The 282,204-nt window shown below is 39.7% G+C and overlaps 7 protein-coding genes and 3 pseudogenes across 9 annotated transcripts; 7 read left to right on the top strand and 3 right to left on the bottom strand.

Annotated features, from left to right (window-relative positions):
- Positions 1 to 10,894: 10,894 nt before the first annotated feature.
- On the bottom strand, positions 10,895 to 11,612 carry LOC141416473 (U1 small nuclear ribonucleoprotein C-like; annotated as a pseudogene).
- Positions 11,613 to 57,220: 45,608 nt separating this feature from the next.
- Positions 57,221 to 244,611, bottom strand: LOC141416471 (beta-defensin 109-like). 3 transcript variants are annotated; one of them, XM_074053460.1, is made up of 5 exons: positions 244,399 to 244,611; positions 188,572 to 188,631; positions 188,007 to 188,112; positions 75,851 to 76,031; positions 57,221 to 57,502 (listed from the first exon to the last, which is right to left on the bottom strand). In XM_074053460.1, the coding sequence occupies exons 4-5, from the start codon at positions 75,906 to 75,908 to the stop codon at positions 57,297 to 57,299; spliced, it is 264 nt and encodes an 87-aa protein (XP_073909561.1). In that variant the 5' UTR covers positions 75,909 to 76,031; positions 188,007 to 188,112; positions 188,572 to 188,631; positions 244,399 to 244,611; the 3' UTR covers positions 57,221 to 57,296. The 3 variants fall into 3 exon arrangements, with proteins under 3 accessions (XP_073909561.1, XP_073909559.1, XP_073909560.1); XM_074053458.1 differs by lacking the exon at positions 188,007 to 188,112 and having other exon boundaries at positions 188,561 to 188,631; XM_074053459.1 differs by lacking the exon at positions 188,007 to 188,112.
- Positions 112,469 to 117,215, top strand: Defb108b (defensin beta 108B). The gene is made up of 2 exons (XM_074053331.1): positions 112,469 to 112,526; positions 117,052 to 117,215. The coding sequence occupies exons 1-2, from the start codon at positions 112,469 to 112,471 to the stop codon at positions 117,213 to 117,215; spliced, it is 222 nt and encodes a 73-aa protein (XP_073909432.1).
- Defb130b (defensin beta 130B) lies at positions 122,541 to 127,313 on the top strand. The gene is made up of 2 exons (XM_074053457.1): positions 122,541 to 122,598; positions 127,132 to 127,313. The coding sequence occupies exons 1-2, from the start codon at positions 122,541 to 122,543 to the stop codon at positions 127,311 to 127,313; spliced, it is 240 nt and encodes a 79-aa protein (XP_073909558.1).
- Positions 149,848 to 159,538, top strand: LOC141416291 (beta-defensin 43-like). Its single transcript, XM_074053330.1, has 2 exons — positions 149,848 to 149,917; positions 159,151 to 159,538. The coding sequence occupies exons 1-2, from the start codon at positions 149,848 to 149,850 to the stop codon at positions 159,303 to 159,305; spliced, it is 225 nt and encodes a 74-aa protein (XP_073909431.1). The 3' UTR covers positions 159,306 to 159,538.
- Positions 176,185 to 180,326, top strand: Defb134 (defensin beta 134). Its single transcript, XM_020181785.1, has 2 exons — positions 176,185 to 176,242; positions 180,184 to 180,326. Exons 1-2 carry the CDS (start codon positions 176,185 to 176,187, stop codon positions 180,324 to 180,326), a joined length of 201 nt encoding a protein of 66 aa, XP_020037374.1.
- Positions 188,306 to 190,279, bottom strand: Defb135 (defensin beta 135). Its single transcript, XM_020181783.2, has 2 exons — positions 190,222 to 190,279; positions 188,306 to 188,631 (listed from the first exon to the last, which is right to left on the bottom strand). Exons 1-2 carry the CDS (start codon positions 190,277 to 190,279, stop codon positions 188,462 to 188,464), a joined length of 228 nt encoding a protein of 75 aa, XP_020037372.1. The 3' UTR covers positions 188,306 to 188,461.
- On the top strand, positions 220,054 to 220,722 carry Defb136 (defensin beta 136). Its single transcript, XM_020181786.1, has 2 exons — positions 220,054 to 220,119; positions 220,567 to 220,722. The coding sequence occupies exons 1-2, from the start codon at positions 220,054 to 220,056 to the stop codon at positions 220,720 to 220,722; spliced, it is 222 nt and encodes a 73-aa protein (XP_020037375.1).
- A 20,958-nt stretch (positions 244,612 to 265,569) lies between the features above and the next one.
- LOC109697891 (elongation factor 1-gamma pseudogene) lies at positions 265,570 to 267,052 on the top strand (annotated as a pseudogene).
- Positions 267,053 to 267,408: 356 nt separating this feature from the next.
- On the top strand, positions 267,409 to 269,322 carry LOC141416290 (elongation factor 1-gamma pseudogene; annotated as a pseudogene).
- Positions 269,323 to 282,204: the final 12,882 nt, after the last annotated feature.

Here is a 282,204-nt window from a genome sequence, read left to right as displayed (position 1 = left end):
CTCAAAATTGAAAAAAAGAAATGAGATGACATTGTTAAAGTATTTATTTATATAGACAAAAAGTACAGCATGATAAATTTACACTTATGACAAAATGAAACAAATTCAGGTTATAGTCTGTGAAACCAGAGTTTTGAATCCAAGGTACAAACTCCTGAGATTCCATATGCTAGGTCCAGCCACCCACCCCTAAAAGTCAAAAGAAAGAGGCATGGTAAAGGCAGAGAAAGTAGATGTATTACATGACTTGGGACATGGGAAGAGGCAGAGTAAGCACTCAGCTGATCTTCAGTCATCTTTGGGATACAGACATTATCTATATAGTTTTAAGTGGATAAAAGAACTGTGGGTAGGGAACAAAAAGTAAGCATAGTTAAACAGTCCCAATCACAGGTGTGTTCTGGTTGATAATTTTCTCAACCTGAGGGTTCTGAGACAGGTTCTAAGAAGATTTGATGCCTGTCATCACCTGAGGGAGCGATCTAGTTACCAAGAGATAATTTTTCCACTCTAGTGTGCAGCCTCATCATTATCGATAATAATCCTCATTTGGAGGGGTGGTCTGTCCAGCAAGTCTCCACTGTTCCTTATGGAAGATTCACTACCTTGTCATAAAGATGTTCTCAGTTCTGTCTTTTCTGGAATCCAATGTGATTGCAAAGTGACAGCAAAGAGAATGACTTAGAGCAAAGGCAGATACAATGGAGGCAGGAATGCCAAGCTTCTGTTTCTAGTTAATTGTGGGCCCAAGTAAGGGTCAGTGCTTTTCAGCAAGAGCAGTTTAAGTACCTCTTGCATCCATACAGTTCATTTCCTCAGTCCTAAGGCAAAGGAAAATTCTTAAATGTATACATTTACTTAGACTTTCTGAGATAAGAACATTGAAAACCTAGTTTTCTTAAAGTAATAGCAAAAGAGGTGAAAGAGAGAGAACAGAAACAATTCCTTTATTTTAACTCTATAGCAAGAATCATCTTAATGAAGTTCACATACACATACATGCATAATTAAATAGTTCTAAATTAGGCATGCCATCATTGTCAATTTAAGCATAACCCCTTGTTCCTTGTTCCTTCCTATTATTGCTTATACTCTCTCTACAACAAAATTAGAGATAAGGGCAAAATAGTTTCTGCTGGGTATTGAGGGGGGGGAGCGGGAGGGGGTGGAGTGGGTGGTAAGGGAGGGGATGGGGGCAGGGGGGAGAAATGAACCAAGCCTTGTATGCACATATGAATAATAAAAGAAAAATGAAAAAAAAAGAAATATTAAAAAAAAAAGAATCATCTTAATGAAGTTCATATACACATACATGCATAATTAAATAGTTCTAAATTAGGCATGCCATCATTGTCAATTTAAGCATACATGGTTTCAAGTGCTCAAGAACATGCAAAATTTAGTTTTGTAATTACAAGTTGATTGGTCAGTTAGTTCTCAAAATTCTAGAACAAGGCTATTCTTGTAGGGTTCATGTTTAGAGGCTTATAGCTATAGCAAAAGTCAATGCTAGAAAAGCATATTGACTCAGCCTCCAATAAGACTATTGCCATAGCCATCAGAATTTTAGCCTTTAACAAGTCAATCATCATAGAGATACAATAATACACACACACACACAAAACCCACACTACGACACAGAGAAACATTTACACTAATTTACATTAACTCTGAGTGCACGCTTACACAGTCTTTCTCTTTTTTGGTAGACTCATCAGGTAGAATTCTACCAGGGTCAAGATGGGCTTATTGCTTTCCATTCTTTATTAACTATTATAGACTTGCTATTTCCCATGGTTATAAAAATTACAAAAGAGATCTCCCCTACAGCAGCAGAAACAGCTCGCAGGACCTACTTTTAAATTTCTGTTTCCCAATCACTTAATTCATTAACTATTTGAACTCAGGGGGAAGAAAAAGATTTAACTCACAGTACAGGAATTGTTTAATGAGAATTTATGCCTAAGTTCCTTATAATGAGAACAAAAATAAAAAGTAAAAATGAACTTTTGTAATATTGTTTCCAATAACTAAAATCTGATCTTAATCTCATCCTTCCTTTTATTTTGTTCATTTGTTCCTTCCTCTCTTCCTTTTTTTATACTGTCTCAAGTGTTAAAGTGTGGTGTCTCCCATTATTGTATTTTTTTCTCTATAAGCCATAGCCCAACAACAGATTTGATAAAATGAATCTTTTTCCACACAATTTCTCTCTGACTTCTTGTCTCAGACCTTAGCCTCACATTTTTAATCTTCCTTTCTCACTCCTTATCACTTTCCTCCTTTCATCCCTTTTGTCCTGTTTCTGAAAAAAAGCTAGTAAAATTTCTACTAGTAGTAAAGAACTCAGGGCCAAAGACTATCATCTTGCTTTCATATCTGGATCCTGTTACCTTTCTCCATCTTTTTCTTCTCTTAAAAAGTTGGTTTGGTCCTCCAAAAAACCCAGCATGGGATGGAACAATATAAAAGGAAAAGTTCCTCAAATCCTAGTTGCATCTTCAGGCTCTCTTTACTTTAGGCACAGTGAAGAAACTCTGAATCTTATGAGGAACAACAGGGTAAAAGCTGACCTTTTAAAATCATTCTGCTGACTCCCTAACTAACCCAATCACTGTTCCTAAAGTGTCCACCTACTGTTGAGAGCTTGAAATAACAGTAATCTCTAAAATTTATCAGTGTGCCTGTCCTAGAGATATTCCGTCTAATGACTGACTAAGAAAACAGGGAAAGAGGAAGCCTGGACTTTTTAGAAGGAAGCATTCATGTTCTCAGCCTTGGCATTGTGGAGGAAACTTGAAGACATATTCTCCTTCGTATTTTGGAGCAAGACTGATGCTTGTCCTCTGCCTGATGTTCATCCCTTGCATCCTGGAGCTGTGCCAAGGGTCACAACAGAGTTTTGACTACTTGATCAGGCTGAGAGGTGAACCTTGCCATCCTGAGGAAAGCCAGGAGTTATAGTGAACAAGAAGATTGTCTCGGGCGAGGCCACAGGACATGAGAAATTCCTAGTTAGGTAATAAAGTGAGTTCAGGGCTGAGACAAAGGACACCACGTACAGATAATTGCCCATTCCCACCTTCCTTTGTCTCATTCTTTAAATAAACTTTCCAAAGCAAATCTCCCCTGCTGTTCTTATCTAACATTGGGTCTCTAACCCAGCACTGGCTCACCTATTAACTCTAACACATTCCTTATAACCTGATTCCCTGCACTGCCCTTTAAGTATCCTGTGAATTCACTGTTAAAGGCCCAGAATTTTGAGTGTGAGCTCATCTGGGACCACCTACGTAAAATAAAATCTGAGTTCTCCACTTCCAAGTGTCACTTGGGTTCTCATCTGCAATATTTCCACAACATTTCTGGAGGTCCCAGAAAGATACCTACCACTCTGGCCCCTTGAGCCACCAGCTGGGGGCTGGACTGCACCAGAGTAGGGAGGGACTTGGAATGGCATGAGGCAGGGTGCCACCCAACCATATTCTGGGTCCTCCTTCTCCAGAGTTCCAACCCTCTGAGTAGTCTTGAAATGATTCAGACTCCAAGAAGAAGTGGACCAACTCACCTGGCAATTTCATCCAGACTCTGTAAGCTGCGTCCCCCCACCCCAGGAAAGTCAGCCCTCAATCAGGTCCCATCCCAGTGGGCAGAAGGGGAGTTTGATTTGCTCTTGGGAACCTCTGAGAGGAGATTGACAAGTCAGGGACTTCCCCAAAAGGGCGGAAATATAACTGTAATAACTTCAGTGTGAATGTGTGTGTGAATGAGTGTTCTGATATCATCCTCACTTCAGGCTCCAGTTTGTGGCTCCATGGCTGAAAAGCTATGGAGTCCAAATGGGTCTGTCCTGCAGTTCTGTGGTGATCCTCATACAGCTTAGTGTGGTGTCAGGGAAACCGGATCTAGAGTCACAAGGCTGACCTTGCCATGGATGCTAAGAGATACTAAAGTTTCTTCGGGATGCAACCAGGGAAACATCTGATTGGTCTCTTCTCTTGAAGGGGTATACTCAGCCTTGTTTGTCTTTGCACCACTGACACAGGGAGGAGAATATATAGGGTAAGTATAGGGGATACTTCTAACTGCCATGGGTGGAAGGTTCTCAAAACCCTCAGTCCTAGAGTGTATGCTTAAACATTTTAAGAAAGGATTCTCAAGAAACTACAGGATTAAAATGTCTCCTGGAAGGCTGTGCATACTGTATGAGTTAGGATGGCCCACTTTTGGAGTCAACTGGCCCCCTGAAAGTACCCTAGATTTGCCCACTGTCAGCGCCATTTATCAGATCATAATAGGAAGCCTTGGCTACCCCAACCAGTTCCCCTATATCGACTCATGACTTAAGGTATCTCAGACCATTCCCCCTTGGGTCCAATTCTGTGCCAACAAAAAGGGACAGAGCAGAGTTTTTGTGGCTCAGGCAGTGAAGCCTAAAGACCAGAAGCTGACCAAGTCTGTTCTGCAAGGGATCCAGAAGATGAATCACCTGTGCCCCTGCCAAACATTCCCAGCACACTCCTACCATCAGAGCAGCCAGCACCCCCTTTCCCAGACAACCCACAACCTTCATGAGGCCCCCTCAGCCTTGTCAGCAGCCTCGAAGTCCCAACAGCGTCCCACACCCATCCCTGGCTTAGAGTCCAGTCCACAGCCCCTGAGCCTCTGCTTTTGCTTGTCTCAGGTACCATCTCCTCAGGCCAGGGCCCTGCAAATGCCATTCCTTGAGACACAAGGGCTCCAGCAGATTGGTGCTTATGGCATGGCCCAGCCTGAACACTCTATCCTCTACTGCCAGCCTTGCAGTACAACTGACCTCTTAAATTGAAGGAACCACACACTGCCATATTCAGGAAAACCTCAGGCCATGGTCAACCTCCTAGAATCCATATTCCAGACCCATCAATCACTTGGGATGACTGCCAACAAATATTCCTAACATTTTTCAATACAGAAGAGTGATGGCTAATTCTGACAGAAGTTCGCCACTGGCATTCCATGGTCACTAAGCCTGTGGCCCCACTCACTGAGCACAGGATCACAATAGTGAGAGCCACCAGCACTCAAACTTCCTGGCAGTTCTGCTGAACCCAGACATGCCAACTAGGAGGGCACAAAGTGACTCAAGAATTCCTGTACTTACCAGAATGCCCAATTCCTCTGCTGGGAAGGACTTACTAACAAAGTTCAGAGCGCAAATCACCTTCAACCAGGGATAACCTACAAGCCTTACAGTGAGAGAACCAAACGCCCTCATCATGGCAGTGACCATGCCTACAGAAGACAAATGGTAACTCTATCATGAGGAAAAGGGGGAGCTGGTGAAGCCCATCTGCCTGCTGGAGGAATTTCCTGACATCTGGGCTGAAAAAAGGGCCCTCCGGCCTGGCTCACAACCATGCATCCATAATGGTAGATCTCAAACTTACGGCTTTCCCTGTCAGAGGCAATATCCAGTACCATGGGAAGCACACCTAGGAATTCAGATCCACCTACAGTGGCTGAAGGATGCAGGGATATTGATCGATGCCAATTACCATGGAACACCCCACTGTTGCCCATCAAGAAGGAAGGAGGAGATAATTGCCAGTCTGTCCAGGACCTGTGGTCAGTCAACAATGCCATTATCACACTGCACCCAGCAGTTACTAACCCCTACACTCTCCTGAGCCTTCTACCCCACAAGCAAGCTTGTTCACCTGCCTGGTCCTAAAGGATGCTTTCTTCTGCCTCCGCCTGGCCCTGGCTAGCCAGCCTCTGTTTGCCTTTGAATGGGAAGATCCCCATACTGGAAAAAAAACACAAATGACCTGGACTAGGCTGCCTTAGGGATTCAAAAACTCACCCACCTTGCTCAGTGAAGCCCTAGCAGCAGATTTGTTAACTTTCCCAGAAGAGAATCCAAACTGTGCTTTGCTCCAATACATGAATGATCTACTCCTGGAAAGCAATAATCAGGAGAAATGCTGGGAGGGAACAAAGGCATTGCTATCCTGACTCTCTGAGGCAGGCTACCAAGTTTCCTTGAAAAAGCCCCAAGTTTGCCAGTGAAAGGTCTGATACCTTGAATTCATCATCTCAGAAGGACAACGTGCCCTGGGTCCAGAGAGGAAACAGGTTATCTGCTCCATCCCTCAGCCAAAGACCAAAAGGGAAGTCTGAGAATTCTTGGGAGCAGAAGGATTTTGTCACATCTGGATACCCAGATATTCAAGCCTGGCCAAACCACTTTATGAGGCCACAGAAGGCTCAAGAAATGACCCTCTAAACTGGGGACCAGACCAAAAAAAGGTTTTCCAGAAGATAAAGAGACTGTTAACCAGCACCCCTGTACTAGGGCTGCCAGATGTAACACAACCATTCAATCTCTTTATCTGCGAGAAAAATCACACAGCTCTAGGGGTCCTCACTCAAACAGTGGGTCTATGGATATCCCCCTCTTAGATCCAGAGCTCAAACTCTTCATAGATGGAAGTAGCTTTGTCCAGGGCATACAGAAAAAGGCTGGGTTTGCAGTCACCACTGCTAGAGACATCATATAGCCTGAAACCCTACCACAAGGATGGTCTGCACAGCAAGCTGAACTTTGGGCATTGGTCCAGGCATTATGATATGCAAAGAGAAGGCAGGTGAACATCTACACAGATTCAAAGTGTGCCTTTGCCACCCTGCATGTGCATGGAGCAATATATAAGGAAAGAGAACTGCTGACAGTAGGGGAAAAAGAGATTAAAAGCAAACAAGAAATCCTCCAATGGCTGGAAGCAGTCTGAGAACCATCTCAAGTGGCTGTCATGCACTGCAGAGACCACCAAAGGGCACAGACAATGTCAGTAGAGGAAACTGCCTGGCTGACCAGGCAGCAGGAAGAGCAGCAGAAGAGCTAAGCTCCCCTGGAGCACCGGAGCAAACTGCCAAACTTCTGTTGGCTCCAGAGCTGCCTCCAATGCCAAATTACACCAAGGAGGAAGAACAATGGGCAAAAGATGAAAAAGGAATTAAAAAAAAGGGAGGCTGGTGGAAGTTGCCTGTCCAGAGACTCTTTGTCCCCAGTGCTGTAGCAGCCCCTCTGGTAAAACAACAAGAGCTGATGCAGTTGGGGAAAATGGCATTGGAAAAACTACGGGACAGATACTATTTCATTCCCAAGCTCCCCACCCTGTGCGCCCAAGTAAGTGCCAGATGCATTACATGTGCATGAAACAATGCTATTCAAGGGCCTAAGCCAAGCCCTGGGGTACAAACAACAGACACCATGCCTTTTGAGGACCTGGGAGTGGACTTCACAGAGGTCGAGCCTTGTCGAGGATACCAGTACCTTTTGGTTCTTGTCTGCACTTACTCAGGGTGGGTTGAGGCTGACCCTACACACAGAGAGAAAGCATGAGAGGTAGTAAATGCCCTTTTAAAAGAAATTATCCCCAAATATGGGCTCTCCCTTTCTGTTGGATCAGACAATGGACCAGCCTTCGTGGTGGAAATAGTCCAGGGCCTGGCTAAAATTTTAAAAATAAAATGAAGCTCCACACAGCATATAGGCCTCAGAATTCAGGGAAAGTGGAGTGCATGAATCAAACCCTTAAAATTACCTTAGCTAAACTCTGCCAAGAAACACAATCTCCCTAGATAGACATGCTACCATTAGCCTTGCTCAGAGCACGCTGTAACCCTAGGCCCTCTGGCTACTCACCCTTTGAGATTCTCTATGGCAGACCCCCTCCCATAATAAACAGGCTCAGAGTGGACTTCAAGCAAATCGTAAATCTAGATATGTCCCAACATCTTCAGGCCTTAGGAAAAACCCTATACCACATTTCCCAGGAAGTCTTAAAAAGGACCCAAATTCCCATGGGTAATAAGGCTCATCCCTACCAACCCGGGGATATGGTATGGGTAAAAGATTGGAAAAAGGAACCACTCCAACCCATTTGGATGGGTCCCCATCTAGTAATATTAGCAACTCCCACAGCTGTTAAAGATGCAGGTATCACTTCCTAGATTCATCACTCAAGGACAAAGAAGGCAGCAGCCCTCGCAAACCTCAAAAACTGGCAGGCCATCCATGAGCCAACTAACCTTCTGAAATTAAGATTCCAGAAGATGTCACAAGAGCACACCACCACCCAAGAGAGCTCCAGCCCTTCAGCCACCTCCTGGAAGCTGGTTGGTCAATGCATGATGGAAGCCTGAGGATTCACTCATCAGGACATAAATGTATCCCCTTTTCTGCTACCCATACCCTGTCCTACTGATTAACATTTTTGCAATACTGTTTGGACTAGGACTGGCCATCACCACTTCCCAGGGTTGGAATGTAGGCCAGAAATTATTGTTGGCCTTCTATTATCTCTTACTACTATTCAGTGCTATCTATAGCCCAGATTCCAGTTTCAAGCATGAGGTCTCTGATGTGTTTTTGTCTCCTGACTCTATTACATTTGAAGGTTGTCCTATCTAGAGGCTGGGATGACTGCTCAGCTTGTATAAAATTGCTCTTCTTCCAGGGAAAACTGTTGTATGCCTTCACCTATTTCAATACTTGTCATCCACATGCAACACATCAATTTCTGAATTCACTAGAGGAGGGACAATTTACTATAAAGGAAAACTGACAGGGCTGACAGGGTCCTGCAAGAACAAAGGCACTATAGGGCAAATGGTTTGCTGGCAGAAAGACAGGGACCCTTAAAGGCATAGAATGACAGAATGACAGGGGGAGGAAATAAGTCTCATTATGTCTGGGCACCCTCGTTATTTCTGGGCACCCTACCTGTCCACCCCGTCCTGATATCTGTTTACTAAGAGAAAAGCCACAGATATAGAGAGGCCCTCCAGAGGTGATTACCTAGGTGGCTACGAGCCTATAAAAGACATTGATCTGCCACCACCATGACCCTTGTTAAGGCTTCCTTCTGGGACAGGGAACCCACCATTGGCAGATGATTGTTGGTTCTGCCTATCTTCAGGTCCCCTCCATTATGTAGACCCCAGGGAGCCTCCTCAACCAGAGCATGAATGATGCTACTCCCAACTCCAGAAGCACGAAACCCAAAGTAAGAAATATACAGCTATCTCAGAGGGCCCCAAACTGCATCTACAATTCAAGAGGATACAATCCAGTGGGGGAAATGGCTGCTAGCCAATGTGCCCAAATCCAAAACTATACAGCCACCACCATTAGATGTACAGTTGACAGAGCATGGTGCAGCAGCCCAGGAATCTTCTTTGTATGCAGGACCCTTGCTTATCAGTGCTTGCCAGCTAACTGGAAGGGCAATTGCACATTAGCACTCCTCACCCCCCTGATAAACATAGTGCCTAACAATCAGACCCTCCCCCATACTTTTGATGGCCCACACACGGTCAAAGAGAACTATCCAAGTCATACCTTTGTTAATTGGATTGGGGATAACAGTTGGAATAGGAACAGGCATAGGAGGAATTGCTTCTTCAGCCTCTTTCCATAATCAATTATCTGTGGACCTAACAAATGACATAGAATGAGGAGCTAGGTCCATAGTGACCATGCATGACCTGCTGAACTCCCTAGCATCAGTGATCCCTCAAAAGTGGAGAGGGTTGGACTTACTACTGAGAAGGGGAGAGCGGACCCTGCCTTTTCCTAAATGAAGAATGTTGTTTTTAGGTAAATTAGTCAGGAATAGTCAGAGATATGGCTCAGCAATTGCAGGACCGGGTCACACAGAGGAGACAGGAATTAGTGAATTCCTGGAGCAGATGGAGCAGCATTTGGAATTGGGCCTCATGGCCCTTGCATTCTCAATGCTGTAACTCACTCCATTAGCTCAGGAATGGACACAATAAAGTTTCAACTCTTGGTAACCCAATATAGCCCTTTGGGACAGAAGGAACATAATGGAATCCCTGAAGTTTAGGGTCAATGCTTGTCCACAAGTAGGAAGATATCGAAAAGGGGGGAATGAACAGGAAGATTGTCTCAGGCAAGGCTGCAGGACATGAGAAATTCCTAATTCGGTCATAAAGTGAGTTCAAGGCTGAGACAAAGGACACCATGTAGAGAAAATTGCCCATTCCCATCTTCCTTTGTCTCATCCTTTAAATAAACTTTCCAAAGCAGACGTCCCCTGCTGCTCTTATCTAAACAACCCCAGGTCTCTAACCCAGCACTGGCTCACCCAAGAGTTCTGTGTAAATCAATGGGTTGGTTTTGGTAATATTTGAATTCTGATTCTGTAAGTTAATGACTAGGGGGCCATTGCTTTGTACCCAAGTCATTAAGGGCACTGCCCATTTCTGCACATTCAAGGAATTTCCTCCTTCTTTTATGCCCTGTAAGGAAAGGTTGTGTGTGTTAATAAACAAAGGAAAATCTCTTTTAACCACAGATATTAGAATTTATTGTGCTTCATTGGGGTAGGAAAACTGCAGTTTACAGGTCAAAAACTGACTCTCTGCTGGTTTGGATATAACCCAGGAGATTAGAATGGTTTTTACAGTGGTCAATCATTCAAAATTTTCAGAATAAAATATTTTATGATATATGGATATTAGATAAAATTCAAAATTCAGTGTGCTTAAAGACAGCGCAATAGGAAGACAGTCATGCTCACTTACATAATGTGTGTGGCTGCTTTCATACTAAAGGCAGAGATGAATAAGGTGACAAAACTACATGACCTGCAGTGTCTACTACCTGGTTCTTTATAAAGAAGCCTTGTGGGTGGCTACAGCTTAGTCTCTTTCCTTTTCTTTTTTTTTTTCTTTAACTGAAAGAGCTAATAATTTCATTTTCATATTTCACAATACAAATGAAAACTGTTGCTTTTTTGTCCCTCTCCTCCCTTCCAAAACTATTCTCTTGATAAGAAAGAGGAGCAAGTCTTCCTTGTCATGCTGTTGGAAAACACCCAGAGTCACAGCACAATGATCCCTGATGAAGTAGAGCAAGCAATATAAAACTAACAGAAAGAGGTCTCGCCTCTATTCTTATCTGTCTGATTGAGTCATTCCTGGTTGAGTGGGCACCATCAAGGGACAAGCTGGAGGTCTCATCATTGGAAGCCCAGGCACCATTAGCATGTGGCTTTCCATGCATGGCCTCATTCCAGGAGCAGGTCCCACTGGCATCATTGCAGGAGGAGGACCTATCATTGGCATCATGGGAGGGCCTCCCGTGTGGGGTGCTGGCATCACACCTGGGGGAGGAGGACCTGGATACTGGAGGGGATCATCACCCCTTCAAGAGGAGGAGCAGAGAATGGAGTTGGAGGTAACTTCTCCTGTTGAAATGAAGTCATTGTTTTGTCAATCAGGCTCTGAGCCTGTTCTTCCATCCATTTCTGATAGTAGTCGTTCACAATGTCTTTGTGTTTCCTACCACTGCAGTATGTCTTTCTCACGGATGGGGGTTGTGGGTGAGGTATGTGTTGCAGTAGTCACAATAAAACTTGGGCATGTTGCGCTGCAAACCATTCCACTCCGTTCTGCCTCTTTCTTTTTCACACGTAAAAGCTTTGGGTCAGTGACAGCACCTAGTTTGACTATGACACAAGATTATGAGTGTATTTTGCTTTTTACACGCAATTCATAAAAGTCTCCATCTTGACAGGGCAAACATTTACAAGAGTGCAGCAAATATTTAGCAATTAGCATTAAAGGAATGAATAAGTAAAGTGCTGAATATTGAATACTGTGCCTCCTGTGCTCTGTGCACTATCATTTCATAAACTGTGATGTTTTAAATATCAAAGCCATGGCACAGAATAAGCACCATACTTCCTATGCTCTAGTGAATTAGATTGGGAAGAAAATTGTATGTGATCAAGAGCTGATATGTGGTTATAGCAGTTTAGAGAGCAGCATGAGAATGAAGAGAAATAGAACAATGCCTAAAGTCAAGAGAGCCTCAGAAAAAGTATCAGACAACCACCTGGAGATGCTGAATAAGAAGGGATTCCATTAGAGCCTCCGGCTTTTAAAGGCCTTCCATTGTGGTGGAAAACATAAACAACTAAGAATTAGGGGACATGGCTTCTAATGCCTGTCCCACCACAACTGTACTTATGGGGAAGCAGTTTTTAACAAAAGAAGGCAAGGATAAATATGCAGATGTAGGAATATGCTCATATCTATATCCATATTCATATCCATCTGTACAGATATCTGCCTATGTACATCTGATTATTATCTATCACCTATCTACCTGTCTGTCTGTTATCTCTGGGCTGTTAAACAAATAATCTGACTCTCTGTTTTCTTGACACAGAGTAGGATTGTCTTCTTATATTTTAATTTGTTACAGCCATGAGACTTGTTGCTAGTGAATTTTTAACACGATATGTCTTTTCAGAGATAGAGCTCACAATTGCCAGTATCAGTCTCTTTTTTTTTTTTTTTTTTTTTTTGCAGTGACCATCAACACCCGTAATGGTGACTGTTCCATCAGCTGGGTCTGATCAACTACAGTCAGCAGAGCACCCTTGTGGCCTTGATGTGTCTATACCATGAATAAGAATTAAGAATTTACCCTTTTAAGATGTTAATATTTGGATGGTGTTTTCACAATAACACAAGGTCACTGGATAAAATTTGACATACTCAATTAAATCTGAATTTCAATTAAACAATAAATATTTTTTGGAATAAGCATGACCAAAATATTGTTTTGGTCATGCTCACACTTTTCATTGTTTATATATAACAAAATGAGTACATTTATCTTCAGAGATTGTTGGGTATTTAATAAAAAGCACTACATTTGGAATAACTCAATTTATGCTTTAGTCTGGACTTTACAACATACAATCTGTATAACTCAGTACCCATTACATCATTTCTAAGTCTCTTCTTTAAGACGGCAAAACTACCTATTCTATAACTGTTGTTACAGGGGTATATCTTGGATAGTATGTTCGAAATCTCTGTTGTGATATTTGGTGAAGAGACAATGGTCCATATAATTTGCCATTATTACTCATGTCGTAAATGTTCTTATTCAAATTTTTTTCAGTTTTTGTAAACTGCAAAGCCCTCTATAAATGTGATCTATCACAATTATTAATTGTGTTACCAATCACAACTAGTTAAAAGTAACCTTGGGGAAATCTTTAAATTTTCTTTAAGCTTCTCTTTCCTTATTTGTAAAATGGAGCATGTTTTACATTCTGTGATTTTTCAGCAATATCATAATTCTGAGGTTACATAGTTCAGTGCATGACTGGATTCTGAACCAGTTTAACCTACTTCAGGCTCCAAGGTCATTCACCATCTCATCCCACCAGGTTGATTTTTGGCTTCCCTGATACAGTCTGGGTGAGATATAAAAAGAGAAAGACAAGAAACAGCAGTCCCAGGGAGGGAAATGAGTTCTTTTGGTTATGGGAGACAGCAGTGTCTGAGGATGGCTCCATCTTCAGTGCACCTCAATAACAACAGGTAATATGGGAGAATGTAAAAATTTCAGCTAGAGAGGAAAAGCTTATCCTAGTACAGACATTCAAATTAGGGCCTGGGAGTAATTTGAGAATGTTTATCTATAGTCACAAGATTATAGATACTATGATTTATGGCAGGTCAGCATTTTCTAATGGGTTTTAATTTTTGTTAATAATTATGAAGGGTGTTTTTAAGAAATCATAATAAAACAATGATTTGGAAGTCTTCCATTTAGTCATTCACCCTTGTTGCATCATCTTTTCCTTTATTAATAACAAGAAAAAAAATCCCCTTTTCAGAAGCTAAAAAGGAGGTGGAATTTTCAGAAATGGAAATTATCTTCTCTCTTTATTCAATCTCAATACTTCTATTGCATACCAGTTAAGACAGAGCTGCACTCATGCTAAACATGCTCTTACTACATCTTACATAGACCACAGCACATGAGATAAGAGAGGCCAGAGAATTTCCTAATACGGGTGTCACATCAATACATTCTTTGTGCAAAAGAATTAAGTAGCACAAGGCATAAGAGTAAAATATTGACATTCCTTTTTAGCTCTTCTCTCCTCCCTTCAATTCTGTTTCTCTTTTTGAATTATTTTTCTCTCCTACACTATACAGTTCTAAAGTAATGAGTACTGTTTTACCATCTTACACTATCAGCACCTTGAATTGTACCTGAGGCAGGAAAAGTACTAAAGTATTTGATCTAAAAATGTGAAGGAATCGATCCATGACTGAAAAAATACATGAGTAGGTGGAGGAAGCAAGAAAAGAGTTAAGAAAATTTTGTGTTTGGGATATTTGTGTCCTCTCATAATTCTTTTTAATTGAGATGCTAATTACAAGGCAATGACATTAAGACTGGGTTTTTGAAAAGTGATTAGGTAATGGAGTCAGAGCCCTCATATGAAAAAGGCAAAGGCACTCATTTGTTCCTTCTCCCTTCAGAGGGTACAGTGAGAAGGCCACAGCTATGAACACTTATGAACTAGAAGTTGATTATCACAATATGCAATTCTGCCCATGCCTTGATCTTGAACACATCAACCTCCAGGACCATGAGAAAAAAATTTCTATAGTTTATAATATGCTTAACTAGAAGCAGTTTGTTATAGCAGTTTGAAAGGACTAAGACAGAGGGAAGGACTTGGAGGAAAGGAGACAAAAATCCACAGGAACCCCAGCCTCCCTACTTATCTACCAACGGGCACCTTACTGTATCTATACTCTTCTTGAGGAGTCAAAAGTAGTTTGTGCTTGAGATGCAGACATCAAAGCCACCATCCAAACTCTGAAGTAGACTGTGATCTTTAGAGGGACAGCGACAAAAGGAAGTTTTCCTAATATTTAAAAGAGCTGTGGAATCAGATAAACCTGGATTTAAATCTTTCCTTTGTCACTCATTAGTTGTGTGATCTTGTGTAAATAACTTGACCTTTTTAAGCTTCAGTTCTTCCTGCTAATTTTCACTTATTTCTTGAGTTATTTTATGCGGTAACTTCACCATCATTCCTTCTTTGTTCATTGGTGATGATTAGATTGCCAACTTCCTTCTCTATGTTTCAGAAAAAAGGGACTTAGAGGGCATCCGTACCTGACCAGTTCCTCTTTGTAAAGTGTTTTGCTTTACAAAGGGTCATCAATAAGAGTTTCAACATAAACTGAGAGAAAAGTTTTTTAGGCCACTTCTTAGCGCCTGAAATCACACAAGATGGTAGTTTTTATTGCCACAGCTTGAATGCCTCAGGAAAATGCTGAAATTTAAAGCTCAATGAAGACAAATTGTGATTTTTCAAGCTCTTGGATTTAGAGGGTAGTAGTAAGACTTTGAAAGATTTTGGTGTAGGAGAAAGACAATCTTAGAAAAGAGCTAGAATTGTAGATACACACACAAAATCTACCATTGGAGTTCAGATTTAAATATTACCATAACTTAATAGGCTTACATAACTTAATAAAACAGCACTGCACCTCTTCCACCACTCCATTAGAGAGACTTTTCCTAAACACTATTACATACTGCAAATCTAAAGGCAGTATCTCAGATCGCATAGCGTCCATGTGTAGTGGGTACTTTAAGCAAGGCAAGGTGGGCAATACAGCTAGGAATCCAGCATAGATTTGAATCTTGTCTATTCATAAGAAAAATTTCTTGCTAGAAAAGCATAATATTTGCAGGATGAAAGAACACAGCATTAGAAGATAGACTACAGCTTATGCATATAGGTGCATTATAGCTGTGTGCATGCATAAATATATGCATTATTTCAAACATCTGAGATCTGAACACAATGAAATTAAGAGAATGAGCAGGGGTCATGTATTAAAGATTAGTCTAAGTTACCCTTTCCTATCAAAGAGGTACTGGAAGTGGTAGAGTACATCATAGTGAATTGAGTGTCTCAATGACCATACTTACTAAGCAAGTTCACTAAGTGATTTATCAACCAATAAGAACACATTCTAGAATGCAAAGGTATGTTCTTAATAATTCCTTTGGAACAAGAGAGATAAACTGGGATTGTCCCATGCAACATAGGCTATATTGCTACTTTACCCATAAGAAAGCTCTCTATTTGTATGTAAATTTTTGGACTGCAGACTAGCCAATACCTTGAAGTAGGTCTTGATCTCTCCATCCCATCACCACCTTGGAAATGGCCAACACATTGGCTGACTAGAAGGGTCTTCTAGGACACAATGGATATTGATGATGATGGCTTGTCTTTCCAATTTATCCTCTGTCCATTTTACTCTCTCAGTCCAAAGATTATGGAAGGATAAGATTATAGAATGTTAGTACTACTTTCTTTTACTCAGAAGTCACACCTTCAATTTAGAATGCACCTGTAATTTTATATTAAGGTCAAACATACTTTCACTTTTGACTTCAAGCCATTCAAAATACCATCTAATATAGATAATATTGTCATAGATATTTAAAAATCCCACAGGAAACTCCTGCATGGGGTTTTTCTATTTACCTATTCTTGAATATAAAAATTGATTTATTATCTCTTAGAAAACTCTCAACACACTAGCAAAACATCAAATAGCTTTTAGAACAAGGTTGGTTATCAATGAATGACTTCTGTAATATTTTGGCCCAGAAATAATCTACTTGGTTATAAGTGGCCTGGTGACTAACCTACTCATCCTCAATGTCGCTGTCTGAACATACTCACCTGCCCCTCCAAACTTGCACTGTTCTACCTTTCTCTGACCTACATTTCTTTTACCTTTTCCTTACACCAACTCCATTGTGCTCTATTATAAGAACTAAGCATATTTATGAGAAGTAGCTTAGGGATAAATTGTCTCCACTTTTGAAAATTCAATCAACACTTGAATCTTTATCTTCAGTAGAGATATATTTTGGTTTGGTGCTCTTGACTGAAGAGGTATATTTATACAGAAATGTGTAAATAAGTCACGCATATTTCAACATAAGAACTAAAAGTATTTTACTTCCCTGGCCTCAGAAACAAAACTTTTATAATAATGATGATGATAATAATAATATTAAACTTTGATCCATTCAGATTGCTGTAACAAAATGCCTTAAATTGAATAATTTATAATCAACAGAAATTGATTGCACACATTTGTGAAAGCTGAAAAGTCCAAGATCAAGGTACAACAGATTTAGTGTCTGGTGATGGCATATTTTCATAGATGGTGACTTCTCATTGTGTCCTCAAGATGGTAGAAGGAACAAGCAATCCTTTTATAAGGAACTAATTCCATTCATAAGGCTGCCTTCATTACCCAATCACCCACTGCCCCATCTCTCAATACCATATCACTGGGGATTGCATTTCATTATGTAAATTTTGGAGGGACACAAACATTCAAATGATAGCAAATGATGATGATGACAGGAAAAAAAAGCATGCACTGAAAGCTTTTGCCCACATTCCTATCTCCTTTGCTTATAATAATAATTAAAAATGTAAGCAATCCTCCTGAATGCCTCCCACTCCTTTTTCACCATAAATACTTTCTTAAATCTTACCTTGCAGCTAGGTCCTCTACCCTCCACCAGCTGTGTGCTGTCTGTCCTTTGAGACAGAGGACCTGAGATCAGGCAAGTGCCAATTATGACATAATTAGAGGCAGGATGAAGAGGTATTTTGTCACAGAGACAGAAAACTGATTAACACAGGTTCTTTTTTCCATGGTTTATGAATCATCTCTTCTTTAGAAATGCCACTACACTTGAATGCCAGAGCTGGAAAATAAACTAGTGATTTTTCTATTCCAGGAAAACCGAGAAGCTTGGTTCTTTGACGATAATGACTGAATTTTGTGCTATTTTGAGAAACAATCTGAAGCTACACAGATGCATCTCAGCAGAATGAGAGATGGTCCCTGTCCCACAAAAATGGGAGGGGGTGTGAAGAGGGGAATGGGAGTTTTTCCTGTTATTACAACAAAATAAATCATCTCCAAACCTAGCTCTGTTAAAAATATTATGTTGTTATTTTTATATGTGAAGTCCTGGGTATAAATTGGGCTCATCTTTGTCTGGGTGGTAAGCTCATGAGTTAAACGATTGTAGCTATCTTCTCAAGGCTCACATGCAAATGTGGCGAGTGGATTAGAAAGGCTCCAGTAGCTGTGGCTGAAACAGGTGGAGCTCTTTGGACATTTCTGCCTGATCTCTTTAGGCAGTCTCTCAAGCACACTCAGTTCAGGATAGCAAGTCTTATTACAAAGTGTGTAATTTACATCATAGCAGTATCCGGGTAGGCAGGGAGCCATGTAGAAGCTTCTCTGCCTTTATGACTCAGAGCTCCTTCAGCAACATGACGATCATGCTCCCTTTGGAAGCAGTCACAAAGCCCAGCATGGGGCCTGAGGGCAGGGAACAGAATCCACCTTTTAATGGAGAATGGCAGATTTCTTGAAGAACATGTTGGTAAGCACAGTATTCTGCACGCAGAATAGAAATAGAGTCATGTCTTCTCAGTACAAATTCATTAAGCAGCTGTCTGTCTTACGTAACTCATATAAGACCAACTCTGCTGCTTTGGAGAGAGCCTGAAATTGAGTCTGACCTCATTGCAACCAACATGGCAGAGCCACCTGTAAATGACCATGTATTGGCTGTGGAAACAGTCACAGACACAATTTTTTCACCCAGCCCCTTCCACTCTGCAGAATCTAGCCTCAAAGAGGAAGCATAGAGCCTCTTCTTGCTTCTGTTTCTTTTCATGCATTTTCAACTGGTCTACAGTTGAAAAATCTGTATTTTATAATAATTGTTTTTTTATTTATAGCTAATTCTGTTAGAGGTAGCATAATAATCACAATTAAAGGAAGAATTGACTATAGTCTTTAAAACAAATATTTTTCCTTTTATTGCTCTTTACTCACACAAAACTACAGAGTATGTATAGTAGTTAAAGTTTTACCACTTACTAGATTAGAAAAACAAAGCTTTAAGGATTTTAAGTACCTCATGCATTTTGACTCTTTTGGACAATGTAGGCCTAATTGTAATGATAGAAATGAAAATATAATAGGCCAATGGGTCACTTAATCTGTGCCTACAACTTCGCTTAGCACTTTCCAAATATTGTCTCAATATTCTCTGCAACTAGTGTGAATTCAACTTCTCCAACCTCCTGAGATTAGCCTTGATTTTACTTCTAAATCATATCACTGAAGAGTTACTATATGTGACAAATGCAGGTGTTCACATTTTTAATATTTCTGAGGCTTTCCAGGGTGTGCTTGTCTTCACCTTACTTTGTCACAAATCTCCAAATGCCAGCATCTCCTGAGCATTCTGAACATCCATCTCTCCTTCTTGAGCAGCTTCTTCCTCCTGCCTGCCACCCCCAGTGTGGTGCCAGGTCTCATGACAACAGACCATTATATTTTTCAAGATTGTGAACCTGTGCAAATACCCAAGGACAAGGGAGTCCTTTGTGACTATGCAACTAGAGTATGGACACAAGGCTCTAATTCTGTGATTCCATTTGCAAGGTCTGGCCACCTACCTTTTAATGCCAAATAAAGAGGTATGGTGAAGGTAAAGAAAGCAGATACATTACATAGGCTTGGGACATCCCACAGGAAGAGGCAGAGTAAGCACTCAGCTCATCTTCTGGGTACAGACATGAGTTATATGTTTAAATAGACAATGAACTGTGGGCAGGGGACAAAAGGGTATGCATAACTAAACAGTTCAGTGACAGGTATGGCCTGGTTGGTCACATCTCAGTCCATGTTCTGGGAAAGGTTCCAGAGTTGTTATCTGGATTCATTGTCAACTGGCAGATGCTCCATCCTGAGGAAGGTCCACAGTTGGTGGTAGTTTCTGTTCATTGTTATGAAGATGTTATGGGTCATTCCTGTCCTTCCTTGATTCCAAGGTGGTTAGCAAGGTGACTTCAGAGAGAATGGCTCAGGGCAAAGAGATGCAAAATGGAGGACAAATGCCATGCTTTTCTTCTGCTTTTAGCTAATCCAGTGGCCCAAGAAGAAGTAAGTGCTTTTCAGCATAAGCAGGTTGAGCACTTCTTAAAATTTTCACCTTATGTTTGAACATTCCTCAGTCTTGAGGGAATTACTACAACAGAAGAGGACAGATAGCTGACAGATAATTTAACAAAATTCTTGTTTAAGTCTAAATTTGGAAAGACAAGTATAAAGCAGAACACAGAGTAAGTAAAAGTCAGAATATACCCAGTTAAATAAACTGTGTAGGGGAACCCATTTAAAATAACTTTGTGACTACTAGAAGATACATTTGGACTCAGCTGAAATAGTCATGTTTGTCTTTCTTAAACAGAAGGTCTTGACCAAAAATATAAATTTACCTTTCATCAGAGATGCATATGAGGGCTTGAATGTCCAGAAGCCGTGTGTTAGAACACTTCTTTAAGACCTCTTGGCTTTACTGAATTTTGTGAGATCTGGCACAGGGGACTCCATTTGGATTGTGACAGCTTTCTCCCCTTGTCTCTGAAATGTTTGGCTCTGAACATTTTGCCAATTAACCATTCTGGTTAATGAGGTGCTGCCATCACCAAGATTAGCTTTTACATGGATGTTCTGATTGAATCCCACTTTGGAGAGTAAACAACCAGGCAATTTAGGTGGGAGTCAATGCAAGTAAGACCCAATTGGCCAAATTATAAGCAACTGAGAGGTTTAACTTTTGTCCTGTGAGTCTTGACATCTTAAAAATGTTGAAACAGGTCAACAGACAACAGTTAAAAGTTTAATAAGAAAAATACAAAATGTCAACAAAAGCAAATATTTAAACTACTGACAAATACATACTTGTTAGAATCATTTCCATGGGCTTGATTGCAAATGCTCCAGAGAAGAACACAGACTACTAAATGACAAGACTTAGAACAGATTTGACTAAAATACTGAAAGTAGTTTAGCAATTGTCAAACTTTTAGTTATTCCCATTGCAGACAGTATTTTAGGATAATAAATTAGGACTAACAGGTAATTTCTAAATTATAGCCAACTTAACATTTTTCTTCTTTTTTTGTGGTACTGGGGTTTGAACTCAGGACCTACACTTCGAGCCACTCCACCCACCCTTTTTTGAGATGGGTTGTCATGAAATATTTGCCCAGGCTGGGTTTGAACCATGATCCTCCTGATCTCTGCCTCCTGAGCAGCTAGGATTACAGGCGTGAGCCATTGGCACCCAGCATGAAAACTTTTAATAAGCTTTAGGACCTTTATAATGTGCACTTTAAAACAATTTTTATAAAATTTTGAATTTAGACAAAATTCTTTTTCTTTCAAATACAGATCCAGGAAGAAAAGCATTCTTAACCTGCTTATCTAGAAAATGGCAATTTATAAGAGCACTTATATTAGTAGATTCAACTATAAAAGAGAGTTGAATGCAACTTACACTTCTGACAAAAATGAAACAAATTAAGCATACTGTCCATGAAACTGGTGACTTGGATCCAAGGCCATATGTTCTTAGAGTCCTTTCAAGTTGTTGGAAATAGCATTTAGTTCGGTTGTCAATATACTTGGTCTATAAATTTACTTAGAAGACAGAGAAGAGGAGGGAAATGTGGAGTAAAGGAGAGGGAAAAAGGGAAAGAGAAGAGTAGAAGGAGAGAGCAAAGTTAGAGAGAGAAAATGAAGAAGTTAAGAGGGGTTAGAAAAAGAGGGATAAAGAGGAAGACTAAGAAAGAAGAGACACCGCTAAATGGGAAAGAAAGAGAGGGGGACAGGGAGGAAGAGAATGAGAGGCATAGAGAGAGAGAAAAACCAGAGAGAGAGAGGGAGAGAGATGGGCTTTCTCTCTTCTGAAGCATACAAATTCCCCTGTCCATCTTACCTGCAAGAGGCAACAACAGCTCTAACAGGAAGGTAAAGAGATAATGGCTCCTCGTGTATGGTCCACTTCTGTAGCAAAGACTGAAGAAGAAGTTGAACACTCCAACTTATATAGGTCTAGGTGCCTGGTTTCTAGTCCAAATTTAGTTCCAGCTGCAATTCTGGTTTGCATTGATTAAAAACTGTGCATCTTACCTTGTGAGTCAAAGGAATGGCCCTTAGAGCACAAATCACACCCAGTAAACACATACAATAAAATCAGAATGTGGGAAATCACAGAGTATTCCCTCCTGTCCTTGGGTCTAGGAACTCCTTCCTGTCTTGCACCTATACGTCTTCAAGTGGATGGCGTGAGAGGCGGCATCACAGAAATAACAACATGGAGCATATGCCTTCTCCATGAAGCCACCTTTATGCTACCTTTCTGCTTTCCCTGAGAGCCTGGAGACAGCCTCATGCCCAAGTATAAACTAGTTCCACCCAGTTCCATCCATCACTGGGCATATTCAGCTACTGGGGTGCAAAAGGACTTGTTCAACCCAGAGTTCCCAAAGGTAGCCATGGTGTTTCCAGCTTAAGTCCTGGACCTTGTAGGAGAAAGGAAGATACATAGAGGGGCTTAAAGCTCCCTACGCCACAGCAGGGTAAATTCTCCAGAAGTTCCCCATCCACCCAGTGCAACAGGTGCAGAATCCAAGGGCTATGAGTTTCCTCACACCAAGAAAGTGGTGGCCAACTTTGTGCGTGGATGCATCTCCTTAAGCCTACTTAGAACAAAGCTAGTGAAAGAGTTGTTAGGTCACTCAGGTGATGTCTAGCCCAATGAAAATTCAAAGCATTTATAGGCTTGGTGTCTCAGTTTTCTGTAGATTTAATGCTGAGGAGTTATGTTGGGATTCTGTGTCCAGACATGAGTGGGGGATCCCAGTGTCTCCCATGGTATCCCTGTTGACACTTGGATGGCATTATTCTAAATGAACACACTTTCTCAGGACTATTCAAAGTCTCCAGAATCACTTAGGACCTGGTTGTTCATTTGTAACCCAGAAAAGCCACTACTAGACATTGCAAGAAAGAGAGTCAATGCCTGGAGCACAGGAGTGAAACTTTCATGAATGAAAATAAGCCATGCTAATTGTGGTTTCTTCCTTTTTCCATTTAAATGATGATTTAAAAAAAAAAAAGACAAGCACCTAGGAAGAAACTTAAAATTTAGGATCAATTTTGGTAAGTGCTATGATGGAGGTCCCAGCAGAGTGATTCCAGAATGGAGAAAGACAGAGAATTTAGCCAGGGTGTACTGGACCTCTTAATGTACACTGCCATGTTTTAAAGATCTTTCCTGTTCTACTGGGCAGAGAAACCTTTTTAAAAATTGACACGTTGTAAGTGTACATGTTTATGGGATACAGTGAGATTTTTCAATACATGTACACAATGTATACAGATCAAATCAGAGTAACTGGCATATCTATCACCTCAAACTTTTATAATTTTTGGTACTGGCAAGATACAAAATCCTCTCTTCTAGCTCTTTTGAATGTACAACAAATTACTGTTAACTGTGGTGTTCTTACAATGCAATATAGCAGGGCCTAATCCTCCGCTCTGTATTTTTGTGCCTGCTGATCTCTCTGTCCCACTATCCCTACCCTTCCCTTTTCATCACTAATATTCTCTGTAATAAGACGTTTTCTTAAAGAAAGCTATTTATGATACTGTGCAGTGGATCCGTAGCTACTGTCTGACCTGAAGAGGGAGTATCTGATGATGGAATGTGAAAGGGCAGGGCTGGGTTAATCTATAAATTAGATTACAATGCTGTGAAAATCTATAAATGAATCCTATTGGGATTCAAGTTACATTCAGCAGAACTTCATACTCCTGGCAGGACCTCATTCCCCTGTGTGGTAAGCAAGCTTGTATTGAGAAGCATTTTCACTCATTCCTGACACTAAAAGGATTTCATCCAGGCCAAGGAAGCATATGGAAAAATTGAATGAGAAAAAAAGCCTATCCTCAGTCTAAACAGCATTTATTCTTCGTTAATATTTGCTGTATTTATCTCAGTTTGAACAGTAAGAGGCTGTCATGTGTTAGACAGCTTGCTGTCACTGTGACAAAACACCTAAGAGAATTAACTTAGAAGGAGGAAAGGATTATTTTTGCTCACACATTCAGTGTCCTTAGTCCTTGGTCTGTTGGTTCCATTGTTTTGGGGTTTGTCATATGCTTCTAATTATGATAAGAGTAATACACTGTTATTTAAAATTCACCCACACAAAAGTGTGAATTTCCTTTTTGCTCCTGTTCCAAACCCAGAGAACCACAAACAGCATTTTTGTTGTGTACTTTTTGTCTTGCCTAGGCCTTAGTGCATTTGGTAGAGGCCCTGTCAAAAAAGGAGGCAAAGTTGACCTGAAATATGAAAAAAACTGTGAAATATTTCATCGTGTCTACTTGGGGAAGAATACCCAAAAGATTTGGTGACCCCACAATCCTTAGGTTCTGTGACCTTAGTGTTACAATCAGGAATTCCTGTGACTGAAGCTACTGCCTCTGTCAGCTAAGCTGACTCCTTTGTGGCTATGGTCATCCTGGTGACAAAGCTCATTTGGTTGAGACACATCCCCACAGACACACATGGGGACAATGTTGTCCCTCAAATTCTGGGATTAATCTCTTGCTTTGGCTATGAAGACCACACACTGGCACACATGGGCCATCTCACCAACCTCTAGAGATGGGGTCATTGTAGGACTTGGGGAGGTATGGAATTGAATTCCAAAAGAATTGGTTTTCATAGCTCTAACTAAAGCAAGGCTGTATGTCAAATGGCAACCATTAAAACTGGTGATAGGACTCAGGTACTGCTTCTTATAGGAAACTGCATCCCCAAATCTCCCACCTGAATATGGGAAAGAGTGGAGGCTCTGTATCTATGACAGAGTACTCAGCTTCCCAGACAAAAGTGTGAGACATCTTTTTCCTATTGATAGACTTTCAAAGAGCAAAGCCTCTCACATCTATGATTTGGAAAATTAGGTTTCTCAGCATGAGATGTCCTCAATGCTAATATGAAAAGGGCAGTTTTTATAGAGTCCCATTTCTTGTGGCCAGAGCCAGCCTGAGGGTGGGAGTGCAGTGAAGTTACACAGGGACTTGTCCTCAGGAGGGACTGGCGCTGGATGTCATGCTCTGATGTCACAATTTTGACCTTCTTAATAGTATTTTCTCTGTACTTGTATTTTGTATGTGAAGTACAATGGGACAATGGAGCACGCATGTAGAAAGAGTGGTGGACATGCTGGGAGAGAAAGTGTTCATGTGGTGAGACAGACTCAAGACCAAGGACCCAGAGGGCCAAGGTTGGCCTGGCTGCCTGGATCATCTCTAGAGCAGCTGGGACACCTCAGAGTGACTTTGTGGTGTTGATAATAGAAGCCATCACAGCAACAGTGGCCTCAATCCTGGGGAAAAAGGAGAATCTCGACCAAGGTAGCCCCAGAACCCATGTGTTTGTCCATTCTCCAAATTCCCCTGAATATTTATATAAATATTAATTCTAGCCTTAGCTGCAGGATGAAAATCCCAAGTGTTCAGGCAACAAAAGTTTAGAAATGATTGCAAAACGGACATCCTGACATGGACCTGGCAATAAAGCACTCCAGGGTGTTGTTAGAACTTTTCAGAGTTAGAAAACAATAAACTCCTCAGAATTTATGAATTTATTAAACTTATGAAGAGAGTCACACTGAATAAAAAATGCTATTTTTATATGAATTTGCTGATGAATTTTTCCTTATTGTTGAATATACAGCAGTTGAATGCACCAATAGGTGTTTTGAATTAACCACAAATCATGAAGCTAATTTTGGTCTTTTGTACACTTCCACAATGTCCAGGAAAGATCAGCAGAAATGTCAAAATCATTTTCTATAAAGGTATATTTAAAATCAGTGGGATCCAAGATGGCAACTTGGATATGGAAACAAAGCCTAAGCTCCATGACTCCAAAAACCTCCCTGAGATGTTGGAGCCACACTTGGGTAATTCTGATTGCTTCTGGACAAAACAATAACTGTCATCACATTAGGTGTCGGAAAAAATTCAAAGACTGACCCTCAAATCAGCCTTTAATTTCACCTAACAGCTGCAACCTGCAACACTGACAGCAAGGCGGGTCCAGCCCTGGGGAAATCCTCTTCTCAACTGCGATTTTTTTTCTTTCTTTCCTTCTGTTCTCCTTCCTCCTTCAAGCAGAAATAAAGCAACAACCAGAATCAAACTTTCAATATCCTGAATCCCTAGCCCATGGAAAGCCTCCCCCTGCCATGCTGCATGGAGAAAATTTGGTGCCATTTCTTGCTGCTGCCACCAGCTCCAAACCTGCCTGTGCATCAATTGACAGAACAAACAGGTGTGCACCATGCACCACATTGGAATCCCCTAATCACCCCCAGGAACATAAACAAGTGCAGCCCCTGAGCAGATTGATCCACCCCCCCAAAAAAAACTGGAAAACAAACAGTGAACTGTAATCAAACACAGACAGTGGAGGGGGTGGGTGGAACACTGAATCTGTACCAGAGAAAGGGGACAGGGCAAGGAGGTAAACTCAGCCCCAAACCATCAGTAAATAAACACAGGAAAGGCAGCAAAGGCTGAAAGTGGGCAGGCAATAAGCCACTACTCTTAACAGAGCAGGGAGTGGATCACAGAGATGATCTCCTGAGCCAGAGAGCAGCATCCAAAACCAAACTGTCCCACAAAACTGAAAAACAGTGAACTGAAATCTAGCATGGACAGCAGAGGATATGGGTGGCATGCTTAACCTGCCCCAGAGAAAGGGGACAGAGCAAAGAAATAAACCCCCAGTGCTGAACTCTCAGTAAACAAACACAGTGATAAGGCACCTCCAAAGTAGGGCAGGTAGTGGATCACAGAAATGATCTCCTGAACCAGAGGGAAGCATTCAAAACTGAACTGCCCCACCTAACTGGGGGAGGAGCTAACCAAACAGCTGCAGCTGCAGGATAACTCAGTTATCAGCTATCAGCAGGGGAAAACCTACCAAACCTCACAATTTCAATTAAACTAGTAGACAGAAGAACAAAACACTACTCACAAACAAATCACCTGGTGAGGCCACATCAGAGCTTCTGCTTATGTGCCAACACCAGGACTGGGTGCTAGAGGAGTAACTCCACAACTTAAACTAAAACTGAAATTCTATTGTTCCTGAAACTGGTGGGGTTTTTTAATTTGTTTTTTGTTTGTTTGTTATATTATTCTGGGTTTTTTATTTTATTTTTATTCTTATTTTCTTTTTTTTTCTTTCCATACTATTAAATTTACCATCACTATCTTCTCATTCCTACTCTCACCCCACTTCACTCTTCCTCCTTCTCTTGTGATAAAATCCACTGCTTTCCTTCCCAACTACCCTTTCTGCCCCTCTCATCCACTCTCTTCACCTGCTCTCACCTTCTCCTCCCTTTCTCCCCCAATCTCAGACTACCACTCCCTCCTACACATTCACCACTTGTTACCAACCTACTATACCAACTTTACACAACTCTAACCCTCAGCAATCTCTGACACAAGCACCCTACACTACAACAACAGAAATACACCCAAACACACACAAGGGCCACAAAACCCAGAAGCCCCCATACTGCTCCCCCACTCACCCACTGTACTTCCCACTGCCCCTTTTAGTGCTACCCTAATAAATTCCCCAAATTTTATAGCTAGCTTAAGAATTGTTAACCCCACCAATTAACACTGTTTATAGGTATTACCACCAAGGGGTCTTTGATGTAATGTATAAACAACTGATCAGGTATTAATCCTGTGAATTAGGTATTGCTAAATTATACCTCCAGAACAGGGACAGAAATAGCACACTAACCTAGCTAACAACCAATACAGACACAACACAAAAATTAAACCAAGGGAAAGAGAGCAGGTGATTAAAACCATCAACAAGCCTATCAAGAACATAATTGCACAGTACCAAGAAGAGCGATGGGAAGAAGAAGAAGAAGAAGGGATGGAAACCACTTTCCTCAAAAAAAATTTAATACAGGAGTCAGAGGGAAATGAAGAAAATGGATACCCAGTACTAGACCCCAAAAAAACAATAATAACACTATGGAACCCACTATGAAATGAAAATACCCACAAAGAAGAAATTTTGCAAGAAATCACTGAGAATTTCATGGAGAAGATACTAGATGGGGTTAACCAAAATATACAAGATACACTCAAGAAATTTAAAGACACCAAAAATAAAGAACATGAGAAGACACAAGAACAAATAAATGAACTCAGAGTTGCCCTAAATAAACACCAAAGTGAAACAGAGAACACTATAAATAGAGAGATAAATGAATTCAAGATGAAAATAAGAAATATTAAAGAGGAAGTGACCCAAGATAGGGAAAACCTCAGAAAAAAAGAATCAAACAAAACACAAAACACAGAGGAAGGCCACTTCAGCAGACTAGAACAAGTGGAAAAGACAATCTCAGAACTCAAAGATAAAATAGAAAATAAAGAAAAAGCTGAAGAAGTGTTAGGCAAACAACTCTAGAGCTGTGAAAGGAATATGCAAGAACTTACCAACTACATCAAAAGATCAAAGCTGAGAATCGTGGGTATTGAAGAAAGAGTAGAGGTCCAAACAAAAGGGATTCATAATATATTCAATAAAATAATAACAGAAAATTTCCCAAATCTCAATGAGGTTTTGCTGGTTCATGTACTGGAAAACTCCAGGATGCCAAAGAGACTTGACCAAAATTAAACCTAACCACAGGATATTACCATTAAAACAACAAGCACAGAGAATAGATAAAGAATACTGAAGGCTGAAAGAGAGAAAAAACATATAACATATAAAGGTAAACCCATCAAATCACAGCAGATTTCTTGTTGGAAACATTAAAAGCAAGAAGGGAATGGAGTGAGATATTTTGGGCACTGAATGAAAATACTTCAACCCTAGGATACTCTACCCAGCAAAACTATCATTCAAAATAGATGGAGCAATAAAAATCTTCCATGATAAGCAGAAACTAAAACAATACGTACCCACCAAGCCACCACTATAAAAGATTCTCCAAGGAATTCTGTGCACTGAACATGAAAGCAAACAAAACCAGGAGAGGATGGGAAGTATCAAACCACAGGAGAAGAAAAGAAAAGGAATCAGAGTAGCAATGATTCAGCTACACACAATCAAGCCCTTTACAAAAACAACTAAATGGCAGGAATCACCACAAACCTATCAATATTAACACTAAATTTCAACAGACTCAACTTCCTTATCAAAAGAAACCATCTGGCAGACTTTATTAAAAAGGAAGATCCAACAATCTGTTTACAGGAGACTCATCTCATTGACAGAAACAAATACTGGCTTAGGATGAAAGGCTGGAAGAAGATTTACCAAGGCTATGGTCCATGAAAACAGGCAGGAGTAGCAGTACTTATCTTGGACAAAGTAGACTTCAAACTTACATTGATTAAATGAGATAAAGGACACTTCATGTTAATAAAAGGGGAAATACACTAAAAGTAAATAACAATTATCAACCTATATGCACCCAATGTCAGTGCACCCAATTTTATCAAACATACTCTAGAAGACTTAAAAACACATATAGGCTCCAACACAGTGGTAGTGGGAGACTTTAGTACCCCCCTATCACTAATAGATTGGTCATCCAAACAAAAAAATCAATAAATTCTAGAACTAAATCACACCATAAATCTAATGGAACTAACTGATGTCTACAGAATATTTCATCCAACATCCACACAATAATATATACTCTTCTCAGCAGCCCATGGAACTTTTTCCAAAATTGATCATATCTTAGGTCACAAAGCAAACCTCATCAAATATAAGAAAATAGAAATAATCCCTTGCATTCTATCAGATCACAATGCAATAAAACTAGAACTAAACAACAAAACATCAAAAAATATACAATTGGAAGCTGAATACCACATTGCTCAATGACCAGTGGGTCATAGATGAAATAAAAGAGAAAACTAAAAGGTTCCTGGAAGTTAATGTAAATGGAAACACGACTTTCCAGAACATATGGACACAGCAAAGGCAGTCCTAAAAGGAAAGTTTATAACCCTGAGTGCATATATTAAAAGGACAGAAAGATCTCAAATCAGTGACCTAATGCTACATCTCAAATGCCTAGAAAAACAGGAATAAGAAAAACCCAAATTAAGCAGAAAGAGAGAAATAACAAAAATAATGGCCAAAATTAATGAAATAGAAATCACAAAAACCATACAAAGAATCAACAAAACAAAAAGCTGGTTCTTTGAAAAAATAAACAAGATTGACAAACCCCTGGCAAATCTGACTAAAATGATGAAGTAAAAAACCCAAATCAGTAAAATCAGAAATGCAAAAGGGGAGATAACAACAAACACCAAGGAAATCCAGGGACTCATCAAAAACTATTTTGAGAAGCTATATTCCAATAAATTTGAAAATCTTGAAGAAATTGACAAATTTCAAGATACTTTTCAAGGGAATATTACCACCTAAACAGATCTATAACACAAAATGAAATTGAAGTAACAACAGTCTCCCAGAAAAGAAAAGTCCAGGACCTGACTGATTCTCTGCTGGATTCTATCAGACCTTTAAAGAAAAACTAATAGCAACTCTCCTTAAACTGTTTCACGAAATAGAAAAGGAAGGAACACTGCCTAACTCATTCTATAAAGCCAGTATTACACTTATCCTAAACCAGACAAGTATACATCCAAAAAGGAGAACTATAGGCCAATATCCTTAATGAATATCAGTGCAAGAATCCTCAATAAAATAATGGCAAACTGAATCCAGCAACATATCAGAAAAATCATTCACAAAGACCAAGTAGACTTCATCCCACAGATGCAGGGGTGGTTCAACATATGAAAATCAATAAATGTAATGCAGCACATTAATAAAAGCAAAGACAATTTCACTTGATCATCTCAATAGACACAGAAAAAGCCTTTGATAAGATTCAACACCACTTTATGATAAAGGGTTTAAGAAATCTAGAAATAGAAAGAACATACCTCAAATTATAAAGGCTATATATGAGAACTCTATAGCTAACATCATACTTAATGGAGAAAAACTAAAACGCATGAAAAAATGCTCACCATCCCTAGTCATAAAGGAAGTGCAAATCTAAACCACACTAAGATTCCACCTCACTCCTGTTAGAAGAGCTATCATCAAACACAACACCAACAACAAATGTTGGCAAGGATGTAGGGATAAAGGAACCCTCAGACACTGCTGGAGGGAACGTAAACTCGTACAACCACTTTGGAAAACAATATGGAGGCTTCTTAAGAAACTAAATATAGATCTGCCATATTATCCAGAAATACCACTCCTAGTGATATACCCAAAGGAATGTGACTCAAGTTATTCCAAAGGCACCTGCACACCCATGTTTATTGCAGCACTATTCACAATAGCCAAGCTGTGGAAACAGCCAAGATGCCCCACCACCAACGAATGGATTAAGAAAATGTGGTATCTATACACAATGGAATTTTACTCAGCCACAAAGAAGCATGACATTTTGTTATTCTTTTGCAAGTAAATGGATGGAACTGGATAACATCATCTTAAGTGAAGTTAGCCAGGCTCAGAAGGCCAAAAATCATATGTTCTCCCTCCTATGTGGATTATAGACCCAAAACAAATGCAGTAATATTATTGGACATGGGTCACATGCTAAGGGAATAACATGTATAGGAGGAATAGGGAAAGGGAAGGAAACCTAAAACTTAAAAGTGTTTGAAGTGCCCACTGTAGAGGAGCTAATAAAGTAATCTTGAATGGGCAGGGTCCATTATGGGAAGGAGACAGGGAAGTAGTGAAGAATTCTGGTAGAGATGAACCAGTGTGGGTTGTAATACACAAGTGCATGGAAGCAGTGCTAGGAATCTCTCTGTATAGCTGTCTTTATCTCAAGCTAGCAAAAAACACTATGTCTTTCTTATTATCTCTTATATTTTCTCTTCAACAAAATTAGAGAAGAAGAGGGCAGAACAGGATCTGCCTGGAAGCAAGGGGTGGGGGATAAGGGGAAGATATGTGCCAATGTATATATATATAAATAAATGAATAAACAATTTAAAATAAATAAAATAAAATTAGTGAAGAATTAAATCCTTTTACAGTTTATTCATAAAAGTCACCAGCTCTCGGCATATGAAGATTTGTGTTTCAAGATAATTTATCTCAATGTTCTTACAGTTTGTAAAATACTCTTTGCTCCTGCACAGTTGCATCAGCTGATTCTTTTCAAAATAAAAAAAGGTAGTCACTCAAAGTATAAATTTTGATGGCCAAATAAATGTATGTGCAAAAAAGTTGACTAGAAAAGTTGTATTTTCAAGTTATCTCATTAATAAATTATGATTTTAATATTATTATTGTATTTTATAAATTATTTTTTAAAAGAAAGTTTTATAATGTATTTCATTGAACATCACTTCCATTTCCTGCTCTTTATAAACATACCTCCATTTTCACTTTGCATTGAGCTGGCCCTCCTATGGCCACTTTTTATATAATTTATGTCATTTAATCCTCATTCACAAATCTGCCAGGTAGGTATGACATAATATTTCAGAAACCTCCCTCATTGTATCACTGTGCTGTTCTCATAAAGTCATCTCTCCTTTCTTCTACAAAGTCAAAGCTAGAAGAACGCTGTGTCAAAGGCCAGCCTCCCCTGGTTCTGCTGCCATGTTCTCTTAAACGTTCTGAGACAGAGGGACACCATGCCTGACCTTATATGAGGGCATCACCTGGTGGCAATTATTTGTCCTTCTCCCCAGGAGATGCAGAGCTATTTTCATTTTCCTGCTTCCCTGAAGCATGTGTATATCTGAGGCACCTTGTAATTGTTTTTCCTCTTAACAACCCCAGTGAGATTTCTAATCTTTTATTAATTATCTCCAAGAGTCAACTTTTATTTTATTTTAAAGAAATTTCTCTATTTTTAAAAAATTTTTATTTACTTCTTTGTATTTGAGTTTAATTTTTTCCCCCATTTTCTTATGATGGAATCTTGGAGTCAATTTGCGAGTTTTTCTGCTTTCTATTACAAAAGCATTTAACACCATGAAATTACTGCTACTGCACTTTAGCAATGTTCCCACTAATTTTGGTATATTGTGGTTTTACTTTTTGACAGTTGAAAATATTTTTAATTTTTTATTTCTCCTACAACAATTAGAAGCAATTTGATTAATTTACAAATATTTGGTAATTTTTCTAGATACTTGCTATTATCAATAGCTGTGTAAAGTCTGCTATCTAGACACCATATTTTGTATGATTTTAATTTATTTGTGACTTTTATAGCTCAGTATGTGCTATATCCAGTGACATTTTATTATTTTAATTAATTTATATTTTGTGGGCTGGGGATTGCACCCAGGGCCTTGCTTATTCTATGCAAGTGCTTTATCACTGAGCTACATCCCCAGAACTAAGTGACATTTGAATGCATTCTTCCATCATTGGGAAAAATGTCCTATAAATTTCAAAAAGGTAACATTGGAAGACACTGTCGATCAAGTTATAGCTGTCTTTAGTGATATTTTGTCTGCTTTTTCTATCCATTACAAGGGGAAAAGTGTTGAAGTAGACAATTATAATTGTTGATTTGTCTATTTCTTCTCGCATTTCTACAGTTTTTCTTTAAGATTTTGAAATTCTGCTACTAGACACATCCTGGTTCAGTATTAATATGTGTTATTAGTGAATAAATATCCTTAGGCTTTTATGTTCCTGATTCTAAAGTTTAATTTGATTTGCATTAAATTAGCTAATATAGCCAATTCTATTTTCTTTAGATAAATGTTTTCATATATCTGTTTCCATCCTTTCACTACACTCATTCTTATATTTTATATACCAAGTAGGGCTTTCACAGACAACATTCATGTGGGTATTCTTTCTTACTGAACTGACAGTTTTGACCTCCAAAATGTCTAGAAGTGAACAGACCTCTTAGTCCCATCTCACACAACCAGCTCTCCCACCCACACCCATGCCATTTTCTTTCTGCCTGCACTGTGTACTATATATTTTCTGAAAACAAAATCTTTTAACTTTGCAGTTGGAAAATGTCTTTACCTCAATGTGGAAATACAATTTTTCTGGTGTAGAATTCTAGGTCCACACATATGGCACACATAGATTGTGGTAGAAAGGTGCTTAATTCTCCCTTACATTCCTCTCTATGTAATGTGTCTACTCTCAGGCTGATTTTAAGACATTTTTAATCAGTGATTTAAAACAATTTGATTATGATGTGCCTGAGATTTTATTGTTTTATTTTGCTTGAATTTCCTTGGATGCTAAGTTTGTGGGTTTATATTTTCACCAAATTTGGAAAACTATAATTTCCTCAACTGTTTGCTCCCTCCCGTAACTTCCTTTTGACTGCGAACACACTCATGTGCTTGAGGCTTGCATAAATGTCACTCTCTATTCAATATTCTATAGTTCACAAACAATAAATGCTTTGTCATTTGAAATAAAAAAATATCTATGCCCAAATTACAAAGTAGGTGCCTGAGGTTCTATGTGGCCAACTAGGATTAAGAATTCAGAATTAGAACTCAGGTGATTTGATTCCTTGTTCAGTGATCTTTCCACACCACTGCACTGCTGTCACAAAAACAATTTTATTAAGTGAATTCCTTGGTCTCCCTTTGTCTAAGACTCTTTGACTAAGCTTAAGAGGACAGTGGACAGCAGTGTGTGATGCTGTCAGAAGCAGATGCTCTGTGTACAGCCTCAGGATCTGGGTGAACTCTTTTTGTAGAGTTTCTTTCATACTTTTTGGGGATAAGCAGAGAAATTTTTAGTTCATTATAGCTTCTCAAGTCATTGTTCTTTTTGTTCTGCTACCTACCACAGGAGTGAGCAGGTAAACCCCTTGATAATTCATTAAGTAAATGGTCCTCTGAATATTCATAAGTTACTGTGATCCATTGTGAAATGGCATAATAGAGGAGCACTAACAAGGTATTTGTCCTACTTCCTGGCTGGAGACTGAAGAGAAGAGGAAAAGGTTGTGGCCAAATCTGGAGGGTGGCAGACAAAAGACAGGAATTTGGAATTTAGGTCATGAAAAGGTTGTGCTTAGAGTCACAAGATAACTCTGGGGCTACCTGGTGATCCCCACATCAGCCCTTTGATCAGAAAGAATGATAGTGGGGTATTGAAGAAGACCCATGTTTGAGACTTGGATTTATGAACTTATTCATGTAACTCACATTTATTTTTCTTGGTTGGTCACCAAAGGTATAAATGAGTATTTTTAAGTGCCTGCCACTGTCCTTGAGGGTCAAAGTCTAATGAGAGTAATATGCATGTAAATAGATAAGGGGAACAAAATGACACATCCTCTAACAGAGATAACAATTGATTCTGCCACACAGGGGTATTGGTAGAGGGACAGGAAGGTGTAGACTAGAGGTGACATTTGAGCTAGTTTGAGTGTGGGGAGGGGGCAGTTTTTCTTCCTAGATACTGTACCATCTCAGAAGAAGTAGGTTGGTACCAAGACTATACTTAGCAGAAAGAGCCATGGGGTAAGATCCAAAAATTTTCTGCATATAACAAATTGGGTATTAGACTAAGTCTAGTCCCTCTGCCTCTTATGGGCTGCTCAGGGCTCCAGACACCCAGCAGGAGCACCCCAGCCTCTTATGGGGTCAGCAGAGAGGTCCTGTGCCTCTCATGACCAATTTTATCCAGAAAAGAGGCTTGCAAATTCCCAGTTTCCTGGCATCTGTTCCCAGATGATATGACCACATGCTGAAAGTGTCTCAGAACAATGACGGGACAGGTAAATCCCCAAGATGAAGGTCTGGTGTTGAGGGCAACTGGAAGGAAGGAATTTCTGTTTTCTATTTGTATGCTCACTTATGATGTATCAAGACTACAAAGACAGCCCATACAGTACAAGTAAGTGTGGACCAGGCCTGAAAGAACCCACAGTCCTCCTCTGAGCCCCTGAACTCCTGCCTCCTGGCCACCCAGGGTGGCTAGCTGTGGTCACAGCTCCAGAAGAGAAGGAGAGATCCAAGATGGCAGTTAGGGTAGGAATCAGAAATCCTAATCTCCATGACTCCAGAAACCACCTTGAGGTGTCAGAGCTACACTTGGGTAATTCTGAGTCCTTCTAGCCAAAATAATAACCACTATCACATTAGGTGCACATAAAATTCAAAGACCAACCCTTAAACCCATCTTTAATTGCACTTAACAGCCAAAAACATCCCATGAAGCACAGCCAGCAAGGAGTATCTGGCCCTGGAAAAGAGCTTACCCACCTCTGGTCATTTCTTTTTTTTGTTTTTTATTTCTTTTTTCTTTCTCCCAACAAGCAGAGGACAGAGCATCAATCAGAATCAAAATCTGAGACATCCTGGACCCCTAGCCCATGGAAAGCCTCCTTACACCGTGCCACATTTCTCCCCACTGACCAGCTGCAAACTGCTGCCTGAATCTGCAGAATGAACAGGTGAGAATGACACACTGGGTGTGACTCCCCTACCCTAGAGATGGGGGTGGGGCAAGGAGATGAACTCTTAGTGCTGAACTCTCAGTGAATGAATACAGGTCAAGCAACAGGGGCTGAGAACAGGGGTGGAGTGACAAGCAAATCTCCCAAAGGAGCCACTATCACACAGCAAAGATCAGGAGAGGCACAAAGGCTGAGAGTGGGGGTTGGGTGTAAAGGTGCCACCTTTACAAACTCCCAAATTTCTATGTCTAGCCTAACAACAATTACTCCCCACAACTCCTACTATTTATAGGTATTATCACCAAGAGGTTTTCTATATAATATATAAACATCTGGTCTAGAATTGAACCTGTGAATTTGTTATTGCTAAGTTACACCTAGAGGGACAGAAAGAGCACATCATATTAGCTAAAACTCAAGTCAGTCACAAGACAAAAGTTAAATCAAGGGAAAGAACACAGGAAATGAAAACCACCAATCAGAGTGTCCAAGTGGAGTGATAGGAAGAAGAAGAAGGAATGGAAATCACTCTCCTCAAAAAAATAATTCAATACAGCATTCAGTGGAAATGAAGAAAATGGATACCCAGTTCCTGAGCTCAGCAAAGCAATAATAAATGTCACAAAGGAGCCAAGTGACACCCACAAAAAAAAAAACTCTCAAAGAAAAGAGTCTTGGAAGAAATCTCTGAGAAGTTCATAGAGAAGACACTAGACATGGTTAACCAGAATGTACAAGATGCACCCATAAATTTCAGGCACTAAAAATAAAGAACATGAGAAGACACAGTAACAAATAAAGGAACTCAGAGAGGACTATGACAAACACCAAAGTGAAACAAAGGACACTATAAAAACAGAGATATATAAATTAAAGATGACAACACAAAATATAAAAGAGGAGTCTAACAAAGATATGGAAAACCTCAGAAAAAAGAAACAAACAGAAATCCTGGAGAGCTATAGGCCAATCTCCTTAAAGAAAATCAATGCAAAAATCCTCAATAAAATAATGGTAAACCGAATACAACAACATATCAGAAAGATCGCTCACCATGACCAAGTTGGCTTCATCCCAGGGATGCAGGAATTGTTCAACATATGCAAATCAATAAATGTAATACAGCACATTAATAGAAGCAAAGACAAAAACCACTTGATCATCTCTATAGATGCTAAAAAAGCCTTTAATAAGATTCAACACCATTTCATGATAAAAACTCTAAAAAAAAAACTAGGAGTAGAAGAATATAAATCAACATTGTAAAGGCTATATATGACAAACCTATAGCCAACATCTTACTTAATGGGGAAAAATTGAAACCATTTCCCCTAAAGTCAGGAATGATACAAGGATCATTCCAATTCAATATAGTCCTAGAATTCTTAGCCACAGCAATAAGGCAAGAGAAGAAATAAAAGGAATACAAATAGGTAAACTAAAAAAAAAGCCAAGGTATCCCTACTTGTAGACAACATGATCCTCTACCATAAAGACCCAAAAAACTACCCCAAAACTCCTAGCACATAAAAAGCTTCAACAATGTAGCAGGATACAAAATCAACACAAAAAATCAGTAGCCTTTCTATACACCAACAATGAACAAAATGAGAAAGAATATAGGAAAACAATTCCATTTATAATAGCTTTGAAAAAATCAAATACCTAGGAATAAACTTAACAAAGGATGTGAATGACCTCTACAAGGAGAATGACAAACCACTGAAGAAAGAGATCAAAGAAGACTACAGAAGGTAGAAAAATCTCCCATTCTATGGACTGGCAGAATCAACATAAAAAAAATGGCTATACAACCAAAAGCAATCTACATGTTAAACCCAATTCCCATCAAAATCCCAATAACATTCATCACACAGATTGAAAAAATCTACCCTAAAGTTCATCTGAAAACACAAAAGACCACAAATAGCCAAGACAATACTGAGCAAAAAGAGCAACTCTGGAGGTATCACAATAACTGACTTCAAACTACACTACAGAGCTATACCAATAAAAAAAAAACATGGTACTGTCCCAGAAATAGATATGAAAACCAGTGGAACAAAATAGAGGACCTGGATATGATTCCACACAGCCACACCAACCTTGTTGTAAACAAAGGTGTCAAAAACAAACATTGGAGAAAAGACAGCTTCTTTTGCTGGAGAAATGGTTATTTGCCTGCAGAAAACTGAAACTAGATCCATGCCTGTCACCCTGTACTAGTGTCAACTCATAGTGGACTAAGTACCTAAAGCAGAGCCAAAAACTTGCAGTTAGTACAGGAAAAAGTAGAGAATACTCTGGAAGCAATAAGAATAGCCAAGAACCTCCTCAGTAGAACTCTAGCTGCCCAGAAACTAAGAAAAAGGATGGACAAATGGGACTACATGAAATTAAAAAGCTTCTGCACAACAAAAGAAATGGTCTCTAAATTGAAGAGGCCACACACAGACTAGGAGAAAATATTTGCTAGCCATTACACTGAAGCTGTAATAAACACCTTGATTGATACAGTTTGAACTGAATTCATTTACAGTGAATGGCTACTATGTGCAGGGCAGAGATGAATGAGACAGTACACTTAGTGCTGAGAAATTCAAGCTAGAAATGTCGGTATTCCTGCAGCAATTCTAGCAGCTTCAAAAATCTAGGTCCAAATCATTTGCAGGCAATGGAAGTGGTATTCGCCCTCTGGTGGTCATTATTGGTATTTGCGTGCTATACAAATGGTCAAGGTTGTTTCTTGGTTGGAAAAATAAACACCACTTTTGGGATTCATATTGTATTTGTACCACACCAGGACTTTTTAAGGACAAAATCCAATCTCTTGTTTTTACATCTATGGAAGCAGACGATGTGGAGATGAGAACATTTGCCCAATATCCCAGAGGAACATAACAAGAACCTGAATCCAGTCCTTAGGGCTCTTTTAGGTTTCTGCTCAGTTCTAGCCAGCACATCAGCACACCTCATGGAGACACTTTTCATAGGATAAATTAAGGATCATATCACCACTAAAGTGGCCACTGAACACTCCCTGGAGATCCCCTATGCCATGCCCATTTTCACTAACTTCCCTTTACATTTGCCTGTGATAAGCTTTCGCATTCAGACAAGAAGGCTGTGGGTGCCTCTTCTATACTGTGTCAGACTGAGGGATACACACACAACTTCAGAGAAAGTCCACAGTAGAGCAAGAAAACATTTTCTACCATGTATACCCTGACTACAATTTAAAATATTAATCTGCACAGTATAAGTGTAGTGCAGAGCTGTGGGCATATCCCTGGTAGCTGCTCCTCCACTCTGCTATGTTCCTTATCAGGCTGTCACTTGACAATGTCAAGGAGGAAGGTTGTGTGTTGGACACTCTCATCACTTCACTTGGTTGGGAGCTCCCTCTAGGATTACTGTGTAAGTGTGAATCTGCATCTTCCTGCTCTGAGAAAGAAGTTTTGTTGTGTTTCACTTAGGAGCAGGGACAGAGCCAGGGTCAGCACCCTTCCCAGACAGGCATTTGCACCAGGTATGGAGCAGGTACTTTACCCTCCATGGGGACGAGGGGGGCTGTGGAGAGATGCCTGTGTCTCCAACTATACATTCCAGCAATCTGTCTACTTATACTTAGGAAATTAAAAAATAAAAAAATACCTTGAGTGAGTTTAGAGATGATGGAGACAGGCCAAAGGCACAAAACCCAGTGTTCATTGCAACTTGAGGTGGGAATCAAGACAGGGACCCCAAAGCAGGTTCAATGGATTCATAAGCAAACATGATTCAGGCAGGTGATAGAAATATGGAAAAAAAAGGTATTGAATCAAAGTACCTGTTACTCTAGAAAAAGCTTGGCAAGTGGTCTCTTATATGTAAAATCTAAATGCACATTTACCTTAGATTTTTCAAATTCTTCGCCTGTAATTAACATTCATGGCACACTCAAAGAACAGACAGGCCACCACCCTCACATCACCACTGCCTGCCTGCTGGCCAGCTGGCCCACCCGGCCTCTGCCTCACAGGCCCACAAGGCTGCTGCCTCTCCAGGACTCCACCCCTCCAGGCCACCACCCAAAGACCCACCAGGACACCACTGCCAGCCCACCAACCAGCCCGCCAGCACACTGGCCACTGCCTGCCTGCCCACCAGCCCACCAGCTGCCAAACGTGCTTGGGAGACCTTTAGCAGACCAAACAGAATACTTGCCTACAGGAGCAACACTTGGCAAAAAAAAAAGAAAAACCAAAAAGAAGAAACAAAACTCCAAAACCCTGAATCCCCAGCCCGTAAAAAGTTCTCCACACCATGTTACACTGAGAAAACAGGAGGGCTCCAGCACTGACAGACACTGGCTCCAAGCCTGCTTGGGAGAAAGAGACCAACAGGTAAGCAAATAAAGAGACAAACAGGACTGTATGCTACAGGAGTAACACCAGAATTACTAAGACTGAAATTGTACTGTTCCTGAACCAGGAATTTTTTTCTTTACTTAAAGTGTTTGTTTGTCTTGTTTGCTGTTTGATTGTCCACCATCTCTCCCTGTTGATTTCTTTGGTTCTCTGTTTGTTTTTATTTCCTTTTCTTTTTCGTTTTTCCCTTTCTTTCCTGGTTTTGTTAGTTTAACTACTGTAAATTAGCTAATGCAAAATTACACATAGACCAGGGACAGAAACAGCACCAAGTGGAATGAGGGGAAGATAAAAGAGGGATGGAAACCATTCTCCCCCAGAAAAGAAATTAGTACAGGATTCAGAGGGAAATAAACAAAACGGATAACCAGATCCAGACTCCAACAAAACAAAGATAAACTAAACCAAGGAACCCAACGAAGCCCACAAAAACAATCTGAAAGAAGAAATCCTGCATGTAATCAATGAGAATTTACAAAGATGTTACTAGACATTGTCAACCAAAATGTACAGGAGGCACTCAAGAAATTCCAAGACAACAAAAATAAAGAATATGAGAAAACACAAAAACAAATAAATGAAATCATAGGAGCACTAAATAAACACCAAAGTGAAACACAGAACACCATAAACAGAGAGATAAATGAATTAAGGACAAAAATAGACAACATTAAAGAGGAAGTGACCCACAATATGGAAAACCTCAGGAAAAAAAAAATGAAACAGAAATGCAAAACAAAATGGAAGGCCATTCCAGCAAAATAGAACAAACAGAAGACAGAATCTCAGAACCTGAAGATGAAATGGTAATTAAAGGAAAAACTGAAGAATTATTAGTCAAACAACTCAAAACCTGTGAAAGGAATATGCAAGAACTCACTGACTCCATCAAAAGACCAAATCTGAGAATCATGGGCATTGAAGAAGGAGAAGAAGTGCAAGCAAAAGGAATTCATAATATACTCGACAAAATAATAACAGAAAATTTCCCAAATCTGGAGAAAATTCAAGTACAGGAAGCCTCCAGAACACCAAACAGACTTGACCAAAATAGAACTACCCCATGACATATTATCATTAAAACAACAAGTACAGAGAATAGAGGAAGAATATTGAAGTCTATAAAAGAGAAAAAACAAATAACATACAAAGGTGAACCCATCAAAATCACAGCAGACTTCTCAACAGAAACATTAAAAACAAGAAGAGCATGGAGTGAAGTATTCTGGACACTGAATGAAAATAATGTCAACCCTCAGATACTCTACCCAGCATAACTATCATTCAAAATAGATGAAGCAATAAAAGTCTTCCATTATAAACAGAAACTGAAACAATTCATGACAACCAAACACCACTACAAAAGATTCTCCAAGGAATTCTGCACACAGAAAATGAAAGCAAACAAAACCACAGGAGGACAGGCATCACCAAACCACAGGAGAAGAAAAGGCAAGAAACTAAAGAGTAACACTGATTCAGCTACACATAATCAAACTCTTAATCAACAAAAACAACTACATGACAGGGATCACCATGTATTTATCAATACTAACACTGAATGTTAATGGACTAAATTCCCCCATCAAAAGACACCACTTGGCAAACTGGATTAAAAAGGAAGCTCCAACAATCTGCTGCCTACAGGAGACCCACCTCATCAACATATGTATATGTCCCATATTTATTTACATCCAACTATTTTTAATATTGCTCTCTCCTCCTCACCTCTTTTTCTGTTTGGAAATCCCCTGGATAGCATTACCTCATCTGATCTGCTGGGTTCCCCCCATAATCAGGTCCCTGTTCAGGGGCCACCAGTGTGAGTGGGTTGGGAGACTTGATTGGGAGTGATGTGGAATGAGAAGAGACAAAGACACAAATAGAGAAAAGCTGGGGTCAGATGGACTACACACTCTTGTTGAGAAATGTGAGCACTGAACTATTCCAGCACATTTATTTTATGTGTAAGTACAAGGAAGTGAAAGCAGGCACAAGGTATGTCAACAGTAAAGGATATCTGCAGGTTATAAGAGTGAGGGATATCAAGAAATCCCATGAGAAGGTCACGATTGTTTATCTTGCTCCACCAGGGAACAAGTATGAGGATTGTGGTTCGCTATTTTCTAGGGCTGAAGGTCAGTATAGAGCTCAGGAACTTTTGCAAGAAAGCTGTGCAAACTCTTGGTTTTCTGAGCTAGGGGCCAAGGACTGTGTCAACTAGGCCCCTCTGTCTGACTTTTAGGCTCCAACAATCATGATGTGTGATCTTTCTGATAATGCTGTTAAATTCTGTTCACCAATATTTTATTGAGGATTTTTGTGTCTATGTTCATTAAAGAGATTGGCCTGTATTTTCTTTTTTAATTGTATCCTTGTCCAGTTTGGAGAGGAGTGAAATAGTGACTTTACAAAATGAGTTTGACAGTGTTCATTCCCTTTCTATTTTGTGGAAAAGTCTGAGGAGTGTTGATATTATTCTACTTTAAATGTCTGGAAGAATTCAGCAGTGAATCTGTCAGGTCCTGGAATTTTCTTTTTTGGGAGACTCTTATTGCTGCTTTAATCTCATTGCATGTTATAGATCTGTGTTAATGATTAATATCCTCTTGGTTTAATTTTGCATCATCAAAAGTGTCTAGAAATTTGCCCATTTCTACTAGATTTCCCAATTTATTTGAATATAGGTTTTCAAAGTAGTCCCTTGCTTGCGTTGGTGGTATAATGGTGAGCATAGCTGCCTTCCAAGTAGTCCCTAATGATTCCTTGGATATCCTTAGTATTTGTTGCTATCTCCCCTTTTTCATTTCTAATTTTATTAATTTGGGTCTTTTCTCTCATCATTTTAGTCAGATTTCCCAGGGCTTTGTCGATCTTATTTATCTTTGCAAAGAACCAGCTTTTTGTTTTCTTGATTCTTTGCATCTTTTTTATCTCTATTTCATTGATCTGGCCCTTATTTTTATTGTATCTCTCCTTCAGCTTGTTTTGAATTTAGCTTATTCTTATTTTTCTAGGAATTTGAAATGCAGCATTAGGTCATTTCTTTGAGATCTTTCTGTGTTTTCAATATATACACACTCATGGTTATAGACTTTCCTCTTGGGGGGGCCTTTTTTGATTCATTTATTAATATGTGCATATATTGTTTGGGTCATGTCTCTCCCCTACCCCCTGTCCCATTACTATCCCCCCACCCACCCACACATCCAGACAGAATCTGTTCTGCCCTTATCTCTAATTTTTTTGGAGCATATAAACAATAATAAGAAAGACATAGCATTTTTTCCAGTTGAGATTAGGATAGCTATACAGAGAGATTCCTAGCATTGCTTGCATACACAAATGTGTTACAACCCAGGTTGATTCATCTCTAACTGATCTTTACACTGGTTCCTGATCCCATTCTCATGTTGACCTCTGTTGCTTTAAGGTTTCTGCATTAGTTCCTCTGGAGTGGGGGCATCAAATGCTTCCATGTTTTGGGTTTCTTACCTATCCCCATACCTCCAGTGTGTTCTCTCCCCTTGTCATGTGACTCAAGTCCAACCACATTGCTGTATTTCCCCTAAATCTAAACTCCAGGGAGAACATACAATTTTTGGTCTTCTGAGCCTGGCTAACCACGCTCAGAATAATGCTATCAAGTTCCATCCATTTACTTGCAAATGATAAGATTTCATTGTTCTTCATGGCTGAGTAGAATTCCATTGTATATAAATACCACATTTTCTTGATCCATTCGTCAGTATTGGGGCATCTGGGCTGTTTCCATAACTTGGCTACTGTGCATAGCACTGCAATAAAAATGGGTGTGCAGGTGCCTCTGGAGTAACTTGTGTCCCATTCCTTTGGGTACACCCCAAGAGTAGGATTGCTGGATCATATGGCAGATCTATGTTTAGATTTTTAAGAAGCCTCCAAATTTATTTCCGGAGTGGTTGCACTAGTATGCATTCCCACCAGAGTGTACAAGGGTTACTTTTTCCCCACATCCTCGCTAACACCTGTTGTTAAAGGTGTTTTTAATGATGGCTATTCTAATAGGAGTGAGGTGGAATCTTAGTGTGGTTTTGATTTGCATGTGCTTTATGGCTAGAGAGGGTGAGCATTTTTTCATTTGTTTTTTGGCAATTTGAATTTCTTCTTTTGAGAAAGTTCTGATTAGTTCACTTGCCCATTTCTTAATTGGTTTATTAATTTGGGGAGAATTTAATTTCTTAAGTTCCCTGGATATTCTGATTATCAGTCCTTTGTCTGATGTGTAGCTGGCAAATGTTTCTCTCACTCTGTGGGTGGTCTCTTAAGTTTACAGACCATTTCTTTTGTTGTGCAGAAGCTTTTTAGTTTTATGAGGTCCCATTTGTCTATACTCTCTCTTAGCTGCTGAGCTGCTGGGGTTCTATTGAGGAAGTCCTTGTCTATACCTATTACTTCCAGAATGTTTCCTGCTCTTTCCTATACCAACTTTAGAGTTTCCAGTCTGATATTAAAGTCCTTGATCCATTTTGAGTTGATACTAGTACAGGGTGATACACTTGTATCTAGTTTCAGTTTTTTCCAACTGGTTAACCACTTTTCCCTACAACATTCATTGAAGAGGCTATCTTTTCTCCATCATATATTTTCAGCACCTTTGTCAAAAATAAGGTGGGAATAGTTTTGTGGATTCATATCCAAGTCCTCTATTCTGTTCCACTGCTCATGTGTGTTTTTATTGCTATTGCTATGTAATATACTTTGAAGTCTGATATTGTGATACCTCCATCATTCTCTTTTTGCTGAGTGTTCCCTTGGCTATTCATGGTCTCTTGTTTTTCCAAATGAATTTTAGGGTAGATTTTTCAATCTCTTTGATGAATGTCAATGGGATATTAATGGGAATTACATTAAACGTGTAGATTGCCTTTGGTAGTATAGCCATTTTTACTATTGATTCTACCAATCCATGAGCATGGGAGATCTCTCCATCTTCTGTAGTATACCTCAATCTCTTTCTTCAGGGGTTTGTAGTTCTCCTTGTAGAAGTCATTTACATTCTTTGTAAGTTTACTCCTAGGTATTTGATTTTATTTTGAGACTATTGTAAAAGGAATTGTTTCCACATATTCTTTCTCAGTTTGTTCATTATTAGTGTATAGAAAATCTAATGATTTTTGTAAGTTGATTTTGCATCCTGCCACCTTGCTGTAGCTGTTAATGTTGTCTAAGAGTCTTGGGTAGAATTTTTTGGGTCTTTAAGGTATAGGATCATATCATCTACAAATAAGGATATTTTGACAGCTTCTTTACCTATTTGTGTTCCTTTTATTTCTTCTTATTGCCTAATTGCTCTGCCTAGGGATTCCAGTACTATGTTGAAAAAGAGTGGGGATAGTGGGCACACTTGTCTCATTACTGATTTTAGAGGAAATGGTTACAGTTTTTCAACATTAAGTATGATGTTGGTTGTAGTTTTGTCATATAAGCCTTTACAATGTTGAGGTTCTTTCCTTCTATTTCTAATTTTCTTAGAGCTTTTATCATGAAGTTGTGTTGGATCTTGTCGAAGGCTTTTCTGCATCCATTGAGATAATCAAGTGGTTTTTGTCTTTGCTTCTACTAATGTGCTGTATTACATTTATAGATTTGTGTATGTTGAACCAACCCTGCATCCCTGGGATGAAGCCGACTTGGTTGTGGTGAATGATCTTTCTGATGTGTTGTTGGATTTGGTTTGCCATTATTTTATTGAGGATTTTTGCATTGATATTCCTGAAGGAGATTGGCCTATAGTTCTCCTTTTTGGAGGTGTCTTTGTCTGGTTTTGGATGAGTGTGATATTGGCTTCATAAAATGTGTTAGGCAGTGTTCCTTCCCATTCTATTTCATGGAACAGTTCAAGGAGGGTTGGTATTAGTTCTTCTTTAAAGGTCTAATAGAATTCAGCAGAGAATCCATCAGGTACTGGACTTTTCTTTTTTCAGACACTCTTTATTGCTGTTTCAATTTCATTTTGTGTTATAGGTCTATTCAAGTGATTAATGTCCTCTTGATTCAGTTTTGGATGGTCATAAGTATCTAGAAATCTGTCCATTTCTTCAAGATTTTCAAATTTATTAGAATATAAGGTTCTGAAAGTAGTCTCTGATGATTTCCTGGATTTCTATGATGTTTGTTGTTATCTCCCCTTTTGCAATTCTGATTTTACTGATTTGAGTTTTTTTTCCCTCATTTTAGTCAGGTTTGCCAGGGGTCTGTCAATCTTGTTTATTTTGTCAAAGAACCAGCTTTTTGTTTCATTGATTCTTTGTATGGTTTTTCTTGTTTCTATTTCATTGATTTCAGCTCTTTTTTGTTTGTTTTGGAGATTGCTTGTTCTTGTTTTTCTAGGAGTTTGAGATGTAGCAATAGGTCATTGATTTGAGATCTTTCTGTCCTTTTAATATATGCACTCATGGCTATAAACTTTCCTTTTAGGACTGCCTTTGCTTTGTCCCATAGTTTCTGGAAGGTCTGTTTTCATTTTCATTAACTTCCAGAAAACTTTTAATTTCCTCTTATTTCATCAATGATCCATTTATCATTAGCAATGTGTTGTTCAGCTTCCAATTGTTTGCATGTTTTTTACTATTGTTTTTGTTGTTGAGTTCTAGTTTTAATGCATTGTGATCAGATAAATGCATGGGATTATTTCTATTTTCTTATATTTACTGAGGCTTGCTTTGTTCCCCAAAATATAATCAGTTTAGGAGAAGGTTCCATGGGCTGCTGAGAAGAATGTATATTGTGCAAAAGTTGAATGGAATATTTGTAGACATTGGCTAGGTCCATTTGATCTATGGTGTGATTTAGATCCAGGATTTCTTAATTGATTTTTGTGCTTGAATAACCTCTCTGTTGGTGATGGGGGGTATTAAAGTCTCCTGCTACCCCTGATTTGGAGTTTATATATATTTTTAGGTCCTTCAGAGTATGTTTGATGAAATTGGATGCATTAACTTTATGGGTTGATAATTGCTATTGCATTTTGGTGTATTTCCCCTTTTATTAGTATGGAAATACACCTTCTTTAGCTCATTTGATCAATGTAGGTTTAAAGTCTACTTTGTCTAAGATAAGTATTGCACTCCTGCCTGTTTTCAGGTACCATTGGCTTGGTAAATCTTCTTCCAGCCTTTCACCCTAAGCCAGTGCTTTTTCCCTGTTGATGAAATGGGTCTCCTGTAGGCAGCAGATTGTTGGATCTTCCTTTTTAATCCAGTTTGTCAAATGGTGTCTTTTGATGGGGGAATTAAGTCCATTAACATTTAGTGTTAGTATTGATAGGTATGTGGTGATTCCTGTCATTTAGTTGTCTTTGTTGCTTAAGAGTTTGATTGTGTGCAGCTAAATCAATGTTACTCTCTACTTTCTTGCCTTTTATTCTCCTGTGGTTTGGTATTGCCTGCCCTTTCATGGTTTTGTTTGCTTTCATTTCCTGTGTGCAGGATTCTTTGAAGAATCTTTTGTAGTGGTGGCTTGGTGGTCATATATTGTTTTAGTTTCTGTTTATCATGGAAGACTTTTATTGCTCCATCTATTTTGAATGATAGTTTTGCTGGGCAGAGTATCCGAGGGTTGACGTTATTTTCATTCAGTGTCTAGAATACCTCACTCCATTCTCTTCTTGCTTTTAAGGTTTCTGTTGAGAAATCTGCTGTGACTTGATGGGTTCACCTTTGTATGTTATTTCTCTCTTATAGCCTTCAATATTCTTTCTCTATTCTCTGTGCTTGTTGTTTTAATGATAATATGTCATGGGGTAGTTCTATTTTGGTCAAGTCTGTTTGGTGTTCTGGATGCTCCTGGTACCTGAATGGGCATAGTTTTCTCTAGATTTGGGAAATTTTCTGTTATTGTTTTGTCAAATATATTATTAATTCCTTTTTCTTGCTCCTCTTCTCCTTCTTCTATGCCCATGATTCTCAGGTTTGGTCTTTTGATGGCGTCAGTGAGTTCTTGCATATTCCTTTCACAGGTTTTGAGTTGTTTGAGGAATAATTCTTTGGTTTTTCCTTTATTTTCCATTTCATCCTCAAGTTCTGAAATTCTTTTTTCTGCTTGTTGTAGTCTGCTGGAGTGGACTTCCATTGTGTTTTGTATTACTGTTTCATTTTTTTCCTGAGGTTTTCCATATTGTGGGTCATTTCCTCTTTAATATTGTCAATTTTTGTCCTTAATTCATTTATCTCTCTGTTTATGGCGTTCTGTGTTTCATTTTGGTGTTTATTTAGGGTTCCTATGATTTCATTTATATGTTTTTGTGTTTTCTCATATTCTTTATTTTTATTGTCTTGGAATTTCTTGAGTGCCTCTTGTACTTTTTTGTTGACAATGTCTAGTAACATCTCCATGAAATTCTGTGATTTCTTGTAGGATTTCCTCTTTCAGGGTGTTCTTGTGGGCTTCGTTGTGTTCCTTGGGATAGTTTATCTTTGTTTTGTTGGAGTCTGGGACTCAGTATCCATTTTCTTCATTTCCCTCTTACTCTTACTCTTGTACTAATTTATTTTGGGGGGGGGATGGTTTCCATCCCTTTTCCATCTTCCCATCATTCCACTTGGTGCTTTACTGTCCCTGTTCTGTGTGTAATTTAGTATTAGCTAGCTTTCAATAGTAAAGTAATGAGAGCTAGAAGGAATGAATTAGAAGAAAAAGAAAGAAGAGAATGAAAAGAAATAAGAAAAAATAGAGAACCAAAGAAATCAACAGGGAGAGATGGTGTACTAACCTACAGTGAGCTAAACAAGCATTTAGAGAGAAAGAGAAAAAAGAGAATAGAAAAGGAGAAAAAGAAAAAAAATCCCAGGGTCAGGAACAATGAAGTTACAGTCTTAGTAGTTCTGGTGTTACTCCTTCTGCATCCAGTCCTAGTGTTGGTATTTACACAGAAGCTCTGTTGCAGTCTGACCAGGTGTTTGGGTCAATAGACAGCTTTGTGAACCACTATCTGCCCTATTTCAAGCAGCAGCTCATCTGCCACCTACTGTCAGTCATCTACTATTGCAGAGTTTGTTTACTAAAAGATCACATAAAGAGCAGCTCATTGTTCCTCATCCTGTCTCCTATGGAGTTGCTTGCCTGCCAGCTACTTTTACAGGCTTTGTGCTCAGAGCCCTCCACCCTCTCTGCTTCATGTCCTTTTCAGTTCCTTGTTTATTATTCAGTTGTTTGTTGTTGTTTTTTGAGGAAGGGTCAGTCTGTTCAGGGGGCTACACTGGTTTATCCCAGGGGTAGCTGTGGGAGTACCACATGCCGCTTATTTGCTTACTTGTTGGTCTGCATCTCCCAAGCAGATTTGGAGCTGGTGACTGGCAATGCAGAAGCCCTCCTGGTTTCTCAGTGTAACATGGCATGGAGAAGCCTTTTGTGGGCTGGAGGTTTGGGGTGTCAGGGTTTTGCTTCTTCTTGGTGGTTTTTTCCTGCCAAGTGTGGCTCCAGTGTCTCAGGAAGATTTTTGATTTACAAAGCTCACACTGTCTGCTTCTTCCCTCTAGTCTCCATCTTGGATCCTCCTAGGGCTGCCTTTAATTAAAGGCTCAGAGCTTATTTTGTTGCTATCCTAAGGAAAATTCTAACTTACACATGGTTTAAAAGGTTTTTCTATGAGTGTACTCTAGTTGTTTTTAATGTGTCTTTGTATGTATGTTTATTAGTCGCATTTATGATTGTTTTAGAATTTCAGGTCATCTATGCATGCTTAAATTGACATTTATGGCATGCCTAACTTAAAATTTTTTTGCATGGGTGTGCTTAAGAAGCTTTAAAATGATTCTTATTATGGAGTTAATATAAAGGAATTGCTGATTTTGTTCTCTTCCCCATGTGTTCTGCTACTACTTTTTAGAAAAATCAGGTTTTCAAGCTTTTACTTCTAATTAAAATATGGGTATTATTTTATGGACAGTAATGGTGATCTGTTTCATCCTGTCTTACATTCAACTGTTTTATAACTGGATGTGTCTTTAAGTTATTTGTCTTGGCAAACAATTGAAAATTGCCCTTTTTCATGGGTCTACATACTAAAAACTAAAGCTAACTAAAAAGACAGTTTTATTTAAATTTAAAATTCTTATAAAAGTTATTTTAAGATACAAGTTTCAAAGTCAACAAGTAGAAAGGATATAAAAAGGTGTTGAGTATGTATTTGGGAAAAAAATAAAAGGAGATAGAGTGCTTTTGGATAAGAAAGAATTTTGTAAAGAAAGGTTTGTCCTAAAGATTGTTCCAAATAAAGAGGGATAAGGAAAAATCATCAGAAGGTTCAGAATGTCATATAAAGGTCCTGGGTAAGTCTTAAAAGTGTATCATAGATGGAGTTTAGAAAAGCTTGTGTGTGTAATTAAGTTGACTATAATTTAAGAGTTATCATAGATCTGCTATATGATCCAGCAATCCCACTCCTGGGGATATACCCAAAGGAATGTGACACAGGTTACTACAAAGGCGCCTGCTCACCCATGTTTATTGCAGCACTATTCACAATAGCCAAGTATGGAAACAGCCAAGATGCCCCACTACAGATGAATAAATTAAGAAAATGTAGTGTTTATACACAATGGAATTTTATTCAGCCACAAAAAAAGAATGAAATTTTGTCATTTTCAAGTAAATGGATGGAACTGGAGAACATCATCTTAAGTGAAGTTAGCCAGGCTCAGAAGGTCAAAATTCACATGTTCTCTGTCATATGTGGATTATAGACCTAAAACAAATGCAGAATTATTACTAGACATGAGTCACACACTAAGGGGAGAATGCACACAGGCTGAATAGGGAAAGGAAAGGAAACCTAAAACTTGAATGTGGTTGATGTGCCCACTGTAGAGGAGTGGACAAAGTAATCTTAAACTGGCAGAGGCAACTATGGAAAGGGGACCAAGAAGTAGTGAAGAGCATGGCAGAGATGAACCAATATGGGTTGCAATGCACAAGTGCATGGAAGCAATGCTAGGTATCTTTGTACAGCTATCTTTACCTCAAAAATGCCATGTCTTTCTTACTATCTCTTATGTTTTCTCTTCAACAAAATTGGAGAACAAGATGGCAGGATGTGTTCTGCCAGGAAGCAGAGTGGGGGAAGTATGAGGGGAGGTGACCCAAATAATGTGTACACATGTATGTAAATATAAACATGATAAAATAAAAAATAAAAATAATTTAAGAGTTATCTAAGGGATTTCCTAAAGTCAAAATATTGCTTGTGAAACTCATCAGGGTTTCAACTCTTTAGGAAACTGAGTCCTAACTAAATGTCTTTTCAGTGATTTTAATACATTTATCATGCTAAAAATGTGTGGGCTGCATGTCTACATTTCATTTAAAAGCTATACAAAAGATTATGGAATTAAAGTTATAAATGTTTAAAGTGACCAACACTTGGTCAATAAAAGAAAAATCCATCTGGCAGCACTAACACTGTCTCCCTAAACTTATAAGAGGACTAAAATCTTTGCCAAATCTTACTCTGAAAGTAAAAATTTAAATTAACAGCATAGTAATCTTAAATTTAGATAAGCCTTTGAAACTAAAACACAGGATATTATATTCAAAAAGAAAAAATAAGCAATGTAGCCTATTGCCTCCTATGGGGAGGAAAATGTAACTAACTTTAGGGTAAAGGACTCAAGGCTGTGGAGGGATTCCTCTTTCCCCAAAGGCCTGTAAGTTTGGCCTGTAAGTATTTAAAATAGCAGTAGTTCAAGAAACACCATTTGCTTTTGATAAAGGTGGAAGATTCTTTATATTTGATCTTGAGGTTAGTACTGTAACTTTTTGCAACATAACCTTCTTTTATGGATCAGATTTTCTGAAATTATGTGCTCAGTCTCTCTTCAGCTCTACCATCCCTTAAGCAACAGGGACTGCTGGCCCCAGATTCCATTGCTTGAATTTCTGGTGCATTCTCACTGACTGGGAGATTACATCCTGATCCAGACTTGGAGTGGAGAGAAAATCAAGTCATCCTGGGAGGGATCTTATCAGTTGTTACTCACTACCAAGACAGCAGTATGTGTTACTGAGAAGGGATGGACCCACTACACCTGAATAAAGCAAGCTCCCAAGGAGGAATGATGGACCATGTTTTCAAGTCCCAGTGACACAAAAGGAACCTTAAAGAGACTGTAATAAGATTATTATTCTTTTTCCATTTGGGAAACTGTCTGACTACTATTGGTATTGCTCATATTTCTTCCCTTATGTCTATAGAATTTGATACATGTGTTGTAACACCCTGTGGGGATCTTGAGACTTAGTGTTATATCCAGATCAGGGCTGGGTTGATATATATGTGTGCAGACCTCGCCCCTGGTTACAAAAAGGGTAATTATGAAGGTGGTAACCATCCACGTTCTGGATGGGACATGATAGGGTGGACAACTACACCTGGAGAATATATCTCACCAACTTATTACTACCCAACAGAGTGGGGGAAAAGATAATTGGGGAAAGAAATTAAAGGACAAAATCCATCTTACACTGGATTTTTGAACAATTTCCCAATTGTCAGCACCTCCAATGCTGACATAAATAATCCCCATTCTATGACCACAGCACCATCTGTCTTAAGGCACTATGGATTAAGAGCTAATCTTATTGGGAACACTGATCCTATAGATTCATATCTCTTAGAATTGCTCATTGAACCTGCTACCACAGTACCTTTTAATACCCTGTCCCCAGTGCTATCCCACAGTTTCATCATAATCAGATCAGGATAACTGTAGTAGAAGTCAAAGATCTAAGACAGACTATAGCTGTTAAAACTGGTTATGGGAAAATGAATGCCTGGTTGAAATGAACTATTCTGTTTTTTGCAGACTGCTAACCAGTTTTCCCAGCAGTTTTTGTTGAAGAGGCTGCTACTTCTCCATCATATATTTTTAGCTCCTTTGTCAAAGACAAGTTGGTTATAGTTGTGTGGCTTCATATCTGGGTCCTCTATTCTGTTCCATTGGTCTTCATGTCTGTTTTTGTGCCAGTACCATGCTGTTTTTATTGTTATTGCTTTGTAATATAGTTTGAAGTCAGGTATCATATAGGTAAGAACTTTCTCAGTGAAACCCCAGCAGCACAGCAACTAAGAGATAGCATAGATAAATGGGACCTCATAAAGCTAAAAAGCTTCTGTTCATCAAAAGAAATGGTCTCTAAACTGAAGAGAACACCCACAGAGTGGGAGAAAATATTTGCCAACTATACATCAGACAAAGGACTGATAACCAGAATATATAGGGAACTTAAAAAACTAAATTCTCCCAAAACTAATGAACCAATAAAGAAATGGGCAAGTGAACTAAACAGAACTTTCTCAAAAGAAGAAATTCAAATGGCCAAAAAACACATGAAAAAATGCTCACCATCTCTAGCAATAAAGGAAATGCAAATTAAGACCACACTAAGATTCCATCTCACTCTTGTTAGAATAGCCATCATCAGCAACACCACCTACAACAGGTGTTGGCGAGGATGCAGGGAAAAAGGAACCCTCTTACACTGTTGGTGGGAATGTAAACTAGTACAACCACTCTGGAAAAAAATTTAGAGGCTACTTAAAAAGCTGGACATCGATCTACCATTTGATCCAGCAATACCACTCTTGGGGATATACCCAAAAGACTGTTACTCTAGAGGCACCTGCACATCCATGTTTATTGCAGCACTATTCACAATAGCCAAGTTATGGAAACAGCCAAGATGCCCCAGCACTGACGAATGGATTAAGAAAATGTGGTATCTATACACAATGGAATTTTATGCAGCCATGAAGAAGAACGAAATGTTATCATTTGCTGGTAAATGGATGGAATTGGAGAACATCATTCTGAGTGAGGTTAGCCTGGCTCAAAAGACCAAAAATCGTATGTTCTCCCTCATATGTGGACATTAGATCAAGGGCAAACACAACAATGGGATTGGACTATGAGCACATGATAAAAGCGAGAGCACACAAGGGAGGGGTGAGAATAGGTAAGACACCTAAAAAATTAGCTAGAATTTGTTGCCCTTAACGCAGAGAAACTAAAGCAGATACCTTAAAAGCAACTGAGGCCAATAGGAAAAGGGGACCAAGAACTAGAGAAAAGGTTAGATCAAAAAGAATTAACCTGGAAGGTAACACACATGTACAGGAAATCAATGTGAGTCAATGCCCTGTATAGCTATCCTTATCTCAACCAGCAAAAACCCTTGTCCCTTCCTGTTATTGCTTATACTCTCTCTACAATAAAATTAGAAATAAGGGCAAAATAGTTTCTGCTAGGTATTAAGGGGGGGAGAGGGAGGGGGCAGAGTGGGTGGTAAGGGAGGGAGTGGGGGCAGGGGGGAGAAATGAACCAAGCCTTGTATGCACATGTGAATAATAAAAGAAAAAGGAAAAAAAAAAAGAAATGAACTATTCTGTCTGCACTTTCAACAAAATCAGTTGCTACACATATACAACAGGAAGACTGGAACCCTAAGTTGTCTCTTTCCCTCTGTAAAGGACCACTGACCCTGCTGGTGTGACATGCATGATTGTCCTTTTCCAAGAAAGAACAGCCTGGGACAAAGGGTCTTGCAGGAACTTGTCACTACTGTTTCCTATAATTAATGACCATAAGAAGCTAAAGCCAGCTTGGTCGGTTAGATCCCCATCTTGAAGTTCTAACTTTGCCTCTTGCCTCTCCAGGTTGGAGGGGAGGGAAGGGAGCGCTAGTGTTTCTGGGAAACACATCCTTGTGCAATGAAGCCTGGTCCTTTGAAAAGATGAGCAATGTCTCTTCTATCACCAGGGCAGATGTCTGGTGGTATTGCAGTGGACCTTTACTTGAGACTTTTCTAGTCAAATGGAGTGGGACTTGCACTTTAGTCCAATTGGCTATCCCTTTCACCCTGGCATTCCAAAAACCAAAACCTTCCCCACCCATGTCTACATAGATGCCATTGGAGTCCTGCAAGGAGTCCCTGATAAATTCAAAGCAAAAAATAAAATAGTAGCAGGATTGGAATCAGCACTCTTCTGGCAGTCCACTATTAAAAAAAATGTAAACTCAATTAACTATATCTATTATAACCAATAGAAGTTTGTCAATTATACTAGAGATGCAATGAAAGAATCACAGAAAAAATAGACCCCACCAGTAAGATGGCATGGGAAAACCAGATGGTTCTAGGCATGATTCTGACAGAAAAGCGGGGGAGGGGAGGGGAGGTGTCCTGATTGGGGGTGAATGTTGCACATTCTTCCCAACAACAAAGCTCCATATGGTACCATAACCAAGACTCTCCAAGTCCTGAGAACCCTGTCAAATAACTGGTTAAGAACTCAGGTATAAATGATCCCCTTACTAATTGGCTAGAACAGCAGTTCAAAAAAAATGGAAGGGAGTGATGACCTTAATCTTAACATTCTTCATTGTTATATTTGGGACAATGGCTTTAATTGGGTGTTGTGTTAAACCCTGTATATGGGGATTAATTCTTAGACTCATAGAAACCACCCTAACTAAACAAACTAGCATATCAATCCAATTATTGTTGAGTACAGCTAAAATAGAATCAAATAATGTTAAATAAGTTTGAAGAAAAGAGTAGAAAATAAAGAGGGGGGAACTGTAAGGAAAACAGTCTTTTCTAACAAAGTGTGTCTCCATCTTAGCTGCTTATAGTTCCAGGTTCTTGTTCACTGAGCTCTGTTTTGGTGCCAAAATTACTACCAACCCCATTCCCATATTCCAAGTGTAGTGTTAGCCAATTGCAAGCAGATTGTGCACCCAAACCTGACCAATCCAAGTGAAGTGGACAGGGCCCCACTGTGTCAGAAATAAAAATGAGGCCTATTGTCTGCTCCTCATGCTTACTGTCCCCATAGGCCTGCACACCCTTCTGCAGAGTAAACTTTGCTTTCCTGAGACAATTCTCCATTTCTATGTCTTCAATTGTGACGTCTATGCTCTTCTTTCTAACATATTTAACATGCATTTCTGTTGATTTGAGAGGTACTATCTGCCATTCTCTCTCTCTCTCTCTCTCTCTCTCTCTCTCTCTCTCTCTCTCTCTCTCTCTCTCCTCTCTTTTATTTCTTTCCAATAACTTTCATACAGTTACAGAATATGTGTTATCTCAAGTTCTTTTCTCTTGGCTTTATTCCAGTCTTCTACTCTTTTCCCATGTATATCTCTCCCTCTACTATGATTCAATCTGGAATTCCTCTATAATTTGCCTTTGCAGTTCTTTGTTTTCTGTGTATGTAGTTTTTGTATAATTTTATCTTCATTGCTAAAGCTGGAGGTTTCTTTGGTTTTTGTAAAAATTTGGGGAAAATATTTTAAATGAGGTTTCTAATATTTAAAAAATATTGTCCTATTGTCTGAATCTACAAATATCATAATGAAACTATGAAACATTTGGAATCAATATTTATTGACAAAGAAAACATAACTTGGTTATAGAGCTAGTAGTTTTCAAAATGAATATTCCATTGTTTTTAAGGCAGGAAACATTCCTATTGATGATTTTCTTGGTTTCATTTCAACCTGGACTGAAGGGGTTCTTGATATTCTGAAAAGACAACTGGTGTTGGAATTGGATGAAGAACCCACCATACCCTACAGCATTTCCACCTTCTTCTGCAGCCACCAATTGTGTCTTCTGTTATTTTGCAGACATCTCTCCTACAAGTGCCTTGAAGACTGAGACAATGGTTTTCAGAATTACCAAGACCGCTTCTTACTGCAGAAGAAGAGAGCCAAGGAGATAATTAGCCCATAAATTAAGTATAAAGGCATAAACACTCTTAAGAATGAGACCATAATGATTCTGCTTTAGGCATCTCTACATGGGGGAAGAAGCTGAATGAAAGATCTATGTAATGGCTCCATCACTTTGACCCTCGTGTTCACTTCCTTTCCTCTTTACCCAATAGCTCAAGTATCAATAAGCCCCTCCTTCCTTGCCTTTAAGTTCTTGGCATGTCTAATTTATGCATCAAAAAACAACAAGGAAATCAATAAAATACATATTTCCTAAATATGCTGATTTTTTCATAACTCCCTTGTATGGATCTTCAACAAATATATACTGAGTGTTTATTCACCAAATATTTTCCTTTACACTAACAGAAAATTTAAAATGGCAGAAATGTTCCTTATTTACACAAGACTTATATTCAGTGGAGAAAATCTGACCATACAAAACTGGAGTGACAAAGCCTCTACCTGAAGGAAGTGTCATTTGCCTATCTATGGAGGCCACCCAGACCCAAAACAACTCAGAGGGCAAAGATCTTTAAGAGAATTGGCCTGGGGCTGGTGGAGTGGTTCAAGTGGTAGAGCACCTGCCTAGTAAACCTAGCCAGCATGAGGACCTGAGTTCAAACCCCAGTGCCGCCAAAAACAATTAAAAGAGAGAGAGAGAGAGAGAATTGGCCTAGAAAGTGTCAATCACATTGTCTCAGCTGCCCTTCCCTGAGGACCTGCTACAGGCTACATCTGAAGCTAGGGGTGAGGGCATATGGATGATAGATTTCATATACTTATGTGAACTGGAATGATGAAACCTCTTGCAATTGCTTTAAGTGGAGTTGGAGTGGATCCAGGAGGATAGATGGTGGGGGCAATCTAAAAGATGTACAATGTAACTTTATTCAGAATTGTCACAATGAATCCCCCTGTACAAAGAGTATATCCTAATAAAAAATTAATGAAAGCTATAATTCTACATTGTAAAAAATAAATAAAATCAGGAATGAGGAAAGGGTGTCTACTCTCCTCACTTATTAAACATAGTACAGGAATGCCTAGCCAGAGCAATAAGCCAGGAGAAAGAAATACAAGAAATTTAAATAAGGAAGGAAGAAGTCAAATTGTTTCTATTTGCAGATGATATCATCTTATACTTGGAAGACCCTAAAAACTCAAAATGTCTTAGATCTCATAAGCCTGTTCAGCAAAGTAGCAGGATATAAAATCAATACACAAAAATAAGTAGCATTTCTATACACAAGAAATGAACAGTCTGAGAAAGAAATCAGGAAAATAATACCATTCACAATCACTTTAAAAAATTAAAATGCTTAGAAATATAATAAATAAATATTATAGACCTACACAATGAAAATTATAATTCACTGAAGAAAGAAATCAATGAAGACACTAGAAGGCAGAAAGATGTCACATGCTCATGGATCAGCAGAATCAATATTGTGAAAGTGGTTATACTACCAAAAGCAATCTATATGTTCAGTGCAACCCCTATCAAAATGTCAAGGACATTCTTCACTGAGATAGAAAAATCAATCCTAAAGTTCATATGAAAACACAAAAGACATCAAACAGTCAAGGAAATCCTGAGCAAAAAGAGCAATGCTGGAAGTATCACAATATCTGACTTTAAACTATACTATACAGCCATAGTAATAAAAACAGCATGGTACTGGCAAAAAAAAAAAAAATACATGGAGACCATTGGAACAGAATAGAAGCCCTGACACAAACCCACACAACTACAGCCATCTGATTTTTGACAAAGCAGCCCAAATATGCATTGGGGAAAAGATAACCTCTTTAACAAAAGGTGCTGGGAAAACTGGATTTCCACCTGCACAAGACTGAAACTAGATCCCAGTCTCTCACCTTGTACTAGCATCAATTCAAACTGGGTTAAAGATCTCAATTTAAGATCTGAAATGATTAAAATACTCCAAGAAAAATAGGTAATATGCTGGACCACATAGGCATAGGTAACAACTTTATTATTAGAATGTAATAGCTCAGCAATTAAGGAAAAGGATTGACAAAAATGGGACTGCATTTGTTGTTGCACAACAAAGGAAACGGCCACTAGACTGAAAAGACAGCTTACAGAGTAGGAGAAAATCTTTGCCAGCTATACATCTGACAAGGGATTAATAACCAGAGTATATAGAGAGTTCAAAAAACTAACTTCAAATCATCAACAACACACTGAATAAATGGGCAAGTGAAATGAACAGACAATTCTAAAAAATGTATAAATGTCCAATAAACATATGAAGAAAGGCTCAATATCATTGGCCATAAAAGAAATGCAAATCAAAACAACATTGAGATTCCTCCTCACCCCAGTCAGAATGCCTGTCATCAGGAACACAAAGAGCAACAAATGCTGGTGAGGATGTGGGGAAAAAAGGAACACTTCTATATTGTTAGTTGGAATGTAAATTAGTGCAACTACTATGGAAAGTAATATGGAGGTTCCTCAAGAAACAAAATTGAACTACCTTGCGATCCAGAGACACCACTCTTATCCAAAGGAATGTGCTCTAGGATACAATAGAGTCCCCTGCACACCCATGTTTAATGCAGCACTATTCACACTATCCAAGCTTTGGAAACAGCCCAGATGCCCCACAACTGTCGAATGGATTAAGAAAATGTGGTATTTATACACAATGGAATTTTATTCAGCCATAAATATAGAATGAAATTATGTTGCTTGCAGGTAAATGGATGGAACTGGAGAACATCGTGTTAAGCAAAGTATACCAGGCTCAAAAAGTCAAAGGTTTTATGTTTTCCCTCATATATGGAAGGTAGACCTATAAATTTAACGTACACATAAGTATGTCTTGACATCTTTGTTAAAAACCAACTTATTATAAATGTATGTATTTATTTTTGGATTCTCTATTCTGTTCCATCACTCTATATGTCTGCTTTTATTTCAGTACTGTGCTTTTTTGATAACTATGCCTTGGTAGTACATTTTGAACTGTGATAGCATAAAACCTCATTTTTGTTCTTTATGCTCAAGATTTCTTTGAGTAGTAGGTGTCCTTGACAGTTCCCTGTTATTTTAGGATGGCTTTGTCTACTTCTGTGAAAAGTGCAATTGGAATTTTGGTAGGTATTACATTTACTTTGTTCATACTGGATAATTTGGACATTTTAATGGTGTTAATACTTCTAATCCATGAGCATGATATACATTTCAAGTTATTTTGTCTTCAATTTTGTAATAAATTTTTTATACTTTTCAATGTATAGATCTTTCAACCCTCTGTTAAATTTATTCTAAGGGTTTTTGTAGCTATTGTAAATAACATGTTTTAAATTTCTTTTAAAAATAGACATTGTTAGTATATAGAAAAGCTACTGATTTTATTTGAAATGTTTATTCTTTTGAAATAAGCATTTATTGTATGAACTTTGTACTTAGAACTGGCTTTATTTTATTACATATGCTTTGGTATATTGCATTTCCATTTTTGTTTTTCCCAAGACATTTATTTTTGGCAGTACTGGGATTTGAACTCAGGGCCTCAAATTTGCAAGGCAGATACTCTACCACTAGAACCACTCTGTGCGTGCATGTGCTCCAGTTACCAGATTAGCCATTATAGTAAGCTTGCTCACATACCAGATCCCAGAGCTACTGCAGGTATTATTACCAGCAGTTGTAATTCTGGCACCAATGTCTACATGCAACTGCACCTCAAACCCCAAACCCACTGCCTGATGACTTGGTGCTATAATTCTGAGAAAAATTGACCAGTTGGAAAACCAAGTGAAGCCAGAGTTAGGACAAAGACAGTTAATAGCTGTATTTTTCTTTCATCTCTGTGTTGAGGGTTTACTTAGAATGAAGAATTTATGATCAAGAGAACCAAAATAGCAGCTGGGGTAGGGAATCAGAAATCCTAAGCTCTGTGACCCTAGAAACCTCCTTGAGATGTCATAGCTGCACTTGGGTAATTCTGATTGCTCCTGGCCAAAATAATAACCACTGTCACATTAGGTGCACATAAAATTCAAAGACAGACCCTTTAATTGCACCTAACAGCCACAAAAATTCCACATGGCACAGCCAGCAAGACATGTCCAGCTTTGGGTAAAAAAGCCCTTGGGCCATTAATCTTTTCTTTTTTCCTTTTTTTATTTCTCCCAACAAGGAGAAGACAGAGCATCAATGAGAATCAATGTGACACCCTGGATCCCTAGCCCATTGAAAACCTCCCTACACAATGCTGCACTGAAAAAAGTGGGATATTTCTCCCCTCCAGACAGCTTGAAAATTGCTTGCATGAAACTGCAGAACAAACAGGTGAGCATAATGGATCACTCAGGACTCCCCACCTACCCTGGCAAAAAAAATCCAGCAAAACCCCTGGGCAGACTGAACTCTCCCGCAGCAAAACTGAAAAACATAAATAGAGAACTGTAATCTTACACTGTCAGTGGAGGTGGGGGTGGAACCCTGAACCTGCCACAGAGAACGGAAGTATGGCAAGGAGCCAAATTCTCAAAGCTGAACTGTCAGTGAACTAGCCAGGTAAAGCAGCAAAGGTTACGAGAAGGAGCAAGCAAACCTCCTGAAGGAGCTGCTAGCACCTAGCAGAGATCAGGAAAAACACAAAGGCTGAAAGCAGGGGTGGGCTGGCAAACCAACCTCCCAAAGCAGGGCAGGTGGTGGATCCCAGAGCTGATCTCTGGGACACAGGGCAGCATGCAAAACTGAATTGCCCCACCTTGCTGGGGGAGGAGCTGACCAAACAGAGCTGCAGCTGAAGGGCAACACAGCAGCCTAGTGAAAAACAACAGCTCTGACCACACTGCAGGAGCTGGCAGTCTTACCTCACCTCAAAATTCCAAACTAATCTTATGGACAGAAGGACCAAATACTACTAACAAGCCAGTCAACTGGTGAGATCACAACAGAGCTTCCACTTGTACACTAAAACCAGGATTGGACAACTAGGTAATAACTCCAAAACTTTTACCACAAAATAAAGAACTTGTACCAAAAGACTTAACTTTCTGTGGTTCCTGAACCTGATTTTTTTTACTTCTTTTTTTAATTTTAATTTTAATTTTTAATATTCCTGTATCATTAACTTCACCATCACTGGTTTCTTATTCCTGTTCTTATCCTCTTCACTTTCCATCCTTCTACTGTACTACCTTTTTTCTCCCTCCTAAATACTCTTTTTGCCCCTTCTCATCCACAATTTCTCCCATCTTCACCTCACCCTCCTATCCTACAACAACCTGTCACCACATTTACCCACCCTACTACACACTTACCACCCACTGACTAGCCTACTGTACCAACTACAAACAACCCCAGATTCCTACAATCCCTGACACAATCACCTCCAGAACAACAACAGAAATACACCCAAGGGCCAGGAAACCCAGCAGCCTCCATACCTCTTCCACCACCCACCCACCACTTTTCCCATACCTGTTTTTGTGCCACCTTTACCAATTCCCCAAAATCCATAACTAGCCTAATAAAAATTACCCTCCTCAACTCTGACTGTTTATAGATATTGTCATAAAGGGATTTTCTATATAATATGTAAACAACTGGTCTAGCATTGAATCTCTGAATTTGTTATTGCTAAATTACAATGCCAGGCCAAGGACAGAAAGAGCACATCAACCTAGCTAACAAGCAAGAGAGTCACAACACAAAAAATTAAATCAGGGAAAGAAATCAGGTAATCAAACTCACCAACTAGTCTATCAAAAACATAATTGCACAGCACCAAGTGGAGCAATGGAAAGAAGAGGAAGGGAAGGAAACCAATCTCCTCCAAAACAAAAAAATATATACAAGATACAGTGGAAATGAAGAAAATGGGTACCCAGTTACTGTCCTCAACAAAACAATGACAAATGTCACTAAGGAGCCCAGTGACATCTACATAAAAAACCTTAAAGAGGAAATTTTGGAAGATATCATGGAGAAATTCATGGAGACAAACTAGATTTGTTAACCGGAATATACAAGATGCACACAAGAAATTTCAAGACACAAAAAGTAAGGAACATGAGAGAACACAGAAACAAAGAAACTTAGAGAGGACTTCAAAAAACACCAAATTGAAGCAAAGGACACTATAAAAAGAGAGATATAGAAATTAAAGTTGACAACACAAAATATAAAAGAGGAGTTGAACAAAGATGTGGAAAACCTTAGAAAAAATAATCAAACAGAAATCCTGGAAATAAAAAGTACTTTTAGTCAAACAAAAAACACAGTGGAAGGCCATTCCATCAGACTAGAACAAGTGGAAGACAGAATCGCAGAGCTCTAAGATAAAATAGAAATTAAAGGAAAAAAAACCAGAAGAAATCTTAGTCAAACAACTTAACAGCAGTACAAGCTTAAAAGCAGTTGCAAGAACTCAGCAACTCCATGAAAAGACCAAACCTGAGAATCATGGGCATTGAAGAAGGAGAAGAGGTGAAAGAAAAAGGGATACATAACATATGCAATAAAATAATAACAGAAAATTTCCAAAGTCTCATGAAAAATTTGCCCAGTCAGGTACAGAAAGCCTCCAGAACACAAACAGACTTGACAAAATAGGACCTACCCACACCATATTTTCATTAAAAGAACAAGCACAGAAAATATAGAAAGAATGTTGAAAGTTTTGAGAGAGAAAAACCAAATAATGCATAAAGGTAAACCCATCAAAATTACAGCAGTTTCCACAATGGAAACCTTAAAACCAAGAAGGTCATAGAGTGAGGTATTTCAAGCACTGAATGAAAATAACTTCAACCCTAGGATACTCTGCCCAGCAAAACTATCAATCAAAATAGATGGAGCAATAAAAATCTTCCACAATAAGCAGAAACTAAAATGATACATGACCACCAAGCCAGCACTACAGAAGATTCCCCAAGGAATTCTGCACACAGAAGATAAAAGCAAACAACACCACAAGATGATGGGAAGTATCAAGACACAGGAGAAGAAAAGACAAATAATCAGAGTAGCATTGATTCAACTGCACACAATCAAATCCTTAAACAACAAAAACAACTAAATGACAGAATCATCACATACCTATCGATGTTAACACTGAATGTCAGTGGACTCAACTCCCCCATCAAAAGACACTTTTTTCAAACTGGATGAAAAGGGAAGACCTGAAAATCTGTAATTTACAAGAGATCCATCTTACTGACAGAAATAAACACTAGCTTAGGGTGAAAGGCTAGAGGAAGATTTACCAAGCCAAAGACCCACAAAAAAGGCAGGAGTAACAATACTTGCATTAGGCAATGTAATTTTAAACTTACATTGATCAAATGATATAAAGAAGGACACTTCATACTAATAAAAGGGGAAATAAACAAAAATGAAAGTGTCAATCTATAATATCAGAGCACCCAATTTCTTCAGACATACACTAAAGGACTTAACAGCACATATAGATTCCAATAGCAGTAGTGTGAAACTGTTTTCTTTTTTCTTTTTTTTTTATTTATTTATTCTTCTTTTATTATTCATATGTGCATACAAGACTTGGGTCATTTCTCCCCCCTGCCCCCACTCCCTCCCTTACCACCCACTCCGCCCCCTCCCTCTCCCACTCACCCCCTCAATACCCAGCAGAAACTATTTTGTCCTTATTTCTTTTTTTTTTTCATTTTTCTTTTATTATTCATATGTGCATACAAGGCTTGGTTCATTTCTCCCCCCTGCCCCCACCCCCTCCCTTATCACTCACTCCACCCCCTCCCGCTCCCCCCCCCAATACCCAGCAGAAACTATTTTGCCCTTATCTCTAATTTTGTTGTAGAGAGAGTATAAGCAATAACAGGAAGGAACAAGGGGTTTTGCTGGTTGAGATAAGGATAGCTATACAGAGCATTGACTCACATTGATTTCCTGTACGTGTGTGTTACCTTCTAGGTTAATAATTTTTTATCTAACCTTTTCTCTAGTTCCTGGTCCCCTTTTCCTATTGGCCTCAGTTGCTTTAAGGTATCTGCTTTAGTTTCGCTGCATTAAGGGCAACAAATGCTAGCTAGTTTTTAAGGTGTCTTACCTATCCTCACTCCTCCCTTGTGTGCTCTCACTTTTATCATGTGCTCAAAGTCCAATCCCCTTGTTGCGTTTGCCCATGATCTAATGTCCACATATAAGGGAGAACATACGATTTTTGGTCTTTTGGGCCAGGCTAACCTCACTCAGAATGATGTTCTCCAATTCCATCCATTTACCAGCAAATGATAACATTTCGTTCTTCTTCATGGCTGCATAAAATTCCATTGTGTATAGATACCACATTTTCTTAATCCATTCATCAGTGGTGGGGCATCTTGGCTGTTTCCATAACTTGGCTATTGTGAATAGTGCCACAATAAACATGGGTGTGCAGGTGCCTCTGGAGTAACCTGTGTCACAGTCTTTTGGGTATATCCCCAAGAGTGGTATTGCTGGATCAAATGGTAGATCAATGTCTAGCTTTTTAAGTAGCCTCCAAATTTTTTTCCAGAGTGGTTGTACTAGTTTACATTCCCACCAACAGTGTAAGAGGGCTCCTGTTGTTGTTGGTGTTGCCGATGATGGCTATTCTAACAGGGGTGAGGTGGAATCTTAGCGTGGTTTTAATTTGCATTTCCTTTATTGCTAGAGATGGTGAGCATTTTTTCATGTGTTTTCTGGCCATTTGAATTTCTTCTTTTGAGAAAGTTCTGTTTAGTTCACTTGCCCATTTCTTTATTGGTTCATTAGTTTTGGGAGAATTTACTTTTTAAAGTTCCCTATATATTCTGGTTATCAGTCCTTTGTCTGATGTATAGCTGGCAAATATTTTCTCCCACTCTGTGGGTGTTCTCTTCAGTTTAGAGACCATTTCTTTTGATGAACAGAAGCTTTTTAGCTTTATGAGGTCCCATTTATCTATGCTATCTCTTAGTTGCTGTGCTGCTGGGGTTTCATTGAGAAAGTTCTTACATATACCTACTAACTCCAGAGTATTTCCTACTCTTTCCTGTATCAACTTTAGAGTTTGGGGTCTGATATTAAGATCCTTGATCCATTTTGAGTTAATATTGGTATAGGGTGATATACATGGATCTAGTTTCAGTTTTTTGCAGACTGCTAACCAGTTTTCCCAGCAGTTTTTGTTGAAGAGTCTGCTATTTCTCCATCGTATATTTTTAGCTCCTTTGTCAAAGATAAGTTGCTTATAGTTGTCTGGCTTCATATCTGGGTCCTCTATTCTGTTCCACTGGTCTTCATGTCTGTTTTTGTGCCAGTACCATGCTGTTTTTATTGTTATTGCTTTGTAATATAGTTTGAAGTCAGGTATTGTGATACCTCCTGCATCATTCTTTTGACTGAGTATTGCCTTGGCTATTCATGGCTTCCTGTGTGAAACTTTTTTCATGCATTATTGTTTTTATTTATTTTTATTTTATTGTTTTTACATTTATTCATAGGTGTATACAATGTTTGGGTCTCTTCTTCCCCCTGTTTCCTGTCCCCACACACACACACTGTTTGACAGAAACTGTTCTGCACTCTTGTTCTTTGATTTTGTTGAAGAGAAAAGACAAAATTTGAGAAGAAATACATAGCACTTTTTGGTAGTATGAGATAAAGATAACTGTAGATGAGAGATTCCTAGAAATGCTTCCATACACATGTGTATTACAACCCACATTGGTTCATCTCTACCAGACCTCTTCACTACATCCTGGTCACATTCAATAGTGGCCTCTGCCAGTTTAAAATAACTGTATTTGCTCACCTACAGTGTGCATATCAACCACATTCAAGCTTTAGGTTTCCTTATCTTTCCCTATTCCTCCCATGTGTGTTCTCCCCTTAGTGTGCAACCCATGTCCAGAAATATTACTGCATTTGTTTAAGGTCTATAATCCACATATAAGTGAAAACATACAATTCTTGGCCTTCTGGGCCTGGCTAACTTCACTTGAGATGATGTTCTCCAGTTCCATCCATTTACTTGCGAATGACAAAATTTCATTTTCTTTGTAGCTGAGTAAAATTCCATTGTGTATAAATACCACATTTTCTTAATCAATTCATAAGTAGTGGGGCATCTTGGCTGTTTCCATAGCTTGGCTATTGTGAGTAGTGCTGCAATAAACATGGGTGTGCAGGTACCTTTGGAATAACTTGAGTCGCATTCTTTGGGTATATTCCTAGGAGTCTTACTGCTGGATCACATGGCAGATCTGTGTTTAGTTTTTAAAGAAACATCCATATTGTTTTCCAAAGTGGTTGCACTAGCTTATGTTCCCACCAGCAGTGTATGAGAGTTCCTTTTAGGATGCAGCCTCACCAACATTTGGTGGTGGTGGTGTTCTTGATGATAGGTGGAAGCTTAGTGTGACTTTAATTTGCATTTCCTTTCTGACCTGGGATGGTGAGCATTTTTTCATGTTACTACAAATGGTAAACCAAAATGAACAAGAGGCACTCAAGAAATTCCAAGAGGACAAATATAAAGAATATGAGAAAACACAAAAACAAATAAATGAAATCATAGAAGCCCTAAATGAATGCCAAACTGAAACTGAGACCACCACAAATAGAGAGATAAATGAATTAAGGTCAAAAATTGACAATATTAAAAAGAAGTAACCCATAATATGGAAAACCTCAGAAAAAAGAATGAAACAGAACTACAAAATAAAATGGAAAGCCATTTCAGTAGAATAGAACAAACAGAAGACAGAATCTCAGAACTTGAAGATGAAATGGCAAATAAAGGAAAAACTGAAGAACTATTAGTTCAACAACTCAAGACCTGTGAAAAGAAAATGCAAGAACTCACTGACTCCATCAAAAGACCAAACCTGACAATCATGGGCATTGAAGAAGGAGAAGAGGTGCAAGCAAAAGGAATGCATAACATATTCAACAAAATAATAACAGAAAACTTCCCAAATCTAGAGAAAATGATGCCCATTTAGGTACAGAAAGCCTCCAGAACACCAAACAGACCTGACCAAAACAGAACTACCCCACAACATATTATCATTACAACAAGTACAGAAACTAGAGAAAGAATATTGAAGGCTTTAAGAGAGAAAAAACAAATAACATACAAAGGCAAACCCAACAAAATCACAGCAGACTTGTCAACAGAAACCTTAAAAGCAAGAAGAGCATGGAGTGAGGTTTTCCAAGAACTAAGTGAAAATAACTTCAACCCTTGGATACTCTACCCAGAAAAACTATCATTCAAAATAAATGGAACAATAAAAGTCTTCATGATAAGCAGGAACTAAAACAATACATGACCACCAAACACCACTACAAAAGATTCTCCAAGGAATTCTGTGCCAGAAAATGAAAGGAAACAAAACCATGAAAGGGCAGGCAATACCAAACCACAGGAGTAGAAAAGGCAAAAAAGCAAAGAGTAACACTGATTCAGCTACACACAATTAAACCCTTAATCAACAAAGACAACTACATGACAGGGATCACCATGTATTTATCAATACTAACACTGAATGTTAATGGACTAAATTCTCCCATCAAAAGACACCAATTGGCAAACTGGATTAAAAAAGAAGATCCAACAATCTGCTGCCTAAAAGAGACACCCTCATTAACAGAAATAAGCACTGGCTGAGAGTGAAAGACTAGAAGAAGATTTACCAAGCAAAGGTCCCCAAAAACAGGCAGGGGTAGCAATATTTATCTCAGACAAAGTAGACTTCAAACCTACTTTGATCAAATGAGATAAAGAAGGACACTCCATACTAATAAAAGGAGAAATACACCAAAAGGAAATAGCAATTATCAACCTATATGCACCCAACATCAATGCACCCAATTTCATCAGACATACTCTGAAGGACCAAAAGCATATATAAATGCCAACACAGTGGTAGTGGGAGACCTTAATACCCCCCTATAACCAATAGATAGGTCATCCAAACACAAAATCAATAAAGAAATCTTGGAACTTAATCACACCATTGATCAAATGGACCTAGATGATGTCTACAAAATATTTCATCCAACTTCTGCACAATATACATTCTTCTCAGCAGCCCACAGAACCTTCTCCAAAATTGATCATATCTTAGGGCACAAAGCAAGCCTCAGCAAATATAAGAAAACAGAAATAATCCCATGCATTCTGTCTGACCACAATGCATTGAAACTAGAAACCAACAACAAAAACAGCAGTAAAAAAACACACAAACAATCAGAAGCTGAACAACACACAAACAATCAGAAGCTGAACAACATATTAATCAATGATGAATGGGTCACTGATGAAATAAAAAAGGAAATTAAAATGTTCCTAGAAGTTAATGAAAATGAAAACATGACCTACCAGAACCTATGGGACACAGCAAAGGCAGTTCTGAGAGAAAAGTCTATAGCCATGAGTGCATATATTAAAAAAGACTAAAAGATCCCAAATCAATGACCTAATGATACATCTCAAACTCCTAGAGAAACAAGAACAAACAAACCCCAAAACAAGCAGAAAGAAAGAAATAATTAATATAAGGGCTGAAATCAATGAAATAGGAACATAAAAAACCATACAAGGTCTCAATGAAATAAAAAGCTGGTTCTTTGAAAAAATAAACAAGATTCACAGACCTCTGGCAAACCTGACTAAAATGAGGAGAGAAAAAACCCAAATCAGTAAAATCAGAAATTCAAAAGGAAAGATAACAATAAACACCACAGAAATTCAGGAAATCATCAGAGACTATTTTGAGAGCTTACACTCTAATAAACTTGAAAATCTCAAAGAAATGGACAGATTTCTAGAAACTTACAACCACCCAAAACTGAACCAAGAGGATATTAATCACCTGAATAGATCTATAACACAAAAAGTAATTGAACCTGCCACCAAGAGCCTCCAAAAAAGAAAAGTCCAGGACCTGACAGATTCACTGCTGAATTCTATCAGACATTTAAAGAAGAACTAATACCAACTCTCCTTACACTGTTCCATGAAATAGAATGGGAAGGAACACTGTCTAACTCATTTTATGAAGTCAATATTACTCTCATCCCAAAACCAGGCAAAGACACCTCCAAAAAGGAGAACTATTGGCCAATCTCCTTAATGAACATTGATTCAAAAATCCTCAATAAAATAATGGCAAACTGAATTGAACAACACATCAAAAAGATCATTCACCACTACCAGGTTGGCTTCATCCCAGGGATGGAGGGGTGGTTCAACATATGCAAATCTATAAGCGTAATACACCACATTAACAGAAGTAAAGACAAAAACCACTTGATCATCTCAATAGATGCAGAAAAAGCCTTTGATAAGATCCAACACCATTTCATGATAAAAGCTCTAAGAAAACTAGGAATAGAAGAAAAGTACCTCAACATTATAAAAGCTATATATGACAAACCTACAGCCAACATCATACTTAATGGTGAAAAACTGAAACCATTCCCCCTAAAATCTTGAATGAGACAAGGGTGTCCACTATTTCCACTCCTATTCAACACAGTACTGGAATCCCTAGGCAAAGCAATTAGTCAAGAAGAAGAAATAAAAGGAATACAAACAGGTAAAGAAACTGTCAAAAATATCCCTATTTGCAGATGATATGATCCTATAACTTAAAGACCCAAAAAACTCTACCCAAAAACTCTTAGATACCATAAACAGCTACAGTAAGGTGGCAGGATACAAAATCAACCTACAAAAATCATTAGCTTTCTATACACCAACAATGAACAAACTGAGAAAGAATATATGGAAACAATTCCATTCACAATAGCCTCAAAAAAATCAAATACCTAGGAGTAAATTTAACAAAAGATGTGAACAACCTCCACAAGGAGAACTACAAACTCCTGAAGAAAGAGATCGAGGAAGACTACAGAAGATGGAAAGATCTCCCATGGTCATGGATTGGTAGAATCAACATAGTAAAAATAGCAATTCTACCAAAAGCAATCTACATGTTTAATGCAATTCCCATCAAAATCCCAATGACTTTCATCATTGAGATTGAAAAATCTACCCTAAAATTCATTTGGAAACACAAGAGACCACGAATAGCCAAGGCAATACTCAGTCAAAAGAACAATGCTGGTGGTATCACAATACCTGACTTTAAACTATATTACAAAACAATAGCAATACAAACAGCATAGGTACTGGCACAAAAACAGACATGAAGACCAGTGGAACAGAATAGAGAACCCAGATATGAACCCACACAACTATACCACTTTATTTTTGACAAAGTTGCCAAAAATATACAATGGAGAAAAGACAGCCTCTTCAGCAAATTTTGCTGGGAAAAGTGGTTACCCATCTGCAAGAAACAGAAACTAGATCCATGTCTATCACCCTATACTAGTAACAACTCAAAATGGATCAAGGACCTAAATATCAGACCTGAAACTCTGAAGTTATTACTGGAAGGAGAGGAAACAGTCTGGAGCAAATAGGTATAGGCAAAGACTTCCTCGATAGAATCCCAGCAGACAGCAACTAAGAGAAAGGATGGACAAATGGGACTTCATAAAATTAAAAAGCTTCTACACAACAAACGAAATGGTCTCTAAACTGAAAAGACCACCCACAGAGTGGGAGAAAATATTTGACAACTACACATCAGACAAGGGACTGATAACCAGAATATACAGGAAACTTAAGAAACTAAACTCTCCTAAAATCAATGAACCAAATAAGAAATGGGCAACTGAACTAAACAGAACTTTTTCAAAAGAAGAAATTCAAATGGCCAAAAAACACATGAAAAAATACTCACCATCTCTGGCCATAAAGGAAATGCAAATTAAAGCCACACTAAGATTCCACCTCACTCTTGTTAGAATAGCCATCATCCAAAACACCACCACGAACAAGTGCTGGCAAGGATGTGGAAAAAAAGGAACCCTTAGTGGGAATGCAAGCTGGTGCAGTCACGCTGGAAAAAAATTTGGAGACTTCATAAAAATCTAAAAATAGACCTGCCATATGATCCAGCAATACCACTCCTAGGGATATACCCAAAGAAATGCAACACAGTTTACTCCAAAAGCACCTGCACACCCATGTTTATTGCAGCACTATTCACAATAGCCAAGTTATGGAAACAACCAAAATGCCTCACTACTGATGAATGGATCAAGAATATATGGTACTTGTACACAATGGAATTTTACTCAGCCATGAAGAAAAATTAAATCTTATCACTTGCAGTAAATGGATGGAACTGGAGAACATCATTCTGAGCGAGGTCAGCCAGGCCCAGAAGACTAACACTCATATGTTCTCCCTCATATGCAGACTTTACATCTAGGGGAAATGCAGCAATGCTGTTGGACTTGGATCACATGACAAGGGGAGAGCACATACGGCAGATACAGGAATAGGTAGAAAACCCAAAACATGAAAGTGTTTGATGTCCCCACTCCAGAGGAACTAATACAGAAACCTTAAAATAACAGAGGTTATCATGAGCAGGGGATCAGGAACCAAGGTAAAGATAAGATAGAGTTAAATCAACATGGGTCGTAACACATGGGTAAACGAAAGCAATAGTAGGTATCTTTCTGTATAGCTATCCTTAACTCAACTAGCAAAAACGCTTTGTCTTTCTTATTATGCATATGTCCTTTCTTCAACAAAATCAGTGATAAGGGCAGAATGGGAACTGCCTGAAACTGAGGAGGGGAGGGGGAGAAAGGGTGGGGGTGGGCAGGGTGGAGAAATGACCCAAATAATGTATGCACATGTGAATAAATAAACAAAAAACAAACAAGTTCACAGTAGGAACTTGATGAATAGTTGTTATCAATATCATTATTACCATAGTTGTAATTAATACATATCAATATATTTAAACCTTAAAAAACAAAAACCTGGTGTATGAAGAGCTTAGCACCTACAATTGGCTCTATGGCTCTATAACTGACCACAATCAGAGGAGTATCATTAGTCTTATTTCTTGACTAAATATTACTGTAATTAATCCTTTAAAAGTTTTTTGCATACTTGGAGCAAATCAATCAAGTTGAAATAACCAGTTTAAAATTTTAAAGTCTGTAGTTTTGCAATATTTTTGTAGCTTTTGTCTGTTGTATTATTTTTCTTTTGGGTGACATTCATTCTGATTTCAAGTGAAGAATGGCACTGGAATGATTTTTATCATTGTTTTTGTTTTATGGATAATAAATGTAGTGGGCATGGATAGATTAATATTAGAGTTTGCTTAAAGTGCTTAACTAAAAATATATCAATCACTTTCTGTATTCTAGCCAGAAATTTGGAAAGAAATTATCTGTTTATTGAATAGTAATTAAAGTTTCAATTACAATGGCAAAAAAAGATATATTAATCATTTTTGTGGCACTGGGGATTGAACTCAGGGCATTCACCTTCAGCCACTCCACTAACCCTATTTTTGTAAAGGGATTTTTGAGATAGGGTATCATAGAACTATTTGCCGGGGCTGGCTTCAAACTTCAATCTTCCTGATTTCTGCCTCCTGTGTAACTAGAATTACAGGGGTGAGCCACTGGTGCCCAGCCAATATATTAATCTTGAAATTAAGAGATATCTGATTGCTGCTGGATAATTCACTACAAGTCTGGAGTTCAGAAGAAAGGTCCAGAGAAGAATTTAAATACATGGGGCTGGCCTCCACCCTTAAGGAGTGAATGGAGAAACAGAGCAATGAATGTAGAGATGATCAGGAACTGAGTCCTCAGGCTCTCCAACAGTCACCAAAAAAGAGGAGGAAGCAGCAACAGACTGAGGAGATGTCTTCTGTGAGATTGTCTGAGAATCAAGTGAAGGCAAGTAAAGAATGTGTATTATGAAGAGGGAAGTAGCCATTTGTATAAAGTGCTGATAATAGACCAAGCAGGGTTGCAGTGATGAATGGCCATGGGATACAATGGCATGAAAGTTATTGGTGATTTGACAAAAGCAGGGTTTTTATCGAGGATGATAAATGGATAAAGACAAAAGCAGAGTAGAAGAAATGGGGAGAATATCTGCATGGTTATATTTAAGAAAAAATAAGAAGAGAAGGTATTAAGACTGAGAATATACACAGCTCTTTTAAGGTATTTAAATGCAAAATAGAGCAAAGATATGGTGTGATATCTTCTATCTCAAGAAAAGCAAGTAATTTTTTCCTTAGGATCAGAGAAACAATAGCATATTTGTATGTTGATTGTGATAATTGAGTAGGAAGAAAGTTACTGGAGTAGCACTGATACAGTGAACTAGAACAGAGAAATTCATAAGTACACAAGAGAGAATAGAATATACTATGCACATATATAACATACTTTTTAAATTTTTCTTTGAATATTTGGAACATCTATTCTAATGTCAACCTATTTGTTCCTGAAATGGATACTTAAAGCATGATTTTTTGCTTTCTTTATCAATGTCACCAACTTGCTATAAACTATATTAGCTTTCAGAAAACAACTTTTAGTTGTATGGATCATTTATACATTCATTTTTTTCTCTTTGTTTCATTAATTTCTATTTTTGCATTTATCACTTCCTTTTCTTTTTTTTCTTTATGTTTTTAATGCTTCATTTTCTTAAGTTCCAAGATGCATGCATAGTCCATTAAATTTTAATCATTCACATTCTTTCACATCCACAGTTATGTGTTAACCATTAGTGTGATAAACCTCTAATGTACCATGATCATCATACCTTGGGTCTTACTTATTTGTATGAAATTTCTTTAGCTGTTTCTCTAGTCCTCATAACTCATTTTTTCATTTATAACCATATACAATAATGATTTTGTAAACTCTGTTTTATATTGGGTTTTATTTATATGTTGAACAATCCTACAAATATTATGAGTTTCCTCCCTTTCTAACTCCATGTTGCCTAACAGATATTCTTTGACTATTCACTGATTCTGGACTAATCATCCTTTTAGATGATTTTCTTTTCCCATAAACTTTCAGATCCATGTGACTTAGCACTAGCTCCCAATGATCAGATTCCGAGTCTCTTCTTTCCTAGTGAGTGAGTATAACAGATTGTCCTGCAAATAGTCCTGACAGATCTACCTACCTGCAGATAAATTTCCATGCCTTACCAAGGAGTCCTGAGATGCAGAGAACACGTCAAGCAGAATGTGGCCTTATTTAGCAGTTTAGTAAATGACAATGGAGTCTCTTCTCTATTTTTTTCTATTACAATTCTAGTGAAGTTGTTGCTATTAGGTTTCCACAACTGTAAAATTGATTCCAAGATCTTCTCTGCCTTTCCAGAAAGACGTCTAATGTGCAGACCCCTTTAATCAGCCACCAACTTACCTGAGGGTAAGGAAGTCAAAAAGAGAAGAACAGCATAAAGGAATACATGGAGTCTCATGGCTAGCGGGCCAGCAAAGTGAAGAGAAAGAGACTTGGTTGCAGCCTGGAGTCTCTAAGCATAGCAAGTCAAGGGCTTTTTATGATGCTCCTGGGTTTGTGGTTTGTTCTTGCTTAGCAGAGCCTAACAAAAAATAGAATAACTTAGTCTCCCACATGAAATCTCAAAGGACACAAAAGTACAAAAATGTGACAATAATTCAATGGATGAAAAAACAAAAGACCTAAAATAACCTATACAATATTGAAAGGAAAGAACAAAGTCAGAAGACAAATATTACATAACTTCAATACTTATTATAAAGCTACAATAATCAAGACACATAGTATTGACAAAAGAATATGCTAATGGAAAAGTATAAAAAGACCAGAAATAGGCCTATACAAAAATATTCAATTGATCTTTGACCAAGTATCAAAGATTAAAAAAATAATAATAATAAGTCAGAATGGATCATATGCCTAGATGGAGTGGGAGAAAAATTTTTGCAAAATACATATTTGATAAACTATTGGCATCCAAAATGCACAGGAAATTATTCAAACTCAATAAGAAAGCAAGGAACCCAATTAAAGTTGGGCCAGAAATCTGAACATATGCCTTACAAAAACAATGGAAAATAAACAGGTGGAAAAAAATTATATTTCACTGGGATTTGCACATTAAAATGAAATACCATTGCAAGCATATCAGACTGGCCCAAGCCAGAAACACCAGCAATATGGAATGCTGACAAGGATGTAAAGCAAAAGGAACATTCATTTGCTGTTGGTGGAATGCAAAAATGTAACATGGCTACTATGTAAGAATGTTTGAAAAAACATACTCATAAGCATGTTCCTTAGAGTTTGCCCAAAAGAGTTGAAATTTTATATCAACACAAACCTACACATGAATAATTGTTAGTAGCTTTATTAATAATTGCTTAAAATTGAAAGCAAACAAAGTGTCCTTTGATAGATGAGTAGATAAATAAACTGGTGTATATCATAATGGAATATTATTCAGTGATGAAGAGAAATGAGCTACCAAATCACCAAAAGATATGGAGGAATCTTAAATGCATATTTCTCAGTGTAAGAAGCCAATCTGAAAAGGTTATGTACTGTGATTTCAACTGTATGACATTACAAAAAAGGAAAAACAATGGAGTTATTAAAATGTTCAGTGGTTTCTAGGGCTTAAGGGAAAGGAAGGGATGAACAGATAGAAGATAAGGAGGTTTTTAATGCAATGAAACTATTCTTTCTGGAACCTGTAGAAAGCATAACACAAGTCATGAGCCCCAATATATGGGCTTTAGCAATAATAATTTATCAATATTGATTCTTTGATAGTAAGTATTAAATCAGCTAGTAGTCAAAATAGGGGAAACATAGGGGTGTGAGGGTTTTCAACTCTACACAACAGACTGATACACCAAGGCATAATGCCCAATAGGAGTGGCCCTTAACAAGGTCCTCACATAGAAGTAGAAGAGATGTTCATTCCAAAAGATGCATGAATCTCAACATAGCAATGTGAAAAAACAAGACAACATGACTCCTCCAAAAGTTAGTAACTGATTCCAAGGATATTGAAGTACATGAAATGACTCAAAGAACTCAAAAGAATGAGTACAAAAATGATTAATGAAATCAAAGAAGATACAAATAGCCAAATTAAATAAGAAAGGTAATGCAGGGTATAAAGCAGTGGTTCAATAAAGAGACAGAGGTTCAGAAAAATATCAAACAGAAAATCTTGGAAACTAAAATACCAGTAAGTCATACAGTCATGATAAGAGGAGGGCACTAGTGGAAAAGGGAGGGTGCATGAAGAGGGTAAAAGTAGGTGAATTTGCTTGATGCACTTTCTATACAAGAATTAATGTGGAATGCTGAAATCACCTTCAGAAGGGACATGGAGTAGGAGGGAGAATAATGGAAATGAACAAATAAAGAATCTAATTTGTTATATATCCTTAATATAAGGATATATATATTGCATATATGGAATATATATGACAACTTCTGTGAAACTACCATGACACCCTCTGCATAACTGCCTTATATCAACAAAAATGTTTTTTTTAAATGAAGTACAGAAAGAGAAAACAGATTCTGGCTGGGGGTGGGTGCCAGTGGGATGGGGAGGGCATAAGTAGAGGGTGAAGGGAGGTAAATATGATGGCTGTATTTTGTATTCATGTATGAAAATAAAACAATGACATCTGCTGAAATTGTTCTAAGAAAGAAGGGAAGGAGGATGGAAAAGAAAGATGGAGGGGGTGAATCTAATTAAGATAAACTGTAAGCACATATATAAATGTCACAATGTATCCCCTTGTGTAGCTACCATATGCTAACAAAAAAAATTTCAAGTCAAATAAAAAAAACTCAGTCAAAAGCCTCACCAATAGACTCAATTGAGCAGAAGACAGAATATCAGATTTGAAGATTCAGGTGACAAAACAGAACATTCAAACAGTAATAAGAGTAAGAATGAACAAAATATGCAATACTACTAAAATATAAAAAGACCAAAATTAAGAATCTTTTTGTTGGAAGAAGGTAAGGATATACAAACTAAAAGCATAAAAAATATATTCAGTGAAATAAAAATAAAATTTCACAAATATTAGGAATGAGACGGACATCTGACATAGGAAACATTTGGAGCTCCAAATAGACATGACATAACCAAAAAAGAACTTCTCTAGGACATATTATAGCTAAACTGCCAAAGGTTCAGAACAAAAGAAAAAACTGCAAGAGAGAAGTAGCAAGTCACATATGAATAAAAACCTATAAGAAAAATGGCAGATTTCCCTAGGAGATAGTGGAGTGGAATACTTCAAGCAGTGAAAGAAAATAAATTCCAAGCTAGAATACCAGATCCATCAAAGCTATCCTTCAAGGTTGAAGGAGAAACAAAATAGTTCAAAGGTAAGAAAGAACAAATGAAATAAGTTTATGACCCCTGAAGCCATCATTACAGAACATACTGAAAGAAGTCCTAGACAAATGCAGTCATGAGTCCATAAGGAAGAATGAATCTCACTAGAATTGATCAACAAAAAATAAATAGGATAAAAGCAAAAATGATTAATTCAGTAAAACATCAAAACTCTAAGATAAATAAGGCAGAAAGAAGTGTACATCAATCATACAATCATACAAAGCATAAATAGAAGAAAAGCTATGAAATGGTTGGCATTAATATATACCTTTTAAGAATAACCTTGGTGTAAATGGTCTTCATTCTCAAATGAAATAATTCAAAATGACTGATTGGATCAAAAAGCAAGACCCAACAATTTGATAATGGAAAAAAAACTGATTTTACTGGCAAAGACATGTAAGACTGAAAGTGAAAGGATAGGAAGTTGTATTCCAGGAAAACTGAAGCAGAAAACAAACAGGAATGACTACATTAATAATCTTACAAAATAGACTTCAAGCCAGAATCAATCAGAAGATATAGATAGATAGATAGATAGACAGATAGATAGATAGATAGACAGATAGATAGATGATAGATAGATATACCAAATGTCAGAACATCCAGTTTTATCAAACAGACCATACTGGGCATAAAGATCAACATAGACCCAATAGAATACAATAGTGAGTGACTTTAACACCCCTCTTTCACCAATAGATGGACCATACACACAAAAATTCAACAAAGAAACATTGAAATTCCATAACATTTCAAATCAAACAAGTTTAGCTGACAGCTACAGAATATTCCATCCAACTGTCACAGAACATATTTTTTTATCTTCTGGTGGAAATTTTTTCCAAAAAAGTTCACACCATGGGCCATAAAGCAAGTCTGAACAAATAAAAATGTCTGAAATAATTTCTCACATCTTTTCTAACCATAATAGTATGAAACTAAAAATCAACAGCAAGACAAACTTCAGAAGTTTTTTTTAACACTTGGCATTTAAAAACTACACTTTTGAACAAATGGTGAATATTAGACATCAGGGGTAAATTTTTTAATTTCTATAATCAAAAAGAAATGGAACTGTAATATACCATAATCCATAGGATAAAGTGAAAGCAATCCTAACAGAGAAGTTCATAGATGTAAGTGCCTACATTTTTTAAAAAACAGTTCTCAACTCAACTAAATAACATAATGATGCACCTCAAAATATTAGAAAAAACAATAAACCTAACCCAAAACTCACAAAAGGAGAGAAATAAAGATAAAAGCAAAAATAGATGAACTACAGACCAAAACAATAATTCAAACATGCAGTAAGATAGACCTTTGAAAAGAGAGATTGAGGATTCCAAGATGGCGGCTAGAGGTAGGAAGCAGAAAGCGACCCTCCTATAGTGAAATCTTGGAGAGACGCTGGAGACACACTTTGCAGGCATAATCACTGAGAAAAGGCATAACTTTGACCCCTCCACATCTCCAGCCGGTGCAGAGAATCTCCACTTCACATTAAACGGAGAAACGAGGAGGGCCCCCGGGGCCGCCAGGGGCCGGCACCCATACAGCTTGGGAAGACGTGGACCAGGTGAACTTCATGGTACTGCGGTACCCCCACAGACAAGCCTGGACCAGAGCAGCATAGCCCCCTGAACAGACTGACCTCCACCTGGGAAAAAAAGAGAAACTGAGTAATAAGCAATAAGAACAGTTAAGACACACTGGAAAGAGGGTGGGGCGCACTGAGCGCTGAAGATTGGGGGAAGGGAATCCTTCCCGGGACTGTAAATAAACAGGTCGGGCAGGCCGGAGAGCCTCTGGCGGGAGCAGGGCGCGCACCCAGCAACCAGGAGTGGGGAAGCTTGTGAGAGTGGAGGAGGGAGGAAAACTCCACAGGAGAGGAGGAAAGACCCACTACCCATGTGAACTGTAAATAAACATGGCAGCCGGCAGGAGCAGCAGCACTGCCCAGTAAGCAGGAGCAGAAAAGCTTATGAAAGTGGCAGTGGGAGGAAAACTTTGGAGGAGAGGGGGGAAGACCCACCTCCCACATGAACTGTAAATAAACATGCAGGCCTGACAACACGGTGGCAGTGTCACCTTTCCCAGTGCTTGGAAAGGGGAAAGCCTGTAGCAGAGGCTCCCGCACAGGAGAACTCTGAGCAAACAAAGCCTGTGTGACCAGGTGAGTGCTAGCTCACCCCAGAGATCTGCATAAATAATGCCACCAGCTACAGGCTGAGAGCAGCAGGCAGGCAAGCCACAGTTGCAGATACCACTCTCAGAACTGTCTCCAGACGCTTTTTTTTCTTTTTCTCCCTACCTTTGATGAGAGAACAACCGAATTACACCTGCAAGCCGAAAAACTTACTGAAACTGTATTACAATTGAACTTGGGACACTTAGTGGGGCTTTGTGTGTGTGTGTGTGTGTGTGTAGTTTTGTTCTACTTTATGCATCCCCTTTGATGAGACAACTACAGAACAACATCTGAGGCACCAACTCCAGGACTGGAGATTGAGATGGACACCCAAATTATTAAGACTTGGTCACCATGACCAAGTAGGCTTCATCCCAGGGATGCAGGTGTGGTTCAACATACGAAAATCAATAAACGTAATACACCACATTAACAGAAGCAAAGACAAAAACCACTTGATCATCTCAATAGATGCAGAAAAAGCCTTTGATAAAATCCAACATCATTTCATGATAAAAGCTCTAAGAAAACTAGGAATAGAAGGAAAGTTCCTCAACATTATAAAAGCTATATATGACAAACCTACAGCCAGCATTATACTTAATGGAAAAAAATTAAAACCATTCCCTCTAAAATCAGGAACCAGACAAGGATGCCCACTATCTCCACTCCTATTCAACATAGTACTGGAATTCCTAGCCAGAGCAATTAGGCAAGAAGAAGGAATAAAAGGAATACAAATAGGTAAAGAAACTGTCAAAATATCCCTATTTGCAGATGACATGATCCTATACCTTAAAGACCCAAAAAACTCTACTCAGAAGCTTCTAGACATCATCAATAGCTATAGCAAGGTAGCAGGATATAAAATCAACATAAAAAATCATTAGCCTTTCTATACACTAACAATGAGCAAACGGAAAAAGAATGTATGAAAACAATTCCATTTACAATAGCCTCAAACAAAATCAAATACCTAGGTGTAAACCTAACAAAAGATGTGAACGACCTCTACAAGGAAAACTATACACTTCTGAAGAAAGAGATTGAGGAAGACTATAGAAAGTGGAGAGATCTCCCATGCTCATGGATTGGTAGAATCAACATAGTAAAAATGTCGATACTCCCCAAAGTAATCTACATGTTTAATGCAATTCCCATCAAAATTCCAATGACATTCATTAAAGAGATTGAAAAATCTACTGTTAAATTTATATGGAAACACAAGAGGCCACGAATAGCCAAGGCAATACTCAGTCAAAAGAACAATGCAGGAGGTATCACAATACCTGACTTCAAACTATATTACAAAGCAATAACAATAAAAACAGCTTGGTACTGGCACAAAAACAGACATGAAGACCAGTGGAACAGAATAGAGGACCCAGATATGAAGCCAGACAACTATAAGCAACTTATCTTTGACAAAGGAGCTAAGATTATACGATGGAGAAATAGCAGCCTCTTCAACAAAAACTGCTGGGAAAACTGGTTAGCAGTCTGCAAAAAACTGAAACTAGATCCATGTATATCACCCTATACCAAGATTAACTCAAAATGGATCAAGGATCTTAATATCAGACCCCAAACTCTTAAGTTGATACAAGAAAGAGTAGGAAATACTCTGGAGTTAGTAGGTATAGGTAAGAACTTTCTCAATGAAACCCCAGCAGCACAGCAACTAAGAGATAGCATAGATAAATGGGACCTCATAAAACTAAAAAGCTTCTGTTCATCAAAAGAAATGGTCTCTAAACTGAAGAGAACACCCACAGAGTGGGAGAAAATATTTGCCAACTATACATCAGACAAAGGACTGATAACCAGAATATATAGGGAACTTAAAAAACTAAATTCTCCCAAAACTAATGAACCAATAAAGAAATGGGCAAGTGAACTAAACAGAACTTTCTCAAAAGAAGAAATTCAAATGGCCAAAAAACACATGAAAAAATGCTCACCATCTCTAGCAATAAAGGAAATGCAAATTAAAACCACGCTAAGATTCCACCTCACACCTGTTAGAATAGCCATCATCAGCAACACCAAAAACAACAGGTGTTGGCGAGGATGCGGGGAAAAAGGAGCCCTCTTACACTGTTGGTGGGAATGTAGACTAGTACAACCACTCTGGAAAAAAATTTGGAAGCTACTTAAAAAGCTGGACATCGATCTACCATTTGATCCAGCAATACCACTCTTGGGGATATACCCAAAAGACTGTTACTCCAGAGGCACCTGCACATCCATGTTTATTGTGGCACTATTCACAATAGCCAAGTTATGGAAACAGCCAAGATGCCCCAGCACTGACAAATGGATTAAGAAAATGTGGTACCTATACACAATGGAATTTTATGCAGCCATGAAGAAGAACGAAATGTTATCATTCGCTGGTAAATGGATGGAATTGGAGAACATCATTCTGAGTGAGGTTAGCCTGGCCCAAAAGACCAAAAATCGTATGTTCTCCCTCATATGTGGACATTAGATCAAGGGCAAACACAACAAGGGGATTGGACTATGAGCACATGATAAAAGCGAGAGCACACAAGGGAGGGGTGAGGATAGGTAAGACACCTAAAAAACTAGCTAGCATTTGTTGCCCTTAACGCAGAGAAACTAAAGCAGATACCTTAAAACAACTGAGTCCAATAGGAAAAGGGGAACAGGTACTAGAGAAAAGGTTAGATCAAAAAGAATTAACCTAGAAGGTAACACCCACGCACAGGAAATCAATGTGAGTCAATGCCCTGTATAGCTATCCTTATCTCAACCAGCAAAAACCCTTGTTCCTTCCTATTATTGCTTATACTCTCTCTACAACAAAATTAGAAATAAGGGCAAAATAGTTTCTGCTGGGTATTGAGGGGATGGGGGGAGAGGGAGGGGGCCGAGTGGGTGGTAAGGGAGGGGGTGGGGGCAGGGGGAGAAATGAACCAAGCCTTGTATGCACATATGAATAATAAAAGAAAAAAAAAAGAGAGATTATATTAACAAATTCTTAGCCACACTATCCAAAAGAAAGAGGAAGTCCAAATAAATGAGAATAGAGACAAGAGAGGAAATACCACAACAGAAATCACTGAAATCTAGAATATCATTAAGAAATATTTTGAAAAATCATATTCTAATAAACTGGAAATATTAGAAGAAATGGATAAATTCCTAGGTATATACAACTTACCAAAATTTTGAATGAAAAACATATAAATCCTAACTAGATCAATAACAAACAATGACATTGAAATGGTAATAAAAAGTCTCCCAACAAAGAAATGCTCAGATCCAGATGGATTCACTGCTTTTAAAGAACTAATATTATTGCTGTTCATACTAGCCCATAAAAATGGAAAGGTAAGGAACTGTTCCAAATTCATTCTTAAAAGATGTTATCACCTTGATACCAAAACAAAAAAGGAAACTATAAGCCAATTTTCCTAATGAACATAGCTGCAAAAATCCTTAATAATACACTTACAAATTGAATTCAACCAACACATTAAAAAGATGGTGTATCATGATTAAGTTGGTTTCATTATGTGGTTACAAGGAGAATTCAACATATGCATATCAATAAATGTAAAACAACACATAAATAGAATCAAGGATAAAAATGCTATATCATCTCAATCAATGTAGCAAAATTAAAAATGATGGAAAACCATTCTTGATGCTATAATAATAAAAAGACTTAGTTTTCAAAAAATAAACCCTTTGATAAAATTAGGCATAGAGGGATTGTACCATAATATAATAAAAGCTATATCTAGCAGACTCACAACCATAGTTATACTGAGTGGGGAAAAACTCAGTATAAAAAGCATTTCCTCTAAAATCAGGACTGAGATATCCAAAATGGCAGTTAAGGTAGGGAATCAGAAATCCCAAGCTCCATGACACCAGAAACCAACTCAAGACATCAGAGCTAAACTTGGGTAATTCTGATTGCTCCTGTCAAAAATAATAACCATGATCACAATAGGTGCATATAAAATTCAAAGACTGTCTCTTAAATCAGCCATTAATTGCACTTAACAGTCATGAAAATCCCATGTGGCACAGCCTGCAAGGTGTGTCCAGCACAGGAAAAACAAGCACCCCAGCCATTTCTTTTTTCTCTTTTCTTTTTATTCTCTTTTTTTCTCCCAATGAACAGAAGACAAATCATCAATCAGAATCAAACTCTGTGACATCCTGGACCCCTAGCTCGTGGAAAGCCTTCCTGCACAATGCCACTTTCAAAAACAGTGGGCCATTTCTCCCCACTAGCCAGCTCCAAAACTGCTTGCATGAACCTGCAGAATGGACAGGTGAACATCACACAACACTCCCCTACCCACACCTCAGGAAAATAATCCAGCACAGCCCTTTGGCAGACTGAACCCTCCCCCCAGGAAAAACTGAAAAACATAAACAGTGAACTATATTCTAATACCAAGGTGGGAGTAGAATGCTGAATCTTCCCCAGACATGGGAGTGGGACAAGGAGCCAAATTCTCAGTAAACTAATGCAGGTAAACCAGCAAATGCTGAGAGCTGGGGCAGGGTAAGAAGCCAACCTCCAAGAGCTGCTGCCAACACTCAGCAGAGATGGGGAAAAGCACAAAGGCTGAGAGTGGGGTGGGCGTGGGGATGACAGACCAACCTCACAAAGCAAGGCAGGTGATGGATCTCTAGAACAGAGGGAAGCATTCAAAACAGAGTTGCTCAACCTTTCTGGGGGAGGAGCTGACCAAACAGAGCTGCTGCTGAAAAGCAATGAAGCCTGCTGCCTAGTGAAAAAAAAAACAGCTCTGACCACCATGTATGATCTGGAAGTCTTGCCTCACCACACAATTCCAACTAATCTTTTTTAAAAATATATCTTTTATTCATATGTACATACAATGTTTGAGTCATTTCTCCCCACTTCTCCCCGTCCCCTCCCTTCCCCCCATCCCTATCTCCCCCCTACTCTCTCACTTCCAGGCAGAAATTGTTTTGCCCTTATCTCTAATTTTGTTGAAGAGAGAGTATAAACAATAATAAGAAGGACTAAGGGGTTTTGCTAGTTGAGATAAAAATAGCTATACAGGGAGATTCCTAGCATAACTTCCATGTACATATGTGTAACATTCTAAGTTGATTCTTCTCGAACTGACCTTTTCTCTAGTTCCTGGTCCCCTTTTCCAATTGGCCTCTGTCACTTTAAAGTTTCTGCATTACTTCCTCTGCATTCAGGACATCAAATGTTACTGTGGCTTTTTTGGGTTTCTTAACTATCCTCACACCTCCCTTCTGTGCTCTCGCCTTATTGTGTGACCAAAGTCCACTCCCATTGCTGTATTTGCCTTGATCTAAAGTCCGCATATGAGGGAGAACATACGAGTTTTGGTCTTCTGAGCCTGGCTAACCTCATTCAGGATGATGTTCTCCACTTCAATCCATTTACTTGAAAATGATAAGAATTCATTCTTCTTCATGACTGAGTAGAATTCCATTGTGTATAAATATCACATTTTCTTTTTTTTTTAATTTTTATTTTTTTATTATTCATATGTGCATACAATGCTTGGGTCATTTCTCCCCCCGCCCCCACCCCCTCCCTTACCACCCACCCCACCCCCTCCCTCTCCCCTCCACCCCCTCAATACCCAGCAGAAACTATTTTGCCCTTATCTCTAATTTTGTTGAAGAGACAGTATAAGCAATAATAGTAAGGAACAAGGGTTTTTGCTGGTTGAGATAAGGATAGCTATACAGGGCATTGACTCACATTGATTTCCTGTGCGTGGGTGTTACCTTTTAGGTTAATTCTTTTTGATCTAACCTTTTCTCTAGTTCCTGGTCCCCTTTTCCTATTGGCCTCAGTTGCTTTTAAGGTATCTGCTTTAGTTTCTCTGCGTTAAGGGCAACAAATGTTAGCTAATTTTTTAGGTGTCTTACCTATCCTCATATCTCCCTCATGTGCACTCGCTTTTATCTTGTGATCAAAGTTCAATCCCTTTCTTGTGTTTGCCCTTGATCTAATGTCCTCATATGAGGGAGAACATATGATTTTTTGTCGTTTGGGCCAGGCTAAACTCACACAGAATGATGTTCTCCAATTCCATCTATTTACCAGTGAATGATAACATTTCATTCTTCTTCATGGCTGCATAAAATTCCATTGTGTATAGATAACACATTTTCTTGATCCATTCATCAGTAGTGGAGCATCTTGGCTGTTTCCATAACTTGGCTATTGTGAATAGTGCCACAATAAACATGGGTGTGCAGGTGCCTCTGGAGTAACCTGTGTCACAGTCTTTTGGGTATATCCCCAAGAGTGGTATTGCTGGATCAAATGGTAGATTGATGTTTGGCTTTTTAAGTAGCTTCCAAATTTTTTTCCAGAGTGGTTGGACTAGTCTACATTCCCACCAACAGTGTAAGAGGGCTCCTTTTTCCCCGCATCCTCGCCAACACCTGTTGTTTTTGGTGTTGCTGATGATGGCTATTCTAACAGGTGTGAGGTGGAATCTTAGCATGGTTTTAATTTGCATTTCCTTTATTGCTAGAGATGGTGAGCATTTTTTCATGTGTTTTTTGGCCATTTGAATTTCTTCTTTTGAGAAAGTTCTGTTTAGTTCACTTGTCCATTTCTTTATTGGTTCATTAGTTTTGGGAGAATTTAGTTTTTTAAGTTCCCTATATATTCTGGTTATCAGTCCTTTGTTTGATGTGTAGCTACCACATTTTCTTAATCCATTCATCAGTATTGGGGTATCTTGGTTGTTTCCATAACTTGGCTGTTGTGAATAGTGCTCCAATAAACATGTGTATGCAAGTGCCTCTGGAGTAACCTGTGTCCCATTCCTTTGGGTATATTCCCAGGAGTGGGATTGCTGGATCATATGGCAGATCTATGTTTAGATTTTAAGAAGTCTCCAAATTTTTTTCCAGAGTGGTTACACGAGCTTGCATTCCAACCAGCAGTGTACAAGGGTTCCTTTTTCCCCACATCCTCACCGACACCTGTTGGTGGTGGTTTTTCTAATGCTGACTACTCTAATAGGGGTGAGGTGGAATCATAGTGTGGTTTTGATTTGCATTTCCGTTATGGCTAGAGATGGTGAGCATTTTTTCATGTGTTTTCTGGCCATTTGAATTTCTTCTTTTGAGAAAGTTCTGTTTAGTTCACATGCCCATTTCTTTATTGGTTCATTAGTTTTGGGAGAATTTAGATTTTTTAAGTTCCCTGTATATTCTGGTTATCAGTCCTTTGTCTGATGTATAATTGGCAAATATTTTCTCCCACTCTGTGGGTGTTCTCTTCAGTTTAGAGACCATTTCTTTTGATGAACAGAAGCTTTTTAGTTTTATGAGGTCCCATTTATCTATGCTATCTCTTAGTTGCTGTGCTGCTGGGGTTTCATTGAGAAAGTTCTTACCTATACCTACTAACTCCAGAGTATTTCCTACTCTTTCTTGTATCAACTTAAGAGTTTGGGGTCTGATATTAAGATCCTTGATCCATTTTGAGTTAATCTTGGTATAGGGTGATATACATGGATCTAGTTTCAGTTTTTTGCAGACTGCTAACCAGTTTTCCCAGCAGTTTTTGTTGAAGAGGCTGCTATTTCTCCATCATATATTTTTAGCTCCTTTGTCAAAGCTAAGTTGCTCATAGTTGTGTGGCTTCATATCTGGATCCTCTATTCTGTTCCACTGGTCTTCATGTCTGTTTTTGTGCCAGTACCATGCTGTTTTTATTGTTATTGCTTTGTAATATAGTTTGAAGTCAGGTATTGTGATACCTCCTGCATTGTTCTTTTGACTGAGTATTGCCTTGGCTATTCGTGGCCTCTTGTGTTTCCATATAAATTTAACAGTAGATTTTTCAATCTCTTTAATGAATGTCATTGGAATTTTGATGGGAATTGCATTAAACATGTAGATTACTTTGGGGAGTATCGACATTTTTACTATGTTGATTCTACCAATCCATGAGCATGGGAGATCTCTCCACTTTCTATAGTCTTCCTCAATCTCTTTCTTCAGAAGTGTATAGTTTTCCTTGTAGAGGTCGTTCACATCTTTTGTTAGGTTTACACCTAGGTATTTGATTTTGTTTGAGGCTATTGTAAATGGAATTGTTTTCATACATTCTTTTTCCGTTTGCTCATTGTTAGTGTATAGAAAGGCTAATGATTTTTCTATGTTGATTTTATATCCTGCTACCTTGCTATAGCTATTGATGATGTCTAGAAGCTTCTGAGTAGAGTTTTTTGGGTCTTTAAGGTATAGGATCATGTCATCTGCAAATAGGGATATTTTGACAGTTTCTTTACCTATTTGTATTCCTTTTATTCCTTCTTCTTGCCTAATTGCTCTGGCTAGGAATTCCAGTACTATGTTGAATAGGAGTGGAGATGGTGGGCATCCTTGTCTGGTTCCTGATTTTAGAGGGAATGGTTTTAATTTTTCTCCATTAAGTATAATGCTGGCTGTAGGTTTGTCATATATAGCTTTTATAATGTTGAGGAACTTTCCTTCTATTCCTAGTTTTCTTAGAGCTTTTATCATGAAATGATGTTGGATCTTATCAAAGGCTTTTTCTGCATCTATTGAGATGATCAAGTGGTTTTTGTCTTTGCTTCTGCTAACGTGGTTTATTACGTTTATTGATTTTCGTATGTTGAATCACCCCTGCATCCCTGGGATGAAGCCTACCTGGTCGTGGTGAATAATCTTTTTGATGTGTTGCTGAATTCGATTTGCCATTATTTTGTTCAGGATTTTTGCATCAATGTTCATTAAGGAGATTGGCCTATAGTTCTCCTTTTTGGAGGTGTCTTTGCCTGGTTTTGGGATAAGTGTAATACTGGCTTCATAAAATGTGTTTGGCAGTTTTCCTTCCCTTTCTATTTCATGGAACAGTTTAAGGAGGGTTGGTATCAGTTCTTCTTTAAAGGTCTGATAGAATTCAGCAGAGAATCCATCAGGTCCTGGACTTTTCTTTTTGGGGAGACTCTTGATTGCTGCTTCAATTTCATTTTGTGTTACAGGTCTATTCAGGTGATTAATTTCCTCTTGGTTCAGTTTTGGATGATCATATGTATCTAGAAATCTGTCCATTTCTTTTAGATTTTCAAATTTATTTGAATATAGGTTCTCAAAGTAGTCTCTGATGATTTCCTGGACTTCCATGGTGTTTGTTGTTATCTCCCCTTTTGCATTCCTAATTCTACTAATTTGGGTTTTTTCTCTCCTCATTTTAGTCAGGTTTGCCAGGGGTCTGTCGATCTTGTTTATTTTTTCAAAGAACCAACTTTTTGTTTCATTAATTCTTTGTATGGTTTTTTTGGTTTCTATTTCGTTGATTTCAGCTCTTATATTTATTATTTCTCTCCTTCTATTTGTTTTGGGATTTGCTTGTTCTTGTTTTTCTAGGAGTTTGAGATGTATCATTAGGTCATTGATTTGGGATCTTTCAATCTTTTTAATATATGCACTCATGGCTATAAACTTTCCTCTCAAGACTGCCTTAGCTGTGTCCCATAGGTTCCGGTAGGTTGTGTTTTCATTTTCATTGACTTCCAGGAACTTTTTCATTTCCTCTTTTATTGCATCGATGATCCACTCTTCATTAAGTAATGAGTTATTTAGTTTCCAGCTGTTTGCATGTTTTCTGTCTTTACTTTTTGTTGTTGAGTTCTACTTTTACTGCATTGTGGTCAGATAGTATGCACGGTATTATTTCTATTTTCTTATATTTGCTGAGGCTTGCTTTGTGCCCTAGGATATGATCTATTTTGGAGAAGGTTCCATGGGCTGCTGAGAAGAATGTATATTGTGTAGAGGTTGGATGAAATGTTCTGTAGACATCTACTAGGTCCACTTGATCTATTGCATATTTTAGATCTTGGTTTCTTTATTGAGTTTTTGTTTGGAAGACCTATCTATTGATGATAATGGAGTGTTAAAGTCTCCCACAACCACTGTGTTGGCGTTTATATATGCTTTTAGGTCTTTCAGGGTATGTTTGATGAAATTGGGTGCGTTGACATTGGGTGCGTACAGATTGATGATTATTATTTCCTGTTGGTCTATTTCCCCTTTTATTAGTATGGAATGTCCTTCTTTATCTCGTTTGATCAATGTATGTTTGAAGTCTACTTTGTTAGAGATAAGTATTGCTACTCCTGCTTGTTTTCGGGGGCCATTGGCATGGTAAATCTTCTTCCAGCCTTTCATCCTAAGCATATGCTTATTTCTGTCGGTGAGATGAGTCTCCTGTAAGCAACAAATTGTTGGATCTTCTTTTTTGATCCATTTTGTCAAACGGTGCTTTTGATGGGTGAATTAAGTCCATTTACATTAAGCGTTAGTACTGATAGGTATGTGGTGATTCCTGCCATTTAGTTGTCTTAATTGTTTGAAGGTTTGATTGTGTGTACCTAACTTGATGTTACTCTCTACTGTCTTGCTTTTTCTTATCCTGTGGTTTGGTGCTGCCTACTTTTTCATGGTTAAGTTGGGTGTCACTTTCTGTGTGCAGGATCCGTTGCAGAATCTTTTGTAATGGTGGCTTTGTGGTCACATATTGTTTTAGTTTCTGCTTATCATGGAAGACTTTTATTGCTTCATCTATTTTGAATGATAGCTTTGCTGGGTAGAGTATCCTGGGGTTGAAGTTATTTTCATTCAGTGCCCGGAAGATCTCACCCCACGCTCTTCTTGCTTTTAATGTTTCTGTTGAGAAGTCTGCTGTGATTTTGATGGGTTTACCTTTGTATGTTACTTGTTTTTTCTCTCTTACAGCCTTCAATATTCTTTCCTTAGTTTCTGAACTTGTTGTTTTAATGATGATATGTCATGGAGTAGTTCTATTTTGATCTGGTCTGTTTGGTGTCCTGGAGGCCTCTTGCATCTGTATGGGAATATCTTTCTCTAGATTTGGGAAATTTTCCGTAATTATTTTGTTGAATATTTTACGCATTCCCTTCGCTTGCACCTCTTCTCCTTCTTTGATGCCCATGATTCTCAAGTTTGGTCTTTTGATGGAGTCAGTGAATTCTTGCATTTTCTTTTCACAGGTCTTGAGTTGTTTAATTAATAGTTCTTCGGTTTTTCCTTTAATTACCATTTCATCTTCAAGTTCTGAGATTCTGTCTTCTGTTTGTTCTATTCTGCTTGAGTGGCCTTCCGTTTTGTTTTGCAGTTCTGTTTCGTTCTTTTTTCTGAGGTTTTCCATATCCTGGCAGTTTTCTTCTTTATTGTTGTCTATTTTTGTCCTGAGTTCATTTATCCATTTATTCATTGTGTTCTCTCTTTCACTTTGGTGTTTATACAGTGCTTCTATGGTTTCCTTTATTTCTTCTTTTGCTTTTTCAAATTCTCTATTTTTGTCGTCTTGGAATTTCTTGAGTGTCTCCTGTACATTTTGGTTGACCCTATCCAGTATCATCTCTATAAAATTCTCATTGAGTACTTGTAGTATGTCTTCTTTTAAATTATTCTTGTGGGCTTCATTGGGTCCTTTGGCATAGTTTATCTTCATTTTGTTGGAGTCTGGATCTGAGTTTCTGTTCTCTTCATTCCCCTCTGGTTCCTGTACTAATTTTTTGCTGTGGGGAAACTGGTTTCCCTGTTTTTTCTGTCTTCCCGTCATTGTCCTTGGTGTTGTTACTGTCCCTGTACTGTGTGTAATTAAGTATTTTTCTAGCTTGTAATAATAACAATGGTAATATTTAGAATGGAAGAGTGAGCTGAGATGGGAGAAAGCAGAACAAGGTATCAGACAAGAGAGTTTCAAAGGTATAAACAGGGAGTGTTAGTGTACTAATCAACAGTAAGCTGAACAGACATTAGAGAGACAGAGAGAGGATTGAAAATTCAAAGATAAAAAAATAAAAATAAGTAAATTAAAGTAATATGTATGTATAATAATGAATTAAAATAAAGTGGAAAATAGAAAATTAAAAAAAAAAACCAAAAAACTTCCAAGTTTATATGCAATGCAATTTCATTCTTAATAATTTGTGTGTCCGTCTCAATCTCCAGTCCTGGAGTTGGTGCCTCAGATGTTGTTCTGTAGTTGTCTCATCAAAGGGGATGCATAAAGTAGAACAAAACTACACACTCACACACACACACACACACACACACACACACACACACACACAAAAAGCCCCACCAAGTGTCCCCAGTTCAAATGCAATACAGTTTCAGTAAGTTTTTCGGCTTGCAGGTGTAATTCAGTTGTTCTCTCATCAAAGGTAGGGAGAAAAAGAAAAAAAAGCGTCTGGAGACAGTTTTGAGAGTGGTATCTCCAACTGTGGCTTGCCTGCCTACTGCTCTCAGCCTGTAGCTGGAGGCATTATTTATGCAGATCTCTGGGGTGAGCTAGCACTCAGCTGGTCCCACAGGCTTTGTTTGCTCAGAGTTCTCCTGTGCGGGAGCCTCTGCTACAGGCTTTCCCCTTTCCAAGCACTGGGAAAGGTGACACTGCCCCGCATTGTCAGGCCTGCATGTTTATTTACAGTTCATGTGGGAGGTGGGTCTTCCCCCTCTCCTCTTAAGTTTTCCTCCCACTGCCACTTTCAGCAGCTTTCCTGCTCCTGCTTACTGGGTGGTGCTGCTGCTGCTGCCGGCCCCATGTTTGTTTACAGTTCACGTGGGAAGTGGGTCTTTCCTCCTCCACTCTTACAAGCTTCCCTGCTCCTGTTTGCTGGGCACGCGCCCCGCTCCCGCCAGAGGCTCTCCAGCCAGGGCGGCTTGTTTATTTACAGTCCCGGGAAGGATTCCCTCCCCCCAATCTGCAGCGCTCAGGGCGCCCCACCCTCTTTCCCGCGTGTCTTAACTGTTCTTATTGCTTATTACTCAGTTTCTCTTTTTTTCCCAGGTGGAGGTCAGTCTGTCCAGGGGGCTATGCTGCTCTGGTCCAGGCTTGTCTGTGGGGCTACCGCAGTACCGCAAAGCTCACCTGCTCTGCCTCTTCCCAAGCCATATGGGCGCCGGCCACTGGCGGCCCCGGGAGCCCTCCTCGTTTCTCCATTTAACGTGAAGTGGAGATTCTCTGCACCAGCTGGAGATGTGGAGGGGTCAAAGTTATGCCTTTTCTCAGTGATTATGCCTGCAAAGTGTGTCTCCAGCGTCTCTCCAAGATTTCACTATAGGAGGGTCGCTTTCTGCTTCCTACCTCTAGCCGCCATCTTGGAATCCCTGTCTCAGCTTTTTAGTTTTATGAAGTCCCATTTGTCTATACTTTCTCTTAGTTGCTGAGCTGCTGGGATTCTATTGAGGAAGTCCTTGCCTATACCTATTACTTCCAAAGTGTTTCCTACTCTTTCCTGTACCAACTTTAGAGTTTGGGGTCTGATATTAAGATCCTTGATCCATTTTGAGTTAATACTAGTACAGAGTGATAAACATGGATCTAGTTTCAGTTTTTTAATTAATTTAGAAGGTAACACACATGCACAGGAAAGCAATGCAAGTCAACTCCCTGTATAGCTGTCCTTATCTCAACTAGCAAAAACACTTGGTCCTTCCTATTATTGTTTATACTCTCTTTTCAACAAAATTAGAGATAAGGGCAAAATAGTTTCTGCCTGGAAGAGAAGGGGGAGAGGGGTAGAGAGAGGGGGCTGGGGTAAGGGAGTGTGTGGGGGGAAGGGGGGAGAAATGGCCCAAACATTGTATGCATATATGAATAAAAGAGAAAATAAATTAATTAAATAAATAAATAAAAGAGACCTATCTTACTGATTGCTAAACACTGGTTTAGGGTGAAAAGCTGGAAGAAGATTTACCAAGCCAATGGTCCCCAAACACAGGCAGGAGTAGCAATACTTATATCAGACAAAATAGATTTCAAATTTACACTGGTCAAATAAGATAAAGAAGGTCACTTCAAACTAATAAAAGGAGAAATACACCAAAAAAAATACCAATTTTCACCATATATGCACCCAATGTCATTGCATTGAGTCAGTGTATGTCACCAAGCATACACTAAAGGACTTAAAAGTACATATAGACTCCAACACAGTGTTAGTGGGACAGTTTAATATCACTCTATCACCAATAGAAAGGTTATCCAAACAGAAAAATCAACAAAGAAATCCTAGAACTAAATGACACCATAAACCAAGTAGACCTAACTGATGTCTACAAATTACTTCATCCAACAACAGCATAATATACATTCTTCTCATCAGCCCATGGAAATTCCTTCAAAATAAATCATATCTTTGGGCACAAAACAAGCCTCAGCAAATATAAAAAAAATAGAAACAACTCCCTGCATTTCACCGATCACAATGCATTAAAACTAGAACTCAACAACAAAACAATAGCAGAAAGCACACAAGTAATCAGAGGCTGAATAACACATTGCTCAATGATGTGTGGGTCATAGAATAAATAAGAAAGGAAATCAAAAGGTTCCTGGAAGCTATGAATATGAAATCACAACCTATCAGGATGTATGGGACATAGTAAAGGCAGTCCTAAGAGGAAAGTTTAACCCATGAGTTCATGTATTAAAAAGACAGAAAGATCTAAAATAAATGACCTAATCCTACATCTCAAACTCCTAGAAAACAAGAGCAGGCAAAACACAAAATAAGAAGGAGAGACATAATAAAAATAAAGGCTGAAATTAATGAAATAGAGACCAAAAAACCATATAAAGAATCAACAAAACAAAGAGCTGGTTCTTTGAAAAAAATAAACAAGATTGACAAGCCCCTGGCAAATATGAGTAAAATGTGGAGCAAAAAGACCAAAATAGTAAAGTTAGAAATGAAAAAGGAGCAATAACAACAAACACCAAAAAATCCATGGAATCATCAGAGACTACTTTGAGAACCTACATTCCAATAAATTGGAAAATATTGAAAAAATGCACAAATTTCTTGATATTTATGACCACCCAAAACTAAACCAAGAGTATATTAACTACCTAAATAGATCTATAAAATTGAAACAATAAAGACTCTCCCAAAAAAGTCCAGGACCTGATGAATTCTCCACTGAATTCTACAGGACCTTCTAAGAAGATATAACACCAACACTCCCTACATTTTCCACAAAACAGAAAAGGAACACTGCCTAACTCATTCTATGAAGCCAGCATTACACTCATTCTAAAATCTTACAAGGACACATCCAAATAGGAGAACTACAGGCCAATCTCCTTAATGAACACCAATGCAAAAATCCTCAACAAAATAATGGCAAACCTAATCCAACAACATATCAGAAAGATCATTCACCATGACCAAGTTGGCTTTGTCCCAGGGATGCAGGTATGATTCAATATACACAAATCAATAGATGTAATAAGCACATTAATGGAAACAATGAAAAAAAACCACTTGATCACCTCAATAGATGCAGAAAAAGCTTTTCATAAGATTCAACACAACTTCATGATAAAAGGTTTAAGAAAACTAGGACTAGAAGGAATATATCTCAATATTATGAAGGCTATATATAACAAACTTATAGCCAACATCTTACTTGATAGGGAAAACCTGAAAACATTTCCCCTAAAGCCAGGATAGAGATAAGGATACCCACTCTCTCCACTCCTATTCAATACAGTCCTGGAATTCCTAGCCAGAGCAATAAGGCAAGAAGTAGAAATAAAGGAATACAAATAGGTAAAGAAAGACTCAGAGTATCTCTATTTGCAGATAACATAATCCTATAGATCAAAGACCCAAAAAAATCCACACAAAAATTCCAAGACACCATAAATTGCTTCAGCAATATACCAGGAAACAAAATCAACTAACAAAAATCAGTAGCGGGCTTTCTATACACCAACAAATAACAAATTGAGAAAGACTAAAGGAAAACATTTCCACTTACAATAGCCTCAAAAAAATCAAACACCTAGGAGTAATTTAACAAAGGATGTGAATGACCTCTACAAGGATAACTTCAAATATCTGAAGAAAGAGATTGAGGAATACTACAGAAAGTGGGAAATCTCCCATACCCATGGATTGGCAGAATCAACATAGCAAAAATGGTTATACTACCAAGATCAATCTACATGTGCAATTCAATTCCCATCAAAATCCCAATGACATTCATCACAGAGATTGAAAAATCTACCCTAAAGTTCATTTGGAAACACAAAAGACCATAAATACCCAAGGCAGTACTCAGCAAAAAGAGCAATGCCAGAGGTTTCAAATTCCTGGCTTCAAACTATGCTACAGAGCCATAGCAATAAAAACAGCATGGTACTGGCACAAAAACAAACATGACCACTAATGTAACAGAATAGAGGACCCAGATATGAATCCATACAACTACACCCACCTTGTTTTTGACCAAGTTGGCAAAAACAGATGATGGGAAAAAGACAGCCTCTTCAACAAAGTTTGCTGGGAAAAGTGGTTATCTGTCTGCAGAAAACTGAAACTAGAGCCATCCTGTCATCCTGTACCAGTATCAACTGAAAGTGGATTTAGGACCTTAATACCAAACTTGAAACCTTGCAGTTATACACAAAAGAGCAATAGGTACAGGCAAGGACTTCCTCAGCAGAACTCCAGCAGTCCAACAACTAAGAGGAAAGGATGCACAAATAAGACTACATGAAATTAAAAGGCTTCTACACAACAAAATAAATTGTCTGTATATTGAAGAGATCACCACCCACAGAGTGGAAGAAAATATTGCTCGCTATACATCAGACAAAGGACTGATAAACAGAATATACAGGGAGCTCAAAAAACTAAACTCCCCCAAAATCAATGAACCAATAAAGAAGTGGGAAACTGAACTAAACAGAACTTTTTCAAAGGAAGAAGTCCAAATGGCCAAAAAAATACACGAAAAACTGCTCACCATCCCTGGCCATAAAGGAAATGCAAATCAAATCCACACTAAGATTTCACCTCACCCCTGATAGTTTGAAGTAAGGTATTGTGATACCTCTGGCATTGCTCTTTTTGCTGAGTATTGCCTTGGCTATTCACAGTCTCTGGTATTTCCAAATGAACTTTAGGGTAGATTTTTCAATCTCTGTGATGAATGTCATTAGGATTTTGATGGGAATTTCATTAAACATGTAGATTGCTTTTGGTAGTATAGCCATTTTTACTATGTTGATTCTACCAATGCATGAGCACGGAAGATCTTTCCATCTTCTGTAGTCTTCCTCGATCTCTTTCTTCAGGAGTTAGTAATTCTCCTTGTAGAGGTCATTCACATCCTTTGTTAAATTTACTCCTAGGTATTTGACTTTTTTTGAGGCTATTGTGAATGGAATTGTTTCCATATATTCCATCTCAGTTTGTTTGTTTTGATGTATAGAACAGCTAATGATTTTTGTAAGTTGATTTTGTATCCTGACACCTTGCTATAGCTGTTGATGGTACCTAGGAGTTTTTGGGTAGAGTTTTTTGAGTCTTTAAAGTATAGGATCATATCATCTGCAAATAAGGATATTTTGACACTTTCTTTGCCTATTTGTATTCCTTTTACTTCTTCTTCTGGCCTAATTGCTCTGGCTAGAAATTCCAGTAATATGTTGAATAGGAGTGGAGATAGTGGGCACCCTTGTCTTATTCCTGATTTTATGGGAAATGGTTTCAGTTTCCCACTGTTAAATATGATGTTGGCTGTAGGTTTGTCATATATAGCCTTTACAATGTTGAGGTACTTTCCTTCTATTCCTAGTTTTCTTAGAGCTTTTATCATGACGTGGTGTTGGATCTAGTCAAAGGCTTTTTCTGCATCTATTGAGATGATCAAGTGGTTTTTGTCCTTGCTTCTGTTAATGTGGTGTATTACATTTATAGATTTGTGTATGTTGAACCACCCCTGCATCCCTGGAATGAAGCTGATTTGGTCAATGTGGATGATCTTTCTGATGTGTTGTTGAATTCAGTTTGCCATTATTTTGTTGAGGATTTTTGCATCAATGTTCATGAAGGAGAGTGGCTGATAGTTCTTCTTTTGGGAGGTATCTTTGTCTGGCTTGGGGATGAGAGTAATATTGGCTTCATGAAATGAGTTAAGAAGTGTTCCTTCCCTTTCTATTTCGTGGAACAGTTTTAAAAGGGTTGGTATTAGTTCTCCTTTAACATCTGATAGAATTCAGCAGAGAATCCATCAGGTCCTGGACTTTTCTATTTTGGTAGACTCTTGATTGCTGCTTCAATTGCATTTCGTGTTATAGATCTATTCAGGTGATTAATTTCTTCTTGGTTCAGTTATGGATGGTTGTAAGTTTCTAGAAATCTTTCCATTTCTTCAAAATTTTCAAATTTATTAGAATGTAGGCTCTCAAAGTAGTCTCTGATGATTTCCTGGATTTCTGTGGTGTTTGTTGTTATCTCCACTTTTGCATTTCTTATTTTACTGATTTGGATTTTTTCTCTCCTCATTTTAGTCAGGTTTGCCAGGGGTCTGTCAATCTTGTTAATTTTGTCAAAGAACCAGCTTTTTGTTTCATTGATTCTTTGTATGGTTTTTCTTGTTTCCAGTTCATTGACTTCAGCCTTTAGTTTAATTATTTCTTTCCTTCTGCTTGTTTTAAGATTAGCTTGTTCTTGTTTTTCTAGGAGTTTGAGCTATAGTATTAGGTAATTGATTTGAGATCTTTCTGTCCTTTTAATATATGCACTCATGGCTATAAACTTTCCTCTTAGGACTGCCTTTGCTGTGTTCCACAGGTGCTAGTAGGTCATGTTTGCATTTTCATTAACTTCCAGGAACCTTTTAATTTCCTCTTTCATTTCATCGATGACCCGTTGATCATTAAGCAATGTGTTGTTCAGTTTCCAACTGTTTGCATGTTTTTGCTATTATTTTTGTTGTTGATTTCTAGTTTAAATACATTGTGGTCAGATAGAATGCATGGTATTATTTCTATTTTCTTATATTTGATGAGGCTTGCTTTATGCCCTAAGATATGATCAATTTTAGATAAGGTTCCATGGGCTGCTGAGAAGAATGTATATTGTGCAAAAGTTGGATGAAATATTCTGTAGACATCAGGTAGGTCCATTTGATCTATGGTGTGACTTAGTTCTAGGATTTCTTTATTGATTTTGTGTTTGGATGACCTATCTATTGGTGATGGGGGGTATTAAGGTCTCCCACTACCACTGTGTTGGAGTTTATATATGTTTTTAGATCCTTCAGAATGTTTGATGAAATTGAGTGTGTTGACATTGGGTGCGTATAGGTTGATAATTGTTATTTCCTTTTGGTGTATTTCCCCTTTATTAGTATGGAGTGTCCTTCTTTATCTCATTTGATCAATGTAAGTTTGATCTCTACTTTGTCCAACATAAGTATTGCTACCCCTGACTGTTTTCAGGTCTGTGGCTTGGTAAATTTTCTTCCAGCCTTTCACTCTCAGCCAGTGCTTATTTCTGTCAATGAGGTGGGTCTCCTGCAAGTAACAGATTGTTGGATCTTCCTTTTTAGTCCAGTTTGCCAATCAGTGTCTTTTGATGGAGAAATTTAGTTCATTAACATTGAGTGTTAGTATTGATAGACATGTGGCGATCCCTGTCATTTAGTTGTCTTTGTTGTTTAAGGGTTTGATTGTGTGCAGCTGAATCAATGTTACTCTCTACTTTCTTGCCTTTTCTTCTCCTTTGATTTGGTATTGCCTGCCCTTTCATGGTTTTGTTTGCTTTCACTTTTTCTGTGTGCAGAATTCCTTGAAGGATCTTTTGTAGTGGTGGCTTGATGGTCATATATTGTTTTAGTTTCTGCTTATCATGGAAGACTTTTATTGTTCTATTTTGAATGATAGTTTTGTTGGGTAGAGTATCCCTGGATTGAATTATTTTCATTCAGTTCCCAGATGACCTCACCCCATGCTCTTCTTGCTTTTAAGGTTTCTGTTGAGAAATCTGCTGTGATTTTGATGGGTTTACCTTTGTATGTTATTAGTTTTTTCTCTCTTACAGCCTTCAATATTCTTTCTCTATTCTCTGTGCTTGGTGTTTTAATGATAATATTTCATGGGAAAGTTCTATTTTGGTCAAGTCTGTTTGGTGTTCTGGAGGCTTCCTGTACCTGAATGGGCATCATTTTCTCTAGATTTGGGAAGTTTTCTGTTATTAATTTTGTTGAATATATTATACATTCCTTTTGCTTGCACCTCTTCTTCTTCAATGGCCATGATTGTCAGGTTTGGTCTTTTGATGGAGTCAGTGAGTTCTTGCATACTCTTTTCATAGGTCTTGAGTTGTTTAACTAATAGTTCTTCAGTTTTTCCTTTAATTGCCATTTCATCTTCAAGTTCTGAGATTCTGTCTTCTGTTTGTTCTATTCTACTGGAATGGCCTTCCATTTTGTTTTGTATTTCTGTTTCATTGTTTTTTCTGAGGTTTTCCATATCATGGGTTACTTCCTCTTTAATATTGTCTATTTTCATCCTGAGTTCATTTATCGCTCTGTTTATGATGTTCTCTGTTTCAATTTGGTTTTTATTTAGGGCTTCTATGATTTCATTTATTTGTTTCTGTGTTTTCTCATGTTCTTTATTTTTGTTGTCTTAGAATTTCTTGAGTGCCTCCTGTATATTTTGGTTGTCCATGTCTAGTAATATCTCTATGAAATTCTCATTAATTACTTGCAAGATTTCTTCTTTCAGAGTGTTCTTGTAGGATTTGTTGGGTTCCTTGGTATAGTTTATCTTTGTTTTGTTGGAGTCTGGATCTGGGTATCTGTTTTCTTTATTTTGCTCTAAATCCTGCACTAATTTATTTTTGTGGGGAGAATGGCTTCCATCCCTTTTTTGTCTACCCATATTTGCACTAGGTACCATTTCTTTCCCTGTACTATGTCTGATGTAGTATTAGCTGGGTTACAAATTAATACTAACAAAGTCAAGAGAGAAGGATAAAAAAGAGAAAGATGAAAGAAAGAAAAAAAGAGAGAAAAATGGGAGAGATTGTGGGTGATCAATCAGCAAACCAGACAGCCAAACCCTTAAAGAAGGGCAAAAAAAAAATCACCAGTTCTGGAACAGTAGAATTACAGTCTTAGTTGTCTGATGTTACTCCTTTAGCATCCAGTCCTGTCTGTCTGTGTCTCTTAGGCAGGTTTGGAGCCCTCCTGTGGCAGCCTGCCAAGCAGGGGCCTAGAGGAGCAGCTCTCCGGCAAACCTGTAGAACTGGGGCCAGGCGGGGCCCAAGGAGTGGGGAACCAGGTGGAGCATGGATCCAGCAGTCCCACACAGAACTGGGGCCCGGCAGGGACCGAAGGGCATGGGGCCCAAGAAGCAGGAATCCCACGGGGTGTGGATCCATGTGGTCTCACACAGAGCTGAGACATGGCAAGGCCTGAAGGGCGGGGACCCTGGGGGAGTGTGTCTTTCTTATAATCTCCTATTTTCTCATCAACAAAATTGGAGAACAAGAGGGTGAGACAGCTTCTGCTCAGAAGCAGGGTGGATAGGAGGGAGGACGTGGCACAAACAATGTGTACACATATAAGTAAATGTAAAAATGATAAAAGAAAAAATAAAATAAATTTATTAAAAAATGAGACAATGTTATCTACTCTCACCATTCTTACCCAATACAGTACTTGAAATTTTAACCAGAGCAATCAGGCAAATAAAAGAACAAAAAGTTACAAATAAGAGGAAGAACTCAAATTATTTCTGTTTGCAGATAATATGATCTTATACCTAGAAGACCCTAAACACTACATCAAAAAACTGTTAGGAATTATTTTTTTAAATTAGCACAGTAACAGTTTAGCTAACCTCCTTTATAGCTTTATAGCTAAGCTCCTTTATAGCTGGTGTCAGAAGTTGTGGGCCTACTTGGAATTCTGGTGGATTGTGCCTTTAAACTCAAGTTCACCTAAACTCTTACACTAATGTTTGCTGAAGGAATTTTTATACTGATAGTTACTTAGAATATTAGTTTGTATTTTAGGTTTTTCTGTTTTTCGTATTAGGGTAATACTGGCTTCATAGAATGAAATGGTAAGTTTTCCCTCCTCTCGCATTTTTGAAAGGGTCTAGATAGATTGGTATCAATTCTTTAAATGTTTAGAAGTCACCAGTTAGGTGATCATTTTATGAGCTTTTATTTTAATAACTTGTAGAATTACTAATTTAATGTCTTTATTTTATAGGCCTATTCAGGTTTCCTGTTAATGTCTAAGTCAGTTTTGGTAATCCATGCCCTCTTTGGAATTTTCCCACTCCTTCTATATTATGCAGTTATTGGTTCACATTGGTTCAGAGTATTCTGTTATAGTCATCTTTATTTCTCTAAGGTTGTTCCATTGTTCACCCATTTTATTCTTGATTTTAGTAACTTTTGTCTGCTCTATTCTTTTTTTTTAATTCATATGTGCTGTCTTCTCTATTTAAAAGTTAGGAATCAACTTTTGGTTTCATTGACTTTGCTTAGTCTTTCTTTTTTCTTCCTCTTTTCCTTCTTTCCTTTCTTCCTTCCTTCTCTTCTTTCTTTTTATATGTGGCATTAGCCACTGAACATAGGTCATTACACTTGCGAGGCAAGTGCTCTACCACTTTAAGCCACACCCCTAGTCCTTTTGCTTTTATTTGGTTTTTGAGCTAGCATCTCACTAACTTTGCCCAAGTGGGCCTGGCTCTCCCACTGAGTAGATGGGATTGCAGGCATGCACTACCGTACCCAGCTGCTTGTTGTTTTCTCTACTTTCTATTCATTGATTTCCACTCTTATCTCCATCATTTCCTTCTTTCCTTCCTCTGCCCTGGATTTGGTTTCCTATTTTTCTCAAGATTCTTCAGAGAGAGCTTACATTATTGACTTAATTTTTCTTTTCTTTTTTTCTAATAAAGGATGCTTCAAATGCATACTGTATGTCTGATATGCTTTTGTTTCATTTACATTCAATTCAAAATACTTTCTAATTCCATTGTGACTTATTCTTTGATCTCTTGATTATTTAGAATTGTGTTAATTCATTTCAAATGTTTGTGGAATTCCTATATTTCCTCTGATTTAATTACATTCTGACCAAAGAACATGATGTTGATAATGACAAAATATCATGCACACTGTTTTCCAACCCTACTTGACCACATAAGAATGAACAATAGACTGGAACACTTCCTTACCAAGAAATCAATAGAACACCCAGCCTGTTCTGAGATTATTGCTTTATGTGGGGGTGTTTTTCCTGGTTTCAGACTCAAAGTGTACTCCTTTGTTCTGCTTAAGCATGTTTGTCAATCACCCTTAGGCACGCCCTGAGCTCTCAGTATTTCAAACTCCATGGAGGAGTTCTTTTACCATAGCAGAAGGCTGTGCATAGGCCAGTTGCTCTTCATAGGCTCCTGAGGGAGTGAGTACCTAGTATTAAAGTTTATACACAATATGGAAGCTAATCTTACTGTCTCTTCACTATTGAGTTTTTAAAAATTATGATTTTATCCAGTGCTTGACTGTGCTGTGTTTTCCTTGGCAATTCTGCTATTAAAGATGCAGAGAACAGAAATACTTGAAATTCCAGTCTGGTGTTTCATAAACTACCTTATGTAGTTGGAGTCCTCTTTTGGCATTGGTAACCAGTGCATGGTGTTCTGCCCAACATAAACTTTGTACAATTTCAATATCCTAAAATTTACTAAGACTCATTTTATATCCTGGTGGGTGTTAGATCTATAGTCACTAAAGTGAATGTTAATTCTACTTCTTGGTCGAGTTAATCTGACTAGTGGTCTTTGACCTTCTGTGTCTAGATATTTGTATCCTTCTTTAGGTTTGGGATGTTTTCTGTTACTATTTCCTTGAATAAGCTTTTCATCCCTTTGACACGCTCAAGTCCCTCTTGAATTCCACTAACCAAACTATTTGCTCTCTTAATACTGTTCCAAATTTCCCATAAGATTTATTCATTCTTCATTTTTTCTCTTCTGACCATATTTTCAAATAATCTGTCCTCAAGCTCAATAATTCTTCCTCTCTTCAATCTATCCTATAATTGATACCTTCATTCATGTTTAATTTTGCTGAGTATATTTTTCAGCTTAGGGATTTCTGTTTCATTGCCTCATCTCTTTGTTAATTTACTGTACTAGAGTATTAAAACAATTCTCTGCATTTTATCAAGCTCATTGAGTTTTCTTTACACAACCTATCACTAGCCATAGGTCAGGATGATGAAAATTGCCCTAACAGTCATCATCCTCAGTTCTGCCCATTGAGCCTCTGAAACTGTTGCATGCCAAAGGAAGACATACAGCTCCAGTCTATCGGGGTTCTAGTCCAGTCACACCACAAAGGTCTGGTGGCAATAAATGTCACTTGCCTTGGTCTAAATTTCCCTTTTGTAGTTAGTTAGTTCATCTGAGGTTAGAAGACAATAGAGGATGAAACACCAACATGTCTTGGGATATGTGCTGAATTACTGGAGCATCCCTCTGTTGAAGTACCCCTTGCATTCTGCCACATTTCTTTCCACATCTGTCCTCACACACTTCTTGATTGTGAATTCATTGAAGCAGGAATCTTCTTTTATTCTTTTTTATTTTCTTTTTTGTATGTATATCCCAGAGGCAGATTCAAGTCCTGGTTATAAAAGGTATTTAGTGACTATGATTGTGAAATAATTTACTGATATGTAGCTACTTCTTATCCTATAATATGTTTGTGCATAATTTTTTACTCTGAATTAACATGTCTTTGCAGTAGTTGACAATATTGAGCATTAAGGTTTGAAATCACAAGAGAGTTTCATGAAAATATGACATAACATTGCTCATTTATAAAAATTCAACTCATAGCAAATGCATTTTTATCTTTTGTGCTAATAAAACTTGTATGTTGCATATTGTATAAGCTGTCATTTCTAGCTATTTGCTACAGAATCAAAATTGTGATTTCAATGAGTTCTCTACCTTCTTGAACCTTACAGATGAGGAAATGAGAGGAACAATGTAAACAAGAAAGTGAGTAAGATTTTCTAAATTTGAAAGTTTTAAAGCTGGACTAAAAGCATCCATTTTCCAGGGAAATTTTTAAATGTTTTAATTGGTATTTTCATCAAAATCACATGTTTACCAAGGGTAATTGCTGAGTAAGTACTAATCGGATAATAATTTCTAAAGCTGAGTGACTTATACCTTCAAACATAGTATTAATTTTGACATTTGACTTTCTTTTTGTCCTGTGTTATCTCTCTCATAGCTCTCACTGATGAAATCTCACAATTACCTTTCTTTTTTTTTCTTTTATTATTCATATGTGCATACAAGGCTTGGGTCATTTCTCCCCCCTGCCCCCACCCCCTCTCTTACCACCCACTCCGCCCCCTTCCTCTCCCCCCACCCCCTCAATACCCAGCAGAAACTATTTTGCCCTTATTTCTAATTTTGTTGTAGAAAGAGTATAAGTATCACAATTACCTTTCTGGGTGCTCTCTTTTAGGGCCTTAATAAGTTTTCCCTGGACTATATAGCAATGACTCTATGTCTATGACTTTTGGGGAGTGAAGGATTATCACATATATTTTTTGTATGCTTACTTTCTACTAAGTTTCTGATAAAGTAGACTGGATTTCCACCTCCATTCTCTCCCCTACTTCATTCTCTCCCTTTTACATCTTCCAGGTTAGTTTTTCTGAAGTCAATTTGAAATTGTCCTTCAATATACATACATATGTATATGTATATATGAATATTTAAATGGGAAATTTAAATTTTTGAATATTTAAATAAGAAATATATATATGTATATGTATATTTAAATAGGAAATTCATTCAGAAAAGTCATGCCTTCTATTATATTCTGTGCTGTAAACTTTCAGAAGTGTCTCTTAGCACTCATGAAGCATACACATTCACAGTTGCTGAAAAAAGAAGAGAAATCCACATTCTCACCTATTCATGACCACTTCCTTATTCATTCCTAAAATTTGAGGCCCTACATTATCAAGAAAGGATAAAGTATTCTTCCTGATATAAAGCATCAAGTTGCTTATTCTTCCTTGGATCTATGTATTCAGGAGATATAGGAAGTTTCCTGATCTGTATTCAGTGTCTGGCCACTGACTGGAAGCAAGGGGCCCTACACACATTATTCCAAAGCATGTTTGTGCAATGTTCAAGGTGCCTTATGCCCATGACTCATGTTTGCATGTTGAATATAGGAGGATACACTCTGTTTCAGGGTCACAGCTGATCCATGTGTCTTGTTGAGGACCAGGCATGAACCCTGGACTGGGAAGTCCAGGGCAAACAGTTTTCAAGACCTCATCTCCAAAATAACCAGAGCAAAAGTAGATTGGAGGTGTACCTCAAACAGTAGAGTGCTGGCATGGCAAGTATGAAGGCCTAAGTTCAAACCCCAGTTCCACCACACACACAAAAAAAGCCTCTGTCAAAACACTCACTGAAAACAAGCTAAAGGAACAAGAGACTTAAATAAGCACATAGGCAAGGATAATTTTTGCAAAGATATTTTGGGAAACCTAATAGCAAATGGGAAACTAAGAGCTGCAGAAAACCAAAGCAACTCAAACAATAAACCTGGGACACAAAGAATCTGATTTCCAGATTTATCACATGACAATATTCAAATGTGCAGTTTTCAACAACCATGAAATCAAAGGCACACAAAGAAACATGGGGAAATGACTCATTTTAAGGGATAATACTAATTAAACAAATAATCTCCAAGGAAGCTCGTTCATTCAATTCTTTTCACTTTCCATCTTTTCTAACCCAGCACGTTCTGAGCAGTTTGTCTGTCAAACTTAGAAGCCCACAATTTCTGAGTTGTATGGTGACAAGAAAGTTATTTTGTTTCAGAATTCTAAGATGTTCCCCCCCTTACTCTATGCACTACAACTCTTAAGACTTGGATGCATATTGTGTCGGTGATGAAGTGATTTTCCAGATACAATTACTGTTCACTGTCAGTTAATAAAACAAAGAATCCCAAGTGTACCAAACTTGACTAGGAGAGAACTTTAATGTGACTCTACTAATTATGAAAGGAGAATTTGAAACAGATATTTGAACCCCAAGGTTTCCTGAAGGCATCCAAGAAGCAATCTGACAGAGTAAAAAGGGATGTGCAAGAGTGAACAGTATGCAAGGTGTGGGAACAGTCTTTGAGCTGTGAAGGGGATCCATAGCCTCTTCTGAGATCACAGCTCCAGCCAACACCTGCCTCACATCCTGTGAAAGGCAGTGAAGAGAACCCAGCCAGCCCTTATTTGGACCACTGCCCCAAAATGCTATGATTTATTCATTTTTGTTGTTTTAAACACACTGAATTTTTAGCAAGGTGTTACACAGAATGAGGGGGTGGAAAAGGTATTTCTCCTTCTCAGAATCCTACATAAGTCCAACCCAAACAACTGCTGAATGACTTACATACAACAGAAAGAGAACTGGCTGGAAAACAAACAGCTGGATTTTATTTCTTATCTATTCAGCTACTCTGCATCTTTTCATTGGAGAGTTAAAACCATTTACATTTAGGATTACTATTGATAAATGCATAGTAATTTCTCTCTTCTTCATATTAGTGATTTGCTTGTTTACTAAGTTAATAATATTTTATTCTTTCCTAATTTTCCTTAGTTCACCTATTCTACTAATGAGAATTATTCTTTCCAGAGCTCTCATGATTGTTTATATGTTTCCACTTTGTTGTGTTAATCCTTTCAGCATCCTCTCACTGCTGGCTTAGTGATCATTAATTACTTTGGTTGATGCTTTGCATGGAAGATGTTTTTCTCTCCTTTGATGTTAGAAGATAACCTTGCTGGATATAGTAATCTAGGTTGGCAATTATTTTGTTCTAAGACTCAAAAGCATTAGTCCATGCTGTCCTGGCCTTTGCGGTTTCTTCAGAGAGATCTTCTGCTATTCCAATCAGTTTGCCTTTGTAAGTTTGTACTTCCTCTTGCAACTTTCATTATTCCTTCTTTAACCTGTATTCTTGGCATTTTAACTATAAACATGATGTACGAGGCTATTTTTTGGTCATGCCTATTTGGGCTTCTAAAGGCCTATACTTGGATGTTCATTTCTTTTTATAAATTTGGAGAATTTTCCAGTATAACTTCATTGGATGAATTTATGTACCTTTAGTCTATACCTCAGTTCCTTCTTCTACACTCCAGACTAATAGAGGTGTTTCAATTTGAGCCTCAGATTTCTTGGATATTCTGATAATGATTGTTTTTTTCTTTACTGCTATCTGAATTAATAATCCTTCAATGTTGTTTTCAATTCCCAATACTCTTTTTCTACCTTGTCTAATCCATTGGTGATGCCTTCCTTTAAGTTTTCGTATTTGATTTATTGAGTTTTTCACTTCCAAGATTTCGGTTTGGGTTTTTTTTTCAGAATCTCCACCTCTTTCTAAATTTCTCATCCAAGTTGTTTACTTTCTTGTCCATGTCTGGAGTTGACTTTTCTACTTCATTCAGGTGTTTATTGGAATCCTCTTTGAAGTCACTTAAAAATTTTTTAAAACTACGATTTTTTAAGAATTCTCTGGCATTTCAGCATCTTTGGATTCAGTTATTAAAGAGTTATGAATTCCTGGAAGAGTCATGTTGACTTGCTTTTTTCATATCTCTTGTGGTTTTGTGTTGCAGTTTGCAAATCCACTGGGAAGGATATCACTTCCAGTTTTGTACAGGGGTCTTCTTAGTGAACAGCCCTCCTTGATGGTTCAATCTTCAATACCATCCAGGGAGAAGAAAGCAAACCATAATAATAAGAACAACACCACAACAAACCAGATATAGAAATATGATAAAAATCAGTTAAAGACAATAATTACACTACCAATAACCAGAGAAAGTGGTACAAATAAAGTATGTTTTCAGCTTCAGGGCTGAATTTGCTTTAGAATCTTCCCTTCTTTAAGTACGAGGAGTTGAAGCTCCACTGAGCTTTGTGGTGGCCTATTGGTTTGGCAGGTACCACTCACTCCAGATGACCTCTGGTTTGCTCACCCAGAGGTAGCAAATGTCCAATCCAAGGAACATCTCTCAAGTGCATCAGATAGAGCCTTGAGTTCTGCACTGGAGAGAGCAAACTGAGGGAACACAGCACAGTGCTCACTGGTGTAAGTGCTGTCCAACTCCTGACTACCCTGCAGAAAAGAGGAGACTGTGAAAATCAACTGATCCAGACCTGTGCTCAGAGTTCTCCATCCTGCCAGTGAACAAGCCACATAGTAGTAGAAAGACAGATCTGACAGATGAGCAATCCACCAGACATAAGCTTAGAGCTCTGTCTCCACAGTAATCTACAAGCAATTGGGCTCATTCCTCACCACGAAGAGTGGAGCCACCAACAATCCCAACCTCAACAGCTCAAGCTCCCTGCTGCTTAAACTTATCAACTTGTCTGTGTATGACCTTCCCTTCTCCACAATTTCCTTTCATTACTGTCTCCCATTCAGACACTGTGACAGAGTGTCCCCAGGCTCCTTGAGTTGTGACCTGTTTTCAGGTCATCAGAGTGCTCAGTCTCAAATAGGCCCCTTATCATTTTGTCATCTGAGTATAGCACATATCAGGAGGCAATGCAATGGACTTCTTCCCCAGTGTTAGCCTGCCACATAGGTGGAATCACTGTCACACTAAACTCCCACACTGGATTTAGGGCATGTGCAAACCATGGGTAACTCCTAAAGCTAAGACAGCTAAGCCTAGAGCTGCCTGACTTACCTTGTGGTTGAGGCATTGGCTTCACTTTCCCTCTCCCCCAACTCCCAGCCAAGAGTCAGTTGAGGTATAGATGATTTCCTACTTTTCTCTGCCTTGCCTTTCTGTTTCTTCATGCTTTTTTATCATGTTTTTATCTTCCCTGTTGCCTCTTTCTTGGTTCTTTATGCTGTTCCTCTCCCTCTCTCCTCTTGTATCTTGTTACACTGACTCTTTTCCTTCAGATTCATACAGATGAAACTCCTAGTCCACCATCATCCCCCATAACATAAGTATTCATATAAGGAGAATGGGAGAGGAAAATGAGGACAGGAGGGAATTTGTGGAGATAATGAATATGTTAGTGGTCTCAATGGTATTGGCTTCATAGTTTTGTATACATTCCCAAACACACTGAGATGCACAAATAAAATATTTATTGGCATTCATTTCTCAATAAGTAATTTTTAAAGAAGGATATGAAAAAATTAAAATAGAGTTCATTTACCTTTTTTTCCTAGCCTTTTACTTTCCTGCTCCAAAATTTGGGCATAGCCTGTTTTAGTCCTGGATGAGGCAACTACAAATTTAAATGAGAGAAAAATGCACTTCTGCCTTGTTCAAGTCACTCTGTTTTAGGCATTAATTTCATAAATATATATTCTTTTGAGGAGATGCTTCTCACAAGTAGAAGCAATGTTTACGTAATCTGGTCCATGGTAGGCATTCAAAAATGTAAGGGGTTGATAATGATGACACTGGTGATGAATACGATAAAATAAAAAGCAATGAAACAAAGTATCTTAAATAGCTATGTTGAGCTATCTTTATTCAAATAGCTGCTGCTATCATTCAAATTACTTATATGTTGGTATAACTAAGGAAGTTTACATTGTTTAATAATTTTTATCTATCTTTAAAATAATAAAATTTTATGAAATGGGACTAAGTGTCTGCAATTTTGAGCAACTTTCTCAGCTCATTTTATGCACAGTGAAATTGTGGTTGAGAGTTCCCTGGTGCAGAGCCAACAGTTCAAGGTCTATAGAGGTTCTATTGAGATTTAAGGATGATAGTTTTCCTGCCTATGTCTATTATTAGCAGAAGCAGAGATTTAGAACTCAAATCCAGACTTACTGCCTACTGTTAGGGACAGTGGCATTTCACTGTCCCATATTGTTCCCTTTTGTGACAAATATTTGAGAATAAATGGCTACATCATTCAACAACTTTCTCAACTCCTCTGGTCCTGGAAAATAGAGTGCACAATTAGCGTAGCAAGAAAACTAATTGTAAGCAAACAAACATGCGATGCAGCAACCTTTCCATCATAAGCAAAGCACTGATTCAGACCAGGAGTTAAGGGGTGATCAGTTATTAGCTAGGCTAACAAGTATAAAAAACATCCACTAACAAAATGTCTAATCATTAACTAAACCAAATGATTTCTCAAATCATTATAACTTAATGTAGACATCTCTCTGTTCATAAACTTTAATCAGTTGCCAAAATGTTTGTAGATTATGTTCCTATTTAACAAGGTCTTCTGGTCAAAACTGTGCAACCACATCCTTCTAATGAACTGAGTGTCCAACCAAACAACTCGCACTCTGCCCATGAAGGCCATTCTGCATATACAGAACACCTCTGTCCATTAATACCCCAAATAAGGTACAGAAAGATGCCCACTGTCCAGACAAAGACATTCCACTCATGCCAGAAAGCCACAGATGTAAGTTTTCTCTGCCTCCTGGAAACAAAGCCAAGCTTTCCACTTTCCCCAGCCATGAAGATTTTTGTCCTCCTTTTTAACATTCTCTACTTTGTGAACCAACTTCTACCAGGTAACAAAATAAGTCTGAAGAGATTGGGTGAGAGTAGAGTGCCAGAAACTTTATGGGAATACAACACTAAAAGAAAAATCACTGTCACTTATGCTCTAAAAATGGGTCTCTTGGGAAATCTGGAAGACCCATTGGCAGAGACCTGAGACAACCTGATTTATCAGTTCCCCATAGCAATGATGGTTGCTATGTGGATTAGATGAAAGGAAGTCAAGGGTGTTTCAAGTGCTTGAAATCCACTTTACTTCATCACTAAATGTGAATTTAGTCAGACAAGTATATTAGCAGTTTCTAAATCTAAAAACAAAAGAAATGGTGATTATTAACTGAGTCTTGATCTCCAAAATTTCTCAAATTATTTTTAGCAAAAGTTAGTCATCCTAAGATGCTGGCATAAGAGCTATGACAGCCCATGCAGAAAGGGTTGGTGGGGACGGTGTACATGAAAGGATTACTATCGCCTACAAAATCTTCAACTCATTACCCTAAAAATTTGGAGTCCCTTAGTCTGGACTCTCTTCCTGAAGTCTCCATCCCAATCCCTGGCTTCCTTCCTCCTTTTCAACATCTAGTCTGCTAAAATAGTGCTTAGAAACAAGGTCAGAGATGATCCTGCAATAGAGTCTATCCTCCTGCATTCAGTGTGCAAACAGAAATCACAGTCATAGGCACCTTGCTCCTTGCACAGACATGCTTCAGAATAACGTCCTAGGGCTCCTTGCCTTCACCCAGTGGCCAGACACCAAAAAAAAAAAAAAAAAGAAAAGAAGAAGATCAGGAACTTCTGATAATTACTGGATATGTAGATCAAAGGAAGAATAAGCAACTTGATGCTTTACATCAGGAGGAATATCTTCTTATCTTCTTCTGATAATGTAGGACCTCAAGGATTGGGAAGGAGTAGAAAAGTGGTCATTGAGATGTGAGAATGTGGACATGCTTTTATATTTTTATACTTTTATATTTATGTATTGTCAATGTATATGTTTATGTGTGCAAAGAGTCACTTAAGACAGTTTACAGCAGAAAATATAATGGGGAGGCATGTCTCTTGTTAATGAATCCTGTGTTTCTTCTCTAAATTTGTGCTATTATGGATTACTTACTATTAATAAATAAATAGTGCCTCAAGTTTGGTTATTGAGGGATGGTTTGTAAGGCAACTTCAATTTTGCTTGAGGAAATCTAATATGGAAAAAGTAAAAGGTATCTAGTGAAGGGGGAGAGAATGGAGGTTTTAAAAAAAAACAGTTTAGTTTTTCAGGTATTCATTAAGTATCCACCATATGTTAGAAAGCAAGCATACAAAGAACAAAAGAATATGATAGTTTCAGAAGCCTATGAAGTCTAGGAGTCACATCATACCATGTTGACTGCTACATAATCCAGGGAAAAGACAATAAACCCCTAAAATAGAGTATAGTAAAGGTAAGAGAGAGATTTCATTAGTGGAAGCTTCAAGAGAAATAACATATGTCAAAAGAAAGAGAAAAGTCAAAACGTAATACAAGGTTTGAAAGCCAAAGACACTAGCCTTAAGAGTTCTGATTGTAGGAACAAGCTTTGGAAGGAAAATCATGGGATTGTTTAGTATTAAGAGTGTTTGAGCTACCTATCCATGGTTTTCATCTGTACCTTTCCCTTAGTAATGTTGACCATATCCGTGTGTGTGTGTGTGTGTGTGTGTGTGTGTGTGTGAAGTACATCCTCTGTCTTTCATTCCACACGGGTTTTGGGATAAATGAATGGCTCGTCTGTGTTAAGTTTCTCCATCAATACATAAGAGACTTATTGAACATCTTATGAATTTCCTCAAAAATGCTTTCTGTTCTTTGAAGGGAAGAATACGTGTTTCTAAAAGTGATATGAAGGTATTTTAACAAAAAAAGAACAGCTAGCCTTGCCATAATTAATACAGAAGATATGAAACTGCAGAAACTGTAAAAATCATTCAGTGACAAGATCAAAAGGGTCTCAAAGATAATCCAGGCTGTTTTTCTTATTTTATTTGGGGAAAAACTAAGGCACTGTAAAGTAATTTGTCTCCCCCAAAGTGAAGGCGTAAGGTAAATGCCACGGCCAAGGCCTGGTCCTCTCATCCGGACTTTCGCTGCACACCCATGTGATTCATCACACAGCATGAGGCAGGTCAGCTGTTCATCTTCTGTAGGATGCTTCCTTCTTTATATAACTCTCCAAAGATTGAGTACAGGGGATACCATGTCCAATCATATTAACTCAGAAGCACACAAAACTGGTGACCTCTTAGTACTATCTGATTAGTACTTATTGAGCAATCACCCTTGCTAAAATATATGTCTGGCATCCAAAACCCAAAAAAAGAATGCTTTTAAACCAGCTTTAAAATTTCCAAATTTAGGAAATCTTATTCACTTTTTTTGTTTTCATTATCACTCAAACAAAATAGAGGAAACCAATGTGACAGAAAGCAGAGACAAGGGCATTACTTATGCCAAAATAGAAAGTAGCAAGATCAGGAAGAGCACTCTAAAGTCAGCAGGAGACATTTGCACAGATCACATATTATTTGGGAGAAAAGCTGAGAGGCAAGGAGGATACAGAAAGTGGTAAGAGAGGTAAATAGTACGGGGCTCAGGACACAAGCTAGAGCTCTGACCCAGTCACTCCCTCACTAGATCACAAGATAGTCTGGAGCAGGTTTGTTCCTCACTCTCATTTCCTCATCTGTAAAGTAAGTGGTTAAACAAGATAATCTATGATGTTTGTTATAAGTCTAAATTTTGTTTCCACAGCAAATACTTAAAAGTGATCATTTGTCTACAATACACAATGCACAAAGTTTAACTAGCAAAGAAGTGATAAAAAAGAAAGAAATGTTCTTAATGTGACTTGAAGTCATTTTACAATGTTCTGTGATTTGGAAATTTAATGCTCAATACATTCAGCTGCAGTAAAATAGAACAAGACATGGGAACTGAGCATGACAACAAATTACCTCACTAACATGCTACAGATGGAAAATTTCTGTATCGTAGGCAATTGTCCCACAGCCATTTACTGAATCCCTATTATATGCCAGGATTTGAGGCTGATTCTAGGAGGAATGTAGGAGAATAGTAGGCCAAGATTCCTGCCCTCAAAGAATTTATTTGGAAGTGAAGTGAGATAAGGAAACAATGAACATGGTAGAACGCAAGAGGTGATGCAGTAGTGGGCTGCTCGAAGCAGATTCAGCTCATAGCACAAGTCATTTCAGTGGTGCACCCTCTACAGTCTTCTAACCTCAGGAGAACCTTTTAGCTAGAAGAGGCCAATTTTAGCCTAATGTAAATGGAGCCTACACATACACCTCAACACTTAAAATGATCTTTTATTTTTTTCTAAAAATGATATCCTTAAAAATTATTTCCCAATTCCCATTTTTAAGTAAAAATAGGATGCTGCATACATAGCTGGTATTTCCATCCATCAACTAATTTACTTTATAAAAAATGAAGAGTTAAATTCAATTTAATGCATTTGAATTTCAGTTCATTTCAACTTACTAGGCATTTGTTGCCTATATAATAAATACTTTGTACTGATTTGAAGTGATGCAAGAATTGGTCTTTGTTTTCCAGAATAGTAAAATACTGTAAGTACTAATTTCAACACATCTCTTAATAAAGAACTTAATAAGTTGTCATGGAAAAGGTCCACTTTGTTACATAAGGGGACTGATCAGAATTAAGCCGCTTTTGAAACTGAGCATGTCAGTGTGTGTGGCCAACCCTGGAACAGTAATGTCTTGGGACACAAACCAAATAGTATTCAATGTTTCAAAAGTGTGTATTTGTTTGTCTTTAAAGAAAAATCTGAATGACTACCTCTTAAAGTATGCAATGCTTTTAGAGCAGTATTGCAACCAAGACCAGCACGGGAGAGATAAGGAGTGAGTAAATGAAGTAACAGGATGTATCAAATACTGTCACTAATGTATTTGCATATTAAATGTATAGGAATATGGTTCCTTTCCCCAGGAAAAAAATATCCTTTTTATCAATTTCATTGAAGTATATTACCTTCTAGATCGTATTTCAGTTCCACTTTTGAAAAACAGATAGCTATAACATGAATTCCACATAACTTGTGAGGAAAGAGGGAAGGGAGGGGAAAATGTATTTTTCTTCTTTAAAAACATCCTGTACTCTAGGACAATCAGCAGCATATGAAATCAATAAATGATATTAAACGGAGCTAGTCTCATCTCTTTCATCAGTGCTAGGAGACAATAGTGAGTAAGGAAGAGGAATAAAATGAACTGTTCATCCCTTAGAACTCATAAAGGGGAGAGAGCTACTTAGCTCCACTCTTTTATTACTTATGTGAACCCAATATTGCCAGACTTTTCAAGAAAATTTTCTAAATTTTTGTGTGACACCAGATAAGTATTGATATTAGAAGTCAAATAACAACAAATATCCACACAAAACTGTTTCCAGACTCTGTGCTCAATAAAAATTCAGCAAGAATGATAGTTATTACAACCCTGTTCTGTGTGCAGTCAGAGGCAAGATCAAGGAAATCTGTGAGCGCCCAAATGGCTCCTGCCAAAAATATTGCATCAAAACAGAAGTCTACGTTGGGAGGTGTTTAGATCTTCGACCCTGCTGCCTGCCCATGGGGAATCAACCGAGAATTGAGAGTACTACACCCAAAAAGAGTTGAAGACTTTTGTTTTGTTCGCTTGGATGTTTTATATTCTCTCTCTCTCTCTCTCTCTCTCTCTCTCTCTCTCTCTCTCTCTCTCTCTCTCCTTTTCTCTCTCTCTCTCTCTTCTTTTTTTCTCACTATTCTTACTGATTCTTCAGTAAATAATAAAGTAAAACGAATAAGCAAAAACCTATTTTTTAAACTTAATGTCCTTGGTTATTGCTTGGTTCCTAGTATGTTCCATCCTTCTGTCAGGTCTGGTTGGAAATGACCTGAGTGGAGTGCAGTGGGGAAAGTTTCATCATACGCATTGGTCCTGTCCAGCACTGCAGCCCTTCACCCTCTGTATGAGGAGACCACTCCCCTCCCCACCGGGAAGTGCAGATCCTCCTTCCATGCAAACATGCAGGGTCTCCCGCTCTGACCAAAGGGCAACTCACATCATCAGATTTCTCCAAGTCAGTCAGGCATCACCAGAAGCCTGAGTCATGAACAGAATGACACCCAGGTAAAAAGCAGTTCCTTCTCACCCTTTTCAATGGCAGTGCCTTGGGCCTCTCAGTGTATTTGTGACTAAAATCCATGGAACTTTTCTAGTTACAGTTTTCAATAGGCGTAATCATTGAGCACTTTCTTGCAGTTTATAAACATCTACAATTGTTTCCTTTGGCTGCTGTAAAAAATTACCACAAACTTAGTGGCTTAAAGCAATGCAGATTTATTATTGGTTGGTTGCATGAGTTAGTTTAGTATGTATCGCAACAGACCAAAATCAAGGTGTCGCAGGGCTGAGCTTCCTTCTGGAGGCTCTATTGTTTCCTTCCTCCATCTTTTCCCCAGAAATAATGGAATGTGAATCATAGTTCCTTTTCCCCATCTTTAAAGCCACCAGTAATGGTCAGAGTCCTTCTCACACCATCACTCAGAGCTCATCTCCCTCTTTCATTTTTTAGGACTCATAATTACATGGGGCCCACCTGCATAATAAGCTGTATTTTAAGGTCGACTGCTTAGCAGTCTTAATTCTTCCCACAACCTCTGCTACCTTTGAACTAAATAGTAAACTCCCAACCGCTTACATTATAAAACTAGAATGGGAAGAATGAAAAAAGAAAATGTTTACCTACACAAATAAACACACTATATCACAATCAAGCAGCCAATGTGCAAAGCTACCATTGTTGTAGTTGCTATAAAAGAAGGTTTCCATGAACACCTTTCCCTGGTGTCCTAGAACACAGACTTCTGATCAGTTCCAAAGCATAGACTTTCATAACAAATATGGCTACCTTTTTCCACTGCCTGTTTCATTTCCTTTACCCTCAGCCAGAATCTTATCTTGCTGAAGTCTTTTACCCTGTTCAATGATTCAAACCTTTATTCCCAAAAATTCTGTTTCTCAGTCATCCAGAATTTTTCTACCTTACACATCCAAATGTGATACATATTTCCTCCAACATCCAAAAAATCCCCAAGTATTGTGACTTTTTTATACAGATATGTATTCTATTATTTACATAATTAATATATTGTCTAGCCTGGTGCCAGTGGCCAATGCCTGTAATCCTAGCTATTCAGGAGGTAGAGATGAGGAGGATTGCAGCTCGAAGCCAGCCTGGGCAAATAGTTTAGGAGACTCTATCTCAGAAATACCTAACACAAAAAAGGGCTGGTGGAGTGGCCCAAGGGTAGGCCCTAAGTTCAAACCCCAGTACCGCAAAAAAAATTAATATATGGTCTTAATAAAAAGACTATGACTCTAGACAAGAAAAATGCTAACACGTAACCATAACTGACATTTTTGTATACGTCTCTCATTATTTTAGGTCTGGGTTCCTCAAATAAGAGAGAACATGGAATATTTACCCTTTTTTGAGTTTGGCTTATCTTGTTCAAGATGATTATCTCCAGTTCCATCCATTTTCCAGAAAATGACATAATTCCAGTTTCTTTATGGATGAGTAATAGTCCATGGTATATGTGTATATATAACATATATACACATATGTACATATAACATTTTCTTTATCCATTCATTGGTTGTTGGATACCTTAGCTGATTCCACAGTTTAGTTATTATGAACAGAGCTGCAATAAATGTAGGTATACAGGTATCTCTCTTGTATATTGACTTATACCCCTTCAGGTATATGCCCAAGAGTGGTATGGTGGGGTCATATGGCCTATTTTTAGCTTTTTGATAAACCTCCATACTGATTTCCATAGTGGTTGTATTAGTTACATTCCTACCAGGCGCCATGCATAAGGGTTCCTTCTCCCCCCATTCCCCTGCATCTTCACCAGCATTTATTCTTGTTTGCTTTCTTGTTGATTGCCAATCTTTCTGGGATGAAGTGGAATCATGGTGTGTTTTTATTTTCATTTCCTTTATGGCTAAGGATGTTGAATTTTTCTTCAGGTATTAGATATTTAAATTTCTTCTTCTGAGAACTGTCCATTTGATTAATTTACCCATTTATTAATTAGGTTGTTTGTTCTTTCACTGTTTAGTTTTTTGTATATTCTGGATATCAATTCTTTATCTGTTGAATAGCTGGAAAATATTTTCTCCCATCATGTGAGCCATCTCTTATTCTGGAAATTGTTTCTTTGATGTGCAGAAATGATGTATTTAGATGCTGATCTATTTGTCAATTCTGACTTTTTTTCCCTAGGAAATTGGTGTCTTATTCAGAAAATAGTTACCTATGTCTATATCTTACCAAATTCTTTCCTATTTTTCCTGTAGTAGTTTCAAACTTTCAGGTCTTACCTTAGGATCTTTGATCCAGTTTGACTTGATTTTTGCCAGTATAGGAACTTTTAAAAGTTTCCAAGTTTAAAACTTTCCAAACACATTCAACCCAAGGAAGACTACACCAGGACATTTTATAATAAAGCCATAAAACAGAATGGCATTGGCATAAGAACAGACAAAATGACCAACAGAACAGAATAGAAATAACCCCATGCATTTATTGCCAAAGGCACCAAAAACATACAATGGAGAAAATATATTCTCATCAATGAAAGATAGTGCAGGAAAGTGGATATACATATTGCAGAAGGATGAAACTAGACCTCTACCTCTTATAATATGCAAATATCTATTGAGATGATCTAAAAAAAATAAGTGTTAGGCCAAAAACTAGGAAACTACTACAAGAAAACAGAAAGGGAAACACTTCAATATATTGAGTAGGAGAAGATGCTTTTTTTATACACCCAAAAAAGCAAACACAACAAAAGCAAAGCTAGAGAGATGGAATTATATCAAACTAAAACGTGTCTGCACAGCAAAGGAAACAACAGAATCAAGAGTCAACTTTGAACGAAAATATTTGCAATCTATCCAACAAGGGATTAACATTCAGAATATATAAAGAACTCAAGCAACTCAAAAGCATAAAATAATAATTTGATTTAAAAATTAGAAAATCATCTGAACAGGAGTTTCTCAAAATAAGGCCAAAAAATATTTTAAGTGCTCAGCATCACTAGTCATAAAGTAGATGCAGATAGAACCCACAAGGAGACATCTCACCTCAGTGAGAATTGGAATTTTCAAAAAGACAAAAAAATCACAAAGTCCAGTGATGATGTGGAGAAAGGACACTTATACAATGTTGGTGGGAATATAAATTAGTATAGCCACTATGGGAAACAGTATGGAGTTTCCTCAAGAATTAAAATTAGAACTACCATATGATCCAGAAGTCCTACCACTAAATCTTTTTTTCCAAAGAAAGGGAAATCAAAATTAGAAATACCTGCACTCCAATGTTTATTGCAACACCATTCACAATAGCCAAGACATGAAGTTAACCTAAGTGCCCAAAAATAGATGAATGGTTAAAGATAATGTGGTATATATACACAATGAAATACTATCCCACTATTAAAAAGAATAAAATCCTATCATTTGCAGAAATATGGGTAGAACCAGAGATTATAATGAGTTAAATAAGCCAATTACAGAAAGACAAATACCACATTGAGTTCACTCATCTATTTCCTTCAATGAGTTGTACACTTTACCAGGCTGGTGATGCTCTAGTCAGCTTTTTTGCCATGGTGCTTTTAAGAGGTTTCTGGCCATTTTTGTCATTTGTGACAAGATAGTTGGAACAAGAAAGCATGTTAAGTGAAATACATCAGGCACAGAAAAGACATATGTGGCATGTTTTCACTTATTTGTGGAAGCTAAGAAAAGTTGATAGCATAGAAGTAGAGAGAATAAAGAATGAATATGAAATTTTGAAACCACAATAAGAAAGGGACTAAAGTAGAAAGAAGAAAAACAAAGATGAACCAATTTGGGATATAATACATATATACATTGAAGTGTCACAAAGAAACTCCCTGTGTAGCTATCTTAAACAAGCAAAAAAGTCATTTTCTTTTACAAAATTGGAGAACAGGGAGTTGCTACCAGTGGGAGGAGGTGGGGGTAAGGTGTGGGAGGGTGAATATGGTGCAAATGCTGTGTACACATGTATGTAAATGGAAAAATGAGACCTGCTGAAACTATTCCATGAATGACAGGGGAGGGGGGAAGAAGAATAGTGGAGAGAGTGAATTCTAGTATGATATATTTGATATTTTGTAAGAACTTTTGTAGATGCAACAATGTATTCCCACACAGCACAACAATATAAGAGAGAGAGAGAAAAAGATAAAAATAAAAAAGAAATTGAAAGTATACTAGAAGTCACTGGAGGCTAAGAAGGGTGACAGGTACTGAGAAGCTGGGTAATGAGTACCAAAACACAATTACAGTGAAGAGGAAGTAGATCTAGTGTTATAAGTCACAAAAGTATAACTGTGTGTGAAACAATTCATTATACTTTTCAAAAAGCTAGAGAAGAGTTTGGACTTTTCCAACACAGAAATAATATTTAAGGAGATAAAAATACTAATTACCCTGATTTGAGCATTACACATTATATACATGTATTGAATTACAACTCTGTACATCATCAGTAAGTACAAATATTACATGTCCACCAAAAAAAAATTTGGAAGAAATCATAAATAAGAAATTATATTTAAAACTATATTTAAAAGCTTTACAAAAAGAAAATTGACTACAGGGACTTACCTTTGGAGAAATTGAGAATCCATAGAAAAAGGAAAAGATTAACCATCTGGTTTCCTATAATTAGGTTAATTTGTTACCAAATTTAGAGAGTCTAAGGTTTGGAAACATTCCACTACAAACCGTTTTATTCTTTATATGTTAAGCTTCACTGACCAAGAGGAACCTCAGGCCCCCAGAAGTAAATAAAAGCCCTGTGTTTCACCATCACTGATCGCTCACACTCTACTGGTCCTTCAACCATGAAACTCCACTCCCTTCTTTCTATTCTTCTCCTCTTTGTGACTATAATACCAAAAGGTAAGCTGATGAAATGATTATAGAGGTGGGTTTCTTAAGAGGCCTACTGGGATGCACAGTTACAGTTTGGCCATCATAACTCAGTTGCCAATGTACAGTCTTGATTATTCAGAAGTCAACATCTCCTTTAGAACTATTGAGGTCTAAGTTGAGAAGCAGAACAGGGAGTTCTACCAACATAAAATGGGGCCCAAGAGTTCTACAATTAGGGAAAAGGGCCCAAGAGGAGAAATACAGGTATAGAATCTTTGACACAAGACTTAAAGCTTAATATATAAAGCACATAGCTATCACCAGACCCCACTCTCCAAAAAAGAAGAGCAAAGATGTCAACCGTTGGCTCAGATTTGGTTAGTGAATGGAAGTATATAGAGTCTTCAGGTGAGAAATATATGTAAAGAGTATAAGGCAAACAAGAAAGTATAGCATCAAGTTATAAAAGGCCAATATAAATTTGAGAGCAGAGGAATTGGAGGAATGTATAGACAGTGCAATGAAGTTTTAACCTACTATTTCATTCAGATCCTGGTAAGAACTGATAAATTCTTTTCCCCACTATTTACAGAATAAGCATATCTCCCAAAATAATTTCTGTGGTCATTGAACATAGATCTCCTTGGTTCATCTTTGGGAATCTTTTAAGTACAATTGATGCTACCCACTTGTGAGATCTTTGCCTAATCTATGAATACCTTGGGATCTATATCACATACAGTTGTCTTCTCCTAGAATGATTTAGGAAATTCTTACTTCCTTTCTCAGCATTGGTCAGAAGACACAGCTATGGTGAGACACTCTCATAGTAGCATCTGATGTAAAATTATATGATGGCAATTATTTAAACTTAGAAGGAAATTTAATGGCTAGATCTTCCATTTTCAATAAGAGAAGTCATGTCCTCATAAAGAATATTATTCTACAAAAGTCACACAGGTGGTGGCTACCAAGTATCTTTAATCTGAGTCAGGGTTGCTTCCACCAATCCACAGGTGTAGATATGGCCATAAAAGTGTTAACTGATTTCTGTCAGACTTTTGCCTCAAAATCTCCTAATTGGATATTGAGAAAACTAAGGAAATTTTCTGCCATGTGTAGCAACATGGAGGAACCTGAGGACATTACAACTTTTCACAGAAGAAAAATACATCATGATTCCATATATGTGAGTTACCTGAAATGTTCAAACTCACAGAAATAGATACCAAAATAGTTGTTATCAGGTGCTGGGGAAAGAAAGAACTGGGGATTTTGATATAAAATTTCCGTTGCACTGGTTGGATAAGTTCTAAAGATCAACTATACGTCATGTCTATAGCACTGAAAACCTTGCTGAGAGGGAAGATCTCAGGTTAAGTGTTCACATCACAATAAAATAAAGAGCAAATAGCAAGAGGTTATTTGAGTTGGAAGTAGAGTTAGTCCCCAACATGTCTGACAGAGCACCTTCGCAGGCCTGCCTTTAAGTCATGACACTTCCTCCAGGGCAAGAAAGATGTGTTGTGCCATGGTGACGGACTGAACAAAGATACTATAATTCTGCACAGGTGGAAAGTGCTTTCAAACGGCCAGGCCTCTGGTGAACCCAGAACACTAAAGCCACACAGAAGAATAGAACATGCTACTGTTGCATGTTGAGATGTTTTTGGATACATTATGAAATGAGACCTAGAAACCCTTTGGGAGGGTCAAAGAAAAGGAACCTCCTGTTACTCAGTCACTTGTTGTCCCTAAGCACTAGATAGTTAACTGACAAACTGTGCAATTTTAAAATGGCATATTCCTCAAAATTCTCACTTTTATTCCCTGCTCTGGTATTTGGCATTTTGGAATCTATCCTGGTCTAGAATAAATATGATAATATTAGCATTTTTTAAAAAATTTATACAACTTTTATGTCACAAAATTTATTTTGAGTCAAATTTAGTTGCTGGATCATGAGGTTTGTTAAAACTTTTGACCAAAAGCAATCTAATCATGAAACTTTCTCCTAAAAAACTAGAGAATTTAAAATATTGGTTTATCAACCTATAGTCTAAGGAATGTTCAGTGATCACTACTTGAATATGTGTTTTCATACACCCTTATATGTTTCAAAAAGGAATCTGTGGTATTCTGGGAAAGACCAGAAAAAATGACGTACACTTATACACACATACACATGCATTCATCCACCACCAGAAAAACTGAATAGTTATTAACTCCATTACTCTAATGATAAGGAAGTCATATTTCTTTATGGATTAAGTGAATGTGCCATTATACAATCTTTTGTTTTAGTGTGATTCTGCTTTCCTCATTTTATCCATAGAAATTTATGTTGGAATATAATACAAAGTGAAATCCTAAATTTTTTCCAACAACAGTTAAAAATGTATCCTTTCTTCCACTGCCATGTGATATAATCATTATAGCATGAAAATTACATAAATTCTGAAGCTTACCAGAGAGCCATTTTCTTCTATTTTTCTGTATATTTATGCTAATGTCAATAAGTCAAAATAAATCTCAATAACTAGAAATAAATGTCCTCATGAAACAAGTAATTTAATGCTCTTATCTTAAGCTAACTGCATGAACATGAAGACATGTCATAATCGTTGGAGTAAAGGAGATCATTTCTCTTTAACTTCCTATTCAGAACATACATCCTCAAATTAAACTTCACAGTTATCAAAAAGGTCAGTGCTCAAATAATGAATTGTTTGGCTCCTTTTGACTGAAGTAAGAGGCAGCTGCCAAGTAGAGACATAGGACATGGTACTGTCCTATGCCATGTGCTGTCTCAAAAGGCAAACTTTATAGTAGACTGAATTATCAGCCTCTAACTTGCTGAGAAAAGTTGGTTCTCTTGGCTTTAGATACAGACACACATGCCTCATTCTGCATGGAATGCCTCTAAGTTAACATCGAGAGGCCTCCTTCATACCAAACTGCCCCTTCCTCTGTCTTGCCAAGTATGACAATCTTACATTGCACATGGATGAAGTTATCAGGGAGACCAGCAGAGGAAGCAGCACTGCTATGCTGCTGACCATGAAGTCTTTACTCTGAGCTGATGATCCAACTGAACACCTTCCACACCTGATGGGGAGACTTCAGTTCTTCCCCTGAAGGACACACATTATCTCTTCCAGAGTAGTCTTGGCAAACCAGAGGTGGTGGCATTATAGGATATTACCCAACTCTCCCATCATTCCATTCTTTACTGTGTGGAGATGCTGAGTTTATGGACTGCTAGCCTAATAGAGTTTAACACCAGACTGCTCTAGATTGAGGCTTCTATGAAGGATAGAGCACAACCTTTCACAGGTTATAAACACTCAGTTCCAAAAGACCTACACTGTCTTAGCTGGCTATATATATTTTTCTACAGAGTAGAGAAACAACAATGATAGCCTACTGCTTAGATATACAATAACAAAGAAAAGAGCCACAGCCAAAAAACAGCCACCAAATTGTTAGAGCCATAGATGTTAGGTATCAAAAAAGTCAATCAGAGCCAGGCATTGGTGGCTCACACCTGTAATCCTAACTACTTGGGAGGCAGAGATCAGGAGGATAGCGGTTTGAAGCCCTGGCAAATAGCTTTCAAAACCCTATCTGGAAAAAACCCAACACAAAACATGGCTGGTGGAGTGCCTCAAGTAGTAGAGCACCTGCTCAGCAAGTGTTACTTCATATATTACAGAATATTAAAAACAAAATGAGATATCAGTGATTTAATAGGATTGTCAGGAACTAGCTTCTATTAAGGAATATAAGCAGAACTCTTCCTCTTTTGTAACATCTATCATGTTCCCCTGTGGAAAGAATGAACCTTGGATGAAAAGCAACATGAAGGAAGCTGAAATTAAGGAAACTACTGGATGGGAGATTACACTTTGCTGTGGACTCCTCAGCAGCTAAATGAATTAGAAAAGCATATGGATACACTTAAGGAACAATAACTTTCATCGTGGAGAGAGATCCTCTCCACACTTCTCTATATAAGGTGCCTTGAATAACTCAGGAACATTGTTTCTTAAATAGTTGTGACTTGGAAGAATTAACATGGAATTTGAAGGATGGATAGGTTTTCTACAAAAGCTGATGGAGACAAAAATATGCCATCTGATATGGATGATGAAGTCCAACGGGGAGGTGAAACGGTGCTTCTTAGTGGCATTTGACACAGGATGGTTCACCAGATCAAAAATTTAACAATCCTGTGCCTTACCCTCTAAATTCCAAAAACATCTTCCCAGTCATGGTGACAATGATAAATAGTCCCATAGATCTCACAATGGACTACCCCAAGAGAGGACCATATCTATACAGTCTTTTAGAATCAACCTGTTTCCTCCAAAGTATGTATAAATCCCACACTCTTAGAAACTTTCCCTAAAAGGGGAACTACTTTTGTCTGTCTGATCATTCCACATAGGCACTATTATGTTTCTTGTACCTAAATCATCTGTTTGAGAATTTATTGCTTCATGTACATTTTTAATACATTGATAGTGAATTGATGATGTCATATCTCTTTCTATTCAGGAAACACTGGTGTTGTCCCAGGGGAGAAGCAATGTCTTGTTTTGAAAGGGATATGCAAATATGAAGGATGCACGAGCACAGATGATACAATTGGTGAATGTAATAACTACATAAAGTGTTGCAGAAAGTGGTGGGTACTTGAGCCCTATCCCACACCAGTTCCCAAAGGAAAATCTCCTTAGCTGGGAGCAAAGTGTAAGCCCTTCAAACTCCAGGACACATGGACAAGTTTTGCAGACTTCTGTTTAACCAAACTTTCTTTGCTCCCTGGACTGGAAATAAATTTTGTCCTAATTCCATAAGTACTACTCTCTGGGGCATTTCTTATTGATGTACATCAAGTCTCTTGAAAACTACAAGAATAATCTAAGTAATACAATAGCCTCAGACTCTGAAGATATTTATACATGATATGAGTTTCTAAGAAAAAAAGATAAATTTTTAAACATGTAAAATAATGAGTATGAAATAGCAGCAAACAGTGTTTCATTATTTGAAGTGGAAGATCAATACCTCTTCCTCATCTAGTTCTGAAAAAATACCATTTGGGGAACTGGGAAGGCATCCAGTGATATAGAAATTGTATAACTTACATAAACTCTGGGTTCAATCTCCAGCACTGCAATATGTGTGATATCTGTACGTCATATATATTCACATTTATGTCACTTTTACTATTGGTGAGATCTGCATGGGCTAAAGACTATTAATCAAGTGATCCAGCCAACACTGCACCTGAGAATTAAGCACACAGGCTTGGGCCATAATCCCAAAAGACATAATCTCAAATAACAGTTGTTGAAATTCAAAAAGATTAAAATTTCTAAAGTCCAAAATCCTTAGAACAAGACTCTGAAAAAAATCTTAATTTCTTTAAATGCATTTATTCACATAAAATGGAACTTGTTTGAGAAGCATATAAAAACATGACATAATATGGGCCAGAACATTTTATAAACGATATGCCAATGGCAAATCCACAGGCATCACTATGGTAGGTAGTTGTGTGCCTCAGCTTTGTAACTGCTGATGTTTGAAAAATCATGAGGGACAACCTGTCTGTTGACAAAATCAACCAAAAATTACAATGAGGCCAAGTTAGGGGGCGGGCATACTTGTGATCTCAGTTACTTGGAAGGTAGGACTTCAGTCTACGAACAGACCCAGACGAAAATGTGAGACCCTAACCAAAAAATAACTAAAGCAAAAAAGGGATGGGGTTTGGTAACTCTACCAAACTCTAGCCCCAAGCTCAAACCCCAGTACCACAAAAAAAACCTGCAATTAATTCCCATAACTTCTACAGTCAACAGAGTCAAAATCTCCAGAAGTATTATCTCTTACAAATGAAGATGTACAGAAAAGGGTGTCTTTCGGTTTGTTGATGAAGTTCCTTTGCTTCCATGTCTGTGCACAATATTTAAACACAAAGTCAAGGCCATGATAATACATTTTCACAGAATCAAATTTGTAAAGAAAAAATGCACAGAATAAATTAGAACTCTCTAAAAGTCTTTATATAATTTATAACTCTAGTTGGAAATAATGCAAAAATGAAATACACAGCACAGAACATTTTAACAAAATGCTGGCAATTTAAACACTTGACATAGAAAAAAATGTATTACAGGGATAGGTTATGAGCAGTTGCATAGAGGCAATCCATGATAGCTGGTACACTTTCAAAATCATTAATATTAACTATATTTTGAAGTCTTCCATCATAATAAATACCTTCCATCTTTTGTTTTAAAGCATGGCTTTGAGAATACTCAGAGAACACATTCACATTCATTTTCTACACGGCCCTGCTCTTTTTGCAATTTTTCTGTTATTCAATTTACAATGACATAAGCATTCCCTATTAATTTTTCTATCTTCTGTGCCATGCTTCTACATTGTTTGGGGGACATGGAAATCCATTCTTCATGCTTCTACAGACAAATTTGGCAGAAGTAGCATTAGAATTAAGAGCAATACCTTCCCTAAGTGTCTTCTTATCCTACCCTCCTGTGTGTGTGCACATCATTATTTCTACCCAGTCAGTGGTCACTGACTTCTGCAGGCAAACGTGCCTTTAATTCACTAAAAACTCTTGGAATTTCATCAGCTGGAAGGAATTCCAAATCAAACAAAGGAAACATTTTCAAAATAAAGTTTTTGTCATTACTATATTGTATGGCCAGTTCTTATCCCAGAACTCAGATTTCTATCCCTTTTATATAGACTAATTTTTTTTCTATGGGAATGGTTTGGGGAATTTCAGCTTTTGGGATTTCAACATTACATATTTTAATTTTTTTAAATTCTAGGCTTTGAGATTTTAAACTTTAGAGATTTCAATCTTGGGACTTCAGCATTTGAGATTATAGCACTCAGAGCTGTGTCTGTAAGGATCTGTACAAGGCTCTCTGCCTGCCAGGTTATGCCAACCTTGAACTGAGGCAGGCCTGCCTCCATTGTGCCCCACTCCTGCAGATGTGGAGGATTTGCTCTCTGTAAGTAGGCTCCCCAGAAGGAGTGCAAAGAGCTGGAGACCCAAGGAACTGAGAACTCAGCATGTCCTCCTATTTCTTTCCAAGTTCCCAATCAAAAAATACCATTTTCTGAAGGTAGAAAATTAAAGATTGAGGAAGGGACCAAAAGGGTTACACGACATGAGTTCCACAAAAATGGAATGAATCTTCTAGAATGAGACCAAATTATCCCACAAATAAATTTCAAGGCCTTTTCTTTTCTTAACCACAAAATCTATGGTTGATCAAACAGGAGAGGGTAAATTATTTCACTAAATAGAGGAGCCATCATCTATTAAAGTAGCCCCTTCTTCATGGATCTTTTTCTTTAACAACCCCTACTCTATCCAGTATCTTTTTAGCATCATTCATGCGTAATTCACAATTTGATCTTAGATAATATGCCAATTAGACCTTTGCCCAGTACATTGTACTCATAGCTGAAAATTCACACCTTGTTGCTTTTATCATCCCAAAGTATTTGTCACTTTATCTGATACAGTGCATTAGATGTTCTCCGATAATTAAATAACTGACTGTAGTTATTTAAATTTCTGACTGTAGTTTACAGTCAGAAATATTCTCCAATTATAAAATTCTTAAAAGAAAAATTCCCCACATTTCAATATAACCCCTGCTCCTTATAAAATTTCCAGGCAGAAATTAAAGTTTGAAGTTAAAATTGAAAAATAAATCTCCTTAAAGACATGCTAAAGCCCAACAACATTACAATCCTGAAATGGAGTTATCTTCCCCTTATTAAAGTTCAAAGTTTTTGTTCAGATACACGTGAAAAAAATCACCACCACCTCCCTGTTCCTTATTTTCCATCCTTCAGTGGTTCGAGAGGTTATATTAATTCAACATCAAGTCACCTGTAATCCTTGTTTTTCATCTCTTGAGAAAGAACATTAAGTAAGGGAAATGGAAAAAAAAAAGTTCAGAAACAAAGAGAATGGGAAGAAAGCCAAATAGAAGTGACCAGTTCCACAAACAGGAACTAAAGCAAAAAGTAAGTAGCTGCATCTTACATGGAGTGGCCAAGGGAGAAGCCTGGGACACAGCAAGGGAGAAATGGGAACCTGGTGAGACATGGAGACCTAGAATGGCAGCAGAGAGGAATAAAGGGCACTGGCAAACATGACCTTAGCTTCCTGGTCATGAGGACTTCCTCTTGTGGGGGCAGAGGGCAAACAGCATAGTCTAGGCAGACCCTGTTGCTGTGGACAGAAGCAATCCTAATTACAAGACAGTCCCTGGTCACCACAGGCTTGGATCCCACTAGTGAAGCTGCAGTTTGCCGACAACTCTGCTTCAGAGAAGGAACTCACATTGTCTCCAACCCCAGTCCATGCATTGCATGCAGCACCACCTTGAGAATAGTCACTGTCAGAATCCACGTAGCCCTGAGGACAGAAACCTCAACATTTCTCTGTCCTGGGATTCTGCCACTCTTGCACAAATCTAACTAGATCCAGAAACACAACTGTGACCTCAGTCTCCAAGCCAGTATAGTACTGTAATACAGGGTACAGGCAGTTCAGCACAGTGGGAGACATGCCCCCCACCCAAAACCTAATGAACCCAGGATCTTGTCCCCTGAGACCTGGGACTGGCCCCTCCATCCCCCCCCCTTGTTGTCCACTGCTGTCATCAGCATGTGTGTGCCACCATTTTGTCTTAGAGTACACCTTGCTCACTTCACTAGGAAAACACAATGCTCTAAAATTGAAGGGTTTGAGAAAGATATTCCTGGCAAGTGGAAACCAAATGTAAGCAGAAGTAGTTATATATACATAATGTAAAATATATTTTAAATCAGAAATTGTAAAAAGAGACAAAGAAAGGCACTACCTAAGGATAAATCAATAAATTAACTAAGGGTAAATAATAATTATAAATATATAGGTAATTATAAATTATAAATATTTAACTAATTACCTAAAGCAAACATTGTTAAGTCTAAAGGTAGAGCTAGACTAAAATACAATAGAGAGGGATGTCAACACCTCACTTTCAGCAATGATCAGATAGATCATCCAGACAAAAAAAATCAACAAGGAGGCTGGGTGTGTTGATACACATCTGTAATCCCAGCTACTCAGGAGGTACAGATCAGGAGGATCACAGTTCAAGACCAAAACATAGCAAGTCCCCATTCTCAACCAACAAGCTTGGCATGGCTGTATGTGCCTGTAATCCAGCTACATAGGAGACATGGTGTTGTATGCCCATGATCTCAGCTACACAGGAAGTGTAGGTAGGAGGACTGCAGTCTGAGGCTGTGCCAACAAAATGCAAGACCCTATCTGAAAAATAACAAAAACAAAAAAAGGCTGGGATTGTGGCTCAAGTTGCAGAGCACCTTCCTAGCAAGCACAAGGCCCTGAGTTTAAACCCCTAGTACCGCAAAAAAAATCAACAAAGAAACATCAGAGTTAAATTATACTATACACCAAATAGACCTAATAGAACTTGGCAGAACTCCTCTGACTACTTCAGAATTCACATACTTCTTTGAGCACCTGCAGCCCTCTCTAAGACAGACTACATGGTAGACCACAAAATAAGTCTCAACACAATTAAAAATGGGAATTAAATGTTTCTTGCTTTGTTTTGTTTCTTCTTTCATTTATGTATGATGCTGGGGATTTTTTCATTTACCATGTTCTTATTTTTTTGTTTTGTTATTGATGTTGCTGTTTGATTTGGGTTTTGATTTTGATTTTCGAGGTGCTAGGGATGGAACCCAGGTCCTCATGCATGCTTGGCAAATGCCCTACCTCTGAGTTGTTCCCCCAGCCTTCATTTCCTCTGTTCTGTGTCAGTTTTTTATCTTTTTATTTTGTTATTTCTTTAGGTTCTTCAGCTGAGGACTAGACTAATTTTCTTTCCTAATTTAATGACTTCTAGTAAATGTTTTGAGCACCATAAATGACCCTTTGAATTTCACCTTGGTTCTATCCCATAGGATTTGATTTACGGTGCTATTAGTGTTTTCATATCTAAGTATTTTATATTGATTGTTATGTTTCCTTAACCCAAGTGTTATCTAGGGATATACTGGGATTTTTTATTTCTATATGTATGATTTGGTGAATTTGTCTTACTGCCGTAGATTTCCAGTATTAGCATCTTGCCTCAGAAAGCATGGCCTTTGGATACCAACTTTATTTCAAAATCTATTCAGTGATCAAGAAAGACCTTTCTGAGATGGAGACACAGGTACAGAGACTGAGCAAAATGGGGGCAAGTTTCCATAGAAATAACTTAGGGAAGAAGGAGCCTTTGCAATGGTAATAGCAAGAGCAAAGGCTATAAGGTAGGGATGAGTTTACAAGTTTAAGAAAGAGCAAGAAGATTAGTATGAGTGGAACAAAATGAAGGGAGGGGAGAGTAGCAGGGAAAGAGGTTGGAGAGAGACTCAGCAGCCAGGTCAGGGAAGATAGTGCAGGCCATGTAAGAAGACTGGGTTTTATCCTGTGAATTACAGAAAACATCTTTTAAAGCATATCTCTGGTGGGTAAGCATGGAGTGAACTATATCAATTCTAGTCGAAGCAAAGAGACTGGTTACAGGGCTATTTCCAGGTAGACTGGTGACTTGAACAAGAGCACTACAATAGAGGTGGTGAAAAAATGTTTAAGACACATTTTAAGTATCAAGCTGAACTTGCCAATGAATTAGGATCATGCAAATATGTCTTCTGAGTTTTTTATTTTATTTTGTTCAAGTAAGAAACAAGGGGATTGGCAGAGTGGCTCAAGTGGTAGAGTGCCTGCCTAGCAAGAGTGAGAGGCCTTGAGTTCAAACCCTAGTACCACCAAAAAAAAAAAAACCTTTAAGTAAGGAATTAGGTACATGGAAGTGCCCTTCATTGAGAAGGCAAAACTGACAGAGATATGATCTTTAATAGTCAAGTTTTACATATGAACCAAATATTCTACTTGAATTGTTGTGTTCACATCCAAAAATAAGTGTCAAGTAAGCAGCTGGGTGTTTTGTCCCAAGGTTCAGGCAAATGTCAAAACCAAAACAATTACTTCAATTGAACAAAGCAAAATAGCTGCCTTTTTCCAATATGGTTTCCAAAGTCTTGCAGAAAATCTACCTCTGGATTTGATCCACTCAAGTGTGGAAAGCCAGAGGAAAATGCCTAACAACCTGTGAGGAAATTTCATTCCTTTCATTTTACTTTCTACCTATCTCAAATTTTTACTTATTTTTCTCTATTTTCTCTTAGCTTTAGTAGTAAAATGAAGTTGTCATTCATTTTTATTTGCATTGTTTGAAAAGAATCTATATCAAGATGCTCTTTTCAACTAACCAAAGGTGTCACTCACTCTACATAAATTAAGAATACCTACAACTCCAAGTACTTGGTCAAGAAACTTAGCCAGAAATTGATTTGAGAAGAGTAAAGAAAACCCTTAGGCATTTAAAAAGTGAAAGGATAACCACAAAACAATGCCAACAATACAAGAATAATTGCATATATTGTGGAATATTCATAAAAGAAAATATTACATTGCAATTAAAATTACTACTTTTAAAGTACTCTGAGGGAAGGGTAGACATGATGGAAGGATGATGTAAGCATTATACAAATGTCACAGTGAAACCCATTAATTTATACAATCAATATGCATTAATAATTATAATCTTAAAGTGTTATACAGAAAAAATGGTATGGGAAAATGTAATGTGGTATACGTGAATTGTGAGAGAGAAATTTTAAAGAAAAGTAAGTAAAACAAAACAGCAATGATCTTTTGATACATTATTTTATTATTAGGTTGATGGTCTTATTGGTCTTTCTGATTTTTAAATTAAAATATATTACTTAGAATTAGAATAAAAGATTAAATAAGCATAGTAAATATTTTATATATACATTTACACATATATGGCTGTTTAATAGATAAAAATCTATTAATGATTTAGCAGAAGTGTATTCAAAAACAAAGATGAGGAAAGCTGGACATGCTCAAGCAGTACAGCTGCTTGCCTAGCAAATAGGAAGCCCTGGGTTCAATCCCCAGCACTGTAAAAAAGAAAAATGTGAGATATAAGGGAAGAAGTCAAAAACCTGTGGGAAAAGAGGTGAAAGAAAGATAAATAGAAATAGAGTATATTTTCCTGAGAGAAAAAGGGAAAAGTTAAGATCTTGGGTAAAAAGCAAACTGAACACAAGGAAGGTAATTTTGTGCTTTGCTTTTAAAATATCAAAATTTGAGGATACTTACGGACTGGTAGGAAGGAAGGAAGTAATTAGGTTGAACAAGGAGAAAATGATAATGCAGCAAATTTCTCACACTGCTGAATAGAGGGAAGGAGGGTCAACAATGAATCTTGATTATAAATTACATATTGACTACTACCTTTGTGGCAAGCTACATTCAATAAAGACCAAGATTCCTAGATCAAATCTACTATCTGATGGTAAGTTACTTCCTTTCTCCTTCTAATGTAGCAATTTGACCTTGAGAGCATGATAGCTATATGACTTTCTTCTCTGTGTTCTTGTAAGAAAAGACATTTGTTAAAGCATTTTATCTTTCTTTACTGAGGATCTGTGCACTCTGGTGATAAGTACTTTTCAACATTCACCTGGCATCCACAGCCTACCCCCAGCATGTGCTGAACTTCCCTCTACCCCTTCCTTTGATGTCTTTGCAGTGTTCTTGGGCTTTCTGGGCAGCATTCCAGCCTGCCTCCTGGCTATAAGTCCATCCATTGGAAACAAACATTTTTAGAGGGTGCCAAAAAAGTCACTGAAAATTCTGAGCTTAGCATTCCATAAAGGACTTCAATCATTTCTTCTCATAAATTTTATTGCTTTGCAATGTAAACTGTGCCTTCTTCATATAGCCAAGAATTCACAGACACAAGAGAAAAATCAGAAAATTCTGAATTCATGATCAGAGATGATAATGATCCCAGACCAGTCTGGCTGAAGTGACTGAAACAGTGACCAACAACCACAGCACACCCCAAATGACCTTCAGATCACCCTTGGAGTTTCTAAAGTGCCAGAGAGGCATAGGCCCAGGTTCCACTGTCCCAGCAACTTGAGAAGAGCAAGGACATGAACCCAGGCTTAGAGACAGTCATCTCCAGAGCATTCCATCACTGAGCCTCTTTAGTCTAAGATTTGTGGAGTCTGCCTCTTCAGACTCCAATGTGACATATAATTGGGGTATGTAAATAATTTGTTCACACTAAGATTTTAAATGCAAAAGTTAGGGGATCTCATTCAGTTACTTGAACAGAGAAATAATTTAAAAGTTCTTCCTGTCTCACTGGCTCAAGGATGTCAATGTACATTCCTAAAAATATTAATAAATTGGCATGTTGTTATATCTCTCCTTCTCTTTCCATGATCGGGAAAATGAAATAAATTAATTTTACTCTGTAAATGTTACCTTAACTTTCAAGGTTCTTCCAGAAACCATAAGACAATGCTGATTTTTCAACAGAATGTCTCTCCTGCCTTCACCATAACTGTTCCTTCTCTTTCACTGCTGTGCATTCTACCATCTTTGCCCATGTTCTGCCAGCATTTGATGAGTGTACTTTGAATGACTGATAGTCGTGTCTGTAGCACTCTGTATCCTGATACAAAGGCTCATTGGAACACAGAAATGTTCTTGCTATTGAAAGGTTCAGTAATCATGCAGCAACTTGCCTCCTGGGGACTAAGTATACAGAGAAGTTCTTCTCCTCCTGGCTACTGGTTGTTTCTAATCTACCTATTCAGTCATGAGGGTACTGATTTCCATCCTTGGAGTCCTCAGCTTGTTGTCCATTGTTCCTACAGGTAAGAGAGAAACTTCTCTTCCCAGAGTTATGAAAGTAAAAGTGAAAGAGAAGACAAGGTCTTCTGAGAGTTTGAAAATAAATTAACAAAGTCAGATTTTACTGTACCATGGAAGGCTGCTCAAAAGGTTGAAGAGCTGGTGTTAAATACATCTGTGAGGTGGTTCTTTTTGGTGATTTAACATATAAACATATGAACAGAACCTGAAGGCATTTTTTGATCAAAAGATGGTGGGAGGATGAACACAGGACACAGGAAATTTGGAGACGTGAGAAAATGGAAAGTGAGTGATTAGAAGGCATGGGGAGGGGTGAAGAGGGGTGGATGCTCCATCGTAGTCCTTGGTTCACAGAACACTCCCATCCCTGATCTAGGCCAGAGCCTAGGTTATGTGTTTCTTTAAAGTTGGTTGAAACTTTCATGGTCTTATCTAATCTATGTGGAAATTACATAAGGTCAGAGTTAAGACTCCCCCTTACTTTTTAATCAAATAATTAACCAATTAACTGGTATGTTTATTGAATAATCAGTCTAACTTCCCCAAATTAACATTCAAATGTACTAATATTATACAACAAATCCATGCAGCTGGATTTATATTATTATCTATTGATTTATTTATCTTTTCTAATGCATAAACCCCTTAGAGTCCATTTTAATATTTCACAATTCAATATTTCACTGACTGCTATTATTTTTGTATTTTATTGAGACACAATTCACCACAAAATTCACTCTTCTCAAGAATCCCATTCAGTGATTTTCAGTATACTCATAAAGTTGTATAACCATCAGCACTAATTCCATAATGTTTTTATAACCCCTAAAGGAAACTCCATACCCATTCTCCCCTGCCTGGCAACCATTGACCTACTTTTTGCCTCTATTGATATGCCTATTCTAGACATTTAATATAAATAGAATCATACAATACATTACCCTTTGTGTCTAGCTCCTTTCATTTACTGTAAATGTTTCAAAGTTCATCCATGTATTTCATTTTTTCCTATTACTGAAAAATATACCATTATATGAATACTCTTATGTTTGGATTATTTATCAATTGGTGGGCATATGGATTGCTCCACTTTGGCGGTATTATTTAGGGATGCTGCTATGAACATTTGTGCCCAAACTTTTCTGTAGACATGTTTTCAGTTCTCTCAGGTATAAACCTGAGAATAGAATTGTTGTGTTCTACAATAACTCCAAATTCCTTTACCATTTATGTTTAGCTTTTGAGGAATTGTCCAACTACATTCCATAGTTGCTTGCTTTATTTCACATTCCCATGAGCAATGCACAATGGTTCCAGCTTCACCACGCTCTTGCCAACATTTGCTATTGACTGTCCTTCTAGCTGGTCATTATAGTTATCATAGTTGGTGTGAAGAAATATCCCATTGTAGTTTTATTTAAATTTCCCTGTAAGTAATGATGAGCATCTTTTCAAAAGCTTATTGGCCATTTGTACATCTTCTTGCAAGAAATGCCTATTTAAATTTTATGCCCATTTTAATTGGGTTACTTGTCTTTTATAATTGAGTTGTGAATTCTTTATATACTTTGTATACAAAAATACTTACCGGATATATAAGTTTGTTAATATTTTCTCCCATCTTGTGGGCTGTTTTATTAAAATATTTTATTGAACTACTTGCTGTACCATTGAGTAAGTTTTCAAATTCAAGTTACACACAACCCAGACTCAATAGACTTAAGTAATAATGAAAATATATTATCACACATACCAAGGAGTCCCAAAGTCAGAGAGTTCTAAAGTTGGTTGATTCAGCAGATTAACAACATCAAATGTTTAAAGTGTCAAATTCTTATAGTCTAGAGTGACTAACTCTTTTCATGGCCCTAAGATAGCTGTCCTTGTTCTAGACATCACACTCAAAGTCACCAAGTTATACCAAAAAAGGAAGGTATTTTTTCCTGTGTCAACAAGGAATATTTTTCCAGAAGTTCTCTAGAAAAGGGTTACATACACATGCCCAAACTAATCTCTGACAAAGAAATGAATAACAATACTATTGTCTTAACCTAATGCAAATTTATGAATAGGGTATCCAGGAGAAGGCTAAACAGCCAAACAAAATTAGAACTCTAGGAGTAATGAATGTACTTATCACCTGAGTGTGTATGTCTATACACTATAATTTTGTTTTGACACTTTGCTTTAAACTTTATAAAAATGGAGCTATATTCTATGTACTTTTTGTACATGGTTTATTATACAAGTATAACTCCATGTTAAATTTGTGATATTCACTTATACAGCTATACACAACTGTAGCTCAATTTTAATACTAGATAGTATTCCATCATAGTAATGTACCACAAAATGTTTATTTTTTTCACTGTTAATGAACATTTAATTTGACTTCTATGAATACTATTGCTTCTTTAAATATTTTAAGTTATTCTTGTTGTATATGTGCGCAGATTTTTATTGGTTATATACTAAAACTTTAAAGTATTTGTCATGTTGTATGTATATCGTCAATTTGGGGAAATAATGCCAAAGAGTTTCCTGATTAGTTGAACAAGTTTACACTCCCTTCAGCAGTGGAAAAGAGCTTTTTGAGGGGTCCATACTTCATTAACAATTTATATCAATAACATTTTAAATTTTATTTATTTCTAGCAGATATATGGTAGTAACTCAGTGTAGTTTAAATTTGAGTTCCTACTTAAATACAAGATTGAAATTATTTTTATTTATTGCAAATTTTGATTTTATGTTATAAAGTATGTATTTGAGTATTTTGTTTGTTATTTAATGACTTACTTGGATGTATCTCATGAGATATATTTTTCATTATATTTAATGGATGCAAGTGTTTTTTTTATATAACTTACAAATATCTTCTATTCTATAGCTGCCTATTCACTCTATTAGTGATATCTCATGGATATTAATGCTAATATTAATGTAATTTTTCAGATTTCACTTTAATTTAGTGCTTTTAACTTTATGTCTTTTCAAGAAAATATTTCTCTACCTTAAGGTATTAAAGATATTTTGTGATATGATATTCTAAAAGTTTTATTGACTTACCTATCATATTTAGATTGCAACTTGGCAAAAAATTGTCCAAGAACCCTTCATTTAAAAAAAAACATGTTTTCTCTGTGCTTTACAGGGCTATATTTGTCATTTATATCTAGTAGAAAAAGCCATATATATTTTTCTTTTTTGAGGACATCTCAAATACTCATGGACCTTTGTATTTCCATAAAAATTTTAGAATCTTCTAGTCAAGTACACACACACATACACTCAAAGAAAACTTTCATTGAGACTCCTGTGGAATACCTAACTATATAAAGCAAATATTCATCAAATGAAAAAAATAGGCTGCAATTCAATGATAGTAGGGGATTTTAATACCTTATTTTTAGTAATGGACATATCATCCAGAAAGAAAATTCAATAAGAAAACATTGGATTTGAACTATACTTTAGGCCAAATGTACCAATAAACAGGTGCAAAACACAGCTGTGCAACAGTAGCAATTATTCATTCTTCGCAAGTCACACATTCTCCAGAATAGATCATCTGTTAGAGCATCAAACAAATCCTAACCCACTTAATAAGACACAGAAATAAACAAAAACTAACTACAAAGACATCTCAAAGAATCAGCAAAGCTAATAATTGGGTTTTTTAAAACAAAAATGAAATAATACTTTAGCTAGACTTAAAAAAAGAGAGAAGGTAAATAAAATTAGAAAATAAGGAGGAGTTATTACCACAATTCCACAACAATATGGTAGATCATAGGAGATTGCTATAACTAATGATATGGCACCAAATTAAATAACCTAGGAGAAATTAATACATTCTTAGAAACACACAACTTTCCAAGACTGAATCACAAAGAAATACAATCTGAACAGGCCAATAAAAGAATGAGAAAGTTGAACTAGTAAGAAAAGGTAAGGAGCATATATGGTGGCACAAGCCTGTAATCCCAAGCACTCAGGACTGGGTTCCAGCCTAGCCAGGACTACATAGCAAGACTCTATCCCAAAAAAGAAAAGAAGGTCAGTACCTAATGGCTTCACTACTAATTTCTACCATAAATTTAAGAATTAATACCAGTCCTTCATAAACTATTCCAAAATTTCAAAGAGAAGGGAATACTTCCAAACTTTTTATGAAGCCACCATTAAACTGAAACCAAGGATAGACAGTGACATATCTCTGCTGAACATATATCCAGATCAAATTTAACTACACATTAAAAGAATCATTCTCTATGAACAGTCATTCATCATGATTTATCCCCGGGATGCAAGGGTGGTCCAATATATGCAAATCACTAAATATGACAAACCACATTAAAAGAATGAAAAACAAAAACTTTATGATCTTACCAGTAGCTGCAGAAAAAGCAAACAAAATTCAATATCCTTTTGTGGGAAAATCTCTCAATAGGTTGGGTATAGAGACATAATAAAAGCCACATGTAACAATCCCAGAGCTAATACTAAGCAATGAGAAATTGAAAACTTTTCCTCTAAAGTCAGAAATACGACATTTTTATTCAACTAGTGCTGGAAATCCTAGCCAGATCAACTAGGAAAGAAAAAATATCCAAACTGGAAAGAAAGATCAATTGTCTTGGCAGATGACGTGGTCTTAGATAAAAAAAGAACTAAAGATTCCACGAAAAAAAATGTTAGAACTAATAAGTGAATTCAATAAAGTTTTCAGGATAAAAGCAAAATATAAAAATTAGTCATGTTTCTATTCACTAACAATGAACTAGCCAAAAAAAGAAATTAAAAAAATGCCATTTATATCTACCAAAAATATTTATGAAATAAACATAACTAAGAAAGTAAAATATCTAAACACTAACAGCTATAAAACATTGAATAAAAATGGAATGGTTGACTTAATTTTTTTTTAATTCTTTAGCAGTTTTTTTTTCTTTTATTATTCATATGTGCGTACAAGGCTTGGTTCATTTCTCCCCCCTGCCCCCACCCCCTCCCTTACCACCCACTCCGCCCCCTCCCTCTCCCCCCCCTCAATACCCAGCAGAAACTATTTTGCCCTTATCTCTAATTTTGTTGTAGAGAGAGTATAAGCAATAATAGGAAGGAACAAGGGGTTTTGCTGGTTGAGATAGGGATAGCTATACAGGGCATTGACTCACATTGATTTCCTGTGCGTGGGTGTTACCTTCTAGGTTAATTCTTTTTGATCTAACCTTTTCTCTAGTTCCTGGTCCCCTTCTCCTATTGGCCTCAGTTGCTTTAAGGTATCTGCTTTAGTTTCTCTGCGTTAAGGGCAACAAATGCTAGCTAGTTTTTTAGGTGTCTTACCTATCCTCACCCCTCCCTTGTGTGCTCTCGCTTTTATCATGTGCTCATAGTCCAATCCCCTTGTTGTGTTTGCCCTTGATCTAATGTCCACATATGAGGGAGAACATACGATTTTTGGTTTTTTGCGCCAGGCTAACCTCACTCAGAATGATGTTCTCCAATTCCATCCATTTACCAGCGAATGATAACATTTCGTTCCTCTTCATGGCTGCATAAAATTCCATTGTGTATAGATACCACATTTTCTTAATCCATTCGTCAGTGCTGGGGCATCTTGGCTGTTTCCATAACTTGGCTATTGTGAATAGTGCTGCAATAAACATGGATGTGCAGGTGCCTCTGGAGTAACAGTCTTTTGGGTATATCTCCAAGAGTGGTATTGCTGGATCAAATGGTAGATCGATGTCCAGCTTTTTAAGTAGCCTCCAAATTTTTTTCCAGAGTGGTTGTACTAGTCTACATTCCCACCAACAGTGTAAGAGGGTTCCTTTTTCCCCGCATCCTCGCCAGCACCTGTTGTTCGTGGTGTTGCTGATGATGGCTATTCTAACAGGGGTGAGGTGGAATCTTAGTGTGGTTTTAATTTGCATTTCCTTTATTGCTAGAGATGGTGAGCATTTTTTCATGTGTTTTCTGGCCATTTGAATTTCTTCTTTTGAGAAAGTTCTGTTTAGTTCACTTGCCCATTTCTTTATTGGTTCATTAGTTTTGGGAGAATTTAGTTTTTTAAGTTCCCTGTATATTCTGGTTATCAGTCCTTTGTCTGATGCATAGTTGGCAAATATTTTCTCCCACTCTGTGGGTGTTCTCTTCAGTTTAGAGACCATTTCTTTTGATGAACAGAAGCTTTTTAGTTTTATGAGGTCCCATTTATCTATGCTATCTCTTAGTTGCTGTGCTGCTGGGGTTTCATTGAGAAAGTTCTTACCTATACCTACTAACTCCAGAGTATTTCCTACTCTTTCTTGTATCAACTTAAGAGTTTGGGGTCTGATATTAAGATCCTTGATCCATTTTGAGTTAATCTTGGTATAGGGTGATATACATGGATCTAGTTTCAGTTTTTTGCAGACTGCTAACCAGTTTTCCCAGCAGTTTTTGTTGAAGAGGCTGCTATTTCTCCATTGTGTATTTTTAGCTCCTTTGTCAAAGATAAGTTGCTTATAGTTGTGTGGCTTCATATCTGGATCCTCTATTCTGTTCCACTGGTCTTCATGTCTGTATTTGTGCCAGTACCATGCTGTTTGTTACTGTTATTGCTTTGTAATATAGTTTGAAGTCAGGTATTGTGATACCTCCTGCATTGTTCTTTGGACTGAGTATTGCCTTGGCTATTCGTGGCCTCTTGTGTTTCCATATAAATTTAACAGTAGATTTTCCAATCTCTTTAATGAATGTCATTGGAATTTTGATGGGAATTGCATTAAACATGTAGATTACTTTGGGGAGTATTGACATTTTTACTATGTTGATTCTACCAATCCATGAGCATGGGAGATCTCTCCACTTTCTATAGTCTTCCTCAATCTCTTTCTTCAGAAGTGTATAGTTTTCCTTGTAGAGGTCTTTCACATCTTTTGTTAGGTTTACACCTAGGTATTTGATTTTGTTTGAGGCTATTGTAAATGGAATTGTTTTCATACATTCTTTTTCCGTTTGCTCATTGTTAGTGTATAGAAATGCTAATGATTTTTCTATGTTGATTTTATATCCTGCTACCTTGCTATAGCTATTGATGATGTCTAGAAGCTTCTGAGCAGAGTTTTTTGGGTCTTTAGGGTATAGGATCATGTCGTCTGCAAACAGGGATATTTTGACAGTTTCTTTACTATTTGTATTCCTTTTATTCCTTCTTCTTGCCTAATTGCTCTGGCTAGGAATTCCAGTACTATGTTGAATAGGAGTGGAGATAGTGGGCATCCTTGTCTGGTTCCTGATTTTAGGGGGAATGGTTTTAATTTTTCTCCATTAAGTATAATGCTGGCTGTAGGTTTGTCATATATAGCTTTTATAATGTTGAGGAACTTTCCTTCTATTCCTAGTTTTCTTAGAGCTTTTATCATGAAATGATGTTGGATATTATCAAAGGCTTTTTCTGCATCTATTGAGATGATCGAGTGGTTTTTGTCTTTGCTTCTGTTAATGTGGTTTATTACATTTATTGATTTTCGTATGTTGAACCACCCCTGCATCCCGGGGATGAAGCCTACTTGATCGTGGTGAATAATCTTTTTGATGTGTTGCTGAATTCGGTTTGCCATTATTTTGTTGAGGATTTTTGCATCAATGTTCATTAAGGAGATTGGCCTATAGTTCTCCTTTTTGGAGGTGTCTTTGCCTGGTTTTGGGATAAGTGTAATACTGGCTTCATAAAATGTGTTTGGCAGTTTTCCTTCCCTTTCTATTTCATGGAACAGTTTAAGGAGGGTTGGTATCAGTTCTTCTTTAAAGGTCTGATAGAATTCAGCAGAGAATCCATCAGGTCCTGGACTTTTCTTTTTGGGGAGACTCTTGATTGCTGCTTCAATTTCATTTTGTGTTATAGGTCTATTCAGGTGATTAATTTCCTCTTGGTTCAGTTTTGGATGATCATATGTATCTAGAAATCTGTCCATTTCTTTTAGATTTTCAAATTTATTTGAATATAGGTTCTCAAAGTAGTCTCTGATGATTTCCTGGACTTCCATGGTGTTTGTTGTTATCTCCCCTTTTGCATTCCTGACTCTACTAATTTGGGTTTTTTCTCTCCTCATTTTAGTCATGTTTGCCAGGGGTCTATCGATCTTGTTTATTTTTTCAAAGAACCAACTTTTTGTTTCATTAATTCTTTGTATGGTTTTTTTGGTTTCTATTTCGTTGATTTCAGCTCTTATTTTTATTATTTCTCTCCTTCTATTTGTTTTGGGATTTGCTTGTTCTTGTTTTTCTAGGAGTTTGAGATGTATCATTAGGTCATTGATTTGGGATCTTTCAATCTTTTTAATATATGCACTCATGGCTATAAACTTTCCTCTCAAGACTGCCTTAGCTGTGTCCCATAGGTTCCGGTAGGTTGTGTTTTCATTTTCATTGACTTCCAGGAACTTTTTCATTTCCTCTTTTATTGCATCGATGATCCACTCTTCATTAAGTAATGAGTTATTTAGTTTCCAGCTGTTTGCATGTTTTCTGTCTTTACTTTTTGTTGTTGAGTTCTACTTTTACTGCATTGTGGTCAGATAGTATGCACGGTATTATTTCTATTTTCTTATATTTGCTGAGGCTTGCTTTGTGCCCTAGGATATGATCTATTTTGGAGAAGGTTCCATGGGCTGCTGAGAAGAATGTATATTGTATAGAGGTTGGATGAAATATTCTGTAGACATCTACTAGGTCCACTTGATCTATTGCATATTTTAGATCTTAGATTTCTTTATTGAGTTTTTGTTTGGATGACCTATCTATTGATGATAATGGAGTGTTAAACTCTCCCACAACCACTGTGTTGGCGTTTATATATGCTTTTAGGTCTTTCAGGGTATGTTTGATGAAATTGGGTGCGTTGACATTGGGTGGGTACAGATTGATGACTATTGTTTCCTTTTGGTCTATTTCCCCTTTTATTAGTATGGAATGTCCTTCTTTATCTCGTTTGATCAATGTAGGTTTGAAGTCTACTTTGTCAGAGATAAGTATTGCTACTCCTGCTTGTTTTCAGGGGCCATTGGCTTGGTAAATCTTCTTCCAGCCTTTCATCCTAAGCATATGCTTATTTCTGTCAGTGAGATGAGTCTCCTGTAAGCAACAAATTGTTGGATCTTCTTTTTTAATCCATTTTGCCAAACGGTGTCTTTTGATGGGTGAATTAAGTCCATTAACATTAAGTGTTAGTACTGATAGGTATGTGGTGATTCCTGCCATTTAGTTGTCTTAGTTGTTTGAAGGTTTGATTGTGTGTACCTAACTTGATGTTACTCTCTACTGTCTTGCTTTTTCTTATCCTGTGGTTTGGTGCTGCCTGCCTTTTCATGGTTAAGTTGGGTGTCACTTTCTGTGTGCAGGATCCCTTGCAGAATCTTTTGTAATGGTGGCTTTGTGGTCACATATTGTTTTAGTTTCTGCTTATCATGGAAGACTTTTATTGCTCCATCTATTTTGAATGATAGCTTTGCTGGGTAGAGTATCCTGGGGTTGAAGTTATTTTCATTCAGTGCCCGGAAGATCTCACCCCACGCTCTTCTTGCTTTTAATGTTTCTGTTGAGAAGTCTGCTGTGATTTTGATGGGTTTACCTTTGTATGTTACTTGTTTTTTCTCTCTTACAGCCTTCAATATTCTTTCCTTAGTTTCCGAACTTGTTGTTTTAATGATGATATGTCGTGGAGTAGTTCTATTTTGATCTGGTCTGTTTGGTGTCCTGGAGGCCTCTTGCATCTGTATGGGAATATCTTTCTCTAGATTTGGGAAATTTTCCGTTATTATTTTGTTGAATATATTACGCATTCCCTTCGCTTGCACCTCTTCTCCTTCTTCGATGCCCATGATTCTCAAGTTTGGTCTTTTGATGGAGTCAGTGAGTTCTTGCATTTTCTTTTCACAGGTCTTGAGTTGTTTAATTAATAGTTCTTCGGTTTTTCCTTTAATTACCATTTCATCTTCAAGTTCTGAGATTCTGTCTTCTGTTTGTTCTATTCTGCTGGATTGGCCTTCCATTTTGTTTTGCAGTTCTGTTTTGTTCTTTTTTCTGAGGTTTTCCATATCCTGGCAGTTTTCTTCTTTATTGTTTTCTATTTTTGTCCTGAGTTCATTTATCCATTTATTCATTGTGTTCGCTCTTTCACTTTGGTGTTTATACAGTGCTTCTATGGTTTCCTTTATTTCTTCTTTTGCTTTTTCAAATTCTCTATTTTTATTGTCTTGGAATTTCTTGAGTGTCTCCTGTACATTTTGGTTGACCCTATCCAGTATCATCTCTATAAAATTCTCATTGAGTACTTGTAGTATGTCTTCTTTTAAATTATTCTTGTGGGCTTCATTGGGTCCTTTGGCATAGTTTATCTTCATTTTGTTGGAGTCTGGATCTGAGTTTCTGTTCTCTTCATTCCCCTCTGGTTCCTGTACTAATTTTTTGCTGTGGGGAAACTGGTTTCCCTCTTTTTTCTGTCTTCCCGCCATTGTCCTTGGTGTTGTTACTGTCCCTGTACTGTGTGTAATTAAGTATTTTCTAGCTTGCAATAATAACAATGGTAATATTTAGAATGAAAGAGTGAGCTGAGATGGAAAGCAAGAATTTAAAGAAAAGGGGAAAACAAATATACAGACAAGAGGGAGAAAGCAGAACAAGGTATCAGACAAGAGAGTTTCAAAGGTATAAACAGGGAGTGTTAGTGTACTAATCAACAGTAAGCTGAACAGACATTAGAGAGACAGAGAGAGGATTGAAAATCAAAGATAAAAAATAAAAAATAAGTAAATGAAAGTAATATATATATATAAATGAATTAAAATAAAATGGAAAATAGAAAATTTAAAAAAAAAAAACCAAAAAACTTCCAAGTTTATTTGCAATGCAGTTTCAGTCTTAATAATTTGGGTGTCCATCTCAATCTCCAGTCCTGGAGTTGGTGCCTCAGATGTTGTTCTGTAGTTGTCTCATCAAAGGGGATGCATAAAATAGAACAAAACTACACACTCACACACACACACACACACACACACACACACACACAAAAAGCCCCACCAAGTGTCCCCAGTTCAAATGCAATACAGTTTCAGTAAGTTTTTCGGCTTGCAGGTGTAATTCGGTTGTTCTCTCATCAAAGGTAGGGAGAAAAAGGAAAAAAAAGCATCTGGAGACAGTTCTGAGAGTGGTATCTGCAACTGTGGCTTGCCTGCCTGCTGCTCTCAGCCTGTAGCTGGCGGCGTTATTTATGCAGATCTCTGGGGTGAGCTAGCACTCAGCTGGTCCCACAGGCTTTGTTTGCTCAGAGTTCTCCTGTGCGGGAGCCTCTGCTACAGGCTTTCCCCTTTCCCAAGCACTGGGAAAGGTGACACTGCCCCCACGTTGTCAGGCCTACATGTTTATTTACAGTTCATGTGGGAGGTGGGTCTTCCCCCCTCTCCTCTGAAGTTTTCCTCCCACTGCCACTTTCAGAAGCTTTCTTCCTCCTGCTTACTGGGCGGTGCTGCTGCTCCTGCCGGCCGCCATGTTTGTTTACAGTTCACATGGGAAGTGGGTCTTCCCTCCTCTCATAAGCTTCCCCGCTCCTGGTTGCTGGGTGCGCACCCCACTCCCGCCAGAGGCTCTCCAGCCAGGCCAGCTTGTTTATTTACAGTCCCGAGAAGGATTCCCTTCCCCCAGTCTTCAGCGCTCAGGGCACCCCACCCTCTTTCCAGCGTGTCTTAACTGTTCTTATTGCTTATCCACTCCTCCCGGGTGGAGGTCAGTCTGTCCAGGGGGCTATACTGCTCTGGCCCAGGCTTGTCTGTGGGGCTACCGTGGTACCGCGAAGCTCACCTGGTCCGCGTCTTCCCAAGCCGTATGGGCGCTGGCCACTGGCGGCCCTGGGGGCCCTCCTCGTTTCTCCATTTAACGTGAAGTGGAGATTCTCTGCACCAGCTGGAGATGTGGAGGGGTCAAAGTTATGCCTTTTTTCGGTGATTATGCCTGCAAAGTGTGTCTCCAGCATCTCTCCAAGATTTCACTATAGGAGGGTCACTTTCTGCTTCCTACCTCTAGCCACCATCTTGGAATCCCTTCGCACTCATTTTAAATGATTAGAATATGAATTGGGGAGGGAGCTCAGAGGCAGAGGGCTTGCCTTACCATGTCCGTGATCTGGAAGGCCAAGCGCTCACCCAGTTGACTTAATATTTTAACCAAAGTGATGTACACATTTAGTTCCAGCCATATCAAAATTCCACATTTTTCACAGAAATAGGGGGAAAATCATAAAATTTGAACAAAACTGTAAAAGATCACAAAAGAACAATTTTTTAGCAAAAATAACAAGCCTAGAAGCATCATGCTACCTAATTTTAAAATTTGCTATGCAGTTGTAGTGATCAAAACAAAATGATACTGGCATTAAAACAGACACATCAACCAATGGAGCCAAATAGAAATCCCAGAAATAAATCCATGAATTTACAACCAATTGATTTTAAGTAATACACCGATTGGGCAAATTGAATATCCATATGTAGAAGTATGAAAGTAGATATTCATCATACCCCATATACAAAAACATCAATTCAAAATGGGTTAAAGACTTAAGAGTGGGCCAGCCTGGACCATGATCCTCCTCTTTGGGCTTCCTGGTGTAGCTGGGATGATAGGTGCACACCACCACACCTAGTCATTGATTGAGATGGGGTCTTGTGAATTTTTTGCCTAGTCTGGCCTTGAGCTGTAGTCCTTCCAATCCCTGCCTCCTGAGTATCCAGGATTATAGGCTTGAGTCACTGTGCCCAGTTTAAAAGCTGAATAACTTTCTTTTGTGCATTAGTACCCCATTTTCTTTATCCAGTCATCCAATAATTGCTATTGATTCTGTATCTTAGTTACTGTGAATGGTGCTGCAATGAACATGAGAATGTAGAAAAGATAGGGGTAAAAGCTGCACAACATTGGTCTGGGCTGTGTTTTCTTAGCCATGACTGTAAAAGTACAGACACCAAAAGCAAAATAGACAAATGGGATTACATCAAACTAAAAAGCTTATGGCAAGGAAAAGGAACAATCAATACATTGAGGTAACAATCTACAGAATAGGAGAATATATTTTCAGACCACACATCTGATAAGGTGTTTATATCCAAAACATGTAAGAAAACAAGCAATTGAATAGTAAGAAAACAAATCTCAGAGAATCCAAGATGGTGACTAGGGTATGGAAGCAGATAGCGTAAGCTCCATGACTCCAAAACCTGCCTGAGACATTGGAGCCATACTTGGCAGAAATAGGCACCAACCAGAATCAAATCTTCAACACCCTTAACCCCTAGCCTGTGGAAAGCTTCCCCACAACACGTTACACTGAGAAAACTTGAGGGATGTCACCACTGCCTCAGCTGCCACCACTGGCTCCAAACCTGCTTCTGAGACATTCAACAGACCAAACAGGTGAGCACCATGCATCATGCAGAATTCTCCCAGCAACCCCTGGGATAAGCCAGAACAGCCCCTGGGTAGACTGACCCCCCCAAAAAAAAAAAACTTCAATAACAAACAGTGAACTGTAATCTAGAACAACAGCAGAGGGGGTGGGAATGCTGAAAGTGCACCAGAGAAAGGGGGAGGAGCAAGGAGCTAATCTCAGGGCAAACTTTCAGTAAGCAAATGCTGAAATGGCAGGAAAGCCAAGAGCAGGTGGGCGATAAGCCACTCCCCAAAGCAGGGCAGGTCGCAGATCACAGAGCATATCTCCTGAGCCAGTGAGCAGCACCCAAAGTCAAAATGCCCCACAAAATTGAAAAACAGTGAACCATCATAACACACTGACAGCAGGGAGGGCTGACAGAACACTGACCATGTCCCAGAGAAAGGGTGTGGGGCAAGGAAATAAGCCCCCAGTGTGGAAATCCCAGTAAACAAGTACATCAAAAAACCACATCCAAAGCAGGGCAACTAGTGGGCTACAGAACTGATCTCCTGAACCTGAGGGCAGCATTCAAACTTAAACTGCCACACCTCACTGGGCCAGGAGCTGACCAAGCAGCTGCAGCTGAAGTGTAACACAGCTATCACCTGAGGAAATCAATATCTCTGACCACCCTGCATGATCTGGCAAAATTACCTCACCTCATAATTTCATTTTAACTGGTAGACAGAAGGACAAAAACACTACTCACAAGCCAATCACCTGGAAAGACCACATCAGAGCTTCTGCTTATATGTCAGTACCAGGACTGGATGCCAGAGAAGTAATTCCAGAACTTAAACTAAGACTGAAATTCTGTTGTTCCTGACCCTGGTGTTTTTCTTTTTTTTTTTTCAGTTTTTGTTTGTTTTTGGTTTTTTGTTCATTTGTTTGCTTTTTCCCATGATTTCTTTGGTTTTTTGTTTGTTTGCTTGTTTGTTTTGTTATTGTGGGTTTTCTCTTTTATTTCTATTCCTATTATCTTTTTTCTTTTTGTACTATCAACCTTACCATCATCATCTTATCAACCCTACTCTCACCCCTTCACTCTCCCTCCTTCTCCTGTGCTAAAATCCATTACTCCCCTCCCCAAAAACTTGTTCTGCCCCTTCTCACCCACTCTCACCCCAGCCCTCACCTTGCTCTCCCATTCTCCCCAATCTGTCATCAGACTACCCTTTCCTCCTACACCCTCATCAAACACTGACCAACCTACTATACCAACTTTATACAACCCAAACCCCTGCAACACTTAACAGAAGCACCCACTACAACAACAACAGAAATACACCCAAACACACATAAGGACCACTAAAACCAGCAGCCCATGCACTGCTTCCTCCACTCACCCACCTCACTTCCCATTTCCCTCTCTAGTGGGGAATGATCTTTATGATGTGTTGTTGGATTCGGTTTGCCATTATTTTATTGAGGATTTTTGCATCAATGTTCATTAAAGAGATTGACCTACAGTTCTCCTTTTTGGATGTGTCTTGTCTGGTTTTGGGGTGAGTGTAATACTGGATTCATAGAATGAGCTAGCCAGTATTCCTTCCCTTTTTATTTCATGGAAAAGTTTAAGGAGGGTTGGTATTAGTTTTTTAAAGGTCTGACAGAATTCAGCAGAAAATCCTTTAGGTTCTGGACTCTTCTTTTTTGGGAGACTCTTTATTGCTGCTTCAATTTCATTTCATGTTATCAATCTAGTTAGGTGGTAAATATACTCTTGGTTCAATTTTGGATGGTCATAAGTATCTAGAAATTTGTCTATTTCTTCAAGATTTTCAAATTTATTGGAATATAAGTGTTCAAAGTAGTCTCTGATGATTCCCTGGATTTCTGTGGTGTTTGTTGTTATCTTCCCTTTTGCATTCTGATTTTACTAATTTGGGTTTTTCTCTCCTCATTTTAGTAAGATTTGCCAGGGGTCTGTCAATCTTGTTTATTTTTTTTCAAAGAACCTGCTATTTGTTTCATTGATTCATTATTTTTTTGGTCTCTATTTCATTAATTTTGGCCCTTATTTTAATTTTTTCTCTCCTTCTGCTTGTTTTGGGTTTTGCTTGTTCTTGTTTTTCTAGGAGTTTGAGATGTAGCATTAGGTCATTTACTTGAGATCTCTCTGTCCTTTTAATATGTGAACTCATGACAATAAACATTCTTCTTAGGACTGCCTTTACTATGTCCCACGGGTTCTGGTAGATCATGTTTTCATTTTCATTAACTTCCAGGAATCTTCTAAATTCCTCTTTTATTTCTTCTATGACCCACTGATCATTGAGCAAAGTGTTGTTCAGCTTCCAATTGTCTGCTTGTTTTCTGCTGTTGTGTTTGTTGTTGAGGTCTAGTGTTAATGCATTGTGATCTGATAGAATGCAGGGGATTATTTTTGTTTTCTTATATTTGCTGAGGCTTACTTTGTGCCCTAAGATATGATGAATTCTGGAGAACGTTCTATGGGTTGCTGAGAAGAATGTATATTGTGCAGAAGTTGGATGAAATATTCTGTAGACATCAGCTAGGTCCAATTGATTTATGGTGTGATTTAGTTCTAAAATTTATTCATTGATTTTTTTTGTTTGGATTATCTATCTATTGGTGATAGGGGAGTATTGAAGTCTTTCACTACCACTCTATTTGAGTCTATATCTTCTCTTAGGTCCTTTTAAGTATGTTTGATGAAATTGGATGCAGTGAGACTGGGTGCATATAGTTTGATAATAGTTATTTCCTTTTGGTATATTTCTCCTTTTATTAGAATGGAGTGTCCTTCTTTATCTTGTTTGATCAATGTAAGTTTGAAATCTACTTTATCTGAGATAAGTATTGCTACTTTTGCCTATTTTTGGGGGCCACTGGCTTGGTAAATCTTCTTCCAGCCTTTCACCCTAAGCCAGTGTTTGTTTCTGTCAATGAGATGGGTCTCCTGTAAACAACAGATTGTTGGATCTTCCTTTTTAATTCAGTTTGCCGAACGGTGTCTTTTGATGGGGGAGTTGAGCCCACTGACATTCAGTGTTAATATTGATAGGTATGTGGTTATTCCTGTCATTTAGATGTTTTTGTTGTTTAAGGGTTTGATTGTGTGGAACTGAATCAATATTACTGTCCAATTCCTTGTTTTTTCTTCTCCTGTGGTTTGGTGATGCTTGTCCTCCTGTGGTTTTGTTTGCTTTCATTTTCTGTGTGCAGTATTCCTTGAAGAATCTTTTGTAATGGTGCTTGGTGTTCATATATTGTTTTAGTTTCTGTTTATTGTGGAAGACTTTTATTGCTCCATCTATTTTGAATGATAGTTTTGCTGGGTAGAGTATCTTAGGGTTAAAGTTATTTTCATTCAGTGCCCAGAATACCTCACTCCATGCCCTTCTTGCTTTTAAGGTTTCCATTGGGAAATCTGCTGTGATTTTCATGAGTTTACCTTTGTAAGTTATTTTTTTTTCTCTCTTACCACCTTCAATATTCTTCTTCTGTTCTTTGTGCTTATTGTTTTAATGATAATATGTTGTGGTGAAGTTCCATTTTGGTCAAGTCTGTTCGGTGTCTGGGAGGCTTTCTGTACCTGAATGGGCATAACCTTCTCTAGATTTGGGAAATTTTTTATTATTTTATTGAACATATTATGAATCACTTTTGCTTGGACTTCTTCTCCTTCTTTAATGCCTATGACTCTCAGGTTTGGTCTTCTGATGGAGTTGATGAGTTCTTGCATATTCCTTTCATAAGTCTTGAGTTTTTTGACTAATAGTACTTCAGTTTTTCCTTTAATTTCTATTTTATCTTTGAGTTCTGAGATTCTGTCTTCCACTTGTTCTAGTTTGCTGGAGTGGCCTTCTACTGTGATTTGTTTTTCTTTTTCATTCTTTTTTCTGAGGTTTTCCATGTCATGAGGTTTTCCTCTTTAATATTATCTATTTTCACCTTTAATTCATTTATATCTCTACTTGTGGTGTTCTCTGTTTCACTTTGGTGTTTATTTAGGGCTCTTATTACTTCATTTATTTGTTTCTGTGTCTTCTCATATTCTTTATTTTTGGATTCTTAAAATTTCATGAATGCATCTTGTACATTTTGGTCAACTGTGTCTAGTATCATCTCCATTGAAATTCTCAGTGATAACTTGCTGGATTTCTTCTTTGGGGTGTTTTTGTGGGCATCACTGGATTCCCTTGGTGTCATTTATCTTTGTTTTGTTGGAGTCCAGAACTGGGTATGCATTTTCTTCATTTTGCTCTGAATCCTGTATTAAATTATTCTTTGGGAGAGATTGGTTTCCATCCCTTTTTCTTCTTCCCATCCCTCTACTTGGTACTGTGCAACTATGTTCTTGATAGGTTAGTTGGTGGGTTTAGTCACCTGTTTTCTTTCCCTTGTTTTAATTTTTGTTTTGTGGCTGCCTTGGGTTTTTAGCTAGGTTGGTGTTCTATTTCTGTCCCTGGTCTGGGTGTAATTTAGTAATAACTAATTCACAGGTTTAATACCCGATCAGTAGTTTATATGTTATATAGAAGTCTCCTTGGTGGTAATATCTATAGGCAGTGGGATTTGGTGGGGGGGGTTAATGTTTGTAAGGCAACTAAGAGAAAGGAAGGACAAATGGGACTACATGAAATTAAAAAAGCTTCTGAACAACAAATAAATGGTCTCTAAACTGAAGAGACCACCTACAGAGTGGGAGAAAATACTTGCCAGCAGTACATCAGACAAAGGACTGATAATCAGAATATACAGGGAACACAAAAAACTAAACTCCCCCAAAATCAATGAACCAATAAAAAAATGGCCTACTGAAATAAACAGAACTTTTTCAAAGGAAGAAGTCCAAATGACCAAAAACATACATTAAAAAAATGATCACCGTCCCTGGCCATAAAGGAAATGCAAATTAAAACACTAAGATTCTCCCTCACTCAAAAAGATCATCAAAAAGACCAAGAACAACAAATGTTGGTGAGGATTCTGGGAAAAAGGAACTCTCCTATATTGCTGGTGGGAATGTAAGCTAGTACAACCACTTTGGAAAATAATATGAAGGCTTCTTAAAAATCTAAACATAGATCTGTTATATGATCAGCAACCCCATTCCTGGAGATATATCCAAAGGAATGTGACACAGGTTACTCCAAAGGCACTTGCACACCCATGTTTATTACAGCACTATTCACAATAGCCAAGTTATAGAAACAACCAAGATGTCCCACTACTGATGAATGGATTAAGAAAATGTGGAATTTATATACAATGGAATTTTACTCAGCCACAAAGAAGAATGAAATCTTGTCATTCACATGTAAATGGATGGAACTGGAGAACATCATGTTAAGCAAAGTTTTCCAGGCTCAGACAGCCAAAAATCACATGTTCTCCTACATATGTGGATTATAGATATAAAACAAATGCAGTAATATTATTAGGCAAAGGTCACACACTAAGGGGAGAACACACATGGGAGAAATAGGGAAAGGAAAGAAAACCTAAAACTTGAATGTGTTTGACATGCTCACTGTATAGGAGCAAATAAACTAACCTTACAATGACAGAGGTCACTATGGGAAAGTGACTGCGAAGTAATGAAGAAGTCAGGTACAGATGAATCAATTTGGGTTGTAATACACATGTGCATGGAAGCAATGCTAGGAATCTCTCTTTATAGCTATCTGTATCTCTAACTAGCAAAAATGCTTTGTCTTTCTTATTATCTCTTATGTTTTCTCTTCAACAAAATTGGAGAAGAGGGCAGAACAGGTTCTGTCTGGAAGTGAGGGGGTTGGGGGGAAAAGGAGGGGATGGTGGGCAGGGGAGAGAAATGGCCTAAACAATGTATGAACAGATGAATAAATGAATAAATTTTTTTTAAAAACTCCCAATTAAAAATGGGCCAAGAAACTGAAGAGAGATTTCTCAAAATAAGACACACAAATCGTAAGCCTGTATATGAAAAAGTGTTCAGTGTCACTAATTGTCAGGAAAATGCTGATTGAAATCACAATTAGGTATCTTCTGTCATCTGTTAGATTGGCTATAACCCAAAAGACAAAAGATAACAAGTGCTGGAAAGAATGTGATGAAAAAGGAATCCTGGCACACTTGGTTGGAATGTAAATTAGCACAACCATTATGAAAAACAGTATGAGTTTACAATAAATTTTAAAAAATAAAACTGCCATATAATCCAAAATCTCACTACTGAGTATATGTACAAAGTATATGAAATCATTATGTCAGAGCAAAAGCTACCTTCTCATGTTCACTGCAGCACCATTCACAATAACCAAGGTACAGAATCAATAGCAATGTTCGGATGACTGGATAAAGAAAATAGGGTACAAATATACAATAGAACATTATTCAGCTTTTAAACTCAGCACAGTGACTCAAGACTGTAATCCTAGCTACTCAGGAGGCAGTGATTGGAAGGATTGCAGTTCAAGGCCAGACTAGGCAAAAAATTCACAGGACCCCGTCTTAATCAATGACTAGGTATGGTGGTGTGCACCTATCCTCCCAGCTACACCAGAAAACCCAAACAGTAGAATCATGGTCCAGGCTGGCCCAGGCATAGAGGGAGACCCTATCTCAAAAATAATACAAAAAAGAGCAGGCAGATTGCTTCAGGTGGAAGAGTGCCTGCCCAGAAAGCACAAGGCCCTGAGTTCAAATCCCTGAACTGTCCCAAAAAAAAGAAAGTTATTCAGCTTTTAAAAAAAAGAAATTCTGTCATTTATTAAGTGAAATAACACAGGCACAGAAAGACATATACTACATGAGGACATGTACATAGGTGGAATGTAAAAAAATTGAATTCATGGAAGCAGATAGCAGAATGGTGGTTACCAAAAGGTGAGGAAAGGGAAGATGTTGATCAAAGTGTACACTTCTTGCCACTTCTATTCAACTGCAAAACTAAAAGACCTAGCAAGAACCATTAGGAATGAGGGGGAAGGAAGGGAGGGAGGGAAGGAGGGAAGAGGAGGCTAGGGGAGGGAGGGAGAGATGAAAGAAAGAAAGAAAGCCGGGTGCCAGGGGCTCCTGCCTATAATCCTAGCTACTCAGAAGGCAGAGATCAGGAGGATCACAGTTAAAAACCAGCCCAGGCAAATAGTTCACAAGACCCTATCTCAAAAAAACCCTTCACAAAAAAGTGCTGGTGGAGTGGCTCAAGGTGAAGACCCTGAGTTCAAACTCAGTACTACAAAAAAAAAAAGAAAAGTAGTAAAATTATCCATAAATAATATGATCTTGCATGTAGAAAATCTTACATTGCAAAAAATATTAAAATTAATTAATAAATTCAGTAAATTTCCATATTATAAAATCAACCTGAAAATAGCAGTTGATTTTCTGTACACTAATGAGAAACTATATAGAAATTAAGTAAATAATGCCACTTAAAATAGAATTGAAAAGGATAAAATACTTACTTAAGAAGGTAAGACTTGCACATTAATGAAAGAAACAGACACAAACAAGTAGGAAAATATTCTGTATTTTTGGATTATAAGACAATATCATTCAAATACTCATAGTACCCAAAACAATGTATAGATTACATTAAATCCTTACCAAAATCCCACTTGCATGCTTTACAGAAGCAGAAATAAATCCTAAAATTCATATGAAACCACAAAGAATCCTGAATAACCAAAACAATCTTGAGCAAAAAAGAGCAAAGCTATAGGCATCACATCTCCCAATTTCAAGATTATTGTTACAAAGCTATCATAGTCAAAACAGTATGATACTGGCATGAAGACAGACGTGTAGACCAAAAGAAGGCAATAAAGAACCTGGAAATAAGAACTGATCTCTGACAAGAATGCAAAGAATGTAAATGGGGAAAAAAATGGTCTCTTCAACAAATGGTGCTGGGAAAGCTGAATGCTCATAAGCCAAAGAATAAAATTGGAGCTTTATCTTGTGCCATACAAAAAGTAAGCTCAATCTGAATTAAAGATTTTAAGACCTGAGACTGCAAAGCACTTAAGAAAACAGAGGGAAACTTTATAATGTTGGTCTTGGAGATTATTTCAATTTACAAATTATATGAAAAGAATTTAAGAAGAACCTGTAGGCTCAAAGAGAGTATCAAAAGTTTTAATGAGAAAAATCTATAGTGTCGAAGGGTAAAAGTTCACATGATAAAATTTTTCAGGAAGGAAATGAATACTGTTAGGATAGTGATTTTCTTTGGGAAGAGAGATGGAAGGAAATGCTTATGGATCAAAAAGAGAGAGGACTGAAAACCAAAGTGGGTGATTACAGCTTCTAGGATCCTGGGCAAATCTCAGTACTTTTCTCAGAAATGAGAACATGGCCTTTCACTAAATAATCTAGAAAGTTGGAACCAAGACCTCTGCTCTCAATTAATAATTCTTGTCACCCAGAAAATAGAAGCAACTTGAAAAAATCATTCCCCATTTCCCACCCTTGTATTTCTTAATCTAATTTTAGCTTTACCAATATTCTGAAAACTCTTAATTCTCTAATTTAAAGCTAACTCTTCCACTTGTTCTAGACTCCATTTCCACTTGTTTAATGAAAAGAAGATTTCATTTTATTATTAGCATACATTACATATATGGAATAATGGGTTTTATTGTGATATTTTCACACATACATATAACATATTTTGATCTTCCCTTTTGCTCTCCCTCAATCCTCAACCTATCTTCTAATAGTTTCCCTTTACTTTCATGTCATCCTTTTTCTAACACATGTGTTAGAAACACACTATACTTGTCTTTCTGAGACTGGTTTATCTTTTTGAACACAATGATCTCCAGTTCCATCCATTTTCCTTCAAATGACATAACTTCATTCTTCTTTATGAATGAATAATGCCCCAAATGAAGATAGAGAGATTGAGAGATAGATAGATGATAGATAGATAGATAGATAGATAGATAGATAGATGATAGATAAACAGATAAACAGATTTATTGTATACATATAATTAACCTCCACCTTCCAACTGGATCATTCATTTAGGCAGAAATATGCAGTACTAGTACTAATTAAAACCTCTGTCCCTTCTCATCTATTGTCCCAATTATCTTCTCCATGAAAAAGAAAAGTCACTTGTCTCTACTCAATGTCTCCATTTTTTCTCATGCTCTCATTTTTATTATTTTTTCCAGGAAACTTCTTTGTTGCTTCTATTTTTAATCTGTGAAACATTGCAAACGTTAAAGGTGAAATTTTTCTTCTCTTTTCAAAGCCAGAAGTTTCGCTTTTAAGACCGGATGTTCTTCAGACTACCAGAGTTGCAGAATGAAGTGCAAAGTTGATGAACATGCACTTAGGTATTGTGATGACTGGAGCATCTGCTGTGGGGTAAAGAACTCAGAAGTTAAGAAAATGAAGAAGTGGTGAAAAGTCTAACAACAGATTCCAGGAAAAGAAACGAAAAAAAATTTTAAGTCCCTTACTTATCTATAATGCTTAATATGATAGATAAAAGAAACTTCATTAAATTGCACATTTAGATGATCAGGTTAAAATAAACACAATTTTTTAAAGTCTTACTCTCTATTTTCATATGTGTATTTTTACATTTGTTTCCTCAATTTATATCCACAAACTGTTGTTTGACCTATAATCCTACATCTCAGCTCCACCACTTACAAAATATTTGACCTTGGGCAAGTTATTCATTTGCTCTCTACTTTAGTTTCTCTATATATAAAATAAGATAAAGATAGTACATATATTGTGGTATCATGATGATTACATGAGTTATACTTTACATATGTAAAGTTTTTTAACTGTACTTGACCCTATCACAAGAACTGTATGTCTTAACTATAATTTCATGGGACCAGAGAATTTGATTCATCTTATCATTTTTTTGGTATTTGTTGAATTGTTCTTTGTGGTCTAAGATACAGTTTTTATGTGTTCAAATTTCATACTGTTTTAAAAATAAGTTTGTGTATTTTCTGTTTATCATGTATACACTTCTATATAAACACAACCTTTGATTTTTAGTATATTCTAATTGCACAAAATTACAAAATTTTTATACATGCACATAATATACTTTGATTATCTTCACCACTCAGGACCGTCTCTTTCTCCCCTCCCCACTCTTGGTGGTCTGCTTCTGCTTCTCAAATAGTTCCCCTTCCACTTTCATGTTCTTTTCAATCTAGATTCTGCATATGGGAGAAAATATGATATGTGTCTGAGTCTGACTTATTTCACTGAACATGGTGATCTGTAGTTTCACCATAAAACATAAAACATGGGTTTTTTTCTCTATTCATCCATTCATGAGCACCTAGGTTGATTCGGAACATGGCTATTGTGAGTGGTGACAAAATAGACGTGGGTGCGCACGTAATATGATGACTTTGAATCATTTGAGTGTATACCTAGAAGTGGCATAATTGGATCATATGGTAATTCTATGTTCAGAGTTTTAAAGAAACCCTACACTGGTTTCAATACTGACTGCACTAATTTACATTCCCACCCACAATGTATAAGCGTTCCTTTTACCCTGCAGCTTCGCCAGCATTTGTTGGTTTTCGGTTTTTTGATGGAATGAGATAAAATCTCAGTGTAGCTTTGATGTGCATTTCCCTTATGACTAAGGATGTTGAGTATTTTTTCACGTTTGTTTTGGCAATTTGTACTCTCCCTTTTTTTTTTTTTTTTTGCTTGTCGAATGAATAGCAAAGATTTTCTCTCACATTCGGTAGGCTAGCTCTTCACCATGGCAACTATTTGCTTTGCTGTGCAGAAGCTTTTTAATTTAATACTATTTTTCTGATCTATTGGAGACCTATTCAAAAATTCATTGCCTGTGCATAGATCTTAAGGTGTTTTTTTCTAAGATATCCTCCAGTATTTTCAAGGTTTCAGGTCTTACACTAAGGTCTTTGATCAATTTTGAATTGATTTTTTTACAGGTTGAGAGGTACGGGTCTAGTTTCACTCTTCAACATTTTGATAACCAGTTTTCCCAGCACCATTTGTTGAAGAGGTTGTCTTTTCTCCAATGTATGTTTTTGTCTCCTTTGTCAAAAATCAGATGCCTGTAGCTGCTTGGCCTTATTTCTGGGTGTTCTATTCTATTCCATTAGGGTAGGTGTCTGGTTTTGTGCCAGTACTACCCCGGTTTTGTTACTATGGCTCTGTAGTATAATTCAACAGCAGGCACTGTGATACCTTCAGAATTACTCTTTTTATCAGAAGTGTCTTGGCTATTTGGGGTCTTTTGTGCTTCCTTATGAATTTTAGCATTTTTTTCTAATTATGTGAAGAATGACATTGAAATTTTGGCTGTGATTACATTGAATCTGTAAACTGCTAATGGTAATATAATTATTTACACAATATTAATCCTGCCACTTCATGAATATGGGAGATCTTTCCATACTCTAGTGTCTTTTGCAATTTCCTTTTTTTTCAATGTTTCATATCTTTTATTGTACAGGTCCTTCACTTCCTTAGTTAGCTTGATTTTTTGTGGGGATTTTTTTAAGTTACTGTGAATGAATTTATTTTCTGTATTTATTTCTCAGCATGAAAAACCTACTAGTTTTTGTATGATGACTTTGAATCTTGTTCTTTTAAAGAAAGTGTTTTTCAGATATAAGAGTTTTCTGCTGGAGTCTTTTTTGTTGAGACTAGCTTATGGCCTAAAATATTAGAGAAAGCTCCATGGACTGCTGAGAAGAATGTGTGCTAAACTATTGCTGAATGGAATATTCTGTAGATACTTTTTAAGTCCATTTTATCTATGGTGCAATGTAACTCTGAAGTTACTGTTGATTTTTTTGTTGTTTAAATGATCTATCTATGGGTGAGAGTGGAATACTGAAGTCACCCACTACTGTTATATTGGAACCTATCTGTATCTTTATGCCCGGTCACCCACTACTGTTATATTGGAACCTATCTGTATCTTTATGTCCGGGAAGACAAATAAACTTTATGTTTGCTTTATGAAATTGGGTGCACCAACATTCAGAACATACACATAAAATGATATTTTAAAATGATATATGATATATATACGTATGTATATATGTGTAATCATTATATTCCTTAGTGAAGTGTTCCCTTTCTTAGTATGTAGAGATCTTTATTTCTTCTGACTAATTTTGACTTGAAGTCTATTTTGTCAGATATGAGTATACTCCTACCTGCTTTCAGCTTCAGTGTTTGGTATATCATGTTCCATCCTTTCACTTTCAATCTGTGGGTGAATTTGATACTGAGGTGTGTTTCTTACAGACAAAAAATAGTTGGATCTTGTTTTTTAATTCAGTCAGCTAGTATGCAACTTTTAATTGAAGAGTTAAGAAGACTTATGGTTATTACTAAGGTATATCTGCTGCTTATAATTTTGTTGATTTTTTCCTGGTTGATTTGAATACTGTTTGCTCTTTTCTTTCTCCCTCGTTTATCTTAGGAGTCTGCTGGTTTATCAAGTTCAACATGTTTGATTCTTTTCTAATTTTCATGTTCATCTATTCCTTTTGTGAAATTTATTCTCTCTTCAGCTCTTGTGTTTATTATCTTTCTTCCTCATATGTGTGCAGGATTCTTTTAAGTATCTTCTGCACATGTTGGCTTAGTGGTCATGAATTGCTTCAGCTAGTACTTCTCTTGGAATGTCTTTATTTCTCCACTGCTTTTAAAGAATAACTTTGCTTGGTACAGTAAATGCCAATGGCAGTTATTTACTCTCATGACTTGAAATATACAATTACATGATTTCCAGGCTTTTAGTGCTATTACTGAGAGGTCTGATATAATTTTTATAAGTTTGCCTTTGTAAATAAATTGTTTTTCACTTAGACTTTGCATGGAATTCTTTTTATTCAGCAGTCTTATCCTAAGGTCATGATCTCTATTAGCACTCAGAAGAGAGAATGCAGACAGGAGTAACAAAAACAACAAATAAAAACAAACCAGATATTTAAATGTAGAAAAATAATAATAATAATAATTAGAAACATCAATAATAACCCCAATATGATTAGAAATGAAAGAAACTAGGATACTTATAAGATAAACTAAGAGTTTAAAAATTATTAAAATTAAAGTAATACTGAGTAAGTAGTAAAAGGAAGAGAGATGGGAAAGAAAAAAAGAGAGAAGAGCAAGAGAACAAAGTGAAAAAGTATACAAGATGAAGGTATATGCCAATGTCATAATGAAACCTCCCACTTTGTTCAATTAAACAACCAAAAAGGGGGGGAAGCCATCAGTCAACATTTCTACCATGATAAGAAGAGGGTAGAGATGTTTTAACACTTCCCCTCCCACCCAGGCTTATCATTTGTAGTTTACTTGGTATAGAAGATAGCTGCTTTTCTTTCTGAGGTCCAAAAAGTTATACCACAAAGTACTGCTTTCAGGCTGAGTCCTGTCCTGCCTTTCCTGCTGTGATGAATTCCTGTCAGTGTTTTTCCTGTTTTCAGGACTGCCAGTACATGGGGTGATGGAACCACCCTCAAACTGCTCCTGCCCACTGAGCCCCATATCCCTGGCTGGATGCCCCCTCACACTGTTACTGGTGGATGAGGTGTTCCAGATGTATCCTCAGTTCTTGTATACAGCACCTAAGATTAGGATGCTGCTCCAGGTTCAGCAAAAGAATCATGCAGCAAAAGAACCACAAAAATATAGAAAGATAGTTAAGTATAGTTTATTAGCAAAGCATATGTATACCTTGAGAAATAGGTAGGCAATCTGGCTTAAACCAACTATCTAAACAGGGACAGTGCACTCCAAAGGGGTGAAAAGGACAGTTGGATAAGGCCAAATGTGCATGGAAGCTGGTGAGGATTGGGGTTTTGTGTATTAGGATAGGGTCTCTGAATTGTGAGAAATATGCTCACCTGTCCAGACTCAAAGAATAGACTCAGAAACATGTGGAATAGAGTGAAAGTAAGACCTTAATGGCCATTTTGCAAGATCAGATTCCTGGCAAACAGAGACACAAGTCCCTCTCCCCAGTTCCTTGTTGACTGAGTACTATGGGGTGTGCATTCTTTTCCATACCTCACCTTCATTTCCTATTGGGTTATTTTAAAATACATCTCTTTTGTGATTGCTTGACTTTTAGAAGCGGGCTTGAGGTGGTACCCACCTCCCTTTGTGGAAGGAAGGTCTCCCTGTGATATGTGCTTTCTGGCATCACAGTTTTTACCCACTTCCTCATTCTATCATGATTTACCCCTCCCAGTTTAAGTTCCCTTATCAGTTGATGCTACCCCCAACATCCACAAGCTGATACACAAGCAAGTGGTCAGAGTTAAATGCATTGCCTTGGAAATGGAGCACCACTGACTTTATTTCTAACATGAATGATGCAAAACTATGGTTTGGTGGCTGTGCCTGGGCTGCCTTGGTGTGATAGTCATAGGCCTTCACATTTGATCCTTTGCCCTTCCTGGTTCAACCTTGACCTTGAGAGTGGGCTTTATAGGAACGACATAGGATCATTATCTTACTCTTCAATCTTCGGTGTGGACCATTATGCTAATTGCTGGTTTGTGGGGACAGCATTCTGTCAGTTGATGGTCTGGACATAGGCCATTAGTGTTTCTTTGTTCTTCCCCTCTACAGGAAGTTGCCTTGGCATCTCCTCATTCCTACCTACACGCTAACAATACCAGACACAGTCTGCTTGTGCAGTTTTCTTCCCAGTGGGCAGAACTTCAGACAGTGCACCTGGCTGTGGACTTTGCCTGGGAGAACGAAAAGTCCAGATGTGTGCCTATGTACCGATCATGAGTCATGGTATCTGGTCTGATGAATGCTCAGAGGTTTAGAATGAACATGATTAGAAAATTGCTGACAAAGAAATCTGGGGAGAGGCGATATGTGAAAAGATCTCTCTCGAAGCAGGCAGAGGATGTAAGATATTTATTTCCCGTGTGAATGCTTGCTAAAGAGTGATTTCAGCAGAGGAGGTCTTTAAAAATAAAGTAGATAGGATGATCAATTCTGGGGATACCAACCAGCCTCTTTCTCTAGCTACTTACCCTTATTATAGCCCAGTAAACTCATGAACAAAGTGTCCATGGTCACGGGAATGGAGGCTTCTGTTCACCATGCCTGTACTTGCTTTGGACACTACTGACTGCTCAATATGTTGGGAGAAGAGACAAAAATTGAGTCCTCAATATAGCACTATCCCCCAGGTACTATATTCCTTAGGTGCTATATTCATACCTGGTCACAAATGAATTACATTGGCCCACTTCCCCCATGGAAGAGGCAATACTTTTTCCTAACTTGAATAGACATGATGGATGTGGATTTGCCTTCCCTACATGCAATGCTTTTGATGAAACTACAGTCATGAACTTACCCAGAATGCCTTATCCACTGTCATGGTGGAACCAGGACTAGAAAATGGAAAAAAACAAACTTTAGGTCGCTGCTTGCATGTTGGCAAGCTTTGTGTGCTTTGTTACCTCAGAATTCAAAATAACACTTTTCCCTTTCTCTCTCTATCTCTCTCCCCATGCTAAGAAGCCCAAAGTTAATGGGGGGGGGGTTCCAACTAACCTTGACAAACTTCTCTCCCTTCTTATCTCTCTCTCACCACCAAAAAGAAGTAAACTTTAGTCAAACAAGACATACCAACTTCAGGGATGTGACACCAGCAAACCCTGAGATAACAACCAAAGTCACCTCCTGGTTTGAGACACATATTTCATCACATACCCTAAAACAGTTCCTGAGCCCTTCCTTCAAACTGGGAATTATCTCTCAGAAGTAGGACTGTAACTTTTGAGGCAATAGGTCATGCAGTCCTCATTTTGCCTGTCCTCATGCCAGGTTTGTTCTTCTGTGACTGGCTTATTTCACTGAATGTAATGTGCTCTGAGTTCATCTGAGGCACTGGGAAGCTTGGGTGGTGAAGGTCCTTGTTCTGTGCTTAGATGGAAATCAAAGATGGACTCAAGCAGCAAAGGTCAGAAAAGTTTTATTTGCAGAGAAGAGAAAGGAAAGGCCATATGGAGTCATGCAGCGGGACCCAAAAACCAGTGGTCCACTGCATCAGGTTGGAAATCGAGTTTTATAGCTTTTTTATTGCCCAAGGGTGGAAATTTTGGCAAAGACAGATGTTAAAGGAGAGGTGTCTGGCATGAACAGACACCTTGTTTCTTGGGAAGGAAAAGGGATGCTTTTCCCCCTGGCTAATTGTCACCTTTTTGGAACCCATAGACCTCCTGCGGTCTGCCATGCAAATCTCCTCTCTCAATAATCACCCTAACTGCTGTTAGGAACGGGGACTGCTTCCTCCTGAAAGGGGGCAATGAAGGAGCCTGTGACATAAGGGATGACCATGAGAGAGGGGTTATTGAGATGACCACAATAGTAGATCATTTTCATTTCCATTAAGGGCATCTGTAGTTTGATGGATTCTAGGAGAGAGGAAACAAACATGACAAGTAGGTTTAAAATGCAAGTCCCGAACACAAGTAAGAGAAAATGGCAACTATAGGCCCCAGAAAGGGTAGGAACCACGTCTTCCAGATGATTGGGGACACCAGGCACAGGAATTTTATGCCTAGGACTCTAGAGAGTCCCTGAGTTACTTTTGTTGTAAACGTAGGCTCATTATCATCTTGAAGTCTTTTGGGGAAAGTGAAGCGAGGGATTATTTTTGCAATTAGAACTCAGAGCACCTCCCTAGCATGTTCTGTACTGCAAGGAAAGGCCTCTACCCATCTAGTGAATGTGTATACCATTACTAACAGTAGTTTTGATTTTAGTCCCCCAGCACATGGGTAGAGTCTAATTGCCAGTCTTCTCTGGGGTAAGACTCCTACCTCTGTGCCCCTGGCACCTTGAGTCTTTTATTATTGGGATTATTTTTGCAATGTTTTACATCCCTGTACAGCTTGTTGGGTGGTGTCCCTTAATTTAGTCCCCCAAAACATTTTTTTGACTAAAACCAAAGTATTGTCGAAGCCCAAATGATAAGTTGGTGGAGGGTCTTAAGAATTTTCCATTGGAGTACTTCAGGGAGCCATAGCTTCCCTACAGGGGACACCTACCAGCCCCAGTGACCCAGCTAATACCCTTGGTCTGAGGCTTACTTTCCTCTGATCTATATTGTGGTCTCTGGGGGAAGAAGAATACTTTCCCAGAGGACAGAGCCAGGTGTATATTTTTTAATGGCTGCCCTAAATGGGTAGCTGCCTCCAGCCACTTTGTTTCCCTCTGCTATCTTATCTTCCCTTTTTTGGTGCCCTCTACAATGAATCACTGAGACCTCTTTAGGCAATAGAACAGCATCTAGGAGGTCTAGCATGTCTAATGGGAGATCCCATTGTAGTTAGCATTCCCCTTTCCTTCCAGATAGCTGCATGAGCTTGCAAGATCAAGAAGGCTTACTTAGAATCTATACAGATGTTGACTCTCTGTTCTTTTGACAGTTGTAGGGCTTCTGTTAGAGCCACTAATTCTGCCAATTGAGCACTTATATTAGGATTTGAGGTTCTCAAATTTTGTTACAACTGCAACCCCTGCATGTCTGACACCATTTTTGACAAAGGAGCTGCCGTCAGTATATAATTCTAGATCTGGGGTTTTTTTTAAGGCTGATCAGTCAAGTCAGGTTGGGCAGCATAACTTTCCATAAGCACCTCCTCACATGAGTGTTCAGGATTTCCACCCTGTCTCTGGTAGAAGGCATCCAGGGTTTAGGCTATGACAGGTCCTTAAAGTTATTTCCATCCCTCCTAGCAGCAGGGCCTAGTATTTAAGTAGACGGCTGTTGGATAGCCAAAGTCCTCCTTTTGAATTTAAACTTCCCCCTAGGTTGGGTGGGGTGTAAACTGTCAGGGCCTGGTTTAGGACAAGTTTTTGAGCTTCGGGCACTAGAAGGCTAACTGCAGTAACTGCTTGAAGACATCCTTGCCATCCCTTGGCTACCTGATCTAATTCTTTACTTAACCAGCCCACTGGTTGGGGAGTGATGCCCTGGAGCTTATTCACCACTCCCAGGGCCAATCCTCCCTTTTCATAGACATATAATTGAAACTTGTCTGGTACTGGGAGACCCAGGGCTGGAGCTTTCATAAGACCCTTTTTTAACTGGTAGAATACACTTTCTGACTTGTCGTCCCACTTAATAAAAGGCTGGGGTTCCTTCTGCACTTCCATAAGAATCTGATATAAAGGCCTGGCTAGGTCTGAATATCCTGGGATCCAATTTCTACAGTATTCTGTCACCACCAAAAAGGCCCTCAATTGTTTTAGTCTTCAGTAGAGGCAATGTCAGGATCAGACAGATCCTATCTTCTCCTAGAGCCCCCATTTCTTTCTCTAGGACAAAACTTAAATATGTAATTCTAGACGGATGCAATTGGGCTTTTTCTTTAGATACTTTTATAACCTCTATCTGCTAGGAAGTTTAGTAAGGATTCAGTGTCTTGTGAAATGACAGGTTCAGTTGGTCCACAGAGGAGGAGGGCACCTACATATTGTAGCAGAGTAGCTTGTGAATATTGCCACTCTGCCAAGTCTTGGGTTAGAGCTAACCCAAAGAGAGATAGGAGCTGTCTCTGAATCCCTGGGGGAGGACAGTCTAGGTGGCCTGTCTAGCCTTTCTTGTGGGGTCCTCAATGACAAAGATGGGTTGACTTTGGGGGTGTAAGGGAATGCAAAAGAAAGCATTCTTTAAGTGCAGGACAGAGTAGTAAGCAGTACCGGAGGTATTTGGGCTAGAAGCATATAGGGATTTGGAACTACAGGGTAGAGAGGCACTACTGCTTCATCGATCAGGCAGAGATCCTAGACTAGCCTCCATTTGTTAGGTCCCTTTCTGACCCTAACAATAGGTGTATTATATGAACTGGAACATTCTATTAGCAGTCACTATCTCTTTAAGTCTTTGATTATGGGAATTAGCCCCTCCTTAACTTTTGGTCTTACAGGATATTGTTTTTGATGGGGAAACTGAGAGGGGTCCTTGAGATGAATAAGGACTGGGACTGCTGTTCTTGCCCATCCCACAGTATGTCCATCTGTCCACACTGTGGAGTCTACTGGTTCCTCTATCGGGGCAAGCAAAAGAACCCCCCCTGGGGGTAAAAGGAACTGTACCCCCAATTTAGATAGAAGGTCTCACCCTAGAAGAGGAGTAGGGGTTTCTGGAACAATTAAAAAGGAGTGACAGAAGTGGAAATCTTCCCATGAGCTGACTAAAGGCTGAATGAAATAATGCTCTAGGGGCTGGCCTGATATGCCCCAAACTGTAATTTTCTTAGAGGTCAGGAAGAGAAAGGAATAGCTAAAATGCTGGCTCTAGTATCAATAAGGAGGCTGACCTTGTGCTTTTCAATAGTGAGTATCACCTGGGGCTCTTCTTGTTTTATGGGGGTCACAGGAGCCTGGACAGGAGGCTCTGGGACTCATCATTGGGTGGGAGGCTCTGGCCTTTGTTCCCTTGGGAACTGAGGACAGTGTGTCTTCCAATGATTTCTCCAGCACATGGGACAGGGTCCCAGAGGTGGCTTCCTCTGGGGGAACTCCCTCTTAAAATGGCCTGCCTGTCTACATTGAAAACATGTCTGTGGGTTTGGACTGTTCCCTGGGAGAACCTCTTGGAGTGCTGCAATCAGAGCCTCCTGCCATTTATCCTTTCTCTTTTCCTTTTCCAGATTTTTTTCTTTTTCTAAGTCCCTATTATAACACACAAATGTGGCTACATGGACCAGTTGTTCTGCATCTCTGTTCCCTTCAGCTGCCAGTTTTTGAAACTTTCTATGACTATCTGGGGATGACTGTGTTAGAAATTTATCTTTTAGGACAATTTCCTCCTCCTGTGACTCTTGTACAATGTTGGTATGCTTTTGTAAAGCATCCTTAAGTCTCTGTAGAAAAGCTACTGGGGTTTCTAAAGGTCCTTCCTATACAGCCATGACTTGAGAGTAATTAAGGGATTTTACCTTGGCCCTCCTCAGACCCTCAAGAATGCAGTGGATGAAGTGGTTATGGATCCATTCATCCTTGTCATTCTCAGGGTCCCACCTTAAGATCATATCTAGGCACTGCCTGATCTCTTGTGAGAACTGGAAATCAGGATTCCCTTTTTGTTATCCCAGTGACTCTGTCTTCCTTCTCCCTCCCCCTCCTCCTCCAAGGGCTGGGTCTGAGATAGGTTTGTAGGGCCACATTTATCTAAGTGATAATCATCCCCAGCTGCTGCTGCCTGATCTAGTACTCACTGTTTCACTAGAGAAGTGAGAGTCAAGATAACAATATCATTACATCCTTCCAGCTCAGCTTAAAATTTTGGTTGACTTCCCTGAATACATGAATGTACTGATCCAGGTTTTCAGTGTAACTTCCTAAATCCCTTCTTAGTTCTTTAAGATCACTTCATCTAAAAGGAACATGAGCCCTGTCCCTTCTGGGAATTAACTGGAGGAGATAGAGTCCTGTGGGATGATGTCAGGGGCATGAGGTAGCTGTGTAAGGAGGAGGGAGAACTGTGGGGGCATTGATCAATTTCCTCAGGGCAGGATATATCCCCTGTGGTTCCCTGGAGATTTTATCTCTGTTACAGGGGAGGCCCCCTTTGACATTGTTGGGAGCCCTTGGGCATCAGATGGTATTTCAGGTCTGGTTCCTCAAGGGAATCGGGGGCTTTTTGCAAAGGGTCACCAGGGTCTGAGTATCTTAGTCTGCATTTACTCAGCCATTCTGGGTGGTCTCTTAGGAAAAAGAAAAGTTGAATATGCAGGACTTCAGTCCATTTTCCCTCCTTTCTACAGAACATATCTAATTGAAGAATGGTATTATAATTAATGTTCTCTCTTTCTGGCCATTTTTCCCAGCCTCCCAGAGGATACTATGGCCAGGCTTGAGTGCAGTAAAACATAAGTTGCTTCCATTGAAGATTTTCTGGATCAAGATCTTTCCAATATTTAAGTTAGCAGGCCAGGGGGGATCCTTCCAGAATCCTGGAAGCTTGATTACCCAACTAAAAAGGGAAGCAAGGGAAAATTGATCACCTTAACAGGAGTTTTCTCCTTTTACCTAGGCATCCCCACATGAGGAGATCTTCTACATGGGAGAGGGCGTCCCTCTTTCCCATGCTCTCCCACCACTGCCACCTGTGGCTAAGATCATGGGGAAGACATTTAGGTACATCCGCTACAGCCACCCGGCTGGCATGATCCTGATCATTTCTTTTCCCTGTTCGCCTGGTTCTCCTCTACCAGCTGAAGGCTTGTAATTTAAAAATAACTCTATCAGTGAGGGGCTCTAAAGCAACTAACAGGGCTTCATGACCAGAGGGAGGACCCTTGTGGAGGCATGGATGAGGACTTTTGAGGAGGCAGACTTTTGTCTCCTGATATACCCCATGAGACATATATTCTCTACAAAATAAGAGGGAGCATCTGAAGGCATTGTTCTTTTGTTGGTGATAACAGACAGAAAAGAAGACCCCTATGGTCTTTATCTCCTTAGGTAGCTCTCAGGTAAAGCACTCTTTTCTCCCCTGAGGGCAGACTACAGGAACCTGCTTAACCAGATCAACCAGATAGCTAACAAAAACAGTTAAGCCCAAGTTAGAGAGTAGCTCTTTTGGGTGTACTCAGTTGAAATGGGGGCTGCAGAAGTGATATGGGAGCTCCTAAGGACATAGTCTAAGAATTAGGTTTTGAACAGGGGGATGTAGGGTTCTTTCCCAGACTCAGCTGTAGAATGAAGCCAAATGCTATCTAAGACAAAGAGGGCAGCCAATCATCCTGATCTACTTAGGAAAGAAGAAGAAGGAAAAGCTGAGTATTAGGGGAAAGAGAGTTCCCAGACTCAATGCACGAGGGATTATTAGCCATCATTGCTCTCCAGGTCAATCCCACCAGAGGCAATACTAGAAGCAAGGGGTGACCTTCACTCTTGGGCCACAAGAACAGTGAAGAAAGTGTAGAGATCTGATTGTCTGTAGCACACAGCTGGAGAAGTTGATACTTAGCCACCTTTGGAGCCTCAGGGTGGGTCAGGAAGTTGCATCTTCAGCCTTCAGGTCCCACCAGGGAGTTGACCTGGCCAGAGCACCACTATAGCTTAAAGAGAAACTTTCCTTTCCACCAGCCATTTTTAGACCTCCTCCTTAGTGGATCAGATCTGAAAGGGAGAGTGTTTAAGGAAGGAGGGAGCCAAGAGTTGAGAGGGGAAAAAAAGCCTCTGTGCACTGAGGTTTTGGCTCTGCCTACATAGCACTGGCAGTCTGGTATAAGCCCCCAGCAAGCCCCTGATTTCTTGGGTTGCCTGTCTTAACAGCCATAGAGGGCTTGGAGTTTTTTTCCCCTAGATTCCTGAGGGAGAAACCCTCCTTAGCAAGAGAGAGAGAAAAAAAGTTGGCCTGAGAATTCCACTATAGCTAAGCCATGGGGTGGGGAGGTCTTCTGGAGAACAGACTCCATTGGAGTGCCAGATGATCATGACCAATTCCTAGGCAGTTCCCTACAGTTTGGCGCAAACTGGACTGACCTCAGGTGAAGAAGTGTCCTTTCACGGTCACCAAGATTGAGGAGCAGGGAAGCTCAGATGGTGGAGGTCCTCATTCCACGCTTAGATGGAAATCAAAGGCAGACTCAAGCAACAAAGGTCAGAAAAGTTTTATTTGCAGAGAATAGAAAGGAAAGGCCACATGGGGTCATGCAGCAGGACCCAGAAACCAGTGGTCCCCTGAGTCAGGTTGGAAATCAGGTTTTATAGCTTTTTATTGTCTGAGGGCAGAGTTTGGTGTGGATGGATGTTGAAGAAGAGGTGTCTGGCATGAACAGATGTTTCTTGGGAAGAAGAAGAGGCATTTTTCCCCCTGGCTAATTATCACCTTTTGGGAACCTGTGGCCCTCCCACAGTCCACCCTTCACATCTTTATTGACCCATATGGCAGGATTTTTCTCTGTTTTAGGCTAAATAATTAGCCTTATAAATATAATATATATATATATATATATATATATATATATATATATATATATACATAAATGTATATATGACCCATTTATTATTATCATTATTGCATTGATAAGGGATAAATACTTATAATACATAACAGGATGTTTTGAACTAGTCATTGAAGAATGGCTAGACCAAATTAGTATCCACAGTGCCTCACATACAATTTTTGTGGTCAGAACACTTAAAATCTACACTTAGCAACTTTCAGGTATGTGATACATTGTTAACTAACTACAATCAAAATGCCCCACAGTAGATCTCTTGAACCTATTCCTCCAGTCTAATTGAAATGTCTTGTCCTTCCCCAACATCTCCCAAATCTTCTTCCCACTTCTTGACTACCTGCTCCCATGAGGTTGACTTTTGTAGATTTCACATATAAGTGTGATTATCCAGGGTCTTCCTGTGCTTCGTTTATTTCACTGAGAATAACATCCACCAGTTCACCCCTGTTATCACAAATGACAGCATTCTCTTCTTTTTAAGAATGAACAATGTGTATATACACATATATAACTACAAATATGTATACAGTACAATTTATCCATTCACCCATCAATTGACACTTTGTTTCTACAACTTGGCTTTTCTGAATAATGCTGTAAAGAAAATGGAAGTGCAAGTATCTCTTCAAGATCCTGATATGTCTGAGAAGAGTTTATACAAAATATATAAGGAACTCATACAACTGAATAGCAAATACTAATAATAACCTGGCTAAAAATTTGTCTAAGGACTTGAATAGATACTTGTCATACAAATGACCAGTGGGTATATGAAAAGATACTCAACATCACAAATCATCAGGTAAATTCAAATTAAAATCACAATTAGATATCACCTCACACCAGTTAGGATGGTTATTATCAAAAAGAAAACCTAAAGATAACAATTGTTGGCAAGGATAAGGAAAATTGGAACTCTTCAGTGTTGCCAATGAGAATGTGAAATGATGTTGCTATGGAAAACAGTATGGAGATTCCTCAAAAAATTGAAAAGAGGACTGTCATATGATTCAATCAAACACCTTCATTTTTGATTGACCTGATATGTAGCACATATGGAAATCAAACCCAGAAGACAGAGAATACAAGGCCCTGAAATTTATGGAAATCTTGGAAAGAGGAACACATCTTCCATAAGGCAAAATAGTGATTTTTGGTGCAACTTTTCTAGATCTCACGGGGTAGCAAGACCCCATTTGCAATCTGGGTGATATGGGTGTGATAAAGTTAACTCTAAGTTACTTCTGGCATATTGTGATTCTGCAGTTTTTGGCTTTCTTTAGTACAATTAAACTTATGTAGAATTAAAAGCTCACTTTGAAATAGATGAATGCCTAAGAAGAAATATAAAGTTGTATATTTTCACAAACATCATGCCACCACTTTACTGATTGATTCTTTCATTGGTTCAATTAAATTGTATGGCTTTGTGCTACAGTGCTAAGAAGGTAAGCCTCACAGGAAACAGACACACTAAATGGGGATAATTTGAGGAGAATTTAAACAGATGTTCTACAAACTTATGGTATAAGGGTACCACAGAGGTTTCTGCAGTACACTGAGCTAATTATGGCAGGGGTACTGCCAATGTTACATCCAGCAGAATAAGATAAAGTCATAATTACCAAAACCCTATGGAGGAGGGCGACCTTTGTAAAGAGGGCCACCTAATAAGAGTTATGGCCCTCAACTAAGGCACACAGCCAGCCTGTGACAAACTCACTTGCATGTGGAATCACAAAAAAATCAAACTCATAAAAATAGAATAGGACAGTGATGATTAGGGCTGTGAGGTAGGGGAAATGAGATGTTGATCAAAGGATAAAAACTTTTAGCTATAAGATAACTGGAAATATATGACATGAGTGGTGATGGATGTGTTTATTTAATTGTGATAATTATTACACTATATATATATATATAATCATGTGTTATACACTGTGAATATATGTAATTTTCATTATGTCACATATCTTAAAATGAAAATTAAAATAAATAAATAAATAAATAAACAAAAGGTGAAATGTGAAGCTACTCTATGATCCAAGCTTTCTACTACCCATGAGAAATGAAATCATGTACCCATACCAAGACTTGCACATGAATATCCATAGAAGCTTTGGCTTTCATAGCAAAATCTGGAAATGATAAATGTCCATCAACAGATAAACATAGATATACATTTATATAGTGTAACCAGCAATAAAAAAAATGAACAACTGATATATATCACAGCATGGGTGAATCCCAAATAATCAGGCTGAGTGAAAGAAACCCAATAAGAAAGAATATATCACGTGCTAGTCCACTCACATAATTCCAAGAAAATACAAACTAATCTATACCATCAGTAGAAAAGTGGTGGCCTAGAGACAAGGCAGTAGAGGAGGAGGATCAGAAGGGAAATATTACAAAAGGCATGAAGAATTGTTAGTAGGAACAAATTATGTCTTTATTTCTAGTTTATGTTTTCAAAAAAGTTCACATATGTCAAAACTTCTCAGATTGTACACTTTAGTTTTTATAGTTTATTATATGTCATTTATACCTCAATAAAGATTTTTTAAATAGTGATAATTATTTTAAATGATCTTGATGTAATATCATTTAGCATTTAAAAACTTATATCATTATAAAAAAGCAGGATACCTAATTATAAGATTTTGTTTATCTCCTTAAGCATACCCTGAGTTTGATCATTATACTTTGTACATGTATGGAATTATCACACTGTACACACTGTAGCCCATAAATTTGTACAACTTAAATAATAATTAAGAAAAATAATATGAAGTTTAAAAATACATAAAACTATTAAGCAACAAACTTGAGCACAGACAAAAATTTAAGAAACACACAGATTGTCTATGAGAGGCAGGGCTTGATTGTAACTTTGCCTTCCTTGTCATTTTTAATCTTTAACAAATTTTTTACACTTTGTATTTTAGTTTATATAGTAACATAAAAACTGAACAACAAAAATTTCATTCATTTGAAAATGAAAAGGTGTATAGTTTTCAGGCTTCCATTAGCACTTTTGGAGAACCCAGGTTGGATAACAGTGCTGTATAGATGAGGAAAATTATCAGACAGGAATGGACTGTCAGTTCATCCCCAGAAGAGTACTGCCAAGTCAGATGCCTTGGGGTGTTCAGCCTAGCATATCTATCTAGAGCACGGCATGCCCCAGACCCAAGATCTTTGCAAGGAGCATAGGCTTAATCTCCCTTTCTTTGTTCTCTGACGGCCAGCATCAGGCACTACCACCAAGAGAAGTACCCACCATGAAGCCTCTCCTCATAGTGTTTATCTTTCTCTTCTTTTGGGATCTGGTGTTGGCAGGTAAGATGGGGATCTTCTTAAGGGAGAAGCTTCATCTAGAAATCAACTACTGTAGGCAACCTTACCAGTGTACTCCTCCAAGGACGCTTTAATTTTCAAAGTGGAAAAGGCATCAGTCAGCTTTGCTGTCAGCTAGACCTGAGCTTGGATCTTGGCTCTCCAAGTTGTTAGCTGAACAAAGCTAAGCTTCTCTGAGACTATTTCTTCACTTACAAAATGGAAATAATCATACCAACGACAAAGACTTGCAAGGATTAAATGGGATAGTGTATAGAATGTGCCTCACATAATGGGAAAATGCCTAGCTCATGGGCATTTATATTTTCACTAGTAATCCATTATATATTCATTAGTAATGTCCCACCAGGATTTGCCTCCATTGTTTTGTCTCTAATTCAAGGACATAGTTAGGTATTACAGTCAAAACCAGCAAACAGTGATGAGACAAGTTATTAGGATTTCTAAGATACTAAAATTACTTAGAGTTTGTTTAATATTTGTAGATCCCTTAGGTATAGAAGGAGACTGGTTTGAAACTGCTTGTTTCAAGAGAATCACTGAGCTTTCTATGATAGAAGAAATTTCTGATCCAACTAGGTAGCAGCTAAGGAGACATGTGCAACAGCATATAATCTCATCTATATCCTTTTCTGACTTTAGAAATCTCATCTCGAGTACTCTCTTCACTGAATCAGTCCAAATCCTTACAATGTAGAGACTCAACTAATTTTCTAGCCTCCCTGAAGTGTTTTCTAGGCAGATGAACCAGATTTTTAGATCATGTGACTCAGTAGTCTAAATTTTATAAATAGGACACAAGCTTCTTGAAAGTATGGAGGGGATCAATTCCTCTATGGTTTTTGGCAATTCACTCATGGCCTCCAGACAAATTTAGTCTATAATATTCCCTTCTAGTGCCTTACACATTTTCATAGCTTGTCATTGCCATAGGAATTTCTTATCTTGTTATATAAACCATTATGCTTCAGCTTCCCAAAAGTATTATACTGTATCCTCTTGAACTTTCATCTTGCCAATTGAATACCTCAATGCATAATGTGAAAGTGCCTGGCTCATGGGAGCTATCATTGTATTTTCATTAGTAGTATCCCATCCTGAAGACTGGCATTCATTCCTTACTTAATTACTAAATATTTAATTATTCACTCATTTTTTAATTCATTCTCAAACCCCACTCTTATCAATAGACAGAATCTTAACTTCGGAATTTTCAGTCTGTAGGACAGCCTTTTTTCCTGTTGGATATAATTATCCAACCACGGCATCATGACTTGGAGAGGGTATGTATTGGCTCAAAACTTCTATGGATGAGCAAATATTGGTTTTATTTTTATTTTAACACCTTCTTTCATTTGAAAATAGAGAAATATTCATATTTAATCATTCTAAGGAGTAACTAAAAGCTTAACTTAAAGGCATTGAGCTACAGTAAGATTTCCCAAATCTTCGGAATTGACTTCACCCTCCTTAAACTGATAAGAGCATTCTATGTTGCAAATACTTCATGGCACTTGTCATGTTTTTTCCTCTCAGAAACACTTTGTGTTTCCTCTCTTTTTGTCTAAGATGAAAATTAAGTGAGGTTAAGATCCAAAGAGACCACCCACAGAGTGGGAGAAAATATTTGCCAGCTATACATCAAAGGACTAATAGCCAGAATATACAGGCAGCTCAAAAAACTAAACTCTCCCAAAATCAATGAACCAATAAAAAAAAGGAGGCAACTGAACTAAACAGAACTTTTTCAAAAGAAGAAATTCAAATGGCCAAAAAACACATGAAAAAATGCTCACCATCTCTAATTATAAAGGAAATGCAAATCAAAACCACACTAAGATTCCATCTCACCCTTGTTAGAATAGCTATCATCCGCGAGAGCACACAAGGGAGGGGTGAGGATAGGTAAGACACCTAAAAAACTAGCTAGCATTTGTTGCCCTTAATGCAGAGAAACTAAAGCAGATACCTTAAAAGCAACTGAGGCCAATAGGAAAAGGGGAACAGGTACTAGAGAAAAGGTTAGATCAAAAGGAATTAACCTAGAAGGTAACACCCACGCACAGGAAATCAATGTGAGTCAATGCCCTGTATAGCTATCCTTATCTCAACCAGCAAAACCCCTTGTTCCTTCCTATCATTGCTTATACTGTCTCTACAACAAAATTAGAGATAAGGGGAAAATAGTTTCTGCTGGGTATTGAGGGGGGGGGAGCGGGAGGGGGTGGAGTGGGTGGTAAGGGAGGGGGTGGGGGCAGGGGGGAGAAATGAACCAAGCCTTGTATGCACATATGAATAATAAAAGAAAAAAAAAAAAAAAGAATAGCTATCATCAAAAACACCAACAACAACAGGTGTCGGCAAGGATGTGGGGGAAAAGGAACCCTCATACACTGCTGGTGGGAATGCAAGCTAGTACAACCACTCTGGAATACAATATGGAGGCTTCTTAAAAAACATACATCTGCCATATGAGCCAGCAATTCCACTCCTAGGGATATACCCAAAGGAATGCAACTCAGGTTACTGCAAAGGCACCTGCACACCCATGTTTTTTGCAGCCCTATTCACAAAATAGCCAAGCTATGGCAACAGCCAAGATGCCCCACCACTGACAAATGTATTAAGAAAAATGTGGTATCTATACACAATGGAATTTTATGCAGCCATGAAGAAGAATGAAATCTTAGCATTTGCAAGTAAATGGACTGAACTCAAGAACATCATCCTGAATGAGGTTAGCCAGGCTCAGAAGACCAAAACTCATATGTTTTCTTTCATATGTGGACTTTAGATCTAGGGCAAATACAGCAATGTTGTTGGACTTGGTCACATGCTAAGGGGAGAGCACATATGGAAGGAATTGGGATAAGTAGGAAACCCAAAACTTGAAAATGTCTGATATTCCCACTGCAGAGGAGCTAATACAGAAACCTTAAAGCAACAGAGGTCAGTATGGGAAGGTGACCAGGAAGTAGTGAAGAGGTCAGGTAGAGACAAATCAATTCTGGTTGTAACACATTTGTACATGAAAGCAATGCTAGGAATCTGTCTGTATAGCTGTCTTTATCTCAACTAGCAAAAATGCTTTGTCTTTCTTATTATTGATTATGTCTTCTCTTCAACAAATTTGGAGAAAAGGACAAAACAGGTTCTGCCTGGAAGCCAGGGGGTTGAAGGGGAGAGGAAGGAGGCGGGGGTGGGGGGCAGAGGGGAGAAATGACCCAAATAATGTATGCACATATGAATACATGAATAAAGAAAAAAATCTATATCATACTCAATACTGTACCTTAACAGTCCCTATTCACAGGATTTATAGAAACTGATTTGAGAATAAATGAGTAAAGAATCAAATATTTAATAATTAAATGAGTATATGGATTGTATTAACTGAATAATTCAAACATACTTCTAAGTTACTGGTTGTCTTAACTCAAACTGCCATAATGAAATACCACAGACTATATGGCTTAAACAAAAGTTATATTCTCACAATTCTGGAAACTTGGAAATCTACAATCAAAGTGCTTGCTGATTCAACTTATGATGAGGGGACTCTTCCTGGCTTGGAAACAGCCATCTTCTCACTGTGTCCTCTACCAGTAAGGGCATCAATCCTGTTGGATTAGGCTGCCTGTCTCATTGGATTAGGTTCTACCATTATGACCTCATTTTACTTAAACTATCTCATAAAGGCTATATCTTCAAGTACATTCACATTGGGAGTTAGGTTTTTAATGACTGACTATTGGGCCAACACAATTCAGTAGATAGGAATGGACAATTCAGTCCATTGATTTTGTTTGCAATTTCAAAATAAATCATCATGACCAATTCTCCTTGGAATCCAGATAGACAAAAATTAAAAGACTTGTCATTCGATACATCTGTAGTGAATTGTCTCTCCACTCATTTTCCAGGTTTGAACCCATTATCATCAGTATTGTATAAGAAATGCTATGGAAATGGTATCTGCAGACTTGAGTGCTATGGAAGTGAAATGCTAGTTGCCTACTGTATGTTTGACCTGGAGTGCTGTATCAAAGGAAACCCTGCACCCTGATATGAGATACCGATAAATGCCAGTTAACTTGAAGAGTCTCATTTCCTCCATTTTTTTACAAAGCCAGGGAACTTGGATAAACTATGACATATTGATGTACCCATGATTATTAGTTTCTCCTATTTCCTTCTAAGCCACCCACCAGAATCTTATGGCACTGGATTTAAAAGGTAAGCTGAAGCCTTCTTGAACTTCTCATTTAAATAACTTTGAATATATTTTCTCTTTTCAAATTGGGATACAATGCTCTCCTTGGTGGTCATTCCTCTCTGTAATCATAGAAAGGATGTTAATTATTCAAAGAGGCTTCAATGAAAACATCTTTTTACACCTAGGTCCTGTCCTACCATATGGAGAAGAGCCGATCTTCCTTGGCCTTCTGACAGTCTGGTGCATCTCTCACATAGACCACACAGGCAAGGCTTAAGTGCCGGCTCACATGATTCTGGACTCAGTCTGAACCTGAAGTTCTTCTTAAAAGAGAGGGAAAGACTCCATCTTGTAATGGGCTGTCATGAGGTCATTTCTCATCCACTCTCCTAGTTTCAGTTAAGTGCAGGACTTTCCAACTCAGCCCTTTAGCGCTCAGCTCTAAGCTGTAAAACTGCCTTGTTATAGTTTAAGGCCAGCTTCTCTGTGGCAAAGAAGCCCACCACCTCCACTGCCCATCCTTGGATGAATGTCCTCCTGTGGGCCTGGGCGCTAACACCATGCAGATCTTGCTTTGCTACATGTATAAGTAATAAAGTGTCTAAATCCATCTGGACTTGTTTTCTTTACCAGCCAATCTTATGAAGATATCACAAGGAAACCTAGAAAGTTCTGTCATGGGCTGGTGGCCTTGCTGGCCTCTGCACTGCTCTGAGCTTCTAACTGGCTGCTCCACACCATCAACCCACATAGAGGTACACAATGGGTTAGTTCCACATGTGCTGTTCGAGATGAAAAGTAGGTTGGCAGAGGAGAGTGGATTCCAATTGTAGACCACTTTTCTTTAGTCTCAGTGCTGGGTGTATATTGGATTCTCTAGTGATTCTGAGAGGATGGGGTTATTCAAATAGCCAATTACTGATCTAGTACAGGGCTGAAGTAACAATGGCTAAGTTCCCAGGCTGAAAATGAGAGTAGTGTCTGCCCACTCAGTCACTGCACCTGGAAAGAGATGAAAGGAAAACTGTGAGTGAGAAAGAATGAGGAGTTCTGTACTCCCAGGCAATGTTGAGCAAATGTGGTGTTGGTATCATTAGGGAGAAAGATACTAAAATTCCAGTACAGTGAGTCCTCCTCTCAAAAGCCAAAGTCTCCTGCGGTGTTTTTAGGGGATGTATAGTAAATGGAATGGGACCAGAGGTGGCCTGGAATAGTGACCCTAATTACTGAGTAGGCAGAGTAAAGAATACATTCAGACAGGGCCCAGAAAAATGGTTATACTGTGAGGAAGGCAGGAATATATGGCCTCGTGACATCCCAGACAGCCTGAGTTGGTCTGTTTTTCATTATTTTAACATAATACCTAAACCTGGGTTGCTTTATAAAGAAAAGAAGTTTGTTTAGCTCACACTTTTAGAAGCTGATCATGTGGCCCTATCCATGTGGCCTCTGGTAAGGGCCTAACAGCAGATGACATTATACCAGGAATATGTGTGGGAGCAAGAGATCTATCAGACAAGAAGTCAGAAAGTAAGTCAAGGGTCCAGACCACTCTTATTACAACTCATTTTCATGAGAACTGCCTATATCCCTTTGAGAGCAGAGTCTTCAATGACCTAACAATCTCCCACTAAGTCCCACCTCTTAAAAGTCCCAGTACATCCAATGACTAAAGCCTCCAACACAAACCACATCCAAACTATAGCACAGCATTAGGCTTGCTTCTCATTTAACTCTTCTACAGTGTATGCAAATTCTCTGCTCACACAGATAAAGAAATCCGAGAATAATCCTGCCTACAGATAATCTGAAGAACAAAATGCAGTGACACTGCTAAAGACCAATTAGAGAGTTGAACCCTAAACCAGAGAGACTGAGTTCTCTCTGTTGGAAGAATCAGTTCTCTGAAATCTGGTTAAGTCCTTCATGGACAAGACTTTCCACTACTACAAGACAGATATGCCAATCCTGCACCACTTCTCCTTACTTTTCCACAAACTTTTAGATTCATGGACTTTGTTGGGAAATGAACTGTTAAAACAACGGAACTGGAAACTCCTTTATTACTTTCAGAGAAAGTGTATATGTTACATGAGCATCCTATAGCTCTGCTATGCTTCTTTAAATGTAGACCTGAAACAGAAATTGACTAACTTTGGTTGATCTCTATACATTGACACATCCAAAAGACATTCTATTCCAAGATCCAAAGCCTTCTTAAGAACAATGTATTAGCTTAGCTACTCAGGAGCAGAGATCAGGAGGATTGTGGTTCAAAGCCAGCCCTGGGCAAATAGTTCACAAGACCGTATCTCAAAAAAACTCATCACAAAAAAGGATTCAAGTGGTAAGAGTGCCTGCCCTGAGTTCAAATCCAATGCAACCAAAAAAAAAAAAGATATATTAACAGACCAGGCATAGTGGCTCAGGCCTGTAACCCGAGCTACTTGGTAGACAGAAATCTAAAAGGATCATAGTTCAAGGAAAGCCCAGACAAAATATTCAGAAGACCCCCTCAACTAATGGTAGGGCATGCTGATGAGCACCTGTTGACCCAGCTGTGCAATATGAGGAATACTGTTCAAGCCACCCAAGCATAAGGCAAGGCAAGACTCTATCTTAAAAATAGTCAATGCAAGAAGGGCTGGCACCATGGCTCAAGAAGTAGAGTGCCTGTCTAGCAAGCATGAGGTTCTGAGTCCAAAAGAAAGTAATTTACCAAATCTCTCAGTAAGGCAGCAAGATGGGGAAGGAGTTTGTCACAATATAAAATAAACTTTCCTCAAACTTCTCGCTGGATCTCAGTCCTTGACATCTCACTCTTCCAGTGGCAGAAAGTGATGTTTAAAATTTGTCTGAGAGTTTAGAATTTGTAATAAAGATTCCAAAAAGCCTCAAGGGCAAGGAAAAAATTCCATATTCAGGGAAACTTATTTTTATTTAGTAAAGCATCTATTTTTCCAGTTTTATTAAGGTATAATTGACAAGTAAAAATGCATATTCAAAGTATAAAATATGACATTTAAGAATGAGAGAACTTCAAATTTCTTCTCTTATCAAATTTTAAATAAACTATGTAGTAATGTCAACTATAATCATTTGGCTTATACCTAGAAGTTTATACACTTTGGCCAATATCTTCTCATTAATCCACCTCCCAACCCCTAGACCTCACCATTCTGCAATCTGCTTCTGTGAAGGGGACTGGTGCTGTCATGAAAGAGATCTTCTGACCAGTGAGAACACAGCAAAAGTCACTGTCTATGAACCAGAAAGTTGACACTCACTGGACATCATATCTGATGTTGGATTTCTCAGCCTCTAGAACTATGAGAAATATCTGCTGTATAGAAGCCACCCTGTCTAAGGCATTTTGATCTGGCAGCCCAAGTGGACAAAGGTAATGATCTGTTTTCTGGGGCTTTGTTGGAAGACCCTGAAGTAACTGCCCCTCTCTAGGTTAGCCAACTAATAAACAGTAAGTAAACAACATGCCCTCAAGCATATTTTTAAAATACAACCAACTAATCCACAAGTACACACTTCAGCCACCTCCTTTGTCAGGATCTCACACTTCAGACCACTATCTACCCTCCTTAATCACCTCATCCAGGCAATTAAGGATAGCCACTATGCTCCAGAGCCAACTGAAATTACTCAAAGTAGCCAATCCAAAACTACCTCATTGCTCCTTCCCATGTAAAACACAGTAAGAAGTTTTGACCATATTCTCTCTTTCTCCCTCTGCTTCCATATTAGTTGCAATGCTTCCCTGTGTACTCCTTCACAATGTGAAATGCCCACCTTTTATTGGGAACTGTGAGTAATAAAACCTTTTCAATGGCAATCACATACCTGTGTTGGCTTCACTATAACTCAAATTTTATAGCACTGAAGACTGGAGGATTCACTGAGGGATCTGAAAGATGCAACCAGGCATTTGTTATTCCTGGAGGCTCCTCAGCAGAATTTCCTGCCTCATCTTTGTTATAATCCAGTTCAGCAAACTTGAAGAGAGGTCACTGAAAAAAATCCAAACTGAAAAGAAAAAGGAAAGTAAAAGAGTAAACATAGCTTTGGAGATATATATATAGATATAGATAGATACAGATATGGATATATATATAGATATAGATGGATATAGATATGGATATATATATAGATCTATAGATATATATCTAGAGAGAGAGAGAGAGAGAGAGAGAACTTTTGGAATACCAGAAAATGAATCAGGAAGAAAAGTTAAATAAAGCTGAAACAAAGCCAGGCATCAGTGGCTCATGCCTATAATCCTAGCTATTCAGGAAGCAGAGATCAGGAGCATCACAATTCAAAGCCAGCCTGGGCAATCACAAAACACTGGGCTGGTGAAGTGGCTCAAGGTGAAAGCCCTGAGTTCAAGCCCCAGTACAGCAAAAAAAAAAAAAAAACTCAAAGAAATAATCACTGAAAAATTCCTAAACCTGGAAAGAAAATAGACAACCAGATCCAGGACACTAAACAAGATGAATTGAAATTAACCTACCTGAGACATAATATAATCAAATTTCAAAAGCCAAAGTCATACAGTTTTAAAAGCAGAAAGAAAAAAAGCAACTTGTTGCACACACCCCCAAAAGACTACCATTTGAGTTTTCAACAGAAACCTTGCAGGCCAAAAAGGGTTTGGATGACATATGCTGAGTGCTGAAAGAAGAGAAACTGTCAATGAACAATACTGTACCTTGGAAGACTGTCCTTAAGAACTGAAAAGGAGATACTTCCTCAGACAAACAAAAACTGACAGAGTTTATCCCTGCTAGACCCACTTTGCAAGAAATGTTAAAGGAAGTTCTTCAAGTTGAAATGAAAGGACATTAAACAGCAGCATAAGTATGAAACTCATTGGTAAAGGTAAATACATAGGCAAAAAACAGAATATTATGGGTAGATTAAGAAAATGTGGTCTATATGCACAATGGAGTATTATTTGGCTATAAAGAAGAATGAAATTATGTTGTTTGCAGGTAAATGGATGGAACTGGAGATCATCAGGTTACTCAAAGTAAGCCAGGTTCAGAAAGACAAAGTTCACACATTTCCTCTCATATGTGGAAGCTAAACCTAAAAGATAAATACATACATAAATACATACGTGATCATATGTTCAGATACATTCTCCCAATATTTATAAATGTTGGGACTGTGCAAGGAGTAGGAGGAGGTGGGAGAGGAAAAGAGAATGACAGTGAATAATGTTGAAATGTATTGCATCTGTGTGTAACGATGGTATAATGAAACATACTAAAAGCTATTGAAAATGGGGGATAATGAACGAGGTTAGTCTGATTAAATTAAGATATAGTCATGTGTGAAATACCACAGTGAACCCCTTTGAACAATGAATATACACTAACAAAATGAAGGACAGGAATATAAAACAAGTCCAATTCAGGTGTGGGCTTTAGTGGGAGGAAGTATGGTGAATGAAGAGGAAAAAAGAGAGAATATGGTCAATGTACTTAACATGCTTGTATGAAAATAAAACAATGAATCCTGTTAAAATTGTTTTAAGAAGGGGGGAGGAGGATTAGGGAGAATGATGCAGGGGGTGAATCTAGCCATGATACGTTATAAACATATAAGGAAATATCACAATGAAATCCCCCTGTACAACTAATATATGCTAATAAAATTTTTTAAAAACAGAATATTGTACTGCTATAACAATGGTAGGAAAATTAATTTAATAATACTATAAAAGTTAATAAAAGAACAATTATAACTAAATTATGTTGATGGAAACAATATATATACATGCAAATTGCAATATCAATAGTATATAATGAAGAGAGATAAAAGTGGAGAGTTCTTACATTCAAAGGCAGTTAAAATGTTATCAACTTAAAATAGACTACTATAATGGGTGATAGTTTATCTAACTCATTTGGTAAACACAAAGAAAATAGCTATAGAAGTTACATAAGAGAAAAACAGAAAGGAATAATATTCTATCAAAACAAAGAGACAATGAATCATAAAAGAAGATGGCAAACAAGAACAAGACAAATGAACTACAAGACTAACAAAATGCCATAGTAAATCCTTCACTATTAATAACTACTTAAATGTAAGTGTATCAAATCCTCAATAAATGATAAGAGGCCTAGTGAAACTCATATCACAAATATCTGAGGTAGAAAAACTAAGCACAGTCTATTTTAGTCCACTGTATCCCACAAATACATATAAACCAAACAAGTTCACTACAGTCAACATTAAAAAAGAAGAAAAGGAAAAGCCCTGTTTATTGGTTGTAATAGGTGAGAAACTGCCCATGTTAACTATTCTCCCACCTGAGCAGGAAACTCAGGATAAAGGTAGCTGATGGCAGAACTGGTATCAAAATCATTGCAAAATGACTTGGCCATTTGTCTAACAATATTTGTCCCTTTACTGGAAGAACCAAAACACTTAGTTCTGTCTCAGGATACAATCACTGCAGGATGGATGTTTCGCCCATCACAACAGCTAGTGTTTGTTTAAAGCTCCAAGCTTTGATAGTGTTCCCTCCTAGAAGCTTTCCATCAAAAGCAATCTAGGCTTCCTTTCCCGATATATTGGAAGCAACATGTCTCTCCTGCAGCCTTATTCTCCCAATAGCCTGTTTAAAGAAGGGCGTTGAATCATTATTAGTTGAATTTTAACCTTGCCTATAATGAGAAGAGTCAATAAAACTTAAGAATAAAAAGAAGAATAGTAGAATAATTCTCTGGTATTGTAAACTAGAACATATTCAACATCTCAATTTAAATGTTTTCAATATGACTTTAACTTCATTATTTTCGACATCAAATGATGAACGTTCCTTAAGAGAGTCCCAAGTAGACAAAGTTAGAAAATTCCAAGAAAAATGGAAAGTCTTGAATAGGCACCTCACAAATAACGATATCTAGCCATTCAATAAATACGTGAAACAGCACTCATCAGTCATCAGTGAAATACAAATTCAATCACCCTATATCATCATTATCCAAACCCCAGAAATTAAAAATCAGAAAACACAAGTTGTAGACCCAGATGAAAAGTGACAGGAACTCTCAGACAATATGGGGAGGTTATGTAAATTCATACAACAAATTTAGAAGATAGGTGTGGAATTACTAGATCTCAGACTATACAAACATCTTCTAAAAGTCCACTTCTGCATTTATACCCACAGAAATGCCTGCTTACCCATTCACTACAATACTCTCAATTTATGAAAGTCCAAAGTAGAAACTACAGATATGATCATATGCCCACACTAGCACATTCAAATGTATAAGCTCCCTTATAATGCTGCACCCCATGAGGATGATAGACCACAATTACAAGAAATGATAAGAATAAATTTCATGAAAATAATGTAAAATAGAAGAAGTCAGACACAAAGAAGTACCTACAGAAACTGGGTGTCCAGCTCAGTGGTGGAGCACTTACCTAGCATGCTTGAGGACCTGGGTTTCACATGCAGTATAATAAAAATTTAAATTTTGAAAAGACAAGTACCTACTGAATAATTCCATTGATATAAAGTTGAAAACAGGTGCCAGGACTCTTCTTTTAGAAGTCTGGGTAGAGACCATCCTTTGTGGACTAATGGCTGGTATGGCACCTGGAATAGTGTAGTATTATTTTCCTGACTCACGTGCTAATTACACAAGTACATGAAGTTTATGAAACTTGTCAAAATGTTTATTTATGATTTTATACACTTTACTAATTGTAAGTTGTGCTTCAAAAAACATTCTTCTTATACTTTTGATAAGTAATAAATTAATAAAAAGAAAAATGCTAAGACAGGGAATTTAATTAGAAAAGTATTTCCATAGCAAAGCCAATGAAGGGAAACACAATACACACAGAAACATTGATTGACTAAAGCCATCATTTTAATAGGGTGGTGCAGTTGAAAGGATCTGGGTTCCAAGAGGAAATCAGCATGAGCCTCTGGATACTCACAACTACTTCCCCACCAGAACAGGTAAATCCTTTTTGTTTATGCAGCACAGATATATGGACTCACAGAAAGTATGGTATATTTCGCTTCCCGAACATTTTACCTTGCAAATACCTTTTGTTCGCCAACATGAAGAAAAGGCTCGTCGTATGTAACTATTTGGTCCACTTTTAACTGCCAACAGAAACAAAAGTTGATGCACAGTTAGTGTCCTGAGGTGTGACCTAGAGACATCCTTCAAAACTTTTTAATAATAAATTCAATATAACCCAAGATAGCCCACACATCTTATTGCTGGATACCTCCTTTCTGATTGCTTCTCATTTTTCAGAGATCTTATTATGAGACCATTAGCTCCCATGGTCCACAATTATATGAATCATTAATCAGTCACATGGAGGTCACAGAGCCCAGCAGATTCAGCTTACAACGGTTCCTATGGAAAGATCATTCAGATGTTGGAGAAGCCCCGAGAGTCTGTATGGCCCCATACCAGGAGACATGCACAGTCTGATTTAGCTACTCAAGGCAATTTACAATTATCAAATTATGGGCATGAAGAAAAAAAGGTCACTGAACTAGAATTTTGGAAGCCCATGGCTCTAGCACTGTATTCCCCAATAATATTCTGTATGAAGTATGCCAAGAGCCTTACTGCCTGCTCTAGCTTAATCACAAGTGTGAAATGGTTTGAAATATCTGAAACACATTCCTAAATCTCTTCCTACTCATTCCTAGACATTAAGACCTAGGTACCTCTGTAAGCCAAGGAGTAAAGGAGGGGTAATAGACAGTTTATGCAGGTGAAGGTGGCCCTGAGTCACCCCAGTTTTGTATGCTAAGACTTATCATTATCTCTACCAGTTGCTCCAATGGAACCATGGATTGGGCCCTTGATGCAAAGGTAACCAATTTGTAAAAATGATTAATGTGGTATAACTAAAGGCAAACTTGTCTGCCATGTGCTCACCAGCCCTAGGGCACCTGTCTGGGGACAAAGGTGTACAGTGGAGACACCATGCAAAGTATCCAGAGATCCTACCACATAAAACAGCAGTGTGTCAATATGATCCTCATTGACATCCTTCTTTTAAATCCTTCACACATGGCTCTTAAGTGATATTTTTTAATATGAAGGTTTGAGGCAGGGGGTAGGAGCTTTCTGCAGACCCCAGAAAACCACAAGCAAAGCAATTTTGAGAACCTCCATCCTAGTAATTTAAGTGGACTCTTAGTATTGTCAAGTTACTTGCTTCTGTCCAGAGAACAGAAATTCTGACTCCTCAAACTGGTGCACATTTTCTGTAAATTAATCAATTTAATAAATTTTAACAACTAGCTCTCTTTGTATATTCTGCTCCACATAATATTTGCCTTGGCTTTTAAATGAGCGAAAAATTACACAGATAGAGGACTTGGTGAAGGAATACGAGCCCTCAAAAAATAGCCTCCCTCCCACTCTGAGTCCTACCTGAGACCTGTAAAGTTCTCATCATTCAGCTCTGCCCCTTTTCTGCTAATATCAGTCCAACCTTCCCCACAAATTTCACAGACTTTCCAGAAAAAATCCAGAGCAAGCTTCTTCTCGGAAGAGAGTCACTCCTGTTGCTGTCCTTGGTGATAGCCCAGAACATCTACTTCTGCTCATGTCCCTCCCTGCTTCAGCTTCCCTGACTCAGTCCTCTTTTGTCTCACTCTTGTAGAACTTCACACCCCTTTTCACTTTGCTGTTCCTAATTTCACTGGCAAAGGAATCCATTTTACCTGGTGGAACATAGGAGAGCATGACAAGCAGTACAAGGACCAACAGTAGGCTCCTCATGGCCAACCCAACCATCAAAGAGGCAGCTGAGGTGCAGGGAAAAGTCACTCTATATGTAGCTTTTGAGAGGTAGGGAGCTGCATGGCTAGTGAACCTTTTGGAACAAGAACATCTGCTTGCTCCATTGAGCAGTTCAATAAATGAAAGGTTTGACTTTGAACATGACATCTTCATCTTCACTACTAAAATACATTTTCTGGGTGCCACTTGTGTGCTAGAAACTGAATTTATGCTATGTAAACAGCCCCAGTTCTAGTAGAATGCTGCATATATATCTTTATATCTTCATTGTACACTCATTTAATAAAATCCTATCTTGGGCACAAAGTCATAAGACTACTTCATGTAGTTGGTAGTGTCTATGATGGTTGTTTTCAATCTCAAACACACACAAAACTCAGGTAGGTATTGTTCTCCCCACCTTAAAACAAAGAATGTGAGTCTTCAGAGGAATAAATAACTTTCCCAAGTTCACATAAGAGAACCCAAGTCTAGTGCATTCCCTTTAGGTGCATTTTTCTAAAGAGAAAAATAAGAGCTACACAGAGAGCATGGACAGCCCATATAATACCACTAACATGAGTCTGGACAGCACACTGAGTCTATAGCCCCTACTGAGCACTGCCATATTTAGGGCACATACAGGGCAGTGTGAAGTATGCACAGAACGTATGTCAAAACCTTCCTTTGAGGGACTAAAGATCAACAGTGATTGTCAGTTTTCAAAGTGTTTAATTTTTACAATTCTATCTGATGTTGTATAAGTAATACAGAACCTAGAATGAGAAAGCCTGAGCTCTGTTCTGTAATCTGTATGCACTAACTTGATGAGCTTTGAATAATGCACTTAGTTCACCTTTCTGAATACCAGAGTTCTCATCTGTAAAGCAGTCCTACCTATATCAAAGACTCATTTTGAGATTAAGTGAGGAAATTCTTGTGAAAATTTTATGATGTGTACATTTAAGACCCATATAACATAAGACATTTAAAACTAGAGGTGATGTTCCTCCAACTAGATAGCAAAGAGTCAGCACTGGAAACCAATTCTTCCATCACTTCACTCTGTCCTGCACTTTATTTACCATGTTAAGATAGATGATAGATAAGTAGGTGGTAGGATAGATAGATAGATAGATAGATAGATAGATAGATAGATCACTTCAGTGGGCTCTTATTTTCCAACTTCAAGATGTGATCTAGTTTAGAGGTCTTTGAAGGACTCATAAAAGAAATGCAGAGCATAAAATAGGAAATAAATAAGAAAGAATGGAAGACATGAGCTTGGAAGAGCCTAAAGGGAAATGATCAAGTAATCACAAGTGCTCCAAGGGACACTCTTAAGGACAATTTTCCAGCATTATGCTCAGTCAGATTTGCTTTCTGCATATGGCTCTGATCTCCCCTTTTCCAACCAATTGCCTTGGCCTCCATCTCAACCCTTCCACTGTGCCCTGCAGAATCCCAGCTCCATTGTAAACATACCTTCTACTTTGTATCTTCTCCCTAGAATGCCCTTTCACCTCTGTATCAATGAAATATTGATACTGCTTCCTGGCACTCTTTGGTGATTGCAGGCTATTTGTCATCATTAGCTTCACAAACCATGAGACAGGCAAGAAGCATTTCACAATCTCCTACTAGCCCCTATACCATCTTCAAATAATACCTGGCATGAAACTGATACTTCACCCCACTCATATTGAATTGGACACCACATCTTACCAATTCTGCCTCCAACTATGTAGTTCATACCCATCCATTTGTATACATCTTCCACTTCTACCACTCAATCCACGCCAACACCATTAGTCCCTAAACTAAGTAAATGGCCTTCTAAATGGCCTGTCATATCATGTTTAGATTTTTATCATTCATCTGCCACTCAGTAAGATGACTTTTATAAAACTGAAATTGAATCACATCTTTGCCCTGTATAAAACCCTTCAGTGCATGCCAGAGTGAAACCCATTAATGTGTACAATTAATGTGGTTTAATAATTATAATTTTTAAAAAACCCTTCCATGGATTCCTTTGGAGTTAGGGACTGCTTAGAATGAAGCCTGTGGTTTCTTCTCCCAACCAAATTCCTCTCATTCATTCTCTCTCTCTCACATTGAAAACTACTGTATTGAAACTACTGGTTGAATTCAAGTATGATATATTTGATATACTTTAAGAACTTTTGTAAAGCCACAATGTACACCCATCCAGTACAACAATAAAAGAAAGAAAGAAAGAAAACTACTGGCCTTTACTATTCTCAAACATACTCCCCTCTGAGAGACCAAGATGGCAGATTGCTGTGTAGGCACCACTTTCCTTGAACCAGAAATAAAACCTCAGGTACCTGGCTGCAAGGAGAGGTCAGCAAGTTAGCAAGCCAGGAAAGGGCAATAGTAAAAGGACAAATAGTAGCTAGAGAAAAATCAAAAAAAGAACCAAACTCCAACTAAATATCTAACAGAAACAAAGGGAAAATCTTGCATAGAGGGACCCAGAACTGCCCTCAGATCTACTCCATCCTATGACCATCTTAGCCTGGTTTGGGGGTTTTTTATAACTATTTGGTTTTGTTTTGCTTCTGGCAAGAGCCACCTATGCAAAAAGCTAAGCATAAGTCAAATCCTGGGTCACCACACAGAAGCTGATAAGCATCTGTGCCCCACCACCTGAGACAAAATAAGCAGCCAGTGGGGCAAACCAGTTTCGGTCCTGAAGGCCTCAATACAGGCCAGGTCAGTACAGATGCAAATACATCTTCCCCCTGGAAATAATTTTCAGCTAAGAAAGCTAATTTGATTAAAGAACCTACAACTCAGCTGCATATCAACAAGTGGGTGAAGATACATGAACTTTCCTATAACAAGGTGACCCCTGAGGGTCATTGCTCAGCCAAGCCCAGCAAGCAATCACAAATACATTTGACCCTTGAGAAAATTTTTGGCTAAGCAAGCTCTTTAAAGGTCCCCACACATAGCCCTGGACCAGTGGGTGGATAAAGCTACTTAGTACCTCTGTGTCTAACCCAAAACAAAGAAGAATGTGGAAATGAGAAAGCCAACTAGCTAGAATCCTAAACCTACTGCCTGACCAAGCAGTATAGGTATATACACAAGTGATAGGAGCTATTTCCCCTCTCTCTCCAAATGAAATATTCAACTGGAGGTCTCAGTGGAAAGAGGAAAGTCTCACACAGACAAGCCAGAGCAGCCATTGGGTACTCCAATTAGAGAAAAGTTCAGGCCTCAAGAGCAGCAGAGTGCTTTCTGACCCACTTACTGTGCTCAAGTTTTCCACCACTCATTCCCAATTATTACACATGCCTGGAAACATCCCACTGAATCCTGACACAGCAGTCTCATCCCTGGGAATTGCTACTACTCACCAGGATCTGCCCCACCTAACCCCAGCAGTTACCTTTTATCCATATCTTTAACTGACCACAGAGCAATATTTCCAGGCTGTACCTGGACAATCCAGGGCCCTGAGGGGATAAAAGAGTAAACACATCAGATAGAAATCAGAGAATCAAAGATTAGTGGAGAACATCCATTGTACTGATAAAGCTCAGCAGACTCTATAATGCTCTTCTCCTACACAAGGAAGAAACATTGACATTTTAAATGTTTAATTCTTTTATATATTGTCATTTTTTTCTCTTTACTTTTTATTTTTACTTTTCCCTTCTGTCGTATACAAACTATTCTGCTGGTGATTTATTCTACCTCCTTCTTTTATTATTCTTAACCTTTCTATCCCTTTGCAATCCCTAATGACACCACCCTTTCTTCACAATAGCTGAACTATATTTCCACATGCTAGAATTTTGTTTACCCACACTCCTCACACTTCACTCCCTTTCTCTCCATCTTCCTAGTCTCTTTCCTTATCCTCTTATTTTTACCACCTAACTTTTAACTCCTATGTAAATAAATTTTATTTTTCTAATCTCCTACTATACCATACAACAACGATTATTCCCCTGCATATATAACATGGTTAGTTGTATAGATAATATTGTCACTGGTATTTTACTTCATGTAAATATCTGGTTTGGTATTAAATTGGTGAGTTTGTTATTGTTGAGTTATATTCCCAGGCCAGTGGTGAGAAATAACCTATCAACTCTGTCACTCCCTAGTTCTGCCAGAATATAGAGAATAATGCAGTGGATAGACTTTGAGCAACTAAAACCCCCAATCAATGAATTGACTTCTGATGAGCAAATCTCAACCTAGAAATGCATGAAATATGCAAAAGTAATACAACATGACATCCCAAAAAAAAATGTCAACAATCACACAACAAAGGATCCAAATGATAGTGAAGGGGATTAAATCTCAAATACTGAGCTGAAAAGAATGATGATAAGTATGATTAATGAGATGAAAGAAGACATGTATAGATGCCTCAGTGAAATCAAGGAGAATACAAACAAAAAGCTAAGTAATTTCAAAGAGACACAAATAAACAGCTAAATTAAATAAGGAAGACAATACAAGACATGAAAGGAGAATTCAATAATAGATAGAAATTCTGAAAACATATATATAGGTGACTATGATCAAAGTATATAATATACATGTTGCAAAAATCACAATGAAATCCCTTTGTATAATTAATATGTGCTATTTAAAAAGAAAAAATCAAATTAAAGTTTTGGAAATGAAAATGTCCTTAAATCAAATAAAAAATTCAGTTGAAAGCCCCTCCACCAGTTCAATTAAATGGAAGACAAAATAGCAGGGCCTGAAGACAAAGTAGATGTAATAGAAAAATGAGATAAAGAAAAACACGCTCCCCTCAAAGTTCTCACACATGCTATTCACCTGGCCCAAAGATCTGCAACACTTCTCTCCATCTTTACCTCACATTTACTTGTTTAGAGGAATGAGCTCACCACCTTCCATAGAATGAATTTTTCTAAACCTTCTCACCCATCCCCAAATATTAGTTTCCTTTTTGTAAATTTCTCCCATGGGGCTCTTTTTCATCATTGGCTTATAAAATTTTCAGTATTTATGCATTACTGTTTTTCTTTAACATTTGCTTTCTTCACATCACTACAACATCATTGAGAACATGAACCATATACAATACATACATGACATCACATCAACAAAATTCAAGTTTTGTTTCAAGATTAGTATTTTGGGTTTCTGGGTTTTTCAGAACACAGTGCAACAAACTGGGTGGCTTAAACAATAGAAAGAAATATAGTTCCTTTACCTACAAAGAAAAGAGAAAATCTGGAAGAACTGCTAGTAATAAGAAAGCTCTGAATTAATCCAGAAACTTCAGAGACAGATAGGCCCATATAACCTCAGGTTTCAGGAATACCTTAGATACCTCTAACATCAAACATCAGGCCAGCACCCCTGGACACAGGCTCTAGGCTTGCCCAGTGTCAAGCCAGTTTCTACAATCTCACCATTTAAGACAGCCTCTGCAGAGCTGGGCCCCAGACTGGTTCCTGTGCACTCATTTAACAGGTCTACTCCAGACTCCAGAACTAACCCTGAAGACTCAGGCACCAAGCCATTCTGAGTAGAGACTCCGAGGCTACCAACAGACTATGCTTGGCCTGACCAGAATCTCTGATGAAGCTGACATGTGAAGGTCTCTCATAGACAAAGCCAGTCTTCAAAGGCTAAAATAAGTCCATACTTCAAAAGTCCAGATACAAGAATAAGGCAACACAACAAACATGAAAAACCAAGGAGACAAACATCAAAAGAACACACTAATTTTCCAGCAGACCTCAAAGAAATGGAGATACATGATCTTCATGACAAATAATTCAATATAATTGTTTTGTACAATCTCAGTGAGCTTCAAGAAAATACAGAGAAACAGTTCAATGAAATGAAGAAAACAAAAACAACCAAACTTAGAAATGTAATGGGGATTTAAATTACAAAAAAAAAAGGAAGAGAAATTCTGGAGCTAAAAACATAATAGATGAAATTAGAAATGCAGTAGAAAGTATCAAGATCAAAAATGATGAAGTAGAAGAAAGAATCTGTAAATTCTTAAAGACAAGTTATTTGAAAATTTATAATCCAAAGAGAAAAAATAATTCATCCAATAATGGTTAAACAGTCACCTCTGTCAAATAAGAACAAATATATCTCCTAATATGTTAGGAGACACAGGTGTTAAATCATTCATTACCCATGACTCAACTTGGTTTGGGAATAGCCTACTAAAAAATAACTAATTATTTAAACTAGAGATGGTCATTATTTGTCCAAGGAAAAACTTGATCATAGGCATTTCATAAAACAACAACTTTATTGTTGGCATAAGTAAAAGTATAGAGTTTCTGTATGTGATTAAAGTTAAGTTGGTATTAACTTAAAATAGAGTGTTATAATTTTGAAGTGTTTTAGGTAAACCTATGGTAACCACAAAAAAATTACCTCTAGGACATATGGAAAAGATAATGAGAAATAAATCAAAGCATAGCACCACAAAAAAATCAACAGATTGCAAAGGAAAACTTCAAGATAGGAGCAAAAAGGAAATGCAAATTAAAACCACACTAAGATTCCACCTCACCCCTGTTAGAATAGCCATCATCAGCAACACCACCAACAACAGGTGTTGGCGAGGATGCGGGGAAAAAAGGAACCCTCTTACACTGCTGGTGGGAATGTAAACTAGTACAACCACTCTGGAAAAAAATTTGGAGGCTACTTAAAAAGCTAGACATTGATCTACCATATGATCCAGCAATACCACTCGGGGATATACCCAAAAGACTATGACACAGGTTACTCCAGAGGCACCTGCACATCCATGTTTATTGCAGCACTATTCACAATAGCCAAGTTATGAAAACAGCCAAACACTACTGACAAATGGATTAAGAAAATGTGGTATTTATACACAATGGAATTTTATACAGCCATGAAGAAGAACGAAATGTTATCATTCGCTGGTAAATGGATGGAATTGGAGAACATCATTCTGAGTGAGGTTAGCCTGGCCCAAAAGACCAAAAATCATATGTTCTCCCTCATATGCAGACATTAGATCAAGGGCAAACACAACAAGGGGATTGGACTTTGATCACATGATAAAGCGAGGCACACAAGGGAGGTATGAGGATAGGTTAAGACACCTAAAAAAGAGACAGGAGCAAAATAACTACAAAACAGAAAACAATTAACAAAATAAAACAGTGAGTAACTTACTTCTAATACTTACTATAAATATAAATTGATTTAATTCTCTAATCAAAGTACACAGAGTAGGAGGGAAAAAATAAGATAGTGAATTAGAAGCGTCTTCCATGGAAAAGTCAGGGTAACAAATAAGAGATGATATTCTGAAGAGAGAAAGAGAGAAGAGCATTGGGAATTATGAAAGAAGTGGCAGGACAGACACAAAACATGAAGAAGCAGAAAGTCTCAAGCTCCATCTCTGGCCCCATGGGGAGTTGAGAAGGGAAGACAAAAATGTAATCACAAAGTAGCCAAGTGACCTTGGGGACAGACTAGCAATTCTAGCTGCAAATAATCCCATATTTCCCACAAATTTTAAACCCAGTTTGGGGATTTGGTGAGACAATGACAGCTCTGGTGTGAAAGGCTAATTTTAGAGAAGAAAGACATTCTATTGCTCCCCTTGTTTTAGAGAGCTATAGAAAGGCACCATCTTGAGAGAGGGCCAACTGTTTGAGACTGAGCTACACTGGAAGCTTGAAAACAAGAACAATCATGGTTCAGGGAGACTTGGGAAATCCTACTACAGTGTCTGTGTGGGAGACAGTCACAAGATGTGATCATGGATTGGGAGGCAGTTCTGACATGGAACCACAGGGAGATTCAAGCAGTGGGGAGTCTGGAAGTAAAGGCCTGGTGTTTAGAGGCCCCACCTTCCCAAGTAAAGAGTAAGTCCCGTGGTCTGAGAGTCACAGAAGAAACAGAGCGCCAGCCTGGGGCTGATATAGTATATAGCCTCCAGGTACTGCTTTCTGGATGTGTGTGTTGGCTGCTAGGTGGGTCTGAAAGCCATCCAAAACACATGATTTCCACATCACCATTCACACACACACACACAGAAGAAAGTGAACTGCTAGGCAGAAACAGAAAGCACTGAGACTCACCTCCAGGTACTGCATCCTGGCATGGGTTTGCTTCAAGAAGGACTGAGCAGAGATTCCAAGATGGCGGCTAGAGGTAGGAAGCAGAAAGCGAGCCTCCTATAGTGAAATCTTGGAGAGACGCTGGAGACACACTTTGCAGGCATAATCACCGAGAAAAGGCATAACTTTGACCCCTCCACATCTCCAGCCGGCGCAGAGAATCTCCACTTCACGTTAAACGGAGAACCGAGGAGGCCCCCGGGGCCGCCAGTGGCCGGCGCCCATACGGCTTGGGAAGACGCGGACCAGGTGAGCTTCGCGGTACCGCGGTTCCCCCACAGACAAGCCTGGGCCAGAGCAGCATAGCCCCCTGGACAGACTGACCTCCACCCGGGAAAAAAAGAGAAACTGAGTACTAAGCAATAAGAACAGTTAAGACACGCTGGAAAGAGGGTGGGGCGCCCTGAGCGCTGAAGATTGGGGGAAGGGAACCTTCCTGGGACTGTAAATAAACGAGCCGGGCGGGCCGGAGAGGCTCTGGCGGGAGCGGGGCGCGCCAGCAACCAGGAGCAGGGACGCTTGTGAGAGGAGGGAAGACCCACTTCCCACGTGAACTGTAAATAAACACGCAGGCCTGACAACGCGGGGCAGTGTCGCCTTTCCCAGTGCTTGGAAAGGGAAAAGCCTGTAGCAGAGGCCCCCCTCCCCCGCACAGGAGAACTCTGAGCAAACAAAGCCTGTGGGACCAGGTGAGTGCTAAGCTCACCCCAGAGATCTGCATAAATAACGCCGCCAGCTACAGGCTGAGAGCAGCAGGCAGGCAAGCCACAGTTGCAGATACCACTCTCAGAACTGCCTCCAGACGCTTTTTTTTCTTTTTCTCCCTACCTTTGATGAGAGAACAACCGAATTACACCTGCAAGCCGAAAAACTTACTGAAACTATTGCATTTGAACTGGGGACACTTGGTGGGGCTTTTTTTTTTTTTTTTCTTCTGTGTGTGTGTGAGTGTAGTTTTGTTCTACTTTATGCATCCCCTTTGATGAGACAACTACAGAACAACATCTGAGGCACCAACTCCAGGACTGGAGATTAAGACGGACATCCAAATTATTAAGACTGAAATTGCATTGCATATAAACTTGGAAGTTTTTTGTTTTTTTTTTTTTTTTTAATTTCCTATTTTCCATTTTATTTTAATTCATTTTTATAAATAGATATTACTTTCATATACTTATTTTTTATTTTTTTTATCTTTGATTTTCAATCCTCTCTCTGTCTCTCTATTGTCTGTTCAGCTTACTGTCGATTAGTACACTAACACTCCCTGTTTATACCTTTGAAACTCTCTTGTCTGATACCTTGTTCTGCTTTCTCCCTCTTGTCTGTATATTTGTTTTCCCCTTTTCTTTAACTTCTTGCTTTCCATCTCAGCTCACTCTTCCGTTCTCAATATTACCATTGTTATTATTACAAGCTAGAAAATACTTAATTACACACAGTACAGGGACAGTAACAACACCAAGGACAATGACAGGAAGACAGAAAAAACAAGGAAACCAGTTTCCCCACAGCAAAAAATTAGTACAGGAACCAGAGGGGAATGAAGAGAACAGAAACTCAGAGCCAGACTCCAACAAAATGAAGATAAACTATGCCAAAGGACCCAATGAAGCCTACAAGAATAATTTAAAAGAAGACATACTACAAGTACTCAATGAGAATTTTATAGAGATGATACTGGATAGGGTCAACCAAAATGTACAGGAGACACTCAAGAAATTCCAAGACAATAAAAATAGAGAATTTGAAAAAGCAAAAGAAGAAATAAAGGAAACCATAGAAGCACTGTATAAACACCAAAGTGAAAGAGAGAACACAATGAATAAATGGATAAATGAACTCAGGACAAAAATAGACAACAATAAAGAAGAAAACAGCCAGGATATGGAAAACCTCAGAAAAAAGAACGAAACAGAACTGCAAAACAAAACGGAAAGCCAATCCAGCAGAATAGAACAAACAGAAGACAGAATCTCAGAACTTGAAGATGAAATGGTAATTAAAGGAAAAACCGAAGAACTATTAATTAAACAACTCAAGACCTGTGAAAAGAAAATGCAAGAACTCACCGACTCCATCAAAAGACCAAACTTGAGAATCATGGGCATCGAAGAAGGAGAAGAGGTGCAAGCGAAGGGAATGCGTAATATATTCAACAAAATAATAACGGAAAATTTCCCAAATCTAGAGAAAGATATTCCCATACAAATGCAAGAGGCCTCCAGGACACCAAACAGACCAGATCAAAATAGAACTACTCCACGACATATCATCATTAAAACAACAAGTTCAGAAACTAAGGAAAGAATATTGAAGGCTGCAAGAGAGAAAAAACAAGTAACATACAAAGGTAAACCCATCAAAATCACAGCAGACTTCTCAACAGAAACATTAAAAGCAAGAAGAGCGTGGGGTGAGATCTTCCGGGCACTGAATGAAAATAACTTCAACCCCAGGATACTCTACCCAGCAAAGCTATCATTCAAAATAGATGGAGCAATAAAAGTCTTCCATGATAAGCAGAAACTAAAACAATATGTGACCACAAAGCCACCATTACAAAAGATTCTGCAAGGGATCCTGCACACAGAAAGTGACACCCAACTTAACCATGAAAAGGCAGGCAGCACCAAACCACAGGATAAGAAAAAGCAAGACAGTAGAGAGTAACATCAAGTTAGGTACACACAATCAAACCTTCAAACAACTAAGATAACTAAATGGCAGGAATCACCACATACCTATCAGTACTAACACTTAATGTCAATGGACTTAATTCACCCATCAAAAGACACCGTTTGACAAAATGGATTAAAAAAGAAGATCCAACAATTTGTTGCTTACAGGAGACTCATCTCACCGACAGAAATAAGCATATGCTTAGGATGAAAGGCTGGAAGAAGATTTACCAAGCTAATGGCCCCCGAAAACAAGCAGGAGTAGCAATACTTATCTCTGACAAAGTAGACTTCAAACCTACATTGATCAAACGAGACAAAGAAGGACATTCCATACTAATAAAAGGGGAAATAGACCAAAAGGAAATAATAATCATCAATCTGTACGCACCCAATGTCAACGCACCCAATTTCATCAAACATACCCTAAAAGACCTAAAAGCATATATAAACGCCAACACAGTGGTTGTGGGAGAGTTTAACACTCCATTATCATCAATAGATAGGTCATCCAAACAAAAACTCAATAAAGAAATCCAAGATCTAAAATATGCAATAGATCAAGTGGACCTAGTAGATGTCTATAGAACATTTCATCCAACCTCTACACAATATACATTCTTCTCAGCAGCCCATGGAACCTTCTCCAAAATAGATCATATCCTAGGGCACAAAGCAAGCCTCAGCAAATATAAGAAAATAGAAATAATACCGTGCATACTATCTGACCACAATGCAGTAAAAGTAGAACTCAACAACAAAAGTAAAGACAAAAAACATGCAAACAGCTGGAAACTAAATAACTCATTACTTAATGAAGAATGGATCATCGATGCAATAAAAGAGGAAATTAAAAAGTTCCTAGAAGTCAATGAAAATGAAAACACAACCTACCGGAACCTATGGGACACAGCTAAGGCAGTCTTGAGAGGAAAGTTTATAGCCATGAGTGCATATATTAAAAAGATTGAAAGATCCCAAATCAATGACCTAATGATACATCTCAAACTCCTAGAAAAACAAGAACAAGCAAATCCCAAAACAAATAGAAGGAGAGAAATAATAAAAATAAGAGCTGAAATCAACGAAATAGAAACCAAAAAAACCATACAAAGAATTAATGAAACAAAAAGTTGGTTCTTTGAAAAAATAAACAAGATCGATAGACCCCTGGCAAACCTGACTAAAATGAGGAGAGAAAAAACCCAAATTAGTAGAATCAGGAATGCAAAAGGGGAGATAACAACAAACACCATGGAAATCCAGGAAATCATCAGAGACTACTTTGAGAACCTATATTCAAATAAATTTGAAAATCTAAAAGAAATGGACAGATTTCTAGATACATATGATCATCCAAAACTGAACCAAGAGGAAATTAATCACCTGAATAGATCTATAACACAAAATGAAATTGAAGCAGCAATCAAGAGTCTCCCCAAAAAGAAAAGTCCAGGACCTGATGGATTCTCTGCTGAATTCTATCAGACCTTTAAAGAAGAACTGATACCAACCCTCCTTAAACTGTTCCACGAAATAGAAAGGGAAGGAAAACTGCCAAACACATTTTATGAAGCCACTATTACACTTATCCCAAAACCAGGCAAAGACACCTCCAAAAAGGAGAACTATAGGCCAATCTCCTTAATGAACATTGATGCAAAAATCCTCAACAAAATAATGGCAAACCGAATTCAGCAACACATCAAAAAGATTATCCACCACGACCAGGTAGGCTTCATCCCAGGGATGCAGGGGTGGTTCAACATACGAAAATCAATAAACGTAATAAACCACATTAACAGAAGCAAAGACAAAAACCACTTGATCATCTCAATAGACGCAGAAAAAGCCTTTGATAATATCCAACATCATTTCATGATAAAAGCTCTAAGAAAACTAGGAATAGAAGGAAAGTTCCTCAACATTATAAAAGCTATATATGACAAACCTACAGCCAGCATTATACTTAACGGAGAAAAATTAAAACCGTTCCCTCTAAAATCAGGAACCAGACAAGGATGCCCACTATCTCCACTCCTATTCAACATAGTACTGGAATTCCTAGCCAGAGCAATTAGGCAAGAAGAAGGAATAAAAGGAATACAAATAGGTAAAGAAACTGTCAAAATATCCCTATTTGCAGACGACATGATCCTATACCTTAAAGACCCAAAAAACTCTACTCAGAAGCTTCTAGACATCATCAATAGCTACAGCAAAGTAGCAGGATATAAAATCAACATAGAAAAATCATTAGCATTTCTATACACTAACAATGAGCAAACGGAAAAAGAATGTATGAAAACAATTCCATTTACAATAGCCTCAAAAAAAATCAAATACCTAGGTGTAAACCTAACAAAAGATGTGAAAGACCTCTACAAGGAAAACTATACACTTCTGAAGAAAGAGATTGAGGAAGACTATAGAAAGTGGAGAGATCTCCCATGCTCATGGATTGGTAGAATCAACATAGTAAAAATGTCGATACTCCCCAAAGTAATCTACATGTTTAATGCAATTCCCATCAAAATTCCAATGACATTCATTAAAGAGATTGAAAAATCTACTGTGAAATTTATATGGAAACACAAGAGGCCACGAATAGCCAAGGCAATACTCAGTCAAAAGAACAATGCAGGAGGTATCACAATACCTGACTTCAAACTATATTACAAAGCAATAACAATAAAAACAGCATGGTACTGGCACAAAAACAGACATGAAGACCAGTGGAACAGAATAGAGGATCCAGATATGAAGCCACACAACTATGAGCAACTTATCTTTGACAAAGGAGCTAAAAATATACGATGGAGAAATAGCAGCCTCTTCAACAAAAACTGCTGGGAAAACTGGTTAGCAGTCTGCAAAAAACTGAAACTAGATCCATGTATATCACCCTATACCAAGATTAACTCAAAGTGGATCAAGGATCTTAATATCAGACCCCAAACTCTTAAGTTGATACAAGAAGGAGTAGGAAATACTCTGGAGTTAGTAGGTATAGGTAAGAACTTTCTCAATGAAACCCCAGCAGCACAGCAACTAAGAGATAGCATAGATAAATGGGACCTCATAAAACTAAAAAGCTTCTGTTCATCAAAAGAAATGGTCTCTAAACTGAAGAGAACACCCACAGAGTGGGAGAAAATATTTGCCAATTATACATCAGACAAAGGACTGATAACCAGAATATACAGGGAACTTAAAAAACTAAATTCTCCCAAAACTAATGAACCAATAAAGAAATGGGCATGTGAACTAAACAGAACTTTCTCAAAAGAAGAAATTCAAATGGCCAGAAAACACATGAAAAAATGCTCACCATCTCTAGCAATAAAGGAAATGCAAATTAAAACCACACTAAGATTCCACCTCACCCCTGTTAGAATAGCCATCATCAGCAACACCACCAACAACAGGTGTTGGCGAGGATGTGGGGAAAAAGGAACCCTCTTACACTGTTGGTGGGAATGTAGACTAGTACAACCACTCTGGAAAAAAATTTGGAGGCTACTTAAAAAGATGGACATCGATCTACCATTTGATCCAGCAATACCACTCTTGGGGATATACCCAAAAGACTGTTACTCCAGAGGCACCTGCACATCCATGTTTATTGCGGCACTATTCACAATAGCCAAGTTATGGAAACAGCCAAGATGTCCCAGCACTGACGAATGGATTAAGAAAATGTGGTATCTATACACAATGGAATTTTATGCAGCCATGAAGAAGAACGAAATGTTATCATTCGCTGGTAAATGGATGGAATTGGAGAACATCATTCTGAGTGAGGTTAGCCTGGCTCAAAAGACCAAAAATCGTATGTTCTCCCTCATATGTGGACATTAGATCAAGGGCAAACACAACAAGGGGATTGGACTATGAGCACATGATAAAAGCGAGAGCACACAAGGGAGGGGTGAGGATAGGTAAGACACCTAAAAAACTAGCTAGCATTTGTTGCCCTTAACACAGAGAAACTAAAGCAGATACCTTAAAAGCAACTGAGGCCAATAGGAAAAGGGGACCAGGAACTAGAGAAAAGGTTAGATCAAAAAGAATTAACCTAGAAGGTAACACCCACACACAGGAAATGAATGTGAGTCAATGCCCTGTATAGCTATCCTTATCTCAACCAGCAAAACCCCTTGTTCCTTCCTATTATTGCTTATACTCTCTCTACAACAAAATTAGAGATAAGGGCAAAATAGTTTCTGCTGGGTATTGAGGGGGGGAGCGGGAGGGGGTGGAGTGGGTGGTAAGGGAGGGGGTGGGGGCAGGGGGGAGAAATGAACCAAGCCTTGTATGCACATATGAATAATAAAAGAAAAATGAAAAAAAAAAAAAAGAAGGACTGAGAACTCCAACCCAGACCTTCCAAGTCACAATATTTCCCTAGCCTCTCCCCAGCCCCAGGAAGGTGAGCTGCTGGACAGGGTCTGAAAATACTCAGACAAGGAGGCACAGTACCTTCATGCCTAAGTTCTCTTCCTATCAGTACAGAACTCAGTGCTTTGTTTGCTCTCTATTCTGACAGCCCTAGGCTTGGATGCTTGACACTCTTGAAGACACAAATAAGGGATTTGTGGAGCAAATGGGAACCTGTCCATTGCATAGGCTGTAGACTTCCCAACCAGCAGTACTTCACAGTACAGAAACAAGGGAAACTTCAATAGTGAAAAGAGCAGAGAAGAGGACAACAGATCCTTCTATAAGACATTCCAGTAAGCTTACCTCAATCTGAGCAGTGCTGGAGATCAGGCCCAGTGCCCTAGCACATGGGAAAATGCTTGGCTATGAGCCTTACCTCCAGAACAGAGGTGAGAATAGCACATTAACCCTGCCACTGCACTGTCCTGCCTGAACATTGAGAATACTTGAACTGAAAGACTATAGGTGATTAAAACTTCCAACCAATAACATGGTCTCAGGTGTGAAAATTCTAACACAGAAAGACAAGAAATATGAAAACACAAGGCAATATGACTCCTCCAAAACAAGCAACACCACAGTAACACACACTGATGAAACCAAAGTAGATGAATCCTCAAACAAATAACTCAAAAAAATTATTAAAAGAATGATCAAGAGCTGGTGGAATGACTCAAGTGGTACAGTGCCTGTCTAGCAAGCATGAGGCCCTGAGTTCAAACTCCAGCACAGCTAGAAAAAAAAAAGATAAAAGAATGATCAATTGAATTAAAGAGGACGTGAATAAATAGCCAAGTTATGGAAACAGCCAAGATGCCCCACCACCGACGAATGGATTAAGAAAATGTGGTATCTATACACAATGGAATTTTATGCAGCCATGAAGAAGAACGAAATGTTATCACTTGCTGGTAAATGGATGGAATTGGAGAACATCATTCTGAGTGAGGTTAGCCTGGCCCAAAAGACCAAAAATCGTATGTTCTCCCTCATATGTGGACATTAGATCAAGGGCAAACACAACAATGGGATTGGACTTTGAGCACATGATAAAAGCGAGAGCACACAAGAGAGGGGTGAGGATAGGTAAGACACCTAAAAAATTAGTTAGCATTTGTTGCCCTTAACGCAGAGAAACTAAAGCAGATACCTTAAAAGCAACTGAGGCCAATAGGAAAAGGGGAACAGGTACTAGAGAAAAGGTTAGATCAAAAAGAATTAACCTAGAAGGTAACACACACGCACAGGAAATTAATGTGAGTCAATGCCCTGTATAGCTATCCTTATCTCAACCAGCAAAACCCCTTGTTCCTTCCTATTATTGCTTATACTCTCTCTACAACAAAATTAGAGATAAGGGCAAAATAGTTTCTGCTGGGTATTGAGGGGGGGACCGGGAGGGGGTGGACTAGGTGGTAAGGGAGGGGGTGGGGGCAGGGGGGAGAAATGACCCAAGCATTGTATGCACATATGAATAATAAAATTTAAAAAAGGAAAGGGGTCAAGAATAAAGAAGCCCATTAGAAAGAAAAAGAAAAAGAAATCAAGCCAGGCATGATAGTACAGACCTGTAATCTCAGTGCTCATTTAAACCCCAAAATAACCTTATAAGGTAGATACTATTACTGTTATCATTATGTTACTGCTGAGAAACCCAGGATCAAAAAGGTTGAGTGCCTTGGATCACATGGATAATTACATGAACTATGTGACAAGCTTCTCCTAATTTTTTCTTTATTTTTCCTTCTTCTTTCTTTTTTGCCAACTTCTCTGTAATACTAAATTATTTAGTTTAACTGTCACAATAATTAAGTGAGGTATGCACTATTATTATTATATAGATGAAGAACTGAAGCTCACAGAAGACACTTCTGTGGTTCAGGGCCCCAACACAAAAATAATCTCCATCTAAGCAATCTGCTCCTGAGTTCATAGTGCTTTTTTTTAATTATTATTAAAAAATAATAATAAAAAAGAAGAAGACGTGAATAAACACCCAAATGCTTTCCAAGAGAACACAAAGAACCAAATTAAATAAAGAAGGCAATGCAGGACATAAGAGAAATTCAATAATGATATAGAAACTGAAAAAAATCAAATAGAAATTCTAAAAATGAAAAGCTCAATAGCCCAAATGACAATCTCAGATGAAAGTCTCCAGATGTAAGACTGGATTAAATTGAAGACAAAATATTAGGGCTTGAAGATCATTCAGATGAAGATAAAAATGAAAGAAAAAAATAAGTCCAGGTGCTAATGTCATATGCCTGTAATCCTAGCTGTTCAGGAAGCAGGGATCAGGAGGATTGCAGTTCAAAGCCAGCCCAGGCAAATAATTTGCAAGACCCTATCTCAAAAAACTCCATCACAAAAATAGGGCTGGTGGAGTGACTCAGAGTGAAGGCCTTGAGTTCAAACCCCAGTACCTCAAAAAAAAAGTAGAAACAGAAAATGCAAGGCATATAGAACACCATTAAAATACCAAACCTATGAATCATGAGCACAGAAGAAGAGGTACAAGCTTAAGGCTATTCAATAAAGTAATGGCAGGAAAATTCCCAAATCTTGAAAGAAATTGGTCATTCAGATACAAGAGGCTATACCTAAATGAGACTCCAAGCAGACAACCATAAAAAAAAACTTCTCTAAGACATATTGTTATTAAAGTTCTATTAGGCAAATAGAACAAGGAAAGAATATTGAAAGTCACAAGAGAGAAGCACCAAGTCACCTATAAAGGCAAACCCATAAGAATAACAGCAGATCTCACAACAGTAACTTAAAAAGTAAGGAGGCAACGGGATAATGTAATTCAATCCCTGAAAGAAAATAACTGCCAACCTCAATTACTGTTTCCAGCAATTGAAAAAGAAATTTTAAAAACTTCCACAATAAGTAAAACCTAAAGGAATTCATGGCCATTAACAAGGGCTTCAGAAATTACTTAATAAATGCAACTACAAAAATACAGAAAAGAATCTCACTAGATGAAGTTAAGCAAATGAGAAGAAGGGAACACTCAAACACCACAAAAACAACAAAATGCCAGGAATTATTGCATAGCTTTCAGTAATAACGCTGAATGTTAATAATCTCAATTCTACAATCAAAAGATGCAGACCAGTGGATTGAATTAAAAATCAAGACCCAGCCATTTGTGGCCAACAAGAACCTACCTTACTGGCAAATTCAAACACAGACTTAAAGTGAAAGATGGAAAAGATTATCCAAGCAAATGGAACATTTAAAAAAATTAAACATGTAGACACAGACTTAACTAAATATGTTAAACACCTCTTCAGTGAAAATTATTAACCACTGAAGAAAGAAAACAATAGTAACTATATTCTAACAAAGCATACTCAAACCAAAATTAGTTAGAAGGGACAAAAAAAGGTCACTACATATTAGTAATGGGGGGGTATATTATCCATCAGGGGGATATAACAATTGCAAACATAGACATGATAAATGTTGGCATACCCAGTTTCATAAAACAAACACCACTGAAGTAAACACACAGACAGGTCCCAACACAAAAATAGTATGTGACTTTAATGAAAGGAATACAAGTAGGAAGGGAAGAAGTTAAATTATCCTTACTTGCAGATCATATGATTCTATATTTTAAAGACCTTGAAAGCTCCATTAGAAGATTCATAGATCTGATACACACTTTCAGCAAAATACAGAATCAACATACAAAAAACAATAGCTTTTCTATATGCCAAACAAAATCACTAGAAAAAAGACAAGAAAGCAATTCCATTCATATTAGCTGCAAAAAAAATTAAACATGTAGACACAGACTTAACTAAATATGTTAAAGACCTCTTCAGCGAAAACTATTAAGCACTGAAGAAAGAAACTATAGAAAATACTAAAGACCAAATGACCTCCCATGTTTGTGAATTATCAGATTAAATTTATTAAAATGGCTATGCTACCAAATATGATATACAAATTCAGTGAAATCCCCACCAAAATTCCAGTGCATTCTTCAACAAAAATAGAAAAAGCAATCCTAAAATTCATATGGAAACACAAAAGAACACAAATAGTGAAAGCAATCCTGAGCAAAAAGAGTAGTGCTGGAGGTATCACAATTCCTGACTACAGTAGTATCACAATCTATTGTGATAGATTGCTGAGACATAGTAACAAAAGCAGCCTGATACTGTCACAGAATCAGACATATAGACCAATGAAACAGAACATCCAGAAATAAGCCTGAGAAAACACTGTCACCTGATTCTTGATAGGCACACCAGAAGCCTCTTTAACAAGTGATGCTGGGAAAACTAGATATCCACATGTAGAAGACTGAAACCAGATCCCTATCTCTTACTCTATATAAAAATCAACTCAAAACAGTTCAAAGACTTTAATATAAACCCTGAAACATTGAAACTAGTACAGAAAAACCAGGGGAACACTTCAAGATATAGGCATAGGAAAAGACTTTATTGAATTAAACATCAATAGCTTAGAAAAAATAAGAGCAAGAACAGTCAAATGGGATTGAATAAAATTTAAAATCTTCTGCACAGCAAAAGAAACAACCAACAGAGTGAAGAAACACCCTACAGAATGGTAGGAAATCTTGGCCATATATTGATCAGATAAAGAATTAATATACAGAATATATAAAGAATTCAAAAAATTAAACACAAAAATAGCAAACAATCCAGTTAGTAAATGGGCAAATGAACTGAACAGATACTTTCCAAATGAAGAAGTACACATGGCTAACAAATACATTTAAAAAGTTCAACATCTATGACTGGGGGGAGGAGAGATAGAGGAGAATATGGAGGGGTGAACTCAACTATGATATATTGTAAGAACTTTTACAAATGTCACAATGTACCCCAGCACAACAATAAAAAAGGAAATATAAAAAAATGTTCAGCATAATACAAATCAAAACTACATTGAGATTCTACCTTTCCCCAGTCAGAATGGCTATTATCAAAAAAGCAAATAAAAACAAATGCTGGTGAGGATGGAAAAAGAGAACCCCAATTCACTGTTGGTGGGAATATAAATCAGTGCAGTGCTCAGCTCAACCTGGGAGGAGACCAGTTACATGTTACAGTGCTTTATGATCAACAAATTGTTGAACCTAGTAGGGAGCCCTCCTATCCTCAAAGATGATGAAATATGTGATATGAAAAGTACTCAATATGCCAGGTAAACCTCAAAATTAACTGGAACACACCAAGGAAGACCAATATAGAATATATCAACTTCAAGCCCATTGTCAGTAAAAAGAAATAACAATACACTATATTGAATAAAAAATGTCATTCTCTGGCCATGTCATTGCCAATAAAATTATGATTATAAAAATCTTCAAGTCTTTCTATCCCCAAATGGCACACACATAGTCTCCTAATAGCAACCCTGAGGACAAGAATATTTCAATACCTTGATGGCTATTTCAACTTAAATTTAATGTGATACTTGGTGTCGTGGTTACTAGGCAGGAACTTTACCACTTGAGCCACAACTCCAGCTCTTTTTGACTTTAGTTTTGTTCCGGTAAGGTCCTCACATTTTGGCCTGGGGCTAGACTCAGACCATGATCCTTCTACCTATGGCATCCCATATAGCTGGGATTGCAGACACATGCCACCATGTTGACTTATTGATTGAAATAAAGTCTCACTAAACTTTTGCCCTGGCTGGCCTTGAACCATGATCCTCACAATCTCTACCTCCCAAGCAGCTGGAATTACAGGTATGTGCCACCATTCCTGGCCAGTCCATTATTTTTAATTCTCAGCCTCACTCAAAGTTTCAGGATATGAACAAAATGTAGACAATTTCATTGCCAGAATGTAATATGAATATCCTCTAGTCCAATTTTCAATAGAGTCCTCATTCCATCTGAAACCTTATAAGCCCAGTCTTCATTGTCGACATTCCTGGAGTCATTCTGGTCTTCTGAGCTCCCTGAAAAATTAGCCACTAAGCTCTACTTCCAGCAGTCAAGGACTTCTCTAAGCTGCTTCTCCAAACTTTCTAAATTCTTCCTACAAACCAGTCTGAAAGGCTTAAGAACCACATGGTCAGGTATAGTCAAAGAAACAACTCCACTTCTCTGGTACCAATTTTCAGTATTAGTTACTTCTCTTGTTGCTGTGACAGAATACCTAAGAGAACAATTCAAAGAGAAAGTTATTCCGGCCCATGGCTTCAGAGAGTTCAGTCCATGGTTCTGTGTTTCTGGGCCCATTGTGAGACCAACCATTATGGCAGCAGGAAAATGTGCAGAAGGCAGCTGTCCACCTCATGGTGGGCAGAAATCAGAGAATAGGACAAGAAGGAGCCAAGAATAGGATACCTCCAGGCACTGGCCCCCAGCTAAGGGGGGTGAGATCCTATTTCTTGCAGCTGGGCCTCCACCTCCAAAAGTCTCCAGAACCTCCCAAATAGAACCACAAGATAGAGACCTAGGCTTTCACATATACTCATATTTAACCCATAACACCTGGATTGTATGAATCTAATCCTGAAGGATGGATATGTTTTGGGGGAGTAGGAAAGCAAAAGATAGACCAGGATTATGATAAATGCAAAAATATGGTAAGACTCTAGACTCCCATCCCTCTTTTCCAGATGTTGACATTATTCACCCAGCCCCTACATTGGTTTACTTGCACATTATCACTTTTCTTATTAATAATTCTATAGTGAACCCTATCTTCCTGAGCCCTGCTTCTCTGTAAGGGGCAAGCCAACAGAGGTGTTGCCTAAAGAGAAGACTATCTGTTGGACAGTCATCTAGTTGCATTAATTCTAGCCTTGCTGCCTAAATATGTCCTGCACATAACTGCTCAACAGATCTATCCAAAGTAGAACTCTAACCTTACCACTTCCTTGTATTCCCCTCAGTAGTGACTCTGTGACATATCCTATCTGCATTTATTAGAATTTCACTTACAACTCTCTTGTTACTTAAGTGCCACATCCCTCTATGGCCTCATCTGTAACCATAACCCACATCCTGGTAAATGCCTCTGTGCATTTATTGGATATTCCTAGAATCACCCTTTTTTAGTTCCTACTTACCCTTAAACATTCTACCCTGGGTATAATCACTTCGAGTGATTCTTCTGTACTTCCCCCAAAGCTCAATTTGGTGTCCTATAATTCTTACTTCATTATACTAAAATTATAGCTTTATAACTCCCCATCACCATTAACTGGGAGGGAAAGAGTTTGCTCTATTCTCTACATCCCTAGAACTCAGTACTGTATCATGATGTAGAATGCCCCAAATGTTACCTATGATGAACTGAACTGAATCTTCTTCCCCTTCTCTCTGGAGGGCTTGTTTCTATGTTCCCTGCTGGGCTTCTCCCTTGTGCCCATAGTGATGCTGGCCCTTTACAGGGTTTGGATCTGTACCACATTTATTATAGATATGAGGCTTAGAAGGGAAAGGGTGGGTAAGGATCTGCTCAGAGAAAACGAAGGCTGAGAATTTGTCACATGACAAATACATAGCCAGCACTGCACAGCTGTCTTTGTCCATAGCCCTTCATCATTCCCAAGAAATCATAGAGATAGGATTTCTTTGTTTGTAACAATTGTGCTAAGAAATTTGAAGAGGGCAAAGATACTAAAATGCTCAAAAGAAAGAATCATGTGCAAATGTGCCCTGAAGACTCTGGGCACTAGTCCCAGTAATGTACGGGCATTAAATCTTGAAAGCAAGCATCAATGCCTTTTTTTCCTACACAGAATTAGGAATCAGACCCAAGCCAATATCTTCTCAGAGAATGTCCTCAGACATCAAACACTGTAGTATCTGACCAAAGGTAATAAATTGACTCACCTGGTTGCACAGTCCCTTTTAGACAGGTGTGTTTCTTGATCATTTGGGACAATCAGATCTTACTTCCTTCTCTGAACTTCCTTAGGTGCAGAGAGTAATTTTTTATTATCCTTGTGTCTATGTAACTGTTCTGTGTAGTCAGCTAGATTCTTCCTGCTTGCATTTGGGCTTGTGTTTTAGCCTAATCTTTTCTCAATGACCAAAGGGTCTCAAAGAGACAGAACCTGTAATCTTAACCCTCATTCTAAGTCCTATCCCAATATAGAGCTATAGAAACATGGTTAAAGGAATGGAGAGGTCTGGATAGGATCTTAGAAGAGCCAGGATTCACATTCAGCTTTATCATAACCAGAGAAGAGGTTGTGCTCAGGTCCTTTACCCCTCTAAATTGAAGTCGTAAAGCTTTTAAGAAGTAAAAAGCAAGATAGGAAGTTATTTTCACCCTCACCCTCTAACTTCCCTGAGTTCTCCTATAAGCTGTACAGGATATATGCAGAATGAAGCCAAAATGCAGCCCCAGTGGTCCACATTAGCTCAAAGAGGAAGGTTTCTCCACTGGGTTTTGGAGAGTATAGTCTCTGGGATCTCCTCATCAGACATTAGAGGCTAGAAACTTGCATGATTCTGTTCTTCCCTTTGGCATCCAGGTAAAGAGAGCTATAAGTCAAGTGGAGTCATGGAAAGGTACCTCAGACCTTCCTCACGACTGATGTCTTCCAGGATTCTCAAGGGATGGACTGAGTATGGAGAAAAACATTTTCTAGGAGGAAACTGATACATCATCCCAGCATTCAGGAGGCTGAGGTGGTGGGATCGTGAGTTCAAAGTCAATGCAAGCTACATAGCAAGACTCTGTCTCAAAAAAAATCACATAAAAATTATACACATTAATGGGTACCATGTAATGTTTTGATGCATGTATACATTGCAGAATGTTTAAATCAGATTAAACATCTATCTTCTCAAACATTTTTTGGTGGTACTGGAGTTTGAACTAAGGGCCTCCACCTTGAGCCACTTCACCAGCCCTTTTTTGTGATGGGTTTTTTTTTCAAGATAAGGTCACACAAACTATTTACCCAGGGTTGGTATCAAACTGTGATCCTCCTGTTCTCTGCTTCCTGTGTAGCTAGAATTACAGGTGTGAGCCACTGGCACCTGAGTAAACATTTATCATTCTTAATGATGAAAATTTTTTAAATTCTTTCTTCTAGCTTTTTGAATGTACAATGCATTGTTGTCATCTTTAGTTACCCTACTGTGAAATTTGGATCTATCTAATTGTAACTTAGTGCCCACTAATCAACCTTTCCCTGTCCCTCTCATGCCCCACACATACTCCCTGGCATCTGGAAACCACCTTTCTACTCTCAACTCTTATGAGATCAATGTTTTTCAACTCCACATATAAGTGAGACCATGTGGTACTTGTCTTTCTGTGCCTGGATTATTTCACTTAACATATGATCTCCAGGGAGAGGGATGGGGGCAGGCAGCAGGGGGGAGAAGTGGCCCAAACAATGTATACACATATGAATAAATGAACTTAAAAATATATGATCTCCAGTTCCCTTAATGCTGTTGCAGATAACAGCATTTCATTTTTATGGATGAATAATATTCCATTGTATATATGCACCACCTTTTCCTTATCCATTCATCAATTGATACTTAGGCTGCTTCTATTTCAGCTATTATAAATAGTGCTGCAGTGAACATGGGACGTATCTGTTTGGCATACTAATTTCATTTCCTTTGGATACATACCCAGTAGTGAGATTGCTGGATCATAAAGTAGTTCTATTTTTACTTCTTGTGTAACATCCATACTGTTTTTTATAATGACTGTACTAATTTACATTCTGATCAATAGTGTATAAGGATTCCCTATTCTTCACCCTCACCAGCACTTGGTATTTATAGTCCTTCTGACTATAAATATGAGGTGATTCTAATTGCATTTCCCTGATGATTTAGCAATGGTGAACATTTTTTCATATACCTCTTTGCCATTTGTATGTTTTCTTTTGAGAAATGTCTATTTAAGTCTATTGCCCATTTTTGATCAGGTTATTCAGGGTTTTTTTTTTTTTCCTATTTGAGTTTTTGGAGCTCCTTAAATATTCTGGATATCAAACCCTTGTCAGAGGTGTAGTTAACAAATATTTTCTCCCACTCCATGAGGGGTCTCTGCCCTGATTGTTTCCTTTGCTGTGCAGAAGCTTTTCTGTTTAAAGTATTCACATTCGTCTATTTTTTTTCTTATGCTTTTGGGTTCTTGTCCAAAAAAAAAAATCTTTGCCCATTCCAATGTCCTAAAGCTTCTCCCCTATGTTTTCTTCTACTAGTTTCATAGTTACAAGTCTTACATTTAAGTATTTTGTCCATTTTGAGATTATTTTGTAACTCTGGCATGCAACTGGGGCCTTCAGTCTCTGTCAGGTGCTGGGTCTCACTGTGGTGGTTCTGACTCTGAACTCTAAGACAAAGTCCTGAGCTAGCTTCCCCTGGCTTCCCTGCCTGCTTCCTAGCAGGTGGAGCCTTCCTGCCACCACTCTTCTACCTGACAGTGAAAGTGGAGCAATCAACCACCTAGCCTGATGCAGTTTCAGCAGCTTAGACCTTGGGTATTGGCCTGGTAGGAGGAATGTTTACCCAGCTCTGAAGTTCACCATGGCAGACCTGGTTCTGGATTTCAAGTCTAAGACCTTAATTCTCTCTCCCTCCCCCAAATGGAGCTATCTCTCTCCCTGGTAGGTTGCTGGGAGCTGGAGGAGGTATGACTTAGGCAACTCTTTCCTTCCTGCCTTCTTCAAGGCATCTGTCCTTTCCGGGCTCTATCTGGTCACTTATCTGATTTCCTTAACTCTTGTGAAGGTTGTTTGATATGTGACCAACTGTTTGACTTGGTGTGCCTATGAGGACACAATAGATGCAGGGTCTTACTCAGCCACCATCTCACTCTACCTCACTCTACCTCCTCACCCCAAAAAATTTTTTTTGGTGATAACGGGGGTTAAACTCAGAGCCTCATTGTTTCTAGGCAGGCACTCTACCACTTGAGCCATGCTGCCAGCCTTTTTGTATTGGTTGTTTTTGAGATAGAGTCTCAAAAACAGGGCCTCAATCCTACTTGTGCTCCTCCACGTAGCTGGGGTGACAGGCACATGTTACCATACCCAGCCAATGGTTGAAATGGGGTCTCCTGAACTTTTTGCCAGGGCTGGTCTCGAACCAAAGTCCTCCTGATCACCACCTTCTCAATAGCTAGTATTACAGGCTTGAGCTACTACTTCCAGTCCAAAACTCTTAAATTAGTATAATCATCTGAAACAGTTTAGCATTTAGATAAGTTAAAGTTATGTATACCTCCGACAGAAATATAACTCCAAGCTACCTTACAAAATGCAAACTCATGTGTACAAAGATAAATGTAATAATGTCCATGCAACACTCTTTGTAACCTCCAGAATAAAAACCCAAATACTTTTCAACAATACTAAATGCTTAAATAGTCACTATACTTCAGTGAAGATCTTATATTTGTTGGATAACAAGTACTCACAAAAAACTCATATAAAACTTTAAAGCAACAAAGAATAAAGCATGATGACCGTCCACACCTGATGGGGAGGCAGCCAGCTGTGACCACCATGGGGCACACGGTGACTGGTTCTGGAAAAGTCCTGTTGTCTTGATCTGAGTGGTATTTACAGTGTTTGCTTTCTGAGAAGTTGCTAGGCTATGGATAAAATTTGCTTTCTTTTTCCAGGCTCAGAGGCTCATACCTGTAATGCTAAAAAAAGTGAAGATTAGGAGGATAGTAGCTCCAGGCCAGCCTGCAAAACCCCATCTCAACAAATGGCTACCTGGACAAATACAAATAGAAGGATTGAGGTCCAGGCCCACTGGGTATAAAGCAAAACCTTGTCTCAAAAATAACCGACACATGTTTTATCTTTCTAGCAAATTGACCTCTTTATTTTCATGGAGTACCTGTCACTATCCCTGGTAATATTAATTGTTCTGAAATCTGACTTGTCTGATATTAATACAGACAATGAATTTTCTTTAGCTTACTGAATGTATGTATCTTTTACACCCTGATGCTATTAACATAACTATATCTTAATAAACTTGGTTTATTTTAAAGAAAAAAATAACCAACAGACAAAGGGCTGGTGGTGTGACTCAAGAGAGAGTATCTGCCTAGCAAGCACAAAGCTCAGTACAACCCCCAGTACCACCAAAAAAAAAAAGGATTTGCTTATTTTTCTTTAAGCATATTAAATTTCATCTGTTGTACTTTAAAGGTTTTAAAACAAAAGCCACAGGAAAATAATAAATTTACACATGGAGAAAAACAGTGATGTCATTGTACTCAGAAACTATTTGACTTGTGAATGATGAAGTTCAAAAGTAGACGTGGCTCCTACTGTGACATGCTTATTCATTAATATGTGCAGGATATGAAGTGTACTGCTTCGTTTTGTTTGGTTTTTTTTGGGTTTTGATTTGGGGAGTTTTTGTTTATTTATGTTTATTTTGGTTTGTTTGAATTTTTTGTGAGACAGTTGTTCACTGTGTAACCCAGGCTGGTTTCAAACTTGTGATCATCCTGCCTCAGCCTCCTAAGTAGCTGGGAGTACAGGTGTAACCACCAGGCCCAGCCTGTGTGTTTTTTCTTGAAGGTAAACATAATAATAAGAGTGAGAATTCTAGAAAACTACAGGTAAAGGAAAAAAAATCACCAGAGTAACACCAAAAAGAAAAAGATGGAGTACTTTTTCTTCCTGGCAACATTTCCTAAGACCTCAGGCAGAAGTTGGGAACACTCAACATGGTTTGGAGAAGCACCTGCCGAGAGGTAAGGCCAGTGGCTCATTAATAAGGACACCTGCGAGTGTGAAGGAACGGCCTGTCCCAAACACATCCTGGACTCCAAACACATTTCAAATCAACTATTCCAGAATCGTATCTAGGAGGAAGCCAAAAGGTGTTTAGAAAATGTTAGGTTTGGGCATCTGGTATTCCCCAAAGCAGGATTGAACAACTTAAAGTAAGTGAAGGACTGAGTTTTGAACCAAGCATCAAGAAACCATAGCTTTTGACTCAGTAGAGCTCACACAGTGCTTTCTTTCACCTCTCTGAGCCCTGATTTCTCCCTCTCTGAAAGCCTGGTGTGACATGGCTGAGCCTAGACTCTATGTCTAGAGTAGCAAAGGTCGGGATCAGACCTGAGCTGTATGGGTCCTCAGGTCCAGTGAAGGTCTCTTGGGAGCCTTCCCTGGGAAAGAATCCTTCCTGGTGAAGGATTTCTCAGCAATGACCACTTGGTCCCTTCTAGTGCATAGCCCACTATCTTGGCCCCGTCCCCACTCTAACCCAAAGCAGTGCTCTAACTCTGTAAGCTTTGGTGGGAAGCAGAATAAAACTTTTTCAGCAATATTCTGCCTTTACTAAGAAGCCATTTGGAGAGGGCCTGTGAAGGAGAGAGGAGCACAGGTATAATGATGAAATTTAATAGTATTAATTATGAACACCTAAGGCATAGCAGCCTGAGTGCAAAGCATTTTATAAACTCTATCACATTCCATCCTTGAAAAACCATCTTACAATGTGTTTTTCAAAAAGAGGAAAATGACGCTTAGAGATGCTAAATAATGTTTCTGAGGGCATGTGTCTCAAAGTGGAGCGTAACCAATAAAACTGTACTCCACTGCCACATTACAGACTCAAATTCCAGCGGTCATGGGCCACTCAGACAGGCCTTCCTCAAGCAGCCAAAAAAAAATCAAAGTGTCTTCTTCACTGTCAGTCACCCATTACTGCCCCAAGAAATACAGACTTAATGATCCATCCCAATAGCTGTGTCTTTAACTCCAAAAAAGCATTGTTCAGCTCTAGCCCTGGCCCTGGGCATCCAACATGCAACACAGTACTGAACAGTTTCTCCTTGTGAGAGACCAGGGAGAGTTCCAGCCCTTCAACTCCAAACTGGGAGCTTCTCCCATATTCCTGAAAGCCCCCACATCCTAGCAGACATTTCATAGCAACCATTTGGAAAACAAAGCCCATCTGAGGAGTTTTCTACAGTACCTGCCTCAAGCCAGGTAAATAAATAGGACACCAGAAGAGGAAGATTCCCTTTACTTTCAGAACACCTACCATCAGTCAGACCCCACTGACATGTTGAGAACCTTTGCCTCTTAAAAATCCTATCCAGTCTTGCCTACATCCTATCCAGTGTTGTATTAAGCCCATGTTCTGCAACAGTAATTCCCTGGTCTCCTTGGCTGTCTGGGGGACTCTGGAAGAAAGAGGAAAAAATGTAGATATTGTCCCTGAATTTTGAAGAAGTGACAGGGAACATGCTCAGGCCACGGCATGAGGATCCTGGTCTTCTACACTGCTTTGCTGATGGAAAACTTAGCTGAGTCCCTTCAGCTCATGTGGTTTGTAGAAGAGGAGACAGTGTAGGTGGCACAAGGACTCCTCTTCCTCTCATCCTGCAGCAACTGTGACCTCCCCAGTCTGTCCTTCCAGGAAGAGTGAGGCAGTAGCTAGCCCTGCCCAGCCCAGCCCAGCTCTATAAAGAAGCCTCCCAGAGAGTCATCTATGCGTTCCTGCTCTGCACCCTCCACAGCCATGAGCCTGTGTCTTTCTGGTTTACTCTTCTTCCTAATGATACTGCCTTCAGGTAAGATGGTAGGTGTGGGTCCGAACATGAAATGCAGAGTCTCCCAAGACTGAGACCTTCCCAAAAACCCTATGGGTGGAAGCCCAGCAGGAGGTTTGCCGATATGAGATGAAGCAGCAGATTAGGGATGGGAGGTAGGTGGCTGCTCTTCATCAGTTACCTGCTCATCTTTTGCTACATCCTGAATATTTGCCAGATATTGAGAGAGGGAAACCAATTTCATGATGCCCACCTCAGCCATGCAAATTCCTATTGCCCCTCAAACTCCTCTGGATAGACTTAGACTCAGCTGCCACACTGAAATATGACAGAAAGTGAGAAAATGTATCCAGAAGGTGAATCACAAAATAATTAGTCCTCCACCAGCAAGAAAAGATAAGTCTAGAATTGCTTCCAGCCTTCTGAAGACTGATTTTTCTTTTTCCATGTTTTTTTTTCTTTCAGAAAATTATCTCTTCGAGAATAGGGGTGTAGTAGTTCGTACTTGCACTCAACTTGATGGGTTATGTTTCCTGGGTTGTAGACCAGGATGGACATGGATTGCATTCTGTCACAACATATTGTCTTGCTGTAAAAAAATGAAAAAATTCATACCTCCCCAAGCCAATGCTGTATGACCATCACCTCATGAGTCTATAAGGATATGTGAACTTGGAGTGATGGTATGTACCTGAAATTCCAGCATTTAGGAGGCAGAGGAGGGAGAAATGCGAGTTCAAGGCCAGCCTGTGCTACATAGTGAGACCATGCCTCAAAACAAATAAATAAAATTATATGTGAATGATTAAAAGAACTCACAGTCTATTCAAAAAGTCCAAGAGATTGTTAATGAGCTAGGAATAGCAGAGTAGGGGCCAGACTGTGTCCAATTTACAGGCACAATTCCAGACATACTTTTTAAAGGAGGCATTGTAGTGAGATGCATTTCCTATTCTTTTCTCTGCCTTCTTATCTCCAACCACTAACTGTTGCTTCAAATTCAAAGGCAACTGATTGATCCAGGCCCACAGTATGTCACATTCTGACCATGAAACAATAGTTTGCCATGTGCTAGTTGCCCTGTTAGGTGGTTTACATTTATCAAATGACTTAATCCTGACAACAAAATCTATGACTCCTCCCGTTTTCCAAATGAAGAATCTTTTCCAAGCTCACACAAGTTGTAAGAGTCAGTTAGTTGTGGGTTTGAACCCCTCCGTCTTGATCCAGTCTCCTTCCTTCCTGCTGAGATGAACTACTTCTCAGTTGGTAAGTACAGGAACCGAGGTGACTGTGATTTCAATGAGCAGTGAAGAATCCAACTACATCCCAGGAACAATGACCCCTCAGAACTCCTCCTGTGGCTGAAAGCAGTAATACTATGATTGTCAAGTTGCGACTACCGCTCATTACTCAGAGTTTTTAACAACTTCAAGACCTGTGTCATCCTGAGATCTCACGCACCTAACATTACTGCTCTCGCCAGTGCAGAAGCATTGAACCCAATACACACATTCTAAACACCCAGCTGTCTGCAGGGAACCATTATGCCAGCAGCACTTCCTCACCACCCGGCCCATGTCCCCACCAGCAGCAGAGGTCACAGATCTCCATCAAAACCCTGTCATTCTCTGCAAAGAAATGCCAGCTGAGTCTCAGGAACAACTCTCTCCATGCATATGGCTGGAAGAGTACCCTGAATATCAGAACAGGGAGGCAAACCAGGAAGGACTTGTCCACTCAGAGTGTACTCCCTTACGTTCCAATCCCCAAAATTCCAGCAAAAAAAAAAGGCAGAGGTCATGATGAGTCCATACAGCTAGCCTCCAAGGGCAGGATGCTATGGCTGGTCCTTCTGATGACATCAGAAGTTCTGTGGTGTCAGGCTACCTATATTTGCTCACTGACGTTTGCTCTCTTATCAAGATGGGGGAGTTCATAAAGTAATATAAGTGATGAAATTAACATAAAAATAGAAAATAAAAGAGAAAAACATATGAAAGGAAAAAAAGCAAAATTCTTTCACCACAATTCACACTTTCTTTTTTTTTTTTAACTTTTCTTTTTTTTTTTTGGTGGGAGTGGTATTTGAACTCAAGGCTTCATGCTTGCAAAGCAGGTACTCTACCTCTTGAGCCAAACCTCCAGTTCAATTCACACTTTCTTACACACAAGAAGGCATTGCTCCAACTTTGACAGTGGGGTACAAAAAGAGACACACAATTCTCTTCAGCAGAATATAGGCAGGACTGAAATATTCAGAATCATTTTTAGGGGCTGAGGGTGTAGCTCAGCATGAGAGCACTTGCCTAGCATTTGAGAGGTCACGGGCTCAATCCCCAGCCCTAAAAGTTATTTTTACTGAGAACTCACACATGAGACAAATAAGAGTACTAAATTTCCACATATAAGAGCCATGATATTTTGGCCTTGTGGTCCCTTTGGGTGCACCCAAAGTAGAGGCCATGGCTGACCCCTCTGAGGACACCAAAGGTGTCTCCACCTCCTAGGGAAGCCCTGAGGAAGACCCATGGCTCAGGCTCAGCAAATCTGACATCTGTCCAAGAAGTCCAACTTGAGTGAATGGTGTCACATGTTGGCGCCATTGGAGTATCAACCTGTTCTAGTCCAGCAGCCTAGCCCTTCAGAGCTCCCATGGTTTGCACTCATATTCTGAGCCTATTCTATGACACCTACATATCACTGTAGACTCCATCTATGCTTCAAATATCCAGTTAGTGTCTGTTACCTGAAGTTATGGAAAAGGAATAACACTGAAAACACTGATACCTTATTGTATATTTGTATTGGGATTAAATGAAGTAAAGTATAAAACACATGTGACACTGTGTCATCTAACTTCAATGCCGTAGCTTTGCATTAACTGGGTCCCAAGATGTAAAAATTTTTGCCTAAGGCCAAATGAATTAAAAATAAGAGCACACTCTATGAAGTCTGCTCTGTGGTGAGAGTAGGAAACCCAAAGACACGTACAATGCCAATCAAACCCAGCCTCCAAACTCACCTTACTATAGCATTCTTTTTCCAGAAATAAACTTGCAGGTTTAGGGTTTAGGCTACATGTTAGCCTCCTGGGGCTATTGTAACAAATTTTCACAAACTAGGTAGCTTGAAAGAACAGAAATTTATTCTCCCACGGTTCTAGAGGAGAGAAGTCAAAAGTCAAGCTAGCATCAGGGTCAAGTTCCCTCAAAAAGCTCTAAGGATCACTCCTTCCTTGACTCTTCCTGGCTTCTGCTGGCTTTGCAGCAGTCTTCTGCATTCCTTGGCTTATAATCAACCCAGTTTCCACCCCCACTTGCCACATGGCTTACTTTCCTCTGTGTGAGTGTCCCTGTGTCTTTACAGGGTCTTATTACTAGGACACCAGCTGCATTTAGGACCGCCTCTCAAATTACTTCTACAAAGAACCTATTTCCAAATACATCATATTCTGAGGTTCCTGTTGAACATATATGTTGGGGTACACTATTCAGCCAGTAAATGATATATATACTGAAAGTTCATTTTCTTTTGGGTGATATTGTACCTTCTTTACCCATCTCCTCTTGCACACAGTAAGGACAGCCCAGCCAGGAGAGGATTTTCAAATAAACGCAGCTTTTCTGTGAAAAGCTTGAATATTCCCCAGATGCCTGCTGGAGCATATGCAAGAAAGGATAAGTTGGTCATGTTCCTCAAAATGCTGAGATTATTTGGACAGATATACTCACGAATAATCACAACACAATCCGAAGAACCGTGAGGTCATCTACAAGCTTTCCATGACACAAAGCTGAGTAGAGGTTAGCAGTAGGGATCATTGCTTCACGTGGAAGCATAAAGAAAATTCTTCTTTGGAGAAGAGTGTTTGGTACTAAGGTTTGAACTCAGAGCCTTGTGCTTTTTAGGCAGGTGCTGTATGACTTGAGCCATGCCTCCAGCCATTTTGTTCTGGTTATTTTTGAGATTGGGTCTCACTTTCACCACCCCTATTGGGATGATTGGTGTGTAGCTGTGCCCAGCCATTGGTTGAGATGGAGGCTCAAGAACTTTTTGCAGCCAGGCAGCAGTGGCTCACATCTATAATCCTAGCTACTCAGAAAGCAGACATCAGGAGGATCACTGTTTGAAGCCCACCAGAGCAAATAGTTTACAAAAACCTTTCTTGAAAAAAAACATTCACAAAAAAGGACTGGTGGAGTGGCTCAAAGTGCAGAGCCTGAGTTCAAATACCAGTACCACAAAAAAAAAAGAACTTTTTCCTGGGCTAACCGTCAACTACAATCCTCCTGATCTCAGCCTCCCACATAGCTGGAATTGCAGGTGTGAGCCATGGGTATACAACCAAGAAATTTTTTTTTTTAAAAAGAGTCTATAGGGAGAAAGTTAGTCTAGATGGGATGAAAGCAGAAAGCTCTTCTTCCACCAGTCCTATGCTCCCACTTGAGCCAGTGTCTGCCCAAGTCATGTATCTTTAAAGAGTACTGTCAAACTGGGCATCTCCCAGCCTCATATCCCTCTGGATTATTAGACAAATGAATGAATGAACAATTGTGACCTGTCATAAAGACTCGGTCTACATGATTATCAGGCTGACAGGAACCAATCCCTATGAAGATAAGAATAAATTCCACCCATTCAACAAGTTCTGCTGTTCCGTGTCTAGCACAAGGGCCAGGTCTTCCCTTTCCTGGTTCCTTATTTTTGTGGGTGCTGTGTGAAGCATCCTCTGTGGATTATTACTCTTTCCTGCCACAAAGTGGCAGCCTTTGCCTGTTTTGCTCCTTCACAGCCTTAGCACACGGCTTAGGATCCATGGGGGCAACTGCCAGTGAAATCCCTGTGTTTTCTAAACTCGGGCTTTACTATCAGTTACTTCCTTTCCTTTGACATCCTCCTGGTCAGCACAGCGCTGGGCATGTGGTCAGCATTCAATAACAAAGAAAGACTCGGTTCTGTATAAGTTCTAGAGATCTGTCACATAACAATATGTGTACAATTAACACTTTGTGAACCACACGCTTAAAAGGGATTCAGATAGCAAATTTTATGTTGCATTTTGCAGCGCAATTAAAAGAAAAAGACATGTCAAGCGTTTCTTACAACAAACCCCACCCCAAGGTAATACTCATATCATGTCCTTATGCCTCACTGTAATAATTTCTATCAATAATAATAATACAAAATTAAAAAACAAAGTAGATTAATACGGGCCAAATCTTTCTGTGTTATAGTTTCTCCAAAAGATTGCCCACTTTCTGGAGGGCTATGTAACCTGTATTTACAGAGCATGACAGCAATAAAAGCACAGAAAATTTGAAGCTATGATCTCAGTCACATAGCAAGTGTAAGCTAGGGCTTGCATAAATATTCAAACCAATGATGTCCTTATCATGGGGTGAGGAGGAGGTCAAGAGTGGACAGGGCTGTCCCAATGGGACACTCTAGCCACAGCTGAGTCTGACCTACAAAAGCAGCCCTCAAATTTGGCCAATGAAGGAAGGATGAAGGCCAGTGGCAGGAAGAACCTACTGCCCAAGAGAGTAGCCTAAAACACACACACAGATACATGGACATGGATCTCAGAAAACTGGAAACCACCTCTACAGGTAGCTGAGCCCAGAGAGGGAATGGAACCTGCCCAGTCACACATCTAGTGAGCCAGAAATGGATTAGATCCAAAGTCTTCTGGGAGGCAGCCAGGCACTCCATCAACCTTGCCTGCTTGGGAAAATGGACTCAAGTCAACCTGTGTAAGACTAGAAGGAACATGGACCAAACTGAAATGCAATCTGACAATGGTCCCAAAGGGAACCACGCCTATAGGAGCCTTTGAAAGCTCTAGGATCCACCCTCCCCTGTTGACAATGGTTTCCTCAACCCTGAAGAACACAAAGCCTGTAAGTAAGAATGACCGAAAGGACAAGGCCAAAACACTAGTTCACATTTACACCACCAGGTGGCACAGTCTTCTTATTTTCCAGACTCAAGCAACCAAACTGTTCCCCCCGTGATAGAGGTCTTTCCAGGACCCAAAAAACCACTGGCCACCTTCCACTATAGAGACAACTATTAACAAAGTTTGCAAAAGTAGGGCAGAGATCTGGAAAACTGTGAATTTGTATATACCTCACGTGAGACAGAAGGAGCCCTGACTGATGATATTTCATATTGTGACTGGGGAAGAGGGGAACAGGGAGAGAGAGGAGCATGCTAATTCCAGTTTTGTGGAGAAAGTCAATTTCTGACTGTTTTAAGTAATGGAAATTCTTAGGAAAGAGAGGTTGCTAAGGTGTATCAATTGCAGGTTTTTTTAACCGCACACGAATACAACCTTGGATGCTGTCTACCTGCGCTCAAGTCTAATGTCACTCCTTGTTAGCTTTAGAAAAGGCACTTTCCAGGGCTGGTGGAGTGGCTTAAGTGGCAAGAGTATCTGCCTAGCAAGTGTGAGGCCCTGAGTTCAAACCCCAGTGCTACCAAAAAAAAAAAGAAGAAGAAAAAAAAAGGCACTTTCCAAACTCCAGTTACTCACTGATAAATGGAAAAAATAATAACCATAAAGACACCATAAGTAAGTTGTAGTTAGCACCTTGTCTGGTATCTCATGTGAATTGAGTGGAAATTGAGCTGGTCTGAATCTGTCAACTGATAATAAGAAGTGGCAAAATATTTCAGGTTTGTTCCCAGATTCCACTTGACAAAATGTCAGAAGAAATGCACTCCAAGACACATGGCAATTACTTTCTTACACAATATTTTTAATCTTCATATAATTCAGCTAGATCATTATTTGTCCTTTTTTAGTTTCCCACCACAAACAGCAATCAGCTAAAAGACCATTTACAGCAACAAAGACACATAGAAGGAAACATAACAAAGGATGTGCAAATATCCTTGAAGAGAACCCGAAACTCTGTGGAAGGCCCGAAAAGAAAATGTGAGCAAGTGGGAAGATTTCCCATATTCTTGGATCAAAAGCCATGTCACCTCTCCTGACAACTTAGAAACTGAATGCGATCCCATTAAAAATTCCAAAAGCTTTTGGGCTGGGTGCTGGTGGCTCACACCTATAATCTTAGCTACCCAGGAAGCAGAGATCAGGAGGATCTCGGTTTGAAGCCAACCTGGGCAAATAGTTCACAGGACCCTATCTCGAAAAAACCTTCACAAAAAAATGGCTGGTGGAGTGGCTCAAGGTGCAGGCCTTGAGTTCAAACTCCTGTACTACAAAAACAAAAGCTTTTGGATCACACAAGCTAAATTCTGAAGATGAAACATAATCTAAATAGCCTAAATAATAGTTCTAATAGTTGTAAATATTAATGCCTATTATTCAGCCCATAATGGAAATAAACCCAAAGTGCATAAAAGATACAAAGTTAAGAAGAGGAATCCTTAACAATTTAACAATACTGGAAGAAAACATAGAAGAATTATTTTATAACATTTCTACCTGAAATAAAACACAAGTGCCATTTTAAAAAATACTAGGCTGCATGAAAACAATCACCTCTGCCTGAAAAAAAAGTCAACAAAGGAAAATAATTGGGGACCATAATAAATATCAAACTTTAGAAGCTGTAGTAAAATTTCCAGTTAAAATCTTACAAATGTAATAAAACCCAGGGGGTTACTTCTCTGAACATGATTTTTCACATTTTTAAGTTTTTGAGACATGGTCTCACTATATAACTCAGACTGGCCTTGGATTTATCATCCTCCTGCCTCAGTCTCCTGAATCTTGGGGTTACAGGTGTGTGCCACCCCAGCACACATATATTTGAAGGAATGTAAATCAATAGACAAGAGAGATAACCACACACCCATGTTTATTGTAGCTCTGTTCACAATAGCCAAACTATGGAATCAGCTGAGATGCCCAACAGCCAGTGAACGGCTAGCAAAAATATGGCACATATATAGCATATTACTCAGCCATAAAGAAAAATGAGATTGTGACATTTGCAGAAAAATGGATGAGACTAGAGATCATCATGCCGAGTGAGATAAGCCAAGTTCAAAAAATCAAAGAGCACATGATGTCTCTCGTTTGTGGATCCTAGACTTAAGATGATGATGGTGACGATGATGGTAAGACACGAATGTGAAAGGAGGATAGTCTGGGGGGTCTCAGAGGGAAGGGGGATGGGAACCGAGGGGAGAGGAGGATTAAAATATGCTACATATGTATGTTGAATGACAACATGATGAAACCCACCAAACGCTGTAAAAAAGAGGGGAGGAGAGGGAGTGAATAAGACTAAAATAGAGGGGTGACGCTGTTCATAGTACACTGTACACATGTGTGGAATTACCACAGTGAAACAACCTCATATTATTAATGTATAGTAATTCAAAATTTAACAAAATAAAAAAAAAGAAGAATGTTAAGTGGCACTAGGAAGCATGCCACATCTCTTCAGAAAATTGTTCTGAAACCCAAGCATTGTTGAGGTCCTGATAGAAATCTTGCAAGCTGCAAGGGGCTCCCTAAAAGAGAGCAATAAACACTAGCAAGGCAGAGTCCAGAGTTTTGAGTGTCAGGCAATCCCTGCGTGGTCTGCAGAATAGGATATGGTCTTCAATGTGCACCCCCATCAGGTCACTGGTGGAATTCTCCAAAACAGCAGCTAGACAGCATGAGCAAGAGATCTACAAATTCCCCACTGATGTTTCAGCCAAGCTTTCATTTCCTCTTCCTGATTTCCCAACAATGCATGGCCCCTGCTGGCCACTCCCTGACTTCAGGGGCCCTGATCCCCCATTCCTAGCAGTGCACATTTCCCAGACAAGACCCAAGCTGTCCACCCTGTGGCGCCAGCCTGGAGAGAGCAGACAGAGCTGTCCTGGCCTCTGCCCCCTCCTGCTCCCACCAACAACCCTTTCCCTGGCACCAAAACAGATGACCTCATCTGTGGGACCCACTCCTATCAGCCGCCAGGCCCCTCAGGCGCAGGCAGAGGGAGCAGCCGCAGGAGCGGACGCTGGGCTCTGGTTACTTTGGCATAGGTCAGGGTTCTGTGAAGTGTCAGCTGCAGCCTTCAAATCAGGAGAACCACAGCCTTTTTCTGAGGTCCCTGCCACCCATCAGCTCTACCCCTGAATGTGACCACCTCTGCCAGACTGCCCTCCAACATCCTTTGTGGTGCCCTTGGGTACACAGCAGCTGCAAATGATAGTCACACTACCAACTAGGCACAGGACAGAAAGAGCTCCCTTGAAATAGTCTCTTCTGGTTCTGAGCCTCCACACTACAGCCCGCCTTCCATTCTCTCTGTCCACCTCCAGAATCTCTGTCCAGCTCAGTTGTTTTAATCCAGTGTAGGAATTAAAAGTCTCCATTACTAACTTGCTTCCAGTGCCCACTACACAGCTCCTCCACACTCACTGCAGGGAGCATGGGGAAGACCTACTTGTGCACTCAATTGACCTAAGGAAAGACTTGTTCTGCCAGCTCATGCAACTGCTGGATGAGCTGCTGGTATCTTTTTCTAATCTGGTCCAACACTTGAGATTGGTGCTCTTCTGTCACCAACACAAGGATAGGCTCTGGAGCTAGGCTGCTTGGCTTCCCACAGCCATGTGACCTTAAGCAAAGGAAGTGACCTAACCCTTCTAGTCCTCACTTATGTGATCTGTGAAATGGGGTATGACCAATCCTGTCTGTTTTAAGAATCAAGCAAACTAATAAATTAGGATGCTGTGCCCAGCAAGTGGAAAGCAGGCAATAAATGTGGCAGTGGTTTCTGTGATATGGTGTTAGCAAGGTGGTCTGCTTCTGCCTGGCTTCTCAGCCCCACCAATATGGCTGTACCATTTGAGTGTATGAATGGGGGGCTGTATGACCCCCAAGGCTGCCTGGGCTCCTGCATGCTGGATCACAGGAACTATGTGAGCCCTCTCCACCTTTACCCAGGATGGACACTGTCCAACCCTCACCCAACAGACACTGTGACTCCTATGCCCAACAAAGCAAGCATCTCCTGTCTTCTGAAATCACTAGATGATAAGCAAACTTAGTCAGGAAACTTAGTTCAGGAAAGAACTGCATTGTGCCCCTTTTCCCCTAGAGGGGTCAGGTGGTAGTGGGCAGAGAATGAGTCACCCTGAACGCTCCCAGAGTAAACAGTCTCCCCCAGCCCCATCTCCCCAGCAGTTCACATTCTGTGCCTCTCCAGAGGCACCAGGCCAGGTTACCCTGTCCAGCAACTCTCCACCTGTCCTGTCTTGTTAGGGTCACCACAGGGAAGACCCTGCATCGCTCTCTTAGAGGATGGATGTGGTCAGGGAGTAACCCCAGGATCAGGAAGGGCCTTGGATGCTATTTCCCATCAAAGCTCAAGTTCTCGCCCATCATCTGAATATCTCTAAGGACTTCTTTATCATCGCATATCCTTACTTTAGCAGACAACATCTCCCCACCACACCCTCATGTTGAAAAGGTGCTTGCTAGGTCACCTCCTACTTGAGAACACTGTCAAAGGAAACAGCTAAGAACCACCTGAGGACACATAGCTTGTTCCAGAGGAGACAACTTTCTGCTTCTAGAGAGCAGCCCATGGATCCATTCAGCTGTTCCAAGAGAGGAGACTCACTCTCTCTGCGGAGACAGAGACCAAGGGCACACAAGGAAGCTCTCCAAAGACCCAAGAGCTTCAGGACAGGGCAACAACCACGCAGTCTCCCATGGGAGGCTACTGAGGTCTGCCATGGGCTGGGCACTGCAGATGCCCTGAGCACCTACCTTCCACCAGACAGAACAGCTCTCCAGGACCAGCCACTGAGACACCTTTTTTCAAATAATAAGAGTTTGTTTTTTAATTGACATATAGTAATTGTACATATTTGTAGGATAAAATGTGGCTTTTCAACCCATGTATACAAGGTGCAATGGTCAGCTCAGGGTAATTGGTTTTCATCTCAGATATGCTGGGGACATGCCACCTTTTAATGATAAGCCAGAGAATTGGTGAGATGTTGGTCCAAGCTGTGGTCTGCCACACTTTGCTGACAGTAGTGAAAAATGAAAGAGCCTTTTTGGAAAAGCACTTGAAAACCATGTCCTAAATTGCTCCCAGCTCTCCCTGACGCTCCCCTTTCACTGTAAACCTCACAGCTGGCTCAAACTTCCAGACCCAATTCCACACCCTCGACTCTGCACATCAGCTTCGCTCCAGCTATGGGCTGTGTTGTCTGTGTTGGTTTTCCCAACACTTAACCCTAAGTTCTTTTACTGTCTTTTGGCTCAGACCCAACTCTCTGACACTTCCTACTCCAGATGGACTATGGTGGAACACTGCTGAGCTGAAGCTCCTGGCATCTGAGCCATGGCACCAGGGACCAGGGTGTTACTGCAATTGGGAAATCAGTTTTCAGTATGTAAGAAAATAAAAGAGTCTAAGGGTTTGAGTCTCAATCAGACTGGAAGGCAAAATGCTCAGGCTGTTCTGGGGAACAGGCCAGTAACTTCATCAAGCAGTGCAGAGGTATGAGGCTTAAAGAGAGTTCTCAACTCACAATCCCCCTTCCAGATAGGCTGGGGTTTCTTCTCCCTTCTTGACACAGCGCTGGGGAGGAAAGACATATGACTTTCTTTCTCTATCTTCCCTTATTTAAGGGCAGCACTGGCGTCTGCATGCCAAAACATGTCCCCAAAAGCATCTGGCCTTCTCCACCCAGGCATTGCCATGGTGAACAGCCTTGCCAAGTTCCTACAAACATGATCTATGACAGGATGCCAGACTCCAAGTCCTGACACCTTAATGTTTCTTTTCCCAAATGTACAACCTTGGCCGAGCATTTCCCATTGTAGGCTTCAGCTCCCTCGTCTGTTGCAGACAGAAACCCTGCTCTAACTTCCTTCCTGATTATAAAGCTCAAAATAAGATCATCGAAGTGAGCAATTTTCACACTCCAACTTTCCAGAGTCTCCTGTGTTCCAACCTCCTCTCCCAACCCTGAGGTTGTGGGGACAAGCAGGCAACTTTTCCCTCGACCTCAGGTCAGTACAGAATTGTCTGCCACCTTAAGAAAGCAGGAGCCCCATCACCAGTGCTGGTCTCTGGTATACCTTCCCCACCCTTCAGGTGACACATAGAGGGAACACAAAGCAGAGAGCAAGAGCAACCTGGACCAGTGGGACCAAGACTTCAAATATCAGATGCAGTGGCAAAGAAAACACAGAGGGGAGACACAGTGTCGTGTTATGATGCCAGAAAGGCGCCTGGAGTCTCCCCAAACCATGAGGGCAGGAGTGGGACTTACTGTTCTTTGTATTCTTCATGACAGGCAGAATTCTTGGCAGTTACTAAACTGTTGAAGTAAAGCCTGAGAGAAGGAAAATTGGGAAACTGTGGTTAGGGGATGGGGTGGGGAGGGGAGGGAGACTTTATTTCAGGCACCATCCCACGCATGTATCTTAGGAATAGGAGAGAGGAAGGAAGGAGGTTTGCAAAGCTGTGTATATCCATCCCAAACTAAGCCACTTTGCCATCCTCATTCCTGGCACGGATGCTTTGGGCCCTCTATAATTTCTCCAGTAACTAATTTGCCACCTTCACCCTCTGGTGATTCTGGGCACAAGTCTGGTTCCAGCATATCCCCAATAATGCCACAATTGTGGGTTCAGCTCCTCTATCTAGACCACCACTGTGTATCCCCCTCTGGCTTGCTCAAAGCTATGTCCCCACTCCTAGACCAACCCACCCAGCATAGGCCTGATCACCAAGGAGCCCAGAAGGGAAAAGTCTACAGAGAGCTGTCAAGCTGGGTGTTACTGTGCAGGCCTCTATGGCCACTTATCTGAGCCTCCCACACAGGGAAATGAGATAGGCCGGCACTTTTCCCACTAATATTCTTATCTTGACTGGAAAGAAGACTGTTTTTGTGTAAGGACACGTGGGTGTGATTTTACAAACTTCTGAGAGTCTCTCTGAGTGTTTTTCATTCCATGACTTCTGACCATATGGACATATGTTTCTGTCATTCTATGACTTGGATACAACATATAAGTGTCTGAAGTATGTCTGTGTGTGATTTCTTAGAAGTAAATGGCAAGAACAGAGATGAGATGGAGGCACTGAAGAAGGGAAATAGCAACCAAAGAGGAAAACATTAAAAAATTGAAGACAACCATTTTTGCTGAAAAAATGAAGAAATGGGTATTTTCATACATTGATCATGACACTTTGCTGATTGACCTAGTTTTCTTAGAGAGGCAGCTCTAAGTATGAAAACATCAAAATGTTAAATGCATCTTCTTTTTACTGGTAAGGCTACCTTCCCTGTCTATCCAAGAGAAGTACTTCCATATGTACCCAAAGAGATATGCAGGAGAATATTCATTGTGGAATTATTCATAGTAACCAAAAGTATAACTAACCGAAGTGTCAATTGACAAAGGAACAATTAGATAATGAAAGTATGATAAATCAGTGCTCTGGGGTACTATGTACCACAAAAATGGAAAGATTACCCAAAATACATCTTTTTCAAATTGTACAATTTATTTGGATTATACCATTTAAGCAACAAAAAGGGGGAAAGAAGAGAAAGGCCTGGAAGGTATGTGAAGCAAAATGACAGTGATGACTGTCTCTCAAAGAGAGGGCTAGAATTAAAGCTGGGAAAATATCTTTTGCTTCATACACATGATCTGAATTATTCCACAATGGAAGTAAATTCCTGTATTACTTTCAGAATTGTAAATACTTTTTGAAGAAATCAGCAATATCAAAATCCCCTCACTTACAGACCCTGTGAGCCAAACTCCAGCAGGAATGGAAAATAAAGATCTTGCTTTCTGTGACAAGTATGTAGTGGAGTCTGACTGTCATCCTGGTGAGGTAGAAAAAGGAGGGAGTACAGAAGCAAGCTGCAAAAGAACCAGGCACACAACCCTGGGTCTATCTGGTGTGCATGGCAGAGGAGAGAATTTATTTTTTCCTAAGTGATGTTCTGCAAAGTAGCCACCACTACCACTGCAAAGGGTGGCTGCAAGTTTTCCCAGAAAAAGGTTTCATTTGGGCCAATCATTTTTTTTCTTTATTTCATCAATTAAGAAACTGAGGCCTAGAGAGATACAGTATCACACAGAAAGAAAAAATTGATTCCTGAAAATCTATCATTCTCTCTCTCTCTCTCTCTCTCTCTCTCTCTCTCTCTCTGGGCAAGAGAAGAGGGAAATTCAGCCTGCAGATAGCAATGAAGATGTTCATTCCTCCTTCAGGAGAAACAAGAACCAGATTCTGCAAATGGAGCAGCCCACAGACACTGTTGGCACAATCCAAACCCTAATACCACAAGGGCAGAGGGAGACCAGGAAGCCCAGAACCAGAAGGCAAAAGCTAATACTCTCAGGTGCGTCTGACCCTCCTTGCAAGTCTCCTTGCCCATGTATGGCACCTTTCTATACATGGGCAGTGCCTAAGTCAGGTGGAGCTAGCGAAAAACAAACCCTTCCCCTCTGCTACCATGTCCAGCAGAACCAAATGAGGAACTCTTCAGGAAATGAGATGGCATATTGTTTTTCTGGCCACTAAAGGGAAAACCAGCATCAAAAAAGTTCTTTCACAAGTTTATGTGAACACTTAAACTCTTTGTCTAAACGTGTCTTTGGTTCATACAATAAAATCATACCCAGTTCAGGTAGGTATAAAACTCTGGGTCACAGTCATTATCCTTTATCACAGTATTCCTTTTTTTTTATTTATTTACAGTACTGGGATTTGAATTCAGGGCCTACACCTTGAGCCACTCCACCATCCCTTTTATGTGAAGGGGATTTTTTTGAGATAGGGTCTCGCCAACTATTTATCCAGCTGTTTTCAAACCATGATCTTTCTGATCTCTGCCTCCTGAGTAGCTAGGATTACAGGCGCGAGCCACCAGCAGCCAGCACTACGGTATTCCATTGTCTCCTGGTTTTTTTAGCCGTTGAAAGTTTGTTTTCAGATGCAGTTCTATGCCTCAACATATGTATTTTTTTTACTGGCACTGGGGTTTGAACGCAGCATCTCACAACTTGCTAGGCAGGCGCTCTAGCCACTTGGCCAGCCCTATACCTAAACCTGTTAATCTATTCCTTCTCTCTGGCTGCCTAAGAAATTTCTCTCCCTAGCCTTCATGTTCTATCATGTGTCTGGGAGTAGATTTTCATTTTTAATCCTACTTAGAACTCGTGCTTCTTCAATCTGAGGATACTGGTCTTTCGCTTGTTCTAGAAAATTTTCTGGTGTTGTCTTTTCAAATATTGCCTCTCCCCATTCTTTGCACTTCTTCTTCGTCTCTTAGCTTAAGTTCCTCTGAAAGCAGAGCCTGAGAAAAGACTCAAATTAATTTTCGAGATGATGCTGGTGAGCAAAAATGATGGAGAGAGAAGTGTAAAACAGCAACTCCAATCAAGTTGGCCTTGCATCCATTGTGACTAATGAGGGCTCAGACCCACAGGGGATTCCTTGAGAAAATCAATAGCGAAATCCTCCGATGGTCTCACCCAAGGACAACTGAGTTAATTTATGCATCTCCTTACTGTCGCTGGTTAATGCTGCTGCTGGAAGTGACGCAGGAGGTGCACTGTTTGCACATGAGCTGGGAAGGCTTATGCAATGTCAGTGAAAGCCCAGAGTCAGAAGAACTAAGAAGCTCTGCAGCGTGGGATTGAGAAGGGATGTTGCACTGTGTAGGAGAGTGTTCACCACTGCCCGAAACCAGGTGAGTGGAGGGAATTAGCACAAGGCACCACCAGCATCCTCCTCGGGTTTATAGTAAAACTTACTCTGTCTTTATGCTGCATAACCTCACCTTCACATTCACCTTTTTTTTTTCCTCTTGGCCTCACAAAGCTCTCAGTTTCCTTGGGTCTACATTCATCATCGCATAGGTTTTGGGAAGAGACTTGTTCTCTCACACACTTTGTTATTTGATTCTGCCAGGCATTCCAAGGGTATCATAAACTTTGAATCAATTTTTTCTATTGTGGTAAAATATATACAACACAAAATTACCTATTTTAGCCATATTTAATTAAAAGTCCAGATTGAAAGCCCAGGTAGCTGATTTTAAGCTCCCAGGCATTAAGTACATTTGCACTGTTGTACAACCATCACCGCCAGCCATCTCTAACATTTAAATGAGTTTCTCAGCTGCGGTTTTGGTTTATCACATGGGAGTTTTTCCTTCCTAAATCCCTGGACAACTAGAGCCTCCCTCACCCTCAAGCAGAGGTTTCCCAGTGCAACCCCACCTGCCAAGCACACAGTCTTTCCAGGGCCTTGACCTATGCAGGGCCCTCAGGTCCAGCTCCCCTTTCTTTCAGACCTAAGACCTCACTGGTTGTCCCTGCAAGAGAGACAATGGATACATTTCCTTGGTCCGAGGACTTTTCCTCAGAACCTGACCGGCCCAGACTCCAGTGCCACGACACGCACACTTACTACTCTGGCTTTCCAGTCCCTATTCATTCTTGGTACCTGAAGATTCCTGTCTTGCTTTGAAGAAATGATTTTCAACCTTGGCTTATATTAGAATCAACTGGAGACGTTTTTTTTTAACTCCAGGACATAATCCAAAACAATTACATCCAAACTTGTCATATAAAAAGTGAGATATACATGTATATGTATGTATGTGTAGGATGTGCCTAGACACATAAAAATCATGAATGTGTACCTGAATGGTCAAAGTACGGGACCCCTGCTTTAAAGCTGTTGCCTTTGTTGGGTAGCTTCTGGGCTATGATCCTAACAGGGAGACATTTCTACACTGCAAACCTTCAAGAAATAATGATGTCACTTTGGCTACCTCTTTTAGCCTCCTACATGGGATCTTCTTGTAGAGCCCAGACTCAGCGCTATTACCATTCTGATGTTCCGTGCCTCACCTTCCTACAGGGAAAGGCCTTTTTTCAACAACAGCAGATAAATGGGTCTGCTCAGCACAGCTTTATCTTGTCACCTCTATTGAAGAACATTCTTCTTTAGCCCGTATGTGAGTCTTTGTTGGCTGTTCAGTTACTCAGATCCACTTCGGGATGCCTACTAACGATAATAAAAGCAGCCAACAAATATTAAGAGCTTTTGCTTTTAAACAGTCTTGCTGCCATTCAGGCCAAGAATCTAGACCACAAATTTTCCATTTTTGGTTTTTTATTGCCCTTATATTAATGTATGTATACAATATATGATGAACATAAAACTCATAATAAATATAGTAATACTATATAATTATTATTACTATATCACACACTATTTTAAAGACAGATTAGTACAGAAAAACAGACCCGAATATGAGCACCTATAAGATTTAATAGATGTTTGCTGGGCACATGGCTCATGTGGTAGAACGCCTGTCTTGCAAGCACAGGATCCTGAAACCCCAGTTCTGCCAGAAAGATTTAATAGATGTTCATATTTTGCCACCTTGGCTTTTTTCTCTGAGGAAAAAAGCAAGTCATTACAGATACAGCAGAGACCCTTGCTGTAACTACCCCCCCAACCCTATGCTACAAACCAGAGCTTAAGTTTGCTACTTACAAGCATATCATGAACTATTTCTACATGTGCATACATTTCAAAATCACATGTGAACCACACGTGTTTAAATGGTTTATGTGCATGAGGTTGTATCGGAATGAAGGGCACACCTGTAGTTATCTCACACACATGCAGCCCCTAAACACTCCAGCAGCTGTCCCTAGAGCCCCAGTCAGCAAATGATATGGTTTTCTGTTGCCAGAGATAAAAGCAGTTTTCAGTTAGTTGTCCTTAGCAGTTTGAATCTGTCTACCTGCAAAACACAGGTGCTTCAGTTTTCAAACAATAAGTCTTCGAGTCATTTCTTTCCATTCTTCCCCTAAGAAAAGGCTCATATGGAGAAGGGCAGGGTCAGAGATGCTGCTGAGATCTGGTTCCGACTGCTCAGGTAACAAGAGGTGGGCAAGCAGCAGGAGGAGCATCCTCTCCTGCCCCAGGGCCCTCCTGTAAGAATAGGGAGGGGGACTGATTCAGAGACAGCCAATCACTGCATGTCACATCTGACTTTTGTTGGTTAATAATGGTTCCCTGAAAGCTTCTCTTTTCAGAGAAAGAGAAGGCCATCTCTGAAGGCCTCTCAGTTTGGGATCTACCTCCTACCTTCCCAATGTGGTAGCCACCCCAGAGATTCACAGACCCGGGGCTGAGAACATCATCCCATCTTGGGTCCACACGGGTTTCTAAAGTGAGTGTGACCGATTTGAAGGCCCAGGAAGGTACAGAATGGTGAGACCTCAAGGTCAGACAGCACAGAGGCTGAGAGGCCTTCCAGGACTATTTGGATTATGATCAGACTTGAGATTTTCCTGCTTGACACCCAGACAGATTGGCCCTTCCCTCCCTCATCAACAGCAGCCTGAACACACACATCGACTATTCCCCTGCTTGCTAAAATTTACCAACAGATACAGCATAATTCATGAAGTAAGAAATGGTCCAGGGAAGGAAGTGCTGCCGCTTTGATACATTTCCAGGACTTCCTGGTGGCCAGTGTCTTCCATTAGACATCCCTATGTCCTAGTGATGGGACTAGAGGCTGGGGCTTGCACAAGGCTCAGGAGATCGCAGGTCCCCAACAGCAAACTCCAGAGACTCATAGCATGGTAACTCACATAAGCCAAGGACTCTGGGCAGCCTCCCTGACCGCCTCCTCCCATGGCCCCTCCCTGACGTGCCCTTTCACTGGCCTTGGGGGCTGGCGGAGGCCTGGGGAGGCCTGAAGAGGCCGTGGGAGTTTGGCTACCATTATCCAGCCCTTATCACCACTAACGTTCAGGCTGACACCAACCCCTCTTAGTTCAATGACTAGGGGCCGACTTGAGGTCATGCCTGTCTCCAGAGAGTCCGTGCTATCTCGGTGACCTGCGGAAACCTTGGCATGAGCTCATGTTTTCTGACGACAGAGAGGATCCCTGCCGTATGGCTGCCCCCCACCCCCACCCCCAGTGTCTGGCATGAGCCTCTGAAGGCTCCACCATTACTCACTGAAATAGCAGTACTGATAACTACAGCAGACAGAAACACATTGATGAATTTCCATTCAGAAAAGCACCGTCTGCCTCCCTCCCTACCCTCTCTCTCCTCCCTCCCCTCTGCCATCATGTGTTCCCCCTTTGGGTAGACACAGGCAGAGCCTGTTTCAGACACAGCCCCCAAACCCTCACTACCCCTGTCCCAGCCCCCTGAAGTCATGGTGTGTCCATAACCCCTAGAAAAGTGTGTGTCTGGGGAATTCATGCTAAAATATACTTCTCCCCATTCAGGAAAATGCCTTTAGGACAGAAATAGTGTTTTATTCATTAGTATTTTCTAAAACCTGATGCCACCTGACAAGCAGTAAGCTTATTTGACAAAATGGACTGGGTTGTATTGGATTGGGTGTGGCTGACAGAACACAGGAGTGGAAGGTGCTCTGTGGAGTGCATTGGTGGGAGGGGTCTCTGTATAAATATCCCAGCTGTCAGCATTTGTAGAACTGCTTCTCTTGTCTGTTCTTTCTGCTGGTTCTCCACACAATACCTTAATCTCTTTAGGTGCCAGGTTATCTCTCACTGTGTGCTGCTCATTGTTCTTGAAAAAATATTTACTGAAATTATTTCAGAGCCCAAAGGAAAATTGCCTTCCTCCAAAGAGGATTTTGTTTGCTTCTGTCAGGTACCTGGGGCCTCAGCCCCTCCAGATCTACCTAAACCAAGTTCAAAGCTTTAGTGTTCCTCAGACCATCCAAGTCATCCTCCCCAGGAGGTCTGGTGGACCTCTAGCTCACCTGACTTGGTAACACCAGAAAATAGTAGTTTTTTTCAATTAGACTTCTTTTTTTTTTTTTTGTGGTACTGGGGTTTGAACTCAGGGCCTACACCTTGAACCACCCCATCAGCCCTTTATTTTTCTGATAGGAAGGGAAGGGAAGGGGGTGGGACGGGAGGAGAGGAGAGGGGAAGGGAGGAAAGGAAGGGAAGGAAGGAGGAAAGGGAGGGAAGAGAGAGAAAGAAAGAAAGAAAAGGAAAGAAGGAAGGAAGGAAGGAAGGAGAAAAGAAAAGGAACATTCTGTCTCAAAAGAATACTTATCAATAACTGAAGTGTTAAAAGGACAGTTTTTGTGACATACCAAGATGTTTGAGACTAAAAGTATATCTTTTTAATCTTTTTCTTACCTGGATAATATAACTCTGATAGTTTTTCATGTCACTTCATACCTGTCTGTTTTACTTGCGTATTGCTGTGTAACAAACCCCCACAAACTTGGAGGCTTAAAATGACACCTGTTTACTGTCTCATGGTTTCTGTGGGTCAGGAATGCAGGAGTGACTAGCTGGGTCCTTGCTCAGGGTCTCCCACAAGGCAGCAATCAAAAAGTCAGCCAGGGATGAGACTCATCTGAAGATTCAATAGGGGAGAGGACCAAAGCCAAGCTCACTCACATAGAGGAGCTGGGGGCTGCTCACTTGTGGATGTCGGAATGAAGGCCTCGGCTCCCAGCTGGCTGCTGGCCAGTTACCCTTATTCTGCTTGCCATGTGGTCCTTCCAAACTTGGTACATCAAAAACAGCAAGGGAAAGTCTGCTAGCAAGACAGAAGTCACACTCTTCTGTGGTCTAATCACAGAAGTAACATCCTCTCATGTTGAGGTATTCAGTGAACTAGCAGTAAATTACTCTAGGGAGAGGATTTGCAGGGTGTGAATACCAGATGACAAGGACTGATGGCAAGCATCTTAAAAGCTAACAACAGAACCATCCTTAGGGAGGCTTTCCTGTGTGGACCCAGGCCTAGCCACCAGACATGCTCATTGTGGTATCTCTTCACATAGGGGACACTTTGCTTCAAAGCCCAAGCTTCAAAGTCAGCCAGGGTGTATAACAACCCTGACTGTATTGCACAATAGTTGAGTTACCTTGAAAAAATTACTTGCCACATACATTTGTAATTCCAGCTACTCAGGAGGCAGAGGTAGGAGAATCACATGTTTGAGGCCAGCCTGGGCAAAGTTAGTGAGACCTTATCTCAGAAACAAAATACAAACAAAGGGCTGGGGACATGGCTTAGGAGAGAGACTGTTTGCCTAGCATGTGCAAGGCCCTAGGTTCAATCTCCAGTACCAAAAACTTTTTAAAAAATTACTTAACTTCCCTCAATCTTAGTTCTCTAATCTTTTGACAAGAATAGTAAGTATCCTCAAAGAGCCTTTGTGCCGACCCATGCTCACCAGTTCTTGGAATGCTGAAATACTTCCAACCCATTTGGTAAAACCCTTGGTTCCCCAAGTCCTGGGTGTCTCTTGGCCACTCTAGGACACCCTACTATTCCTGATGCACCCCTCAGGACTTCTTGAACCCTACTCTCCTCAGAAACTGCAGGAATGACATCCAGCATGGCAACCACCTCTGGGGCCCTGCTCCAATGCCTGCAGGCCATGTCGTATTCTGTACCATCCTGAACATAAAATGTTTTTGATGTCACCTTTGGTTGCTATCAATTAATTCAAATGCTAATGTCTCCAGAGAGCACTTGATAAACAAAAGCGCATTTTTCTGCTTGTATTAGGAAAATTGTGCGTGTGCATGTGTGTCCATGTGTTTGCTGGGGATTGACCCCAGGGCCTCACACACTGTGTACAGTGTAAGCACACACTGTACCACTGAGCAACACCCTCAGCTTGAAAAGTTTTGACAAAGAAAACAAACAGGATGAAGACACTGGCTTTGATTCTACTCACCAAGTAGACTTGTTTTTTTTTGTTGTTTTATTTTTTGGAGGGGGGGTTGTTTTGTTTGTTTGTTTTGCAGTACTGGAGATTGAACCCAGGGCTATGTGCACACTAGGCAAGAGTCTACCAGTTGAGCTATGCCACCAGCCCTTTTGTTTGTTTGTTTGTTCTCAATTTTGTTTTTAAGACAGGCTCTCACTGTTAATAGAGCCCCAGAATTTAGTGGCCCAACCTGCCCTGTCCCAGGGATTGCTAACAGAGTTCCTAGGGAACCTCTCCCCCATGAGAACCACAGGTAGGACAGCAAGCTCCTACTTCCAGAGACCATGCACAGTCAGTTAACTGAGAAATAAGGATTAGTGTTTGCCTAGGAGGAGAGTCCTTATCCAGCTCTGGCTCTGTACAAGATGCTGGGTCTGACTGCCTGGGCTTAGGTCTTAGTTCTAGCAGTAACCAGCTGTGTGGCTTGAGCAAGACTTTGTAACCCCTCTGAGCTGCTTCCTTGTCATTACCAAGTGCAAGCCTGGAGTCACTGCCTGGTCTGAATCCCAAATCTCCCTCCTCCCTGTTCTGGCCTCAAGGTGTTTATTGGCCTTCTCCATCTCAGCCCCCATTTCCTCATCAAGCTGCCTCTTTGAGATTTGTGGAAATCAAATGAGTTCCTGTATGTAGAGAACTGAGTAGCTGCACACAGAACTCAATAAATGTAAGCCAGTGTTATTAAATAAATAATCCAAAAAGTGCTTGGTGCATTGTAAGTGTGCAATTACAATTACTCACCTGCAAAGTGGGAAGAATTGTAGCTACTTCAAAATGTAGGAGAAGCTGAGCTCAGCCTGTAATCCTAGCTATTTGGGAGGCTGAGATCAGGAGGATCATGATTTGAGATCAGCCCAGGCAAATAGTTCAAAAGACCTCAACTCCAAAAAAAAAAAAATACAAAAACAAAATGGACTGGAGGTGTGGCTCAAGGGGTAGAGTGTCTACTTTGCAAGTGTAAAGCCCTGAGTTAAAACCCAGTCCCACAAAAAAAAAAAAAGTAGAGCTTAATGAAATGGTACATGCAACTTAATTCATTTTACTTAAATGTTTCATTTTGCAAATATCATTTTATCCTTCCCCAGAGTGATGCCAGGGCCAGAATGATGAGGGCAGCTACACACTGTGGAGGTCATCAGGACTAGGGCCCAGCAAGGGACAGGGACAGGAATCAACTTCATTTTCTTTCTGTACTACCACCACCTGGCAGCCCCATGGACTCTGTCACACTGACTCTGCAACATCGCTCTCTTATGGTAAGATCTTTTCAAAAGTGCTTTTATCACAAGTCCCCAGAAGGGGTTGGTGGTTTTGGCCACAGAATTGCAAGAAGCCATGGAAAGTATGTGATCAAAACTCCTCCTTTGGCAAACATGGTGTCTGGCACACAGGGAAGAGGTGTGACTTGCCCCAAATCACACAGAAGCCTGGCCCATTGTGGGAGGGAACCAGATGGCACAGCTCCATGCCCCAAACAGAGGACACTGTGCAAAGGAGCAAGATATCCAGACAGGATGTGCACAGGGTTCAGGCTAAGGAGGCCTGAGCTCAGCCCTGGTCCTGCTTTCAGTGTGGACAGCTCAGGACAGCCATGTCGCCTCTCTGAGCCTCAGTCTTCCCTCTGCAGTGGACATGTCATCCACACCATGCCTCCCTCACCAGTGCCTGAATCTCCTACTACATGGCAAAACTGAAACTTGTTTCTGAAGCATTTTACAAGTATGGGTCAAGCTCCTCTCTGCCCACCAAACCAGTGGGCATGAGAACCTCCTTAGCTCCCACAGTCTGTCTGGAAAGTGCTGCTCAAATCCAAATCCTGCCCCATTTTACTCGTGTCCCCTCCCATGGAGAAGATTGTCCTCTCCATCACTTGGTGCCTCCTGGGATATACTAAATTGTCAGACAGCATATTTTTACATTCTTCTCATTCATCTGTTCAATTAACAAACCTCTACCTACTGTGCTTCTCCACCCCACACTGGGCTCTGGGACATGTCCTCTGCCTCCAAGGAAAGAAAGTCAGCTCATGGGCCAGGGCAACAAAACAGGGAAGTGTGGGTTCTGTTGGAGCAGGGCAGGGTGCCCCACTCAGCTTCACTGGCCAGAACAGGCTTCCCAGAGGAGGGGCCCAGCCCTGAAGGTGAGCAGGTAATGCCCAAGCCTGGTGGATAGGAAATGCATGCCAGAGGAACCACCTATGCAAAGGCAGGCAGTGGGGAAGGGAAGGCTCCAGGGGGTGGAGCTGCCTCCATGTTTACCAAAGGGGGCTTCTGGAAGCATTGCCTCTCAGAGCAGCAGTAGAGAGGCTGACAAGCCACCAGTTGCAAATCTAGACCCAGCTCCATGTCAGGTGGAAAACTCCTGACCTTTCCTAGGGCTTTTTTTATGGCTCCTTTTTTGGGGATAGGGGCATTTCCTCTTATTTCTGCTAACTCACTCCCCTCAGCTGAGACCTGTCAGGGCAAACTCTGACCTCTGAATCTTTCCTTCCTTAGACCTGAGCTCCCTGCCTCCTCCAGCCCCATCCCTACCTTCTGCTGTCAGCTCAGTGTCTGCAGCCACATCCGGGTCCTGGTGTCCCTGAAGAGCCTCCAGGTTGGGGCCAATGGAAGTACAGGTGGCCTCATGGGGAGACCAAGGGCACAGAGTAGAGGGAGATGAAAACAGGAAGGTGGGGGTGATAAGGGGAGAGTCCTAAGGGAAGTGGAATCTATTTTTAAAAACAGCAAGGTTTGGGGAAATCCTGAACTGAAGAATAGCAGCCTCAGCTCTCAGCAGAACTGGCCCAGAAACATCTCTGTCATAGAGCCAGGGAGGAAGATGTGTCCATGTGCCACAGTGAGTGGTTCATGGGAGGCTGGCCCTACATTCATTCAATAAGACCTTCACTGAGTGTGTTTTGCACACACTCACATCTGGCAAGTCCCCAAGTTAATTTTTTGTGAACACACCATATGCATTGCTGTCTCAAGGCCTTTGCACTTGCTTTTCCTGCGTACTGGAATGTTTTTACACACATCTCCACATCACTGCCTTGCTCACATCACTTTCTCAATGAAGCCATCTGGACCATACTACTTAAAATTGCAATAGCACCCAGCCCACGCCACCTTGCCCCCAGAGTCCCTATCCCTGACATCCTAGACTTGTCCCTTTGTAAAGTTTAGAGAACTGCATCAGTGGCTCACGCCTATAATCGCAGCTACTCAGAAGGCACAGACCAGGAGAATCATGGTTCAAAGCCAGCTCAGGCAAATAGTTCATGAGACCCCATCTCAAAAAATAACCAATGCAAAAAAAGTGGGGCTGGTGGAGTGACTCAAGTGGTAGAGAACCTGCCTAGCAAGTGTGAGGCCCTGAGTTCAAATCTATGTGCTGCAAAAAAAAAAAGGAGTGAACTGCCAGTCTCAAGGTCTCTGAGACTTCCCACCTTTCTCTTCCCATCTCCATTTGTATCCTGAACCTAAACACACATGAAAACATCCCAGCTATGTACCAGCAGACTCTGGCATACCTACACCTGATTTCTACTCACCCTCTCAAGGTCAGACCTGTGGGAACCCTGACAAGAGGACAGGGGCTCAGTGCTGTTTCTGCAGCAACTTTTGAGGCCCAGAATGCAGTCCAGAAAGGGGCTTAGGGTCTGAGGGGCCCAGTCCCTTGGCCTAGCAGACTTCTCATCATGGAGGGCAGAGCAGGCCCTCCAAAGTGCAGAGCTTAGGGCCAGGGTACCCCCACCAAGGTCTAAGGAGGCAACTGTCCCTTCCTTATTTTAACTTCCTCCATAGCCCTTCACAGTGTCTGACATACTGCATTGTTTATTTGTTTGTTTGTTTATTATCTGAGTCTCTCCAAGAAAATGGAAGCCCACAAGAAGGTAACAATTGCATGTTTTGTTCACTGTTGGGTGTTTTGTTTTGTTTTGTTTTTTTGGTGGAACTGGGGCTTGAATTCAGGGCTTCAAAGTTGCTAATCAGGTCCTCTACAGCTTGAGCCACACCTCTAGTCCATTTTGCTCTGGTTATTTTTGGAGATAGGGTCTCACAAAATATTTGTCTGGGCTAACTTCAAACTGCAGTCCTCCAGATCTCATCCTCCCTGGTAGCTAGGATTATAGGACTGAGCCACTGACACCGGCTCACTACTGTAGTTTTTCACAATTGCTCTATTTTATTAACACCACATTTCAGCCTAGTGACTTCATAATTTCTATTTCCTGATTACTATTAAAATAATTTGTTGTAGTTAATGAAGTGCCATTGAATTCCAGATACTATAATACCGTTGAGTTTAAAACAATGATTGTAAATAAGAAATTGTACTCACAGACTTCCAAGGAATCTTTCAGAAGCCTTGCTGTACAAAGTTATCTTTTTCTTAAAGTGGAATAAAAATCCACAAATAAGTTACCTGTCAAATACAGAAAAAATGAAAACACAAAATAAAAATACACATTTCATAAAAGAAAATTGTTTTAAATGTCTTCATTTTTTAATGAGGGCTGAGTACAGTGGCTCGTACCTGTAATCCCAGCTACTCAGAAGTCAGAAATCAGAAGCATTGAGGTTCTTGGCCAGCCCAGGCAAAAACTTAAAAAGGCCCATCTCAGCAAATGAGCCAGGTGTGGTGGCCTATAATCCCAGCTACAGGGGAGGCATAGATGGGAAGATAACGCTCCAAGGCCAGCCCAGGCAAAAAGCACAAAATCCTAGCTGAAAAATGACTAAAGAAAAAGAGTAGTAGCAAAAAAATAGTAGTACAAGGCCCTGAGTTCAATCCCCAGTGCTACCAAAACATAAAGAAGCCTCCACAATGAATTCTCATTAAAAACAATTGAACCATTTAACTTGTTTTCTTACTGCTGTTTTAATCAGTTTCCAGCCAGATGTATCTTGATTGTAACCTAAAATTTCTTGGAAGTTTGTTGGGCAACTGCTTTATAGTCCATCTACCTGGAAAAGCTTGTGGTGTTTGGGGGACGGGGACAGCCAGCCTACCTGCCTAGGTAAAGAGTAGTTGGAGTTAAGGCTGAAAAAGGAGACTGACACCATGTCCTGGGCCTCAAATGCAGTTGGAGGCTTTTGGCCTCTAACCTAGAGGCTCAGGGCTGCTAAGCAGATAGGGGTAAGAAGGCTTTGCTTTCAAACTTGATGTCTCTTTTTCCCCCTTTCACAGGTGACAAGATGATCGTGCCTGGCACAGCTGAGTCTGGACCCCAAGTCTCTTGACTGCATGCCATGGGCTGGTCAGAAGCTGAAGGACCTGGAGAGTGTAGAAAACTGAGGTATAAAGAGGTGGAGGTGGAGGGAGGTGGAGGTAGGCGGAGGTAGACATGGAGGTGCAGGCCGGCGCTAGAGGTTGCAGGTGGAGGTACAGGTGAGAGAGGTGCAGAACGAAGTGCAGGTGGAGGTGCTCGTTGGAGGCAGAGGTGCAGGAGGTGCAGGCAGAAGTTGGCGTTAGGTGGATGGGCAGGTGCTGTAGGTAGAGGTACAGGGGGATATGCGGTGCAGGTGGAGGTAGAGGATGGGAACCAGGCACAGGCCCTGTGGGTGTGCTGCAGGCACAGACAGGAGGGTCTCTAGACAAACCTCACGGAAGGGTTTCCAGCCCCTTTCCCAAACACAGCCCTGTCCACATCCTGGGGACAGGAAGAGAGGGATGTGGAAGCCACACAGCAGAAACCGTGGAGATGAGTCTCAGGATGTCCCAGTGGACATGTGAGGCACCACCCATCCTGGGGAGACGGATCCCCTGCGCCGCGCATGCATACACACGCTCCTTCGGGTCTCTGCGCCTCCCTCCCTCGTTAACTTACTGCCCGTTCTCCAGGTCGGCCGCTAGGTGGCGCTGTGGGAGCTGAAGGACGGGTCCAGCTAGGGCTCCTCGCCTGCGGCCAGGACCGTATAGGAGAACCGACCTGAGCAAGGACTCTGGGGACTTGAGGACACAGCCCACCTCCGGGCCTGAATTAGAAACAAATGCGGACTTGGAGAGGGCCTGGCACCTACTAGCTAGAAAGGGCATAGAATGACGCCATAAAATGCAAAGTTGGTCTCTCCCGGTTGTAGGACCTGTTCAAGTTCCCTTGGCTCAGATGATTCTCTTTTTGTTGCTCATTTTGTGAACTGCGCATATTTGTGTAAAAGAATTAAAATGAGAGGGGGGGTTGACAGTGAATTGGTGAGGCCTGACATAGAGAAAAAAGTAGACGTGAATGCTGCCCTCAGAGCTAGGAAACCTGGGCAGTCACAGCAGTGAGAAGCCCGGACTGTGCTAGGCAGGACTCACCCAGTCCTCTCTGGACAGAGCGGTCAGGCTGAGCTGAAGCTGGCTCCTTTCCCAGCCTCTCAAAACTCATAACAGCTGGGCGCCAGTGCCTCATGCCTGTAATCCTAGCCACTCAAGAGGCAGAGATAAGGAGGATCACGGTTCAAAACCAGATAGTTCGCAAGACCCTATCTCAAAAAACCCCAGAACGATAAAGGGCTGGTGGAGTAGCTCAAGGTGTAGGCCCTGAGTTCAAAGTCCAGTACTGGCACTGGTACAGTAGGGCCACTATAGATGACAGCGATGTACTACAGATTTTAAAAAACTAGGGCCCGGGCTTTAGTTCAGTACTAGAGTGCTTGCCGAGCACGCACAAGGCTGGCACTGCAAGAGAGAAGTGTTTGAGGAGATAGATATGTTTAACCTGATTTAAACATTACACAGTGGATATGTGTATCAAAACATCACACAGTGTCCCATTAACATGTACAATTTTTATGTTTTATATGTCAGCAAAAAAAGTTAATTAAAAAAATGGGAACACCTGCCAATGTCCCTCCTAGCTCAAAAGGAAGAAGTACAGTAGGCAAGGGAATACTTTTACATTTTTTAGTTATTCCATACTTGATGTATGCAAAGAATTGTTAATATTGTCACCAGGTGAGGGATGAGGTGATTCTCTCAGCTTCCCAGCTTGCCCAAAATCAGGGCAACTTGATATTCACACATGGGAAGCATTTCAGGGTGTCTCACAAGATGGAATTTTTAGCAAGGATTTATTTCACTGTAACAGGATAAAGTAAGGAGAAGTGAGGAGAAAAAGAAGCATTTCATGCTCCCCATGCAGGAAATGGGAGTAAAGACTTAAATGGTGGTTCTTATCTGTGGCCTTCCTAATTTCTGAGCAGAGGGAAGACATGTGGTCATGTGGTATAACAGCCCTAATCATTAGACAATGGTTGGGGTTGTGACTCAGTTATAGAATACTTGCCTGAATTTGCAAGGCCCTAGGTTTGACACCCAGCACCACATTTAAAAAAAAATGGAACCAGGTGCCAGTGCTCACACCAGTAATCCTAGCTACTTAGGAGGCAGACACCAGGATTGTGGTTTGAAGCCAGCCCAAATAGTTCTCAAGACCCTATCTTGAAAAAAACCCATCACACAAAAAAAGGGCTGGCAGAGTGGCTCAAGGTGTAGGCCCTGAGTTCAAGCCCAGTACCACAAAAAGAAAAAGAAACAGGGCACCCAGATTCAAAGACCTGCCTGTCACATGGTGCCCACATCACAGATTGCAATGCCGACCTCACCCACCTCCTCTCTATCCTGCACTCACCTAGGACACCTCAGGATTGTCCTCCACCACCAATACATTTCCTGCATTCACCTAGGACACCTCAGGATTGTCCTCCTCCACCAATACATTTCCTGCACTCACTTAGGACACCTCAGGATTGTCCTCCTCCACCAATACATTTCCTGCACTCACCTAGGACACCTCAGGATTGTCCTCCTCCACCAATACATTTCCTGCACTCACCTAGGACAGCTCAGGATTGTCCTCCACCACCAATACATTTCCTGCACTCACCTAGGACACCTCAGGATTGTCCTCCTCCACCACCAATACATTTCCCAGCATGATGGAGCAGCAAGCATAGAAATCAGAAGGAAAGTGGACAGTGACCACTGTCCTGTACAAATCACATTCACATTTATCACACTGTCTATACTTCGCGTTTCGTTCCTGGAGTGATCAGGGGCCCATTTCACAAGTAGACAAAAAGCTTGAGAAAACTTCCCACAAAAGAAGCCTTATGAATGGGAAAGAAGCACAGAAAAGGTGCTGATGTCATTTCTCAGCAAAGAGATGGAAATTAAAGCCACAATGAGACACCAGTGTACACCCACACAAGTAATGACATTGAAAAGACAGCACAGCAAGCGTCAGTAAGGCTGTGGAACAACTGAACACTCATACACTGCTGGTGGGAAGGCAAAATTGTACAACCACTTCAAAACCAATTGGATATTTTCTTAAAAAGTAAAGTATACACCTACATATGATGTAGTACTTCCACATTTACATTAGAGAAAGGAAAACACACGTCCACTCAAAGCCTTGCACAGAGGGTGGGCATGTAGCTTCATTGTAAGGGCTTGCCTTACATGCTCAAAGCCCTGGATTTTATTCTCCAGCACCACCAAAAGAACAAAAGTTACTTCCTGGTTGAAAGGGAAGAAACATAGCTGTGCAATGGGATGACTAAGGTGTCACACCCTAATCCAGGAGTTACAGTAAGCAACACTAATGGAGGGCTAACCTCCATTCAAAGTGTCTTTGAATATGCAGAAAAATAAGCTACATCCCTGTGATATATCTGTATAAAAGAATTAAATCCATCAAGCCTTTAGCTCTAACTTTCAATTATAGTAAATTCAAGAGATAGGGAAACAGACTTACATGCACCAACAAGGAAGCAACTAGACAAGCCCAGAAAGGGGGCACATGGCAGAACTATGGGCCAAGGATCTGTGCCAAAACAGTATCACAATAAAAGGCCTGCTTCAGACTCCAGGAAACTTAAGAGACTTAACAAGCAGGCACTAAGCTTGGTTGTGTATAAACTTCTGAAAAGAACATTTAAGAAAGGACTAAGATTGGCTGTTAGGTGATACTAAGGAATTTTTTAATGAGATAATGTTAGCTTTTTTAAAACATATAACAACTGCTTAAAATTTTTAATTCAACAAATAACCCCAGACTGATATCCTATGGTCACGTTAATCCTGTCCACTACTACAGGCAAAATTCCCCGAGTCCCATTTTTATTATAAAATCAGGGAAGCTGGGTGTACAACTCAATGGTAGAGTGCTTGCCTAGCATGCATGAGACCCTGGGTTTGATTTCTAACACCACAAAAATAATGGCAATTATTATTATTACTTTAATCAGGGAAATCTAAAAGCTTTGTGATGTCAGATTCTGGAACAGAATCAGGGTTAACACTATGAAAATGCAATCTCTGTATTGAGTGTTTTTCAGCAACCAACACTGGCACCCCACATGCCGAGCGACACAGGTAGTGTCACGCCACATCCAAGGGAGCCTCCTACATTCTGCCTCCTGGCATTCACACTTTGTGCAGTATCCTCCCGGTGCCCTGTAAGGGGGGCCTGTGGAATCAATTGTGTAATAGTGTGTGGCTCCTGAGGCAAGGTCCTAAAGACATTGTCTGGCTCTCTCTTGGGTTACTCACTCTGGGGGAAGACAGAGCCATGTGGAAACATTCAGGCAGCTCAGATGGAGAGCAACAGAGCCCGCCAACAGCCAGCACCAACTTGCCAGCCTTGCAGGGACCAACTTAGGAGCAAACCTTCCCATCTCAGTCAGGCCTTCTGATGCCTGCAGCCCCCAAAGGACAGGGGAGCCAGGGGAACCCAGCCACACTGCTCTCAGATCTCCGAAACCACCAGATTGTAAAGCTTGTTGTCGTTTAAAACCACTACATTTTGGGATAAGCAGTTACTCAGCAAAAGATAACTGATGCAAAGAGTAAGGGTCAAAGGCTGCAAACAAGAAGCAGAAGACCTGAGTTTCGGTTCCTTCTTCGTCTTGGTGCTGTGTCATTTGACTTGTTTTAGCCTCAGTTATCTTGAAAAAATAAAATGAGACTGGGGGTGTAGCTCAGTAGTACAGTACATGCTTAGCAAGTGTGAGACCCTGGGTTCAATCCCCAGTGCCCCCCCTCTCCAAAAAATGACATGAAAATACTTCTTGCCTCATAAATTTGTTTAAAAAAATCAAACATATATTAAAGCCATTAGCATGGCTTGAGGCCCAAAGAAGATACTTAATAAGCCAAGCACCAGTGGTTCTCGTCTATAATCCTAGCTGGGCACCAGTGGGGGCTAAGATTGGGAGTCATGGTTAGAGGTCAGCCCAGGCAAAATTTCATGAGATCCTATCTCCAAAATAACCAGAGCAAAATGGAGGTCTGGCTCAAGTGGTGGTGCTTTGTAAGAGTCTGCTTTGCAAGCCTGAAGCCCTGAGTTCAAACCCCAGTCCCATCAAAAAAAAAAAAAAAAAAGACACTTACTAAATGCTGGTTCTCCTCTCTAACCACACTTCTCCCACTTGTGTTCCCCACTTAAAGATGGATCTTCTCATCTGTAAGACATACTTGAAAAGCCTACCTTCAGGGCTGTTGTGTGGTCAAATAGAAGTCTATCTTTGGAGAGGTTTTGTAGACTAAAGAACTAAATAAAATACTTCCATTAGTATGTGTCAGGAGAGTCTGCCCAGCATGGGGTCCTCTGTTGAAGGTTAGTCTGGGTTCCTACAGGATTCTACTTTGACACTGGAGTCATGAGTCCATGGGTGGAAAGCAGCAGAAAGACAATTCTGCAGCTGACCTGAGGTCAGGTCCACAGATCATCCGTAGCCAAAGAGCTGAGATACTGAAAACTCAAACTCCAAAGTAAATTAAGGGCATGTGATTACATGGTCAGAAGACACTGAGGTCACTGGGTAGGCCAGATCTAGAGAGGAAGCAAAAAAAACAAAAAACAAACAAAAAAAAAAACCAATAGCAAAGCTCCTTTGCAATGACTTCTGAAGAAATAAGCAAGTTCTACTGTGCTGAGAAGTGTGTGCCTTTGTATGGAGCAGCACAATGTGCACAGCTCAGCGGCTCCTCCCTGTCCCCTCTTCATCCTGCCCTTGAGTCTGCCTGGGACAGGAACTTGGAAGGAGGGTGGGTTTTGATTGGACTGAACAAGCGACTTTCTTAGACCATGCCCTGACGCAGGCACACAGGCAAAGACCTATTCAAGGAAGGTACAGAAAGAAAAAGAAAAAAAAAACTAGACGTCATTAAATGGTACCTAACAGTTCCCACTAAGAAAGGTTTTGTCTCTCTGTCTTTCTCTGTGTGTCTCGGTCTCTCTCTCTCTCTCTATCTTGTTCTCTCTCTTGGATTTTTGAACAGGGTCTTGCTATGTAGCCCAGGCTGAAGCAGTCCTGCAATCCTTCTGCCTTCACCTCCTAAATGCTGGGATTGTAGTTTTATGCTATCACACCTGGCTCATAAACTCTGTGTGTGTGTGTGTGTGTGTGTGTGCGCCTGAGTTTGAACTCAGGGCTTCACGCTTGCAAAGCAGGTGCTCTACCGCTTGAGCCACACCTCCAGTTCATTTTGCTTTGGTTATTTTGAAGATGGGGGTCCCAGGAATTATTTGCCTGGGCTGGCCTCAAACCACAATCCTCCCAATCTCAGCCTCCCAAGCAGCTAAGATTATAGGCCTGAGCCACTGGCACCCAGCTCATAAACTGGCTTTTAAATGAGGCACCAGTGAGCTGCCACAGGCCAGCCAATCCAAGCATACTGGCTGTGAGCTCTCAGCCCACATTGCAGAAAGTTGTGTTGAGAGGAATCATGAAGAGCTGCCCAAACGTCCCACCTCATCAGTGAGGGATCTGAGGGCCAAAGGTAAGGGGTCTTACCCCAACCGACTTTCCTGTGTACTGTGCTTCCTGTTATGTTCAAGGAGTCTCCCTCAGGCCATGGCTAACTGGGACCAAGAGAATGCTCGTTTCACAGCTCAAGGGATGTAGTAGTTTATCTACTGCTGAGTCACAAATAAGCACAAATTGAGCAACACAACTTAAAAAACAACACACACCAATAATCTATTTCTTGGGGCCCGAGATCTGGACACAGCTCATCAGGGTCCTCTGCCTCAGTCTCTCACATTCTGCACAAAGGTGTTAGTAGGAACCCAGGAAGGATCAACTTCTAAACTCACTCGCATGGTGGACTGAGGGCCTTGGTTCCTCCATAGCCAGAAGCCACCTCAGCTTTCTCCCTTGCGCCTCACCAACATGGCAACCAGTTTCGTGAAAGTCAGTGAGGGAGAGGGTTGGTCAACAGGATGGAAGCCTGTAATCCCAGCTGCTCAGAAGGCAGATATCAGGAGGATGGCAGTTCAAAGCCAGCCTGGGCAAATAGTTCACGAGACCCTATCTCGAAAAAACCCACCACAAAAATGCGCTGGTGGAGTGGCTCAAGGTGTAGGCCCTGAGTTCAAGCCCCAATACTGCAAAAAAAAAAAAAACTTGTACCTTGTCATTTTGCTTGTGTGCATAACTAAAAGCTTTATTTCTTATACAGCTAATAATACATTCTCTGTCCCCAGAAGTTGTCTAAGTCTGACACTGGCACAGACAAGAGACCATGAAAAGTCATAAGGCTTTTTGTAGTAAGTTCTCAATAAGTACTTGGGTTTTTGGTTTGGGGTTTTTTTGGTTAGGTTTTGACTTTTGTTTGCTTGGTGGGGAGGGTAGTTTTGGTGCTGGGGATTGAGCACAGGGCTTCATGCATGCTAAGTGTGTGCTCTACCACTGAGCTATACCCCCAGTCAATAAATATTTGCTGTATGAGTGAGTAGATGAATGAGTAGAAGTTTTTATTGGCCTTGGTTTGGGCAACATGCAGGAAATCATAGCTATTATTCCACCAATGAATCGGTGCTGAAGTCAAGTCCCTGAATATTGCCAAGCTGCACCCCTGCAAATCCTTTCCATTACTGTCCAATACATTCTTTTTAAGCTTTAGAGCAATTTTGCACACCTATTACCCTTTCCCAAGCCTCTGCCCACCAATTCAATCTCAGAAACTAAAAACAGGGCTGGGCATGTAGCTCAGTGGGAGAGCACTTATCTAGCATGCACTGGGGTCTGGGTTTAGCAAAGTGACTTTATTTGGGGCCTTAAGCATTGCAATTCAGGAAACACCTGTTCAGAAAACTCCTAAGCAGTGTTCTGAAGAAGGCAGGAAAAGTGGGAGCATCTATTGAGCACAAGGACTATGTGACTGATAGAAGATAAAGCAAAAATGCATAAACAGAATGGAAATGTCCGTAAAACAAAATGTATTTTAAGCCTCAGGACACAACGTAATTGTCAGTCTCATCATTCCAGTTGCCTGTGGTGGAGAGATGGTGGTGACCAAAGTTCACATTCCAGGCAGCAGATTGAAACCTGCTTCGTGCACAGGTCCTGCTTTCTCACAGGCCCCCCACTCTGCTGTGAAAATCTCCTTCAGTGTTGATTTCCTTGTGATTCTTCTTTTATATTCACACCTCAAAGCCCCCTGCCCATCTGCATTTGTTTGCTAAGGCTGTCATAGCAAAATACCACAGACAGTGGCTTCAACAGAAATTTTTTTCCTTAGCCAGGCATGGTAGTTGGTGCATGCCTATAATCCCAGCACTAAGGAAGCTGAGGCAGGAGGATTGTAAATTTGAGGCCAGCTTAGGGCTACATAGTTAGACCTTGTCAAAAGAGAGAGACAGAGAGAGAGAGACAGAGAGAGAGAGAGAGAGAGTAAAATAGAATAGAACAGAACAAGAAAAGACAAAATTTCTTTTAAGGAAGTTGGAAGTCCAAGATCAAGATGTCCGCAGGGTTGGTTGCTTCCGCCTGTGGCCTCTATCCTTGAAAATGGACACCTTGTCCTTTCAGGGCCTTTCCTCTGTGCACACCTCCAGTGTCTCCCTCTTCTCATAAGAAAACCAATTAGATTGGATTAGGGTCCCAGCCTGGGTGTCCTTTGAACCTATCTCTTTAAAGACTTATCTCCAGGTACAGCCACATTCTGAGGTAGGACTGAAACACATGCATGGGATGATGGTGGGTCACAATTCAACCCACACGCCAGACCCCATCTCCTTTAACAGTCCTCGCCATCCTTGGCCTCAGCACCAGACCCTGTCAGCCCCTAAGTTGATCCAACAAAGGAGACCCCTATCAGCAGCCTCAGAACTCATGGGCCACCATCTTTATAACAGGAGTGGTTAATAAGGATCACTGAGGATCACTCTTTCCCTGTGTCCTGCCACTGCCCACTGGGATCTTCCCCTGCATCTGGGGCCCACAGTGGACACTGCTGACCATCTGTTTCCCTTAACCCACAAATTCCCCTCACTCCCAGGTGTTTTCCCAGGTGCCCTGGTCCTCTCTGAACTCATCAGTCCCCCGTGACAAACTCTGCATCCTCCAGTGTCTCTTCCTCTGTGCTCCCAGGGATCTAGCGGGCAGGGGCTATGGATGGATCCCATGAGACACAAACGCTGACTTAGACCTCCCATCCTGCTGTCTTCATGAATTCCATCTTGAGCTGCTTGTCATTTCTCTTTCCTGGTTTCTCCTTGCGTCTCTGAACTTTGAACGTTACAGTCTTACAGCTCACTCTAGGGACATGTGGTTTTGGTGAACGCTCAGCCACATGACATTAGATGCTATCCACACACGGATTCTTCACAAGTCTACATCTCCAGCTGTGCTGTCTGAACTCCAGACTTCTTTATCTAACTTCCCAGTTCCATTGCAAACTACCCTCTCTTGCCCCCTTCTCCACTTTTTTTTCCTGGTACCGGGAATTGAATCTAAGGCATTGAACACATGCTGTACCACTGAGTCATTTACCTTTATTTTTCTTGTAAGAGGCAGGACCTCACTGCGTTGTCCAGGATGGCTTTAACTCATTATCCTCCTGTCTCACTATTCTCCTTTGGAGTAGCTAGGACAACAGGTGTGTATCATGACTCTTGGCTCCAGACTGCAGGGTTCCTTGGTCAGCTCAGCTCCATGTTTGCTCCGAGGCCCAGGCTAAAGGCAGCCAGGATCCCACCCTCCTGGTGGTCCTTCTTATGTATACACCCTGATCTTTCACCACAGGATTGTTCTAGCTCCAGTGAAGGCTCAGAGTCTGATGCTGGTCTTAAAACTCAGGACAATGAGACAAGTCAAAGGCTTAATTCATTCAAGTGGGCAGCATCTCTGCACATGGGTTACTATTACACTTCACAACATATACTCCCACTAATGCCATGTGTCTCAGAAACCATCATTGCAACTGTGGAAGAAAGGAAAGAAAGTTTCCAGGCAAATTCTCACCATTCTTGGTTACAGGGGTGTGTTGACCTTACAGTAAGTCACTGAACTGTAAGTGGATTTGTGCACTAGTTTGTACATGTGTTATATTTAATTGAAAAGAAAAAAAAAAGAAAAGCTTAAAAACTTCTCAGTATCCTTTGACTAAAGTAGTAGCATCATTAAATGCCTTGCTGTGGAAGTTTTTTAAAAAGGAAGACAGAAACCAACAGCTCAGAGCTGCTACATGTTTGAAAATTGTGAATTCTCACGAAGACAGAAGCCAAAACCAGATCACAGTTGATAGTCTAAGTTCTACCCCTCACTAGGCAGGTCATGGGCAAAACTGACCCTCTGGAAGTCCTTTCTCTTCCCCCAAATGGATAATAAAGTGAGCAACCGATACTGTGCCTGGTAGACATGGATGTTGTTGGATCCATGGGAGGGCTGGGAAGCTGGGGAGGGGTACTGGAGGACTTTTTACAGCTATGGAAATACTTCATTGTTCTGTGCCAAGGTCACAATCCTGCATCTAAGCTGACCATCTTCCCTGGAAACCAAAACTAGTCTTGCTGTGAGGACAAAAATGTGTTTATCAAGATTGAGAAAGTATTGACTGGGAGGTAGTGAGAAGGCTGTGGTCACAAGCAGGCAGCAACAGAGTGAGGCCTATTGGAATAAGAGGGACCCGGGAGTAGAGGCAGAGAGCTCCTGTACACGGGGAACCCAGGCCTGGAAGATGCCCAGGAATCTGGGGCAGTTCCTACCAGGGACAGGTGGAAAGAGGCTCTTGCTGGGGGAAAGCCTGCAGGCCCCACAGGCCCTGTACTGGCCAGACAGCCTTCAAAACCACAGAACCAGGACGTGCTCCCAAGAAAGTTGCAGTCACCTGAGGCACAACCTGCAAGGATGGCTCCTTTCTTTCTACCTTCCTGGATATAAAGCTGAAATCACTACCTGCAGCTGGGAGGGTAAAAATAGCTCACGGCTATTTCATTTGGTCTCTGTGGTGTTAGTTCTTTGTTTTTCATCTAAGCCAACATTTGCAAAACCAGTAGGATTCATCTAAAGACAGAGATTTCTACTTCTAGCCAACAGACCAGAAGACACACAACATGCAGTTGACTTCCTTGCATGGCAGGAACCTGCTAGCACTGAATTGAAGTCATCTTTTTGTTTTGTTTTGTTTGTGGTGCTGGGGATTGAACTCAGGCAAGCATTCTCCCACTGAGCTACATACCCCAACCCTCACAGTCACTCTCTTCGTTTAAGGCCTTCATGTCCCATTGCTCCTCCCCACAGTGTCATGATCCCTGAACCTATTTCTTATAATAGAGAAATGTCTCTCTGTACATGACTCTGTCAAAATGGGAGAAGGGAGTCGAACATAGTGGTACATGCTTATAATTCCAGCACTCAGGAGGTGAAGCAGGAGGATTGCAAGTTCGAGGCCAGCCTTGGCTACAGTAAGTCCTTGTCTCTGAAAGAACAAAATTAAATGAATAGATAAAATGGGGAAAGGAACCCAGGTCACCACCCACAGAAGCTTCCAATGAGCTCTGATGACTGCGGAACCACTGGGGACCACTGTGCAATTCCCCCATATGAATGGCACTCCCTAGGCTTGTTCAGTGTGTATTCTGCACAGCCCAGGAGTACATTCTGCAGACATTAAGAAAGACCAAGGTGTGGCACAGATCCAGCAGACACGGTAGGCAGGCTTCCAGGGAGGAAGGAAGACGATGGAGGGAGTTTGGATTACTCACGGTGGCAGACCAAAGGAAAAAGTGAACACAACTTTGCAAAGGACATGATCCTTAAAGGAGAGGGCAGAGCAAACGTAAGAGGCCTCTGAAGCCCATGAGTAGCAATGTGCACCCTTTCCTGGTCAGTGTCCCTGTAGTACAGGGGCTTTTGGAAGTCTCCAGGCATGGGCATAACTGGCCTCCCTGGACAAGGCTCATGTTGACACTTTCTGTCATACAAAGAGAACGTTTCTGGACACCAAGAGACAGAGACCAGACAAAATGTTCTTGTGGTCTCTTTTGTCTCCTTTCACAGTAAAGTCATGCAAGTTATTAACCACTGTAACTCCCTTTCCAGAGGGGGAACACTGGCTGGGTGGCTGGACCCTGCAGCCTCACGCCAGTGCAGAAGGGAGCCCGCAAAGACATCCTATCACACTTCTCTTGCCTCCTTTTTCATAATGAGGGACTAAGCTCTGAAGGCTTTTGTTTGTTTTGAGATGGATCTCACTATGTTGTCCAGGCTTGTCTTGAACTTCTGGACTCAGGGATCCTCTCAAATGCTGGGACTACAGGCATGTGCCACTGCCCCTAGCTAGGCTTTTGTTCTTTAACTGTCAGATTGAAACAGGAAAAGGCAAGGTCCAGAGGCCTCTGCCAAGAATTCAGCATTGGCCGCTCTCTTCTTTCTCTGCCTAGGAGAGGGGTGGGGTATTTCAAGACTAGACAAGAGTCCCCATTGAGTTAATCTGCCTACCAGAAAACACTAACTTCATTACACAGTGAGTATAATATCAAGGGCTAGGCCAGGGCTCCCTTAACAAGTGAATGGCTAATTCAGTGGGAGAGAGCTGGGAAGACCAGAATGGAGAAGGGAAAGGGGTGGGCATTAAGACCCCACTGCAGAGTCAGGAGCCAGGTCATGAAAGGGGACATGACCTTTCAAGGCACCTTCTCTCCCTCTCGATGCTCCTCCAGGGTAGCGGCACTTACGGCAAGTACCTACAAAGCCACCAGCAAGGTGACTGCCCAGAATCAATTTCAGCTGGTCTGAGAGAAAAACCCACTTCACCCAAAGGGGTCAATACCTTCTGGAGGAGGCATCTGCTCCTGACCTGTAGCTCAAAGTGCAAATACAGAGAGGGCACTTAAAGTCCCAGGGGCAGGAAAATAAGTTTCAAAGGCATGGCTGGGAGATCAGTGCAAAATTCTTCCTGTAAGAGCTCCACCCTGCATCTACTGTGGTGGCACCCCAGGCCTCCAACCTGGCGATCTTCCCTCCCATGACTGGATTCCACCAACAGGTGTTCTTCTGTCTCTGGTCTCACTTAGAGGCCTCTTGTGACATCTTCCTGGTACTTCTGGTTTTCTTTCTCTTCCTAGATATTGTATTTATGAGTGTGTGAGTGAGTATGCACAAATATGCATGAAGGCATGCTGAAGCGCTAACTAACCTGCTTCTTGGAGGTGGTCCATTCTGCTCTCTGCCCTCTCTGGGGCCTCCCCAGTTCTTGGCTCTTAGAGGACCCTCAGTCTAGTTTCTGCTACAAACTTATTTGCTGAATTCCACTCATTGAGCTGAGTTCATGCCTAGGGAACCCAGACGGGTTATCTTACTCCCCAGGCCTCAGTTTCCTTAACTGTTAAAAGATCTTAGAAGGTTAATGAAAGGACTGAATGGCATTGTGCATTAAAAACACGTTAGGACTGGGGGTGTGGCTCAATGGTAGAGAATTTGCCCAGCATGAGAGAGAAGTTCCATCCCACAAACCAGAAAAACAAAAATAAAATATGCATATTAACTACTATTATCGTTTATATTTATTTGCTATATATGCAAAACATATACAGTTGGCCCTCCATAATCTCAGGGTTGTGAATCCTTGGACTCAACCAACCTTGGACTGGAAATACTCCTGGGTTCTGCAGTTAGGCCTGTGATTCTTGCTCCTGTCCTGATGATGTTCAGACTCCCTAATAAACAATACAAGACAATTATTTACCAGCATTGACATTGGGTTAGGTATTATAAATAATCTAGAGATGATTTAAAGAAATCTAGAGATGATTATGCAGATACTATGTCATTGCATATAAGGGACTTGAGCATCTCTCCCTTGTGGACATCCTTATAGGGGTATTCTGGAACCAATGCCTGTAGACACCAAGGAAGAGAAATGTCTGTTTCTAAATCTGCTTTGGAAAACTCCAAGGTCCTTTTCACCTTGCACCCAGAGGTAAGAATCTGCTTCAGGGACCTGCGGGAGAGACTGACGTGCCCTTGAGCACACAGTGACCTGGGACTATTCTGGAAGCAAAAAGAAATTCCTCCCATCCTCATCGAGCTCAAACCATACATCAGGCTTTTAGAAATCCATAAAATATTTAGGACAGGGCCTCTATGTCATCAGATTGCAGTAGCAGCCAAATGTTTTATAAATAAACTACATTTTGATTCATCATACTACAGGGGAGGAATTTCAGAAAAAAAAATTTGGGAACAGTGTTGACGAGCCTGTTGCTTCTGGAAGAAACAGCTGCCAAGTCTTATGAGGGAATGCTATGCCCACCCCCTGTGCTCACATTGCTCCAGGGCGGGTCCATCCTGGAGGCCATGCTTGTAGGAAGATTGGGCCACTTGGAAAGCAGCTAGGATGATGCAAGTCTAGGAGTGCATCCCAAGAGCTTGAGCCAGAAGGACTGGAGCCATTTGATCCCCTGTCACATTATCACCAGGTGAAGGGTAGTTCACTCAGATTTCCAGTTTCCACGCAAAATCACAGGTACTTGAGATCCACACACATGAAAGGAATTTCAAGTTTTCTCACACACAAAAAGGAGAGTCTCCAAGGTGGAAGTTTTAGTGCGTTGGGGTTTTATTTCTTTCTTTCTTTCTTTTTGTGGTACTGGGGCTTGAACTCAGGGGAATTACACTTGCTAGGAGGTGCTCTACCACTTGAGCCAGGCCCTGAGCCCAGAGGTTTATTTTAGTATAGCAGAATAAATGTCGGAAGAAATTCAGAGAGAGGAAAAGTGCCTCCTGCTAGAAGTGCAGGGGTGGAAACAGGCTCAAAAATGGCAGCCCGTTTGTGGGTTCTATATGCTCTGAGCTGGAGAAATACACATCAAGCTGAGGTCTAGCAACCCCCAACGGTTCTTGGTGGGCAAGGTGAACACTGTTTAATATTCTTAAACAGAGATGTGATGTCAGCCTACCCAAAACACAGGGACAATCGGCATTTCAGGGCTTCCTTTTGCTAGACATGACTTTCATTTTTCTATCTCTCTACCCATTTAAGGAGCTTTGTAGCTTCTCCAAGGAGAAGGTAGACACAGATAGTCCCTCTGTGTCTCCCTATTTTATAATTCTTCATCTAAAAGGAGATGGGAGTAAAAGGAGATGGGAGGGGAGCTAACTGCTCTGGCTTTTCAGTTTTTACTTCTTGGTTCCATTGTTTGAGTCTAGTGTGTTTAATATTTATTAAAAATCATATATTCACGCCTGTAATCCCAGCTACTCAGGAGGCAGAGATTAGGACGATCACAGTTCAAAGTCAGCTGGGGAAATAGTTTGTAAGACCCTATCTCAAAAAAAAAAAAAAAAGGTTGGTGGAGTGGCTCAAGGTATAGGCCCTGAGTTCAAGCCTCAGTACAGCCAAAAAAAAACATATGATTTCCCTATCTCCTCATCTATCTATCCTGTCCCAACAGGCTATGACAACCTCACCTGGGCAGAGTGATGTCAGAAATTGGAGAAAGGTTGGTGGCAATGGCTAAAATCCTTCTCCAGGCCAGGAAATTTGTGTCCCAAAGGCCTTGTGAGATAGTAAGCACCCTGTAACAGGTGCCTAAAAGCTTCTTGCTAAGGAGCACTAATTCCTTTCTTGAGCCCACAAATTAAGGCTGCATAAAAACCAAACATCTCTGTCTCCATTTTGCTTCTGTCATTGCTCTGAGCTATTTTCTCTACAGTCATTTTAGAATCACTGATTGATAACATCTTTACAACAAGAAGCCACCTTCCAGAAAAAGAAATAGCAGAGCCTCCACAAGTCAGACCACCTACCACACAGAACCTATTGTGACAAACGGTCCCACCTGCCAAACCACCTGCTACCACCTCTGACCACTGGAACACACTCTTGACTGGGACTGTTTAATAATTATGCATAGCTTCCCCCACCCATTCTTCCTTCTATTTAAACTTAAAGCAAATATCTGTTGCAGAAAGATGGCGAAGATGGACTGAAATGCTACCTTTCCTCTCCCCACAGAAGCTCTGTGGCTTTTTCAGCCCTTACCATTACTTGTCTTTTATTTGGTGTATTGGAGCAGGTGGCTGGACCTGACCTATGAAACCCAGGAATTTGGGCCCAAGACCTAAAACATCCTATAACAACCCCAACCCCTAAAATTAAGTGGCAGATGGCCACTAGCCAGGCTTTGCATTGCAAAAAGGAAGCACTGCACTATAATGCTGTAAACCTTTTGGCAATGACATATTCAAGATGTTGGAGGCTGTGTTTGTTGGCAGCAGAGAACCCGTCAGTCTCTCTGTAACCCCAACATCTAGAAACGTGCATGCACATGAAAGACTCTCGGGTGCGCTTGAGGTGCCTTTCAATGTTAAGATTATTTAGACTCTTACAAGGATAATAACAAATAAATAATAATACTCTCACCAAGGAGATTACACTCATTAGAAAATGTGGTATGGTGATTTATAAAAAGAAATACTAATAGGGAGTGGTGGTTTGTGTCTGTGATCCCACGCTTGGAAGGCAGAGGTAGAGGCAGGAGGATGGCAAGTTCAAGGTCAGCCTGGGATACGTAGTGAGACCTCAAAAAAACTAAAGAAAGGAAGGAAGGAAGAAAGAAAGGAAGGAAGGAGGGAAGGTAGTCATACACTAAAAATAGCATTTCAGTCACTGTCACATGACGGTGGTCCTGGGAGATTATGGAGATGAAAAGTTCCCCTTACCTGGTGGTCTGGCAACCATGGTGATGTTTTAGTGCAATGCGTGAGTTTGAGATGATACTGTTGTAGACCAACCTACCACGATGCCAGCCAAATAAAAGTATAGCACAAGCTAGCGCCAGCAGCTCACGCCTGTAATACTAGCTACTTGGAAGGCTAAGCTCAGGAGGATCACTGTTCAGTGTCAGCCCGGGCAAATAGTTCATGAGAACATCGTTTCCAAAATAACCAGAGCAAAATGGACTGGAGGTGTGGCTCAAGCGGCAGAGCACCTGCTTTCAAACCCCAATCCCACCAAAAAAATATATATATTATATATATTATTTGTGTTGCCATATATATGGCAATGATTAATTATTAATGAATATATTAATATATGGCAATGACAATAAACTACCATATATCAGCTTATACATTTGCTATACCATATTTTTGTTTGCTTGCTTGTTGTTCAGCAGTGCTGAGGATCAAACCAAGATTTGCACATGTTCATTGTGCTCTACCACTGAGCTACATTCCCTGCCTCCTATATTACACTTTTTTCATGATTTTTGTTTTGCAGTGCCGGGGATTGAACACTGGGCCTCACAAGCAAGCTCTACCACTAAGCTATACCCCAGATCCTGTCATTATTTTGGAGTGAACTCCTCCTATTTATAAAAAACAAATACCATAAACAGTATGCCGTCTTACCTGGAAGCAGCCTCACACAACCTGTGCTTACCCCATCTTTTGATTGCATCTTTTTTGGATGGGTTTTTTTGAGATAGGGGCTCGTGAACTATTTGCCCAGGCTGACTTCGAACCATGGTCCTTCTGGTCTCTGCCTCCTGAGTAGCTAGGTTTACAGGCATGAGCCACCAGCACCTGACCTGATTGCATCATTTTCTCCTGTGTTTGAGTTAATCTCGTGTTGCTTTGTTCACCTGGCCCTAGGAGCATAGGCTATTACACATACATATCTACATATGTAATAATAGACAGATGTTCCCACAATGATGCAATGGCTTAATGAACATATCTGTGTTGTTAAGTTATTCACACATGACTATATTTGGTCTTCATCTGCTTTTCCTGATACATCAGCTCCTAAAACTCTTGAAATCTCCAAGCAGTAAATATCCTTTTATATTCTAATGAGGTGAGTGCTGGCTGAGGCTCCTGGACAGCCTCAAGACAAAGGCTGCGTGCCAAGAGAAACAACCGTTGATTAGATGGAAGGAATTTGGTCCCAACACCCTGAACTCAGCCTCTTAACAGGGGAGAGGGCTAGGGACGGAATTGATCACCAATGCAGACCATTTAGTCAGTCATGCCTGTGTAATGAACCCTTCCTAAAACTCCCAAAGGACAGGGTAATGCAGCTTCCATGTTGCCACACACATATAAGGGCTGGAAGGGTGGTAACCTGGACAGGGCACGGAGCACCATGTCCCTTCCCACACACCTTGCCCCACGCATCTCCATCTGTATCCTTTGCAATATCCTTTGTAATAAACCAGTAAAACAAGTGAACTTTTCCCAAGTTCTGTGAGCCACCCCAGCAAGAGGGGGTCAAAGGAACCCCAATTTATATCTGGCTCATCAGAACCACAGGTCACAACCTGGGACTCCATTGGCAGCTAAAAGGGGGAGGAGTGTTGGGGACTGAAGCCAACACCTGTGGGATCTCCAGGTAGATAGTATCAGAATTGCACTGAATTATAGGACAGTGAGTCGGTGTCAGCTTAGCAAGGGGAAATCCCACACCTCTGGAGTTGGAAGTACTCTGTGATGTACGGAGTGTTGAGAACACAGTAGGAGCAAGTGTCAGTTAGTGTCTTCTTTCCATACCTGTAGGAGAGAGAAGGAACACCCTTTCTTCACTCATGGCCTGTTTGCTAACAACCATGGGAAAGGGCATGAAAAATCAAGTGGTGACCACAGCATGTGTTTGAACCAGCTGCAGCACATGTTTGCATATTCCAGAACCAGCAAATGACTCATGATAATACTAGCCCCAAAACAGTACCTGAGGGCCCCTTCTCTGTGGAATCACCAAGGCTGCTGGGGCCCTGTACACATCCTGAAAACTGGAGGGCCTTCAAGGCCTTCATTGCTGCCCAGTGCAATGGGGCTCTCATCTGTGTGCTCTCTGCATTCCCCGCCCCCTTCCACTTTGGCCAAAACAACCACACTCCTCAATTTCTCCTCAAATTTTCTGCACGCGTTTGAGGGAGATAATGGATTCTGTGTGCTTGAAAGCAATGCCATCTCCTATTATGTGAGCTATGGGGAAGCTCTCCAGAAGCAGCAGCTCAGGTGGTGCAGTGGGTGAGTTTTGCCGATAGTGACTCAGTGTCCCCAGCCAGCGACTTGGGTGTTCCCTGCCTTGGGCATCATCCACCACAACAAACAGACCACTGAGAAAACAAAGGAGGAGGCGAGTTGAATTCTGGGGCTGCTGGATGCTGACTAGAAAAAAGAGGACTTTTCTAGTGGTCAAACAAGTGATGCTGGCTTGTTATCATAGGTGTCTGCACCCTGTTGCAGTGCTACAAATAGCTTTTAGAGACTTCTAAAACCAACTATGGGTTCCAGATCCAGGTTGTCTTGAAGGAGCTGAAACTGTGACAAGATGGCCCAATTTGATGCTAAGAAGTTTGCAGCGAGCCAGCCTAAAAAGGACAACCAAGGAAAAGAGTTTGCAGGAAGAGAAGCAGAAGCCCAGGCTGAGCAGAAAGAAGAAGTAAAGGAAGCTGCTCCAGTTCCTGAGAAGGATATGGGTGACAGTGAGCCTATGAAAGGTACTTCGAAACTGCTTTTGCTGAGAAACACTGACTCCTTACTTGGGTCCATAAATTAACTAAAAGCGAGAGAGAAGCCTGCCATCCCTGTCTCCATTTTGTATCTGGCTTTGGTCTGAGCTGTTCTCACTGCAGTTCTCACCTTGCAACCACCAACCACCTGGGAATCCAAGAAAGATAGGACTGATTGCTAACATCTTGCAATGAGAGACAAAGGATCCTACCCCTAAGAAAAAGAACAGCAGAGCCTCCAAGGGACAGATCACTGCGACAGACCACAGGTGAGCAACAATGACTTGCTTATCCTGGCTAGATTGCTCCTCTCAAGTGATGACAATGGCCAAGAAGTTTTCATGATTATACATACCTTTCACCCCCTGTCCCAAATTCTTTATTTAAACCTAAAGATCACGTCTATACCCGAAGATGGCTGAATGCTTACTTTGTATCTTCCCATGCCATGTAATAAAGCTTTCTCTGCCTTTCACCATAACTCATTTCTTTATTTGGAGTATTGGGGCAAATGACCAGATCTGAGGAGAACTCAGATCTGTGGAACTCCTAGATTTGGGCTTGGGGCCTGTTAGGGTGAACAAAAGGAAGCCATGTTAGAGCTGGACCACCTCCCCCTTGAAACTGACTTACTGGAAACTCTCTACCAGGCCCTAAAAGAAAATAGACATCCACCATTTAAATAGCCATTTAACTAGAAACTCCCCACCTGGCCTAGAAGGAATGACCTAACCTTAAGCCATTATCTCAGGAGGGCCAGAGGGCCATTGAGGATTATCTTACCTAGTCACCTTCCTGGGGATTTTCCATCCACCGCATGAATACTCCCAGTCTGTAAGCAGCTGTTGTCTCCAGCTCTCTTGCTGAGATTCCCCTCTGGAGGTCCATTTCTCCACAATAAACTCTGTACTGGTGTTTGAGTCGTGTCTCCTGCTTATCCATTCTGCACTTCTTTCATTTCTAACAGGGCCTACAACTCCGGTTTCCAGGCCAAAACTAAAGACCCCTTTGCTCACCTGCCCAAAAGTACCTTTGTGTTGGATGAATTCAAATGCAAGAACTCAGCTAGGCAAGTAACTCAAACCTGTAATCTTAACTACTTGGGAGTCAGAGATCCCAGAAGATCAAGGTTTGAGGCCAGCCAGGAAGGGGAGTGTTAGAGTGAACAAAAGAAGCCATGGCCTGTTGTGATGGTACACACCGGTAATCAACAAAGCAAGTGGATGAGGCAGGAGGATCACAAGTTTGAGGCCAGTCTGGACTACACTTTTTTTTGCCAGGCCCTGGTGGCTCACATCTATAACCCTAACTACTCAGAAGGCAGGGATCAGGAGAATTGCAGTTTAAAGCCAGCCCAGGCAAATAGTTTAGGAGACCCTAGCTCAGAAAAAACAAACAAACAAACAAAAAAACAAAAAAACATCAAAAAAAAACAAAAAAAAGGCTGGTGGTGGCTCAAGGTTCAAGCTCCAATACAACAACAACAAAAAGAAGCCATTTTAGAACTGGACCCTCCCTCTTTTCCTTGAAGGAGGCTTACTGGAAACTGTCCATCTGGCCCTAAATAAAAATAAACACCCACCTATAGCCATTTCTAGAAACTCTCCACCTGGCCTAGAAGAAAAGACCTGCCCTTAAGCCATTATCTCAGGAAGGTCAGAGGGCCATTGAGGATTTTCCCATCTGGTGATCTTCCTGGGACTTCTCCACCCACCTCCTTTATCTACTTCCAGTCTGTAAGCAGCTATGGGCTCCAGCTCTCTTGTTGGGGACCCCCTCCACAGGACCGCTTCTCCACAATAAACCCTGTGTGTACTGGCGTTTGAGCCATCTCCCTGTCTATCCATTCTGCTCCTCTTTCGTCCAACATGGAGGAAGGGAGTTCTTGAGACCCTATCTCAACTAATGGCTCGGAGCAGTGGCTCAGCTCTGTCATCCCCAGCTATGTGGGGTCTTCCAAACAGAACGCTCATGATCCAGGCCAGCTTGGACATAAAGCAAGATCCTTTCTCAAAAACAACCAACATAAAAGGGGTGGTGGAGTGGCCTCAAGTGGTTGCCTGCATGCCTGGCAAACGCAAAGCCCTGAGTTTAACTTAAAGAAATGAAAGAGGCCTAGAGGTGCAGCTCAAGTGGTAGAGTGACTGCTCTGCAAGTCTGAAGCCCTGCATTCCAAACCCCAGTTCCACAAAAAAAAAAACAAAATATATATATTGGGCTGATGGAATGGCTCAAGTGGTAGAGCACCCACCTAGCAAGTGTGAGGCCCTGAGTTCAAACCCCAGTGCCACCAAAAAAAAAGAAAAAGAAATGAAAGCACTCCAGTGAGAACACAGTCTCTGTGGCACTGCCATAGTTTGGGGAACACTTTGATAAGTCCCTGTGTTATGCTGAGTATTTCTTCCTAGAAGAACTTGCCCAGAACTTCATGGGGTACAAGCTCACCACTGAGTGTTCCAACAATTGGACAGTGAGGAAGAATGTCTTTGCCAGTGTCATCAGCTTAGGAACCAACATTAGCAGCTCGGTTTCTGGAGTCTGGGTCTTCTGAGGCCAGGAGTTTGCCTTTCCTCTGAGTTGAGACTGCCAGGTGGGTTATAAGTCATATACATGGCAGAAACTGGATCCTGGTAGCAAGGAGACCCAGACCTTGACTCCAGAGTACTTTTCCTGGGAGGGAACCTTTCAGAATGTGGGGACAGCCTTCAATCAGGGCAAGACCTTCAAGTGAACATCTCTTGCTGTCACCTAGCTGCCTGCACCTGTCCTTCAGGGAGATGGGGCTATTCATGGAAACTGAACATTGAAAGAAAGAAAATTACCTAAAGCAGACTCTACTTACCAACTAATACTGAGTAGACTTTTCTTTTTATTTTTTGGCAGTACTCAGGACCTTGAACTTGCTAGGTAGGTGCTTTACCACTTGAGCCACACCCCCAGCCCTTTTAGCTAGGGCCTCATGTTTTTTTTCTGGGCTGGCCTGGACTGAGATGGTTCTACCTATGCCTCCCATGTAGTTGGGATTATAGGTATGCACCACCAAGCCTGGCTTATTTGTTGATAACTTTTTGCCTGAGTGGCTTCGAACTGTGATCCTCCCAATCTCCACCTTCTGAGTGGCAGAGATAAGGATAGACTTTCATGTGTTCTCTTCCTGATCTTAGTCATAGCTTTACTATGAAGTCCATTGCAGAATTACCAACTCCCAAACCACAGAAACATTCAGAATTAAGAACGAGCTGGAGGGAGAAACTGTTTGGTCCATAGTAATAAGCACCTGTGGGGGCTACTGTTTAGCAGAAGCTATGCCTGGTATTAGGGCTGAGTAGTCTCACCCCTCCAAATTCCTGTGTTCATGTCCTAACCCCCATACCTCAGAACTGACTGTATCTGGAGATAGGAACTTTAAAGAAGTAAGGTAAAATGAGGTCATATGGGTGAGCCTAAATCCAATCTGATTGGTATCTTTATAAGAAGAGATTTGACACAGACATACAGACAGACCATCATGTGAGGACACAGGGAGAAGACAGCCATAGTCAGCCAAGGAGAGAGGCCTAGGAGAATAAAACCTACCATGCTTTGATCTTGCACTTCCAGCCTCCAGAAATGTGAGGAAATCAGTGTTGTTGAATCTACCCAGTTTGGGGTGTTTGGTGGAGCATCCTTAGGTAATATGGAGGGGATTTCATTTCACCCTTACAACTACTATAGTTATTTTTCCCTATCTTACAGAAGAAATCAAGGCTCAGAGAAGGCAGTTCATTTGCTCCAGTTCTCACAGTCACAAGCACCAGAGCCAGGATTTGAAATCATTTCACATAGTTGTAAAACCCACATTGTTTCTACCACATCAAATTGCCCAGTGTCAAACAAAATGCAGAAAGTCACTGGTTTGGGGTTTGTTTTGAGATTTGGGGGGTTTTAGTTTGGATTTTGGTTTTTGCTTGATTTGGGTTTTTTTTTCTTTTTGAGATAGGGTTTCTCAACATAGTCTAGGCCTGCAATCTTGTACTTGCAATCTTCCTGCCTCAACCTCCTGAGTGCTGGGATTATAGGTATGAACCACAACACTCAGCTAGGAGCTACTGTTTTAGACTAACAGACCATACTAAAACCAAAGTTCCTTGTCCATCAAATCTAAACCAACACAAATGAGAGATGGCCAGATTTCTCCAACAGGCCATTTTAAGTGGTATAATAATAAAACTCCCTCCTGCCTTAATCATTACACTAAAATGTAACCTGAAATAACCTGATGCGGATCAAACAAGTTTTCTATTGTTCTGTCTTCCAGTCCCCATCTTACGAGGACGGCAACTTTGAAATGACCCATTCACTTGATTTTGGTTCCTGGATTCTTCAAGTACTTTTCTGTTTGTAAAAGCAACTTCCTCTGCTTGGCTCATTGCACCACTCATTCTGCTTCATGGAATGAAGTGTTGCTCTGGTAGAGTCAAAATTAAAGCCAGTTAAGATCTTTAAACTGAATTTTTGTAATATTGCCTTTTGACACTAAAAAAATTAATGTCTTGCTGAAACTACTGCAGGATCCAACCAGTGCCAAACCAGCTATTGGATGATATTCCAAGAAAGGCACTGCTTGCTAATGCTATCAAGAGGCCAGGCTGTGCTCATCTGGTGGCCTGGCTTATTTTACTCCTGTCATGTGGCCCTGGAGCTCACCAACAGAGGGGAAAACTCCATCAGGTCCTCAAGACTTAAGTCCAGGGCTGGTAGAATAGCTCAAGTGGTAGAGTTCCTGCCTCACAAGCATGAGGCCCTGAGTTCAAGCCCCAGGACTCCCAAAATAGATAAAATTAAAAATAACTAAGTGCCACAAAGAAAAAAAAAAAGAAAGAAAATGCTAAGCCAGACACCAGTGGCTCATGTCTGTAATCCTAGCTACTCAAGAGTCAGAGATCAGGAGAATCGTGGTTTGAAGCCAGCCAGGGAAAATAGTTTGTGAGATCCTATCTTGAAAAAACCCATCACAAAAAGGGCTGGTAGAGTGACTCAAGGTGTAGGCCCTGAGTTCAAACCCCCGTACCACAAAAAAAAAAAAAAAAAAAAACTCGAGTCCAGACAATAGAGTCATACAGCATCCAAGGGGACCCACAGTCTTCCAGTGGGGGTAAGGGGCATTCCTTGCCCTCTCTGAGGCTGTGCCCAGCCCAAACCCCAGGGATACCACAGAACAGTGCCTTTCCTGATGGAAGTCACTCTGACGATGAGCACCTGAAAATTGACAGCCCCTCTGATCCACCCAGCAACATGCCAGGCACTGTATGTTACTGCTAATCTGTACATCCATTCTAACAGGTAAACATTATCCATAGCACACATATCACAGAGGGTGAAACTGGACTTGCCAGGGATGCACTGACTAGAAAGCCATGGAGCCCAGTTTCTGCTCACCTATGCTGGCCCCTAAAACCTGTTCTTCCTCTACTGTCCTGCCTCACACCAAGAAAAATCAGGACACCAACACATGCCTGGGCAGTTCATTAGGGCTGCTTCTAGATACTCCCAGGAGGGCTGGCAGAGCAGCTCAAGTGATAGAGTACCTGCCTACCAAGCATGAAGCCGTAACTTCAAATCCTAGTACCTCCACAAAGTAAATAAATAAAGAGATAGAGAGAGCCCCAATAAACCACTGATGCCTTTTCAGAGGGGACCCACTACAGAAATTAGGGGTCTCCAGGGACAACAAGCTGGTTACCCACCTAATTAAAACAAGTGCCTCGCCAGGAGCAAACCAAAGATGACACACACTAGCATCTTTCTGCCAAGCCATCCCAACAGCTCCTAGCACTGTGCTCTCCCATAGCCCATGCCCCTGACCCACACCCCAGCAGGCAGCCCAGGGCTGGGGAACAGCCTTAGCACTTTACTTTGGTCCTGTCCACTCTGGGCCAAGTGACACAGCTGAGGAAGATTTCTGTCAGGGGAATGCTAGTGTCATGCTTATTGGTATCAGCTCCAGGATGATACCAGGAGATAGTGTTGATTGTCTGGGTGTGCCTCAAAGGTCAGGCAGCCTGGGGCAGGGGTTCAGAGACACCACACTTAACCAAGGAATGGGGTTCAAATGAGTTGTGTGTCTCTGTTATTTCTCAGCCTAATCCTCCTCACTTCTCTGATAGGGGTTGAGTTTGATCGGCTCTGAGGATGGTTTACAGCACTGGTGTTGGGGTGCTGCAATGGATTTCATTCCCTACATTTTAGTCCTAACCAGAGTGGTTATACCAAGCTTCTAAATGAGAAGCAGACTTGAACTACATAATTCATATATTTATCCCTTCATTTGATCATTTAACTAATGTCTACCCCATGCGACTGTGTGCCATACGGGAATGGCTACAGAAAGTCCTTTTTTTTTTTTCTTTTATTATTCATATGTGCATACAAGCCTTGGTTCATTTCTCCCCCCTGCACCCACCCCCTCCCTTACCACCCACTCCGCCCCCTCCCTCTCCCCAGAAAGTCCTTGAAGAATAAAATATCTTTTGACAACCTGATTTACCAAACACCTGAAGAGACAAATGCTACTATGGTTAGCTGGGTGGAGAGATGACCATCTATTTCCCCACCTAGGCCCTAGACACCAATTCAGTCAGGCCTGTCACTCAATTCCCACTGCCCAGAATAGTGCCTTGCAGATGGTACAAAAGTACCGCAAGCACATAAAAGGGCATTATTCGGGGGGCTAGGGGTGTGGTTCAAGTGGTAAAGCATCTGCCTAGCAAAAGCAGATGCTCACGCCTATAATCCTAGCTACTCAGGAGGCAGAGATCAGGAGGAGTGTGGCTCAAAGCCAGCCCAGGCAAATAGTTCATGAGACCCTATCTGGAAAAAAAAATCACAAAAAAGGTCTAATGGAGTTAGCTCAAGGTGTAGGCCCTGAGTTCAAATCCCAGTACCACAAAAAAGGGGGGCAAGGCTGATTTCAAACCCCAGTATCACCAAGAAAAAAAATAGTAAGTAACATGGATCTAATATTACAGACTGTAAGTCAGATTTCACATGTCTTTAAGATGAAAACTGTCAGACAAGTTTGCTCTCCAGGCAGGTCATCTTTGAGAGACAGTCACACTCAGAGAGCTTGACAGGCACCAGCAGAGAATCCTTAAGACTGGAAGACGCCTCTGCCCCTCCCCCACCAGCTGCCAGGTGTTTTCTGTGTTCATAACCAGGTACTGGGTAGGTGGAGTTGTACATGGATCGCTCACATGTACAACCCAAGTGACGTGACAGTCCTGCCCTGCCTGACCACCTTAGTTGAGCTGAGCAAGGCTGGAATCTTCAAAAGGAACTTTTCCAGAGAAGTAAAAATAAAGAGTCCCATTGACCCTTACTAGTGTGGGAACTGCCTTTAGCCTAAAGAGACCAGGTTGGGGCAGATGAGACCTTGTGGGATGAAAGTATAAAAGAACTGAGCCTTCCGAGAAGGAGGAAGGCTGTCTTGGGTAGGGCAGGGTATATCGCACGGTCCCTGCATGGAAGACGTGAGATCTATGAAGGAGAGAGCCAAAAACAATTGAAAATGAGCCAAGTGCTGGTGGCTACACCTGCAATCCTGGCTGAGGTTGGGAGGATCACCGTTCAAGGCCAGCCCAGTCAAGTATTTCTCAACATTCTCACCTCCAAACTAACCAGAGCAAAATGGACTGGAGGTGTGACTCAAATGATAGGGCACCTGCTTTGCAAGCACAAAGCCCTGAGTTCAAACCCCAGTCACACAAAACAATGTAAAATAATCAGCTTGGTATGGTGGCTCACACCTGTTATCCCCACTACTCAAGAGGTGGGGATCAAGGTTCTAGGCCAGCTTGGGCAAAAAGTAGCAAGACCACCATCTCAACCAATAAAAAGTTTGGGGAGGGTTCACACCTGTCATTTCAGCTATATGGGAAGCCTAGATAGGAAGATGACTGGCCAGGCATCAACCAGAGACCTTATTCAAAAAATAAAAGCAGGACAGAGGTTATGGTTCAGTGGTAGAATGTCTCCCTAGCAAATACAAGACCCTGAATTCTAACCCCAGTAACCACCCCAAAAAAATGGAGAAATCAGAACTAAGTGAAATCCAATGGGGTGTCACCAAAAAACATTTTTTGGAGAGGAGGTGCCTTATGTTCTGAGTGCACTTATGCAAGGTAAAGCACCCTCCTCCACTGCATTACCACTTCCTCCCCATCCTCTCTGCCACTCCCCAATCCTCCAGAAAGGGCTACTAAACTTGCCATAATTTAGATGTATAGAAATCAAGTGAGGGGCTAGATTTTACAGTTGGATCAAAGCATGCCCAAGACACACAGGTAGGAGGCAAAAACATGTCTTGAAGACATGCATATCCTGGTCCTCCAGCACTTTCCCCTTGACCTGGAGCTTTCAGGCATCTTAGGGACAACCGGGCACCAGTGGCTCACACTTGTAATCCTAGTTACTCAGGGGACAGAAATCAGAAGAATCTCCATCAGAAGCCAGCCTGGGCAAGTAGTTCGCAATGTCTTATCTGGAAAAAACCCATCACAAAAAAAAGCAGGGCTGGTGGAATGGCTTAAGCTATAGTCCCTGAGTTCAAACCCTAGCACCACAAAAAATATATAGATAGATAGACAGATAGATATAGATATAGATATAGATCTTAGGAACAGTTTTAAAACACCAGAAGCCATAAAAACAGAAGGTTTCTGTCCATTTTAGCTAGATCTAAAGAGAAGAGTTGACCCACTGAAAACTTATAGCCCAAGAAGAAAATGGAGAAGCATAAAAGGGACAAGTTAATAGATCACAGATATTTTGACCTTTATCAACTCTGGTTCATCCTGAACACACAGACCCTGGTGCCCTTCCTGTCTCAGGGTCCACCATATGACATGTTTGGACAAAGCTTGACCTCCTGCCTCTGGCCCGGCTCCACCAGCAGCTAGGGCCGGAAGTCTGCCTCCCCAGGGCATTTGAGTTTGTCGGCAGGAGAGTCTGTCCTTTGATGGGTTCACTCGCCTGCAAACCCAGCCAGTGCTTGCAGTGCCTCTGCAGGACACTTGTGGTTGAGTGAAAGGCAGTACATGTAGTGAACCCCCCAATGTCCAAGCCCTTCCTGGCTCCTATGCAAAATTTGCCAACTTGCCCCATGTTCCTGATGACCGGTCCATGACTTCCCTATACACGCACAAATGAGATGGTTAACAACAGAAAAATGCTTTATGCGTGCAGTCACAAACACATGGCAATTAGCGGAAGTCATCTTGCCTACACAGAACCCTAGATAAACAAACAAGGATGGAAAGCTCAGGCAGGCAAACAGCTGGGGAAACAAATGATTTCACGTCTCAACATGGATTTCTACAATCTGAAGACAGCCTTCCTGCCGAAGTAGAATTCATGGTCAATAAAAAACAGTATTTTTTTGTGTGCTAGGAATTTAACCCAGAGATTTGTACATGTCACAAGCATTGAGTTATAACTCTAGCCTCTTAAGAACAAGAAATTCTAGAAAATTATTTACTGACTATTTTCAGCAATCCTGTCAGTGTTGCTCTGACCTTTCTCTATGGCCAATCTCATGGGTACCTAAGTAAGCCAAGCAATGATGGTCCATTGAAATGGGAATTGTTTTCTTTTCACCTTCTCTTTATCAAAAAGATCCTCAGTCAGATTCTTTCTGCTCGACTATGGTTGTGAACTTCTCCCCAATTTGAACTGTGGACTGGGCCAGAAATGACAAAGAAACTCTGAGTGGTTATCACACAAGTATTGCCTTCATCCTTGGCCTCAGAAGCTGCTGACCTGTTTTTCACAGAGAGCTAAGTCAATAGATCTGTCCCTAAGGGAAGTTAAATACCCAGGACAAAAACACTCTGGAACATTCCATGAGCACCCCCAGTAGAGGACCAGAGCAGCCAACTCAGTTCTTGTAACTTGGACCTTCCTTGACAGCTTCTCAGCAGTCTTGGAGTGAGTCCAGGGGCCACATCGTGCTAAGATGCTGACAGTGACCTCAGCAAAAGACGGGAAAGCACTGGGCTGAGTCAGCCAGCTGCGCTGCTAAGTGCCATGTGACTTTGGCAACCTCCCAGTCTCTCTCCAGTTTTCTCATCCATAAAATGCCTACCTCCCAGGGTTGCTAAGAGGCTCAAATTAGACCAGATTACAAAGATGAGAATGCATTGTAAACTGCAAGAAACCACGTGAGTATAAATATTCTCAGTATGGCTGGTCCTCAGAATCCACAGTACCAAATGTGCAGATTCAACCAAACCAAGGCTCAAATACATTTGAAGAAAATTTGTATCAATACTGAATGCATACAGTCTTTTTCTTGGCATTATTCTCTGAACAATACAGAATGGTACAGAATGCTACTTAGTAGCATTTACATTCTATTAGGTATTATAAATAATCTAGAGATGATTTAAAGTATCCAGAAAGATATATACAGACTAAATGCAAATACTATGCATTTAATTGCATAGTAATTCATATAAGGGACTCAAGCATCCTCAGATTTTTATATCTGACGGGGGTCGTACAACCAAGCCCCCAACAGATACCAAGGAAGACTGTTCCCACAACTTGGAGCAGGCTGGAGTTAGCTAATGTTTACTGAGCTTTCTCTTTGCCAGGCACTGTACTTTACGTGTATTGATACCCTTAATCTGGGCTCGGGATTTAATTCAATGGTAGCGTACTTGCCTCGCTTGCTCACATGAGGCCCTGAATTTGATCCCCAACACCTTGAAAATAATTCCCTTAAACTGACAGCTTCCCATCAGGCATGGTGGTGCATACCTACACTCCCAGAACTCAGGAGGCTGGGTCAGAAGGATAGAAAGATCAAGGCCAGCCTGGGCTGTACACCAAGCTCAAGGTTAGCCAGGCTAAATAGTGACACTCTGGCCAAAAAAAAAGAAAAACTTGGCAACATACCTAATGAGATCAGCCCCATCACCGTGACTATTCTGCAGATGAGAAGAATGGACCCAGAGAGTATAATGAGCTTGCCCAAGGCACCAGGTGGGAGGCACTGGAGCCAGAACCATGAGCCTGTGACACAGCCCAGCTAGAGTTCATCATTCTCTTTCCTGGGCATGCAGCTAAGACATGTGTCCCAGTCCTGGAACATCCAGAGGATATGTGTAAAAGCTGACATGCACCACTGAGGCTGGGTGGTTTAGAGGACAGGAAATTTTCTCCATTTTCTCTTCCACTGGACAGGAACCTTGTACTCTAGGTATAAGTCACGGTAGTGTAGCAAGTACTCAGGAACCAGCCTGCCTCCCTCAGTGACATAACAAGGCAGAAAGCCCTACCAGCCCTCACTGGTCTCCAACTTGAATAAGAAATAAACCATTTTGCCAGTGATGGTTAGGAATTTCGCCAGGCACCAGTGGCTCATGCCTGTAATCCTAGCTCCGTGGGAGACTGAGATTGGGAGGATCGAAATTCAAGGTCAGCCTGGGCAAATAGTTCTTGAGACCTCCATTTCCAAAATGAGCAGAGCAAAATGAACTGGAAGTGTTGCTCAAGAGGTAGAGTCCCTGCTTTGCAATGACAGAGCCCTGACTTCAAACCCCAGTCCCACCAAAAATAATAATAATTTCTTCACTTGAATAAACCATGTGGTCAAACTGTATCTCAGGTGAAAAGGAAAAGAAAAAAGAAGGAGAAGAAATTGACAATTGTGGGGTTGGGGTGGAGCTTAGTAGCAGAATGCTAGTATGTTCAAGGTGCTGGATTTTATCCCAAGCTCTTCTTAAAAATGGAGGAAAAGGAAAAGAAAAAATTAAGAAATGAATTGCTATTGGGACAGGCCTGTTGGTGTAGCAACTCACAACCAGTCCCTAAGAATCCTTCCTAACAGGGACAAACGCTCTGTTGACTATAGCTACAGGCAGCAAATGCATACTACCCTCTAAGATAGCTTACCAGTAGAAAATCAGCTCTAGACATCAGATATCAGCCAGGTAGCCAGCCATGTAAAAATGAAGGTATTTGTTTACAGTATAAAAACCTGAATGAATACACCTCTAATCTTATAAACCAGGAAATAACACAAAGATGCTTTTAAATGAATGCAGGAAAGATCATTTGTTCTTAAACTTATCTTCAAGAAGATTTACTTTGGTTACTATCACACACACTACCTATCACTTGTGGTTTACAGCAAAATTTTCTTTTAACTTTCAGTACTCAGGGTACCACCTGTCACACAATTGATCCTTAGTTAACATTTGTTGAGGAAGTGGCTGGCCTTTGTCCCCATTATTTCTGCTCACTACCCTACTGAGACACAGGATAGTCAGGAATGTCTGCAATCAGCTTTTTCTCTGAGGTCTCCAAAGTTTGAGGTGGCCCTGTTCTCTAGCACAGTGCTATGGGCAGAACTGTGACCATTCCCAAATTTATATGTCAAAATCCTAACCCCCAGGATCTCAGAATGTGACATATTTGGAGATAGGGCCTGTAAAGAGATGACTAAATTAAAATGAAATCATTCAGATGGGCTCCAATCTGATCCCACTGCTGTCCTTATATGAAAAGGAGATTTAGACACAGTAAGACACCAGGACCCACTGAAGGGAGAACATGGGAGGTTGCAGCAAGAAGGCACCATCTACAAGCCAGGGAGAGAGAGAAGCCTTGGAAGAAACTAACCCTACTAACACCTTGATAGTGGCCTGCTGGCCTCTAGCATGATGAGAAAATAAAGTTCTGTTATTTCAGCCCTGTGGTCTTTACTATCTTGTTGTGGTAGCCAAAGCAGATTAATGGACAGCTCTTTGCTTTGGGATTTGCTTGCTGAGTCAGGGGCAGCCTCTGCCCTTGCCACTGAACAGCTGCCCACACTAACATCCCAGAGAAGCTATTCCCAGACCCCAAAGTGTCTCCAAGGTGCTATACAAAAGCATGGAAGGAGCACTTACCTGTTGTCCTGAGAACCCTGAACCCCAGCCCCTGCCTCTGATTAGTTCGGGTACTCAGAGTGGAATGGGCTACTGACCTTCTGAGGCTCTGTATTGTGATTTACAAGGGAGAAAGCTGAGATGCTGATGCTGAGGTATAAGACCACTTAAATCAGTGCTTGTTCCAGCACACATCCCCACAAGGATGAGCTACTTTCCTGCCTTCTTTCCCTGGGAACATCTTCACTCCCATGGTATCAACAGGAAGAGATTTGGAAACACCAGTCCTAGTTATTCAGGTAGATCAGATAGTCAACTGGAAGAGGAGACAGCTGCCATTGACTGTTGGAGTCTCTCAATCCATTCCCCCATCATCTCCACTGTAATCACCTGCACCCAACCAGGCTAATGGAAGCCCCATCAGTGACACACCCATTCTCTAAAAACAAAGTCAGTGCCTAGAGCCTTCCTGGGGCCACTTAATTCTTACTTTGTTTTTTTTACACAAAAGGCACCCTTCATTGAGTCAGCCATAGCTGCTGGACATAGGAGTTCCCCGAGATGGACTCATCAGTGGAGGCAGCCCTCTGGATCACCAGGGGCTGACTCTCAAGACCTCTCCCCTTGGCACCTGTGCTGATTCAAGACAGAACCCGACAAGCAGGTGGGCTCCTCTCGAAATGGAAGCCTAAACTAAGTTAAGTATGTCACCACATATGCCAATACAGAATAGCAATTCCTAAACCCGAATGGATCTGCAAATTCTCCAGGGGTGCTTTTGTTTTCTGTTTGTCTGTTTCTTTGCCTTGTTCTATAGCCCAGAATGGCCTCAAACTCACTGTGTAGCCCAGGCTGGCTTCAAACTTGCAATCCCCTGCTAGGATTATAAACCTATGCCACCACGTCCAGCAAGAGAAGCATTTTCCTTTAATGCAGATTATAGGGCCTGCCCAGGAATCCCTTTTAAAAGCTCTTCAAAATCATGTAGTCAAAAGTTGCAAAAATGAGAAGCAGAGGTTTGGATATGCTGTTTAGAGCTACAAAGGCAACTAATTGAAAAATTGAACCATAAACGTTCATCCAATGAAGAAGAAGGTGAGCAAAGGAAACATTGAGGCCAAGTGACATCAATGCCCCTCTCCCCCAGAGAAGTGCATGGTTAGGGTTAAGGAGACTCACCAGAAACAAAGGTACTAAGTGGCAACATCTGGAAGACAAAGCAGGAGATCTGGGGACATTTGCTGAGACCCAGGCTGCACCCAGAAGAGCACAGTGAATGCTTAGGCCCCTGGGTACCAGAAAGAACGCCATCTCTTTTGTTTGCAGTAATACAACTGCACTCAAACCAGGATAAGCCACAAAAGAGACAGTGGTGAGAGAATAAAGAAACATCCTCCTGGAAACCAGGAGAAAATGTGCAGGCTATGAACAGAAAAACATTCTCTGGCACCAACTGCTGCTTGTTTCCCTCTCTGGCGACAGTCACAACAAAGGGAGCTGTGGACAGGAAGGAGATGCCTGGCTGCACAGCCCCTACCTCCTTGGTGGGAGGAGGAGGAGGATGAAGAGTGAGTAATAAACAAAGGTAGGAATGAGAAATACAAATGAATAAGACAAGCACCTTGACCTTGGACTTCTGCTCCTACCCCAAATCAACTTAGAGTTTAGACAGGAAATGGAAACATTTCTGAGAGTACTGAAAACAATTACAGCCAACCAGGAAATCCAAATCAATTCAGCACTGTGAGCTAGGCACTATGAGATGATGGAGGATAATTTTTAAAAGAGAAGATAAAAGGGGCTGGGGGCATAGCTCAATGGCAGAGTGTTAGGGTTTAATCCCTAGAACTGGGAGGGGGAGAGAAATTAACAGATCTCTATGTAAATACAAAAATAAACATCTATTAAAGGTTTAATTCATCAATGTGTGGGGTGGCCTGGTGGAACTTGCCTGTATTTCCAGCACTGGGAGGCTGAGGGTAGGAGGGTCACTTGAGACCAGGAGCTCAAGACCAACCTGGGCAACAGGTATTCCAGCTAGTTTACAGTAGAATACAAAAGCCAAACACATTTCTGGTCACTCATGGGCCAGTGGAAGCCAGAACTGGCCACTTCCACAGTAGGAACAGAGATGTGGAGCCTTCCCAAAGTATTTAGATGCCTGAAGAGAAGAGTTACTTTATGTTGCTATCAGTTATCTACAAATTACAGGGTTGCAGCTTAGTTATGTAAAGTCAGAATCAGATAACCTGGAAGGGTGCGCTTTAGAAAATGAGCCATAGTCCCTGCTCTAAACAGCGGATAGAGTAAAGAGGGACTAGATAGGCATTGCTATTGCTATAAATATGAATAGAAATCATGACAGTATTGATGATAGCAAACATGCATTAACACCTAGCAAACCTGGCAATTGGAGGACCAGTTCACTGGGAGTATAGGGGCAAGAACAATGTTTTTTTTTTTTTTTTTGCAGTACTGGGGCTTGAACTCAGGACATTCACTTTCAGCCACTCCACCAGCCCATTTTTGTGAAGCATTTTCTCAAAATAGGGTCTTGGGAACTATTTGCCTGGGCTGGCTTCAAACTGTGATCCTCCTGATCTCTGCCTCCTAAGTAGCTAGGATTACAGGCGTGAGCCACCATGCCCAGCTCAGCGGACTCATTTTTGTGCTTGGGAAGTTTAATGAAGATACCATGTCTC

This window comes from Castor canadensis, chromosome 14 (genome assembly GCF_047511655.1).
Source record: "Castor canadensis chromosome 14, mCasCan1.hap1v2, whole genome shotgun sequence".
Taxonomy (NCBI): Eukaryota; Metazoa; Chordata; class Mammalia; order Rodentia; family Castoridae; genus Castor; species Castor canadensis.
This window is presented reverse-complemented; position numbering and strand designations above follow the sequence as displayed.

Excerpts from the sequence above, each read along its gene's own strand:
- LOC141416471 (XM_074053458.1), bottom strand. The coding sequence starts at position 75,908 with ATGAGACTCCATGTATTCCTTTATGCTGTTCTTCTCTTTTTGACTTCC. Across the intron at positions 57,503-75,850 it reads TTTGACTTCCTTACCCTCAG|TAAGAAGCGGTCTTGGTAAT; the intron begins GTAAGTTGGTGG and ends CTTCTTCTGCAG.
- Defb108b (XM_074053331.1), top strand. The coding sequence starts at position 112,469 with ATGAAGATTTTTGTCCTCCTTTTTAACATTCTCTACTTTGTGAACCAA. Across the intron at positions 112,527-117,051 it reads TGTGAACCAACTTCTACCAG|TCAGAGGCAAGATCAAGGAA; the intron begins GTAACAAAATAA and ends TTCTGTGTGCAG.
- Defb130b (XM_074053457.1), top strand. The coding sequence starts at position 122,541 with ATGAAACTCCACTCCCTTCTTTCTATTCTTCTCCTCTTTGTGACTATA. Across the intron at positions 122,599-127,131 it reads TGTGACTATAATACCAAAAG|GAAACACTGGTGTTGTCCCA; the intron begins GTAAGCTGATGA and ends CTTTCTATTCAG.
- LOC141416291 (XM_074053330.1), top strand. The coding sequence starts at position 149,848 with ATGTCACCACTGCCTCAGCTGCCACCACTGGCTCCAAACCTGCTTCTG. Across the intron at positions 149,918-159,150 it reads ACATTCAACAGACCAAACAG|CCAGAAGTTTCGCTTTTAAG; the intron begins GTGAGCACCATG and ends CTCTTTTCAAAG.
- Defb134 (XM_020181785.1), top strand. The coding sequence starts at position 176,185 with ATGAAGCCTCTCCTCATAGTGTTTATCTTTCTCTTCTTTTGGGATCTG. Across the intron at positions 176,243-180,183 it reads TTGGGATCTGGTGTTGGCAG|GTTTGAACCCATTATCATCA; the intron begins GTAAGATGGGGA and ends CTCATTTTCCAG.
- Defb135 (XM_020181783.2), bottom strand. The coding sequence starts at position 190,279 with ATGAGGAGCCTACTGTTGGTCCTTGTACTGCTTGTCATGCTCTCCTAT. Across the intron at positions 188,632-190,221 it reads GCTCTCCTATGTTCCACCAG|TTAAAAGTGGACCAAATAGT; the intron begins GTAAAATGGATT and ends TTCTGTTGGCAG.
- Defb136 (XM_020181786.1), top strand. The coding sequence starts at position 220,054 with ATGAGCCTGTGTCTTTCTGGTTTACTCTTCTTCCTAATGATACTGCCT. Across the intron at positions 220,120-220,566 it reads CTTCAGGTAAGATGGTAGGT|AATAGGGGTGTAGTAGTTCG; the intron begins GTGGGTCCGAAC and ends TATCTCTTCGAG.